This window comes from Zootoca vivipara, chromosome 4 (genome assembly GCF_965207765.1).
Source record: "Zootoca vivipara chromosome 4, rZooViv2.hap1.1, whole genome shotgun sequence".
Taxonomy (NCBI): domain Eukaryota; kingdom Metazoa; phylum Chordata; class Lepidosauria; order Squamata; family Lacertidae; genus Zootoca; species Zootoca vivipara.
In genome coordinates, this window is record NC_142587.1 from 88,221,529 (window position 1) to 88,451,608 (window position 230,080).

General features: G+C 45.0%; 9 protein-coding genes and 8 non-coding genes across 40 annotated transcripts; 13 read left to right on the forward strand and 4 right to left on the reverse strand.

The window, feature by feature from the left end:
• The first annotated feature begins 535 nt into the window (after positions 1–535).
• Positions 536–22,146, forward strand: LOC118085100 (transmembrane 4 L6 family member 1-like). The gene is made up of 5 exons (XM_060273299.2): positions 536–712; positions 6,983–7,048; positions 9,638–9,783; positions 12,516–12,696; positions 20,646–22,146. The coding sequence occupies exons 1-5, from the start codon at positions 542–544 to the stop codon at positions 20,664–20,666; spliced, it is 585 nt and encodes a 194-aa protein (XP_060129282.2). The 5' UTR covers positions 536–541; the 3' UTR covers positions 20,667–22,146.
• A 3,270-nt stretch (positions 22,147–25,416) lies between these two features.
• Positions 25,417–38,965, forward strand: LOC118085455 (high-affinity choline transporter 1-like). The gene is made up of 8 exons (XM_035116121.3): positions 25,417–25,591; positions 28,882–28,995; positions 29,857–30,012; positions 30,819–30,967; positions 31,826–31,969; positions 33,628–33,781; positions 35,697–35,914; positions 37,066–38,965. The coding sequence occupies exons 1-8, from the start codon at positions 25,417–25,419 to the stop codon at positions 37,570–37,572; spliced, it is 1,617 nt and encodes a 538-aa protein (XP_034972012.2). The 3' UTR covers positions 37,573–38,965.
• Positions 38,966–42,613: 3,648 nt separating this feature from the next.
• On the forward strand, positions 42,614–52,518 carry VSTM5 (V-set and transmembrane domain containing 5). Its single transcript, XM_035115520.3, has 4 exons — positions 42,614–42,958; positions 45,750–46,082; positions 48,423–48,560; positions 51,386–52,518. Exons 1-4 carry the CDS (start codon positions 42,868–42,870, stop codon positions 51,427–51,429), a joined length of 606 nt encoding a protein of 201 aa, XP_034971411.1. The 5' UTR covers positions 42,614–42,867; the 3' UTR covers positions 51,430–52,518.
• On the reverse strand, positions 52,073–63,418 carry MED17 (mediator complex subunit 17). Its single transcript, XM_035115519.3, has 12 exons — positions 63,105–63,418; positions 61,286–61,452; positions 60,623–60,839; positions 59,592–59,728; positions 59,424–59,508; positions 58,902–59,054; positions 58,397–58,527; positions 56,513–56,697; positions 55,017–55,154; positions 54,380–54,497; positions 53,591–53,750; positions 52,073–53,212 (listed from the first exon to the last, which is right to left on the reverse strand). The coding sequence occupies exons 1-12, from the start codon at positions 63,349–63,351 to the stop codon at positions 53,004–53,006; spliced, it is 1,947 nt and encodes a 648-aa protein (XP_034971410.1). The 5' UTR covers positions 63,352–63,418; the 3' UTR covers positions 52,073–53,003.
• Positions 63,419–66,025: 2,607 nt separating this feature from the next.
• BKGD (beta-keto-L-gulonate decarboxylase) lies at positions 66,026–74,548 on the reverse strand. 2 transcript variants are annotated; one of them, XM_035116293.3, is made up of 9 exons: positions 74,497–74,548; positions 73,140–73,234; positions 72,585–72,683; positions 71,232–71,305; positions 69,356–69,457; positions 68,120–68,296; positions 67,499–67,648; positions 66,708–66,824; positions 66,026–66,411 (listed from the first exon to the last, which is right to left on the reverse strand). In XM_035116293.3, the coding sequence occupies exons 2-9, from the start codon at positions 73,195–73,197 to the stop codon at positions 66,238–66,240; spliced, it is 951 nt and encodes a 316-aa protein (XP_034972184.1). In that variant the 5' UTR covers positions 73,198–73,234; positions 74,497–74,548; the 3' UTR covers positions 66,026–66,237. The 2 variants fall into 2 exon arrangements, with proteins under 2 accessions (XP_034972184.1, XP_034972185.1); XM_035116294.3 differs by lacking the exon at positions 74,497–74,548 and adding an exon at positions 73,349–73,478.
• Positions 74,549–74,783: 235 nt separating this feature from the next.
• Positions 74,784–91,317, forward strand: TAF1D (TATA-box binding protein associated factor, RNA polymerase I subunit D). Of its 4 annotated transcripts, none has more exons than XM_088668410.1 (13): positions 74,784–74,809; positions 78,528–78,937; positions 79,638–79,813; positions 80,581–80,638; positions 82,855–82,916; positions 84,433–84,596; positions 86,217–86,262; positions 86,774–86,876; positions 87,638–87,671; positions 88,238–88,305; positions 89,707–89,760; positions 90,561–90,643; positions 90,800–91,317. In XM_088668410.1, the coding sequence occupies exons 2-6, from the start codon at positions 78,566–78,568 to the stop codon at positions 84,446–84,448; spliced, it is 684 nt and encodes a 227-aa protein (XP_088524536.1). In that variant the 5' UTR covers positions 74,784–74,809; positions 78,528–78,565; the 3' UTR covers positions 84,449–84,596; positions 86,217–86,262; positions 86,774–86,876; positions 87,638–87,671; positions 88,238–88,305; positions 89,707–89,760; positions 90,561–90,643; positions 90,800–91,317. The 4 variants fall into 4 exon arrangements, with proteins under 4 accessions (XP_088524536.1, XP_034971822.1, XP_088524537.1 ...); XM_035115931.3 differs by having other exon boundaries at positions 90,561–90,630; positions 91,183–91,317; XM_088668411.1 differs by lacking the exon at positions 74,784–74,809 and adding an exon at positions 75,698–76,197 and having other exon boundaries at positions 90,561–90,630; positions 91,183–91,317.
• Positions 84,021–84,096, forward strand: LOC118085832 (small nucleolar RNA SNORD5). The gene has a single exon (XR_004692706.1). It is a non-coding gene; the product is annotated as a small nucleolar RNA SNORD5 (small nucleolar RNA).
• Positions 85,607–85,732, forward strand: LOC118085829 (small nucleolar RNA SNORA40). Its single transcript, XR_004692703.1, has one exon. It is a non-coding gene; the product is annotated as a small nucleolar RNA SNORA40 (small nucleolar RNA).
• LOC118085819 (small nucleolar RNA SNORA8) lies at positions 86,346–86,484 on the forward strand. The gene has a single exon (XR_004692695.1). It is a non-coding gene; the product is annotated as a small nucleolar RNA SNORA8 (small nucleolar RNA).
• LOC118085821 (small nucleolar RNA SNORA1) lies at positions 86,938–87,071 on the forward strand. The gene has a single exon (XR_004692696.1). It is a non-coding gene; the product is annotated as a small nucleolar RNA SNORA1 (small nucleolar RNA).
• LOC118085818 (small nucleolar RNA Z40) lies at positions 87,890–87,964 on the forward strand. Its single transcript, XR_004692694.1, has one exon. It is a non-coding gene; the product is annotated as a small nucleolar RNA Z40 (small nucleolar RNA).
• Positions 89,510–89,640, forward strand: LOC118085825 (small nucleolar RNA SNORA18). The gene has a single exon (XR_004692700.1). It is a non-coding gene; the product is annotated as a small nucleolar RNA SNORA18 (small nucleolar RNA).
• On the forward strand, positions 90,306–90,426 carry LOC118085823 (small nucleolar RNA SNORA32). The gene has a single exon (XR_004692698.1). It is a non-coding gene; the product is annotated as a small nucleolar RNA SNORA32 (small nucleolar RNA).
• Positions 91,318–93,074: 1,757 nt separating the features above from the next.
• On the reverse strand, positions 93,075–132,316 carry CEP295 (centrosomal protein 295). Of its 18 annotated transcripts, XM_088668399.1 has the most exons (31): positions 132,195–132,294; positions 131,765–131,911; positions 131,530–131,598; positions 127,162–127,294; positions 125,917–126,117; positions 124,764–124,888; positions 123,476–123,569; positions 121,180–121,314; positions 119,150–119,290; positions 117,182–117,365; positions 115,648–115,806; positions 114,331–114,555; positions 112,530–112,633; positions 110,872–111,081; positions 110,296–110,411; positions 109,167–110,178; positions 108,017–108,194; positions 107,409–107,561; positions 106,831–107,046; positions 105,066–105,172; positions 104,011–104,158; positions 103,576–103,812; positions 102,747–102,874; positions 102,302–102,446; positions 100,441–101,099; positions 99,915–100,088; positions 97,710–97,830; positions 95,280–95,462; positions 94,716–94,815; positions 94,094–94,193; positions 93,075–93,395 (listed from the first exon to the last, which is right to left on the reverse strand). In XM_088668399.1, exons 4-31 carry the CDS (start codon positions 127,267–127,269, stop codon positions 93,348–93,350), a joined length of 5,511 nt encoding a protein of 1,836 aa, XP_088524525.1. In that variant the 5' UTR covers positions 127,270–127,294; positions 131,530–131,598; positions 131,765–131,911; positions 132,195–132,294; the 3' UTR covers positions 93,075–93,347. The 18 variants fall into 18 exon arrangements, 14 of the variants coding, with proteins under 14 accessions (XP_088524525.1, XP_088524524.1, XP_088524529.1 ...); XM_088668398.1 differs by lacking the exon at positions 131,530–131,598 and having other exon boundaries at positions 132,195–132,303; XM_088668403.1 differs by lacking the exons at positions 131,530–131,598; positions 131,765–131,911 and having other exon boundaries at positions 97,710–97,827; positions 102,747–102,871; positions 132,195–132,316.
• LOC118085828 (small nucleolar RNA U2-19) lies at positions 104,455–104,538 on the reverse strand. Its single transcript, XR_004692702.1, has one exon. It is a non-coding gene; the product is annotated as a small nucleolar RNA U2-19 (small nucleolar RNA).
• A 112-nt stretch (positions 132,317–132,428) lies between the features above and the next one.
• Positions 132,429–138,888, forward strand: CMTR2 (cap methyltransferase 2). 3 transcript variants are annotated; one of them, XM_060273881.2, is made up of 2 exons: positions 132,429–132,609; positions 134,247–138,888. In XM_060273881.2, the coding sequence occupies exon 2, from the start codon at positions 134,266–134,268 to the stop codon at positions 136,546–136,548; it is 2,283 nt and encodes a 760-aa protein (XP_060129864.1). In that variant the 5' UTR covers positions 132,429–132,609; positions 134,247–134,265; the 3' UTR covers positions 136,549–138,888. The 3 variants fall into 3 exon arrangements, with proteins under 3 accessions (XP_060129864.1, XP_088524539.1, XP_088524540.1); XM_088668413.1 differs by having other exon boundaries at positions 132,525–132,940; XM_088668414.1 differs by having other exon boundaries at positions 132,554–133,209.
• Positions 138,889–165,202: 26,314 nt separating this feature from the next.
• On the forward strand, positions 165,203–211,283 carry LOC148686039 (uncharacterized). Its single transcript, XM_088668415.1, has 2 exons — positions 165,203–165,667; positions 210,418–211,283. Exons 1-2 carry the CDS (start codon positions 165,218–165,220, stop codon positions 210,562–210,564), a joined length of 597 nt encoding a protein of 198 aa, XP_088524541.1. The 5' UTR covers positions 165,203–165,217; the 3' UTR covers positions 210,565–211,283.
• Positions 211,284–230,080: the final 18,797 nt, after the last annotated feature.

The following is a 230,080-nucleotide window of genomic DNA, read 5'->3' on the forward strand; positions in this document are numbered from 1 at the left end:
TGTCTCACTTAAATGTCACAAATGGTCCTCTCCAACAATCAAAAGGCACCCTGTTTTATTTCCTCATGCTTTATATATTGCCTGGTTGTAAAAAGCGGTTTACAAAAAAGGATAAAACAGTAAGATTGTCAGTAAAAGGAAGAAGTTAAGAACGACTTAAAACGTTCAAAACATAATAATTTAAAACATTCAAAACATAAAACCACCAGTAAGCTAAATGCCAGATTAAAACACACGTCAACATTCTGCATGTCTGGGTAGGCTTAGAAGGTTTTTTGTTTTGTTTTTTAGCAAAGCTGCCTGCAATCAGTCAATAGGCAGAGAGTTCCAAAGTTTGTGTGCCACCACACTAAAAGATGAATTTGCAACCTCCAGTTCTGCAGAGCACAGCAGCTGAGCTGGCATTCTGCATTAACTACAGCTTCTGGATCAAATACAGTGGAAGCCCCATTCTTCATTTTATAGGGATCCACTTTTATGCAACGCATCTACTCAGCCTTTGCTTTTTCTTCCCCATGTCCTTCCTCAGAAGAGATACAGGATGTGCACTGGGAAATGCTCCAAAGGCATTGGGATTGCCCTCCTGCCTCTCGCTGTCTGTGCTATCGTCTCCAATCTCCTCCTCTACTTCCCCAACGGAGAAGTGTTGGAAGCACGCAAGATCACAGACTTGGTCTGGTTTTTCCATGGTATTCTTGGAGCTGGAATATTGGTAAGGAAAAAGCTTGCACTGTTTCTCTTGTTCATGTTTTCAGCTTTATGTGAAATGAACCTAAAGGGAACCTATCGCAGGGCAGATCTGGACTAGAAAACAGTGTGTGTGTGTGTGTGTGTGTGTGTGTGTGTGTGTGTGTGTATTGTTGTTGTTGTTGTTGTTTAGTCGTTTAGTCGTGTCGACTCTTTGTGACCCCATGGACCACCAGGCACTCCTGTCTTCCACTGCCTCCCGCAGTTTGGTCAAACTCATGTTGGTAGCTTCAAGAACACTGTCCAACCATCTCGTCCTCTGCCATCCCCTTCTCCTTGTGCCCTCCATCTTTCCCAACATCAGGGTCTTTTCCAGGGAGTCTTCTCTTCTCATGAGGAGGCCAAAGTATTGGAGCCTCAGCTTCACGATCTGTCCTTCCAGTGAGCACTCAGGGCTGATTTCCTTAAGAATGGACAGGTTTGATCTTCTTGCAGTCCATGGGACTCTCAAGAGTCTCCTCCAGCACCATAATTCAAAAGCATCAATTCTTCGGCAATCAGCCTTCTTTATGGTCCAGCTCTCACTTCCATACATCACCACTGGAAAAACCATAGCTTTATCTATACAGACCTTTGTCGGCAAGGTGATGTCTCTGCTTTTTAAGATCTGCAGTCGTCATGGAACCCAATATGTATATATGTATATGTACACACACACACACACACGTATACATATACGGTACATATACATATACAATACTTAAAAATACATATACATAAGATTCCCCTTTGTCGGTCCTATTGTTAATCATTTGCTCCTGCATCTTTTATGATAATCCAAATCTTTTACCTCTCCATTGTGTCCAAAATTCACCATTAAACTACAAGTGATATTCCAATCCTACTAATGATTTTAACTACAGGTAGGTAGCTGTGTTGGTCTGAGTCGAAGCAAAATAAAAAAATTCCTTCAGTAGCACCTTAAAGACCAACTAAGTTTTTATATTGGTATGAGCTTTCGTGTGCATGCACACTTCTTCAGATACACACCAATATAATACCAATAGCTCATACCAATAAAAAAACTTAGTTGGTCTTTAAGGTGCTACTGAAGGAATGATTTTAACTGTTTACAATGGTCTTTAAGATAAGTTACAAATTTTCCCCATTCCGTATTAAAATTTTGGTCTTCCTGATTTCTGATTCCATTTTAGCCTTTTCAGCATAATCCATCACCTTAATCTGCCCTTCTTCTCTGGTAGGGACTTTATCTTCCTTCCCTCTCTGGGCCAATAACATATGTATAAAACGGAGTCAAATGTATGCTGGAAATGTAAGGAAAAAGAAGGCACCTTTTATCATATGTGATGGAAATGTAAGGTTGTAAAAGAATTTTGGGGAATGATATATATAATGAGTTAAAAAAATGTTTAAAATAACATTTTCTTTAAACAAAAAACAAAAAAACCCCAAAGCCTTCCTTTTAGGAATTCTAGGTGCTGAAATCCCAAGGGAGCAGAAAAGGCTATTTATGTATGTGACCACGGCTGCATGGATGTTACTGGCCCAGAAATCAATACAGTGGTGCCTCGCTTAACGAATGCCCTGCTTAACGAAATTTCCGCTTAACGAAAGGATTTTTCAAGCGGAGGTTGCCTCGCTAGACGAATTCGTTTTATGAAAAATTCATCTAGCGAATCGCGGTTTCCCATAGGAATGCATTGAAATTCAATTAATGCGTTCCTATGGGCAATAAAATAAAATAAAATTCAATGCATTCCTATGGGATTCGCTAGACGAATTTTTCGTTATAAGAAAAGACCCGTGGAATGAATTAAATTCGTCTAGCCAGGCACCACTGTATTGATTTTATACTTTATGCAAGATGTAATGATGACCACCAACTTGGATGGTTAGACAAATTAATGGAGGATAAGAATGGCTACTAGCCATGATGATGATTCATAAAAGAATATATATACCTTTCATTAACGCAGCAGTTTGACTTCAGTCTTGACACAATGGAGTGCACCTCCAGTGATGAGGTCAAACTGCTGTGTCAGCAGCACCGAAGTGACCTCTCCAGGGCTCAAGCCTGGGCAGTGTATATGGAATTCTGGACTGATGTCAAGACCCCCCCCCCAGCCTCACTGATGTGGTCCAAAGGAAAGCAGACCAATACATTTGGGCCCAGGCTGGCTGCAGGAGTTGCGAGAAGGAGGCATACAAGGCACCGTCCAACCATCTTAGGAACTCCACTCTGAATTTGTGTAGCGTTTACTCCTTAGCCTTTTCATCTCCCGAATATATATAGGGGAGGTTTAGGATCAGAATTTCCATTCTCCTGGATGGGGGACCTTCCCAGATTGATGGGCCCCCACCTGCCCCTCACTTCTGGCTGGCCGTTAGAAGGACAAAGGCCAGAGTTGTGGGTTTGTGAGCTGAGTTAGAAGCAGACGCAGGCAGAAACCTGTGAAACCAAGGCTGAGAAGAGAGGAGGAGGACAGGCTGCCGAGCCCCTGCCCCGTGTGATGAACTGTCTCTAAGGGACAGGCAGAGGGCAGGGCCACCCTGGGCGGGAAGAAAGAGGGAGCAGTGTGGAGCAATGAGGAATCTTTGTGCGTTTGCATCTAATCTTGCCCCTTTCTAAAATTTATTTCTCGGTTTGTGTTTTTCTTTTGGTTTGTGGAGGGAAAAGGGAGGCCGCCGCAAAGCTCCCCCACTTGCTGGGGCGCCCCTCAGCACCCCCTTGATCGCCCAGGCACCGTGGTGCATTGCGCCACTAGAGTTAATGGGCGAGCCGGGCCTGGTCCCATTGGGGAAGTGGCTGTGCCAATCGCGCTACTTCTGATAGCAAATGTTCTGGGTGAGGGTGGGTGTGACAAAAATGGGGGCTTGAGGAGGGGCAATTGGGGTGGGGGAGTGAGAAATGTCCCTATTTTCATGTGGGGAATGTTGTAGGGTATGAGATAAGAGACTTATGGGAGGCCACAATCAGCCCCCTCAAACAGCTGATTTATGATGCATTGCTTTTTAAAAGAAAAGAAGCAGCACCCAAGCGTCATTCTAAAGGAAAGGCGTGAGCAGAGAAGCAGCGTGGTTTGTGTTCTCAGTCAGAATATAACTTCTTGTGAAACATTTAAATAGAAATAGCCTAAGGCCAGATTGGTTGGCGTCAGACACGCGCATGAAGAACAGCCAAGGGGGAGACGCTCCCATCGATCTTCCGAATACCAACAGCATCACTCTGAGAGTAGATATTGACCCTTAATGCAGACTGCTGCAATTAAAGTGCATATTTCCCTGTGAAATGACATATGCACTGACCGTTGGCGGGTTGTTCATTCCTGCAACCGCTGTTGTACATCAACATCAGCTTGTACTTCAACATCAACTTCGTTGGACTGGTCATGTTGCTTGGATGGCTGATGATCGTCTTCCAAAGCAACTTCTCTATTCCAAACTTAAAAATGGAAAGCGTAATGCTGGTGGTCAACAAAAGAGGTTCAAAGTCTGTCTCAAGGCAAATCTTTAAAAAATGTAGTATAAACACTGACAACTGGGAAACACTGGCCTGCGAGCGCTCCAGTTGGTGAACAGCTTTTACCAAAGGTGTCATGGGCTTTGAAGACACTCGAACTCAGGACGCAAGGGAGAAACGTGCTAAGAGGAAGGCATGCTTGGCAAATCCACACCGTGATCAACTCCCGCCCAGAAACCAATGTCCCCACTGTGAAAGGACGTGTGGATCCAGAATTGGCCTCCACAGTCACTTACGGACTCATTGTTAAAACCGTGTTTATGGAAGACAATCTTACTCGGCCGTGAGTGATCACCAAAGAAGAAGAAGAAAGTAGAAGACTGTTTGCATTTTGGATGCCATTGGTTCATTGTTAAATAACAGCTGGTGTTTTACTGCTGTTTCCCTGGGGAGCCCTTAAAACGTTTACCTTCCCCATGATTCCAGACACAAGGGCTTTACTCTCTATTCATCCCTAGGATGAAAAGGAAATTGTCACTGAACACACTACATCCAGAAAAGCTTGATTCAAATCCAGAAGAGCATCTCAAAACATTAGGCTGTTAAGGCACTATTGCTTATTTTTCAGGGCTACTTTGTTTCCAGTGTGTTATGTTTATAGCTCTTTCGGTGCTGGTACTGTAATGAAAGCCAAAACATTGAAGATCGCTTCCCCATCCTGCATTGTATAATAGCCTTTTTGAAAATTTAATGTGAGGTTAACTTATCATTTGGGGCAAAGCACATATTGATTTAAACAAATCCATCAACGAATGGCTCAAAAACAATTGGTTAGTGGATTTAAACTCTTAAAATGGCAACAACTGTTAGTTGGAGGGAATTATTATTATTATTATTATTATTATTATTATTATTATTATTACACTGCCCATCTGGCTGGGTTGCCCAAGCCACTCAGAGCGGCTTTCAACACATACAAAAGCATAAGATAACATCAAACATTAAAAACCTCCCAATACAAGGCTGCCTTCAGATGTCTTATAAAAGTTCAGTAGTTATTTATCTCCTTGAAATCTGATGGGAAGGCATACAAATAACTGTTGTTGGAGGCTATAAAAATGTCCCTTAAGCAGATGGAAAGGTTGGTTTTTTTGCAGGGGTGTGGGGTTGTGTGCATTCACAATGTTTAAAAAGGAAAAGTGACTCACATAATCAATATTAAGAAGTGCTTAGAATTCCCGGGTCAATTAGGAAGTTGAGCCAGAGGTCACCATTCTGGGCTGTGCTGTGCTAACTGTCTGAACCACCGAGAACATCTCTCCATTATGCCAGCCTTCTGGCAAAGTTCCACTTTAGCTGCAAAAGGGAAAGAGAGCGAGCGAGAGAGAGAACACAAATACAGCACGTCCTCTATGGCACACAATTGTCCTTGGAATGAGGCTAGATAAAATAAAAAGCAAATTTGCAGATTGTGCCGAAGGGCCTCCAGGAATTAGTTGGCTTTGGATGTCGTATGAAATGAGAGAGAGAGCAATGAGTTGCTGAACTTCCTTTTCCCACCACCAGTTCCCTTCTGCAACCGAGATAAGAAACTTCTTAAAGTCTCAGGTGTTCTGAAATGGAGTGTCTGGCCTAGACTTGATGGGGTGTTATGGTTAGAAGAGTGTTGGACTATGACCTGGGAGGCCAAGGTTCAAATCCTCACTCAGCCTTATAAAAAGCTCATTGAGTGACCTTGGGCCAGTCATTAACTCTTAGCCTAACCTACCTCACAGGGTTGTTGTGAGGATGAAATGGGGAGATGGAGAACCATCAGCACCACCCTTGAGCTCCTTGGAAGAAAAGGTGGTATAAACAAACAAACAAACAAATAAACAAACAAACAAAATAGCAAATCAAAGCGGTGAACATAACTCTTCTCATTGAGGTATTCAATTTTTAGTTAAGCCTCCCCACCCACCAAATGACAGTTTATTATAGACTCTGTGCTGTTCATGCCTACAAGTTTTGTGCCACGTCTACAGGACGTCATCCTCAGCGAAATGATATCATTTCCCTCTTTAATCCAGATTTACAGCTGCAGAAGTTCTGGTAAGGAGACAGAACCAACCAACAAAATGCCGTATTTACTTGAAAGTATCGCACACCTTTTTTGGCCAAACGATGTCGCAAAAATTAGGATGTGCACTATAGATTTGATGGCGCGTTTGCATCCGCCAGCGAATCCTTTTTTGGTTTCAAGGTTTTGAAAATCTGAGGTGTGCGTTAGATTCAGCGGCACATTAGAATTCGCGTAAGCGTAGTAGTAAATCTGGATTAAGGAGTGGCACCGTTCTGATGTGAACTTGCATGCATAAACAGCATCACAGCTAGAATAAACTGCTGTGTATGTGGAAGTGTCCTGTGATAAATGGTTACAAAACCGCTCTGGAAATCGGAGCAGGGAAGTGTAGTTATGACATTATAGGCACTACCCAATAGACACCTTCCACAGATAACTTTCCCGCATTCAAGCGAAACCACTCTGAAATCCTTCAGGGCTGTTCCTATCCCATCCTCACCACCACAAAAAAAGTCTGCTTATTTGCAGACAAGAAGAATAACTATCAGACCCCGTCCGGCACTCCTGTTTAGAATTTTACCTTGCCTTCAGCTTGATGTCTTATGCATGCCAGCTACCCTCAACATTGAACACAATTTTGTCTTGGCAAAAGCCTAACCTATGGCACATTTTAATAAGCCTTTGTTTGCTTGTGTAATAACAACTACTGTTTCTTCCACCACCATCTAATGTGTGCTTTTCTTTCCCCCCAGGTTTTCTTGCCAGCATTTATGATATTGGGTGCAGGCGAAGCCAAATGCTGCGCTAACAGATGTGGGGTAAGCAAAGCCTTGTAAATTGGGGGGAGGGGAGAGAAATCCTCCTTTCTGTTTCCCCTTCGGCCCAGTTTCGCCACATCATCTCTTAGTCAGCATTCCATGGTCAATGAGAACAGACCGTTCTCGCTGGGTTGTTTTGAATTCCCTTCCCCTTAATATCCTTCTCTACTTCTTCAAACTCTGGCTGGGTAACACAGAATCTAGAGAGAATAGTGCAAATCATGTATGAAATTTAAAGAAAACGGAGGAACTTAAAGCAAAGCAATATTTATAATGGCACAAACTAACAGCTACATTGACAAAGCAAGCAATTGCAGTAAGTGGCGACAGTTAATATAGTCTCCACCTAACTTCCTCCAGCCAGCCGATCTAGTTGTAAAACAGAAGTTCTAACTTCCCTTTTCTGGTTTTCCCTAATAGCTTGGAATAAAGTTGATTATTACCAGTCCAGGGCAGTACACAAAATTCCCTCAGCTGGAACTGTTGAAGCATACGCTTCACTGCCCCCCCCAGCTGCCCCTCCTCAGCACCCCATTTTCTGTGTCCCCTTCCTGCAGAGATTTTCCTATCAGAAGAAGGACGAGTGCCCCCTCACCAGCACATGCCCCCCACCATCCTGAGAGGAACCCTTAACACCCCCACTTTTAAATTCTTTGGTATATTTACAAAAATAAAAACACACACCAATAAATAAGTTTTAGAAAGGGACAAGATTAGACCTGGACACACAATTCTTTTTTATTAAAAAAAAACCAATAGTCCTTGCACTCTGGTCCCACTTCTTTCCCACCCAGAGCGGTCCTGCCCACTGCCCATGAGTGTAGCCAGAATTTTTCTTAAAGGGGGGGCAGGACTTCTGTTATGGGGGGCAGAGCCAATGTGATTGGTCAGTTAGTTAAGTATTTCTATTGTTTAACTTGATCTAGGGGGGGGGCAGCTGCCCCCCTGCCCCTCCTGGCTATGCCCATTTCCCGTCTGTCCCTCTGCAGTTAGGGTTGCCAGACTCAATAGGGGACAGGACTTCTGTGCCTTTAATTGCCCTGCTCTCTTTTGAGTCTGGAAACCTTAAAGAGAAACCAGCAGACCCTTTGCTTAGAAATTAAACGTGACACAGCTTCTCCTCCTCCTTGCCCGCTCTCCAGCAGCTGATTTGAGCTGCCCAAGGCAGGAGGCCAGCAGCAGCAGCCATGCAGAGGTTATGGGATGGTTGCTTGCCGACGCCGCTGCTGCTTGGGACAAGGGCCAGCTCATTTTCCTCCCTGAGCTTGGCGAGGGCAGCAGCGCTGGCAAGGGAAATAGGGACATTCCAGGATCCAATCAGAATCTGATATGGCTTTCGTAATTCTAGGACTGTCCCTGGAAAATCGGGACACTTGGAGGGTACGCGAGAGCACAGAAAGAAGATATAAGCAGCAGGCAACAAAAAGAAAAAAAAGTTACCTGTGGATCATCTGTACAAAAATTACACACACACACACACACACACACACACACACACACACACACCCCATATAGATACGGTATATGGCTTTTTAATTTCAGTTTGTACCGCATATGAAACAGAGAACAATTATAACAGCAGACAAAAATTAAAAGATGAAAACAAAACTCTAAGATGGCCACACAGAATGAGTACATTTGCCTGTGGGTTAAAATAAAGTCAAAGAAAAGACTGTCGGTGTGGTCAGATTATCAGTGTACGCTTTTTCATATTGATCCGGAACCGGGCCAGGGGATGGACTTTTGCATGAATATCATTACTTGTGTTGCCAGGTCCATGTAAGATATAGAATATAATTTACCATACTCTAGGAGGGGGGGGTAGCATATGCGGGGGCCTTCCCTCACCAGTGGGTTTTTTTTGTGCAGGCACTGTTGATCGTTTGACCCACTCCAAGGCCTGTTTTTCTAAACATGTTATGGTTTCGCTTTTGTTTGGTTTCCTTGCTGTTCTTCGTGTTGGAGACATCTTGTTCTGGTGACAGCACGATGCTTCCTTCTAATCTTATCCTTCAGAATGCCAAGGTCTTACGTAGGAGGCTGCTGCCTAGCACAAAACTGTAAACAGCTCACTCAGAGATGATTCAGAGTTGCACATTTAATCTATCTTTGATCCATCATGGCTTCTTTGCTGTGTGCTTGGAAGTTTCCCGGAGGGTTCCTCCAGAAAACCTGTTTATTAAGCATCCGTCCTGATTTGTTTGCAGTGAGATGAGACGACATTGGGCGTTTGCTCTCGTTATTCGCTCGCAGAGAGGTTAAATGACTGTGTTATGTCACAGCAAATTTTACCCCACAGTAATTTCTCATCACTTTCCTTATCGCCCGCCCAACTTTTGGGGAAGCTGCTTCGATGAGCAAGGTCTCCCAGTCAAGTACAATTGTGCAAAACTGAATTTGCAAATGTGTGATGGAATCCCACCTGAAAATAGCAACAATTTGGAAGTACCTGTAGTTGCTGGTTCCACGGGCCTAGCTAGGTTCAGGTGAACAAGCAGGGGATCAACCCTCTGCTAGTCAGGTCGAAATTACATATACCTTTTGGAGTTCCCAAACAGCTTTGATGCTAACGTGTCTATTGCCTTCCAGATGGTTCTCTCTCTTGTCTTTGCTGTGCTTGGAGCTGTTGGTGGACTGTACTGTGTGATCATCTCATCCTTGGGGTTAATCAGTGGTCCTCTCTGTGATATTGGTGACGAAGTATATATCTACCCTTTCAGGAATGACACCTTAGCGTGAGTATAATGGAGCCCTTCTACCATCAACACCACCACTGCAAAATTTGCGCAAAAAAGTGGTATACCCTGCGGCAGCAAGGACATAGCTGCCAGGTTGCCCAGTTTTCCCCTCTCCCATTCTTCTGTCAACTTTCCCATTTGCTGTAGCAAGGGGTCCGGTGGGGGGGGGGCACACTTGATGGAGAGGGCAGAGCCAGCAAGCACAGCCTGCCCTCCCTTCCCCTGAATATGATGACAACCATATAAGCTGCAGGTGATTAAAATGGGCCTCCATGCAAGAACTGGAAAGCGTGGTTTGGAAATGCATTTTCAGCTTAGAGGCAATCTTATGGTTTATGGTCACTATAGTTTGTTGTCTTTGGCTGCAACAAGAAACAGTGGAGGTTTCTTGGAAACCAGGAAGAGGAAGAGAGAAAATTAGTGTGCTTCAAAAGAGAAGGAGAATATGAGAGCCTAAGGCACAGTTCCAACATAATTAGAAGACCCAATGCCACTTCAAAAATTTGTTTTAAAGGTAGCTATACCAACGAGATGGTTGGACAGTGTTCTCGAAGCTACCAACATGAGTCTGACCGAACTGCGGGAGGCAGTGAAAGACAGGAGTGCCTGGCGTGCTCTGGTCCATGGGGTCACGAAGAGTCGGACACGACTAAATGACTAAACGACAACATACCACCTTTTAGGCCAATTGCCTCACAAAGTGATCATAGTCACAACACACCAATAAACAATTGTTAAATATAGATTACTAGTGGATTTTAGCCCGTTTAAAAACGGGCGCTAGAGGAAGCGGCCTGCCGGGACTGGCTTGGCGGTGGCGGGTCTTCCCGCCACCGCCAAGCCAGTCCGCAGCGGGGGCTTTTCGCCGTTTGCCTTCCCCTGGGGGAGGCAAACGGCGAAAAACCCCGCCGCGCCGCAAATCGGCTCCGGGACTGGCTTGGCGGTGGCGGGTCTTCCCGCCACCGCCAAGCCAGTCCGCAGCGGGGGGTTTTCGCCGTTTGCCTTCCCCTGGGGGAGGCAAACGGCGAAAAACCCCGCCGCGCCGCAATTCGGCTCCGGGACTGGCTTGGCGGTGGCGGGTCTTCCCGCCACCGCCAAGCCAGTCCGCAGCGGGGGGTTTTCGCCGTTTGCCTTCCCCTGGGGGAGGCAAACGGCGAAAAACCCCGCCGCGCCGCAATTCGGCTCCGGGACTGGCTTGGCGGTGGCGGGTCTTCCCGCCACCGCCAAGCCAGTCCGCAGCGGGGGGTTTTCGCCGTTTGCCTTCCCCTGGGGGAGGCAAACAGCGAAAAACCCCGCCGCGCCGCAATTCGGCTCCGGGACTGGCTTGGCGGTGGCGGGATGTTCCCGCCACCGCCAAGCCAGTCCGCAGCGGGGGCTTTTCGCCGTTTGCCTTCCCCTGGGGGAGGCAAACGGCGAAAAACCCCGCCGCGCCGCAATTCGGCTCCGGGACTGGCTTGGCGGTGGCGGGTCTTCCCGCCACCGCCAAGCCAGTCCGCAGCGGGGGCTTTTCGCCGTTTGCCTTCCCTCGAGGGGGAGGCAAACGGCGAAAAACCCCGCCGCGCCGCAATTCGGCTCCGGGACTGGCTTGGCGGCGGCGGGAAAAAGGGGAGGAATTCCTCCCCTTCTTCCCGCCGCTGCCAAGCCAAAGCGGGCCTCCCTCCGCGCCCGCTGCCGCTTCGGCTTCCTCGGGTTCCCCGAGGAAGCGCCGTCCCATGCCGGAGGTGTGCGGCAAGGCTGCCGGGGGGGGAGCGCTTCTCTCCCCCGCCGCCTCACCGCGCACCTCCAGCATGAGACTGGGCTTCGGAGCGGCGGTTGGCGGAGCGGCAGTTGGCTGTTCCCTGTGTCCCGTGAGCACGGGTCCAATCCCTGTGTCCCTGGTTGTCCCTCCGTCCAATCCCTGTGTCTCTGGGGGACATGCGCAGTACCCCAGGGACACACGGGACATCTGGACGCAGGGACAACATGGACATTATTATATAGGATTGGGACCCAGGTGGCACTGTGGGTTAAACCACAGAGTCTAGGGCTTGCTGATCAGAAGGTTGGCGGTTCGAATCCCTACAGAGGGGTGAGCTCCCGTTGCTCGGTCCCAGCTCCTGCCCACCTAGCAGTTCGAAAGCACACCAAAGTGCAAGTAGATAAATAGGGACCGCTCCGGCGGGAAGGTAAACGGCGTTTCCGTGCACTGCTCTGGTTTGCCAGAAGCAGCTTTGTCATGCTGGCCACATGACCCGGAAGCTGTCTGCGGACAAACACCGGCTCCCTCGGCCTGTAGAGCGAGATGAGCGCCGCAACCCCAGAGTCGGACACGACTGGACCTGCTGGTCAGGGGCCCCTTTACCTAAATATAGATTAAAGTACTGTAACACTTTATACCGAGTTCCCTATGACCCATGCCTTAAAATGAGCTAAGAATGTTGGGAAATTAAAGCTACACTAGGAATTTGGTTCATTTCAGACAAGTCATAGTTAAAATCAACTATGGTTTGTTGGGTTCAGATGATGTTGCAAGGTGTGGTTAATTAAAAAGGGAAGGAAAAGTTTCTGAACTCTTCCCAGCTGCACTGGGGAAGAGGAAGTGTGTGGACCCGATGCAGGCTAGGCTTATTCCCGTTATGATAAACCATTGTTTCCTAGGATTCCTGAATGCAGCCTTTCAGTCTGATGAAGGAAGTATTTCTAAGCTGAAAGTTTCTAGCAAAACTCAGTTTTGACCTTTCCCTTTGTAGGGACAATTATTTGTTTAACCAGACAACCTGGAGCGTCTGCAAAAAACCCGAAAATATCATCCTTTGGAACATTGTGTTGTTTTCCCTCCTGCTGGCAATCGGCATGGCTGAAGCCATCCTGTGCCTCATCCAAGTGGTCAACAGTCTCATCGGCTTCATACGTGGCTTGAGGGAAAGAAAGGTGAGTGCATGAGAGAAAATTGGGGTGTGCACTTCAGATCTTCCCGCCTCCAATAAAGTGTAGCAGTACAGGGGAAGAGAGAAGAAAAGGCAACACAAGCAGCATTACGGGGCATTGAATAAATTCCTTATAAAGACAATTGTGCGAATGAGGTCTAGAAAACAATGAGTTGTGTTTGAGAGAATGAACGGGGAGCTTTATCCTTGGTTTATGAAGGAGTGCAACTGGTTGGCCATTTTGTATTTGGGTTTTAGTTGTGAAACGTTTGCTTTCCACTCAGAGCAGGTATTGGGAACCTTTGGCCCACCTTTGCATGGCTACCGCTACAGTTGCCCATTTGCATTCAATGTGTCATGGTTGTTGTGTCGTGGGTTTCTTAATACTAGTCATTGAGTGACAACATCTTCATGATAACAGCTCTTTATTTAAGGCAACAAGACAAGACTGACACTGAGGGCAGGGAAGCTACATTTATAGGGACGGGGGACTAGCTAGAAAGGGATACATTTTGGAGGGAACAATATCAGGCAATCACAGTGCTGCCTTTTGGAGGAAACCAATAAGACAGAGGACCCAAATACAGCAGCTTAAATGAACCAATAGTAGCTGTACTGTTATGTACTGAGCTGAATCATAGAACAATAGGATCCAGAATCAGCAGTCTGATTGGTCCGCAGGAGCCACCCAATCCAACTCCAGGTGGAAGTGAATCCGCAACCTGATTGGCCTGCAGGAGCAGCCAATCAGGCGGCTGGCAGAAGTGAATCCGCAACCTGATTGGCCTGCAGGAGCACCCAATCAGGCGGCTGGCAGAAGTCAATCCACAAACTGATTGGCCCACTGGTGTAGCCCTGAAGTAGCCAATCACGCAAAGCCCATTGTGTAAATAATGTATATAAGCAGATGGTTTTGGGAAAAGGGCATTCTTCTCCTTGATGACTACGAGCTGAATAAAGAGCATGAAATTCACTCTCGACTCCGAGTATATTTCATGTACCTTCTGGAACCAAAAGGCAGTTACTTTATCCTAAAGCAAATACAGACAATAATAGTACAGATATAAAATCCTTTGACTCAATACACAACACTTGTATTCCTATTTGGGGGGATCTCAGGCCTCTAGGTCAACTGTGGCCCTCAGACCTCTCTCTTAGGCCCCAAGGACTCTCCCCAACCTCTCTCCAGGCCTGCCCCTCCTCATCTGTGCTCTAGGCCCTCCTGACTGGAATGTGCAGGGCCGTCTTAAACGCCCCTGCCGCTGTGGTGCGCTGGATCTCTCCGGCGCCCTCCCGCCCCGTTTCCCAGCGCGGTGGGCGGGTGGGCGCAGCGGCGGGCGGGCAGGCACAGCGCAATCTCTCTGGCGCCCTCCCGCCCCGTTTCCCAGCGCGGTGGGCGGGTGGGCGCAGCTGCGCGGCGGACCGGCGGATTGGCCGGCCAGCGGGCGGGCGCAGCTCGCGGTGCCTTTCTGGCGGGCCGGCGCCATGGTGCCCTGCGCCACTGGGGGTCTACCTAGAGCCGGGCCTGGGAATGTGTCTTTGAACAGTGATAATCCCTCTTGGCTGACTGGCTGGAAGACGGGGGGGGGCGGAAATGGCCTACTGCACAATGATAAAATTGACATGGTGGGAAGCAGCAATGCTTCTGAATACCAGTTGCTGAAAACCACAGGAGAAGATTGTGCTATTGTGCTCAAATCTGGTCAGTTTTTGTGGGAATGTTCAGGAATGTGGATGAGGAGATATTGTTTAATATATCCTATCCCCGCTTGCGCTAGCAAGCACAAAACTTTAGCAGAGTAAAACATTCCCCTTTTTGCAAAATACACAGCAGAAGAACGTTTGCGCAGGCTTGATTTAAGCCACTAAAATAAAGTGTATTTTCCTGGTATTTCCCCTTTTTCCCTCTTAAAAGAAAAGACACAACACAATGCTCTTAAAAGTATAAAAGATGTTTACTTACAAGCATCTCGAGGTACAGCACACTCAAGAGGTAGACTTGCTTAGTTAAAAGGTAATATATACATTGTGAAGTTCACTTATAAGAAGTGAGACTCCATCTCATCTCTCTCTCTAGGCTGGAGGCCTTGAGGGAGAGACTCACTAAGATGTGTGTAGTCCAAGAGGTCTGGTCCAAGAGAGGGAAAATGGCTGTTTCCTTCGGGATTTATCTGCCACTTCCTCAACTCATTTGCATGTGAAGGAAGAGGAAACTACGCTTAGTCATATCCTCCTCCTCAGTCCTCCAAGTGGACTATCTAGGGATTGTTGTGACTTGACTGCACTTAACCCTTTGCATCCCACAAAAACCCCTTCTCAGGCAATTCACAACATACACAAAAACATACATAAATAACTTTAATCAACCACCCAAGAGTCCCAGCTTGCCACGAAGATCCTGGAACTTCTCTCTTGGCAGGGGCTTTGTTAGGACATCTGCAGTCATCTGGTCAGTGTTGCAGTAACACATTTCAACAAGTCCATCCTCGATCACCTGGCGTATGTAGTGGTACCTGACCCCAATGTGTTTGGTGCGTGCAAGGAACTTTTCACTTTGTGTCAGCTTCATACTGCTCTGATTGTCCTCCATCAAGCTGACAGGTCCCGTTCTTGGCACGCCAAAGTCCTTCAGGAGCTGATCCAGCCAGGGGATCTCTCTGCAAGCTTCCGAAGCCGCAATGTACTCAGATTCTGTGGACGATAAAGCTACACATTTCTGTTTATAGCTGCCCCATGCAATAGCTCCGTCCCCATACATAAAAACATAGCCACTTGTGGATTTATAATCCTTATTGTCCCCAGCCCAATCCGCATCAGTGTACCCAAGCAGTTTAGGGTCTCTGACAGCTGGCAGTTTTAATTTACAGTCCATGGTTCCCTTTAGATAACGAACAACCCTCTTAACTCCAGCCCAATCATGCTCAGTGGGACAACTTACTTTCCTACTTAGGATCCCCACTGCACTTGCCAGGTCAGGTCTGCATGTGGTAACCAAATACAAAAGTTTGCCGACCGCTGACCTGTATTGCGTGTTGTTTGGCAGCAACTTCGAACCTTGTTGATTCTTCAAGAAGTCTGTGGCCATCGGTGTCGCAACTGGGTGTGCGTCCTGCATCTGCATGCTTTCAATCAGTTCAGTTATCTTTTGCCTTTGGCTGAGTAAGAACGATCCATCCTCTTCTCTCTCAACTTGAATTCCCAAGTAGTATTTCACTTTTCCAAGTTCCTTGACCTCTACTTCCCTGTTGAGGTGTTTGACTATGTCTTTATAGTCTTTCTCATTTGACGTAGAAATTAAAAGGTCGTCAACAAAGGCTAAAATGTACGAAAACTGTCCATTCCTTTGTTTGGTGTACAAGCACTTATCAGCAGTCCCTTGCTTGTACCCAAGCTGCACCAGCATCTCATGGAGTTTCTGGTTCCAAGCCCTCGCTGCTTGCTTCAAACCATAAAGTCCTTTCTGCAGCTTGCACACTAGATGTGCCTCATTTGGTTTAATGAAACCTTTGGGCTGCTTCATATAAATCTGCTCAGAAATTTCGCCGTGAAGAAAAGCTGTCGCAATGTCAATATGGTAAACTGACATTTGCTTAGATGCTGCAATACTTAAAAGTAGTCTGACACTGCTGTATCGAACTGTCGGTGCAAACACTTGATCGTAATCCTCTCCATACTTCTGGGAAAAACCTTGTGCCACAAGCCTAGCTTTGTAGCGTTGCACCTCCCCTTCTGAACCCTTTTTAACCTTGAACACCCATTTACTTCCAATTGCTTCCTTACCAGGAGGTAGTTCTGTGAGTGTCCAGGTCCTGTTCCGATGAAGTGCATCTATCTCCTCCTGAGCAGCTTTCCTCCAGAGACTGGCTTCATCTGGTGGCATCCTCTCTATCTCTTCCCATTTGGAAGGTTCCTGTGGAGACGCCGACCTTGTAAGGTAGGACAGCCGTAATGGTGGAACACCTCTGTTGGTTCTGGATGAGCGTCTGACCTCTGGTCTTTCGACCGCATCAGCTTCCTCATCCTCCTCCAGCAGTGGCATATCCCCATACAGCTGCTCGTCATCATCTTCGTCTCTGGTGCTGCCAGGGGCCTGGACCTCCACGTCTTCTCGGGTGTCACCTATAGGGGGTGCTACGACACTAGAAGTTGGATTAGTACTTTGTATTGGTTCAAAAGGAAAAATCACAAATTCCTCATCCTGTGGCTCCTTGGAACAATCAATGGCAGTGTCCTTTGTATCAACTTTGCCTTGCTCATCGAAGTAAATTACATGCTGCGAACTTGTCTTGCCAGTTTGCGGATCCAAGACTCTATATCCTTTTCCTCCAGAAGCGTACCCAACTAGGATCCCTGCCTTCGCTCTGGAATCAAGTTTGTGTCTGTGCTCTTTGGGCACATGATAGTAGCACAAACTTCCAAATACACGTATATGTGACAAATTTGGGGCTTTTCCATGCCAAAGTTCAAATGGTGTGCGCTCTGCGCCTTTTGTGGGCAGTCTGTTCTGAAGATAGACTGAGCAACGAGCCGCTTCACCCCACAGCCTGTGTGACAAGTTAGCTTCCTTTAGCATGCACCTTGTCATTTCCAAAATGGATCTAAATTTCCTCTCTGCAATTGAGTTTTGTTGGGGTGTGTAGGCAACTGTGGTCACGTGTGATATGCCTTCTCTAGCCATGACGGCCTGCATCTCATGTGAACAAAATTCCCCACCATTATCGGACATTAAAATGGAAGGGGCTCGCTGGAACTTGTTCTTGACCATGTTAAGATAGTCCCTGAACAATTCCACTGTCTCACTCTTCTCCTTGATAAAGTAGGCTACGCAGAATCTCGAGAAATCGTCCAAAAATATCAAAATATATTTATTACCTCCTAGAGAAGACACATTCATTGGTCCACATAGATCTGTATGGACAATGTCCAATACTTTAGTGCTTCTCTTCTCTGCACAACGTGGGAAAGAAGGTTTAGTTGCTTTCTCACTAACACAAGTTATACATTTTGATGTTGGTGTATTTGTGTTGCTTTGCTTTACCTGCAGACCTCTCACAAGATCACCTTTCTGTAGTTCCAGAATAACGTTGGTGTCTCTGTGTCCAAGTCTCTTGTGCCAGAGATCCAGACTTCCTTCGTCCTTTTGACTTGGTTGCGCCACCTTTGCAGACTGGTTCTGCTGGTTCTCTGAAACATTAAGCTCATATACACCATCCTTTAGTGTGCCTTGAACATAAACTTCATCATGCTTAGTCACAATACATTGTCCTTTTTCAAATGTAATTTTAAAACCTTTCCTGTCCAAACTGGACACGCTGAGTAAGTTGCAATTAAGCTTTGGTGCAAACTTAACTTCAGTTATCTTAGTATTAATTGTTTCATGATCTACGTTGAATTTCAAATTCACAGTTCCTGAACCAATTGCCTTTACAATGTTGCCATCAGCAATCTCAATTTCAGAGGTTTCATCCCCATTAATCTCATTAAAATACTCCTTTTCATAACAGAAATGAGAACTCGCTCCACTGTCAAGAATCCACTTATTGCGCTTATTTTCACAATCCTGGACAGCTAAACTCCTCTCCTGCATCAACATGGTTTGCTCATGACTCCCCTTCTTAACACCTTGTGGTTTTGAGGGGTGGGATTCAACTTTATCCCCATTTTGACTCTTGCAGTTCCTTGCTATGTGGTTTTTCCCATTGCATTTAAAACAAATTATTTCTCTAGATGTCTGTCTGGACTTTCCAAAATGCTTGGATGCATAGCTGCTATCCTTCCTCCTTGGATTCCTTTCTTGAGAATCAAGGCTATCTCTGCATTCCTCTCTTAAATGGTTGATAAGCTCATTAAAAGTTAAATCCTTTGTGTGATCCATTATACTTTTAAATGGAGCAAACGTAGGTCCCAATGATGCAAGCATAAACGTTACTTTAGTCACATCATCAAAGGCTCTGGGAGTAAGGGCAATTCTTTGAACAATCTCAGAAAAATTCTTAAAATGCTCTGTAAACTCTTCTCTAGAATTCATCTTCAACTTGAGTAACTTATCCAACAAGTATCTATAGGAACTCTCTGTAGATTGTGCATAAATGCGTTCAATGTCCTCTAGGATCTTAGATGCATCATCTTCAAAATTTATCATTGATAGATGCTCATTCCTCAAACTGCTCAAAATTATGTGCTTGGCTTCATCATTTTTAATACTCCAAGCTTCTATCTTAGCTAAAGCTTCTGCATCGGTTCCTGTAGGCTTTTCTTCCTTAATGGCCTGCAGAACACGCCTAGCAGCAAGATAAACTAAAACGCGCTGCTTCCACTGCACAAAATTATTGTCATCCAGCAGCATAAAACTTGGTCTTGCCTCACTATCAAAACTGGAGCTTGCCATCTTAAAACTTCAAAAATTTCCAAAATTCAAAAATCTTTCAAAAATCAAATTCAAAATCTCAAAAATATCTTCACTACCTCTGAGCTTTCTCAGTGCTGTAAACTCTGAGGGAGGGGAGGGGTAGTTAATCCCCCAAGCACACTGCAGAACAAAGAGACCATGTGCTCAACCAGGAAATCCTAACTGGAAAAATCCTACAGAGTTCAAAATCACAATCCAAATCAATCCTTCAAAAATACACAAAATACGCAACTCTGGGCCGCAATAACCCTATGTGGGAATGTTCAGGAATGTGGATGAGGAGATATTGTTTAATATATCCTATCCCCGCTTGCGCTAGCAAGCACAAAACTTTAGCAGAGTAAAACATTCCCCTTTTTGCAAAATACACAGCAGAAGAACGTTTGCGCAGGCTTGATTTAAGCCACTAAAATAAAGTGTATTTTCCTGGTATTTCCCCTTTTTCCCTCTTAAAAGAAAAGACACAACACAATGCTCTTAAAAGTATAAAAGATGTTTACTTACAAGCATCTCGAGGTACAGCACACTCAAGAGGTAGACTTGCTTAGTTAAAAGGTAATATATACATTGTGAAGTTCACTTATAAGAAGTGAGACTCCATCTCATCTCTCTCTCTAGGCTGGAGGCCTTGAGGGAGAGACTCACTAAGATGTGTGTAGTCCAAGAGGTCTGGTCCAAGAGAGGGAAAATGGCTGTTTCCTTCGGGATTTATCTGCCACTTCCTCAACTCATTTGCATGTGAAGGAAGAGGAAACTACGCTTAGTCATATCCTCCTCCTCAGTCCTCCAAGTGGACTATCTAGGGATTGTTGTGACTTGACTGCACTTAACCCTTTGCATCCCACAGTTTTATTGTATATAGCCAAAGGCCTTTACAATGGACGACAGGGAATAAAAGGAAAACTTGCTGCCAGCACAAATTTGGCTACCTGGGGTGCAATATATAGATGTTTATCTGCTAGGAGTTGTGCTCGGATCCTGCTTGTATGCTTCCCACTAGCACCTGACCACTATAAGAACAGGATGCTAGATTAGATGGACCATTGGCCTGATCTGGCCTGCTGTTACCGTATATAGCGTAGGGTTGCCATATTTCAAAAAGTGAATTCTGAAATAGTTTTTTTAAAGGAAATTCGCCCAAAACCTCCGACATGTGTTGTCATACTTCCAGATTTTCCAGGACATTTCAGCGCTTTCAGCCCAGACTTGCTTCCGACGGCCGAATCCCAGCTATGTCCAGGAATTTCTGGACGTATGGCAACCCTAATATGGTTGTTCCCCATAGCTTGGGTGCACAACCTGTATCTACCAAAACTGTGTGTTCCGTATTGCAGGCCCAAGTTCATGGAACTCCTTTCAAGTTAAGGTCAGATATGACTCCTCCCTACTGAACATCTGGGGCCGAGTGAAGACTTTTATTGCTATTTTTACAGCAGACATTTAAACTAAATTCTGAAAAAGTAAAAGGAAACTATGCTATCTGACTGCGATCTTGACTTATTTTGTTAAGAGAACTCACCCTCCCTTCTTTCGCTTGCTTGCAGACGGATATTGCAGGAATGTGACCGACCTATGGAGAAGACAAAAGACAAGCAACCAACAGCCAACATGTGTAAAGTCAGGGTAGTGTGTGTTGTATATTTATAGCCGAGGTGGGGAGCCTGGGGCCCTCAAGATATTGCTGGACTCCCAACTCCCACCAGCTCCAACCAGCATGGCCAATGGTCAGGAATCATGCAAGCTGCATTTAACCTGGGAATATCTGGAGTGTCACAGGTTCCCCACCCCAGATTTATAGCAACCAGAAACACAGCGGATTCTTACAACCAAAAAAAGAATCCCAAAATGTTCTTTCTTTCTTTTTCAATAAAGTGAAACACTATATAGGTAGGGGAAAAGGTTGTGTGTAATTTATTTAGGACTTTTCTGAGATTATACTAGATGGACCATTGGCCTGATCCTGGAGCCTATCCTTATGTTCTTGTGTTTCATTTATACCATCTCCCTTTTGAAAGCAAGCAAAGGACAGGTGAGTGTCCTGCCCCCCCCAACATAAATCCATTGGCTTTTAGCAAATAAATTATGCTGTTCGATTCAGACATATTCCCGTGTCATGTGGAATAGCAAAATGAATACAGTGGTGCCTCGCAAGACGAATTTAATTCGTTCCGCGAGTCAATTCGTTCTGCGAAAAATTCGTCTTGCGAATCATGGTTTCGCATAGGAATGCATTGAAACTTCTTTTTTTGCCCATAGGAACGCATTAATTAAATTTCAATGCATTCCTATGGGAAACCGCGATTCGCAAGACGAATTTTTTGCAAAACGAACTCGTCTTGCCAGTCACCATCAGATCGCAAGATGCATTCGTTTTGCAAAAAATTCGTCTTGCAGGGCATTCATCCTGCGAGGTACCACTGTAAAAGGCCCTTTACGCTGCTGGGTGCAATACAAAGAGAAGCCAAAGTGCCCCAGCAATATTTAATCTTCTGTCCCACATGCAGATTCTACAGCTATTATTATAAATGAGCTAATTTTTGTATACTACCCATGCAAACAAAAATCTTGCCCTCCTCCTCCTCCTCCTCCTCCTCCTCCTCCTCCTCCTCCTCCTCCTCTCCTCTCTCTCTCTCTCTCTCTCTCTCTCTCACACACACACACACACACACAAAATGTGTTTTACATCACAGTCAGAATCAGTACGCCTCTGAATTGCTAGAAACCCCAAGTGGGGTTAAGTGCAGTTGGACCCATGTCTTGCTTGCAGGCTTCCCATAGGCTTCTGGTTGGCCACTGTGAGATCAGGGTGCTTCACTTGACAGTAGAGGTTCTTATGTTCTTAGTTGCCCGAGATTAAATCCCAGGAAAGAGAGAGACTGAGATTGATGTTTATGGTGTCTAGAATGGACAAGCAAATATTCTGAAACCTTACAATTTACCTTGTTTTAGAGACGTGCGCATTTAAACCAGTCTTGTTTCTCATCTGTGCTTCCATCTGTATCATGTCTTGCCTGTAAATATTAAATGTTGTTGCATTATTGTTTGAGGCATGCTTCTTTTATTAGCTGGAAGAATGATTGGCTGAAAAGAGGCTGCATGGCAGAGTCCACTCAGGCAGGCTTGAAAAGTCCACATGTATCCAGTCTTGAAAACCTCATTTTGCTTCATATCTATTTGCTGCAGGGCATCCTTCTTCAAAGGAGATGAACATCTTGAATTTTGTATTCCTAAACAGTGGCAATGTAGGTTAGGCTGAGAGTAGAGATTGGTGATTTCATTTTTCCAATCTCTAATTCACTTCTTCATGTTTCTACATCAGTTTGCAAATTCTTCCTTTTTAAAGTCTTCGGGAAGATTCATAATCATTTTAGTGTGAATTGGCACATTTTTTCTGCAGTTTTGCCCAATGTACACATTTCTTGCAATGCATTTTTGTACCTTGTTTTCACTAATATACACTTTGCCCTAGTACATACATTTGCATACACATTCCTTGGTTGGAGAAGTGCACTGCAAAATTCAATTCAGAAAAGTGCTAAATGCAAAGGATGGGCATGTTTTGGTTTGCATCTTGTTTTGTGAATTAGGCAAGTGTGAATTGCATAAGTTCACCTTTAAATGTGAACTGGATCAAATTCCAGTTCCCTAGATGAAAGACATTGACTTGCACAAGGCCATCCAAATCATGGGTTGGCAACCTAAGGCCTGGGGGCTGGTTCCGGCCCAATCGCCTTCTTAATCCGGCCCGTGGACGGTCCGGGAATCAGCGTGTTTTTACATGAGTAGAATGTGTGCTTTTATTTAAAATGCACCTCTGGGATATTTGTGGGGCATAGGAATTCGTTCATTTTTTCCTTCAAAATATAGTCCGGCACCCCACAAGGTCTGAGGGACAGTGGACCGGCCCCCCTGCTGAAAACGTTTGCTGATCTCTGTTACAAATGCTTGAGATCTTCCCTCTCCCTTTCTTTCTCTTGTAATCCCCCCCCCAATTCCAAAGTACCTTCCTTCTAAGTTTAAATGTACATTATTTATTTGTATCCACTCTTCTTAGCAACGAGGAAGAAATTCAGTTCGGTTCACAAACCTACCTGATTTGTACTTCCCAAAACAAGATACAAACGGGAATGCAGCAAAATCCACACGTCTCTGAATTCTGCAGTGCAACTCTCCAATGCTGAAAGTAACATTAAAATGCATCGTATATGGGAGAAATGGTTTGCAACAATGTGTAGGAGAAATGTGCTCTAAAATGGAATATAGGACACTGCCTTGCACCAAGATAGATCACCATATCTCAGGATTTCCTACAGTCATTGGCAGTGGATCTCCAGGGCTTCAGACAGGAGTCTCTCCCAACTTTGTCAGCAGATGCCAGGAGCATAGCTGCCAAGTCTCCCATATTCCCCGGGAAACCCCTGTTTTTCCAGCCGTTTCCCGCTGGCAGCCTGGATTTAAAAAAACCCCTGTGAATCCCCTGGATTCTTACTGGCCTGGGGAGGCTCCTTCTGCACATGTCTGGAGTCTCTGGACATGCGCAGAAGCAATTTCTGGCACGGTGGCCATTTTGGAAATGGGCATAGCATGTGTAGAAGCAACTTCTGGTGTCGCTCTACCCAGTTCCAAAATGGCCGCAGCGCAACTTCTGGTTCCGCGCAGCTGCCGATCCCGGATTTTTCAGTCTGGAAGTTGGCACCTATGGCCAGGAGCTGAACCTGGGACCTTCTGCATAAGGGGCGGCCCAGGATGTTTTGCTACTGTAAGCAAAACATCCCCCCTCCTGCTGCTGCCCACAGATTCAGGCCCCCTCCCTGCCCCCGCTGTCGCCTCTGTGTGCCACCTTGCCACCACAACTACCACAGAACACAACTATCTTATAATATGATCATGGGGCATCCAGAAAGTATAGCACAAGGACACAAATCATTCCCAAAGTATAATTGCAAACTAGCCTCTTGCATAAAATGTACCTTAAGGATGCCTACAAACTCAATGAGAGGTGTGAGCTTGCTTTTGCCAGGTAATCTCATTTACCGCGTTTCCCCATGTATAAGACGAGGTTATTTTATTTTTAATTCATGCTAAAAAAAATTGGGTCGTCTTATACATGGGACCCAGGTGGCGCTGTGGTTAAACCACTGAGCCTAGGGCTTGCTGATCAGAAGGTCGGCGGTTCGAATCCCTGTGACGGGGTGAGCTCCCGTCGCTTGGTCCCAGCTCCTGCCAACCTAGCAGTTCAAAAGCACGTCAAAATGCAAGTAGATAAATAGGAACCGCTACAGCGGGAAGGTAAACGGCGTTTCCATGTGCTGCTCTGGTTTGCCAGAAGCGGCTTTGTCATGCTGGCCACATGATCTGGAAGCTGTACGCCGGCTCCCTCGGCCAATAATGCGAGATGAGCGCACAACCCCAGAGTCGGTCACGACTGGACCTAATGGTCAGGGGTCCCTTTACCACATGGGTAGTGGAGAGGTGGGATGGGGGTTTGGTGCCTGCCGCAAGCAGGAGATTGTCAGTGGCATATTTGCGGGTGATTGGTCGGTGCGGCAAGTTCTGCAGGCTATTGGCTGCTGTGGCAATAGGGTGGGTGCTGTGCTGTGCTTGCGTGCCAAAGATTGGTGGCTTCGTCGATGTGCGTGCGATTGGCTGTGGCGGTCCTGCAGGTGAGCGATTTTCAGCAGCCCCCCCCAAAAAAAGCTCAATAGCTCTGGGCAATCTCCCCCCATTTTCTCAATTTGAAGTCCCCCAAAAGAGGGGGTGTCTTATACATACACGACATGTTATACATGGATAAGTACGGTATGTTAGGTCCAATGTGAGACAAACTCTCATCTCATCAACTCAAATAAACATTTCTCTTTTCTGATCTTGATAGTATTCTGTGCTATACTAGACGGACACGTTTAAAAGTCGTTTGATTGTCGTTGAATCTTCCTGCCACGCTTGCCATCCAGTGTGATGTGCAACACCCTTTAAGAACCACTGCTCCAAGACCTCACTTGGTATCCACAATGCCTATGCTGCATCTTTTTTGTTTGTTCCATTAATCTCTCATTTTCCCCCCAGTATTAAAGGACACACCAGTAGAGATTGTTTTGTCTGTTGAGAGAGAGAGATAGGCGGGGTCCTATTCCTTGACTACAACGTCATAAACTGCTCGGCTCCCACTTTGCGCACACCCCAGTTTAGTCCTTCAGACAGCAAAGGTTCGCCAGTGGAAGAGTTTGCAGAAGGTACGTCTGACAAGACACGGGCGTTTGCTGCTTGAACTTGGCTCCACTGCCAGAAACTCACAGCTCCTGATAGCTGGAGAAGATGGCTTTGAGCACAAGTGGCTCGGTGGCCCTGGTTGCTTTTTATGCTGTTACTTTAGCAACTGGAATATGGGCTTCCTGGAAAGCCAAGAAGCTCAAGAGCAGGAAGCCCAGTGAAGTGGCCATGGTGGGAAACAGGAAAATGGGTTTTTGCCTTGGACTGTTCACCGCTACCGGTAAGTACCAATTTCCCAAAACCAAGGAGGTTGTGGACTCTCCTTCTGTGGAGGTTTCTAAGCAGAGGTTGGATGGCCATCTGTCATGGATGCTTTAGTTGAGATCCCTGCATTGCAAGGGGTTGGATTATATGATCCTTGAGGTCCCTTCAAACTTACAATTCTAATGACTCATGGTGTGAGGCATCATGGTGTTATAGGATTCCCAATTTTTAAAAGGAACTAACATGATATCAAGGCAGAGTCTAGAAATGTGGTTGGGTGATTAAGGACCCCGGGAAAATGCCAAAATTCAGAAGGGGAAAGTCAGAGTTTTCGTGTTTGTGTGTGCATTTTTGTGTCTGTGGCCTTTCCTAGCTTTAACGGGGAGATGCCGGAGATTAAACATGAGACCTTTTGAATGCAAAGGGAGTGTTCTACCACTGAACTACTGCATCTGAGTCTTAGGTCTAGAAGTTTTGCAGCAGATTTTATTTTAAAGCACTTCTTTCCCCAGGTTATTTATTTATTTATATTTTAAAGTCTCTCCCCCCCTCCAGTTATACAAAATAGTGAAAAAAGAAAGAAGGTCCAAATATACTAATATAGCAGGGCTTTTTTTTATTTTAAAGCACTTCTTTTCCAAAGTTTATTTATTTATTAATTAATATTTTAAAGTTTTTCAGTTATACAAAAATTTATACACACACACACACCGTATATATATATATATATATATATATATATATATATATATATATATATATAATGCATATATGTTTATTAATAACCTGCTATATTCTGTACACACTTGTTCCAAATATCAATATGTCTATCCAAACAAAGCCGGCATCTATAATCAATCTATTCATATGTTGCAAGTGCTGTCGTGTCTTCAATCCATTGATTAAAGAGGGCCAGATTTTTGTTTTTCAAATTCATCAATATCAGTCTTTTGGGCATACTTAGAGCATGTAGAAACCGTTTTCGTTGTCCACATGTCAACTTCCATATAATAAGTGTATAATTCAAAAGAATATTTCCCTCTGAATATTTTAAGTTTTTCCTTACAGTTGTATTTATACAGTTCAACCCTTTCACCCAAAACATAGTGGGAACAGGACAATGTAAGAACACATGTTTCCAAGAGGCATTATCCTCCAACAAGGAGCTGCATCCGACAGTCCTTTTCTATACAAAAGTAATGGAGTCCAATAGATTCTAAATATTGTTTTCTGTTGTGTAAGCCTTAGTTTAGAGGGACCCAGGTGGCGCTGTGGTTAAACCACTGAGCCTAGGGATTGCTGATCAGAAGGTCGGCGGTTCGAATCCCTGTGACGGGGTGAGCTCCCGTTGCTTGGTCCCAGCTCCTGCCAACCTAGCAGTTCGAAAGCACATCAAAATGCAAGTAGATAAATAGGAACCGCTACAGCGGGAAGGTAAACGGCGTTTCCATGTGCTGCTCTGGTTTGCCAGAAACAGCTTTGTCATGCTGGCCACATGACCTGGAAGCTATACGCCGGCTCCCTCGGCCAATAATGCGAGATGAGCGCGCAACCCCAGAGTCGGTCACGACTGGACCTAATGGTCAGGGGTCCCTTTACCTTTTTACCTTTAAGCCTTAGTTTAAGATCCATCAATGCCTTTGCTATGGAAGCTAAAACACTCTCACACTGTCTAGCTCAGGGGTCAGCAAACTTTTTCAGCAGGGGGCCGGTCCACTGTCCCTCAGACCTTGTGGGGGGCCGGACTATATTTTGAAAAAAATATGAACGAATTCCTATGCCTCACAAATAACCCAGAGATGCATTTTAAATAAAAGGACACATTCTACTCATGTAAAAACATGCTGATTCCTGGACCGTCCACGGGCAGGATTTAGAAGGTGATTGGGCCGCATCCGGCCCCCGGGCCTTAGTTTGGGGACCCCTGGTCTAGCTGGTATAGGAACATCCAAATCTTTCCCCGCAATTGTTTCTTACAGTCTGCATATCAAACTTATTTATTAATAACAAAAATCTATAAAAAGTAATTGCCGGGTTTTTTGTTTCAGAAGATTTGGACAACTGTTCTAATACCTTCTGGTGTCTCAGAGGCTGAAAAGGCAGCCCAGGCAAACCCTGTTGTTGCTTTTTTAAATTAGTTTTTATTAAAGATTTTCTTGTGCTACGAAACAAACGGGGGGGAAAGTACATATTTTGTCTGCAGTTTCAATTCATAGTCTTTTTTGCAATTTGTTTACATGTAGTGAGAGACATTTTTGTTATGGACATCTTGCGATTGGGGGGAAATAGAAGGGGGAGGGAGGGAGAGATGGGGGTGTTGTTCTTTGTCACAAGACTTTGTAGCTGCAGATATTGCTATTGGAATGCATCTGACGGGTGGTAATGATCTCGTAAAACACTTAACGTATAAAATTCGTCTTCCTCATCTATCAGTTGATCCACAGTCATTATGCCGCTTCCATCCAGTGTTTCCATACATGCCACCTTTTTCCCAATTTTAAAAATGGGGTTCCCCACAAAGGCAATTTAGCGTGGATCAAATCTGTTTTTTGTTCGGCATTATATTCCATATCTTTCTAACTGACTTAATTGTGTCAAGAGTTTCCTTAATTTTCAAAAACTGTATTTTGATCTTAATATCGTCCAACCAACCAAAGGTGCCGTTAATGCAGATTCTCATGTGGCCACTTCTTTTCCAAAGTCAATAAATAAATAAAACCTCTCGTCAGTCTGAAAGAGAAAATATTGCAAAAGAGGTTTTCATTGCCAGGGATTGAGACCTGAGATGTCCTAAGTGCAATGCAAATATTCTATCACTGAGATGCGGTCCTTCCCTTGTTGTTGTTGTTTAGTCGTTTCCGACTCTTCGTGACCCCATGGACCATAGCATGCCAGGAACTCCTGTCTTCCACTGCCTCCCGCAGTTTGGTCAAACTCATGTTCGTAGCTTCGAGAACACTGTCCAACCATCTCATCCTCTGTTGTCCCCTTCTCCTAGTGCCCTCAATCTTTCCCAACATCAGGGTCTTTTCCAAGGATTCTTCTCTTCTCATGAGGTGGCCAAAGTATTGGAGCCTCAGCTTCAGGATCTGTCCTTCCAGTGAGCTCTCAGGGCTGATTTCCTTAAGAATGGATAGGTTTGATCTTCTTGCAGTCCATGGGACTCTCAAGAGTCTCCTCCTTCCCTTATCAGGGGCTTATAAGAATTGGGGCTAAAAGCAGCGCAGAAAAGCATTTATTTTTAGCTGGATTGTCCATTTTGAGCGAATTTCCAAGTTTACGTTTGTTCTTCCTGCTTTCTTTCAGCCACGTGGGTTGGAGGAGCCTACATCAATGGCACTGCTGAAATTGTCTACCTGCCTTCAAGAGGACTCGTGTGGGTCCAAGCCCCAGCAGGATTTGCTGTGTCTCTCCTTCTTGGTAAAGTTTTCAAAGAAGCTTAAATATGTAACTATTCCATCCAATAAAAATCAGTACTGGAAATGATGAGAGCCTCGTCCAAGGGGAATGCAGAAGTTTGACTTTGATTCACATTGCCCTTGTTGCATACGAAAAGGAGCAATCCAAACACAAGATCCGCTGGGATGAGGGGGTTTCCGGATAGATGGATCTTGGGCCGAATCTGGACTATGAAACTAAATTTCCCTATCTTGGGTCCGCCATAAATACTTAGAATCATAGAATCATAGAGTTGGAAGAGACCACAAGGGCCATCCAGTCCAACCCCCTGCCAAGCAGGAAACACCATCAAAGCATTCCTGACAGATGGCTGTCAAGCCTCTGCTTAAAGACCTCCAAAGAAGGAGACTCCACCACACTCCTTGGCAGCAAATTCCACTGTCGAACAGTGCAAACCCTCTGATCCTGTGAAGCCGAAGCCAGGGAAATACCCAAAAAGGGGTGCTCCAGGGGTGTGGCAGAGGCAGGGCAGAGGAGGAGACAGCCCCTATTTCAAACTCCTTTCAGCTCAGTCACAAGGCTTAGTAACCCAGCAGATTGCTATCCAACAATCCCTGAAGGTCACTGTGATGACTATTCCCAGGTTAGAGTGCTGGTCCAGGTGTGAGGAGACCCCGGTTCAAACCTCCACTCAGGTATGGAAACTTGCTATGTGATCTCAAGCCAGTCACCTTCTCTCAGACTACAGGATTGTTAAGGATAAAATGGGAAAGAGGAACCACGTATGCCACTTTTAGCTCTTCAGGGGGAATTTTGGGTCTTTAAAAACATTGCTTCCGCCCAGATGACAATAATAATTGCAATACAACTGCTTTTTAACAGGTGGGCTCTTCTTTGTCAAGCCAATGAGATCAAAGAATTACGTGACAATGATGGATCCACTCCAAGAAACGTATGGGAATGTGATGGCAAGCCTCATGTTTATTCCATCGTTGATAGGGGACATATTCTGGTTTGCAGCTATTCTTTCTTCCTTAGGTAACTAAACATCTCTTGCTTGTCTGAAGGACTGAAGGCTTGTTTCAGTAAAGTAGTAACTGCTTTAATTACAGCCCATGAGTCTGTGCAGCCCACATTTCCACTCCATCCATTTCAAATGTCTACAGATGGGGAAACCAAGAGGAGGATAGATGGAGTGATTTGCCCTAAATCGGATGGGGAACCTCAGACCAGGCAGCCCAAAGTGGCCCTAGATCTCTCTCTCTCTCTCTGGTCCTTGGGCACTCTCCCCAGGCCACAGCCGCTCCTCAGCCATGTCCTGCAACAACCCTACTTCATACCCACCGTGAAGAATAACCAGAACTGCTAGTGTTTCCACATCTGGGAATGTTCATAATGTCTAGAGCAGTGTTTCTCAACCAGTGTGCCTCCAGATGTTTTGGGACTACAACTCCCATCATCCCTAGCTAGCAAGACCAGTGGTCAGGAATGATGGGAGTTGTAGTCCCAAAACATCTGGAGGCACACTGGTTGAGAAACACTGGTCTAGAGTAGCCTTTCCCAACCTCTGGCACTCCAGATGTTTTGGAGTTCAAAGGCCATCAGCCCCAGATGTATGGTCAATGATCACAGTCCAATGATTGGAACTGTAGACTAGTAACAGCTGGAGGACACCTGTTTGGGGAAAAACATCTGCTCTAGAAGAACATCTCTCCCTATGTTAATGCTTGTATCTCTTAAGGAGAAATTCTGTCACTTGTGTTGCACACTAATATAATGATATAAGGGAAATTGTGTAGCATTAAATTTCATACTGTAGCTTAATGTTGTCCTTTTTTCCGCAGGTGCAACCATGCAGGTCATTTTGGATATCCATGGTATTTTAGTCATTGTTATCTCTGCATGCACAGTTATAATCTATACTTTATTAGGCGGCCTGTACTCGGTTGCATATACAGATGTAATACAGCTGGTCTTTATAACAGTCAGCCTGGTAAGTCCCAATATTGTTATTTTACTACTCACTTGAAATGCTGGTTTGATTTTTTTAAAAAAAACCATATCCATATTCTACACACACGGGGCTTGGTCTCAGTCTCTGTGAGGGTGTGATGGGTACAAAATGCTAGGACAAAATTATGAGTCTGGGGATAATCTTTGCTTGCAGTGAATCTGAGCACCATCAAAGTGAATGAGTGCTCTCTCTACATGTGTGGAGCTAGAGCTTCAGGTGTGAGCAGGAGTTGTGTCTCGAGGACCCGCCACTGGAGCCAGTTCTCTACATAGCTGCCAAGTACCCCGTTTCCCCCGGGAAAACCCCATATTTTCTTACCGTTTCCCGCAGGTGTCCCGAATGGCAAAATACCCCATATTCCCCCGGATTACGGAGCTCCTGCCGACGGCCATGTTCTTCTGGTGCTGCGCCGGCACCAGAAGTCGCTTCTACACACTTCCGGACATGCGTAGAAGCGACTTCTGGTGCTGCAGACATTTTGGAAATGGGCACAGCGGCATCGGAAGTCCCTTCTACGCATGTCCGGAAGTGCGTAGAAGCGACTTCCGGTGTCGCGGCACTGTTGATCCCGGAACTTGGCACCTATGGTTCTCTATAGTAATCATCAGCAACCAGCTGCTCGTAAGGTCAAATATTGTCTGTGGGTGAGCAGCTATCGACCCATCACTCACCTATGTCCCCTGTTTGATGGATTTTGGTGAGCAGGAGAGGATATTTCATTTTACTTTCCTCTTTTCACTTGTGGGTAGCATATTTTGCAAACCAGAGCTCAAGGCTGGTGTCCTTGAGGGAACCTGGTGGGGGAAATAATTCTGATGTTTCTCTTTTTACCGCAAGTGGGTTTGTATCCCCTTCGCCCTCATGAACTCTGCAACAAAAAGCATTTCCTACACTGCTGTGCATGACGTCTTCCAAGCACCTTGGATTGGAAAAATGGAAGTGAAGTATCTTGGAAGGTGGCTCGATGACTTCTTATATTTGGTAAGAACTGCTCCCAAGGCAGATGGGGGTGTGCAAGCTGGTGGTGCTTGCTGTTTTATTTCATTCTGGCCAGACCGTAGACAGTGGCATATGGAGACTCTCGGTCACCCGGGGTGGCAACCCGCTCCGTAGTGCGCACTATAGCAGCACCGCCGGCAAACCGCGAGCAAGCTGTGGAGCGAGGTTTTTTTTACAAAGCCTCGCTCTGCAGCTTGCTCGCTCACCTGCTCGGTGTGCGCTTTGCTTCTGACTGCTGGGGCGGAGGCGAAGGGCGGGCCAGGGAGGGGTGTGCGGCTGCCGCCCCTCTCTGACCCGCCCCTCGCCTCCGCCCCAGCAGGAAGAAGCAAAGCGCGCTGGCCGAGCAAGTGAGTGAGCAGCCAGCTGCCGAGCAAGGCTTTACCGGGTGGCGGCTGGCTGCTCGCTCATGGGGGGGGGGCACCGATTGTCAGCAAGCTCCGCGCATGGTCCCGCCTACCACTCTGTTGAGTGGCATGTAAAGCAGACAACGTTGGCTGCTTCACATGCCACTCAACAGTGGCGGATGGCTGCAACATCAGGGCTTGTGCGATGGCAGTCGCTGCACCGGCGGCCGTCGTCGGTGGAGGTGGGGGGCGCGCCGAAGTGTTCCCCCCCCCCGGAGTGGAACCCAGGGCACCCTGCCCCCATCGCCCCCCTTGCTACGCCCCTGACCGTAGAAATAGTTGTGTTGGATGAGCAGGGGAAATGTATACCATGTCTGCAGAGGAAAAACACCCGTTCACAGGTGCAATTTGAATTGGAGCCACATCTGAGAATGGATTTCCAAGCGGCTTCCTGCAACGCCCCCATTACTGGTTACACTGATAATTCTGAACAGCAAACTGCCTTGCTCTTTGCTCAAGTTTGGTCCACAGTGAGTGGGGGAATTAAAGATTTGGACCTTGGGGTAGTATTGCCCCTTTCTAACATTTGTTTCTGCGGTTTTCTTTTTGTAAATAAAATCGGGATTTTTCCTCAGGACGGTGGAGGGTTGATTATGTTGCATCCCATTTGTGAGGTGGCGGCGGCACTCGCCCCTGTTCTGATAGGAAATGCTTTGCAGGAGGGACGGACCCAAAAATGGGGGGGGGTCAAGGAGGGTCAGTTGTTCAGGAGTCAAAAACGTCCCTACTTTCACCTGAAGAATGTTGGAGGGTATGAGATTGTCATTTGTTCTGATCTATTGCTGAATAGATTCCCAAGGGTTTTCCCTTGGGAAGAAACGAGGCAAGAGGGAAACCACTTGGAACCAGAGCAAAATTGGGAGTGAGCCCTTCATCACTCAGACAAGACTCAGTTGGAATGGAAGGCCACAAGGCCTAAAAGCACTTGGATTGTACAGTGGTACCTCTGGTTAAGAACTTAATTCGTTCCAGAGGTCTGTTCTTAACCTGAAACTGTTCTTAACCTGAGGTACCACTTTAGCTAATGGGGCCTCCCACTGCCGCCGCCATGCATTTTCTGTTCTCATTCTGAAGCAAAGTTCTTAACCCAAGGTACTATTTCTGGGTTAGCGGAGTTTGTAACCTGAAGCATTTATAACCCGAGGTAACACTGTATTGCCTGAAGTGACTTTTGGGCTGGCTGTAATGTGGTGGGAGGCTGAGTGATATGTTCATAACCTTCTGCTTCTCTTCCAGGCTCTTGGGAGTATCCCGTGGCAAATCTATTTCCAGCGAGTTCTCTCAGCCTCTTCTCCAAATGAAGGAAGACTCATCTCCTACCTTTCTGGACTGGGGTGCTTCATCATGGCCATCCCTTCTGTTGTCATTGGGGCTGTCGCTGCTTCCACAGGTAAGCCATATGTGTTTGCTCTTGTGCCCCACAAGAAGTTCACACCTGGGGGGGAACAAATGAAGCGAAAGTGACACAGAATACGCTTCAGGCAGCAGAGCTGCAATATCAACAGGCGGCAAGTCACTCAGCATACACACCTTGACCTAAAGAGCAAAACAATCCCAACCCATCCTAAAACCCTAAGCGGGGAGTGAGAGTGACCTAGGCTTGCCACAGACATAGGCTTAAGTGAGAAAGCTGGAACATGTCCAGAGGAGGGCAACCAAAATGGTCAAAGGCCTGGAAACAATGCCTTATGAGGAATGGCTTAGGGAGCTGGGTATGTTTAGCCTGGAGAAGAGAAGGTTAAGGAGTGATATGATAGCCATGTTCAAAAATATAAAAGGATGTCATATAGAAGAGGGTGAAAGGTTGTTTTCTGCTGCTCCAGAGAAGCAGACACGGAGCAATGGATTCAAGCTACAAGAAAGAAAATTCCACCTAAACATTAGGAAGAACTTCCTGACAGTAAGAGCTGTTCGACAGTGGAATTTGCTGCCAAGGAGTGTGGTGGAGTCTCCTTCTTTGGAGGTCTTTAAGCGGAGGCTTGACAGCCATCTGTCAGGAATGCTTTGATGGTGTTTCCTGCTTGGCAGGGGGTTGGACTGGATGGCCCTTGTGGTCTCTTCCAACTCTATGATTCTATGATTCTATGGTAGGGAAGGATATAGCTATCCAGAAGTAAGTGGAACGCAAGTTAGAGATAAGGAGGACTTTTGTTTGAGGGTTATACTCTTCCCACCAGTAAACTTCAGCAGCAAGGCTACAGCATCTCTCTCCCCCATTCCTTGGTCTTCATAGGGCTGGTCCTCAATGATACTGTAGTTACCTAGAAAAAGAGCTGCTGGAACTCACCATGAATGCCTCCCTTGTTCTCTTAGAATGGCAATGGTGCCCACCTGAGAGGTGCCAGAACTGAGTTCCAGCAAGTTCCAGCTGGGAAAAAGCCCTGCTAGTCCTTGAGATGATGGAGAAGCAAAGAGGAGGTCCCAGGGGAGCTTTGAGGGCTCCTCAACAACTGAACATCTCGAGTTTCTCAGTTCTTTTGAGCCAATGTGCTGCTATAGAATGGGGACAAGGTCTTTTGGATGAGCAATTGTCCTCACACCTTCATTCCATTGCTCATTTGCTACAAGTTCCTGTCTGTTTGCCTTTTTGTGATCAAAAGGACATGGCCTAGTGAGAAGCCACTAAGTGGTTATCTGTATGTTTCCTGAATCCTGAGTTCATGCTTGGTAGATGCTAGACTATGCAGAACCCCAACAGGAGGTGGGAGTTTGGTTTGCTTGATAACACAAGACTAGTGTATTGACCTTTAAGCATGAAGAGATCAGGTAGTCTTAGCCATGCCTTCCAGGGCACATTTTAGAGAAAGACTAGCTCCGAGATAGTTCATTGAGGGGTGTATTTTATATCAAATAATGCCAGTTTATGATGCCATGATCTACAACAGGTTTCCCCAAACTTGGGTCTCCAACTGGTTTTTTTTTTTTTACTACAATTCTCATCATCCCTGGGCCACTGCTCCTGCTAGTTAGGGATGATGGGAGTTGTAGTCCAAAAGCAGCTGGAGACCTAAGTTAGGAAAACTCTGGTCTGCAGTAACAAACCATATAAATTCAGATTAGCACACACCATAACACCACCCGGAGGACCGCAAGTCCTCCCTGATTCTTCTGGGGAGAAAGAAGTTGTGATGAATTTTAGGGACAGCCAATTTCGTTCAAAGACACGCTGTTCCTAACCTAGCCTACTCTCCCTGTTGGTAAAAGTGATAGGGAAGACTTCCTGTTCCTTTGCATGCGTTAACCCTCATGCTGAAATACGATCAAACCTTTTAACATACATGACGCTTCTCTGTTTCCTTCCTAAGACTGGAACCAGACTGCCTATGGCCTCCCCAGTCCCAACGACAGAGGAGAGTCTGCCCTCATCCTCCCACTGGTTCTCTACCATCTGTGCCCAACGTATATCGCCCTTGGTGGCTTGGGCGCCCTGGCTGCTGCCGTGATGTCTTCTGGGGATTCTGCCTTGCTCTCTGCTGGTACCTTGTTTGCTCACAACATATACAGGAAAGTCTTCAGGAAAGATGTGAGTTGCTGCGAATAATATCGACACCAGCGGGCGGAGGGAGGTCTGTGGGGGACGCAAGCGCCTTCACTATATTATTTTCAACGCCTGCTAAAAATTTTGTTTTGTTTTGACAAGCCCACCCAGATATGTGGAATGTTGATTTGTATTTTAATCTGTTTTTAGTTTATCACGGATTTTGATTTTTTAAAATGATTTAATAGTTGCTTGCAACTGTTTTTACGAATAGTTTTATTGTTTTATTCCTGTCGTAAATTGCTTTGAGGTTGTTGTTTTTTTATAATCAAGCAGTGCATACATTTTTATGAAATAAAAATAAACATAAAGTAATGCAGGAATTCCCTCCCAATGCAAAACAGAAGCATGATTTTCCCGCACCTGGGGCGGAAAAGGTTAAATCCTTTCTCCATGTCTGCCCTGATGCCGTCAATTATCCCTTCCCCTACCCCATGATATCTGTATTAAAAATGAAAGAAACTGAATGTTAAATGCAAAGCCAAATCTAGGTTCTCTCTATAAGAAGAGAGAAACTTGAAAGGCCACAACAGAAATATGCACTGGAACATAATAAAATTTAAAGATAGAAAGCCAGTAGTTACACAGAGTTACACTCAAAATGATCACAGGAAATAGATTCGTAACATTTCATAAAATATATTGCAAGGCTCCTCATCTCATTAACTAAACCGGCTCTTGGAGTTTGCGGTAAGCAGTTGACTTCACCAGTAAGAATATAGCAGAGACCTTTCTTTTAAAACGAAATGAAATAAAGCAATTCTTAATTTAAGGTGTCCCTGGGAATTTCCAGGAAGCGGTAACAACAGGGTTCAAGGCCACCCCAAATCCCAGAAAGACAATTTAAATAGAATACATAATAATAAGTGAAATTGGTAAAAGTTACCCAGCTGAGTGTAGTCGTGTCAGACTTAGGACCTAGCAGACCACCTGAACTCAGCTATGAAGCTGCCTGGGTGACCTGGGTGGTCCAGTCGCTGTGTCTCGGCCCCCAGCCTACCTCACAGGGTTGTTGTGCGGGTAAAATGGAGAGGAGGAGAGTCATGCACGCCACCTTGAATTCCTTGGAGGAAAGGCGGCATAGAAATGTAATAGCACCTAAACAAATAATAAAGCACATATTTCTTTATTTCCAGGCATCAGAGGAAGAAGTGCTATGGGCGATGAGAATGTCCATGGTGATCTTTGGCATGATGTCCGCAGGTCTAGCTTTTCACGCCCATTCCATTTATGACCTCTGGTTCCTGAGTGGAGAACTCGTCTACGCTCTCCTCTTCCCCCAGCTCTGCTGCGTCCTCTTCATTCGCAACACCAACACTTACGGCTCCGCCGCCGGGTTCTTCTTGGGCCTCCTGCTGCGCCTCTTGGCAGGGGAGCCCACCCTGAACCTCCCCCCGGTCATCCATTACCCAGGATGCTCTCTGGTTGACGGGGCCTATGTCCAGCTGTTCCCATTTAAGCTGTTCACCATGCTGGTATCTCTGCTGACCATCGTCTCCGTCTCGCATCTGTCCGCCTTTCTATTTAAGGCAAACGTCCTTCCCCGCAGATGGGACGTCTGTAAGATCATGCGAGCTGACAGGGTGGTCATTTCCTTACCCCAGAGACGAAAAAGAGATGCCTGCGCCAGAACAGAGTTTTGAGCAAATGGGAGACAAATTGTATTGGTATTTTACCCATGATCCTTCTTGAAACCATAGCTCTTTGATTGAGGTCATCTTCTATGCTGTGTGATTTATTGTTACAGTCATACCTCGGTTTAAGTACACTTCGGTTTGAGTATTTTCAGTTTAAGTACTCCGCGGACCTGTCTGGAACGGATTAATCCACTTTCCATTACTTTCAATGGGAAAGTTCGCTTCAGGTTAAGTACGCTTCAGGTTAAGTACAGACTTCCGGAACCAATTGTGTTTGTAAACCGAGGTACCACTGTATTATTCTTACAGTGGTACCTCTGGTTAAGAACTTACCTTGTTCTCGAGGTCCGTTCTTAACCTGAAACTATTCTTAACCTGAAGCACCACTTTAGCTAATGGGGCCTCCTGCTGTCGCTGCGCCACCGGAGCACGATTTCTGTTCTCATCCTGAGGTAAAATTCTTAACCTGAGGTACTATTTCTGAGTTAGCAGAGTTTGTAACCTGAAGTATTTGTAACCCAAGGTACCACATCATCATCATCATCATCATCATCATCATTATTATTGAAATCCATAGTCACAGCAAAGTGCCCTCTCCCATTGTGGCACAACCTCCAACACCTTTCTTTTTTTCCTAGTCCCATTAATCCAATGTCTGGGCTCTTTCAGTAAAAACATGAAGCCTTTGAAGCCCTTTAATCGGTGCTGCAGCTACAGATTTGTTGCTCTTCGATCGTTTAGTTGTATAGAGTGTCTTAATTGATTGGTTACTTTTGCCAAATTTGTAGCCCTCTGTGTAACGAGGGGGGAAATTCCAATTCTGAAATGCATCCTTTATCAACAGTACCATCAACAGTAGGAGTGGAGCATGTGTCCTAATTTACAGAGGACGGTCCTCTATTTGAAGGTGTCGCCTGAAGGGTTGACATTTTAAAGAATCCCAAGGAGGGAGAGTTGGAGGAGCTCGCACAAAGCTACAATTCCCAGAGAGGCATAGCTGCCAAGTTTTCCCTTTTCTCACGAGGAAGCCTATTCAGCATAAGGGAATTTCCCTTAAAAAAAGGGATAACTTTGCAGCTATGCAGAGAGGCTTAACAGTCAATGCTTCTTCACAGGGAACTCTGAGATTCGTAGCTCTGAGAAAAGGAACAGGAATCTCCTAACAACTCTCAACACCCTTAACAAACTACATCTCCCAGGATTCTTTGCGGGAAGCCATATTTAAATGAATGGTGTGAAAGTGACCCCAGTTTCTAAATAGCAGTTGCTCAGCACAAATAGTAAGAGAGATTGAGTTGCCTCGGTGCCTTCTGTTTGTGATTTCCAGATACTGGATTCGATGGATCTTCCTTCAAAAACTTTCTTTTCTTTTTGTATTAATAAAACGCATGATATAAAACAAGACCTGATTTGATGGTTTGATCGCCTCCTATTGCGCCTCTAATTACGTTGTCTTCCATAGATTTTGCCGTGTATTTTACTATTTATTTGCAAGCCACTCTGAGGCACTTGTGACTAATAAGCCCCCAACCTGCGACCGTGTTATGTACTGAGCGTCAGCCATCATTCTGTACCCACTGAAATTAAAATTTTGCAATGTTAATTTCAGAAGGCACATATTTCCGTTCACAAGTTGTGGAGGCTTGTCCATCTGAAAAATCTGTTTGATCTGAAGACTCTGAAAGCAAATATAAGGCATTATTTCCACGGCCTACTTAAAAAGCCCTATGGCAGGCTTCCTCAACCCCGGCCCTCCAGATGTTTTTGGCCTACAACTCCCATGATCCCTAGCTAGCAGGACAAGTGGTCAGGGATGATGGGAATTGTAGTCTCAAAACAAGGTTGAGGAAGCCTGCCCTATGGTTTGACCAGCCTCTCTCTTCCCCTCATGCTTTACTTTAATGCCTACATTAACTAAAGCTTCAAATGAAAATTCTAACCCAGCCTGGAAGCTAGGCAGTGTATATCAATGTTATAAGTCTGTAGTTAACTGACTGTATACCCTAAAATGTTCCCCACAATCTTTTGCCATGCAAAGGGGTTTGATTGCTGAAATGCAAGAGGCTCTTCAGAAAACAAGTTAACATGGTAAGGGTAAATAATATGCTAGGTATTGGTAAGGGGATAGATCAGTTATATCTAATTCTCTACACACCCACATGTGTGAGTTAGCAAACAAAAGAAAAATGGCTGGTGCCTGTTTTAACAAATGCAGGACTAGTGCGTAAAGAGCCCCAGTAGCATTCTTTAAATCCCACTGTTAGGCAGGTTTAGTGAAATATAAGAAGAGGCTTTTAAACCTTCTTTTAAAGCATTCCAACTACTTCAGGCAACTAGCTCCCTTTCCCCCTTCTGCAGAGAAACAGACCACACACTGAAGTAAGTTTAAAATATATTTTACTTACAGTTGTGCATTGTTCTTATCAGCAATAAGAAAATGCAGGTAAATGTTCTTAGTGGAAAAAATACATCAAAGAATGTTGAGGCAACTACTGAAATGGTTTAACTTTTTTTAGAAGACCCCCCAATGTTGTTGAGTTTTTGGTTTTTTAAAAACAAAAATGCCAAAAATTTGTGATTTTTCAATTGACTTGCCTTTGAAATCCCAGTAATGTATAGCAACTCTAGGCATGTCTGCCTCTGTCACTTGCAGCAAGAGAGAGAGAGAGAGAGAGAGAGAGAGAGAGAGAGAGAGAGAGAGAGAGAGAGAGAGAGAGAGAGAGAAATGGAACAGGAAATGAGCCTTACTTCCTCTCAGGAGGAGAGGAGAGGCAACACCACTGAACCTTCTCTGACAATTTAGAACTCTGTGGTCTGTAACCCTCTCACATACTAACTATCACCGTTAGGTTTGATTTCAAATCTCTCACAGATAGATACTTCTAACTCAAAGCAACCTAAAATTGCCAAAACCCACCCCACCATTTGAAGAGAGACAAAAAGAAACAGAACTGTAACCTTTGTGCAAAATTTCTGAAAACCTAATGCAACATATGGCAGATAAGGAGTGTTGCGGCTCCTGCTAAGCAGATGCTCCATTTGTAAATGCCTTTTTCTTCCATTATTAATGACTAGGTCCCACTTTTTATAGGAACTTGAAAAACCACAAGAGACTGCAGGAAAACTGCACTCAGAGCGATCTTGAAAGATGGATCTCTGTTACAAAGGCAGACATGCAAAGGAAAGGCACCCCTTGAAAACTATGGCTCTTAATCAGCAATCTAAGTTCAGATTTCACAGCAGAGATGGGCGACCTTTTCTCTGTAGAGACTTGAGCACCACATTCTCTTGGGGGCAATGTGTTGGGAGGTGCATGGTAGCAGAGGGTAGGGCCACCCCCCTTTCTTAAAAACATAAGAAGAGCCAGCTGGATCAGGCCAATGGCCCACCCTGTCCAGCATCCTGACCAGGTGCCTATGGGGAGCTCACAACAGGACTTCAGCACATGAACCCTCTCCCCTCCTGCAGTTTCTAGCAACTGCTATTCAGATGCATTTCTACCTTTGAAAGTGGAGGTGGAGCATAGCCATTGTGACGGGTAGCCATGGAAAGCCTGGTCCACTATGATTTTGTCCAATCCTCTTTTTAATCCATCCAATATGGTGGCCATCACTGCATCCCATGGAAGCGAGTTCCATAGTTTAACGATGTGCTGGACAAAGAAGTACTTTCTTTGATCTTCCAACATTTAGGTCCATGAGTTTATCTCATTATCAGAGCTTTTCACTACCCACTCTTTCCATGCCATGTATAACATTTTACACTTCTATTGTGTCAACTCTTATTCACCTTTTCAATGATGATGATGATGATGATGATGATGGTGATATTATTTATACCCTGCCCATCTGGCTGGGTTTCACCAGCCACTATTGGAGGCTTACAGCACATATAAAACATAGCAAAACACCAAACATTAAAAAACTTGCCTGATACAGGGCTGCCTTCAGATGTCTTCTAAAAGTTGTGTAGTTCTTTATCTCCTTGACAACTCAAGGGAGGGTGTTCCACTGGAAGGGTGCCACTACCGAAAAGGCCCTCTGCCTGGCTCCCTATAACTTCGCTTCTCGCAGTGAGGGAACCACCAGAAGACCCTCAGAGGAGGACCTCAGTGTCTAAACAAAAAAGTCTCCATTGGTCTCATCCACTCAATCTGGTGGAGCCTGTCTTCGCATGCAGGGGAAGTCCCTAACTCAGCACCTCGCACCAGGTTTAGCCAGCCACGTGTCCACAGTCGCATGCTGACAGCTTCTAAGAGTCACAGCTGAGTGGAGAGTCAGGTGGGGACGAAAGGTGGACAAACTACCCAGAAGGAGCATGATGTGCAGGGGTGGAGGAAGGGGTGTGTGGTGGGTGCGTTCCACCCTGGGTGCCACCACTGAGGGGGGTGACAAAATGCCGGGCGGCATTCACCGCGGGGCCTGCAGCGTGCCCAAACCACATGTCTCTCCTGGGAGAGACGCAGTGGCTTGGGTACACACAGGTTCCACACTGCCCAGACGATCCGCCCACTGCCTTCCCTCTAGCTGTAGGATGGCTGAGTGGGAGAAGGAAGGCAGACTCTGGAGGCCCTGTGGTGCGCCCCGCCCCTATGGGCAGCTTGCTCCGCTCCTGCTGATGACGTGTCCCCCACCAGGGGTCCCCTAGCACCCCAAACACTCCTACTCCTTGAAATCAGACCTACTGAAATTAATGGGCCTAACTTAGTCGTGCTCATTCATTCCAATGAGTCTACTCTGAACTGCATACGACCCTATGCCTGTTTACTCGGAACCAGAACGAAGTCCAGCTCAGTTTAGGATTTCCCTCAGAAGTAAGCCCAGCTCAGCGCAGTGTAACAGGCAGAACAGAAACCAGAGGAATTATTCATCTGCTTGTCATGCGGCAGAGCCGGCTGAGTGGCTCATTTCCTGAAAGGAACATTACACTGCTTGCTGCTGCTGCTGTTCTCCGCCAATTGCATCCTCAATCAATATCGGAGGGAGGGTAGATATTTATTTATTTTAAGGGCGTGAGAGCCGAGGCAAAGAGCCAGGCTTCACCTCACAGTTCGGTGTGGGTTTTCCAAGGGAAGGCTCTGCGTCTGAGGGAACGCGGTGAAACCTGAGGGAACCTGCAGAGACTAACCCACACAGCCCCTCGGGTATCCGATTGTTTGCTGGCTTCCAGGAAGAGGGGATGGAAGAGAAGAACAGGGTGTGGGACGGACAAGACACACACACACACCCCAATCTGGATTCTGACATGCGGTTCTCCAGACACTGGATTAAATGAAGGCCGGCAAACGTTTCCCGTCTTCTGATGAGGCCTCTCGGCTGTCTGCAGAGCTGCAGACAAGACGTACGGCTAGCAATCGCCATCCTCTGCCTGACAGCTGGCTGGGCTCTGCCGAGTAAGTGCTTTGGGCTCCTCGCAGTCCCCACACCTCTTTCCGCCGCCAGATCAGGTTGTGGTGCCAGGCGCATTGCTGAGCTCGGGTCCTGCGTGCAGGTTTGCCACAGGGGTGATCTGCTTGGCCGCTGTGAGAATGGCGCACTGGGCTAGATAGGGTCATTGCTCTGATCCAGAAGAGCCTGTGAACATCCCGGTCCCACAGTGGCCAGACAGACGCATGTGGGAAACCCGCAAGTAGGACCCGAGCATAAGAGCACTCTGCTCTCCTCCTGGTTTCCAGCAACTGGCATGTTCCTTGTGTGTTCCTTTCCTAAACAGTCTCATCACTTCCATCACTGCTGCCTCCCTGTTTGGTGTTTGTTTGTGTGGTTCAAGATGCATGGAATTGTTTTTTTAAGACCTTTTTGAAGTTGCTTTTGTTGTTTGCTGGAAAGAAGGGCTGCGTATAAATTAAACAGATTAATTCCTTTTGCTGGTAATCCCCAACTAGCATGCAGCTCCTGAAGCCCAGCACTGCTAGAGGGGGAAACTTTAGCCTAATAATTGTCTTCCTCCATCTTCTTTTTCATCTCCTTTGCCTTCGGCTCCCTTCTTCCTTTGTGGCAAAGTGTAAGCATTTGCTGGGCTGTGGGCCAAGGTGGACATGGCAGGTCGCTTAGATTTAGAATAATAGAATCACAGAATTGCAGAGTTGGAAGGGACCACGAGGGTCATCTAGCGGCCCAACCCCCAGGAATCTTTCGCCCAATGTGAGGCTTGAATCCATGACCCTGAGATTAAGAGTCTCATGCTCTACTGACTGAGCTATTCTCTGGGGGTTTTTTTCAGTTAAGGTATTTGGGCTTGGCCTAAAAAGGAACACAACCTGGTGCGCTCCCCCCCCTCTCTCTCACACACACAATCTCTCTGCACACTAGAGTTATTCCTTTGGGCATCTGGAGTCCATATATTACATATTTTCCAAACTGTGTATGTAGTTATACATGGTTGTATGTGTACCCAACCACACTGCAGTCATTTGAGCCTGTGGTTGCTCCTACCATTGGACAGAGTGAGGCAAGTGCTTCAGGCGGCAGATGCGGAGGGCAGGCAGGCAGCAGTGGCGATGCGCTGGAGAACAGATCAATTTGTGCTGCATGGCCTGTCCTATGGACCGGCTATCTTGCTGTCCTCAGGTGTGGTTGGACATAGGAGACCACCTCTAGGGTCTGAGGTCCCTCCCCACCCCTGTAAAGTATTTGAGCAAGCTGTCGTCGTCCCCCCCCCCAAGTGGATGGGCATTTCCATTCAAATGGTGTGCATGCACTGCCTCATGTGATAACATATGCAGGGCGGGGCTTACCTCCCCCACCCCAATATTTTGTTCAAGTTGGTAGAGCATGAGACTCTTAATCACAGGGTTGTGGGTTCAAGTCCCACCTTGGCCAAAAAAAATTCCTGCATTGCAGAGGGTTGGATTAGATGACCTATGCAGTCCTTTTCAACTTCACAATTATATGATTCTAAGTTGGTGGAGGGTGCTGTCCCATTGCCAGTTTTGATGGAAAATCCCACAGCCAGTCTGATCAGCATCTCTATGTAGGAGAAGGAATCCCCACCTCAGGCAGCAAAATGCCCTGTTTGAGGCTGAAGCACACAGCTGTATTCATCACTTAGAAACTTAGGGAGCTGCCTTATACTGGGGCCACCTGTGTTCATCTGTCTCAGCCTTCTCTGATCTGAGGCCCTCCTGACAGCCCCAGCCAGCATGGTTGATAGTCAGGGACGATGGGATTTGTAGTCCAAAATTATCCGGAAGGCATCTGGTTGGGGAAGACTGACCAAGCCCTCTCTGCCTGCTCTGACTGGCAGTAATGTTTATGAATGCTGGTTGCTGGGAATCCCAGTGTGTTTTTGTGCTCATGCCCTGCTTGCAGATTTCCCTCTGTGGTATCTGATTGGTCACTGTGAGAACAGGAGGCTGGACTAGATGGGCCATTGGCTTGATCCAGCAGGCTCTTCTCAAGTTCTAACTTTCTGACACAATACCCAAACTGAAACAGGGCTACAAATATCTCTGGCCTTTGCAATGCAATTTTCCAGCCAAGCAATGTGTACAAAAATGTACACATTATACACAATGTGTACAAAAAAGTGTACAAAATTTGGAGAAAATAATGTACGAAAACACAAAATTGCATACAGAAATGTGTACATTGGAATAAGTTGCATTAAAATGACAATGAGTTTCATAAGGATCTCTTTAAAGAACTTAAGGTGTAGCAAAAATAGGCCTAGAGAGAAACCAAATGTAACAGATTTGTCCATCCCGAGTGACACTAAATAGCTGGCCTCCTCACAACCAAATTTATTTTTATTCATGGCATTTACAGTATATCCCACCTTTCGCTCCAGGTAGCACACGTGTGTCTCCCCCTCCTCATTCAATCCCCACAACAACCCCATGATCTTAGTCTGAGAGGTAGTGACCAGCCCAATATCACCCAGAGAGCTTTGTGTTCGAGTGGGGATTCGAATCCTGGTCTCCCTGGTCTTAGATGAGCACTCTAGCCAGGGTTTCCCAAACCTGGGTCTTCAGCTGGTTTTTTTTGAACTACAACTCCCATCATCCCTAGCTAGTAGGGCCAGTGGTCAGGGGTGATGGGAACTGTAGTCCAAAATCAGCTGGAGACCCAAGTTTGGGAGACGATGCTCTAAGCATTGTTTATATGCCACCCTAGCTCAACACAGACAAGGCCAATCCATCACCCAAAGAAAGGCCGACTTCCCCCTTTGCTTTCTTCTTCCAGCTCGAGGAGGAGAAGCATCATTGCTGGTCTCACAACCCAACATGAACACCACGGTGGCGCAGAACGTTTTGCTGTCCGTTGCGCATACCTTTGGAGGCTCCCCCGTCATCAAGTGGACCCACACGTCACCCAGGGGCACATCCAAAATTGCCGAGTGGAAACCGCGAAGCTACGCCAACATATCCAGCGGCTACGTAGACAGAGTGAAGATTTATGACAATGGTTCTCTTCAGCTGCTGAACGTCGATATCAGAGATACTGGTTATTACTTAGTCACGGTGAGAGAAGAGTTTGGGATCACCATCTATGGCACCATCCTGTTGAATGTTTATGGTATGAAATGAGAGGATTTAATATTTTCTCTATTGCCGACTGCTCGCAATTCGCTCTTTGGCAGGAGTTGGGAGCTAAAGCTGGGCTGAATATCCCCATCCCACAATTTCATCATAGGAATGCTTGGCTCGCGCAGAAATGGGAAAGGTGATAGTTGGAGAGTTTTCAGGGGGTAGGCAGACTTTTAAGCCTGACCTTAAGTGGAGAATGTTTCCCTTCTTTCTTTTTCACCTCCTGCCTTACCACCCAAAAACAGGTACAGTATGTCCTTGATCACCACAAGGTGTTTTTTCACACATTCAGCTGAATTTGAGTTAGAAGCCTCTTGCAGACCTTCCCTGCTTGATGCGGGGGAGCTCAGGAACACAATGTCCACAGATAGATCATTCACCTGTTCAGGTAAATGTCCGAGAATGTGCCAAGAAGCTGGCATCTGACTAATAAATGAACGGATATTTATCTATCTAGCAAATTCATTGCCACCAAATTACCAGCAGTGGTTCAGGGTTGGGTCACTGTCAATTGCCATCATGGATCATTTGCTAAGTGTTGTTGTTGTTGTTGTTGTTGTTGTTGTTGTTGTTGTTGTTAAGGTTTATTGGATGAATAGATGTGCCGTGTTTCTCCAAAAATAAGCCATACCCCGAAAATATGCCATACCCCGAAAATAAGCCATAGTGATAGGCAGTTTAACCTTGTAGGTTAACCTTGTAGGTTAAACTGTACCATACTTAATAAAAAAAGACATCCCCTGAAAATAAGCCACCGTGTGTTTTTTTTGAGGAAAAATAAATATAAGACGGTGTCTTATTTTTGGAGAAACACGGTATATTCTCTGATTCAGGGGGATTCCCATTCTACCCAGGGGCAGAGCAAGCTGTGGTTTTGGTGCTGCCAAAACGGTCCGCCTGCTGGCTCCCTCTGAGCTGTAGGGTGGCAGACAGACTCCTCATCATCTCTGTGATAAAAAACCAACAACTCTAGCTCTGCACAAAATGCTCACCAACTTTGGCTCCTCCCAAAAATATGAAATAAAGTCAAACCATTTTTGCAGGGTGACAAGAAATTTTCTGCACCAGGTACCACCTGACCTTGCTACATCACTGATTCTACATCTTGTTATCCTGATCTGGGAACCCTAAGGCATTACAGCAGGACAAAACCTTATGAAATAGAGAATTAAAAACCTGATAAAGATCAGGTTTTCAACAGATAGAGGGTGGTGGCCAGTGGCTTCTCCTTCTGTGTGTTTGTGTGCTGTCTGCCTTTGCCTTTCTCATTGCTGAGGGAGACTTCAATGAAAGGGAGATGCAGCCAGGATCTAAGTCAGACCATGGCAACAGAATGTAAAGTTGGGGGAGAGTAACCTGTGCCAGGTGGTCCCGTTTCTGAATGCTTCCCACATAAGAATCCCCAACTCCTCCCTGCAAGTAAACAATGAGCATAGGACGGCGAACGCTTTCTATTTGCATAGGGAAACATTTCAAAATGCAATTGCTTTGACTGCCCACCTCCACCAAAAACCCAAAACAGATACAACTCCATTTCTATATCATTGCTCTACTGCAGGGGGGGGCCAACTCTCAAGAGACTGTGATCTACTTGGGGGTAAGCTGTTAAGCTTTTTTTTAAGGAGGAGGAAAGCCCTGTTTTTTTAGAAGTTGTTGAGCTTTTGTAGGGGAGCCAAAGTTGTTGAGCTTCTTTGGGGCGAGCCAGTGATCTACCACAGACGTCCAGTGATCTACCGGTAGATCACGGTCTTCCTGTTGGACATGCCTGCTCTCCTGCATAGGTAGAACAAACTCCAGATAAGTCACAAGGGTGATTGATGGCAGCGGCGGTGGGGAAATTCAGAAACAGAGAGGTCCAAAAGCAATGAGGGCTTGGCAAAAAGGCTCAGCTGGGATCCTGCCAGACAACCTGTTTATTCAGCATTCATCCTGATTTGCTTACACAAAGCTTATGCCATGGTTAAATGGTATCTGATATTTACTGTGCATTTGTTTGTGGGGAGGTAATTCAACAAGGAACATTCCCCCTGGTTTGCTTGATTACACACCCTCCCATTAATCATGTGTTCACTTCCCAATGCATATGACTGTCACTTTCCTAGTTGCAAAAGGTGTTATGGTTTTTTCCCCTTCTTAGTGCATTTGTTGTGCTGGGGTGACAGAGGACTTTAAACCCCTTTAATTGTGCAAACCTAAATAAAGGATGTGCACTTGAATCTATCCCACAGGATAGTGATAGTCTGGAGGCACCACTCGATGACTCGTGATTTCTTTTCCAAGTGTCCTAAGTCAACTTTCACTGTGTTGTCTGCCTCCCCTTTTCCTTCAGAGATTATCTATGAAGACCTGCATTTCGTAGCCGTCATTTTTGCCTTCCTCGCAGGTGTGTCTGCCATTCTAGTCTGCCTCATGTGGCTGTGCAATAAATTAATGCAGCTGTTTCAGAAGGAGAGGCACCGGATCAAAGGTAATCTTTGCAGCAGCATGTAAAGGAAATAAATAATCTTTCATTTGCTCCAACTGTACCTGTTTGTCAGAGATAGCTCCTGATTTGGGGGGTGGGGTTTGCTATCCATTCTCGGAAAATGGTTTCTTTGGAGGATGCTTCGTTGAATTGTTGTTATTGCGAGTTGCAAACACTGTTCTTCAGCAGGAATCGGAAACCAGCGACCCTGCAGTTGGCAGTCCAGCTCCCATCAGCCCCAACAAACATAGCAGAGATCAGGAATTACAAGAGTTGTAGTTCTCCATTCCTCTTAAGAAGAGTTTAGCTCCATGGACATTAATCTGGGAAGCACATGCATATTTCTTTAATGCACACCTGTAACTTTAAAAATGGGCCACGGGTGGCGCTGTGGTCTAAACCACAGAGTCTAGGGCTTGCCAATCAGAAGGTTGGCGGTTCGAATCCCCACGACGGGGTGAGCTCCCGTTGCTCGGCTCCTGCTCCTGCCCACCTAGCAGTTCGAAAGCACGTCAAAGTGCAAGTAGATAAATAGGTACCACTCTGGCAGGAAGGTAAACGGTGTTTCTGTGCGCTGCTCTGGTTCGCCAGAAGCGGCTTAGTCATGCTGGCCACATGACCTGGAAGCTGTCTGCGGACAAACACCAGCTCCCTCGGCCTGTAGAGCAAGATGAGTGCGCAATCCCAGAGTCATCCGTGACTGGACCTTATGGTCAGGGGTACCTTTACCTTTAAAAATGCATGCACGTGAGCACTAAAGCAGCTAGTGCCACTGGCATTTTACATTCTGCAGCAGTATAATTTGAACTCTGATCCTACTCAGGGACAGTGCTGAATGCATGCTAGGAAACTTGCATGTATGCATACTTCATCCCTTAAACACACTCGCAGAAGATGCACATCTTTTACAATGCACAACCCTGGGAATGTGTCTAAGGGACATTGGGACCCAGGGATTATCATCTACACTGGGATCTCAATTTGAGTGCCAAAGCACAGTTACACACGAGACAGTTGCAACAGTATATTAAACAGTTGTGACATTCTTTCCCATCTCTTCAGGAGGCAGGAATTTCTTAGCAGGCAAATCAATGTAGGAAGGATGCCCTGAAAGAGGGATATTTAAAAAAATCAGCCAAGTGTAAATCTGGGCATATGGTACAGACAAACCTCAGTTGTTGAACATAATCCGTTCGGCTTTTGAAATGTTCGACAACCGAGGCGTGGCTTCCAATTGGTTGCAGGAGCTTCCTGCACTCAGGCAGAAGCCATGTTGGATGTTTGGCTTCCGAAAAACGTTTGAAAACCGGAGCATTTACTTCCAGGTTTTCATTGTTCGGGAGCCGAAACATTCCAGAATGGAGGCGTCCGGGATCTGAAGTTTGACTGTACCAGCAACAGTGCTGCAGTATTCAGACTTAATCTCTCTCTCGTCCCCCACCCTCCTTCAGTTCCTCTGCACCTTGTTTGCAAACTGCATTATCTATTTGGCTTGAAAGATCTTCGGGCAATTTCAAGCATGCAAAGACATAGACAAACACAGCAGGCTGTTTGCTTTACAACTATGGCAGTGGCAGCTGAGAACACCTGCGGAGAAGGCCTTATTGTGCCACAGCCCTTGTGCAAACAAGCGGACTTGTCATATCCCTTTCCATGGAATGTCAGAAGTTGCCTTAGATAGGCGATAATTATTTTCCAACTGGTGGTAGCAGCTCTCTAGGGTATCAGCTAGAGATCTTCCACATCACCTGCAGATAATTTTTAAAAAACAAGAGGTGCTGGGACCCTCTGCTTGCTAAAACAAAGTGCACTGCTACTGAGGCACGCCCAGTCCATTTAAAGTGACAGTCCCTCCCTCTTTTGACACTTTGCAGTCCTGCTTCCTTTGCCTCTTGCTGCAAGACCGCAAACTCTCCCGCTGCTCAGTTTTATGCAACCTATGAGCTTCCTATCAGATTTTTGTGAATGGGACAATCACAACTTCCATCATCCTCGACTGCCCATCTTGGCTGAGGCGGATGGGAACTGGAGTCTGAGGAGCACAGATTCCCTATTCCTGCAGGATCAATCCCCTTCTAGGCCTCATATGAAGGCACCCCCTCACCGAAACTATCTTCCTTGCTGAGTGAAAAGTGCCTCTCCTTTGCATACAGATGGTCCCCCTGGTTTAGCTTCATTAACTCCAAAATTTAGGACCCCGCCCAAACCTGTGCTAAAGTTTTGCAGCCATTTCGCAGCAAAAATCCTGTTTTGCAGTGCTCCCCCCAAAAACCAGGTTTTTCAGTTAACCAAAAATGTAACCTTTTCTGAATTGCTTCAATTTGGCAATAGTTTTGCAGTGAACCCTGGCATCTGCCCATAGGGCTGGGAAAAGGGCAGTGCCTTAAAAACCCTGGAGAGCCATTGCCACTTAGCATAAACGATACTGAACTGGTCTGATTCTCCATTCCCCTCCCGGCAACTCCATTGCCTTTCCATGTTCCATGACTGGGTTTTCTCCATACAACTGACACCAGAGCAGATCTGGAAAAGGAAGGATATCAAGAGAAATAGCATCTGCAAAGCTGCTGTAAATGTAGTGCACACACTTTACACTTGGATCTTTTGGTTTAATTGGTACAGATTTCAGAGGGGAGGTGCAGTATAAACATGGGCCTGTTTAGGGGAGATTATGTAACACTAATGCCCTGTTTATAGAGATTTGCAGCAGGTTTTCACTATGCTCATGAGTTGTATGCCATTATCTCTTAGCTATGTTTTTTATTTTGGAACTGCTCCTTTCCAGTCGATCCGTTCTCTAAACAACTACATTCTCCTTTCATTTACAGCAAGCGCAACTGAAGAGACTGAGCTGCAAATGATGGGGTGTTAAATGTGGAACAGTTTAGATGTACGAGACAATTTTCTACCTCAAAAATGAACACTAGTAAGAGAGGAGACAGGCATCCAGAAGACACAAGATGTATGTTTCTTCTGTTGTAAGATATTTCCTGAACCAGAAAAGCAAAGATTAATTGGAAGCTGATTCAGAGACGCTTTTGAGAGATACTGTGGAATTTACAATGGACAGAACATGTAAAGAGGACGGAATGCTTCTGTTGTTCAACCTGTATCAAGAACAAACACTTAAACTTTGCACTGGCAAATATGACGACGACATGACTGAGGACTTCATGTGCTAAAATTTGCACCCACGATAGTGGACAATCTTGAATGTGCATAGGTAGGGGGGGGGGGAATGCAGCCTTTTAAGGAAGGTGCAACTGTTTACAGTGGTACCTCGGGTTAAGAACTTAATTCTGGAGGTCTGTTCTTAACCTGAGGTACCACTTTAGCTAATGGGGCCTCCTGCTGCCGCCGCACGATTTCTATTCTCATCCTAAAGCAAAGTTCTTAACCCGAGGTACTATTTCTGGGTTAGCGGAATCTGTAGCGTCTGTAACCCGAGGTACCACTGTATTAACTTATTCCATTTTAGAAACAAATTAAAGTAGTAATGGGCAACTCGCATCAAAAACATTTACCGATGATTGGGTTTTTAATTTAAAGAATAAACCAACATTAGAATGATGAAGTTCAAGTTCTTTCATTGACCTTTTGATGTTAGACGACAAGATGAGCATCCCATTTACTTATTTCTATCCCTCCCCTGTTTTTCTGGCACTCAGGACGGTGTAGATGGGGATCATCTCATTTTGTCCTCACAACCACCTTGTGAGGTAGGTCAGGCTAAGAGTGATATGGCTCAGTGGGGATTTTAATACGGCTTTCTAACTTCTAAATACAGTACTGCATACACTATGCCACAAGCTTGCATTGATATTTTGCATTTAATTCCCTGTGCTTGTATGTCTTTGGAATGACAATAGCATTCCAATAGAATGGTTAAACGAAATGGTGCTCGCAACTGTCTTTAGCTGTGGCTGTTGGTGAATGTTTCAGGAATAAAACTGACAAATAAGCTGCCTTGTTAAGTGTTTTGATCATCATTAATAAAGAGTTATTACCTGAACATACATCTGTGACATCAAAAGTCACAGATGCGGATCTGAGCACTGCAGAAATAACTACTGCTATGGCAAAGACCTCCTCTAAATGGAAATGTTCCAGCCTGTTCTGGGCTGCCCTTGCTAAACTGGGCATAACCACATTTTCTACAGAAGCAGCCCAGGTAATCCCTTTATAAAGATGGGGCAAAGAGGACTTCCATTTTGCAAATCTCGTGAACTATTCATCAAGGACTTTGGACTCGAGCAAGACAACAGCAGTTTAATTCAACATTCAGAAATGGCAGGAGAAATTGCTTCCAGAAATTGCTTCTGGGGGGAGGAGAAAAATGAAATGAATGACGTTTCACACGTTATGCAACTTTAGAACCATCAGGAGTGTATAAGAGTCATTCCCTTTTGTGCCAAAACAATAGTCCTTTTTGTTTCGTCGCTAAGCCTAAGAGCAGGGTGTCAAGGCTGCCATGAGGAGCTCCATTTTGTACACAAAGTTGCGTCCTTCCATCTTGTTCCATTGAACCTCTTTGAATGGGCCACGAAGGTTGTTCCATTTGCTGTCTTGAAGCACGTCGCTTTTGGGGAGGTCTTTGCACTGGGAGCGTGGGAACTGAACCATAATCTTAGTGCCGCTTTCTGGACCATTGCGTACTGCAGAAAACAAGCACAGCAACGCAACAGCATTAACTATGCACCATTTTGTAAAGCTTTAAAACTAAAATGGTAATCCCATTAACCCAAAGGTTCCCACGGTGACATAGCCCATCAGTTAAAATATGCAAATAATATCAATCTGGCGATTGTGCCTTCAACAATTCTTAGGGACCACACAAGTCCTCATTAAGTCGTACTGTGCCATTTTTGACTTTCCAATCTGAGTGGGTTGTGGTTTTTGTTTTGTTTTTAAACTGCAGAGTGTAAGAATGCTGTATTTACTGTACTGGTTCCTTTAACTGCAATTTCTTTCCTTTTAGCTCACATGCATGAAGCACATAGGTTCTCAGCAAGTTTTAATTCCCAGCACAGTACCTGAAATAGAATAGTCTCCATTTGGTGACGCCACAGTTATGGCCGACGCATTGCCAATGCTCTCCACTGGGCCCAGACCCACGTGATTACCAAAACTGAGCACATGCCATCCCATAACTTTGGCCAACTGCTGGACTGCATGCACTTGATGCTGTGACATCTGAAATAAAATTAAAAAAAAATGAATGGGTGGATGTTTCAGTTGCATTTTATCCCCTTCGTTCCTGCCTCCTGCCATATTCTCTATATTTGCTCTCTCAAAAACGCAGAGCAGCTACTTTATAATAGCTACTGTAATATAACTGCATATCTGCATTTAATCTACAGCAGTTTCCACACTCAAGAGTCATCATTGCAGGAGCTCTGGTACCAAACAAGAGTGAAAGATATCCAGAGATTCCAAGTGACACAAAACTGCACTTTTTGGTTGTCTGTGACTATGAGCAAGCCATCCTGACTCAGCTGAAGGCTCCCAAGGCAAAAAGAATCATTTAACAGAAAAACATACTTTCTAAGCATACTACTGGTAGAATCAAAGCTGGCTCAACAAGTTCGCACTACTAACTTTGGACTGAAAACAGGTCCCTAGTCACAGACATAATTTCCCTGTTCTTGCTATTTGCCACTAGCACAATATTTTGCAGATGCAGCAGGAGAACTTCGAACTCCTACAACTGTATTAAATCTGCATCTGCAATCCCAAGACGTCCATTTTAAAAAAGAAGGCATTCAAGGTCCTGCTGCACTCACCCACCCACCACAGAAAGGCAAAAGATTCCTGGTTTTTACCTGAGAGAGAAGAAAATCTTGTAACTCTTGTTCTTGGTGGGATAGCGTAATTACTCTTCCGTCTCTATGTACTACTCGGATCTGCTCAACGCCAATATTTAGTTGCAACTGAATGGACCTTTGAAAGCAATAAGATATGAGCACAACTGGTGCTTTGGGGTGGTGGAACAGTGGTTACCTCCATTGCCTGAGAAAGTCAAAAGCATAGCACTGCACCACAGTTAAAAACCAATCCTTCAACAGCAGCAATCCTTAAAAGCAGAGTGAAGTAGAGCACTATAGTGAATAGGGAAATGATATTTCAATTCAGCAAAGAAGCATTGCAAACACCATTGGGAATCACGCTTAGCGCCCCCTTTTTCAAAAAGACATTTGAGCCTCTAAGTCAGGCATCCCCAAAATTCGGCCCTCCAGATGTTTTGGACTTCAATTCCCATCATCCCTGACCACTGGTCCTGTCAGCTAGGGATCATGGGAGTTGTAGGCCAAAACATCTGGAGGGCCGCAGTTTGGGGATGCCTGCTCTAAGTTATGGTTATTGGGGAATGACCTCCCCAGCTGGGTAATTACAGAGACATCCAAATATTTTCTCCACCCAAGGAGCAAGGTGCAAACATTTCCCCCCTTTCACACTCACTTGCATATCTGCTCATAACCTTGAGAGGTGATCAGGACTTTGACACTTGATTCATAGACATCATTGATGTTTGACCAGTGCGCCTGAATTTGTGGATCCTCAATACGGCTGGCAAGACTGTCGATGGTTCGAGCAGTTCTGAAAACAAAAAGAACAAGATCCCAGAAGACTTGGAGGCACTGCATTTTTATACTGGTGAGGAAAAGTAATAAGCTCTGCCTGATCACATTAGACATAAATGCCTATAAAAATAAATTGGTATTGATAATATTTAAAGCCTGACACATCTCAAATGCTACCGAGACTATGATGCCTAACTTTAAGCGAACCTTACGTTGCACATCAATGTTTTATAGGTATTCCTGAAGACACTAGCAGGCATATATTATTCAACACATTGATCGGTTGAAGCTGCACGTCTTGCAAAACAAGACAATAAATGTAGGAAAAAGACTCTGAGCATTGCAAGGAAAACAGAAACAACCACCAGTAAAACATACATACACTGGGGGGGGGGGGGATAAGACGTGGGTTTTTCTGCAATCAGCTTTCCTTAAGTAACATTACCTTGCAGGTAAAATGTATTAGGTTTGCTCCCTCACTTTGTTTTTTATTCTATTTTTATCCTACCCTTTCCCCCAAGGGCTTCAGGATGGTGTTTCTCTTCCCAGCCATTACATCTTCACAACAACCCTGCAGGATAAGGCAGCTTGACAAGCCTTTCCTAGTCCCCAGTCAGCTTGTGTGGAGATCTGAACCTGGGTCTGCCTGGGTGCAGACTGACATTCTAACCACTAAAGCGCACTGGCCAAGTCTAGCATTTCCTGATATCAGATATCTGGACCACCCAACATAATTGAAATGCTCCCCTCTACTCATTGCATCCTCCCCTGATTTGAGCCCCTTTCCCAAATCAACTCCACTCCTTTTCAATTCTCATTCCATGTTGTCCCTGGAAATTCAGCCTGGCCATTGACCAGCAGGGCTCTCCCAAGCAGAAGAGCTGGTCACAGTCCATCATTTGGACATCATTGGGCATTGATCTATATAGAATATATGTAACACTTCATATTAAACACACTGGAAAAATCAGTGTGATCCAGTACAGACAGTGGACAGTCTTACTTAATATGCTTATGAGAAACGGATTAAAAGTTCTGCCTGTGATAAACAGCTTCCTATAGAAATTATCTGGGAGTGTAGTCAGTGCTCTGTTGCTGATGAAAGGAACTCATCTGTGGAATGGAGGAGGGAGGTAGTTTCGCATCACCTCCCAGTCTGCTGTTCTCCCCTAAATCTTCTCCCGACAAGAGCTGTTATTCAGCAACATCTGCAGGGCCAAAGATTCCTTGCCCCTTCTCTGAAGAATTCCTTCCATAAATTGAAAGAAGATATTGGATACAACCCCTGCCACACAAGCGAAGCGTTCAGGCGAATTAACTTGCAAAGTATCTACGTTATGCAGAAAGCGCTCTCCAAAAGATACATTTGCATACCTGCGTCTCAGAAAGATGTGTTTTGCCTGCTTTATAATCTTCTCTAGCAGCCCCTCACTTGGTTGCAAGGAATTGATTTCATTTTTATCAAAAGCCTGAGGCCCCGCTAGTCTCATTCTCTTATGGCCAAAAGGTGCACTAGCTGGGTGAGGCATCATGGTGGAGCTCAGGGTCTGCTTGTGAAACTGAGGAGGGGAAAAAAGTTGCTATAATGAAGCCAAGGGAACAAGCCAATTCTAGTCTTAAGTCAGAAACTGTGCAAAGACCAGCAAAACAGAACTGTTTGTCAAGTAACAACTGTATACAACTTGATTGAATGATTTTTTTTTACTATTGAGAAAATACAAAAGCAAAAAACACACCATGATTTTGTATCAAACAAGCAAAATTACTCCTGGGTTTTGTAAGGCTCAAGAATACTGGCCAGAATAGGGAACACAGATCCTGAAAACCATTTATCAGGAGAAGTACCTAGTTCTTCTCTTTTTGATGTAAAGGAGACAATTAGAGATTGTCTCCCCCTTCCACCTTGGAGAGGGAGTGAGCATATCACCTAGGGGGGATTATTGGGTTGTATTTGGTTTTTATTATGTATTTTGTGTTTTTTATACTGGAATTTTTATGTTGAGAACTGCCCTGAGATCTACAGGCACAGGGCGGTATATTAATTAATTAATTAATTCTCATCAGGAGGTCTAACAATCAGAGACTTGTCCTGAAATCCTTCACTGCCTTACCTATGAACAAAACTCTCCACTATAGTTTCTGGATGTCTTCTGTCTTTTCTCTAGTTTGCAGGAGCACCTGCTCTATATCAGCTATGTCACCCTGGAGCAGCTCTGGGGAACCTACAGTCCTCCAAATGTTACTGGATTCCCAACTCCCATCATACCCAGCCAGCATGACCAATGGTCAAGGATCATACCGGTAATTAGTAGGTTCCCCACTGGTGAGCTTGAGATTATCAGCAAACAATGACACTCAGGAAATCGTTCTCAGAAGAACAAGAGCTTAAAAGATATTTGCTTCCCAGAGATCTGTAATTTTAATTCAATTCACCTTCTTAGATCCTCATGCATGTAGGATAAACCTGTTCATGGATACTCAAGTACAGTATATCTCATGACTTCTCTCTCCGTATTGCAAAAATAACAGTGCCTTCCCCCACCCCCAAAGTCTTTGATACTAATTCTTCCAGTAATGCATTTGCAATTGTACTCTGGGGAGAGGTTCTCAGCCATACATGGAGATCAAGGAGGGCTAATGGAATAAAAACCATAGGGACCAATATTCTGTCATGATTAGAGGCAGACCCACAAGTTGCCAGTTTGCACACTGAGATAATAAAAATGCTTCTCAGGAACCCGTCAAGAAGCTGTTCTGCAAATGGAGTATGCTCTTATTTTTTCACAATCTAAAAGTTCCTGCTACCAAAACCAGAATCCACAATAGAGGAAGGAAAGAGTTAGTTGTGTGCTGGTTCCAGCAATCGAAAGACACAAATCCCATGCAATCATTTTGTTTTCATTCCCCGCTTTAATTGGCCTTGCAAGAAGATCTGCTACAAGTCCGACTCAATGATACTGGGTGGGACAATGTTTGCTGGATAGTGCTGATTGTTTTATCTAACTGACAGCACTGTGCGGAAAAGCAGCACAGTCTAGGTTGTTGTCGTTGTTTATAAGAAGCCATGGTACCCAGAATTAGCCACTAAAGTAAACATAGCCTAGATACTACCACCCTTCCAAAAAAAAAAAAGAGAGAGAGAGAAAATTCCATAGCTCTTAATGCAAATATTACACACCCTCTTAGCAGACAATTAAAACAACAACAGCTGCTTTCTTTAAGTGAGCTAACAGGAAGAACAGAGAAAGCTGACAGTACCTCTCTAATCAGCTGGTGCAAATTATGCTCTAGAACGTAAAGATGATCCTCTGGACTTTGCTTATCGGAAGCAGATTTCTGGGATTTCTTGTCATCTGAAGAGTGACACAAGGAAATGGACAGCTGCAAGCCTACATAATGAAATGGGGCAGAGAGAAAGCATGGCTTAGTTTTAACTCTGAAGAGCACAGCAACACATACAGCATAACAAGATAATTTTTTTACTCCATTTGTCCTACACACAAACTTGCCGATTTCTTAAATATAAGACATAAACATTAGCCTATGGAAATGGGGAAATTTGCTGGCAACTTTGCCTAGATCAGTCCATGCAAGCAAGATGATAGTTTTGGGTATCTTTTGGACAGATGAGAGCCATGCACCTGAAAGAGTCGTAAGACTTGGAAAGGTACTAGGTTAAATGACACATCTTTTTAGATCTGTTCTCTACACGCATGCAAAAAATTGCCAGATCCTTCAATTTAATTTGTCTTGGAACGCTTACCTGGAAATGGCTGAGAAATTATTTGGTTCTTCACAACTATGTGGGGAATCTGAGATTTAATTTGTACAGCTTCTCGAGACAGTTGAGCAAAGATTTCTTTACACAGCAATACATTCTGTGCCGTCTCCAGCTTCGTTTGCCAATGCAGAGCCCCTAAAGGAGAGGAAGGGAAAAACACCGTTGTAAAGTTGAGAGAAGCAGCTCTATTTATATGGACATTCAAAGTATTATACAACCTAAACGATGAGAAAGAGATGGCTGATAAAATGTGCACACAATTTGAATCTTTTAAATACAACTCAAGTTGAAGACAATACATAACACTGCCTATGCAGAGCTCAGTGGGGGTGGGGGGAAAAGAACACATTTATTTTAACGTCTAGATCTTTGAGCAGAGTATTATGAATCAGTGAAGACAGTGGGCTTTTCAAGAGTAGGTTTATTTTTTAATAGGTCTATTCAGTTTTCATGCGGACAAGAATCTTTTGAGACATACCATTCAAATACAGACCATAACTGTACCTGGCTTTGATTTCAGAAGCGGCCTTTTAAACAGATTTACTGTACCAAGATCCCCTATATCGGGTGCTTGCTTCTGAATAGACACCTATATTCAAAAAGAAGCAAACAGGGTCATTTTGTATTCAAAGAACACACTAACAAAACGTTAAAAGCAGCAACTGGACAAACCTTTATATAGGCAGATCCCTCTAAATCACTTGGGATTTGAACATCCAATGGACAGTAATCTTCAGGAATCTTTTTATCCAAATCAATGTCTGTGTTTTTTATGACCTCAAATGTACCGTGATGAGGAAAGAGAGACCCTAAAAATAAAAGTAGTTTAAATGTTTTGGATGACGCTGAGAGACTGTGGCATGCCTAACAAATTCAAAGAATTGAACTGGACACTATCTTAATTATAGTTCAAAGCTAAGGAGTAGTTGGTACAATACAGGGGTTGGCAACCATATATACTACCTAGCCCCTCAGTTGCCAATACAGTGGTGCCTCGCTTAACGAATGCCCTGCTTAACGAAATTTCCGCTTAACGAAAGGATTTTTTGAGTGGAGGTTGCCTCGCTAGACGAATTCGTTTTATGAAAAAAACGTCTAGCGAATCGCGGTTTCCCATAGGAATGCATTGAAATTCAATTAATGTGTTCCTATGGGCAAAAAAAAAAATTCAAAAAAAAAATCAATGCATTCCTATGGGATTCGCTAGACAAATTTTTCGTTATAAGTAAAGACCCGTGGAACGAATTAAATTCGTCTAGCGAGGCACCACTGTATACCTTTCTCCTTCTGCTCCATGCTTCTTGGCGGGGCCAGCCCTATTATTAGTGAGTCAGCTGCCTCAGGCTGTGACAAGCTCCCCATTAGCTGATTCATTCTGAGCCTCCACACATTCCCCTCTGCTAGACAACAGTGTTCCACATGTCCCCTAAGCTAGCCTGCTGCCTTCAAGTGCAGTGGAGGATGCTGTCCTGTTGCTCATGTTGAAGAAAGATTCAACAGCCACTCCAAGCAGTTTTTGTACATGCAATGTAGTGGGTGAGGCACCATCTTGCTACTCGCCTCAAGCAGCAAAATGTCTTAGGCAGTCCTGCTTCAACTCAGAAGGAGGAGATACAAAGCTCTATCATGCGTGGAAGAAGAGGTGATCAAAAACATTATTAGTAGATTCAGCAAACTTTAGACCAATCCTTTGCCTATCATACCTGCACTTTTGTAGCTCAAGTCCCCAAGGATCTTATCCCCAACCTTCCTCAACTTCCAGTGCTGCCTCAGTCTTAGTAACTCAGAGTTGAAGTCTCTCTGCCGCTTATTTTCCTGGCTCTCTGCAACCGATTTAGATAACCTTTCTGCTCCCTTCAGAAGAATTTGGGCTGCTCCAGCTAACGACTTCTTCTTGGAGATCAGCTGCAAAACTTGATTCTAGAAATGAAGAAACAGAACTGCAGTTTTATTTAAATGTGACTTTATCTGTTGACACCAGTGATGGGGCAACCTGTGCCCCTCCAGATGTTCCCAGATCACAACTCCCACCATCTACAACTGTTGGCTGGTACCAGTGGGAGTTCTCAGTCCATCACTATCTGCAGAGCCAGTGGTTCTCCTTTCACATTATAAAAACAACAAAACAAAACCTCAAGCAGAAAGGAAACTTATATTGTGTCTTCCAGGCAACAAATCAAATTTGGGCTTAAAAGCAGGTGTGGACAAATTCTAATTCCCTCTTTTAAAAAGAAACTACTTCATATTTGACAATGTAGCCCACAGTTAACAATACATACAAACAGAAATACAGTTTAACCAAAATGGAACAGTTCATCTTTCCCAATAGTTTTAATAGTGGTCTGAACAGAACAGGTGTGCTGTACCTGTTTTGGGGTAAGTGGTTCTTGCACAACTGGATCCAGAGTCATGAATTTTTTATCCTTGACAATGCTGAGAACATCATAGAGCACACACATCTCTGTCAAAGCGCTTCTTAAGTTATTCCTCACTGAATCCCAGGGCCAGAGCGAAGGCTGGAACTTTACCAAACCTAGAGCACACAAATGAAAGAAAAACACAGGAAGTCTATATACTATTGCTGGAATTATCAAGAGAGCTATTCCTTTACACAGGTGCTGCTATAACTATGGCTAGAAAGCTGCATGTCATGGTGTTGCATCCCTTTAGTGAAGGGTCAAAGGTCAGTGGTAGAGCATCTGCTTTGCACGCAGAAGGTCCTATGTTCAATTCCTCACTAGCTCCAGGTAAGGCTTGGAAGAGACCCACCTGAAGCCCCAGAGAATTGTTGAACCAGTGGTCTGAGTCACTATAATGCAATTTCCCATGCTTGTTTCCTCTTCAACTCAGTGAGAGGGGGTGGGCAGCTTTAGAAACTTCCCAATTTAAAAAAAAATATGAATATCAATACTGGTAAAATGTGCAGGAAAGCAGTTTTCACCTATAGATTTTGAGATACATGCTAGTGGAGCAGACTGCCTAAATTATCCTTTGCCTGCAAGTATGTAAGCAGAGGTTAGATAGCTATCCATCAAGGATGCTGCAGCTGCAGCCTTTGTATTGTAGATCCTCCACTGAACCAGGGATTGAATTAGATGAATTCTTGGAAAACTTCTAACTTCATTAATCTGTGATTCAGTGTGGTTGAGGGGTGTACTGAACATCTTCCAGGATGCACAGTTGGGGAGGGGCCACACAGAAGTCCAGGAATCCAGTAGCAAAACACAGAAATTGAATGCATATAAAAGCATGTTTATGGCCCAGAACCCTCTGCAACGCACCATAGTTCTTCATTAGACTTGTAGGAAATTCCTTAATAAACAAACCAATGCAGAAAAAGTTTGCCATCCACCAGATGGTGGTTTGTGTCTCATTAGGTGTTGGATATTACATGAAATAAACCAGACATTTTGAATTAGGTGAGAAGCTTGTTGTTGTTTTTTCTCCCCCAAAGAGAAAAATGTGTCAAAATCCGCCAAGGTCCTTCTCCATGAATTGTCCTTCAGTTGTCCACACCCACCAGATATTTTTAAGATATCCAAGCTGACAGCTCTGAGGAAGGAGTTGGCATAAACACTCTCCCCTCCAGTAGAAATAAGGAGGTGGGCCAGATTGCTGGCAGAGGGGTCACATGTCCTATTGTTCCCCTATGTAAACAACAACAACACCCAGTAGAAACACCTTCTTGGAAGGGAAAATAAAAGTGTGTTGGGGGTTATTCACCTGCGATTTCCACAAGGGGAGAGAACACAATTAAAAACGTGGTTTCTCTGCCTGCAGCCTGAAAGTGGCTCAGTGTTTTCGTTTTCATCGTGTAATTTCTTTTCTCATTTTGTATTTTTGTGCCCTTTTAAAATGTGTTTTTTTGTTGTTTGGGGGGGACTATTGGTTGTTTTTTAAAATAATTATTATGTATTATGTGGTTTTATATCTTGATTTTATTCTGTGAACTGCCCTGAGGGTTATAGGGTGGGGTGGTGTGTGTGTGTGTGTGTAAATAAATAAATAAATAAATAGTGGTGGACCGCCCCGCGATCTTCAGAGGAAGGGTGGCATGCAAATGCAATAAATGATAATAATAATGATGCTTCAGGTTCGGGCATGGCAGGGGGTTGGACTACATGACCCTCAAGGGTCCCCATCCCAAGTCTACGATAGCGGTGACGGACAGGCCTCGCTCCCTACCTTCCTCCTCCTCCTCATCCCCTCCTGCGGCTCCGGGCCACTCTCTTCCCCCGGCGGCCGGCGCGGGCTCGTCCTCCTCGGAGCCGGAGCTGCCCTGGCTGAAGTCGATGCGCTGCGCCAGGCGGGCCAAGTTCTGCGACATGGAGAGCGGCTGCAGGTAGGTCTCGCTCCCGTCCAGGCCCACCTCCTGCACATGCTTCTCGCAGGCGGACTCGATGCTGATCCGCACCGCGGGGACCCCCGACATCTTCGCCTCAGCTTGGGTCTCCTCAGAGGCTCTGCGTTCAAGTGTTCGAGAAGGCCTCGCCGAGCATGCGCGTTAAGGGCTACGGTGCCTGCGGAGGGACGAGGCAGAGCAGCGAATCAGGTTTCCCTCCTCAGCGGCTCTGTGCGTGAGAAAAATCCCGGCTGGCCTTGCCGAGCATGCGTGTTACGGACTACGGTGCCTGCGGAGGGACTCGGCTAAAGCAAGGGGAGAAAAAAAGGAGTTCAGGCTCCCCCTAGTGGCCCCCGGAGGTTGTTCCCGGAAGAGCTCGGGATTTGCAAGGGGCGGGGATAGAACGGAGGCGGCGGGGGGGGGGGGCAGGACCGCGAAATCAGCCTTCCCCAACCTGCCGCCCGCTGGATATTTCAGACTACAACTCCCATCAGCGCGGCTCATTGGGAGTTGTAGTTTTTTTAGCAACTGGAGGGCACCGGGTTGGGGAAAGCTGAACTAAAGCGTGTGGCGGCAGTTATTTATGAGCAGCATGCTTTTACATGCATCTTTTATTTATTTGCACGTTTGCTCTGCACGGAAAATTATACTTGCTGGGTTTTCCACTCTCCAGGTCAGGAATGGGGAAGCTGCCCGCCTTGTTGGTGTTGGGCTTCAGCTCCTATCACCTGATGATCATCTGTCTGCACTTGCTGGTGCTGATGGGAGTGGAGTCCAAAGACACCTGGAGGGCCGCAGGTCCACCCATCCCTACTCCAAGCTCCACAAGACTCCGCAGAGACTTTGAAGTAGGTGTGCAGTGCAATACCACCAAGGTTTATTCTAGAGCAAGTCCCGCACCGAATTCCAAAGAAGATGCTCCGAGACAAGCATTTGTAAGATTGTAGCTGTATGTTACAAGCCTTGTGCATTTGGGGTGGGGGTGGGGGTTGGTCCTGTAAAACTCCAATCCAAAGTTCCTTTCAGTCAGATGTAGTTACTACCAAGCCCAGGGGGCTGAGTCAGGTCCCCCCCCCAAGCAAATTTCCCCTTGTTGGCAAAAAGGAGCAAAAAAGGCTCCCCATTAAATTGATCCAGTATACCTGAAGGAGCGTCTCCACCCCCATCGTTCTGCCCAGACACTGAGGTCCAGTGCCGAGGGCCTTCTGGCGGTTCCCTCATTGCGAGAAGCCAAGTTACAGGGAACCAGGCAGAGGGCCTTCTCAGTAGTGGCTCCCGCCCTGTGCAACACCCTCCCACCAGATGTCAAAGAGAAAAACAACTACCTGACTTTTAGAGGACATCTGAAGGCAGCCCTGTTTAGGGAAGCTTTTAATATTTAATAGATTGTTGTATTTTAATACTTCTGTTGGAAGCCGCCCAGAGTGGCTGGGGAAACCCAGCCAGATGGGCGGGGTATAAATAATAATTTATTATTATTATTTGATAAGCAGAAACAGCTGTTTTGCATGGGGGGGGGGTTCTGTGTGCCCTGCAAACGTGTGTGGGGTAGCCACACTTTGCACTGCTAATCAGCTCCTACCTAGGGAGTAAAAAAGCTTAGCCACTCCACTTTAACTAACATAAAAATAACTTGCTTCAGTCTTTGAGGTGCCATCGGGGGTTACTGTACTAGCACAGCAGAGGATCCTACACCGAACAAGAACTTTTACGGTCATAAAGCTGCACTAATTGCAAGGAGAAAATTGTCTAAACAAACCGAGTGCAGCAGATGACTCAGAACTGCCACTTTCCAACCAGCTTTTTAGTTTATGTGCATTTGGGGGGGGGGAGTTTGCCTATCCTGCCTGGAAGAAAAGGGATAAAATAATAATAGATTCAAGTGCAATTTTAAGATGTTTCACCTGGGACAAGAAGTGCTAAGAAAAAGCGCCACACCCAAATGAAGCACCCTTGGGTGAAATGGGCAATTGACGTGTGGTTTTGTTGCAACCTAAAGCCAGGAGGAAAACAGGATAAATTCAGTGCTCCAGTACAACTTCTGGCTCCCTTGCTAACGCAGCAACACGAGTCCCATGTCTTTTTCTTCTTTCTTCTTTGGCGATCACTTGTAGCGTAAACCCCACTGAATTCAAGAGGGCTTAAGTAGACGGTTAGGATTATGCTGTAAGCTGGAGACTTGCCCAAATAATAATAATAAAGTGGTGTGTATCCATGTATTCTCTCTGCTGCATCCAAATCCTGTTTGGGGATGGTCACATCATTCCTATGCAGCAAATTTGTAGGCGTGGGATGAGTTACTGAGGGATATGGCTGAGACTATCATGAGGGAACCTTGCACTTTCGAATTTGTTGGTGTTAAAGCAAGGGAGGTTTGGCAACCGGCAGCCTCAGGCCCAGACTGGTCCATTGGGAGGTGCTGCTTGCTCCAAGAGAAGCTATCACCCTCTCCTTCCTGAAGCGGCTTGGGGCAGGAGGCAGACAGGCTCCAAAACAGAGAAGGGCTTACAGAAAACAACCCCCCCCCGATCTCTCTCCCCTCCACCCTCTCGGGTGTTTCAGGCATGGACAAAATGGCAATATATGTTTTATATGTGTATGTGGCAGCTGGACTTAATAAACAACAACAACAAAAGCTCCTCACCTTCCACTCAGTGGCCTGTTTGTAAAAAATGTTATTAATGAAAGTAGGAAGTTGAGAAAACAGCTGGTAGAGACAACCCTCCCCGCAATTTAAGTAATTGACTCCAGGTGTTCCTTGTCATCAGATTAAATTCAGCTGTATTTCCAATCACCCATTAATTATATGCCCCTGCCCAAATAACAAGCAAAATAAGTGCTATCTTCCTGTGGTTATTGGAGTCCATCTTGTGACCGACATTTCATTCCGGTTTAAAGGCAGATTTCTACCAATTGGCCAGACTTTCTGTTCCTTGGCTGAGCTGGCTTCCCGCTGCAACCTGACCCCGCCTCGCTTTAATCCCGGCCAACCATGTGCGTCTCTTTGGGCTTGTCAATTCGGAAGAGAAACTCGGCAGGTTCAAAATACCCCAGGTACTCGATGGTCTCCGGGGTCGTGTCCTGGTGGTAGTGGCCTCCCTCGCCGTGGTGGCTGAAGCAGTGCGTGTGCTCGAGGCGCAGGTCAAAGCCCTGGGGAATACAGGAAGAAGTAAAATCAAGCTCAGGGACAAGGCCATGCCGCAGGCCCAGCCCTCCGTTGTATGCTTCCTTATAATGAATTTATGAAGAGAGAATCAGAAAACAGACGAAGCACTGCCGATCGCTGCACTCTAACAAGTTTAGATTGCAGACAGAAAGCGATATGCTGGAATGCTCCCCCACTGGGGTTGGTTCTGACCACCAGTAATGTCTACGTAGTTAGACAAGCCAACATTTCTCTCCCCCCCCCAAGAGAACCCACGCCGAATACCAATAAAGTGACTTACTGGATCATGGGAAACCAAAACGGGTTGGCAAACTAGCGGAGCCTTCATTTCATAAAACTTGAGCCAGTTGTTCACTTCCTCATCGGTTTTCAAAGGACAGGCAGAAAAATCTGAGGGCTATAGGAAAAACACAACTATATTTGAGGAAAGGAAAAGTTGGGAATGTCGGAGCAAAGGTTAGCCTGGTAATGTCCATCAGAAAAATATCCTACATCTCAGCACAGTGGGGAAGAACGGGACCAGCCGGCCTACCTCTCTTTCCAGGTGCAAACGATTGATGAGCAACTTCAAGACCCCTGCTCTCTCTCCTAATACTACTACTACTACTACTAATAATAATAATCCCCAGACAGGTTTTTTTTATAAAAACAACAACACTTTAAACCAGACTTAAACTGGACAGTCCTTCAAATAGAAGACAACTTTTAAAAGACGACTATCTTTTTACACCTCTTTGAAAATAGGGGGCTATAATGTAGGACACAGGACCACCCTGCATAGGAACTATGGGTTGCTTATTGCCAACAAACCACAGTCTGAAGCCATGGTTTGTTGTTGGCTTTCAAACCTTGATCCATTTCAACATGCGACTCCAACACCCTTCCTTAACTGTGGTTTGTTTGGCCGCCTGAGACACTCACCAAGCGGCTGTAAGTTCAAATTGCATACAGCAAACACAAGTTTGCAATTTAGAGTATTTTCTACATGCATTTTTTCCTCCTATGCAAAAACCTAGACCTTGTTTATCATGGCAGTTGTACAAGGGAAGAGAACCATTATTTATTACTTACCATAATATGAATTTTTGCTTTTCCTTTCTGGATAACGAATGTACCTCCCATGCCAACTGGTTTGTCACCGTAATATTTTTCTAAGGCTTTCCTCATGCAGGATATGAAATTCTCCTCCCCAGTTCTCCGATTTGCTTTCACTTCAATGACCTTTAAAAAAAAAAGGAGAGAAACTGTGTTTATATTATGGGCACTAATCGGCACGAAAATGTTGATTATGCAACTTTCGATTCCTGTTTTGAAAAAAGCAGCACAGCTTATTTTAATATACAGCATAGCTCTCAGTAATATTGTGAGAAGGCTTCATAGCTACGTAAGGCTTCTTTCCTAAACAGCAAGTGCTGTCACTACCTCCCCCACAGCAATTCTGTCAGGGCAGTGCTATCATTCGCCTGAAACCTCAGAGAGAAGAGTTTCCTTTAACACAACTCAAATGAATTTATGGTGGAGGCTATTCACCACAAACCAGGCTTCTCCAGAGTTTCAGGTAGGGTCTTTCCTAGCTGTACCTGGAGATGTTGGGGATTGGATCTGGGACAACCAGCACGCTACCGTAGGCAAGTGCTCTCCACCTTCAACTACATGCAAAGACTGTATGCATTAAAGTCAATGAGACCATACCTTGCCAGGAAGACCTTCGCTGGCATACAAGTTGGCCAACAGCCCAAATTCACAATCCTTATATTTGGAGCTGTACTGTTCCAGCAAGCACCCGCCATCTTCTGAGTTAATCTTGGCCAAGTAACTCTGATTGATAGCTGGCTTTTCCTCGTTTTTAGCTTGAACGATAGGGATAAGCTAGAGAGAGAGAGAGAGAGAGAGAGAGAGAGAGAGAGAGAGAGAGAGAGAGAGAGAGAGAGAATTAACTTTCCTAAATGGATCTGCTCTGTTTATTGGGCATCACAATCAATAAAAAGAACCACCCACTGACACTCCAGGTTAAGGTCTCTTTAAATGTAGAATGTACTGTTCAGAGGAAGGCAGAGGTCCTGAACCGTGCAGTCCTATATGTGTCTAATCAGAAATAAGTCATGTCAAGTTCAGGGTAGGTGGGTAGGTGGGGCTGACCTGCTGATAAGCAGGTATAGGGATTTCAGCCTAGGTGCCACTGAAATTAAGTAGTGTGCAACCAGGATTTGAGTCCGGTTAATGAAGGGAACCTTTCTTCTGAAAGAAGCTCTATGTAGCAAGAGGATTTGGTGTTTACCACTGGATTTTGAGCATTCTATGTTGAAATGCTGTACCAACTTACATGGCGCAAGTACCCAAAGGGGCTTAACTTCTAGGTCGGGGATAAGACCCTTGGAAGCTTACCATGTGCCCTCCATTTTATGGTTGCCATTTGCCCAGAATTTCCCGGACATACACAGAATACTGCAGTCGGGAGTAGTGTCTGGGCGGAAATTATTCAGGGAAAATCCAGGCGTATGGCAGCCCATGTTGGCAGTGGTGTTTTAGTCATTTCCCTTAAAAATAGCTCAAAAACTTTGGGCAAAACTGAAAAATATGACCACCCTACTCTATTTGTGCCTATTTGCTTTTAAAGCTTGTTGGTTTTATTTAAACAATTTATGTACCGCTTTACCGCAGTAGTCTCTCAGCGGTTTACAAGGCATTTTAAAGAATTCCACATAAGCTGCTTAGAGATTTGTTTATCTTTTATTAAGCAGCCGACATACGGCTCGTTTAAAGAAATATAGGAGGGCACGTTTTTAATGTCACCTGCAGCCTGGCCTTGACCCAAGGTCACCTGAGCAGGAGCCTAAACCCAGGCTGCTCCAGATGAGCCCTCTCAATCATTACACTAGCTCTCTTGATCGAGTCTGGCATGCATGTTAAGAGCTAATATTTACCTACCTCAGCATTGACTCCGACAACCCTGGAGGAAGCCGCTCCGGCTCCAAGAAAGAAAGCTCCTGGTAGCTGCATTTCCTTTGCAATTGTGTTCAGGTCATAAACCTAAACAAGAAAGGTGTGTTGGGTTTTCCACTAGAATTGCTGTTCTCCATTGTAAAATCTTCATGCTATGCCCGGGACATGCTTTGAAGGTGCATAACAGAAGGACCAACTCAAGAGTAAGCCCACTTGGACATATCTAACGAAGTAGATCCATAGCTGCCAAGTACCCCGTTTTCTCCGGGAAACCCCCGATTTTACTTACCTTTTCCCGGTGGTCCCCCGTATCACTTCGTCTCCCGTTTTTCTCCGTTATTTTCTCCTGCCAGCGGCCATTTTTTTTCTTTCCGATTAGCCCTTCTATGGGCACAAAAAATGGCCGCCGCCGGCTTCAAAAGTCGCATCTACGCTTGTCCGGAAGTGCATAGACACGACTTCCGGTGTCATCGTCGGCCATTTTTGGTGCCCATAGATGGGCGGAGCGACACCGGAAGTTGCATCGACGCACTTCCTGACATGCGTACAAGTGACTTTAGAAGCCGCCGGCGGCCATTTTTGGTGCCCATAGAAGGGCAAAGCGACACCGGAAGTTACGTCGACGCAACTTCCGGTGTCACACGGCTGCCGGTCCCGGATTCTGCAGTCCGGGACTTGGAAGGTAAGAGTAGATCCACCAGCCCAAGCATTTCCCCTTTCCCAATGGAACTTACCTGCCCTGCCCTGCCCTCTCTCTCCATGCTCCCTCCCACTTCCCAAATACAGGTGAAATTCAGAAAATTAGAATATCGCCCAAAAGTGCATTTATTTCAGTAATGCAACTTATTATTTTTTATTTTTATTTTTACAAATGCTTTCTTTTGGAAATTCCACAGTAATAAAACAAATAGTCACAATAATACAAAAATAAACATCACTATTAAAAGATAAAGGTAAAGGGGACCCCTGACCATTAGGTCCAGTCGTGACCAACTCTTGGGTTGCGGCTCTCATCTCGCTTTATTGGCTGAGCATGACAAAGCCGCTTCTGGCGAACCAGAGCAGCACACGGAAAGCCGTTTACCTTCCCGCTGTAGCGGTACCTATTTATCTACTTGCACTTTGACGTGCTTTCGAACTGCTAACTTGGCAGGAGCTGGGACCGAGCAACGGGAGCTCACCCCGTCGCGGGGATTCAAACCGCCAACCTTCATTAACTACATGCCATTTATAATTGGCCAGCCTAACGACAAATAATTACAATTACAACAAATAAAGGCTTGACATATCTTGCTTTGCATGTCATGCATCTATCTCATATATTGGTTTCACCTTTTAAGTTGCATTACTGAAATAAATGCACTTTTCGACGATATTCTAATTTTCCCGAGTTTCACCTGTATGCTCTGGAGCAGCGGATCGCAGGGCTCATTTAAGCGGCCCACGAGCCGCCCCTAAACCGAGCTGCCTGCTCGGCGAGTCCCCACGCGCTGCGCTAAATAATTACAACGCGGAGCAGGAACTTGCTTCCGTGGCACTGAAAATTGCGCCTGCACAGATGCGATCTCCGCAGGAGTGACCAGGCGAGGTAAACCTTGCCGACCCCTGCTCTGGAGAGTTCAGGGAACCCCCAGAACAGATCTGGGGGCATGGGAAGCACACAGGGAGAGGAGAGGAAGGTGAGGTTCCATTGCTCAGCTTAAGTCTGCTTTGTTGGGATGCCACGCACTGAAATTAATCGACCTAAGTTAGTCATTATCCATGGATTTCAACGGATCTAACTTTGAGTACAACTCACATTAGATACAAGCCCATGTTTGCCGGCAGATCTACTATGTGGCCACAGGTAGTAACAACTCACCTTCTCTTTTTGTACAAGAGGCAAAAGGTATGGGACGCCGCCCACGTCGGCGATTCTAGGCTTGCCGCAAATGCCTGTAAGGCGACCAAAAGAGTTTAGTTTCTTCAGAAAACTATGGCCAATGGTGGGGAGTCCAGGAACATCTGGAGGGCAATATGCTCCCCATCAGCAATTTAGCGCCATTATGAATCTGCACTAGCCAGTGGTGGGCAAATAATAGGGAAGGTTGCTGCCTCTATGCTCTGCTTGCCAGGGAGAGACTCTCAGGCAAGGCCTCTTTCTATCTGCCTTGCCCCTCCCTCCCTCCTGCCTCTGCTTCTCGTTTTGTATTGTATTAGGTTGTATACTGTGGTTTGCTGTGTTTTATTGATTGGAGTTTAGAAATTACTCATTGTAACTGTTAGGAGTGGAATTCTGTTTAATTCTGAAGTGCTGATATTTAATATTATTCTATATTATTTTAATGAATGTTGAATGTTATTTCATTTGCATATTGTATATTGTATTGTGCATATTGTCTTATTTATATGATGTTAGCCACTCTGAGCCCAGCTTTGGCCGGGATACAAATAAATTTTATTATTATTATTATTATTTGGCCAGCAACTGCTGGACCTAGTTTAGTAGAGAAAACACATCACTAGTATAAAATGCAGAGGCTTTCTTCTTCAAGCATAGCCATTAAGGGCTCCATCTTCTCCCAACTTTGAGACAATGGTAACCAAAGGAATCTCGAACTTTTGACTGGTTTGCAGCATAGGACCTGCCTATGTTATATCAACAGCCCCACCGCCCCCATTTCAGGTTGTGAGAGTCATTATGTAGGTCAGTGCGGAGCTTGCGGCTCTCAAGGTGTTGTTACACTACAACTCCCATCAGCCCTAGCAAGAACACCCAAAGGTCAGGAATTATGGGAGTTGTAGACCAGTACTTTTTTTGGGTGGGGTTGAGGTTCCCTATCCCTGGAAGTACGGTATCAGCAGGTTCAGAGGAATCCTGGAGGGTTTTGGAAGTTATTTCTTTTTAAAAAAGAACCCCCCCCCCCCAAGAAAAGTGTGGACACTCAAAAACATCCCAGTGGTGACGATGGGTGCCCTCCCTTGATCAAGGAAAACAATAAAATTACTTAACTGAGGTACTGTCCCCACAACATAAATCCTGGCTACGCCCATGAGGGGGACTAGGTATGCGCAAAACTATGAGGATTAACTTTTTGAGGAGGGTAAGGGGACACAAGTGGGAGCAGGGGAAGAAGAGGAACGCAATGGAGTATCCTGGAAAAGGACGTGGCTGGCTGGCACCTTGAACAGAAGTCTCCTGTGAAATAGACATTTCATAGATTTCACTAATTACCTTTAACAGGAAATGTGAAGGGTTCTTTAGTCAGATCAGGGCAGTCCACTACAGAAACCTGAACATCTGCAAAGTTTTCTTTCAGTCCATTTTGCAAAACTAAAAGGTAAAGAGCGCATTATTACTGTTGTCTTTAGAAATACTTAGGACAAGCTTTCTGCAATGAAACAAAACAAAAAGCACCAACTCAGCAAGACGACAAAGTGCAAAAGCACCAACTCAGCAAGGCAAGGATATTGCATTAAAATGTGCACCCTGCATTCAAACGCCTTCTGAGCGGTGCAATAGTAGTGTAGGAAAGAGCTTAGCTTTTGCCTCTTCTCATTAGGCATAGATATGGGACTAGTGGATAAATAAAAGTTCTTCTCCCTCCCTAGAACTCTTGGACACCCCAAGAAGCTGCATGTTGGAAGAGGCAGGACAGAGAAAAGAAACCACTTCATGCAGCTTATCGTTAAACCATGGAACTCGCTTCCACTGGAGACTCCAGAGGTTTCCCCTCCCATTTCGTACGTCACAACATTTTTGTAACATCAAAGAGCCATATCTACTCACCTCCAACAAGTTCTTCCAGGCTAGGTACGTGAAAAGCAAACATCTCAACATTGGCCATCTTTTTCTTATTTCGTGAAGCAAACTGAACAGCTAAGCTGTGGAGAGATCAGAGTACACCCCAGAACAGGTTACACGGTCTGTTAATGAACACATAAGTTTAGTGATTAAATACAAGCTATGCGTGTTTGCACAGGCTTTTTACAATATACCTTTTCAGTTACTATTTGGGATGCAGGCAACAATCATGTTATGTGAGGCTGCATCCTGAGTAACTAGAAACCTAGCTGTGCCAATAGCCTGTTTTCATGGCTGCACATTTCCCAAGCTTTCAACATGTCTGTTTTTCCATTCTCTCTGACTAAGAGGGTTGCGAAACTCAGCAGCCTGACATTGCTCCATTAATCATACACCAAATAAAAAGGACAACACATTGCTGGGTTTTTATTTCGCACCTAAATTACCATCCTCTTCCAACAGCTAATTTATACAAACCACTATCATGTTCTCCCATTTGCGGCTTTGCTCAGAAGTATAGCCTATTAAACTCAATGGGATTTACTTCCAGCTAAATGGGATTAGGATTGCAGCCTTAGCCTCACACTGGAAGGATAGGGGCAGTAGGCTAATTTCTGACACACAAAAATGAGGAGGATAGCATCTAGACATTTTGTCTTGTCTCAGATTCTACAAATTAGCACAATTAACGTAGGACTAATCTAGGGATTGTGGTTCATGGGATGGAGGGGACAACATCCCCACCTGGATGCCCCTGCCACTCACCCAACAACTGCCTTATGTTGTTTTACATTGTGTGTTTGCACTTATCCATTAACAAGGCAACACGGCACTGCAACCTTAAGGCTTGCTCAGAACTCCTGGTCCCTCTGAGTTTAAGACTTTCTCAGTGCAAACCTGCATAGGTCTACACAGAAGTAACCCTCGTTGTTTTCAACAGAGTTTGCTCTCAGGTAAGGGTGAATGGGATTTCAACGTTAACCACAACGTTGTAGAGTTGGAAGGGATCCTAAGGGGCATCTAGTCCAAATTAACAATTAACAAATTGCTTAAGCCCAGTTCCATGTTGCATGTCTACATGGCTGCAACTCGCTCTAGGCACCTTGGCTGGGCAAAAAGTTTAATAAATAGCAATGCTAACAATAGTTACGGTAGCAAAGAGCCTGGGTTTGTAGCCTCGCATTACAAGCCCACGCCCAATTCCTCATGCAGTCTCAATGAACTTAGTACTTCTGAGCAAAACACACATTGCCTTTCAGCATTCACCCAAAGCATCCCCCCAACCCATGCAAACAATTCTTGGCATACACACCCACCCCGCCCCATGGCTGCTTTAACTTACGGGAATGCAAACTTCACCTCCCTGCTCCTGTCTCAAGTTCCTTTCTTTGACTGCCTCTTTCGTAGGGTAGCGTCACCTGCCCACCGCCCAATCACCTCGCAGCTGGAGCGCCGCACCCGGCCACGCCCATTTCTGCCCGTCGCCGCTCTCAAGATGGCGACCCGAGGCTGCTCCTTCTACCGCATCCGGTCCCTTCCTCCCATCGGCGCCGAAATCAAACTCTCGCGGGATCTGGGGAAAGTTCCCCCCCCCAGAGTATTTAAGCGGCCCGGCGGCAGTTGTGCGGCCTTCTTGAACCGGCAGGATGGAGGAGGTAGGTTGCGGCAATCGGTCGGCATCGGCTCGGATGGTGGCCTGTGGAGAGATAGGGCTGTTGAGAAAAGGTTTAGGGGCGCCTAATGTAGGATGTCAACAACCTCAGATATGCAGATGACACAACCTTGATGGCAGAAAGCGAGGAGGAATTAAAGAACCTTTTAATGAGGGTGAAAGAGGAGAGCGCAAAATATGGTCTGAAGCTCAACATCAAAAAAACCAAGATCATGGCCACTGGTCCCATCACCTCCTGGCAAATAGAAGGGGAAGAAATGGAGGCAGTGAGAGATTTTACTTTCTTGGGCTCCTTGATCACTGCAGATGGTGACAGCAGTCACGAAATTAAAAGACGCCTGCTTCTTGGGAGAAAAGCAATGACAAACCTAGACAGCATCTTAAAAAGCAGAGACATCACTTTGCCGACAAAGGTCCGTATAGTTAAAGCTATGGTTTTCCCAGTAGTGATGTATGGAAGTGAGAGCTGGACCATAAAGAAGGCTGATCGCCGAAGAATTGATGCTTTTGAATTATGGTGCTGGAGGAGACTCTTGAGAGTCCCATGGACTGCAAGAAGATCAAACCTATCCATTCTTAAGGAAATCAGCCCTGAGTGCTCCCTGGAAGGACAGATCGTGAAGCTGAGGCTCCAATACTTTGGCCACCTCATGAGAAGAGAAGAATCCTTGGAAAAGACCCTGATGTTGGGAAAGATTGAGGGCACTAGGAGAAGGGGACGACAGAGGACAAGATGGTTGGACAGTGTTCTCGAAGCTACGAACATGAGTTTGACCAAACTGCGGGAGGCAGTGCAAGACAGGAGTGCCTGGCGTGCTATGATCCATGGGGTCACGAAGAGTCGGACACGACTAAACGACTAAACAACAATGTAGGATGTGGGTAGGATATTGTGGGGTGAGTGGGAACTATAAGAGGTTAAAGCCCTGATTCCCACCCCTCCGGCCGCTGTTTCGTCGCCTTTAACGATTAAGGATGGGTCTGGACTAGTCCTAGTTGATAGACCGGGGAGCCGAGGGCGGGTTAATGCTCGAGAACATAAATAGCACATAAATAAAAAGGGTTTGGGAGGCGCTCCGTGTTTACTGTTAAATCCTGCGTTTTCTCCTAAAGGCCGCAAGGTGGTGATCGTAGAGTAGCTTGACGGGGTATAAATGATAAATTATTACATTTCTTATTTCATGTTCACAACAATCCTGCGAGGTGTGTTAGGTGGAGAGATAAGTACCGGTAACAGGCCCAAAATCATGGGGGTGAACCATAAGGTGTGGCTGGGGATTTGAATGCAAAGGGCTGACCTAGCTGCGGCACCAGGCTGATTTAATAAAACTCACTGGATTGAGCTGGCCCATCTCATAACACAATGCCTTGGTAAATATGGGATTAAGAAGTGCTATATTATGTATTTATAATATATAAGTGCTTGACGTGCAATTGAGGCAGCTTAAAAATAAAATAGGAATGGCTGCAAAGGGGGGGGGCGGATGAAAATATTATTGGAATTAAATTATCTATTAAAAACAAGCAGATAGTGAACATGTTTTACTATCATTTTATGGAGGATGCTCTGCAGATTTAATTTGTGAAAATCCCACTGGATGTTATGGGTGGATTTATTTGGTCCTCAGAGCATGCTAAGAACCTCTGTGATTATACATAATAGTAAAGTAGCACCTTTTCAGTAACTGTTGCTTGGGTGCAAAGATGAATAAGTCTAGATTTAAAAAATGTCTTTACTGTAAAGGGCAAATGGATAGTGTGAGGTGTGACGATCCTCCCTCCTCTATTACTAGCAGTGTGCTTGAAGGAATTCAGTTATTGTTCAAACAACCCACTATTCCTTCTTTCTCCCAAATAAATTCCCTGTTTTTATATGGGTTTGCTAGTACATAGAGTACAGTTCCACCTTTCCAAATAACGTGGCTCCGTATCCTTAACTCCAGGCAAATACCGTATTACAGGAACAATCTTGTGCCCTCAGTAAGGTTTCCCTCTCAACTCAGGTTTAGCCCCTGCAAGGCACTCTTTTCCCTCCACTTGCCGCCTCTGTGCGTGACTTTGAGATGCAAACTATCCACCTGCTCCTCGGGCTCAGTTTTATCTCCCCTCTTCAGTCACCACCCTTTTGAGTTTAGATACTTTGCTGGAATAAGGAGGAACATCCAATTTGACACAACATAGATGAAAGCTTTATTTAACTGGAAAACATGTATATTTCTTTATGGTTTCATTTGTTTAAACTCTTAGTTCATCATCTTTTCATATAACACAAACTTGTTAATACAGCTCCTGCATCCCTCTCTAACACTCTACTCCCCACAACTGCCAACTCTCAACTGCCATTTAGAATCCCATCAAGCTCTGCCTCCCAAGGAACACCTGCCAATACTGGGAATCATCCCATGATGAACTGGAATCATCAGGCACTATTCCGCCGCATGAGGTTTCTTTGAAAATATAACCAGATTTTGTTTTAAGGCCTGAAGTCCTAAAGTTGCCTTAATAATTTAGCAAATAGTTGATCTGCGTTTGTCTACCTGACTCCTAGTACAAACTAGAAATAGAATTTAGCTGATATTGCTGAAGGCAAAAACTCGAATTGTTGAGCTGACGACCACCAGCAGTCATGCTTCCCAAGACTTGATACAGATTCCAGCATGCTCAATTGGAGTTTGTTCTGATGAGCACCCAAATTTCTGAATCATGGTTATTTTATCCTTTTTTTGTATGTCAATATATCAAAAATGAGGCCTACAATGAAGATTGTAATTAAGGTTAGCGTCTGATTAAATGGTTTCTGTATTTCAGACACAGGCTGAGAAAGATAAAACCGATTCACGGTCCTTCAGCTTTAATCAATTTCCCCTCCATCTGTATAATGGCTTTGCTACTTAAATTAATGCATTTCCATTTACATTCTTTTTTTAGTGAGACCCCATGATGAACTTTCCTAGCTGGAAAGGCTTTCTCCTTAGCACCCATATACTGGTACTCAACTTGCCTTTTTGCCCAGTAGGTCTGCAGTATGACTGTTGGTGACAAGATCTGCAACAGTCAGTAAAATGGTAAAATAATTAAAGGCTCAGCAGTATGTAAAGTTGACAAAAAATGGGAATAGACTAAAACTGTACAAGAAACAGTTTAGGAAGACTCTACCTTGTCAGGTGGCGCTGTGGTTAAACCACTGAGCCCAGGGCTTGCTGATCAGAAGGTCGGCGGTTCGAATCCCTGTGACGGGGTGAGCTCCCGTTGCTTGCTCCCAGCTCCTGCCAACCTAGCAGTTCGAAAGCACGTCAAAATGCAAGTAGATAAATAGGAACCACTACAGCGGGAAGATAAACGGCGTTTCCATGTGCTGCTCTGGTTTGCCAGAAGCGGCTTTGTCATGCTGGCCACATGACCTGGAAGCTGCACGCCGGCTCCCTCGGCCAATAATGTGAGATGAGCGCGCAACCCCAGAGTCTGTCACGACTGGACCTAATGGTCAGGGGTCCCTTTACCTTTTTTACCTTGTCCCTGTAGGCTTATTGAAAACGAAGGCTGCAACCTTTCCTAAGTACTTCTAGAAAACACAACCCCACAGGCTCTGGAGGTGAGGGGGCACTGCTGAAATTTTCTGTATTAGACTGGTATGCTCTGATCTAAATGGATTAATTAAAATGCCATCAAAGTGCAATCATTTTCTTTCATTGTTTCAACAGGACTAACTGGTTTGCATTCCCTGAAGCCCTCAAAGAAAATGAAAGCTATGCTGCCAGCAAGTCTTGTTGGCCAATCTCCCGAGAGTCCATCTGGCAATGAAACACAGAATGGCTCTCCAAAGCCTAAGTTGCCTAAACCTAAACTTGACATCAAAGCCCTCTTTGACTACTACTCAAGGAAGCAGCATCTGAATACAAAGTGGAGACCAAGCACTAAGAAGAAGAAAGTTGCAAGGAGGAAAAGTGCAAAATGCAAGGAGCGGGAAACATGCGAGAGGAGACCCAGGAAAGAAAGAGTACCAGGAAAGAAAGGGAAAAAGGAACTTACTGAGAAAGTTGTTAGTTTTCCTTTTGTGGAGAGACTGTATGGAGTGAAACGCATTCCCATTAGAGTGGTGTCTCTGTATGAGGTAAGTAGCAGTTAAATCAGAGCAGAGGTTCCCAAACTTATTTCACCTACCGTGCCCTTTTCAGAAAAAAAATATATTCTGCACACCCCTGGAAATTTACCACCTTTAAGTGAGCAGACAAAGATTCAGTGACAAATCTGCATTTTTTTAAATGTACATATATTTCTACCTACAACATACTAAAGAAAGATCATGTTGTAAAATAGCATACCTTGAAGCTTGAAATTATAAAAATATTAAAATCAACCAGAGTAGCATACACATTATACACAGAAATGAAATAAAAATTATGAACCTTTAAAATAATCCTAACAAGAAGGATGAACCTAGTACGCTGCTGTCAGTTTATTAATGTTTGGATCTAATTTTGTCAGCAGCATTTTTCAGTCACCACAATTAGCTATTTGCAGTTGATTTCTTTTTTTAAAGGTAACTGTTTATTTGGAAAATGAATTCTGGGAACGTTGGGAAACACTGATTTAGAGAAAGCAACTATGGTATATATACAATAATGCTCTGGTCTTTTGTACTGCATAGTGTTAATAATTTGCTTCCTGAGTAACAAACTTGATTGGGAAACAGTGTTTGGTGGTTGAAATAAAGCCTTATTGGTACACTGCATAACAAATCAAATTTGTGGGCTTTCAGAATCTTTTGCCCTGGTTTATGTTCATAGCAGATCAAATTTCTTCTCCCCCAGCAAGCGGCTTTAAATGGATTCTTCAGGTGCGTTGAAATGCTGAAAATCGAGAAGTCCCTGAAAAAATCTTTGACACAGTTGAATGCTGTGGATGATCTAGAAAATGAAAGTCTGGAGTCAAGAAAGCACAAATATGTGGATGAGGATGAACTCCTTTCTCCCATTGAGGAGACAAAGTATGTATAATTATGTTTTCTTAAGCTCTGTATCACATCTGCACTCAGTAGAAACTTAAATGCAAGGGAAGAGTTGAAAATGGGAATCTGCTGATCTGCTTCATGCTAAGCCATCTTCTTCAACCCTTGCTTGTATCAATAGTTGATTGATCACAGCACTTCGATTATACAATAGACAAGTATACTCCTCCTCCTAGACACACTCTGAAATTATACTTTGAGAGAAACTGATAAAAACCTGTAGATTGCTTGAGAATGTGTGACATGTGGCACACTTTCAGAAACATCAGGTTCGCAATGTTGTAATGTGCTTCCTATTTAACTAATGTATTCTTGCAGATTTTTCAGGAACACACCTTAGTTCTTGAGTTTCTCAGTGGACAAGAACTAAAACCCTTCTTGTTCAGAGTTACTACAAGATGCAGCCCTGAAATGAAAAGGTTTCAGTTAAGAGTCTGTAGACCCAACTAGGATTAGGTGGCAATTGGGCCAATAAGAAACTTGAGTGGGCATTGTGCAGTGGCAAAGAGAATTACGAATTGGGGTCTCTGGGCTGAACCACATCTCTCTTTGCCTTGGGCTCCCCATTTACAGCAGGGAGGATAATACGGACATCCTGCACTCTATAGGGGAGTTGTAAGAATTATAAGTAGGAAATGCACAGGAAGCACTTTGAAAGCTAGAAAGCGCTATATGAATTATTTGATGTTTCTACTATTCTCATATACAACTTACAAACAGATAACTGGGCAATTGCTGTATTTCAGTGGAGATGACCAAACTGAGAGCTCTGCAGATAAAGAAGAAATGGGTGCCAAGATAGTGGTAAGTCTTTGCTGACTTACCTAAGTCAATCACTTCAACTCAGTGGTTTTCAATCAGTGGGCTCCCTGGGGTGCCTCCATCCCTCTTTCCTTCCCTCCCTCTTCTGATGCCCTTTCCCTGTCTTTGCCTCCCAAGGGCTTTCACAGCTGTTGGTTGCAGCAGCCTTGGCTACAAGCTCCCCAAGCAAATGCTGCCTCGGGCTGGTCGGGGTGCTGGTTGCCAGGAGCTGAGGTGGTCTTGGAGTAAGGAAGCAAGTGGGTGAGGGAGGCCAGCCAGTCAGCCCAGCCCTTGCTGTTGGGAGTGGACAGACAAGTCCTAGGCCCCTGGGGGGGAGGCACATCTCTTTGGGGCATGGGGTGCAGCTCAGAGACCAGGGGCGGCAGCAACAGCTGCCCAGAGAACTGCCAAGAGTTGAAGAGGCTAAGGGCACACTCTGCAAGGGAGGATGTGTGAGAAAGGGCGAGAGGCTGCCAGCTCTGTGGGCAAGGGGTGACAGAACTGCGCCCCACAGGGGTGCCGCAGAAACAAAAGTAGTTGGTCAAGAGAGTTGACTCAAAAAGGTTGAAAACCTCTGCTTTAACTTGTGATGATCTGCAAAATCCATAAGCTGCATTTCTCACACTACAGTGGTACCTCGGTTTATGACCACAATTGGTTCCGGAAGTCTGTTCATAAACTGAAGCGTTCACAAAATGAAGCAAACTTTCCCATTGAAAGTAATGGAAAGTGGATTAATCCGTTCCAGACTGGTCCGCGGAGTACTCAACCTGAAGTGTACTTAACCCGAAGCATGGGTGTAATTGGTTCCGGAAGTCTGTTCATAAACTGAAGTGAACTTTCCCATTGAAAGCAATGGAAAGTGAATTAATTGTTCCAGATGGGTCCGAGGTGTTCATAAACCGAGGTTCCACTGTACAGTCGTACCTCGGTTTACGACCCGCTCGGGTTGCGAACAGTTCGGGTTACAAACTCCGCAAACCCGGAAGTGTTTTCGGCGGCGCGCGCATCCCGCGCATGCGCAGAAGCGGCGCACACGCTTTGCGCATGCGCAGAAATGGCGCTCGGTTTGCGGCCTTTTCGGGTTACGAACCGCGATCCGGAACGGATCATGTTCGTAACCCGAGGTACTACTGTACTTAATTTGAGAACAATTCAATGAGGTTTCAGACCAATCATTTTGAAGGCTGTACTATACTCTTGCATGCAGCAACAATACTTCTCATCAGGACATCCTGATCTTTGACTTTAGCGGTGCTGCGTGATGAAACCCTTTCCCCAACCTGCCTTATTTCTATAGCTTATCTGGCAACATAGCATCTGTGGGAGCTGGAACCCATACTTTGTATAGTGTCTTTTAAAAGTCTCCCCTTTAAAATGGCACGCCTACACAATAGTGACCGCCAAGGACTCATCCCTTTCCTCTCCCCTTTTCATTGTATGTTTCAGAATCTATTTTGTATAGATGGTTTATATGATTTTATTGCTATATATAGGCCAATAAAGGTGTTGGAATTGGAAATGTCTTACAGACTTGTTGGCACCGTCAGCTGATGTTCGGGGTTGGTGGTCATACGACAGCACACAGTGTAACAAGGACTGAGAGATTTTTTGGGGGGGTTGTTTAATCTCACTGTAAACAAGTGGTACAGTGACCATAAAGTATTTCTATTCTATTCTTGGCCTCTCCTATGATGGGCACATGCTCTTTAAACATGCCCGCATTTAATAGGGTGCCAGGACCAGGACTGGACATTCACCCTCCTGTCTTCTGAACAGAGAGGCGCAGAGAGCAGCATTTTGTAAGCAAGTTGTGAGTGATCCCCCCGCCCATCTTTTCCCCATGTTTGCTGTGGGAGGGCATGCACCTACTATTTTATGGTTGTCTTCAGCTCTTGCATGTGGCAGCTGTTTTATGTCATGCTCCAATGGTAGCCATTTTTTTAATTTAAAAAACATGGGTGTTACTCTACACTAGTCCTACTCAGTATAGACCCATTGAAGTTAATGGACACTTAACTCAAATTTATTTCAGTAGGCCTGCTCTGAACAGGACTCATTTGAATAAAACCCCATGCACCTAGGATGTATGTTGGTTCTATAATTATGTGTGTCAGGAATTGGCGTTCTAACGAGAAACTTCTGTATATTTGGTTGATTTGATCTCTATATTCACATGTTTGTGTGTTACATTGACCTTTTCTGTTTCTTTGCCATAGGAAACGAGCTGTTTCATACTAAGTAGTAAAATTCCAAAGAAGACACGCAAGAGGAAGTCAAAGTAAGTGGGCCTATTTACAGAATGTAGCAAAGAAAGTAAGGAGGGAAATGAGCATGAAGCTTGAGTAGTGGATGCCTTTAAATTAAAATGTTAAAATAACATTGCTTCAGACTTATAATAATAATTTATTACTGTATTTATACCCCACCCATCTGGCTGGGTTTCCCCAGCCACTCAGGGCGGCTTCCAACAAAATATTAAAATACAAGACTTGGGCTTGTTCTCACTAACCAAAGTTTAAATAAATTACAATTTGAAGCTGGAGCTTCTGATCTTGCTGCTGCAATAAGGAGGAGTGTGTGTGCACACAAGACTGGTGCCTCTTTTGCCTAGATTTAAGTTGTGAGATTTTCCTGCTTTACACTAGAGTAGGAAGGTAGTGATGGAGTTCTAGGCAGGCTATTGGCTGTGGTCATATGCTCCTTTAGCTAAGGGACTCTCTAACAAATGCTTTTGAGGCAGGTGTTTGAGCAGCACTACTGTTCATCCCCTTGTTGACTTGATTCCAGTAGGGTTTTTCTTGCTGATCTTACTGATAGCTTTTACAGTTGCAAGCTGCCTTGCTGAAAAGGTGGGCAAGGAATCTGTCAAGGGGAGTTGACAAATTGCCAGCAGTCTTCTTTGTAATGACCTGAAATGAGTGCTCTGACATGAGGTAGTAGGATCTAAATTTTTGGTGTGGTTGTACTATTATTGGTATTTTATTAGTACTATTATTTTATTAATATATTACCATTTACATGTAGATGGCACTTCACAAAGAACAGGTATGACAGAGCCCTGCCCCCGGGAACATACAATCTAAAACAGACAAGGGAATGGAGGAAGGCGGAAAATGAGGCATAGGAAGGGGGAGAACATGGGAATATTTAATTTGACTTTGACTTTGCTGCAATAAGGTGTAGATATTAAGGAGGACAGCAGCAATTCAAGATAGAACAGAAGAACCAGATTTTTGGGTGTGTGTGGTCTAAATAGGAATGAAATGGAGAAAGAGGGCGGTTGGATGTTGGTGTTCAAACCGTGTGTATATTAACCAAGGACTTGACTGAGTAATCAATAAAGTGGCGTTCATAAGTGGGTCTAGAGACATTCTGCACAATAGTTCATGTGATGACTGTTTTCCAGTTCAACTGCTGAGTGATTCAGAAATGAACTAAATCCTAACACACTGACCAGAACTGAGTGCAGAATGAGTGTTGCTTTGGGTATGCCTTAAGCATACAACTGGAGTTGCATGTACATCTGGGGGCGGGGGGAGAAGCTTTTAGTAAAAGCTTCAGAAAAAGGCTACCTGAACAAAATTTGATAATAAAATCAGCACACAGCATCAGAAAGGCATTTGAGGAATGCCTGTAACACTGATGCCAAAGATCTCAAATTCAGTCTGAAAGGCTGAAGAACCACTGCTAGTCAGTGCAGATGGCACTAGATAGATCAACGAACTATTTATGAGGCAGTTGAAGAGAGTGCAGCCAAAGCTAAAAGTTGATGTATGTTTGACATGTTCTTCCAGCACTACCAGCAACTGAAGCTACTAACAGCCATGATAAGCAATGGCTCTGAGAACATATGGAAGCAGTATTTGTCTGTGACAGCAGATGGCAGCAAGGACGATGACTTCATCCACACTGGTTCCTATAGTTTGCAGCTAGCCTTGGATTTGTTCTGCTTAACCAGGTATCCTTTTTCCTCCAGCGGTCTTTTCCTTAGTTGGAGTTTCTTAAAGCATCACTTTCCTAGCTTCCTGTAGATGTTGGAGAGTGGAGGCAGCAAATTGGCTACCAGGATGGCAAAACAAGTTGGCAGTTTGGCCAGATATCCCATTCAATGATTCCTGCATCACATTCATACCTAAACCAATAAAAGAGTGGCAAGAGCTATAGGAAAGTACAACACTGAACTCATTAGCTGGCACAAATACACCAGCCATAGTTGGTACATCTAAAGAACTATCCAAAAATTATGCCTTGGCAAGAAATTTTAAATGTGATCCCTGTATTTGCTAAAGGAGGCGGCTGTGCCATTGGTGTGTTCCTTAGTAACATATTTACTATGTTCCGTTAAATGTCCACATTTTTAAGATTTATGTGGGCCTGTTTCTTAAAAGCTTCATTCACATGCTTTCTTGACACTAGGAATGGGACCCTGCTGCTGACATGAACTGTAAACTTGTGAAAAGGCTACTGGAAGCAACGTGTAGTGTGGTACAATGTTTCAGAAGCAGTTTCACCATAAAATGCCATAAAACATTTGTGTTTTATATGTTTGTGTTTTTGTATTGTTGCTTTTTATAAAATGAAAAAAAAAATATTTTGAAAAAATGAAATAAAATACCTTGCTTTTTCACTTGACCTTCATCCCAACTGGAAAGGGGGTGGGAGGGATGCTGGTTTGGCTGATCGTAGGTTTGTGTTTGGAGAAATGTGTGTTTGAAAAGGAATCGGGATGTTTGTCTGAATTGGGGATGACCTAGAGCAGGCATCCCCAAACTGCGGCCCTCCAGATGTTTTGGCTTACAACTCCCATGATCCCTAGCTAACAGGACCACTGGGAATTGTAGTCCAAAACATCTGGAGGGCCAAAGTTTGGGGATGCCTGACCTAGAGCAACCTGAAAATTTCAAGTAGGTAATAATAAGTTAAGACATTTATGCAATGTTTTTTTCTACCTTGAGCACTTTGCTTTTCAGCACAGCTTCAGGTTTTGGCTACTCTCATAGACAAAAAACCATGGAGTCAAGTGCTAAGAATAAATCCTTTTTTGCAACCCACAGCTGATCTGTATTGGCTGTGTTACTAATAGGAAGGAACATGACTTGTTAGTCCCAGGAATACTGTACTATTTGTATCGGACAACTTGAGTTTTTCTGATATCCCATAAAAGCTCTTTATCGCCAGAGGCCACAGGCAATTAGAGGATACAGTGGGGTGGTAATTTTTATGCTTTCTTGTCAACAAAAACATAATAAAAAATTCCTTCCAGTAGCACCTTGGAGACCAACTAAGTTTGTCATAGGTATGAGCTTTCGTGTGCATGCACACTTCTTTAGATACTTTCGTGTGCATGCACACGAAAGCTCATACGTATGACAAACTTAGTTGGTCTCTAAGGTGCTACTGGAAGGAATTTTTTATTTTGTTTTGACTGCGTCAGACCAACATGGCTACCTACCTGTATCTTGTCAACCAGTTTCTGTAGTAGTTAAATTATTGTGTTTGGTCACTATTTTGAATATTAGTAAGAAAGTTTGTGAAATAAATCTATTTCTAAGACTGTATTCCCAATTATTGTTTTCAGTGTTCTGGACAGTGATGGTTGGGGAAAATCCTGGCTTGCAAAAGAGGTATGTTAAGATCCATTCATGTTCTGCATTGTGCTGTGTACCAGTTTGGAATACATCAGGGGGTAGAGGAATAAATCAATAACTGCACTGTATGGTATCTGCATCCAGCAGTCTATTCCTGATGGCATGTTCAAAAAGCAGTGCAATAATAATTCAGCATATGGCATCGTTGGTTCTCAAGCTACTGTGCTTGCTAAACCTGGTATTTTTGTTGAAACAAATTACATCTGTTATTTGAAGGATTTATAGTGCAGAGTTATTTGATTCTAGTTCAAAGTTCTCCTATGAGCACATACAAAAGGAATTTTTGCTTTTGGAATATGTTGCCAAAATACTTGACAGGGACTGATGGCTGAAAGCACGAATCTGCATACTTTTGGAGCTGTCTTGGGGGGCATTATGGATTTGGTTATCCTAAATGTGTCCATAGAAATGTGATTATGATCACTTAATAACTTTATGTTGACTGTACAAGCTAGGTTTTGATTCAGTATAATTTTGTACCATTTAGTGCATGGAAAAACACTGGAAAATGTTTTCATTCCTGAACCATCATGAAATGGTCCAATTGAGATGTGATGTCTATCCATCAAAGCAACAGCTTTGTGCTAAAGGTAATGTGTCTTTCATTTAAATGGGGTGCTGGGGGTTGGTATTTGCCAATTTAACATGTTCTGCCTTGTTGGATATACAAAATGTAGGCATACTTTATTGTGCCTTAAGTAAGCAACAAGGCTACAGAAAACACAGGTTATGCTTCCATCCTTGTAAGACCAATTGCATTGGTGACAATGAGACCTGTAATAAGCTTACTCTCACATCTCTGCTAAATTGTGGGTGGGCAATCTTGGCCCTTGGCCTGTTTTCATGTGGCCCTCTTCATGCAATCAGTTCAGCCAGGAATAGTATTCTCGCTCCTCCCCAACAGGCTGCTGGATGTGGAGGAAGTGAGAGAGAAGGGTTGTCAGAAAGAGAAACCTGCGGTGGTTTTGTCCATTTGTCTCTGACCTTTAGACTCTGCCTACTAACAGCAGTGAGTGACAAATCCTGAAGGAACGTAGCCATTCACAGTAAGATTGCCCACCTCTGCTGAATGGAAATAAAAAATAAATAGGCTTGTTTTGGTGACAAAATCCATTCCAATATTAGCAGGCCACGTTCACAGAATTCAGAGGAGGGGAAAAAAAAGTCATTTTGTCCCAAGCAGGGCAGTATACTCACCGGCTCCCTATAAATGCGGTTCATATTGTACTGGGTGGTGATCTACCTTGTTTACAGCCAGGATACATGCTTGAAGTGTTAAACTTTCATGGCAATATATTGGCCCGTAAATGAAGTTCTATGCTGATTTTTTAAAAATCCCTTTTTTTTAAAGGAATCCAGATGATGAACACACATCGCCTAAATTGGTAAGAAACTATTACGCCTGAAACATAAACATTGCTTAGTGGAGATATATTTCAGCTTGATAATGTTCTAATTATTGGTTGCTGTTGGCCTAACCTACTTCACTATATAAAGGGAATTATGCAAGTATGTTCCATTCCATGTCTTTGGAAGAGACTGTACTTTAAAGGCACTATGTGTCAAAGTGATCATATTTTTCATAGTAGAAGCTATGGTAAAGAATTGTTAATGATGATTGGCAAGATGTTCAACTGCTCTGAAAAGAGTGAATGATAAACAGCCATTCTGAACAAACAATAGGAACAGCTAGTCCAAATTAAGTACGTAGGTTGCTGGCTGTTGTATTCTTTGGAAAGGAGACTTCCTGGAACTTTGAAAGCCAGATGACAAGTGGGACGAATGAATGTCTGTGTTCATTCAGTTCTTGCCTGGAAGCAAGGCAAAGCCCTCATTTGCAAACCGTATGAAGCATTAGGAATCTCCAGGAAGCAGATTCTGCTGAAGCACCGTTGGGATACCCTAACAGCTTTTGTTTGACATGTGCTCTCTTTTGGCTGCAAACTGGCAGCTGGCTCTTTCAGGTAGAAAATCCAAATGGCATAAGGCTGCTCTAGTTTGGAACAGAAGGAAGTTGAGGTATGTGACCTTATTTTAGCTTAACATTTAACCTTAAGGCCTGGGGAAGGGATGGAAAACCATGAGGCCAAGGGACAAGTACAGGTCTTTGGCCCTTGAGATTCTTCCTAGACTGTACACTTCACTAGCCCTTTCTTTGCGATCCCCTGAGTGTTTCTGGCTGGCTGGAGTGTGCCCTTGAACTCTTGATATGCTTGCTTGCCTGGATAGAGGATAGGGATGTAGAAAGGAGCCTACAGTAAAAAGGTAAAATTCACATTCAAACGTTGGGGGGCCGTCTTATATGCCGGGTACAAGAATCTGCGGTCACCGCATACGGTGGGGGGGAGCTCAAAAACGGCCGCATCCCCACTGTATGCAGTGACCATATGAACGCAAAGAAGCGCGCTCGGGAGGGGGCTGCTCCCCGCCAGGGAGAATGGCTCCCTCATGGCTTTGCGACCTGGATCAGCGCAGAGATACAGTTGTGTATTTCATTGGTGTCAAGCTGCTGCCTCTTCCCTTTTTGTCAGCGCAAAGCAAAGGGATCTCTCCGTCTCTCTCTCTCTCTCTCTCTCCCTCCGCTCTCTCTTTCACTGCTCTGCTCAGCGTCTTTCGCTGGCTGTGTGAGCCTCCGATGTCTCTGCCTCTCTATCTCCTCTATGGTTTCTTTCCCCCTTTTGCTCGATGTCTCTGCCTCTCTTTCACTGCTGCTCAGCGTCTTTCGCTGGCTGTGTGAGCCTCCGATGTCTCTGCCTCTCTATCTCTGTCCTCTCTATGGTTTCTTTCCCCCTTTTGCTCGATTTCTCTGCCTCTCTTATCTCTGTCCTCTATGGTTTCTTTCCCCCTTTTGCTTGATGTCTCTGCTCCTCTCTGGCTTCTTTTCCCCTCTCAATAACTAAACAAACAAACAAACCACCATTTCCCCGGCTGCAGACTTGAGTGCTGGAGAAGACAGCCTCCCCTCCCCGCCAAAAAAAGGGCTGGAGTACATCCCAAATTCTATATTTTAACTTGAAAAGTAAGGGGTCGTCTTATACGCCCAGTCGCCTTATACGCCGGCATATACGGTAACTAAAACACAAAAGTTCTGGGAAGAAAATTTGTGGGGGGGAAATAAATGGATGCCTAATAGTAATTATTTATTTGTACCCTGTCCATCTGACTGGGTTGCCCCAGCGACTCTGAGCAGCTTTAAACATATATAAAAACAAAATAAAACAATGTTGAGGTCTATCCCGATGTCACCTTGCCGTAGGTTCCTATCGTTGGAAATACCTCACAGAGGAAATTTGCGGTTTCGCTTTACCCACTAAACTGTATGTTAGGTTAGTGGGATAAAACTGCAAGACAGCAAATTGTTGGGTACTTGCAGCTCTCACTGTGTGAAATTGAGCATTAAGAAATGTTGTCTGTCTACAGGCATGGACTTGATTGAAAGGCTGGGATGCAGCTAGGAAAAATCTGCTTGAAAAGGTAATGTTGCTCTTAAATATTTGCTATATTGTATTTGTAACCAAGCTTTATTAAACAAAATGCTAGGCGCGGTAACAGACAACCAATCTCCTGTTTCTTCATATTAAATATAATATCCAGGTAGCACTAACATGCACAATGACCCAAAATACCCTGTTTCTCATATTTTAAGACATACCCATAAAATAAGCCATAGCAGGATTTTTAAGCATTCAAGGAATATAAGCCATACCCCGAAAATAAGACATAGTGATAGGCGCAGCAGCAATGCCGGCCGCGGCAGGAGGACGAGGAAAAAAATAAGACATCCCTTGAAAATAAGCCGTAGTGTTTTGTTTTTTTTTTGAGGGAAAAATAAAAGACGTGTCTTATGAGAAACACGGTACAATTCCTGTGCAAACAGGGAGTTGCCTGTATACAAGGCTATTGGGAACCGTAGGTAATGCTTATTTTTAGTCTTGGACATCTCACATCACTTGTGATACTTTGAAACGTGTGGTTTTGCAATTTTAACACAATTTTTAAAAACTTGGGGTGCCGTTACCTGGTCTCTACCAAGGCTGCTAGGAAATATCATTTCTGGTATGCTGTGGACGTGACCATAAAGTAACTCCTCCAGATTTTTATATTGTTGCTATGGTAGCATCAAATCTGTTGGAAACATCTGACAAAAGCTAGGAGCATGTGGCCAATAGTTTGAACCCCTGCTGCAATTCAAAGAGCTCCCATAGAGGCCTGTAAGAAAGCTGGGTTTCCTAGAGCTACGTAATCCTAATCTTTTGCTAACGTTTGTTTTCCAGTGCTACTAGACAATCTACAAGCCTGAAAAGGAATCAGCAATTTAGGCAAATATGCTGTCTGGTGCTAAAGGTAAATATTATAGGTGCTGGTTACAGGTAGGTAGCCGTGTTGGTCTGGATCGAAGTAAAATAAAAAAATTCCTTCAGTAGCACCTTAAAGACCAACTAAGTTTTTATTTTGGTATGAGCTTTCGTGTGCATGCACACTTCTTCAGTGCATGCACACTTCTTCATTATAGGTGCTGTTTGAACTGCTTGTTGCAAGGTCACTTCAAAAGAGGGCTGTATGCTGTTGAACAAACAGCTCTTAACGCAATGACCTAATATGGAAATCCTTTGTATAGGATGTCAAGGGTACTTTGTATGTGCTCTGTGGTCTATCCCAGAGGAGACATGTGCTTGGATCCACTTTAGACGGCTGCTTTGCAGGGGAATTTGCAGGTGGCATTGGTTGAATTTTAGCCTCCTCAAATGGGCCTTCGCATAAAACGTCCGCTTGGGATGAACTCTTAAATCACTGAAATTGGAGGAAGTACCCCTCCAGTATTAACTATGGGGTGGTTGGATGGGAATGAAACTACGCTGATTTTATAATGTATTTCCTATTTTTCTACACGTTTAGGTACCTTAACAGCTGGATAGAAAATTGAAGAACAGGCCGGGGTGCTCTTTTGTCAGACAGCTTAAAGCTGCAAAAGTGAAACTCTTAATGGAATTCTAATTGTAAAATGTCTGCTCAATAAAGTCTTTGCTGGAATGGTGTGTTGGTTTTCTGTATCAATGAAGCTTGTGCTTATTTGAGTTTGTTCCTGCTCCCTTTACCTTACAAATGCTGGACTTTTCTCACACTATACAACCCATTTGACCACTCCACCTTCCCCCACCTAACCTCCCTTCCCTTTGCTGCAGCTATACCAAGAAGGGGGAGACTGATGGTCTAGCACAGGCACGTCCAACAGGTAGATCGTGATCCACCAGTAGATCACTGGACATCTGTGGTAGATCACTGGTTGATCACTGCCTCCCCCCAAAGAAGCTCAACAACTTTGGCTCGCCTAGAAAAAGCTCAACATTTTCTCCCTGCAACCCCCCCCCCCAAAAAAACCTGGGCTTTCCTCCTCCCTAAGACAGAGCTCGGCAAATTTGACCTGAATCCACCAGTTTTTAACTCTGTGAGTTGATCGCATTCACTTGGGAGTTGGCCACCCTTGGTCTAGCGTATCAAGCACCCTGCCAAACAAGCCATGTCTGTAGTTAGCCCAGCTGGCAGTGGGCCCCTGGGAAAGAGCAGAAGCTGCTGAGGGTAATGACGTACTTTGAGTCAATACGTGTTAAGCCCCACTAAGTACACTTAACATGCTATGGCTCTTAATACGACTCTTCAAGAGAAGAGTGAATGCATTGCTTAAAACCCAAAACTAATAGTGGACCTTAACTGATCTGTAGCTCTGGCAAGATTAATCTGCCCCCTCGGCGGCTTGTTTCCATTTTGACTAGTCCTTGCTCCGGTACACCCCTTTACAAGAAACACCCCTCATTTCAGAGTAAGGTGTCATGAAGTGGCAGGTGGTTATTTCTACCGATGGGGCTGCTCCAAAGGACACAAATCTGATTTCCATTTTCAGTAATGTGAGTTTGGGTGCTGCTTGGGGCTACCGTCCCAAGATGCCAGGCAGAAGCGAGTCCCTTTCTCTTACAGCCTATCTGAAGAAGTGTGCATGCACACGAAAGCTCATACCAAAATAAAAACTTAGTTGGTCTTTAAGGTGCTACTGAAGGAATTTTTTTTATTTAGCCTTTCATCAGTGACTGACTGGTGGCAGTTCCAGTGTTAGAATATCCAAAAGGCAGGATGGGAGCTGTTCTTAAAACGTAGTTGGTGCTTGCTTATAGCTGCTTTTGGGTTAAAGCCCCATTTCATGTGCTGGTCATTACACACTGAAAGCCCAAAGTGAATAAAGGTAAAGGGACCCCTGACCATTAGGTCCAGTTGTGACTGACTCTGGGGTTGCGGCGCCCATCTTGTATTATTGGCCGAGGGAGCTGGCGTATAGCTTCCAGGTCATGTGGCCAGCATGACAAAGCCACTTCTGGCGAACCAGAGCAGTACACGGAAACGCCCGTTTACCTTCCTGCTATAGCGGTTCCTATTTATCTACTTGCATTTTGACATGCTTTTGAACTGCTAGGTTGGCAGGAGCTGGGACCGAGGAACGGGAGCTCACCCCGTCACGGATTCGAACCGCTGACCTTCTGATCAGCAAGCCCTAGGCTCAGTGGTTTAACCCACAGCGCCACCTGGGTCAGATCGTTTAAAAGGGCTACCACCTCCCCTTCCTTTACAGCTGTGACTCATTGTTCTACCAATGACTTGTAACTTTCTGGTGGTCGTTTAACAAAACCAAATGCACTAAATTGGTGCAATATGTTTTAAGTTTCATAGTCCTCTTTTCAAAATAATATAAAGCATTTCCTTTGAACATAGTTTCCCCTTGCTAAAACAAGCTCAATACCTACATGTTAAAATTTTATTATAAATAACAAAGTGATACAAAAGCGGGGGGGGGGGGCATGTGAAGTTTTTTAAAAATATTCCTTGATTTAAAAAGTCATAATTGTAGAAAATATGGCAATTCACCCTATACAGCTTTGGCCATATTGGCAAATTATCCAAATTGAATGCAATATATATCAGGCTGGCATATCATGTATTTACAAAGGTGACCTCGAGTCGTTTTTTTTACTTTACAGCGAAGAATTCTTCCACCTGCAAGCTTCTGAAGAGCATTATTTTTTCGCTGTTGTTTTTCTGGCTCTTAGGTTTTCCAATGTTTTCTGTATTGAGATGAGAGGAAAAGTCAATTGTCAGCTAGAGAGATTCAGCAAATACAGGTTTCAAGGATAATCAATCAATGGGCTCTTTTCCCTAATAGTTAAAATTGAGAAATATACTAGAGCAAAGGTTTTTGCAAGCATATGTATGACTTTTAAGATTTCACAGAATAATAATGTAGCAGCAGCTGCTTTTTCATTTTGGTGCGTACAGCTTAGGCACTAAATACCTTCTCCCCTATAGACCTGCCTATCTGTTGCAACATGGGAATGAGCATTATTGAGGCAGGTGCCCCGATTGTGGGACTCCCTTTCTCTTTGAATACAGCTGAGTTTTCAGCGGCAACTGAAGACCCTCCCAATTGTTCAGGCCATTGTGAGCTCTGCTGATACTGCTGTTATGATTTTTATTTTAAATGCTGTTTGCATTTTCTGCTGTCATGCACTCCGGGATCACTCCTGCAATAAGCAGGTAAGAAATACCTGGAGGGGAGTGCAGGGTATGATCATGGGTAGAAACCTTGTGTGGCAATAATGTAGGTTACTGTACAAAGGCAACCTATTGCTCCACCCACTTCTTGCCCTGCTTACCACCGATATTTCCCTCCTCCCCAAAGGTTGCCCCAAAACCACATGGAGTTTCGGGTAATTAGAATGGGTACCTCCACCCCACCCCCACCCCTGTAATGCAAGTGTTTTACCTTTTGAAATGCCTTTGCTCTTTCCCGGTTTTTGGCATAGTTTTCTCGTCGCTCTCTCTCCTGCTTTTTGGTTTTCACTTCAGCTAAATTATTATACAATCTGCCCAAAGGTTTTAAAAAGTGCGCATTAGCAGTGGACTGCCCAAAACACTCTCCAGAGGGGGGGGGGGATTAGACAATAAAATAGTAAGAAAGATTCAGTGTTTATGAATCTTTTTAAGGGAGGGGCTTTAAGGCAGCTCTTGTTTCAGTCTGAAATGGGAGCATGAGGCTTTTCAAGTCTCCAAGCCCTCCCATTTTTAAATTTCCAAGGCACAGCTTAATAGGGGAGGTGGCTGGAGATTTGCAAAGCCATGTACTGTATTTGACATTTGGGCAGGTCCCCTGTCATTCATGTGACAGGATAATGATGCTATGTGACTTGATAGCTGAGGATTCTTGCTACGCTGGGAAGTGCAAGAGTCTTCCAACCAACTTGGATGTTTTTCGAATGCACCCCCGCGTTTTGTTTTGTTTTTAAAGGAAGGGAGGGGAGTAAAAGGGAGGCCTTCTTTAAGCAAAAATTAAGCAGCTTGATCAACTAAATTAGTTCGGTTTCTGCCCAATGTGGCTCCCACAATACCTTGAAGTGCGTTGGTACATCTGTGCTTCTGCTGCCTTCCTGTCCTCTGTGGAACACGCTTTAAAGTCTTCTACTTTCTTCAAATGAACAGCTGCTGCACCTTGGAGTTAACCAGAACACACTAAGTTTAACAAAGCTCATGAGACCACATTAAATAGGCAGTGTTTTTCCCATAGCAACTATATATTTTTCATTCACAACGGAATAGGAAATGGACTGCAGCAATGTTTGAATCTTAACCCACACTGAACAAAGTGTGGAAGGCATAACAACAGCCTGCAGGATCTGGCCAATGGCACATTTAAATCCAGCATCATGTTCTCCTAGCGGCCGAACAGATGCCCATAGGAAGTAACAACACTCTCCCTCAACAACTGATACACTGTTCTATAAGGACCCAGGGTGAGCAGTATACTTTGTAAAGCATCTCTTAAGTAGTTGCGTATTTCAAGGAAAAAAGGCCCCTTAATAACAAAAACTATGAGAAGAAAACGTATCGGCTTATTCCATTCCTTGTTTGGTATCTCCTTTCTAAAGCTTTGAATGGCTTGCTAATAAAATTACCAGGAGGCGACAAGTTCTCTCTTGGTTTATGAAGAAGTGCCTGAGCTGGAGGCTTTTCAGAACTTCGCTTTCTACTTTTGATCTTCTCTACTCTTTTACAGGATCTCTCAATGAAATCTTTCTTCAGCCTGAAAAACGCTTCTTGCAAGCTCTCGGTGGCAGACGCGAACTCTGGCAAGAGTGCTGTAGGGGAGGGAAGGTGAAACATCTACCTATGACATTATTTGAGAGACCTTATTTCATTTACCATATATCATGTGGGAGTACGGTTTTTAGTACATATCCACTACAGCTTTAAAACTTTCACAGATCTAATTATTATATCTTGGCTTATTGAAGAAGAAAATAATTAAACTAAAACCTTAAAGAGACCCATTGGCGAGCAAAAGCCATGCCTTTCAGACACACACACACAACAATGAAGGGAAAACACATGTTTTCTCACCAACCAGTTTCTACAGGCGGGAAGAAAATGCAACCAAAGGAGCCAAAAGCATGTAGATTTCTAGATCAGGGGCTATAATCAGTTAATTCAGAATGCACTAAAGACAACATTTTATTGCCCACAACAAGGCGAGAACATGTCTAATAAAGGCAGCTCTGTGCTAATAGAGGACAGCTCTGTGCCTTTCTGGTCTTGGCATGGCCTAGCACAGGGGTGTCAAACTCAAATTCATCGGGGGCCGCATCAGCAGTTTGGTCACCCTCAAAGGGCCGGTTGTATCTGTAGGACTATGTGTCCACTCTTTATTATCATAAATTATTGTCACTGCATTCAATTATTACTGTTTTTTGTAATAATGTAAGTAATAACTAGCTCTGAAAGCAGAAACAGTCAGAATAATGGCAAGTAGATATTCAAATGTACAATTATTGTACAATTTATTGAAAAATGATTTTTGGTAACTGCACTGGGTGGTGGAGGCTCACTAGGGTTTCATGCAGGACCTTTGCAGAGCTACTAGTACCTGGAGATGCTGGGGTCCTTCTGCATGCAGGACAGATGTTCTGCCAGTGAGCCACCACCCTTCACCAAAGGGACTGGCTGAGGTTGACTCGCTGGAGCTGCTCTCCTGGTACCAGGGTTTAAGGGCCAGAAGTATAAAGCAGCATCCTATGTTTCTGAGGAGAGGGAGGGGGAGGGCAGGGGGAGGGAGGGAGGGAGGGGGGAAGGAAGGAAGGAAGGAAGGAAGGAAGGAAGGAAGGAAGGAAGGAAGGAAGGAAGGAAGGAAGGAAGGAAGGAAGGAAGGAAAGAGGGAGTGGGAGGGAGAGAGGAAGGAAGGAAGGAAAGAGGGGAGAGAAAGAAGAGTAGGAAATAAGGAAGGGAATAAAGAAGGAAAGAAAAAGAAAGAGGGAGAGAAGACGGAAAGGGAGAAAGAAGGAAGGAAGTAGAGGGAAAGAAAGAATAAGAATGAGGGAGAGGAAGAAAGATGGGAAGGACAGAAGGAAGAAAGGAAGTAAGGAAGAAAGAAAGAAAGAAAGAAAAGAGGGAGCAGGAGGGAGAGAGGAAGGAAAGAGGTGAGAGAAAGAAGAGTAGGAAATAAGGAAGGGAATAAAGAAGGAAAGAAAAAGAAAGAGGGAGAGAAGACAGAGATAAAGAAGGAAGGAGAGGGAAAGAAAGAATAAGAACGAGAGAGAGGAAGAAAGAAAGGGAAGGGGGGGGGTCGCCGCCTTGATTCAGCGCCAGAAAAGAGCGCAAAGGGACCCAGGGGCAAAAAGCATTTCCCGTGCAGCGTGAGGCAGCGGGTGTCCGTTTTAGGAGAAGTGCGTAAAGCCTCAGAGTTGCACGTTCGTGAGGCTGAGCTGCTGCTGAGCTCACGTTCATGAGGCTGAGCCACGGCAGGAGGAGGTGGAGGTGAGGCAAGAGGAGGAGGAGGCAGCAGCTTGCCGGGTCGGCGCCCGGCAGCGCCGTGCAGAGAGTCCTGAGCCTCTGGGACGCAGCAGTGCTCTGTAGCACTTTGAATCCTCCTCCTCCTCCTCCACGGGGTGCTGCTGGGTGCTTTCTCTGGGCTTCAGCAGCAGCAGCAGCCGTTTCCAGGCGCCGAGCAGTGGCAGGAGGAGGAGGATTCAAAGTGCTACAGAGCACTTCTGTGTTGCAGAGGTTCGGGACTCTCCGTGCGGCGCTGCTCCGGCCGCCTTTCTACCCCCCCCCCCGGCCCCAGCTGTTTGTCGGCGCTTTGTCGGCGCGGCGCTTCAGCAGCAAGGTCCCGCTGCTGGGTCCCGCTGGCTGGGGCGCTCGGCGGGCCACATGACGAGGTCTGGCGGGCCGGATTTGGCCCCCGGGCCTTGTGTTTGACACCCGTGGCCTAGCACAATGCTCTCCTGAAAAAATGGATAAATCATTAGGTAAGCATCCATCATTCTTTTCCTGACTTAAGCTGTTATGCTGCCTCAGCTCTTGTCCTCTTGCTGAAGCTACTGCACACCTACCTTCTTCGTTGGAGTTTTGACAAGAATCCTCTTGGGTGCTCCAAGCTGCTAATGGATAGTCAGGCTGAGAGCAAATGGAGTCATCCACTTCTGAATTTAAAGGTAAAAATTCTCTGCTCTGCTAAGAGAGTAAAATTGGCTGTAATATGTAACGCGATGATTGGTGATTGTAAACGTTAATGTCACTTCATTACAAGGAATAAAGTACTGCTATACAAAAGGAATTGCAAAAATTTTAAAACCAAATGGAAGAAGAAGTTATGTTTTAAATTGGAATTCACTGGACTTGAGATACGAATTCAATCTCAAGCAGTTCGATGATTCTTAACACAGGGGACTCCAAGCATGTACAGAACAGCTAGAGAATTGAAGGGGCACAAGAAGCCACAAGAAGCCTCAGTTGACGTCACTTTCCAGTGGCTTGGCTGTAGGAAAAAACTTACTGGGGGAACCTATAAACACCACAAATATTGTGTGTGTGTGTACTGCAAAGGCTCAAAGGGTGGAATAGACACACAAGCACAGGAAGGTGCAAAGAGATGGAATTTGTCTTAGCAGCTTAACTCCCACAAACAGCAAAAACATGGAAGGCTTGAATGCCCTCCTCCAAAGGATTCTCATAGATCCATACTGAATTGGTGGGAATGACTACTCCTCCCCTCGCTCTGTCATTCCAATCTGTTGTTTAATTTTAATGAAGTCCCCATAAGGAATAGCAGTGCTGGAATCTGTGGCCCAACTTCTCACACTTCCACAGCTGGCTACATACACACAACTGTGCAAAAGTAGTGCATGCTCTAGATACTTCTCGCTTGGACTACTGCAATGCGCTCTACGTGGGGCTAACTTTGAAGGTGACCCAGAAACTACAACTAATCCAGAATGCGGCAGCTAGACTGGTGACTGGGAGTGGCCGCCAAGACCATATAACACCAGTCCTGAGAGATCTGGTTTGGCTCCCAGTACGTTTCCGAGCACAATTCAAAGTGTTAGTGCTGACCTTTAAAGCCCTAAACGGCCTCAGTCCAGTATACCTGAAGGAGCATCTCCATCCCCGTCATTCAGCCTGGACACTGAGGTCCAGCTCAGAGGGCCTTCTGTCGGTTCCCTCCCTGCGAGAAGTGAGGTTACAGGGGACCAGGCAGAGGGCCTTCTTGGTAGTGGTGCCCACCCTGTGGAATGCCCTCCCATCAGATGTCAAGGAAATAAACAACTACCTGACTTTTAAAAGACATCTGAAGGCAGCCCTGTTTAGGGAAGTTTTTAATGTTTAATGCTGTATTGTGTTTTTAATATTCAGTTGGGAGCCGCCCAGAGTGGCTGGGAAAACCCAGCCAGATGGGTGGGGTATAAATAATAAATTATTATTATCATATTATTATAAAAGCATCTCTGTGCACTTGTCCAAGGGTTGTTGCCGGGCTGGTGAGAAACGTCCAGAGAAGGAGGGAGGGTAAGCTCAAAGAAGTTACTAAACAGGACAAGAACACACCTATGCAATCATGCACACACTTAAAACACAATAGGCTAAAGACTTTTCTAGCACACTCCCTCTCTCTTCCATCATACATCTTTATTATAAACCACATTTCTTCCAAAGTTACGCTAGATGTGTGCTAAGATTGCACATATTTCCATGCTTTTTTATAGTTCAGTTTATTAGCTAGGATCTTGTTAAACCTAAATATCTGAAAGACTGTCTCCTTCCCTACAGACCCTCCTGGTTGTTAAGGTCAGCAGAGGGGGTCCTCTTGGTACTTCCACCTCCCTCAGAAGTTCACGTGTGGTGGCCCAGAAGTGGAGAGGACAGTCTCTGTGGCAGCTGTGGAATTCCATCCCCACAGAGGTGCTCCTGGCTTCTTTATTATACAGATTTGGGCAAACGCAGAAGACACACCTCTTGACCCTGACCTTTAACATCTGAGACAAGTGGTTCAGGACACATCTCTGAATGTATTAAGTTTTAACTGTTTTTAATTCTGAATTCTAAAATGTTGTAACCCACCCTGGGACCTGTTGAGGAAGGGCAGGCAATCAGTTTGTTTGTTTGTTTGTGAATAAATACATAAATAAATGCTGCAAATTCAAACCATGCTGTAATTTAAATTTCACAGATTGTCCCTTTTTGCAAAATAGTAAAGAAAACAATAACCTCACCCACATAAAATGGGTCTATTGGGGAGGGGGAAGAACCAAAATGTTTACCATGGGACAGCTTATTGCTTCAGAATGATCAACGTAAGGCAAGTTTTCAGTTTCCTCCTTTCTGCTCTCCGCTTGTTCAAAGAATCCCAGATCTGATTCTGCAATACTGATGTCATTGGAGCTTATTAGAGTCAACTCGGGTTCTTCCATAATCCCTTGCCCTGTATGTGTTTCCTAGAAATTAAAATGACAGAATGCTATGTTTTGGATATGCATGATTTAATATAATTTGCACAGACATCACACATGCCAGTATTGTTGCAGCACTTGAGATGCCAAGCTACCTTGACATTTAGCTCAATGTTCCTTTACATCTGTTGAAAACTCAAAAACCCCAACGGAAGCTTAGGTGCCGCAGGTGACATTTCTGAAGGCTCACAGGTAAACCGCAGACCTTGTGCTGGCTGGCTGTGATTTAGGTCAATGCTCTCCTTTCATCAATATGCTAAGAAAGGCATGATTTGGACAGCTTCAGACTAAGCCCCAACTTGATACCACATGCTACTTATAGTTTTAGTTCACTTACCCAGACTGGTACGTTTCTTGGCAAAGAGGAACGTGAACTTTCAGCCTGCATGGTAGTCAAATTCGGTTGCGGAGATGCATCTGGCACTCTGCTAGTTTGCTGCACAGAATTTTCCACAGGGCTCTCTGAGATCTTAGAGTTCATTTCTGGACTCAAACTCAGCATCGTCTGTGTTATTATAGAACTCTGATCTCCCATAGTTTGCAAAGTACACCGAGAGAGATCAATTTCTACATCCTCATTTATAGCCGCCTTTTCTGTAACTGTCTTACGCTTGCTGTCAGTTGACGCAGTGGGCAGTTCGGCAAAACACAGGCTCTCTTCTTTCGTTGACATGTCTTCTTTCTCCGACTCTGTGGTCCCAAGAGCACTATGCCTTGTACCATTATCTGGAACTAGCTGATAGAATGAGCCTCCATCTTCTGCCAGGCTTGGACTACGGAAATTTTCAATGGAAGAATAAAGGTTGGTGATCTCATCATTTTCCTGCTCCTCACACTGTGTGCTCTCAGGTTCGACATAGATACTGCTCCCATTAGTTTTACTCATTTCAAGGTTTTGTTCGGCCTCTGCGCTGAAGGATCCATACTTATCACCACTCTGTGGAACCTCTCTTAAGGAAGATTGCAGAGGTAGGTGTTCAAACGATTCTTCAGCACCTGGAATGGAGAAACAAAAATAAAAATTCTAACCTGGCTCAAAGCAGAACTGAATTTCAAGATGCGGTGGGGTGATTTCCCCCCCCCTTTCTTCGTGTAGCTTAGTACAATACATGATTTGCATTCAACAGATTGCAGGTTAAATTCTGGTGTTTCCAGGTAGGGCTGGGAAAGATTCCCGGAACCCCTGAAGAGCAGCTGCCTGTTAAGTGTCCACAGTACTGAGCTAGATGGGCATATGGCCTGACTTTGCATAAGGTAGATTCCTATGTTACCAGGTCAGACTACTTGACTATATAGCCAAATACTGTCTACTCTGGCAGGTAGTGGCTTTCAAGGTTCTCAGGCAGAGGGGTCTTTCACATCACCTACTATCTTAACCTTGGACTAGAGATGTCAGAGACTGACTTTCTGACTAACCGCTGAATAAAAAGGTAAAGAACCTCTGGACGCTTAAGTCCAGTCAAAGACGACTATGGGGTTGCAGCGCTCATCTCACTTTCAGTCCAAGGGAGCCGGAGTTTGTCCACGGACAGCTTTCCGGGTCATGTGGCCAGCAGGACTAAACCACTTCTGGAACAACGGAACACTATAAGCCAGAGCGCACGGAAATGCCGTTTACCTTCCTGCCGCAGTGGTACCTATTTATCTACTTGCACTGATGTGCTTTCGAACTGCTAGGTTGGCAGGAGCTAGGACAGAGCAACGGGAGCTCACTTCGTCGTGGGGATTCAAACCGCTCACCTTCCGATCGGCAAGCCCAAGAGGCTCAGTGGTTTAGACCACAGCGCCCCCCGCTGAGTTATAGCAGTTCCGTAATAAAGCTCTCTCTAATAATGAGAGAAGACTGTGCAGAAGCTGATTAGCCAGGCAGAGAGACTGTCTCTAAATGCCAGACGCCAGGATAATGGAAGCTACAGAACATCAACGGAGCTAACAACTAATCTTATCAAATGTTCATACCAGCATGCTAAGAATGTTTACTATTATTATGTCTTTGGCACCAGATTTACTGAGAAAATCAATTAAGAGTTTCAGCCAAGTCAAAAGATATCAAACCCAACTGAACCACTGGTATCCAAACTTAAAGGATTAATAGAAATAGACCAGACTCCACTGAAAGAACCCCAACTTGAAGATGGATTCTATTAACCGGCAAACATAACAGTTTTTGTCCTGTGAAGACCAAATGTAACAATTACCTTGACTCTGCTCCTTTGCCTCCTCGCCCCTCTGTTGCGTTGGTGGAATATCGCTTAGTTTTCCTGTACTGAGAAGAGAAAGGTTGTTGCTTCCTTCTTCAAAGCTGGAAGCTGTTAATTCGTGGCTCTTCAATAAAGTAGAATTCTGCAGACAGAAAAATGTGTGCAGGCAGAGAAAGACCAAGTATGTTATGGGAAATTTAAGAATTGAGACATTCAAATTTTACTTTAAAGTCATATATCTGTTAAATGACAAACCAACTGATAACATCCACTGTGGAATCTTACATGGCTATGCAGTAATCTGAAGATAATTCATATTCCCACAGAAGGAGGCCATGTGAACACTATAAATACCAGAAATGGTTTTATGCGAGAATCATAGTAATCAGTTCTAAACTGTAATAACCCGTGATGTGTAGGAATAAACACTTTAAAAAAATACCTTGCTTTGGTTCTTGCTGTTCTGAGAAAACGTTGAGAGCATATCAAAGTCAGGTCTTGGTTCCAAAGGCTTAAAAAGCTCACGGTGGAAATTTGGAAAACTTCTCTCAAGGTCAGTAGTATCAACTGCTTGATTTAAAAAAACAAAAGGTTAAAAGGAAATCGACTGTTGCCAAAACAGTATGCTTTACACCACACATCAAACACACTGGCAATGAGGCAGTATGTGCATTTAAAAATAAACAGCTAAACAATCTTTAATGCTTTCACATCTTCAAAGACGGTCTTCTGGGGTAATCTCCACTCAATCTCTCAAAGGCCTGAATTTTAAAAAAATGTTTCTTAAGTTGATGCCAGGTCAGCATCTCATCCCACCGATTTCTCCAATCAGGGTGACCAAGGTGGTTTTCTGCACCAAACCCAGAACTGAAGCCAGGTTGAAATGGGTATAGAAAGATGTATTTTTAGTATAGTTACAAAACTGATTGCCAACAATACAAACCGCAACAAGAATGGGAAATCCAAAAAGGAACTAGAAGCGGAAAGGGGTGGGGAGGTTGTATCAAAAAAGAGGTTCATTGACTCAACGAGTTGCAGACTCTACTGGTCTTTGTTCTGTGAAATTCAGACATGCCTCCTATTTCTCATGCTATCAAGCTATGGTATAGTATTATGACCTTAGCCGTGTACCTTTGTCCAGCCCTATAAAGAATATGTTGCTCGGACAACACAGAGGACAAGAAACAAAATTAAGTTTTTTTTAAAAAATACAAATTCATTCCCTCTGAATACTTCTGAATTTGCTATTTTTCACCTTCTACTAACATTACCAGGGGGAGAGACGTTGCTTAAAGATGACCAGCTGAAATCTCTTGTGTATTTGTCTATGATCTGTTGAATTTTGCGTCTATCCGAGTGCAACATTTCTCCAAACAGATGGGAGCCAGGAGCTTCTGAAGGATCATCCTGTTCACACAGCAGAGAAATTGAAGGCTCCAAAGCAGTATTTGCTTTCTCTTTCAAAGGAGAGCTGAAATGACCTGGTTGTTTCCTGCCTGAATGCGACTCTGTAAGACATAGCACAACCATGCTCAACTTCATAAAAAATTCCATGCAAATCAAGAAAATAAATGCTTCGATCCATAATTAAAAGAGCTGTGCAACTTATTCAGACTACTCCACAGCACACTTTCATGTCGGACACAGCCGTGTAAAATAAGCAGAAAAACCCAGTCTACTGTATTACAGTTTGTAAGAAAATGTACCTGTATTAGCAAGACTTCCGTCAGGATTGGAATTGGCAACGAAACTGGTAGCAGAAAGTGAAGATGAAGCAAAATAGCCACATGCTACCTGTTGTGTAGATGTCTGTGGACTTAATGAAGAAGGGCACCATTCTGTAGAAAGTGTTACCTAAGGCAATAATACATATGAAATATAATGATTATGAATTCCAAAACCCCAAGTGCTCGGAATTGCAACACATTTTGTTCTGAGCTCAGGTCAAGTGTAAAAACCTCCACGTATTCAATTGTCAGTACACATCAGGCTCATCATTGCTCAGTAAAATCTCTCTGTCTCTCATTCATTCATTCACTCACTCACTCAAATTCCACTCACTCATTCACTCGTTCCATTCACTCATTCATTCAACCAACAGTAACCATACATCACAAATTACCATGCTCTCAATTCAGACTTGTATTGCTTCCCAGAACAGATTACAAATCATGCACCACACAGACCAGTTGATCTTTTTGGTGCTCAGATTTGGCTAATTCTCATCACAGAGTCACTGAGTAAGAGGCTCTCAGAGGGAAAGCGAAGCAATGCAAGACACAGTTGTGCTTATTTACTAATGGAAAGTGGTTTGTACCTTTTTCTAATGTTATACAGTATAAGAGATGAAAACATTAGGTTCTTAAAATAAGTAATACTATTCAAAATATAATGCCTTGTTTTCAAGCTTTTTTTTAATAGTCAAGGACAATTAAATGAGAATTTTAACTCCACAAATGAGGGAGGCAGACTGCACAACTGGTGCTATATCCAGCAGTGCTGCATTCCATTTAGTATTTTGTCGCCAGAAAACTTCTGCAAAACAAAACTAGATATTAAAGAAGAAGAGAGGAGCTTTTCAGAGCTCCCTAAAGCAAAAAAAAAAAAAAATGAACAGCTCTCACGTTTGAATGCAAGTTTGTAATTAACAGTTCCAATTATTATATTTTTTAAAAAAAAACCACAAAGATTAGAAAAAAGGAAGCATGCTTGTTTAAAATAAATGCTGCATATTACACGTTAAAACCCAGTGGTGACTAACCATACAATCAGGTCTAAATGAAGGATGAGGATACGTAGCTATTATCTTTCCAGTATCATCAGAGCTTGGTAAGCCTCGATCTCTAAGAGTGAGTTCGTAGGAGCGGGCTGAACACACAAAAATAAAATAAATCAGAATGACAGGAGGAAAACAGCAAGCATTTATGAATCTGAACAGGTTTTATTCCATAAGCCATTCCCACTTTTTCATTTCTGCCCAGGTTTGCTTCCATCTGTCAGAGACTACATGCTCTGCTCCCATTTCATATGTTGCAATCTCACCTGCACACAGAGAGCACGTCCTTCATAGACTTTTTTTGGAAATGCCAGCTGCTGCTCTGCAGAAGAGGAGTGCTCTCAGGGCCTTAGAATGATTCGTAACAGGACAGAAAGAAAACCTAACTTATTCAGAGCTGGAAATGTTCTAACAATCATTTAATACATTATGGCATTATCAGTTTGATTTTAGGGGTAAAAATCAAGGTGCTGCTTTTGATGACAGGCCGATAAACAGCTTTGGCTCAACAAACTGCCATGTTGCTGATCAGAAGTCCCCAAACTTTGGGGGCCTGGGGGCACATTTGGAAAACTAAGAAACTGCTGCCACTGTTGCAACATGGTCTCCTAAATGAGGAAGGGCACGATATAAATTGGTTAAATAAATCAACAAAAACAAACCCACTTCACAACGAACCCCCGCTCCTAAAACCGGACTAAACACTTACAACATACCAAGACAAATAAAACACAGATAACAAAACAGGAGGCAACACCATTTCCCCAAAAGAATACCCCCCCAAAAAATCTGAAAGGTGTTTTTTAAAAAAACAAAAAACAAAAAACAAAACTTGATTATTTTTTTGGGGGGGGCAAGTGGCCCTAACAGGCACCAAGAGGGGTGATTGAAGGGCAACTGTGTTGCTATCAGGTGCTCTACTGGGGACCAAAGGAAGCTCTCAGCTATATTACCCAGGCACCAAATTGAATCAACTTGTTATGGGAGCTATTATACAATGATGTAATGGCCTCCCCTTGGAGCTTATGTGTTCTTCAGAAGCACATTACCTTTCCATGGATCTAATATAAAGCAGACACAGTATTTGGCTTAAACCAGGCACAGCGCTGGGGGTGGCGCTGTGGGTTAAACCACAGAGCCTAGGGCTTGCCGATCAGAAGGTCGGCGGTTTGAATCCCCGCAACGGGGTGAGCTCCCGTTCCTCGGTCCCAGCTCCTGCCAACCTTGCAGTTCGAAAGCACATCAAAGTGCAAGTAGATAAATAGGTACCGCTACAGCGGGAAGGTAAACGGCGTTTCCGTGCGTTGCTCTGGTTCGCCAGAAGCGGCTTTGTCATGCTGGCCACATGACCTGGAAGCTGTATGCCGGCTCCCTCGGCCAATAACGCTAGATGAGCGTTGCAACCCCAGAGTCGGTCACGACTGGACCTAATGGTCAGGGGTCCCTTTTCCTTTAGGCATGTCCAAAGTCCGTTTTGGGGGCCGTTTTGGTTTAATCTGGCCCCTGTGGCAGTATTTCTTGGGGTAAAACCCTTTAAAAAGCTCAACAATTTCAATCCTTCAATCCTAAAAAAAGCTCAACAACTTTGGTCAGCCCCACGGCCCTTCACTTCATCAAATCTGGCCCTCTTTGAAAAAAGTTTGGACACCACTGGCTTAAGCTAACATTATCGTCATTAGGTTCGAAGAGGCAGATTCCAAATCAAAAGGGCCCCCAACACATCCATGCTTCAAAAAGCGACACTTCTCACCTGAGTCACAAAAGCCCCCAGCTTCCGTCGCTGACTTATCACACCATAATTCATTGAACTGGATCTCACTTTCATCAGAACTTGGTTCTTGGCCATCTGCCATAAACCTTAATAAATCTGTTTCTTCATGGAGATCTTCATCTAGACTGATGCTGGACTGCCACTTATTGGCCCTTGAAGCCAGGCAAGTATCTCCAGTAAGAGGTTCTCTGTAACCTGCAAGGGTCAGTTGCCAATTGTTAGAAGAAAAGACCAACACTTGGCTGAACTTTTAAAATACCTTATTTCAATTAGATTAAAAAGGATCCCTTTGAAAGCAGCTTGATTCAGCTGCTGCGCAGCCCTAACAGATCTTGTAGTGGTAATACCGTATTTTTGTAGGTTCCTTCTGCTCTAAGCACTACTTAATGAGAGGGTATTGGATTTCTTCGCCAATCATTACCTTGGAATTAGGCTCCGCAATTTCTGACAAAGTCTAGGAAAGGTCAGAAGCTTTGGGGTTTTACAGCAAAACAGCAAGAGAGGATGAGCCATACCGTGTAAGAACTTCTGATCAACACCACACTTTTACAATTTACCTGTAGAGGAAAGTCTGCCACTCCGTGGTGTGTCAAGTTCTGGTATAACGCTAAGTTCATGCTGTTCCAAATCAAGCCCTAGCTTTATTTTTGACAAAGGTGGCTTTGAAAGTCTCCATGTCTGTTCTCTTCCCCAGGTGTCTTGAAATCGCTCTGTAAAGTAAACGTAAGTTCAGGTGACCTGCAACTGATATAGCAGCTGGAACACTGAGCTACAAACTAAGAGATACCCAGTTAACAGCCTGAGGCAAGTCATTCTCTCGGCAATCGAAGGAAAACAATACTTACCTTTGTTCCATGGCTGGGAAATACTATTACTCTACTACTAGGTAGGTGCCTGCAGGCATCAGATTACACCTGGGATTCTGATCCCCATTTTTGAAAACCTGTGTTTCACTTAAGGCATGAAATAGGTCTGAGTAGCAGTCAGACTTTCCTCTTTTAAAAAATGGGATCAGCCAGTTCATCCCAGAATCCCTGATGAAGAGTTCTGGAGAGCTCGAAAGTTTATGCAGTATATTTTGTTCTAAGTCTGAAAACAGATCAGTTTGAAGGAACTCAAAACAGACACAAAAGCAGGTTAACTTGACATAACAAAAGGTCCTTACCAATCTGTTCATTTGGACAAACACTATGAAACAAAATGTCCTTTTCAGCATGACTGCTCCTTTCAGCAACTTGAACCACATCTTCGTTGCTGTCTTTTGCTCCTAGTGTTGGCAGCAGATGGAAGTCATCAGTCGCTCGCTGCTCTGTCATATCTCTACATGTGCTGGACTGTCCTGCCTATAAGTAGAAATTAAGAGTACCTAAACACAAGCATTTCCGCGCCCCCCCCCCCACTGTAAGGCATCACACACATCCAAGAGATGATTAGATATTTAGAGCAATTCTATGGTTGCATGCTTACTGATAAGTTTCTACCGTGTTTAATGGGGTTTACTCCCAAGTAAATGCACACCAAATTGCAACCTATACATAAACTGGAGCAGCCTTACTACTAATCCATCTACCCAGGAGTGTGTCTGCCAGAAAGAGGCTAGATCCTTTTACTAAAGATTAAAAGTTTTGAATCTGGGATCTCCAAAATGCAAAGGGTGCACTCTACCACTGAACTGTGTATGTCACCTCCTTTCCAGAGACTTTCAGTTATGTTCACAGAGCTGATTCAGAATAAAAAAGCTAAGATTAAAAAATGATTGAAAAAATGCTCTTCCATTAATACATTGAAGAAGGGAGGAACATTTTCTTTTAAAATTGTGGCAAGAATAGAGCTAATGGGAAGTGTGTGGGTGAGAGAGAGAAGCAGAAGTGTTTTCTGAGACCTGAAATAGAAGCATTCATAACTTTGAGGGGAAACTGATATTTTATCCCAAAATTATGAGTGAAATACTTTCAAAAGCTGTGCTTTTAAAAGATTGTTACAGCCAACTCACATTGCTGCCACAGTAGTTGTTTGAACAAAGGCATTTAAAATTTAATATACCAAAATTATATGGTAAATTATACTCTTCACAAACTTAAAAACAGAAATATTTAGGATACATTTCAGTGCTCCCCAAAATATCACACACACACCCAAAAAACAGTTTTCATAATTTCCAGAAATTTTACATCTCTAGACAAGAGTTGACTGAAACGATGGCAACGAAAGTGCAGCTACTCAAAGTTTAGGAAAACAAATCAGAGAGAAGTTCTCATTCTGAATTAAACCGAAGGACAGCCAAAATGTTTTCATGCCATGTATTTAAAGCATACCTTTTTAATAAACTCCTTTAAAGTTTCCTGCTGCTGTTCCATTTGTTGTTTCAGCCGACTATGCTTTTCCATGAGCAAGTCCTCTTGTACCTTCTGCCGAGAAAGAAGAGCTTCCCTTTGCTTATCTAGCTGCTCTTGTAGTTCTTTCAAGTGTTCTTGCTGAGCTTGAATGCTCTCAGAGGAAGACATCATTCTGTCCCTTAATTCTGCTATATCAGAATAACCAGGCGTGGATCCACTTCCATTTTTTAATGCGTAGGATTCCCGAGTCTTTTGACTCTCGCTAGAAACAAAGGAAAGCACAGACGAGAGGGGCAGCAAAGGAGGGAGGTAAGCTTGCTCCAAGGTTGTTCTTGTGCAACTTTCGGGAGGTATGTGCTGGTGCTTTAAGGTTGCTGGCAGGAGGATCTTTTCCGCTGAAGGTGCACGAGACGTCAGTTTATCAGACCAGAGTGTTTCTGAAGACACAGAAGAGCTGCCCACAGGGAAAGTGAATGGGGCATGCTGTGTTTCAGCCACTGGCTGAGTTGTAACAGAAGTGTCCTGTGACTTAAGCATGAATGATTCTGGAATGCTGTGAAATTCCAATGACTGTGCCGAAGGTGTCTCCACTGCACCCAGCTCTTCTTTTTGTTGGTGTGAACTGTAAACCTGTGACAACTGAAAAAGCCTTTGACCCTCCAGAGTACATACATGCCTGCTGCCCACATCAAACTGTTGTTCTGTTCCCCCCTGCTCTGATGATGGCGCCGCCAACATCCAAGGCAGTTTTGAATGCTCAGCTGACTCTTGTACAGGAGCAGTCCCAAATGGCTGGTCTGCTGTTAGGTTAACTCTCTGCAAACCATGATATCCTTGTAATTGTGATGGCGCGCCAGGGACAGAATCTTGCTGTGCAAGTCTGTTAGCAGGACCTAACAATGATGCAGAAACGAAGCGGTATCTCTGTTTCAGCTTGTTCTGATACTCATGCAGACGCTTCCTGGCTTCTTCGACCGACACTCTGTGCATCCTAAAACAAAGAGACATATGTACATATATATTTGAGCAGGTAACACTTTTCAGGAGCAGAACCGCCAAGATAGCATCAAACCAGGTAGCCAGGAATCTCGTGTAGACAGAAAAATACCTGTTTTGGATTAGAAGGCGTTGCTGATAGTCGCGAATCATCTGTATATGATCATCCTCTGTATGATCACCCTCTGCAGAACTGCTGCCTGCCTGCAGCTCTATGGCTCTTTCAATCTAAAGAGAAATTAAATTAAGAAAATATCAAGCACTGTGCAAAAGGCAATCAGTTGAATCAGTTCTGTGGGGAACAGTCAAGTTTCTGTTTCAAAGCCAACAGCAGTCACAATATGATAGTATTTACTGAGGTGGGTTTTATTTTGAGGGTAGCCATATGCTTTACATGTATGGTATGGATCCACCCTTAGAAATACATCCAAACTGGGGGTCATGATTTGTTTCACTCCAAACAAACCACAATCTTAAGCAAAGGCTTATGATTGGCTTACGAATCGTGGTCTCTTTCAGCAGAATCAACCATTTCAAGGGAAGAACTGTGGTTTGTTGCTCCTGCTCATTAGGTGGCAGGAGTGATCTTCATTTTCACATGGAAGCATCTATGGCTTAGTATGATGTGAACAGCCACAGAATTAGCAAATCCAGCATTATGTCAGACAGAACAACTTTTCTCCTTCACCTTATGTTGTACTTCCTGCTGCTGGTGTACAAAAGGGACCCTGATATTCACTTGTTCCGTTTGGGATTCCTGATCTTTCATTTCTTGCTCTTTTTTAAATTCCTGCTCCTGGTGCTGCATCTGAGCCTTCAGAAAATCAGCCTCCAGACGTTTTTTCTGCTGTTCAATTTGCTGAAGCAATGCCAACTGCTGTTGCTTTTGGCGCTCTATCTAGTCAAATGAATAGCAATTCCGTATGTCAGTTACAGAAGGAATCCATGGTACACAATGAACCTCCCATTAAATAAATTCTTTGACAGAACAACATTTATTACAAGTATTAATTTGGATAAAATATAGAATCATAAAATAGTCATCAAGAGATTCTTGTAATTAGTAAAAACTACTACTGCATCCCTGTAATTAAACTTTCTATGGAAGCAAAACTGAGAATAAATAATAACACCCATAAGTTTACAATACAGCTTTGAATTGTATGATATTGCAATCATATCATAGAGCTCACAGATGTCTAAGAAAAGGAAGAGTGAAACCCAGAAATTAAACTGAAGTTAATTGGATACAGTATTTAAGACTGACTTCTATACATTCCTGGCATTGTGACCGTCACAAGTTTGAAACCATGCAAGTACAAGCTTAAAGGTAAAGGTAAAGGGACCCCTGACCATTAGGTCCAGTTGTGACCGACTGTGGGGTTGCAGCGCTCATCTAGCGTTATTGGCTGAGGGAGCCGGCGTACAGCTTCCAGGTCATGTGGCCAGCATGACAAAGCCGCTTCTGGCAAACCAGAGCAGCACATGGAAACGCCGTTTACCTTCCTGCTGTAGCGGTACCAATTTATCTACTTGCACTCTGACGTGCTTTCGAACTGCTAGGTTGGCAGGAGCTGGGACCGAGCAATGGGAGCTCACCCCGTCGCGGGGATTCAAACCGCCGACCTTCTGATCGGCAGGCCCTAGGCTCTGTGGTTTAACCCACAGCGCCACCCGCGTCCCAAGTACAAGCTTACATTAGCAATTATTCTTGGCTTACAGAAGGAAAGAAATGAGAGAACTCTATCAATTGTGTAGGTTTCCATTCCTCTCACCCCACAGAGTAGAGCAGGGATAGGAATCTCAGGGAGGGCAGGGAGGAGGCAGGCCACACCCCGTCCCAAACCATCCACTTGTGTGTTGTTGCCTTGCTGCAATGTGCCCATGAACTCTGATAATTGTTTGCCTGGAGGACAGAGGTGTGTGTGTGTAGAAACTATCGTACTTTACAAAGATATGTTTACATTCATTGCTCCACCCACTTTTGCCTCTGACCCTGGAAGGCTGCCCAGAAGGGAATGTGGAAACTCAGGCCAAAAGGTTTCCCTTTCCAGGTGTAGAGAATAGTTAAAGCTATTGTGCAGGTCACTGTGGGAAGCAGCTGGCTGTTTTTCTGTTTCATACTTTTTAATTATCCTGACGTTTAGCCTTAACTGTTCTTGAAATGAGTTTTCTGACATTCAGTTTCCTGTAATTTGAAATCGTACTCTAGTGACTTAAGTGCCCATCTTATTGCTGTTAATTTATATTCTGCTCTTCGTTATTCACACAACCCCAGAGGGAGGGACAACACTGGCATATCATAATGGAACTGCCTCACTGCTGTAGACTGAAAAATAGTTATACCTGGTTTTGTCTTTCTGCTTCCTTTCTGAGTTTAGTTGCTTGTTCTTGTAGATCTAGAACTACATTTCCAGCAACAATACTTTGGTCCAATATCTGTGGCGGTTCTAAGTAGACACACAGAAAACATGAATATGTAGTAGATTAAGGATAGTTACTTACGTTAGACACGGCATCCTTTTATATAATTTATTCATATAATTTCTATGGCCACCCTTTATCTGAGATCACAGGGCAGTTCACAATATAAAAACACAAAAAGTACATAACATAGTAAACAAAAACAATACTTGTTCCACACACGGTTTAAAAGGCCATAGACTGTTTAATTAGCCAAAGGCCTGGGAGCAGAGTGTTTTTGCTTGGTGCCGCAAGATACATAATAAAGGCACCAGGCAAGCCTTCCTGGAGAGAACATTCCACAAATAGGGAGCCACCACAGAAAAGACCTGTTTTCATATTGTCACCCTCTGGACATACCGTGATGGATGCACATGAAGAAAGGCCTCATATGATGATCACAGGGTCCAGGGTGGTTCCTATGAGTAGAGGCAGTGCGAGAGGTATTGCGATCCAGAGCCATTTAAAGCATCATAGAGCAAAACCGGCACTTTGAACTGAATGTCAAGATAAATAAGCGAAGAATTTGAAGTAATAAAAAGTAATGGATACTAAAACAAATCTTGTCTTGGTGATTATGCAAAGTTCCAATAGTGGTGTGTTTTTTTAAAAAAAAAGTTTACCAGATTAGCATAGCCTTAATTCTTTTGATAACAAATTAAATATAAAGTCTTCTTATAATTTATGACAGTTATACTGATGCCACCACTGCTGGTCAGCTTCCAAAGAGATGTTTCAGCTCACAATAGGGGTTTGTGCCCTTACCCTGTTCCCTATCTAGCTTTTTTTTCTGCTGGCAGGGGAAAAAAAGAGTTATTTGAAGGGGTGTAGTAGTAATTCTGTGTCCAGGGCAGCTGTCTCAACAGCTCCATCTGGTACGCAGGCTGAGACCCTGTCTGCCCGCGGACTGTCTCGCCAGAGTGGTGCATGCTCTAGTTATCTCCCGCTTGGACTACTGCAATGCACTCTATGTGGGGCTACCTTTGAAGGTGACCCAGAAACTGTGATTAATTCAGAATGTGGCAGCTAGACTGGTGACTGGGAGCGGACGCCGAGACCACATAATACCAGTCTTGAAAGACCTACATTGGCTTCCAGTACGTTTCTGAGCACAATTGAAAGTGTTGGTGCTTACCTTTAAAGCCCTAAACGGCCTCGGTCCTGTATACCTGAAGGAGCACCTCCACCCCCATCGTTCAGCTGGGACACTGAGATCCAGCACCGAGGGCCTTCTGGTGGTTCCCTCATTGCGATAAGTGAGGTTACAGGGAATCAGGCAGAGGGCCTTCTCAGTAGTGGCACCCGCCCTGTGGAACACCCTCCCATCAGATGTGAAGGAAATAAGCAGCTATCCTATTTTTAAAATACATCTGAAGGCAGCCCTGTTTAGGGAAGTTTTTAATGTTTAATTTAATGCTGTATTGTTTTTAACACTCGATTGGGAGCCGCCCAGAGTGGCTGGGGAAACTCAGCCAGATGGGTGGGGTATAAATTTATTATTATTATTATTAATTATTAATTATTAATATTAATATTATTATTATTATTATTATTATTATTATTATTATTATTATTATTATTATGCCCCTTTGGCTCACAAATTAGATTCACAGTTCTTTGAATCCTGATCATCATCATGGTCAGTTTTAACTCCTAAGTGCAAAAAAATCCCACACAAACATACCCCTGGCTTCAGAGACAGGATCACTCTTTGGTTCAGGCTCAGATTCGGAGTAGTATAATCTTCTGTCTCTACTAGAAATTGTTCCAGATTCAATTGATTCAATTTCACTTGTAATTTCTGGTTCACTTCCTGTTGTCCAATTGTCCTTTTGGTTCCTGATCTTATTTAGCAATTTTTTAAGAGCCAATTTTGACTGAGGCTCGGGTGGCTTTTCAACTTCACTACCTAAAATAAACGAACAGTACACGCACATGAGCAAGAAAATCAAGGAAGCTGTTCTTACAAGAGAGTAACCCATGCAACTCATGGTTTGGTGCGACATTCAAATGCAGTCAATATGTTAAGGCCTGGCATCACTGGGCAGGACCTGTATAGGCCAGAGTCACTTTCAAGTGACGAATATACAGGAGGGCAACCAAGGTGTAGAAGCTAAGCCTTTGGAAGGACGGTTGAGGGATATGGCTATGTTTAGCCTGGGAAAGAGGAGACGGAGAGGGTGATATGATAGCCATCTTCAAGTACCTCTGGGCTGTTACATGGAAGATGGAGCAAGCTTGCTTTCTGCTGCTCTGGAGGGTAGGACCCAAAACAATGGATTCAAATGGTAAGAAAAGATGTTCTGACTAGGCATAAGGAAGAACTTTCTAATACAGTAGTAATAGCTGTTTGGCAGTGGAAACAGACTACTTTGCAAGGTGGTGTACTCTGCATGATGGGAGGCTTTTAAGCAGAGACTGGATGGCCATCTGTTAGGGATTATTTAGCTGTGATTCCTGCATCTCATGGGGTTGGACTAGATGACCCTTTGGAATCCCTTCCAGTTCTGAGGTTCCAGTTCTACAGTTCCGAGGTTCTGAATTTTGAACAGATTACAAACTCATGAAATGGGTTGAAGTTTACCAACCCGGGTCAATCGTTATTTCTTGTTACAAATATGAAATGTATACTCTACCCTGCCACATGCACTCTTAATCTCTGGCACATATACTCTTAGACTTTGCAGTGCCACCAAACTGCACATTCCTCCCCAAGGTCAAATGGTTAACAGACAATTCTGAAACTACTGAGCAGGATCCAACTAAACCCATTGAAATTTGATTCAAATAGGGCTACTCCAAGTATTACTAGCACTTGGTATCACCCAATATTCATATGCCAGTGTTTGGCAAGATATGCATCAATGTTTATTTCTATCTTTACCATTTGACAACTGCTTTATACCATCTTATATTCAGTAGTGAATATAACTGATACGCCATACTTGTTTTCTAAGTGAATATTAATTAATAAGAACAAAGTTTTCAAGTTTTCTCTTACTGCTTGGCTCACTGTCCTTCACCTCATCCGGCAAACTTGGTGGCACCTCAAACACCGAACCTGGCTCCTGGGAGAGGTCCAGCTTATCATCTTGAGATCTACCAGAGAAGGTTGGTAAGGGCTGTGGGTCAAGGTGCAAAATAAGGTCTCCTTTCATTTCTGTGTAAAGAAATTAGACTGTATGAAAATCCCAACTACGGAGGTGAGCAGCAGACATTTAATGATGTTTTTTTAATCACACAATGCCAAGGAAAGTGAAGCTATGAAGCAAGGTCTTCAATTACACTAAAGACCAATTCAGAAGAACAACTATTTCTCTTACCAGTAATGACTATCACTTAACATAAATTTATATTGCAGTGAAGCAACATGTAATGAAACTTCAGTCAATAAGTAGTTGCAACATGGGCAATATGGATGCCAGAATTCATTGTAAATATCACATTTGTAACAAAAACGCAAAGTGGCACCCACCTAAGAATCCTTAGAGATCCCTAAATTGAGATGGTTTTTGAGTTTAAACCAGCACATTACTATGGTAGGGAAAATAAATACGTTATCTGGGATGCTCTGTCCAAAAAAGTCCTGTATTATATATGTGAAAATTAGTTCACTGGGGGTGCAAGCTGCAATATGGCGATTCCAGAGCAGCCCTAAAATAATCCTAGTAACTGAGAATATTCAACTGTGGGCCAAAGATGGGAGAACTTGTGACTCTGCAGGTGTCGATGGACTGTCAGCCCTTGCCATTAGTTATACAGTAGTATCTCTGGTTGCGAACCATCCTCCTTGCTAACGCTTTGGGTTATGAGCTCCGCTAACCCAGAAGTAGCTGCTCCTGGTAGCGAACTTTGGCCCGGGATGCGAGCGGAAATCACGCACCAGAGGTGTGCGCACAGCGGAAGGCCCCATTCACAAAAGTGCGCCTCAGGATAAGAACGGTTTCCGGTTATGAACGGACCTCCAGAACGAATTAAGTTCATAACCGGAGGTAGCACTGTACTGGTTGGGACCGAAGGAACTTTGGAATCCAACCTAAACTGGAGGGTGACAGGTTCCCCATCCCTGCTGTAGGCCTAAAGTAGTATTCCCCCAATCTGAGCTGGTGTGGAGCTTTCAATGGGAGATGAGCTTCTGTGCAAGACCCATGGACCTGGCTAGGGACTACACAGAAGATTATATCATTGATCTTTCCAAAGCAGTGGTTTTCTAAATTCCTGTTCCTCCTAATCAATTTGTCTCGTGATGTCCCCCCCCTGAAATCTGCCAAAGAAAAACCAATAAACAGCATTGTGTGTATGCCAAAATATGTATTCAGATTATGGGATGCACTGGCCAGGCCTGCTGGGCTTCACCACTGCCCTTTGGAAAATGCCTGTGCAATACAGAATATGCTCAACCAATGTAAAACCCAACGGTGGGCAAGCTTGTCTCTTTCAGGGAAGACTGCCTGACATTACTCCATCTCCAATAAACTGCAAAGGAATCTCTGGGTTCCCCCATAACAGTGCAAAAGGCACTTATAAATACTTACTCCTGTCTCTAGTATACATGTCTTCAAATGCACACTCCAGCTCTCTCTGCCATTCTTCCCTGATTTCCACACGCTTGTAGGGCGGCTGAAACAACTGAGGTGGCATCTGGGCAACAATCTGTCTTCTGCGTGCAAGGTCCATATTCTGCATATGTTCAAGCTCTTTCATTAGCTTTTCCCTGTCCTTTAACAGCAGAAAAAAATATGTCCTATTAATAAGCTGTCATGCAAGCTAAGGCAGTTTATTTGACACAGCGAAGATACTTTTAAAGCTATGATGATGATTGCTTTATGTTGGGTACTTTCCAAAGACTCTTAGTTGGCAGGTCATAAAATTAACTTGAGAGGAGCGGCATTTATTCATGTAAATTACACCCTGCTGGACAGACAAGTTTGAATATATGCATGTGCACACACACAAACAGTAGGCAGGGAAATGGAAGCTCTCCATTTCAGTAAGTACAAATGATGTTGTTGAGTTTTCTGCTAAATATACCGCTTTAAAAGCAACCTGCAATTCCCTTTAAAAGGGGGACTAATCTACTGCACATGATTTATAGATTAAATGCAGACATTTATTAGTCATGCTTCATTATCAAACGTCAGCTTCATTTTAAGATATTAAGTGTATAATTTCAGAAGGCATATTTTGTTAATTACCACTTAAAATGAAATATTGTTTCCTTTCTCCACATCAGGTGCATTAAAATTCCATTAAGTATTCTGTGAAGACAAGCCCACATTATTCCCCCTTAGTATCCTAGCTTTCTAGTGCACCTGCTAAATTAATACAGCCACAAGAAATACATCTCAAGTGCAGGAAGCTGGAAATTTTAAACAAGTTACAGAGCAGAGAGAACACGGGTTGGGCTTTTAAATATGTCAAACACTTCTTAGTACCCACTAGAAGTCAGGCCTACGGGACAACCCCCAAGTAAGTGAAACACTAGAAACAAGTGCATTTATTTTACCTGCTTTTTACATTAGCTTTAAAGCCTTCATTTTTTTTAATAGACATAATTCTATTGTGATTTTCAACATGGCACACTTTTTTCTTATTCCACACTGGCTTGGGTCCTGAGTTGGCAGAGAGGGGAACTGCTGAAAACTGAGTAGAGGCACCTTTCAGGAAGGCTTTTATGGAAGAAGAATGAACTATAATAATAATTATTATTTATACCCCGCCCATCTGGCTGGGTTTCCCCGGCCACTCTGGGCGGCTTAAAACAGAAAAATGAAATAAAATAATCTATTAAACATTAAAAGCCTCCCTAAACAGGGCTGCCTTCAGATGTCTTCTAAAAATCTGGTAGCTGTTTTTTTCTTTGACATCTGATGGGAGGGCATTCCACAGGGCGGGCGCCACCACCGAGAAGGCCCTCTGCCTGGTTCCCTGCAACTTGGCTTCTCGCAACGAGGGAACCGGCAGAAGGCCCTCGGTACTGAAATCCTTCTGCAAGCTTCCTTCTACTCACTGAACTCAGGATCCACTCCTTTATATTTTTGTGTAACTACACCGGAACAAATAGGTAGCTACATTCTGTGAAAGTAGGTCATGCTGAAAAGAATTCTAGCTGTATTGAAGTTCAACTATGAAATACCTGCACAATAAAAAAAACCACAAAAACCCTCTTCTCCCATATATTAGAATGCTTTGCGTTTCATCAATCTTATGCCCACAAATGCCAAACCTTACCTACCCTGAAGCCTGAATTACTTCAGCGTGGCTTTCTAAATGTTCAACTATATTTCATCTTTGACAGTGGAAAGAACATTGCACACTGTGAACCTAGAAACTGAGGATAAGCACTAGGAACGCTTTAAGGGCTTGAACTTTAAACAATCCATTATTTCAGAATCTTTCTAGAGAAAGGTTAGGTGATTGTACTTTGAATTCATAAAATATACAGTGCCCAATTTGCTATTATTACTCATCTGATGTTGGGAAAATGTTTCTACTTTGCTTACTCGTGCAAGACGGACCATCTTCAAGGCATGCTTCCCTCTTAGGCGAGCTTTTTCTTGCTGCTCTCTCCTCTCTCTCTCTTCATTGCTTTGCAGTCCTTCCTTCCGTTTGGCTTCCACCTTGGCAAGTAACCGAGCATCTGGCTGGCAGTCAACCAGCAACAAGTTAGGAATACCAAATTCTATGGTGCCTCAAAAGAGTACTGAACCCAAATGCATTTGGGACTAACTTCCCCACCTAACTACCCAAGAGTGGCCCACAAACAATATGTCAAGTCTCTGTGATTTCAACCTCAATTAGACAGAAAACTATAAGGAAATAATGTACTGTATTGTTCACAGTCTGGCAACTGATTCAATGCCATGGCCTAGCAGAGCAGCAACTGTGTGCCCTGCTAGGGGCAACAGCTTTGCAGAATGGAAAATAATTCAGTAAGTTGTGTGAAGTGTGGGAGGACTGCAGCAGAATATACTGGGGACCTCCGAAGAGCCTGCTATAAGAGCATGACGTCCCTGCTTCTGGTTTAATCAAATGAGAATCTGCTGCTAGAATCACACACAAAATAGTGGGAAGAAGGAAACCATGAGAGGCAGAGAACACGTGAACACAAGAAAAGCCTGCTGAATCAGGCCAAAGACCCATCTAGTCCAGGACCAACCAAATGGAAGCAGCACATGAACACTCTCCCCAGCTGCATACCATGTTGAAGTGGTGCTTCCTTTTGAGTGTCCTGAATTTTCAAGTTTTCCACTTCATTTAATGAGGGAAGGGGTTGCAGTTCAGCAGTAGAGCATCTGCTTTCATGCAGAAGGTCAGTTCAATTTCCCACAGGCATGCATAGTAACAAGGAAAATTGGGTGAAACAAACTTATTTAAGGACCTGCTATTTAGGTTCTATTAGGGATGAGGGTGGCGCTGTGGTCTAAACCACTGAGCCTAGGGCTTGCTGATCAGAAGGTTGGCGGTTCGAATCCCCGCGACGCGGTGAGCTCCTGTTGCTCGGTCCCTGCTCCTGCCAACCTAGCAGTTTGAAAGCACGTCAAAGTGCAAGTAGATAAATAGGTATCGCTCCGGCAGGAAGGTAAACGGCGTTTCCGTGCGCTACTCTGGTTTCGCCAGAAGTGGCTTAGTCATGCTGGCCACATGACCCGGAAAAACTGCCTGCGGAGAAACGCAGGCTCCCTCAGCCAGTAAAGCGAGATGAACGCCACACCCCCGGGGTCCTTTACCTTTCTTTAGGTTCTATGATATGGCCCAGGCATAGGCAAACTCCACCACCACCACCACCCCAGATGTTTGGGACTACAATTCCCATCATCCCTGACCACTGGCCCTGTTAGCTAGGGATTATGGGAATTGTAGTCCCAAACATCTGGAGGGCCGGAGTTTCCCTATGCCTGATATAGCCGAACATAAACAGCGTGCACAAAAATTGCCCTCATTTTCTTTTGCAAGTAAGTCTACGCTAACAGTCTCAATCTTTTACAAGTTTTCAGTAAGAAAAGCTCTCGTTTTAATACTTGTTTTTGCAGGAATGACATACATTAATTTCAAGTACAGTGGTACCTTGGGTTAAGAACTTAATTCATTCTGGAGGTCCGTTCTTAACCTGAAACTGTTCTTAACCTGAGGTATCACTTTAGCTAATGGGGGCCTCCTGCTGCTGCCGCGCCGCCAAAGCACAGTTTCTGTTCTCATCCTGAAGCAAAGTTCTTAACCCAAGGTACTATTTTTGTGTTAGCAGAGTCTGTAACCTGAAGCGTCTGTAACCTGAAGTGTCTGTAACCCGAGGTACCACTATATTCCACTTATGAATTCCATACCCACAAGAAAAAAATGGCTATAATCCAGAATGACACTGGGATTCCAATTGTTGAACAACAGAAAGGCAAAGATTTGTGCTTCCCAATGCTTCATGCTGATCGTCAATTTTCCACAACGGACAGCAAAAATTCAGCAAGTGCTTCTGGAATACTGCTACCTGTACTGCTGTTATACAAAGTGTGCCACATGCAAAGTCAAAATCAGTCACCTGGTCTATGTTCATTTCTCTATCTACATATGGATCACAGAGATGATGGTGAAGATCAGAGAGATGATGCCGAGTGATCGAAAAAGTGTCAGTATCACAGACTTTCACTGTAGAAACACTCTTCAACTCAATATTCTGAAAAGTTTGAAGAATAAATTTGTTTTAATAGGATGGATGTGCCAAACAACCAAGAACATGAACAGTACAAGGTCACCCATTACAAACAATGTAAAACCCATCTAAAGACAGGTATCTCCAAACTCTCACCAAAACTGACCAGAGACAGATTTAGGCATGTCTGTAAGAGGAACTCCACATTTCCCCATACATTGGGCTATAACATTATGTGAATAGGTGTGAATCATTATTATTATACTAATGTTTGGGGTTGAGGTTTTTTTAACAAAAAAATGAAGTGCAGTATAGCTAGAGATCTGCACAATAAATACTAGGAGTGTGCATAGCTCTGTAGGAAGGTCAAATAAGAAGACAAATATAGGTGATTCAGGAGTTCTCCCCATCCCAAGTTGAAGCAACATGTCAATAACCCCGAGTCAAATCAGGACCCCTGCAAAGCCTTTGTCACTGTATCATATTTGTACCGTATACCTCTCTGTTTTCCTAGGGTCTTCATCTTTCTCTACATCCATGAGCTTTGCAGAAATAAGGCTATCCAAAATGTTGTCTGTGGAACACTGAAGAGCTCTGGATTATTTTTGTTATCATTAATTAAATACGTATACCGCCCTTCATCCATATATGAAGGACAGTTCACAATAAGAGAAATACACAACAGTGAAGGATTTTTTTTTAGTTAAAAGCTACATGTATCTTTTTTCTTAAAAAACAAAACAAAACCCTACATTGTTTTGCTGGGGGTGGGGAGCGATAAACAGAGCTTGCCTCATATTGTCAGGCCTATTGAATACATGCCAGGCATACCAGAGCAAAAAGCACCAGAAATGAAAAGCCGGTGTGAAGCTGCAGTTTTTAAAAGTGTACAAGTAAAAATATACACCGCCTGGTCACCTCTTAATTATTTTACAATAAGAAAAAGAGACAAACTCCCTATCCCCTAATCGATTATGGAGGAAAGTGAATCCATTTCACTTCCCCTACCAAAGCCCTGGACATATTTGTCTGCAATGTGGCAGGGTTAGTCCACTTTGGAAGGTTCCCTTTGCCTGAAAATTTCATCCACTTTGGTCTAAAGCAGGCATCCCCAAACTCAGCCCTCCAGATGTTTTGGGACTACAATTCCCATCATCCCTGACCTGTCCTGTTAGCTAGGGATGGAAGTTGTAGTCCCAAAACATCTGGAGGGCTGAGTTTGGGGGTGCCTGGTCTAAAGGGACAAAATGTTATAGGCATTTTTAGATTCCCAATTATAGTGAACCCAAAACGCAGAGCACAGAGCAATTCGGAAACAGATTAAATTATAATTTTTTAAGCACAAGGCAAATCTTGGGGGACATACAAATCGCTAACAAATACCTCTTCAACAAACTAAAAGCACTGTGCATACAATATACCAATGGCCCTTACAAAACCCACTCAGTAAGACGAGACAGTACAACCACTCAGGAGGTTAACAGGGCACTGGGGGTTTTCTGATCTCCCTTCACCTGGAGGGAGATGGGTAAGGTGCTGTACAAATCTACTGATCAGCTCCATCAATGCATCCCCATCACTAGGGTGTGGGTGATAGGCAGCTATTGTGCCACTGACGACTGCTGGCATCCCTATAGTGCAGATCATAAGGGGAGGCCAAGAAATAATGGCTGTCTAAAATTGCTCAGAGTGTGTACAGTTTAGGCAGTATTTTATTGTGGGCTCTCCATTACAGTTCACACTCTTAGCCAACATGCTACACCAATGTATTTCAAAAGGTAACATATATTAACCAGAAAGAAAAATCTATCACGAGATTAACTCCAGCATTTTATTTTCAGAGGCAGGAAGAACGATGGAATTCAACATTGCACTCTTCTGATTGCCAGATGGAGCAACTCCCCACCCCTCTGTCCTTTCACTGCATGCTGTTATAGAGGGTCAGGATTGCCCCCAGATTGCTGTTCTGGGGGCAATCCTGACCCTCCATAACAAACTTGTGGGAAGCATAGGGGGTCATGGCATTCAAAACGTGCTATCTGTTGTTCCTGTATAAACCAACTTCTAGGCCTCTTTAACTTAAAAAAAAACAAACTTTTTTTTAAGGAATGCATTAGTCCCTATGATGAGACCTTTAATCAGCTAGGTGCCAACATCTTTTCAAGTTTCTGAAAAGAATACTCACTTCAAAAGGGGGAGGGGGAGGAGGCGGTAGGCTTGCAATTTTAGCAGCTCTCTCTTTTTCTACATCCAACGCGTTCTTCCGTGCATTTGCTCTCCTTGTTTAGAAGGGGGGGAAGTAAGAAATATAAATCAAACAAATAGTAAAACATAATCAATATTTTTATGAGTTGGCTATATACTGAATTTCAAGGATAATAAAACTAAGAGGCAGTGACAAGTGTTTTTTTTAAAAGGGCGAGAAACAGAGCAGAATGCAACTTCCCACAATACCCTGCAGGTTATTTTGACTTGGTTCCCTTTGTTATGTTGTCATTCCAATTTCCACAAAAAGGAATAGGCTGGTCTATACTACATGTTTTGGGCTACAACCACCACCAACATGACCAATGGAAATGAAGGAAGTTGTAGTCAAAAGGTTGGGGAAGGCTAGTCTGTAGACAAGAGCCAGTGTGGTATAGTGGTTAGAGTGTCAGGCTAGAACCTAGGAGACCAGGTTTCAAGTCCTCACTCAGCCATGAAGCTCACTGGGTGACCTTGGGCCAGTCGCTCACTCTCAGCCTAACCTAACAACAGGGTTGTTACAAGGATAAAATGGGGAGGAGGGGAACTACGTACACCAAATTGAGCTCTAGGACAAAAGGTGGGGAAAATAAATGCAACAAATTAGACCAAAACAAAAATCAAATGCTGTTAGGATGGTACTTCTATGCACAACTGCTCACAAGCAAGTCTCAATGAATTCAGCAAGTCATAATGCAGAATGAAAATACATAGGATTGGGCTACATGACAATATTTGCACAGCACAAACAATGTATCTCAGGAAGTGGAAGTTAAAAGGAACCATGGAAGGAGAGGAATGGAAGTCCATCAATGATTGTTTTTTTTTAAAAAAAATGTAATAGAATATGTAATATGTCATTTTCTTTTTCCTATTACTTTTGGGTTTTTTTTCCTTGTGTTGAAATCTATCAGAAATGCAAAAATAAACCTCCAAAAAAACCCAACTGTAATATTTTTCAGAATATGCAATTCCTAATAATTACTGAGAGGTTCTGCCAAAAGTACCCCGAGTAAGCAGAAAGACACGTGCTAAAGCAAGGCAGCCCCACGCCCTCCCCCCTTAACAATTCAGCCTTCTGCTGCAGCCCCAACTCAAGAGAGACTATTGGGCTGTGCAGGGGGCTGGAAAGCTTGAACGCATGAACCCAGGTGCAACCCTACATATGCATACATGCAAAAGACTTTGAGACATTAAAGCAGTGAAGGTTCATTTTATGTACAATTTACCTTGTTTGCTCCCTCAGCAACTTCTCTTTTTTATTTTTCTGCTCCTTTAGCGCTTCCTTATGCCTCTTTTCTGCTCTTTGTTTCCTTTCCTTTGCCAGCTTGGCCAGAGCCTCCAAATCTGGTTCCTTTGAAATGAAATGTATATGTTGAACAATTGTCATAGAAACAAATTAACATCAAAAATTTTATTCAAATAGCTTTAAAGTGTATCTAAGACGTCAGGTAAACTTCCTTTTGTGCAGGTGTCATGACCTGTCTTTGTGCCAGCTTTTAATAGAAAATGTTTGCGGGGGCTCAATCTAAGGAATAATTTTGCTATCAAAATGTGCTGTGGTGCTAGTATTAGCTTTAAAGGCTGCCTTTCCACCAGGACTGGGTCTATAACTCATTGCTGTTGAAGCAGGACCTACCAGAGTAAATGTACTGTATCAACTTATGAGTAAAATGAAATTTTCTAATTGCATTGAAAGTTTTGGAATTTTGCTCTAATACCTTTTCTTTGTCTCTATAGATGGTGCTATGTTAAGTACTTGCTTCACTTTAAGTGGACGTTTAATGATCAAAATGTTGATGGCATTAATATTTTGCACTGATAAAAGGGCAAATTTATTCTCAGTACGGGAGCATCTTTGTAAATATCAGCGTTCCACACCATTTCCCCGTTCATTCGCTTTCAATGGTTCCAATGATCATTATAAATCTCAAATCCACTCATTTGTCATTAGCTGCCTCTTCAACATACAAGTCACACAATTTCACAGCTCCACTTTTTCTAGGATTTAACATACTGTACTTCAATTATCAACAGATTAAGTAGTGCCACCCCGCTTGACAAACAAAACTGAAGCCTGCAGCACAGCTATGTACTACCATCATTTTACACCTGCCCAACATTTAACTATTTGCCTTGTTTTGCCCCATTTGCATGTTTAAATATATGGTACATTAATTCATACCGGTAGTGTCTGTATTTCCATATGTCTTCCTTCACATATACAGATGTAAGAAATAAGTAACACCTGCCTACTTGTTTTATCATTACATGATTCTATAGCCTATATATTAGTAAAATATACAGCTTTTCTAATTTCAGTTGAGCAGATATTTGCAGAAAGTCTTGGTTGCTATAGTATTGCATCCATAATTTACCTACATTTTCCTTTGCCTGTCTATGCCCTTCTCCTATAGCTCTTAAGCTTGACAGATAAAGCTTTTCCAAGGCTTGAATCTTTTCATCTTGTGATCTTTGCCATTCTGCTTTCAGTTCTTCTGCCAAATGATGCAGCTGCTCATCTCTTCTCTGCTTAACATCTTGCCTTATCTGCAAAGCAATATTCTTCTCCTGCTCTCTAACCTGGAGGGGAAAAATATTTGTTGATGATTTTATATTTTGTAGGACTGTAGACTTCATTTTAAATTGTTATTTTACTTGAATTCTTTGTTCACCTTACTTAAACCCACTTGCTTTACTATGCTAGACAGTTATCTGCTTCTTGACAAACAGGGCACCTGTGAAATGAGGGCCAGCAACAAGGAAATAGAACAGGCATAAGCAAACTCGGCCCTCCAGATGTTTTCGCACTACAACTCCCATCATCCCTAGCTAACAGGACCAGTGGTCAAGGATGATGGGAGTTGTAGTCCCAAAACATCTGGAGGGCTGTTTGCCTGGAGTTTGCCTACACCTGAAATAGAAGATGAGAGGGTGCTTTGCAAATCATATCTTGATTCAGTTGTAAGTAACTATGAGTTGACATATGGGTAGCATTCTTGCATATCATGCCAGTCCAAGATGTGTTTAATTGGGCAAACTAAAGAGAATAGCCCAAGTGGATCCAAAGATGTGCCAAAATTATGCATTCAGTCTTGCAGAAAATTCTACAATTCCCTGCTCTTCTCAGTTGCATGTGGTGGGGAATGCATGCTAATTTGACCTTCTGTAGCTGATACCTCAGCAACACTGTAGCCAAGTTCCCTCTACCCTTTTTTGCTCCTAAGTGGGAAAGTAGATGTGGCTGAAGTGCTCTGGTCTCTTGGTGACACAATGGACAGCTCTTCTCTCAACCATAGAACCAGAAAAGGGGGGGCAAGAATTGCCATACAGCCAAAGATAGGATCCCCTTCAATCTCTGCAGCTCCCAGGTTGGGGCAAATGCTACAGTTTGTCAGTCTCAGAATCAGTCTGCTCCCATGCAGAATGAAAATGTGGAAGCCTGCTGATTCAATTGCCTAACACAGGGTTTCCCAAGTTTGGGTGGCCAGCTGTTGTTGGACTACAACTCCCATCATCCCCAACTAGCAGGACCAGTGGTCAAAGATGATGGGAGCTGTAGTCTGTAGACCCAAGCTTGGGAAACCCTGGCCTAAAGGAAGGCCATTCCCAACAATGTAAGCACACCTGCTGTAGCCTTAATTTCCTTCTCCTTTCATGTTCTTCTTTCAGCAACTGAGCTTCTTCATTAGGACTAAGTCTAAGTCCCACAGCTTTGGCCACTTTTCTTTTCATCTTTGGAGATGTGTAATGTTCTTTTCTGCATTGGCAAAACAAAATACAACAGGAATAAACTTAGTTTCACTCTACCTTAGTGAAGATACAGCACAAAATTAACAGATGTCTGTAACAGGAACCAAAAAGCATATTCTCACAGCAACAATAATTATGTTCAGGTAAGATAACAGCATGGGCAGGAAATGAGACTAAGATTAATCAGATACCCTTCCTCCATCCACCAATCCAGGCATCAGCAACCTCCGGCCCATGGGCCGGATGCGGCCCACAGAGGCCATTTATCCAGCCCACGAGCCTCCTGGGCACCAAGCCGCCTGCTCGGCAAGTCCCCACACCGCGCTAAACCGGTGGAGCGTGGCGCGGGGACTCACTGAGTGGTGCCGAAAATGGCATCTGCGCATACGCAGATGCCAGAAACAGCGTCTGGGCATGCCCAATGCCGGAAATTGCTTCTGCACATGTCCAGGCATTCACAGAAGCTATTTCCGGTGCCGTGCTGCCCATGCCCAGAAGCTGGAAATTGCTTCTGCACAAGTGTGGAGCGTGTCCGGCCCATGGACCAGCGTCAGTGGCAATGATCCAGCCCACAGCCGGAAAATGTTGCCGACGCCTGCACCAATCCAATTAACTTTATTGCGGGTAGTGGAGGACACTACCTGGCATTGGCACCACCTGACTTTAATTAACAAGAACAATGTGCAAGTCGTAAGAATGGACTAACATTAGTTTTGAGCCATTTCTCTACAGTCATCAATGAAATTAAATTATAGGGGTTTTTTTCTTACCCAATATAGTGGTACCTCTACTTACAAATTTAATGCGTTCCAAACGCACATTCGTAAGTCGAAAAAAATTGTAAGTCGAATCCCATAAGAATGCGTTGGGAGAAAAAATGTGTAAGTCAAAGCAACCCTATCCAAAAATTTGTAAGTAGAAAAAATCCTATGTAAACCGCATCCAAGATGGAGGCCAGAGCTCCATTCGTAAGTAGAAACATTCGTACGTAGAGGTACCACTGTACATATTTAGCCCACTTCAATGTGGCATACTGTACAATCATCCCTTATCTAAGCAAATGCTGAACATTTTAGCCGTACATCCTTCTGCAAGCACAACATCCCATTCACTTCACGAATAGGGTATAATGAAGCCTACTTCCACCCTTTCAAATGGAATGCTTTTAAAAGTAATGAAGTGTGCACAAAAATAAAAGGACGAGAAAGTAAAATGAATGGGGTTTGATTACTTGTCACCATGCTTTTCAGACACACTATCATCTTGTTTTCAAATTTCTCACCGCAATCAAAATGCTGTTCTGAAAAACTGAGCTAAAGCTTTCCTGGAGAGCTGAAAATATAACAAGCAGTATGAAAGCACCTCAAGGTCACGCTGCCTTTGGGGTATATTGCCCTCTGTACTTCAGAACTCACAAAGATACGTAATTACTCTGGTGGATAAATGGGCACAGGATTCAGCTTACATTTTTCAAAAGCAAAAGTGTATCGCACAAGCTGCTTCAAAAGAAAAGCACCACTGAGGGTTCAAAAGGCCTCCAGTGGGTGGAATTTCATAAAGTTTAACCAACAAGCAAAATCTTAAGATCTTCCTTAATGCATCTTTTACCCATGGTATGTTCAAACAAGACTGTCTTGGGAGCTCTCTAACCTTAGCCAATTGTGTAAAAAAAAAAAGAATTTTAACTATATAAAAAAAATATGAAAAGCAGACATTTGCATTGAAGTGACAAATATCAATACAATGAGGATTCTCCAGAACTTAAGTATTCTCAGACTTCAGTGGCGTGAGGCAAAATAGCTTTTTGTTTTACTGCCCTAAGGCAGTGTTTCTCAACCAGTGTGCCTCCAGATGTTTTGGGACTACAACTCCCATCATCCCTAGCTAGCAAGACCAGTGGTCAGGAATGATGGGAGTTGTAGTCCCAAAACATCTGGAGGCACACTGGTTGAGAAACACTGCCCTAAGGCTCCAAAATAAATGACAAAACCCCCACACGTTGACAGTTAACCTGCCCTTACTAACACTTAATCATATTCATTCAAAATTAGCTGTAGCTTATAATACATTTCAAAGCAAAGAGAAACCTGTTTGCTGCCTTAGGGCATGTTGCTATTCTGAGAACAGCAGCCACATCAGACCCCAGCATTTCCAAAGGCCACCCAATACTATGAAGGGTAAACAGTCAAACATCAGTTACACTGTAGAAACTCACAGAGCATCTTCTGTAACATGGAAAACAGTTCAAAGAAAATACAGTTGGGGAGGAGGGAGAGCATCTTTAAACATTGGAGCTTAGCTTAAGAGAACTTATACAGTGGTACCTCTGGTTACAAACTTAATTCGTTCCGGAGGTCCGTTCTTAACCTGAAACCGCTCTTAACCGGAGGTACCACTTTAGCTAATGGGGCCTTCCGCTGCCCCCGGGCCGTCGGCGTGCGATTTCTGTTCTCATCCTGAGGTAAAGTTCTTAACCCGAGGTACTACTTCCGGGTTAGCGGAGTCTGTAACCTGAAGTGTTAGTAACCCAAGGTTTTTGTAACCCAAGGTACCACTGTAATGCAATCCTCAACAAACTTGCTAGGAAGTAAGCCCTGATTAGTTCAGGGTGAAATAGCATAGGATTGCACAACATGTTTGTGGTGTGCATGCTCAATTTTAACTAAAAATTTTAATTTCCTTGTTGAACAGGAACCAATTCTATATCAGCCCTGGAATCAACATCAAGATATAGTTGGGGACAGTAGTAAGTTGGGGACAGTAGTAAGATTGGATTCAGGAAACCCAGTTTAAAAATCATGCTCAAGGCTAATTCACAATGTTGTAACAAATGTATGTTATTGATCTAAAGCAGGGATCAGAAACCTTCTTCAGCCGTGGGCCAGTCCACCGTCCCTCAGACCATGTGGTGGGCCGGACTATTTTTGGGGGGGGGGATGAAAGAATTCCTATGCCCCACAAATAACCCAGAGATGCATTTTAAATAAAAGGACACATTCTACTCATGTAAAAACACCCTGATTCCCGGACCGTCCGTGGGCCGGATTGAGAAGGCGATTGGGCTGCATCCGGCCCAAGGGCCTGAGGTTGCCTACCCCGAACTAAAGCAAGAATGAGGAAAGCCTATGTCTGCCAAAATGTTCTTGGTCTAGAACTCCCTTATTCATAACTATTGGCCATGGTGATTGGAGCTGACGGGAGTTGCAGTCCAATAGCATCTGAAGGGCCACAGCTGGTCCCTAATCCTGATTTGAAGTACAGTATTTTGATCTTGCCTCTTGATCATGATGCTGAGTGAAATCGCCAACAATATAAAATCACAAAAAGCAAGGTAAGAGCAGTTAAAACAATTAACAATTAAATGAAACAACAAACGAGTAAGATGCCAGAGTAAGAAACAGAATTGGGAGAATTGCAAAACAATAACACCTGCCCTCCCAACCCCCAATTTACATTGGGCATATAAGAATATACTCTGTTGGTACCAGTGTGGTGTAGTGGTTAAGAGCGGTAGACTCGTAATCTGGGGAACCGGGTTCGCGTCTCCGCTCCTCCACATGCAGCTGCTGGGTGACCTTGGGCTAGTCACACTTCTTTGAAGTCTCTCAGCCCCACCCACCTCACAGGGTGTCTGTTGTGGGGGAGGAGGGCAAAGGAGATTGTTAGCCGCTTTGAGACTCCTTCGGGTAGTGATAAAGTGGGATATCAAATCCAAACTCTTCTTCTTCTTCTATGCTGTTTTTCAGTGATACGTTACCCCCAAATATTTTCTCTTTCTCTCATTGCTATTAGCCAACCATCCTTGGAAAGGTTATTCCCTCTCAAACTGAGGTTGTTGTAAGGGCAAAATAGGCAAAGAATAGCAAATTAACATTTAGCATCTATATCAAATCTGAAGCATTCTAAAAGCTAATTCACATATATTATGGAATAACGTTACACGTATTGAAAACTGTTGAAGAAACTGTTCACTTGGAGATGAGTATACTAAGATTTAATGTGAATTCCTCCCATGTAAGAACAAGTCTTATGCTACCTTGAAAATTAGCAAGTTTATTGAGATACAATATATGCTACTGATTAAATAAAGAGAAGTAAAGGCTTCCAAGGTGCCCTAAAAAGTACATTAAGTACTAATGCATTTAGAACAGCACGGTTCTTCTTGAGGGGCATTTGATTCAATGGCTTTGTTCAGAAGTACATTCCACAAACCAGTTTATGAAGCTGGAAACCAATTCTGACCTGGTATATTCCTTTCCACACCCAGCCACTCTCCTCTCCCTCACAGGGCTTGTTTTAAAGCAGAATTTCCTGCGGCACACAAACCAGCATAATGTTGGTTAACTAACCAGGATAATAAGCAGATTATTTGACACAAAACAGAGTTTGAACATACTGTAATAGGGAACTTCAGTTTAAGACCAAGTCAGGATCTCTGCACCAAAACAAATATACCAGGAGAGGGGTGAATTCTTACCTCTGAGTAAGTTCTGCCACTTAAAAACAACTTGGGCTTCACTATATTTCCCTGAACGTGCTTTTTGAGATCTCTTCTTCGCACCTGTGCAGATTCCTCCAATAAGCTTCCATGGGTCACAGCCTACTTTGCCAGGTACTTAGTCGCCTAACCTAGCAGACGTGCAGTTGATTACAATGTGCCGATTCATATTGGGTCAAAGAGGGTAGAGGAAGCGCTGAACCGATCCATTCAACAGATCCCCAACTGCTCTTTTTATGCTAGTCGTAAACATGCACCTACACACTGGGATAATCACTTCATGCATCTGATAAAGAGTGGGCTATGGCTCATGAAAGCTTATTTATTCAATTTATTGTTATTTCTCTACAATATTTACATACTACTTTTCGGGCAGACCTCACAAAGCGGCTTATAGCTCGATACCTACGTTGGCGTTAAAACTGCCCGAAAGGGTCTTCATTAAAACGGACTCTCCGAATAGCCTCGCCCCCTCACAAGAGTTTCCGCCTCTGGTCGCCGCTGCCAACGTCACATCCACCGGCCCAAACCGCCTTCCGCCCCCCCTCGCCTTCTCCGATTGGCCGGTGGGTGGAAACCGCCCAAGCCGCGCGGGAAGCCGGGCGGGCTCTCGCGACAGGGTGGTGGGAGGAACCCATTCTGCGCGTGCGCGGCTGGTACGGAAAAGGCGAGAGGAAAGGCGGTTTCACAGTGCGGACCCGAAAGCGAAGAAGACTAGCGCCTTGAAGTGCGCCTGCGCGGAAATGGAAGGAGCGTTCTCCCGGCCTCACCCATAAAGGGAAGCACGCATGCGCAGCTGTTGGAGAGGGTTTTCAGCGTAGGGGGTGAATACTTTTAATTACGGATAATGGTTTTGTGTCCCCCCCCATTCATCATGGGTAATGATTGGAGATCAAAAGATCCTCTTTGAATGCATCGTTGTAGCGGAAGGGGCGGGGTCGAGGTCTTATCCGCGTTAATGAATGTACACGCATACTTTGCTGTCGCTAAATTGTCGTTTAGTCGTGTCCGACTCTTCGTGACCCCATGGACCAGAGCACGCCAGGCACTCCTGTCTTCCACTGTCTCCCGCAGTTTGGTCAGACTCATGTTAGTAGCTTCGAGAGCACTGTCGCTAAATTAACGTGCGAATTAGAAGAAGCGTGTACTCCTTGGGTATGTGATGCATACCTGACTTCTTGCTTCAGTGGCTTAAAAAAAACAAAAAAACTTCAGTTGCCTTTGGGAATTGTGTCGTGTAGTTTACATGGGCCCAGAGTTCTTGTCACAGAAATCATGCAGGGGGCGTTTTGCCAAAACTGGGGTGCAGATTTGGACTATTGGTAGAGCCTGTTGTTGCTATGCCTTGACTTTCTGGCTCTCTAGTTGCTGGGCTACAACTCCAATCACGCCAGCCGAACGTCCTGTCAGCAGAGCTTATGAAGGTAAAAGGGCCCCTGACCATCAGGTCCAGTCGTGTCCGACTCTGGGGTTGCGGCGCTCATCTCGCTCTATAGGCCGAGGGAGCCGGCATTTGTCCGCAGACAGCTTCCAGGTCATGTGGCTAGCATGACAAAGCTGCTTCTGGCGAACTAGAGCAGCGCACAGAAACGCCGTTTACCTTCCCGCCGGAGCGGTCCCTATTTATCTACTTGCACTTTGATGTGCTTTTGAACTGCTAGGTGGGCAGGAGCTGGGACCGAGGAACAGGAGCTCACCCCGTTGCAGGGATTCGAACCTCCGACCTTCTGATCAGCAAGCCCTAGACTCTGTGGTTTAACCCACACACCACCTGGTACCCTAGCAGAGCTTATAATCTATTACTAAACATCCCCCCTCCCCCCAAAACCCTCTCCCTACTGCCTGCTTCTGCCTTTGCTCCCACCCACCACAGCCATGGGGCCCTCCAAAAGTTGGCCAGAAAATAATGCAGCTCTTGGGCTGAAAAAGGTTCCTCACCCCTGGTTCGTACTGACAGCAACTCCTCTGAATTTCAGACAGGAGGCACAGGGCCGTCTTAAGCGCCCCTCGCGCCATGGTGTGCCCCTCCCGCCCCGCCTCTCCGGCGCCCTCCCGCCCCGTTTCCCAGCGCGGTGGGTAGGCACAGCGCGATCTCTCCGGCGCCCTCCCGCCCCGTTTCCCAGGGCGGGTGGGCGCTGCGCAGCGGGCAGGCGGGCGGGCAGGCACAGCGCGATCTCTCCGGCGCCCTCCCGCCCCGTTTCCCAGCGGGGTGGGCGGGTGGGCGCAGCTGCGCAGCGGACCGGCCGGCCAGTAGGCGGGCGCAGCTCGCGGCGCCCTCCTGGCAGGCCGGCGCCATGGTGCCCTGCCCCACCCAGCCTATACGTAGGGCCGGCCCTGAGGAGGCATTCTCAGCCCTACCCGGAGATTCTGGGGATTGAACCTGGAATCATCTGCATGCAAAGCAGGTGATCTTCCCCTGAGTCCTTTCCCTCCTCATTTGGTTTTCTCCTCTTTTCTCCAGGGTTTGCCTCGGTCTGAGAATGAACAAGCAGAAGAAGGCAGCATACGCTGAGCAGACCACAACCCTTGACAAGTTTGGCTCTGATATCATTGCTGAAATTGAGAAGCTCTTTGGGAAGAAGTTCTCGTACACCAAACCACCCAACAAGGAATGGCAGCTGCCAGATCCTAACCAGGCTTTTAGCTGCGATCACAAAGAGTTCAGTTCCCTTGCCTCCTTGAAGGATTCCCTGAATGAAGTCAAGAACCAGCTGGGCGACAAGAAATTAGATGAGTGGCACCAGCACACGTCCTTCACCAACAAAGCAGGGAAGATCATTTCTCGCATCAAGCAAGCCGTAAATGCTGAGTTGTGTACCCAAGCTTGGTGCAAATTCCATGAGATCCTGGGCAGCTTCCCTCTCCTCCCAACTGATGCTCTTCAAAATGGGGAACTCAACTCCGTCCATCTCTGTGAGGCTCCTGGTGCCTTCATAGCCAGCCTCAACCATTACCTCAAGTCTCACCGCATCCCTTGCGACTGGAATTGGGTAGCTAATACCTTGAACCCGTACCATGAAGCAAATGATACCCTTATGATGATTATGGATGACAGGCTTATCGCAAACACTCTGCCCTGGTGGTATTTTGGCCCTGAGAACACAGGGGATGTGATGACGCTCAAACACCTCACGGGACTTCAGCAGTTCATCAGCAACATGGCCACCGTTCACCTGGTCACATCCGACGGGAGCTTTGATTGCCAAGGAAATCCAGGCGAGCAAGAAGCCCTGGTTTCCTCTTTGCATTACTGCGAAACGGTCACTGCTTTAATGACCCTTGGCCTCGGGGGCTCCTTCGTTCTGAAGATGTTCACTCTGTTTGAACATGGTTCCGTTAACTTGCTATATCTGCTGAATTGCTCTTTCGAAGAGGTTCATGTGTTTAAACCAGCCACTAGTAAAGCTGGGAACTCTGAGGTATATGTGGTCTGCCTTCACTATTTAGGCAGGGAGGCCATTCACTTGCTCTTGTCCAAGATGATGCAGAGCTTTGGGGCGGAAATGGTCGAGAAGGCCCTCTTCCCCCAACACTCCATTCCGGAATCTTTCCTTAAAGTCCACGAAGAGTGCTGTTCGTTCTTCCACAGGCACCAAATCGAGACCATTGCTGAGAACCTCCGACTCTTTGAGAGCATGAGCGAGGTGGAGCAGGCGAAGCTGAACGCTTTACGGGATTGCGCCGTCGAGTTCTTCTTGAAGCGGTTCCAGATGAAGCCTATCGCCAGAAATAACTGGCTTGTGAAGAAGCCCCGTGCGGGCTGTAGCATGAACTCCAAATGGTGTGGGCAGAGGAACAAATACTTTTGCACGTACAATGAGAGGAAGATTCTGGAGTCTCTGACATGGGAGGAGAAAGTGGCCAAGGGCTGTCTTAATCAATGGGCTGAAGAACATTCCCTCGGTAACATCGGGAAAATTTGCATCTTGGAAGGGGCTTCTTGTAGCCTGGAGTGTCAGTTATGGTACATCTTGGAGGGGCGGAGGTTGCCAAGAGTGAAGTGTTCTCCCTTCTGTGATGGTGAGGTCCTGAAGAGCCTCAATGAAGCTCTTGAGAAATCTTTCGTTGGCAGGGCAAGCGTTGGCGCCCTCAGAAGCCTGGCACAGCAAGAGTGCCAATCTTGCAATGTTATTACGGAGTCGCTAATATTGTCTGAATTGTCTGAACTTATGGAGGTTCCAAATGAAGGTTGCATTGGCCAAAGAAAGTGCTTGGCTGTAGGCTTCCCATTGCTTTGTGATGCCAACAGCCCATCTGGCTGGGAAGTTAAACTCCTGGAGTCTGCATCACTCTCAACTTTCGGCTGTTCGTTGCTTCATGACGGGGAACCAACATACCAGCAGCAGCTCCTGGAGTGCCTTTTGCGTTTGTTCCCAGAGCTTCAGGAAGGGGATGCTTTGCTCCTGCCCATTCTTTCTTCTTTTACACGCTTCACTGCTGGCTTAGTCTTCATACTGCACAGTTGTTTCCAGCACATCTCATTTGCTTGCCCAACCTCATCTCATCTCGGCGGGGCCAGCGCTGTACTGCTTTGTGCTGGCTACCAAGGTCTTCCGGATCCAGTTTTCCAATACCTGCAGCAGCTGAAGAAGCTTGTGGCTACGCTGCTTGACTCGGACTCCCCGCAGCAAGTCTTGCAGTTTGTGCCTATGGAAAACCTTCTAAAGGGGCAGCTGCTGGAGTTTCTGTGGGACCTAAATACCGCCATTGCAAAGAGACAGCTGCATTTGATTGTCCAAATTGAGCAACAGCAAATGACATGACTTTTTGTTCAAAGCAGCAGGTTGCCACCCTCGTTTTCACTTAGCTGCTGGGGGGAAAAATTCTTTCTTTTTAAACCATAAGGAACCCTTTTTTAATATATGGTATTTTGAGACAATAAGTCCTCCTCTGCTGTCCTTTGTACTTTACTATCCTGCTGATTTATTCTCTGTTTATATACAACCTGTGAGGCCCTGGGGAAATTTTCTTATACAGGAGCCACAGTTATAATGGAAAAAAGAGTCCTTTTCTATGCCTAACTGACTTATAAGTTGAGACCAAATCTGCCTAGCTTAGTGCTTCTTCAGAAATGGCACTGGCTTCCATTAAAGGTGCCTTCAGGTGAATAGGAGCAGTACATAGCTGGAAAGTATATGCTCATTGTGTGGCTGCATGCACAGAGCTAATCACCAACTGTCTTTCCCAACTGATCATTGCCCTTTGTGGAGAGCAGCAATAATAATAATGACCCATTTGACAGGGTTGCCCCACCTGATATCACTTGATAAAGACCCCTACCTGCTTGGCTGGTTCATGCATCTGACTCTCTGGCTGCATATGGATAGGTGCTTCTATGGTGGTATTAGAAATTAAAGGCATTCCTTCCACTAAACTCACCTGGGTTTTGTATTATGTGCTTCAAACACTCCCCTTTTAACTGTGAACCTAATTGTGCCCTTTCAGTGCTGTTGAGTGCTTCAGCATATGTGATCTTACGATAAAACATTTACCCACTTTTCCAGTTCTGCAAGGCCTTTCCACTCCCGTCCTGGATTACCCTTCTGCGTTTCTCTAAGAACAGGTCATAGCAGGGACAGAACTCAGGTGAATGTGCAGGAAGAGCTTCTGTTATGAACATAAAAGCCACAAGATTGAGTCATCAGGAAAGTCCCTATAGACCAGGCATGTCAAACTTGCGGCCCTCCAGATGTTTTGGACTACAATTCCCATATTCCCCAACCACTGGTCCTGCTAGCTAGGGATCATGGGAGTTGTAGGCCAAAATATCTGGAGGGCTGCATGTTTGACATGCCTGCTGTAGACTCTTACTGTCTGTCAAACAAAGGCGGGTCGGGTCCCCTTTGCAATGCAAGATAAATAGAATTCTGGCATTGTTTTGGTTTGGGAACTGCCTGTTTAATGTGGGATAGTGTGAATCGTGTAGCATTTTTTCATTTTTCATGGTTTCCGTTCACCCTTTCCTCATTCGGGCGCAATGAGTGTGTCGTGATGGCTCAGAGATGCAGGATTGGATCCTAACCACGCTGTGAGCAGCTGGTCTGGAAGAACATTGCGAGCAAGGGGCTGTTCAGGCGGTGTTAGCATGTGAATAACAAGCAGCTATTGAGTATCTGTCAACCAGCAAGCGCATTCAGCTGGCTGAAACTCCCAGTGCTGTTATGGAAGCTGCATGCAGCCTTTCCACCTGAGAAGTTGTATCTTCTGCACACCTGCCAAACAAAGACCTTGAACTAGCATCCCCTGGGAGGTTCTCCTCTGCAAGCCCAACCAGAGCAGACGGGAGCTGTATGGCTCTGCTTCACTACGAGCTGTGTGGCTCTGCTTCACTACGAGGCTAGGCCATCACTTCCTAGTACCAACTGTACTCCTAATGTGCCTGTGCCTTGAGCTAACGTCCGTATCCAACCCTGCCATTGTGCAATGAGGACAGGCCTCCTGCTTGTGCAACAGGACTTCCCCTTCCTTTTATCCTCCTTGCAGCCTCCCACATGCCCCCAAAATCTGCTCTAGAGGGTTGGGAGACCCTCCAGAGCAGATTTTGGGAGTGCCGGCTGCAGGGTGAAGAAGAGGAACACTCTGCATGGGCAGTGTTGGGTGAATCATGGTTGTAGAGGGAAAGCGAAGGTGTGCAGTTTCACCACCGTAAAATGCATCCTCTCCCTGCCAAGTGAGACTTCTTTTCCTTTTTGCAATAACTAAGGTTTTGAGCCTTCTGCTTCTTGCCAGACATCTTCTGAGACTTCCCTCATTTTCCAGATCAGAATTTTTATTCCTTTTCACCTGTAAGTTCAATGTAGTGTATTTTGAGGGAACTGGGTGTTTCCAGATGTGCTTGGTAAGCTGGATTTGGTTTTAAAAAATACCTCCAGATGTTGTTTTTCCCTTGATTTTTTTTATTTTAAAAATTCTTTATTTCTTTTAAGCTGTCAAGAGGGCGGTTGACATTGTTTTGAAACAAATGGTTGGAGCCTCATGTTGCTACTTTGATTTGGCTACTCTTATTTCTGTTTTGAGCCTTGTAAATTATGAACAGCAAAAAAAAAAGTTGGATCTAGAGGAAACTAAGAAAAAATGATTTTGAAAATACAATTTTTCTTTTCTGTCTTGTGTGTGATTCTTCTTGAAGCGTATACTTTAAAAAAATCTAGTTGTGGCTGTGAAGAAACACCACACAGGTTTGAAAATGCAAAAAAAAAATGTAATAGAAACTTCAAAATAACTTAAGGTTTTTGTGGGGTTTTACTCATTATAAACATTTTGCTTCCAGTTAGTTTTAGCCTTTAATGTTAACTCTATCTGAGAATAATGCTTTCTGCTGACCCAGTTAATATTTTTGCTGTGCTCAAACTGGTGTCCACATCAGGCAATACTGATGGACTTCTTAAATTCAGTTCTTCACATTTTCCATTGCAATCTGAGATACATATTTTTAAAATCCTCATTAGAATTTGTAGACATTTGGTGTGAATTTCTCCAGACAGAAACACCTTTGTGTGCAGTTTTGACTAATGTGCACATTAGGAGAGGGTCCCTCTTTTTTTCTTCTTCCTTTATTCTCACGACAAGCTGTGAAGGAAGCTAGGCTAAAAATAATAATTGTCCTACATTAAAGGAATGTGCTTGAGGCCTGCGTGGAGTTTTGCTTGTATCCTTCCTTTTGTCCATTGTGGAACTCAAAGCAGAATGTTTGTGGTTCCATTTTGGCTATGTAAGGCAGTGTTTCCCAACCTTGTGCCTCCAGATGTTTTCGGACTACAATTCCCATCATTCCTGACCACTGGTCTTGCTAACTAGGGATGATGGGAGTTGTAGTCCAAAAACATCTGGAGGCACAAGGTTGGGAAACACTGATGTAAGGAATGGCACTGAACATCAGAAATGGAGAGAACAAGTGATACCGGGTTTTAGCCATCCAGCCGACAAGGTCTTGTGCCAGGAGACTCCATTCCATTCCCCTGATTTTCTGTTCCCCTTCTCTCTAACAGGGAGCTAGCAACCACCATGCCTGTCAAGTTTGCATTGCCTTCATTGAGCTGTGTGGGTTCTTCCTTATTTTCCCCCCCTGGTTCTGTAAACTTTCAGAGTCCCCCCAAACCTGCTGCCACCTTCCTTTTGTCTGTAGGTGGTGCCATTTCCGCGACCAAAAGATTGACCCCAGGATAGTCAGGTTCTCTGTTAGGGTATGTGTCTATATAAGCAGAAGTCTCTCATTTGAGTCTCTCATTTAAATTGCTTCCTGTCCCCTCTCTCCAGAGCAGGTGGATCTGCACAGCAGTCGAGTATTTTTGAAGAAGGTAAGAGGCTGGGTATAAAGAATTATGTTCTCCATCTCTGGAGATTAGCTGGAAAACTTCAGATACCACAAGCATATGCACAATTATTTCACACAGACCACACTCTGCATCTGTCATGTGCATTTTCAAAAAGAACCCTACTACAATCGACCTAAAAAGCCCGGGAAGCCACACAGCAGCCATAAAAGTAATGCTCCTTCAATTATAATGATATGCATAATTATCTGCAATAAATAGGCCAATTAGCTCTCAATCCACTGTGCCTGCAGCTGCTCAGGAGCCTCGCTTGAACTATTGTTCTTGGCAATGCGTCCTGCCGGGACTGACAGGCTTCCAAATTTAGAGGACCTACTAGAGGCAGTTTCGAAACCTATGTCGAGAGCAGGTGTTCCCTGCCTAAGACTAATGCAAAATTATCTCTCCGGCTTGGTGGTCTGAGTTTTAGGGAAGGAAGGAGATGCCCTGAATCAGTAATGTGCCCCCCACATACTGGACTCGGCACTCGCCATGGCAAGTGTTGCAAAATTTAGATCGGGGTGGCCATCCTCCAGTTGGGGAGCTGGTCCTCCCCCTAAGATCCCACTTATTTTGGAAGCAACAGCAAAAAGAAAAAAAAGGTTAAAGTAGACACATCCCTGGAGTTCAAGCAGAGCCCTAATAGACAGTGCTATTTTTCCTAGAAAAAAGGGTGCTGGAATTTGCCATGGTTCTCTTATATAATGGCAATGGTGCCCACCTGAGAGGTGCTGGAACTGAATTCCGATGGGTTCCAGCTGAAAAAAGCCCTGCTAATAGAGATGCAAATCGCCCTCTCTGAGCATCAGATGAGCAGAGAGGGAGTGATAAACCTATCTCCGCGGTTGAACTGCGTGGAGGCTTACAAGCCAACCCAAAGAATATCCTCCAACCCCAATAATAACTATTGTCAGTTTTTTTGGGGGGGTGGGGGGAAATCAGTCTGTATGATGCCCAAGTCCCTTCTAATTCCTGGGCCCCTGGATCCAGCAAGGGTTAAAATCTAACAGGATTCCATTGCAGAATTAGTCAGGAGAGCTTCTTTGTGAGAGAATGGCCATACGGTAGCTGCCACTTGAAGGCCACCATTACTGCAACAAAAGAAAATTTTAAAAATTCCTTCCAGTAGCACCTTAGAGACCAACTAAGTTTGTCATTGGTATGAGCTTTCGTGTGCATGCACACTTCTTCAGCTACACTAAAACAGAAGTCACCAGACCCTTATATATAGTGAGAGGGTGGAGAGGGGTATTGCTCAGAAGGATGGTGGGAATGGATAACTGCAACAAAAGAAGTGATGGCGCCCTGTGGGATATCCATACCTGGCTGGATACCTCACCTGGCTGATACTCAGAAGGGCAATAACTTGCGAAGCTTTGTGTGAGCTGAGCTTCTCCAGAACTTATCCCCCGTTGGAGGCTGATGCACTGCATCCCTGCGAGACTGCTCAATTCAACAGCCTTTTAATTCCTGAAGGGAGAAATTCCCCGCCCTCTGCCCACAGCCTCGATTCCTTCCTCTTTATTATGGCTTAACTAAATGCACGGGTAATAGAAATAATATTTCATGCTGCATTCATTAATTCGCCTGTTTTACCTCTGAGACAATAAAAATGCCAATGAACATTGATAGTTCTGCCAACATTTGGCTGCTTTTAGCAAGCCGCTCTCTGACCCTTCAAATTATTTCCCATAATAGATGGGCTCCCCTCTGTCAGCGCTGATTTCATCGTGAAGTGTATTAGTCTAACCGATGTGGGCACTTGAAGTAGGTGCCGTTTTGGCAACAGAACAACAGGCAAAGCCTTTTGATGCGACCAGATTACATTTGGACATCATCCTATCCCTGCAAGGCTTGTGGAGGGCAAAATTAGTGAAATTGGCATTATCCCTAAATTCCAAAGACTTCCCTGAAGTTGTATAAATACAGTTCTCACCTCAGTTGGTGTTGATCTTTTAACCGGGAAAGGAAGCAGGGAATTTGGAGGGAGAAAGTGAGTCAGGAAGAGGATTATGGCTGCGTTCTGTCAGCATTTTATTCCAATGCCTGAAAATTTCCACATTTTATGTGCTCTTTCACATGTCATAAAAGCCACTTCTGGTAATCTAGTAGTATCTAGTGAAAGTTTGCATGGTCATTTGACACACACACAAAATGATTTTCAGTTTTATACATTGCAATAATTTTACAATCTTGACATTTCAAAACTTGATTTCCTGTTCAGTGCCATTCCTTACATCAGTGTTTCCCAACCTTGTGCCTCCAGATGTTTTTGGACTACAATTTGTTCTCCATCTCTCTCTGCAGTCCCTTAAATTTATTTTTAATCGCGCAGTGGCGGCACGGCGGCAGTGGGAGGCCCCGTTAGCTAAAGTGGTACCTCAGGTTAAGAACAGTTTCAGGTTAAGGGGGTCTACCCCAATTTCTAACCTCCCTTTTGCACAGGTGTGAGTGAATTTAGGGTGACAAAGTGGTATATAGGTACCAAAGTGAGAAAGGAGCATTAGAAATTGGAACAGAAGCACTGCCCGCCATTATAATCAGTAAAACTAATTTAATAAATGACATGCTTGGACACAGTCTTAGCAAGCAGGGAAGGAGGGAGGTCCTAAATAGAGGGAAGTTGGTGTGGTAGTGAGCAGATGAGCATTTGTGAGGGGAGAAAGGTGAGCAGAGATGCAGCGGGATACATGTAAAGCACTTTAACCGTCATGGCTTCCCCCCCCCTTCAGGGCATCTTGGGAACTGTTGTTTGTTACAGGTGTGGAGACTTAGGAGACCGCTGTCTCCCTCACAGACCGATTGTTCCCAGAGTGGTTTAACAAATCTATCTACCTTCCTAAGGAACTTGTTATTATAATAATAATAATAATAATAATAATAATAATAATAATAATAATAATAATAATTTATTATTTATACCCCACCCATCCGGCTGGGTTTCCCCAGCCACTCTGGGCGGCTTCCAACAATCAATTAAGATACAATCATCTATTAAACATTAAAACAGAGGTCAGCAAACTTTTCAGCAGGGGGCCGGTCCACTGTCCCTCAGACCTTGTGGGGGGCCGGACTATATTTTGAAAAAAAATATGAACGAATTCCTATGCCCACAAAATAACACAGAGACACATTTTAAATAAAAGGACACATTCTACTCATGTAAAAACACCAGACAGGCCCCACAAATAACCCAGAGATGCTTTTAAATAAAAGGACACATTCTACTCATGTAAAAACATGCTGATTTCTGGACCTTTCAGGGGCCGGATTTAGAAGGCAATTGGGCCGCATCCGGCCCCCGGGCCTCAGTTTGGGGGCCCCTGCATTAAAAGCTTCCCTAAACAGGGCTGCCTTCAGATGTCCTCTAAAAGTCTGGTAGCTGTTTTTCTCTTTGACATCTGATGGGAGGGCGTTCCACAGGGCGGGCGCCACCACCGAGAAGGCCCTCTGCCTGGTTCCTTGCAACTTGGCTTCTTGCAATGAGGGAACCGCCAGAAGGCCCTTGGCACTGGACCTCAGTGTCCGGGCAGAACGATGGGGATGGAGACGCTCCTTCAGGTATACTGGACCGAGGCCGTTTAGGGCTTTAAAGGTCAGCACCAACACTTTGAATTGTGCCCGGAAACGTACTGGGAGCCAATGTAGGTCTTTCAAGACCGCTGTTACGTGGTCTCGGCGGCCGCTCCCAGTCACCAGTCTAGCTGCCGCATTCTGGATTAGTTGTGGTTTCCGGGTCACCTTCAAAGATAGCCCCACATAGAGCGCATTGCAGTAGTCCAAGAGCAAACATAGTAAAATTATTGAAATATTACTTTAAAAACATATTTATTTAGCAAACCTTCTGTCCTGCCTGATTGCAAGAAAACCTCCAAAGCATTTTTCTTCTTGCTGTGCGCATGACGTCAGGGTAAGTTTGCCTAACCAAAAATGTTCTAGCAGGGGTTTACAACCATGCAATGAAGATGCCTGCCTAATATCAATAGCAGGAAGTTACAGAGAAAAAGCACTGCTACACTGGTGGGGATGGGGGGGGGGGAGAAGAAAACCTGATTTCCTGTAAATGCAATCCAAACCTTGTTTTCACTGAATGTCTTAACCAACAAATCATGGCTACATATGTGGCCCGCACCAGGCCAAAGATAGTGTTACAGTACTACTTCCAAACAAAACGTGGCATTTCCGTACACAGAGTTCATCATAATTAAATTTTCTGCCAATTTAAATGACACAGCAGCCCTCAAAGAATTGCCGTTGGGTGAGGCTGTTGCAGCCTTCCTGTTAGAAACCCCCAGCCCGCCACTTGTTGGCTGTTCCAACGATACCCTGTGGAAAATAAAATTACTATTAACAATTTAAGTCTGGGGTGTTTAGATACGTGTGCTGAGGATGCCAAGAATTGCACACTTCAGACTTCCTAGAGGGCGCCAGCAGTCAGGCAAAGCATCATTGCACCTTAACAGGCTCCCACGACGTGCTTCTTCTGCTTCAACATCAATTCTTAGCCTTGGGGCTTCCTAATATGACGTTCTTTCTCAGCTATCTGCAGAAACAGGGAAGCAAATGTGTGTTAAAGGGAATCTGTTGAAAGCAGCCAGCCGCTTTTGAGCTGTAATAATGTTGCCTTTGAGCAAAGGGGAGCCGAGGCTGATTATTTTATCAGTTTGTTCTCCATCTCTCTCTAAGCCTGAATGTAAAGGAGCTCCCTTAAGTCACTGAGGGGATTTTCATGCCAGCTCCAAAGTTTCCTGAAGTCAGGGCCGGCCCACCCATGAGGGAAGGTGAGGCGAGTGCCTTGGGTGGCAGGATCCACTGGGGCAGCAGATCCAGCCTCCAAGGAACGCCTTGCCTGCTGCCGCCACTGCCGTACGCTCCTTGGGGGGGCTGATTTTGCCCCCTGCTCAACAGCCCCTCTCCCAATGCAGCCTCTACAGCAGCGTCTCCACAAATAGGAGGTGCTGCAGTGGAACAGGTTGCTCACTAGAAACTCTCCATGGTCCTGCAGGTTCCTCAGACGAGACCCTTTCTGGTCCAAAGTTGTTCTCTTTATCAATTTTGTACTGAAATCCTTGGTATCTGTGGGTGCTTGTGAGTTTTTACGCTGCATTCCTGAAGGATGGGTTTAAACTGCAGGACAGTGGCGAGCCTTTACACTTGCCAAGAGACACTGCGAAACTAGAGGGATAAACACTCACCATCTATCATGCAATGGTCTGGAGACCATAACATCCTTGCTATATCTGAACACACATTTTATAAACTTCAGCTTCATTTGTATACATATGTGGACATTTGGCTGGCATGTATAGAGCTACCTGCGTAAACTAAGATGGATATATTGATGGTTATTGTATTGTTAAAGTGAGCTGAAATGTTTTTTTTTCTCCTGTGTGTTTTTCTCTCTCTCCTGTCCCCCCTTTTCTTCCTCTCCTTTCTATATGTTTTCCCCCCTTTCTTCAATAAATTTGCAATACAGTGAAAAAACAATAGGAGGTGCTGCTGGTCTCCCCCCCCCGAAGGAAATGGTGGGGGCTTCCCTCTGGGGACCCCTGGGTTTTGAGTCCCATTTCAACCATCAGGTAAAGTTGGTTTGATCCCCCGCTTGTTCCTGATGTAGAATCTCCCTCACCTCTTCTTCTCTAGCAGAGGAGGGACCTTTTTGTGGTTTGCCTCAGGTGCCAAAATTTAATGGACCGGAAATGTCTGCAATACAGGCAGCTACTGTTTTAGATGTGTACCAAGAGGCATACACTGTGCACACGAGCATTGCACCGAACCTGGAAGTGGCCTGAAAACGTTGCAAAAAGGGGTAGGGCGGGGGCTGAACAGGGCAGGCAAACCTTACATGGGCCCTGCCAATGTCTTTGGCAGTCCAGAATGTAAACCCCCCCCAAAGAAAACCGTCACTGCCTATATCAGGGGTCCCCAGACTACGGCCCCCGGACCGGATGCAGCCCAATTGGCCTCCCAATCCGGCCCGCGACGCCCCCCCGCCGCCCACTGCCGCCACCCGCTCTTACGGTGCGCGGCGCGGTGGCGATCTTCAAAATCGGGAAAAAATCGCCGAAAATCCTTTGTGCGCATGCGTATGGGCCTCTCCCGACCCAGAAGAGGTCATTTCCGGTGCACTTCCGGGTCGGGGGAGGCCCATACGCATGCACACAAGCGATTTTCGGCGATTTTTTCCCGACCGTGTGCGTGTGCGCATGCGCACGGGCGCGCACTCCCCCGCCCTCCGCCCCGCTGCGCGCGCACTCCCCTGCCCTCCAGCCCGCCGCGCGGTCGGCGCGGCGGGCACCAGCCCGAAGCCCGGTAAGTCTGGGGACCCCTGGCCTATATCCTTTCTGTTCTTTTTAATTTTTTAAATTTTATTTATACTTTTCACATTTATACATTTCACTGATTTTACGATCATTTTGACATTTCAAAACTCGACTTCCTTCCCCCTCTTTCTGCGGTTCCCTAAATTTATTTTTAATATCTTCTGCAGATACAAATTAACTGAATTTGCTCATTTATTCATCTTCTTTGAATATATACTCTTATGAAACTGCAGGTCATTACAATCAGGGTTTTTTATCTGTTTACAATTTATGTGTAAATATTCAGTAAACCGTTTCTTTTATAAAAAGTTTGTTATCTTGATTTCTTATTCTTCCAGTAAGTTTTGCCATTTCTGCATATTCCATAATATGGGGAGAAATCAAAGGAGAACCTACCTAATTAGCAAGGTGCAAACCAATACTCTGCCTTCCTTTGAAATTCACGCTTCTCCGAATTTTGCAATGCACTTCTCCGGCAAACCAATGTGTACAAAAATGCATATATTTAGGCAAATATTACGAAGACGATCCGTTCCGCGGCACTCTTCGTAAGTCGAAGTCTTCGGTTGTCGAAGCACTCATTCTGCACATGCGCGAAGTGCAGTTTTGTGCTTTGCGCAATGGCAGACCGCACATGCCACTTCTGCGCAGGCGCAGAACACGTGTGTGGCAAAAAGACTTCCGGGGTTGTCGACTTCGTAAGTCGAAACCTTCAGAAGTCGAGGCATTCGTATGTTGAGGTACCACTGTATGTATAAGTGCATTGTATGAGGGGAAATTCCTTTGCAAATAATGTGCAAATGGGGCAAAATTGCATAGAAAAATGTGTCCAGTGGTACCTTGGGTTAAGAACTTAATTCATTCTGGAGGTCCATTCTAAACCTGAAAATGTTCATAACCACAGCTGCCAAGTCTTCTGTTTTTCGTGGGAAACCCCCGGATTTTAATCCATTTCCCGCTGTTATCCCGAATAGAAGAAAATCCCGGAAATCCCCCAGATTTCCTACCTGCCAGGGAGGCTCCATTTTGGGTGCCGCTCTGCCCATGCCTGGGCACCGGAAATCGGGCAGAGCGGCACCGGACGTTGCTTCTACGCGTGTCCAGACATGCGTAGAAGCAACGTCCGGTGCCGCGCCGCTGCTGATCCCTCCTTTTTCAGTGGGAGACTTGGCAGCTATATTCTTAACCTGAGGTACCACTTTAGCTAATGGGACCTCCCACTTCTGCTGTGCCGCTGCCATGCAATATCTGTTCTCATCCTGAAGCAAAGTTCTTAACTCGATGTACTATTTATGGGTTAGCAGAGTCTGTAACCTGAAGCGCCTGTAACCCGAGGTACCACTGTAGTCAGGAGAAATCTGCAATAAAATGCTGGTGAATTTTCACGAGGGCTTACACACACACACACACACACGGGCAAACTGATGAGGAAATGTGAAGAAACTGAGCTTAAGACTGGGAAAATGAAAAATGGAGTGAAACAGAAATGGTCAGATTGTGGTCTAACCACTGAGCCTAGGGCTTGCTGATCGGAAGGTCAGCGGTTCGATTCCCTGCAATGGGACGAGCTCCAATTGCTCGGTCCCAGCTCCTGCCAACCTAGCAGTTTGAAAGCACCCCAAAAAGTGCAAGTAGATAAATAGGTACCACTCTGCGTTCCGTGCGCTGCTCTGGTGTCGCCAGAAGCGGCTTAGTCATGCTGGCCACATGACCCAGAAAAACTGTCTGCGGACAAACGTTGGCTCCCTCGGCCATTAAAGTGAGATGAGCGCCGCAACCCGAGAGTCATTCATGACTGGACTTAACTGTCAGGGGTCCTTTACATTTACCTTCACTCTAAAGCAAGCTAGTGTGAGTTTGCAGCCTAATTAGATTACTTTCGCATCAGTATTCTGTGCTGCTAACACTTTCCCCTCTACACACTGAGAAAATAAGGCAGAAGGGAATGTTTCTTTTCTGCGCTTAATAAGGTCAGCAGTCTGTGAAAAAAACAAAGATGGGAAAATGCATCACTTTTTATGTATAAAATTCCACTCGAGCAGAAATGTGCCGTTGCCCCCCCCCCCTGCATTTGTGTATTTATAGAGTTTACCATTTGGCAAAGAAACAGCATTAAAACGGTTTTAAGTGCAAATGTGTTGTGGGGCCCTCTATACCAGTGAAGTTGTGGGTGCCATTGACACAGTAATGATGTGTTAATAGTGGATTTATACCAGACCATCCACAAATCATTTCATTTTGGTTCTTGTTTGTTGATGGCTCCCCAGTGTTATTGAATTATCTTGCATGACTGTGTTTGTGTGTGTGTGTGTGTGTGTGTGTGTGTGTGCGCGCACAGAGAATAATCTGGAAAATTGGTAGGAAAATTTACAGAAATTCAGCAGGCAGCTGCAGGGAATGAGCCGACCGGAAACGAGGCAGTATGTTCACCCCAAAACCTTGGTGAAAAGTACTGAAAACTGGATCGCCTCTATAAGCATCCAAATACTATTGCAGGTATGGTGCTGGAGGAGACTCTTCAGAGTCCCATGGACTGCTAGAAGATCAAACCTATCCATTCTTAAGGAAATCAGCCCTGAGTGCTCCCTGGAAGGACAGATCCTGAAGCTGAGGCTCCAATACTTTGGCCACCTCATGAGAAGAGAAGAATCCTTGGAAAAGACCCTGATGTTGGGAAAGATTGAGGGCACTAGGAGAAGGGGACGACAAAGGACAAGATGGTTGGACAGTGTTCTCGAAGCTACGAACATGAGTTTGACCAAACTACGGGAGGCAGTGCAAGACAGGAGTGCCTGGCGTGCTATGGTCCATGGGGTCACGAAGAGTCGGACACGACTAAACGACTAAACAACAACACTATTGCAGGTACAAATCACCATACATGCACAATTAAAAAAATACCTCTGGATGAGCTCTGCTTTGTATTGGTTCCCCTTCTTGCACTCTGCTTATTGGGAATTGAAACACGCTGAAATCACAGGGCAGGAAAATGCCCATTTAAATATCAATAAACACAATGTATTTTCATTTTGTGTCCATTCCATAATCGCAGCGGTGTGTTTCAGAGCACGGATAATATATGCAAGCTAGTTAATTGGACTGAGTTTGCTGCCATGACTTAAGAAAAAAGGGCATTATGATTTTACATGGCATGCGATATTATTATTATTTTTTTAAAAAATAAACCATTCCTGTAAGAAGTAAGCCCAGTTGATTTCAATGGGATTTGTTTCCTGGTAATGATGCTCAGAACTGCAGATTCGTTCTGTAATTGGCTCTCTCCCTAGCCTCCAAGTTTAACATGAAACTGAACAGTGATAGGCAATTTGGGTGAGAACTATAATTTAGTGGGGTTTTAGAAAACATATATTTTAATTAAGATAATAATAAGCTGTCTGTAAACATGGCATGTTGTGTGTTTCTGTATAGTGTAATTATAAGAAAGATGTCCGTAAAATGCACGTAAATAATGTTTCTAGATAGATTCTTACATGATAATCAAGACAGTCCATCACTGGGGTTATGCCTGACAAACGAATGGATCTCTCTTCTGCCTTTGGAACGTGACACCCATCAGAGTTTGGAGGAGGGACAGAAAGCAGTGGTGTATTATAACTTGCCTGGTGTCAGTACCCTGTTAGTTCCTAATACTGAAAAGAGATGTGTGGGGTTTTTTAGTGCTTGTGTTTTGGATGAACTCTTACATACTAATGACGTTTACTCACTTCAGTTTTTGTATGCTTGAGAAAATTTGCTTTCCCCTTTTTGTATTTGTTACGGTACAAATGCAATGCATCATGGTCAACAACATATACACACCTTGCCATATACAGCCAATCCTAGGGTTGCCATATTTCAAAAAGTAGAACACCTGACACCCGCAAAGTTGTTGAACTTTTTTAAAGGAAGACCCCGATATGGTTGCTTTTTTTAAAAAAAAACCCACCAAAATTGTTGAGCTTTTTGGGGGTGGGCAGACCCAAATTGTTGAGCTTTTTTTGGGAAACCTACCCCCCCCAAAGAGATTTTAAGCTTTTGGAGCTGTTTCCGGGTTTCCCGTGACATTTTGCCACTTTGCCAAAATTCCCCCCTACGCTGTTTTTACACCCGAATACCAGGACATGTCAAGAACTTTCCTGACATATGGCAAGCCTAGCCAATCCAGTATTTGCCTTCTGTCCTGTCCATTAGTGGGCTCCCTCCGGGAATCTGCAAGAGACGTTGCCTTAAAGTATGCAGTTTTGCCTAATACTGTATGCACAATTTTTTGCAGAGCAATTTCCCCAAATATAATGCATTTTCGTGTGTTATTCACTCTTTTGTTTAAAAATAATAATTTTATTGGGTTTTACATTTTAAGCAAAGTCACATATTAAAATAAAATCACAGAATAAATTCCCGATCACTCCTCCCCCACGACTTCCCCCAACTTTCCCTTCTGGTTTCTGACCTATTAACTTGTCCTGCTTGTTATCTATCCTTAAATGTAGTAATCTTTAAATTGAACATTATTGTTTTCTTACATTTTTTTACCTCATCTTCATATTTTTTATAATTGTTTTGTATTTAAAAAGTGTGTTGTTTCCTCTTCGTATAGGAACTGAATCAAATTCCTCACCAATGCTACTCTTCCCTGCCCTGGGACAGAGATGGCAAGTGGCGACACCTTGTGGAATGCCCTGACCTGTCATTTGGCAAGAGACGGGAAATTTCTCTGATGATGGAAGTGGGGCGGCAGGAGAGAAGGAGCAGCACTTTTGCCTCAGATGGCGACAACGGGACACCACTGGGACAGACCTCCCCTGCTACTCTCCACCCCTACCGTCGCCATGGGTCATAGACATTGGTAGGCCTTGTCCTCTACAAAATTTCATGAGTACACAACTCTCCGCTTTTTCTTTCTTCTCCTTCCTTCCCACTTTTGTTCGACATCTCGCCTGATGAAGACTTCTTCAGGACTTGAAAGCTTGCAAACTTTCTTTCCTTTCCTTTAATACACACTTCCGAAATTAAATGCAGAGCAGCAGTCACAATTCATTTCAGGTTTTAGTTAAAAGACAAGGTTCCTCACTCCTCAGCCCTGCATGAAAATCTCAGGATGGAAGTAGTTCAGACACGCTGCAGATTTATTACTTGTAAAGTAATAGAAAATCCTTTTCACATTAGATTCCATCAGTAGGTAAGTTTCCCCGAGAAAACCAATTATGTAAAACTGATTGCAAGGCATTCTTTGGGCTAGGAAATTAAATCCACTTGGACTTCAGCAGAACTTCCTTGCTGCATATTTCTGATATTTTATCTCTCGTGGAAATGAAATTCAGGGCATGGAAATACCCCCAGTTGCAAAATCAAATCCTGTGTGTCTCTGAAAGGAATCGGGGACATGTGGTTAGGATTTTTAGTTAGCATCTTGCTCAAACAGGTATGGGCAGCATGGAGCAATGGCACCTTGGGATGCCGAACTGGAATTTGCACATTCTCACTGCTTTACACAGAACCACCTGGGACTCGTACATCTTAGGTAGCACAGTACTGCAAAGATATGCTTGTTTACATGGGAATAAATCCTACTGTGAACAACAAGCAAGTGTGCACAGGGTTGCATCTTAAGCGCAGGGCTTGCTTATTTCTTCCCAGATGTGTTGTGTGGCACAGGACACAATGAGCTGACTGTGTGTTGTCCCTTAATTATAGCTGAGCTTCCAGATTCCCCTTTTCCTTAGCCTAGGTGAAGTCTTGCTGCAGGCCTGTGCTTAGAGCCCTACCAGGAAGCTATAAATAGTCAATCTGTTTCGTTATCAACACATGGGAAAAGTTTGAATTAAGGATGTGGGAGAAGCCCTGCCATTCCAAATGGAGGAAATCTACAGGCAGGTGTCCTGTTTCCTATACAGTGGCTAACTAGATGCCAATGGGAAGACCTAGGCAAAACAGGAGTACAATGCATGTATATTTCCTGTCTTGGGGAAAAGCTTAGCACTGCATCTTATTCCTTATGGATGTAAGGGCACTGAAGAGGTGGAACTTGCCTTTCTGAGTGAAGGTGTCAATAACCACACTAATCAGACTCTCCTAGCCTCTCTTGCTGGTGGTCGTCTGTCACCAAGTGAATACCATTTTTCAGCAGAGAATGCAATTTCTAAATGCCCAGACTGATTGACAGAGACATTTTCACCTAAGAATAAAGCCAAACAATGCATTTCCAAACACATGTATCCTGCAGGGTCTGCCTCTCAGAGAGTCATATTGTATAAACTAGCCACAGGAGCCATGTCCTATTGCAGATGTTAATATTTCACAGCATGAAGTAACTGGATGCATAAAACTGGCTCCTTCTGGAATAAAACATCACCCAGACCCATGAGTATTGTTCAAAACTTTACTTGCCAGAACTTCTTCAAAGATAGGTACAAAACCATCAAAGACACACCCAAAATATTTCATAAGCTATCCAGCACAGGTTCATCTTCTCTCTCACACTCCTTACTGCCTCCATTTCGCTCCATTCATTGTTGTTGTTTAGTCGTGTCCGACTCTTCGTGACCCCATGGACCAGAGCACGCCAGGCACTCCTGTCTTCCACTGCCTCCCGCAGTTTGGTCAAACTCATGTTGGTAGCTTGGAGAACACTGTCCAACCATCTCGTCCTCTATCGTCCCCTTCTCCTTGTGCCCTCAATCTTTCCCAGCATCAGGGTCTTAACATATCTTTACTCCCACAGAGCCTGGGAACAAAACCCCAAAGCCCAACTCTGCAAGATAGTGATTTGCAACTCAATAGCCTCACGTGTGATTTAAGGTTAAACACCTTGTGACATCTAGCAGAGAACAATCACAGTTCATTATCAACCAGTTAAAGCTCAGAGAGCACTTATTACACTGTAATGGAAAAAACCCGCAATGTTAGCAATACACATTTAGCCATACTCCATTTCAGTGCTGATTAAACAATTATACTTAAAATGTTCTACCTCAACAATGGGTAAAACAGTCACCCTGGCATGTGATTCCCAGCAAATGGCATTCAGAGGCATATTGCTTGCAAAGGTGGAAGGAGAACACGCTATGCCGCTGGATGCCTCCAAGCTGCATGTTACCATCAGCAAAGGATGAATTTGCATCAGGATAATCCAGTTTAAAGAGAGGTTCTGGACCTTGTGAATGCAAAAGCCTGTTTGTAAATGAGATTGCGTGTCACCTTAAAACGTTTTTTGGGAAAGTAAATACTTAAAAACACTAGATTTATTGTTAATTCGTGTATAGCGGCTATTCGTTTCTCAAACCAGTGCTTCAGTATTCCTTTCTTGCAGCTGTGATTTTGAATCACTTAGGGACATTTATTATGGGCTACCCAGTACAGGAATCTATCCATAAAGGTAATTGGAGGAGTTGATGGGGCTTTCTGGTTTGAAGAAGAATGACAAGCTCCTGCAAGTTAAACCTTCTTTTAGGTGGAGGTGGCGCAGCTCAGGACTCCATGTGAGCAGTGCCATGGCACAAAGGCTTTTTTGGGGTAGTCTTTTCTCTGGTTTTTGTTTTTACACCGATGCAAAGAGAGGGCTTGTTAATCCTTTGCACTCGTCCTGTTGGCAGTCCCCCCACTGTTCTGCCAGACAATACGGTTTTGATTACTTTTGCATCCTGCCAGGCTTCCCAACTGTAAAAAAAAAAAGAAGCATAATCAAAAAACGAAAAGACACGTCCAACACATAAAACCGGAGATGGATGCATCGGGGGAGTTTATATATGTGTATGTCTGTTTGCAGGTAATTAGGGACCAGCGCCTATGAAGGAAATAAAAACGAGGGCACTGCATAAAAGCTTTGATTAGCGCGGCAGGATTATAAACGGTTGCTAAAATAACACGGGGATAGAAGGAAAACCGGGGGGGGGGGAATAAATCTTAAATTAGGAAAGGCTAAAACCGTATGATGCAGCTTGCATGGATTTCCATTTATAGCAAAGGCTCTTGAAAGAGCCTTTTCATCCGGCACAGGAACAAACATGAAATATTTTCCTGTTAACAGCTGCAGTCGATAATAAGAGCACCTGAGCAGGGCTCCTTTCTGCTGCTTTGGCCTGTTGCTGTGATGATCATTACGCGCTTTTGACCTCGAGCTAATGAAGCAAGAAAGAGAGGCAGAGCCACAGGGAAAAGCCAATGCTGGAATTAATAATAAATTAAAACGCGAGAAAGCTGCCACTACTTTATTTGTGACCCGCATAGAAAGCTGCAAGAATGCTCTCCTGTGTAGAGATGAGGGAAGGGCCACGTGGCCCAGTGGCAGAGCGCCTGCTTTTCATACAGAAGGTCCCAGGTCCGAGTCCTGCCAGAGGCGTAGCGTGGGGGCGCCGTGGGTGCCATGGCCCAGGGCACAATTTTGAGAGGGGGAGCAAAAGGCACCCCTACAGCAGAGCTGTCAAGTTCTCCCCTTTTTAAAAAAGGAAATTCCTTTATGCTGAATAGGCTTCCACGCGAGAAAAGGGAAAACTTGACCGCTATGCCCTACAGCAGGCTCTGTTGGGTGTGGGGCAGCCAGCCAGGGATGTGATGGTTCAGCGTTTCCCAAACTGGAGTCTCCAGCTGTTTTTGGACTACAACTTCCATCATCCCTAGCTAACGAGACCAATGGTCAGGAATGATGGGAATTATAGTCCGAAAAACAAACAAACAGCCAGAGACCCAAGTTTAGAAAACACTGATCTGGCTGGAAGGTGTCCTTGAATTCTGATAATGCCTCTTGGCTGCCTGGATAGGAGACAGATAAGGGCATGTGTTAAGTCATAGCTCACATAGCTCTTGTGTGATCAGCTCTGTGTAAGTGATTCAGCATGCTAGCAAGGATATGCTAGGAGTCAAGTCTAACAAGAACAATCTTCTTTACAGAACTTAACAGTGAGATTCATGTACACAATTTAAACCAATACATAACAGCATGTGTAGAAACTCGCCTACTGTGCGAAGGTAAAAAATTCCATTCATTGCTGCGCCCACTTTGGCCTCTGGCCCCGCCCACCACTGGCATGCGGCCCCTGAAAGCTCTCGCAGATGGGAAATGTGGCCCTCTGGCTTATGGGCTGGCTGGTGGGAAAGGTAGCCGCCCCTCTTGTAAGCAGCCCCTTTATCAATCCTTTACAGATCATTCATATTTGGTCAAGGCCTGTCCCTAAGAATGGGAAAAAACCTGTTGTGGGTGGAGATTTATATTACGTGGAGGCTGAATTATCGCGGCCGAGGGAACGTCAACCTATTGTTCCTTCTGGAGTCAGCAAGCATGCTTTAAACGTAGATAGGAAATAACTAATGAGGGCACACTGTTTTGTTGTAGCTATAATTAATAGTGGAGGGGGGGCACCTCTTTCTGTCCCACCTGTTCTGCACACTTAAATTGCTGAGTACAATACTAAGGACCATAATGGTCATTAGGCACCAGTGACCTGTTTTTCTAGCTGGGCCTACCTATGATTATGCTGAGATTACAATTAGCCTAATGATGTCCTGTTAGTTTTGCTCTGCTGCTTGCGCTGAATGGCTGGCTTGCTGGGTTAAAAGACGAAGGAATCGACCTTCCAGCTCTGAGATCCTTACCCTCACCAAGTATCAGAGAGTGGCAGGACATGGATGAGTGTGTATTGGTAGAAGGGGAACAGGAAACTGACTTTGGAGAGAGGGGTCAGTGATTTGTGGGGAATTGTACCACCTAGGAGGCAAAAGCCAGAGGCAGGGAAGCTTCAGAGCTGGAGGAAGAGGAGGAAGAGACAGGTCAGGCAAGTGAAGATCCAGGTGATTCCCCACCCTCTCAGACCCTCCAAGTGTCCCTATGTTTCAGGGACACCCCTGATTTACAGAAGCTGACCTGGTTTCTGATTTGATCCCAGAATGTTCTGCTTTTCCTTAGGATGTCCCTATTTTCATAGGAGAAATGTTGGAGGGTATGGAGTTATCCGACTCCCCGAGCCGTCTCAAGGCAATCCTGTATTGGAAATGTGTGTGGGTTTTTTTTTTTAAATGTTTAATGTTTTTGTATATGTTGGAAGCTGCCCAGAGTGGCTGGGGCAACCCAGTAAGATGTGTGGGGTATAAACAGTAAAATTATCATGATGGAATGGGATGTCCCTATTTTCGCCGGAGAAATGTTGGAGGGTATGCCCTTTCCTGTACCACTGCCTCCCAGATCCAGGAGGGGAATGAAAAGGGACAAACAGAGGAAGTTTCCAAGCGGGCCTAGTCTCTGGCTGCATGTGTGGAGCCAGTTGGGAGAAGGTACATAAACTAGCAGAGGGCAAGTGGTCCCCAGTTACTGCAACTGCTCCGTAGAGCGCAGACCTGGGAATGGCTGCCTGGACCTTGCAGCAGGTGCTTACCAAAGGGGGGAGGCAAAGCTGCAGAGAGGGCAGCATGGTGCCAAAGCAGCAGTACAGTCAATCCAGAGCTCTGGACAATGCGTTTGCACTGCGCCACCCTCCTCCCTTTCTTGCCTTCTTCTCCTCTTCCACCCCTTCCCCCTGCCAAACAACCAGTCAGATGGGCAGGGTATAAATAGTGTTGTTGTTGTTGTTGTTGTTGTTGTTGTTGTTGTTGTTGTTCATCCCCATTTTCATCAGAGAAATGTTGGAGGGTATGATACACATCCAGTTTTAATGATCAAGGAAATAGTTCAGTCTGCAAAAAGCTATACAGTAGTACCTCCGGTTACGAACTTAATTCGTTCTTAAGCCGAAACTGCTTGTTACATGAGGCACGCTTTCACTAATGGCGCCTCCCGCTGCTGCTATGCTGCCAGTGCGCAACATCAGCTTGCACCCCGGGGCAAAGTTCGCAACAAGGGGCATCTACATCCGGGTTAGCGGAGCTCATAACCCGCAGCGTTTGCAAGGAGGTACATAACACGAGGTTCCACTGTACGATGTGTTCAAGTTCACGTTCACCCCTTTGAATGTCACACTTCTCGTTCATTCTGCATCCTGCCCCCTAAGCAACACATTTACCCCCTTTGTTGAGCCAAGCTTGGAGAGAGTCACTTGTGTTGAACTTGCTTCGGTGATAAGAGGCCAGTCTCGTTTCATTTCCATGGGGAAACAGATCAGTTTACTCATCTGAAAATTGCTGAAGTTTTCCTCCGTGCCTAGAAAATGCCTCGCGGGGTTGTTTCTTTTTTTTCTGCAAGAAAGCAGGCCAGTTCGCAGTTGCGAGCTGCAGAGCGACTGGGCCGGAGGAGAACATTGACGCCAGCTCTTTAATAGCCCGCTTACTGCACAGTGAGCAATATCCCGTCCCCACAGTGCAAAGTAGCCCTACAGTCATACTTAACAAGGTCTAAGACACCTCCACGCAAAGAGCCGGCTGGCTAACTTAAATAAATTCTTTGAAATTTAGAATGCTGCCTTTTAAGGTGTTTCAGCCATCCGAAACAGTCTTCCTACCTACCCAGTTGCTTTGCATCTCTTGTTCCTTCCTGGCTCAAGTTGCTTTTCAGACGTGAGGGAGGGCAGGGCAATGGTCTTGGTAGGCAGCTGGGTTTCAGGGTTGTTGTTTGCCCTTGAAATCAAATCCAAAACTTAAACCCTTTCTAAAGTCCTCATAAAAAAATGATCGGTGTCTTAGTTCAAAGTTCTCCTAATATACACACTCTTCTAAGCTGGTTTGCCTAATATACAGATTCCCCCCCCCCCCCGCCCAAAGCACTTTTCTACGATACAATGCATTTTTATAGGTGTGAAGGAAATGGATTGTTTAAAAAAAAGACCGTGTTTTGTGGTTGGTTAGGGTTGATTAAGGAGCGTCTCCACCCCCATCGTTCTGCCCGGACACTGAGGTCCAGTGCCGAGGGCCTTCTGCCGGTTCCCTCGTTGCGAGAAGCCAAGTTGCGGGGAACCAGGCAGAGGGCCTTCTCGGTGGTGGCGTCCACCCTGTGGAACGCCCTCCCATCAGATGTCAGAGAAAAACAGCTACCAGATTTTTAGAAGACATCTGAATGCAGCCCTGTTTAGGGAGGCTTTTAATTTTTAATAGATTGTTTTATTTCATTTTTCTGTTGGAAGCCGCCCAGAGTGGCTGGGGCAACCCAGCCAGATGGGTGGGGTATAAATTATTATTATTATTATTATTATTATTATTATTATTATTATTATTATTATACGAATACTGTAGGAGAAGGAAAACTGATCTTAAACCTCTGCTGCCTTATGGGTATACTCATTCATGAGAAATGCTTTGGGAATAAACATCGAGGGGAAACCCATACCCGCTGCCTTGCGGGACATTTTCAGGAAGAGAAAAGGCTAAGGAGTAAACCCTACAGAAATCCAGAGTGGAGCCCCTAAGACGGTTGGATGGAGCCTTGTATGCCTCCTTCTGGCAGCTCCTGCAGCCAAGCTGGTACCAAACGTCTTGCTCTGCTTTCCTTTGGATGATATCAGCAAGGTCGAGAGGGGGTCTTGTCACCTGGGCTGTCCAGGACCTCCACACACACTGCCCAGGTTTGCGCCCTGGAGAGGTCATTTTGGTGCTGCGGTTTGGCTTCACCTCCAGAGGAGCACTCCATTGTCTCTCAAGGCAGATGGATGGCAGCCATATACACACCCACACCTGTGGGATGGAACACTGGAGCAGACAAGTCACAACAGTTCCTAGAGTGTCCACTAAGAGGAACTCACCTGGAGGGACACCTGACTAAGTTCAGTTCCTGTTCCTCCAGATATGCAGATGAGATGGATTAGCTGGCAGACAAAAGCCCCTAGCCAGCAGGCATTGTCTCTCTTAGCCTTTTCTCCTTCAACGGGAAACACATCTCCAGAGAATCTCCAGTTAGGATGGTTCTCCCTCTTGGCCTGCTGCCAAGAGAGAGAACAGATGGAGCCTCACTTTACTAAGTAGTCTCCAGATGTATATATTTGTAACTTTTCTACGTAAGCCTGCCTTTCTGAGATTATGCTGTTAACTCAGGATGTCATGTGAGTAAACTCTATCTTATTTTAATACTATTGTGTCATGTATTTCTTTTAAGAGGGACAAAGGGAATTTGCCAGGAAGTATAATATTGAAGTATAATATTGTTGCAGAGGTTCTAACAAACCTAACGCTCACGCTTTGCTGCGCATAAAAGGGGAATGTCACTCTGCTGTTATTGGAAGCTTGCTAACACAAGCTTGGATAGGATCTATCTAATAATATATCCTAATCCACATCCCTAACATTCCCACAACACCAACCTCCAGAATACTTCCCTTTAAAAAATGTGCTGTTGAAGCCTTCCCCCACCCCCCACCCCCGGTGTCTGGTATCAGGGAGATAAAGGATGCAGTGCAGTCATTTTTAAGGCTTTGGGCTTATTACATTTAATGAACTCACTTGGCCTTGATGAACTCCTCATTGAAAGACAGTGAACTCAGTGGGACTTGCTTTGGAGCACACCCGTTTAGGATCAGGTGGCTCACAGTGTGTCTACTCAGAGGTAAGACCCATTGTCTCCAATGGGGATTGTTCCCAGGCAATTGGGTACAAGACTGTGGCAGCCAAGAAAGATCAAACTCTACCATGGGGGAGAAAAGGTAACAGTTGGCTTCAGTGCTGAAGATCCAAAATAGATAAAAGAGGATGAGAGATGTCCTGTGATTTAATCCCCAGCATAAAGTGAGTCCAAACAGAGCCTCTGTGTTTTACAAATACAGGTTGGCTACCCTTCAACCCCCCCTCTTTCCCCCCATTTTTATTGACAGTACAATTATATCTGTATAGCTCATTCAAGTTTTCCATGACAACAGCCTGCACTTCTCCATATCTAGCCAGTGGTGTTCTAGAAAACAAAAAGTATAAGAGTACAAAGAAACTCTCATAGCAACAGCGCAACAGTAAGAATTTTAAAAAGGCAAAATTAGGTAACACACAGAGCTGTTCACGTAGGTAATTGTATTAGCATCGACCGAGTGCAACAATAATATCTCCTCCATAAACACAAATCCCTTGCATGGCTGGTTTCCCCGCCACAGGTTAAATGCCTTGAATTTTGCCGTTCCTGCTGTTGGGTTTCAGAAAAGACAACACCTACGGTACATGAATATGTGCAGAGTACCTAGGGAGCTGTCTTACACAGAGCCAGGCCATCTAGCTCAATATTGTCTGTACTGACTGGCAGTGACTCTCCAGGGTTTCAGGTGGTGGTGGGGAATAGAATCACAGAGCTGTAGAGTCAGAAGGCACCCCCAAGATTCATTCTAGTCCAACCCCCTGCAATGCAGGAATCATAGCTAAAGGCAGCTGGCCATCCAAGCTCTGTTTAAAAAACCTCTAATGAAGGGGCAAGCCTTGGTTTTAAGTTGCAAACTACCTCAAGAGCATGTGTCCCCCACCAAGTGTGCTACCCCTCCTCTAACACCCCCCCCAAAAAACACTATGATACTAAATAATAATAATAATAATAATATATTATTATTATTATTATTATTTATACCCCACTCTGGGCAGCTTCCAACAAAAGATTACAAATACAGTCATACCTCGGTTTAAGTACGCCTTGGTTTGAGTATTTTCAGTTTAAGTACTTCGCGGACCTGTCTGGAACAGATTAATCCACTTTCCATTACTTTCAATGGGAAAGTTCGCTTCAGGTTAAGTACGCTTCAGTTTAAGTACTCCATGGACCGTCTGGAACGGATTAATCCACTTTCCATTACTTTCAATGGGAAAGTTTGCTTCAGGTTAAGTGCAGACTTCCGGAACCAATTGTGTTTGTAAACCGAGGTACCACTGTATACATTAAAACATCAGTCATTACAAGCTTCCCTAAACAGGGCTGCCTTCAGATGTCTTCTAAATGTCAGATAGTTGTTAATTTATTTGACATCTTATGATAGGGCGTTCCACAGGGCGGGTGCCACTACTGAGAAGGCCCTCTGCTTGGCTCCCTCTAACCTCACTTCTCACAGTGAGGGAACTGCCAGAAGGCCCTCAGTGCTGGACCTCAGTGTCCGGAGTGAATGATGGGGGTGGAGATGCAGTCATGGTTCCTCCAAAGAATTCTGGGAGTTGTAGTTTGTGTTAAGGGTTCTAAGAGTTGAAAGGAGACCATCTCTCTTCTTTGGCGATCACTTGTAGCCGAGTAAGATTGTCTTCCATGAACATGGTCTTAATGGTGTGCCTGTGACTGTGGAGGCCAATTCTGGATCCGCACGTCCTTCCACAGTGGGGACATAGGTTTCCGGGCAGACATCTACAATCCCCGGAGTCCCCTGGGAAGGGGGATGACGGTTAAAACCCACTCTGAAAATTGCACCTCCACAGACAAAGCAGCAACGTGAGGAAGGGAATGGATGCACAAACCCACACCCTGTTCCTGCACCAGACACCAGACTGAACTGCATTCTTGTGCTTTACCCTGAAAGGTCTTCAGTGGCAACACAGCACTCTTGGAGATGCAGCTGCAAAGAAGAGAAGGTGGAGGAAATTCATCAGGCACTGTCTGGAGGAGCAATTATTTGAGAACCCTGTGGGATAACTCTGTGGCCCCCTGAGGGGTCGGCGGCATGCAGGTTGGGAGTCGCTGCTCCACACCACCAAAGAATGCAAACAACTCAGCAGGCATCCCAAGGAAGCCAGGAGAATTAAGTCTTTAATCGTCTATTTATTGCATCTAGGCAGAGACGGGGAAAATCCAAGTTGACCCCATGGAGAATGTTTGGTTATTAAAGGCCAGACGCGGCTCTGTTTGTGTTTCATAATTGAAGATTGCCCTAGTGTCGCACAGACGTGTTGACACAAAATCTATGCAATCTTCACCTGAGTGTTCAATCCGCCACGATACGAGTGAGCGACCGGTCGTCATAACAGCTAAAGTGAGAGATCTCTCCCCCACCCTCTTTCGTGGGCGGCTTCAGCTGCGGTTAAAGAACTGCCACCCATTTTAGGAATATAGGAAGCAGTCTCATACAGGGTCAGAGGTTTGGTCAGTCTAGCTCAGTCCTGTTGCATTGTCACATGCCTAAAAACATTGGCCATTTTCTCCAGAATAACCACCCCTAATATCACTATAAGAAGGAAGAACTAGAAGCTTTCAAAAAGAAACCAGCCTGTAAATTGTAGACCTGCTTCCTTGGGAGAGAGGCACAAGAAATGCAACAGGACTTACCGTATTTTTTGCTCCATAGGACGCACCTAGTTTTTAGAGGAGGAAAACAAGAATTTTTTTTTTGCTTTCTTGAATTGTCCTAGGCATAGCAGCCAACTCCTAGAGGCCTAGGTGCCTCCCCCCCACCCCATTAAATATTTGAGGAAGCTTCTTTTGCAAAGGAGGAAAGCTCCATTTTTTTTTGGATCAGCTCAAAGTTGTGCAGCTTTTTTTGCAAATAGGAAAAGCCCCGGGGGGGGGGGTTCAGCTCAGAGTTGTGCATCTTTTTTGCAAAGGGGGAAAGCTCCATTTTTTAAGGATCACCTCAAAGTTGTTGAGTTTCCTTGCAAAGGGAAAAAATCCTGTTTTAATGGGGTTCGACTCACAGTTCTGCAGCTTCTTCTATAGGAAATGAAAGGGACCCATTTCTACAGTTTCCAGACAGATAATCTAATCAGCCAGTCACATGTCTCCCTCTGCAGACAGCAATTGAGGCCTAGGTAAGGGGCCGGTGGGGCCGGGAAGGGAGCTAGCTCTCTTATCTCCCTCCCTGATCTCTTGCAATCAGCTGCTGAGCGGGTTCCTTTCAGGTCATTCCCTCTTGTTAGCCTTTAGCTCTTTCTTTTTTCAAAAAAGCAGGATCTGCCTTTAGCCCCTGAGCAATTCGGCTCCAGGGACCATGCATTTGCTCCATAAGACACACAGACACTCCCTCGTTACTTTTTAGGAGGAAAAAAGTGCATCTTATGGAACGAAAAATATGGTAATTTTGAATAGAGATATACAGGTATATAGCTTTCTCGTGTTAACCCCTAGAAACAAGGACTACCTGCTATGTTCTCTTTATGTTCTCTCTCTCACACACACGCACACACACATACGCACACACACACACACACACATAAAAGACCTACCTGGCCAAGTAAATGATGGGGGGGGGTTAGGATACTGAGATAAAGATGTTGGCTGCACAGCCTACTCTTATCACTTGGGCTGGAATATAACAAGGAACTGCTATGAACCACTGTGACCCATGTGAACCTTTTTTGAAAAAAAAAATATTGATATTTTATTGAAATTTTTCAGTGAGAAATAAAAAGAAAAAGAAAAAAGATACATTACAAAATATGGGTATATAAGTAATACTGTTATTCCAACTAATAAAAATCAGTAAAACATTTTAAATGTTATAAATGCATTCCAAATATCATTGTATTTATCAATGCACAATCTGTGCCTAAAAGCAATCTGTCCGTATGTTGCGAGAGCTGTCATATCCTATGCAGTGCTCAAAGGGGGCCATGGTATTATCTTTCCAATGAATCATAAAATCATAGAATTGTAGAGCTGGAAGGGGCCCCCAAGGGACATCTAGTCCAACCCCCTGCAACACAGGTATCTTTTGCCCAACGCAGGGCTCAAATCTATGACCCTGAAATCAAACCCCCTATAGTTGGTATGGGGTTTAAAATAACATTATCAATTGAAAATTTCAACCCCCTCCCCCTGCAAGTAGTATTAATACACCCCAAACCTTCCTCCAAAATTTTGAAAGCGTCAGACATACGTACAGTAATTCTGGGTAGAGCACGAGACTCTTAATCTCAGGGTTGTGGGTTCGAGCCCCGCATTGGGCAAGATCCCTGCATTTCAAGGGGTTGGACTAGATGACCCTCTTGGTCCCTTCCAACTCTAATTCTATGATTGCGTAAACATATGCTTCAAAGAGGCATTATTTGTGATAATGCCTTAAGAGGGGCATCAGAGGCCTGCCCTTAATGGGCATTCAGTTGTGTGAATGTGAGCCAGTTGTTAAGACTGTGTGACTAGGGCCTGAGAAACCCAGGTTCACATCTGGCCCTAACTTGGGTGACCTTAGACCACTCACAGCCTCCCAGGGTAGCCTACCTCACAGGATTGTTGTGAGGATAAAATGGGGAGGAGTAGAAGCATGCCCATCACCTTGAGTTTTGGGAAGAATGCTGGGATGTAAATAAAATAAATGCTACCGGTGGGTACCAGGAAGGTCAAGCTCCCTTTCTTCCCAGTTTTTGATTCATGTTGCTCCCACTGAACACACTGCTAAGACCGCGTTCATGGAAGACAATCTTACTTGGCTATGAGTGTTTGCCAAAGAAGAAGAAAGCTCCTTTTATTACAGTGAGCATTTTATAAGCAATTTCTGTGGTTTTAACAGGCTTTTTATTCTTGGCTGTTTTTACTGCAGCTGTGGGTGGCTGCCCCCCCCCCCAAACTTGCTATATTTTAAAGTATATTTTTATTTGGATGTGCCATGCTGCTTTGATTGCTTGGGCAAAATGCGAGATATAAATAATTTGAAAGGAGCAGAAGTATTTTTAGACCCCCGTTTGGTTTTCCTCTGCTCACAGGTTCCTTTTTGAAGTTGGTTCTGTGTTCAAATGTGCGGGGTGGACGTCAGATAAATAAATAAATAAATCTATCCACATTCTTCCGCTTTAACATTTCACGCGAAATGCCTTAATAAAGACCAGTGGGTGAGAGGAGACCAGAGACGAGTCAGGAATCTTAAAAAACAAAATAAAATCCCTGCATTTTTCTCCTCTTCCAAACCTCTCTGCCTAACACACCGCGATCGATCGCCTGCAAGTTTAAATCTTGGTGGGGAGCGCAAACGCGTTTTCCGCCGGAGGCTTCCCAGTAAAGAGACTTGGCGATGGCTCGCTTGGAACAACAAGGAAACCAGGAGGAGGCGAAGCTTGCCAGACCAGAGCAGGCGGCCGCTCAACGCAGCGCTGGACTCGCTTGGGCAGCGGGCGCAGGCGGCGCTCGCTCGGCAGAGGGCGTCCCGCTTGCGGCTTCGAGCGGAGCCGGGAGGAGCCTCGTGCGTTGCGCGCCTGGGCCGGGGAGGAGCTGCGCCACCGCCGCCGCTTCTGCCACGTCCGTCGGGCTGAGCCGAGCCGGGAAGCGGCTGGAGCGCCCGCACGTGCGCGCCGGTGGTGAGTCCAGGTGGGGCGGCAGGGCAGCCAAGTTGCAGAAGCGCGGAGATCTCCGGCCTCCTCTCCTCCTCCAAAAATTGGAAAACGAGCCAAAGACCGGCACCCGCATCCCCGATCGCCGCCTGTCCGGGACTTTCTTTCCCAGCTGTAGAGATTCTGCAGGCGGCGTAAGTCGTGGGGGGGAGCGCGTGTGCATGCTGGTTACTCACGAGTAGGACCCGCCCTGAGCCCAGCAGCGCACTTTGCGCCCTGCGTAAAAACAACCCGATTGCAGCCTCCCCAAGCCTTTGCGCCGAAGGAGGTCCAAGTCCGGGCCCCGGGAGGAGGGTGGGAGGATGAAAGTGCCGTCTGGGTTTGTAGCCCGAGACGACGTGGCGCACTTTACTCGAGAGTAGAAGGTTCGTCTGAACTCGTGCATGGGGCGCGCGCGTAGGATTTCACCCCGGTGTTTACTCGGCGGAGAGTTTCGCGGTACCGGCGGAGGGGGGGGGCTTCCAAGAAAAGCGTGCGTTAGGTAGGATTGAAGCTCCTTTTTTGGAGGGGAGAGCACTTTTGCAGGAAAAGTGGCGCGAGGCTTGAAAACGCGTGGAAATAGGGGGACAGAGAAGGAGTTGAGTGTGTTTGGGCGGGATGAGGCCTCTTTCGGGTTGCAAGGAAGGAGAGAGGCGGGAGTCCCGTTGGAAACTTTGCTAAGCAAAGGGAAGAGGCGTGTTTAAAGCTGGGAGGGGAGGAAAGGGTTAAAAGGGGGTCGCGGATCAAGTTGCTGCCCTGATCGCGACCCGGAGAGTAGTCCCTCCCCCCGTCCTTAAGTCAGTTTCCAGACGTGCAGCTGCTCGGCTTTGTAAGCGCCCTGGTAAGCGGATCGCCAAGAGACTAGTTGCTGTGTGGATCGAAATGGGGAGTCGTGCAGGCAGGCTGCAACTTCCTGCGCACTTGGCCAGGACTTCCCCATCTCCGATTGGGGGAGAGAGGAGGATCCGTACACGTAATGCCGCTTTGCTGCTGATCCGACAAGGAGCCATCCCTCTCTCCTTTCGACCCCCACCAGCTTGTTTTGGACTCTGCGCTGTTGCATGTCTGGGGCGATTTTCCCGGTCCCTTTTAAAGTAGGACTCTTTTTTGCGTTTGGGGGGAGCGGAGATCAGGACTGCACCTTGCATGGGCAGGGGCGTCTCATGGATGTTTTCCTCGGAAGCAAGCCCAGCTATTGTTCAGCGACATTTACGCCAAGTCGCAGTTGCAATCCTAAGCACCTTGTAAGATTTAGTGCAGTTTTGGGGAGCGGAACTTGAAACAAGAGAGGTGCCTGGACAGGGTGATGAATAGAGCAGCGCTGCATGAGACTCTGGGAGCGGCAGTTCTTTTAAAATTAAATTTAGCCTGGACCAAAGAATATGAGTAAAGGGGAAGAAGCCGCAGCGTAACAGCCCAATAAGTTGAGGTTAGTGGGAAATGTCGGGACGCCAAAGGCAGTTTTATAATTTTCTCTCCAGTGCCTGTGAAACGGGTGACATGTGTTGGGCACACATTTCTTCGGTTAATATTATGCTCAAGGTGTATGATTTTATTTATTGCATTTATATCCTGCTCTGTCTTCTGAGGAGGTCAAGGCAATGCATGTGGTTCCTACCATTTTATCCAAACAACAGCCCTGTGAGGTAGGCTACACTGGGAAAGAGTGACTGGTCTGAACTCTCACAGTGAGCTTTGTGGTTTAGGATGTGATCCTGTAAATGAGTGGGTTTGGGGTTGAGCCAGGAAGTTCCTGGCACAGCTGGGCTTTACGCAGGGATATATCTCTCCCCCCCCAATCCCAGCTCAGCTTAAGCTAGCTCCGAAAAAAGGGGGTGTTTGGGGATGTGAGGTGGTGTCAGGGACAGAGAGGGATCTTAGGCCAGGATCCCAAGACACTTCATCTTGGTCACATGACCTGGCAACCCCCATGTGGAGCTACTTTTGAAGGTAACTCAGAAACTACAATTACAGTACAGTCGTACCTCGGGTTGCGAACACCTTGGGTTACGAACAACTCGGGTTACGAACTGCGCAAACCCGGAAGTATTTTTGCCCCGCGCGCGTGCGCAGAAGCAGTGCGTGCGATTTGCGCATGCGCAAAGCGCGAAAATAGCACTTTGCGCATGCACAAAATGGTGGTTTGGGTTACAAACTTTTTGGGTTACGAACTGCGACCCGGAACGGATCGCGTTCGTAACCCGAGGTACCACTGTATCTGACTTTTAGAAGACATCTGGAGGCAACCCTGTATTGGGAAGTTTTTAATGTTTGATGTTTAGTTTTGTTTTTATATTATGTTGGAAGCCGCCCAGAGTAACTGGGGCAACTCAGTCAGATGTATTAGTAGTACGGTAGTAGTAGTAGTAGTAGTAGTAGTAGTAATTTTAAGCCAGCAAAAAGGGCAGTGTAACTCAAACACTATTTTAAAGGCTCATTTTCCTTCTGCCAGGCTCTGCCACCCCAAAGCAATCCCGCTGCTGAACGGAATTTGGATCTGGTATAACTTTACGCCACCTTAACTTCCACTGACTTGATTTACATTGTCCTACTGTGCAAAAAGGATTGTTTCCGTGGTGTGGATTTGAATATGGACATTGCCACCCTTTTTCGCCCCATCACATTTGCACACCAGAGAATCTGTTGTGGATGCACCCCACTTCTCTCCCACACCTACAGTGCAGGAAAAAAGTATTTGATTCCATGCTAAATTTGCCCGTTTGCCCTCTGACGAAGAAACGACCAGTCCATAATTTTAATGGTAGGTTTATTGTAGCTGTATTGTACCTACCATTAAAATTATGGACTGGTCATTTCTTCGTCAGAGGGCAAATGGGCAAATTTAGCAGGGGATCAAATCCTTTCCCCCCCGCACTGTAGACAGGTGCTGCAACCTGTTCTATTGGCTATAATGTCATGCTTCTTTCAAAGCTTTCCAGGTCAACTGGTAGGGGTACCAGGAGGGAAGTTACAGGTAGGTAGCCGTGTTGGTCTGAGTCGAAGCAAAATAAAAAAATTCCTTCAGTAGCACCTTAAAGACCAACTAAGTTTTTATTTTGGTATGAGCTTTCGTGTGCATGCACACTTCTTCAGATAAGTATTAGGGATGACCTCTGTGGTGGGCACATAGGTGCTGTGTTGGCAACCCCTTCTCTGAGCATTGCCCCGTTCTGGTTTGAAGGAGGGGAGCCTGCAGCTTGAAAAGGGACTTTTGTGCGTTCCCATTGACCTAAGAGTTATTTATAATATGCCACTTCCTGTGTTTTTGTACCAACATTATGTTTTTCAGTTGGGGAACTTGTATTGCATTGTGCTCAGGACTGGTTTCGTTTGGGGAGGTGGCAGCAGCCCCCCCCATCCCTCTTTGCACAGCCATGATGGAAGTTCCACCTGCCTCCTCTCCCTGTAGGCCAGGTGTGAGGAACCTTTGGCCTTCCAGTTGCTGCTGAACTCCCATCAGCCTCAGCTAAGCATGACCAACCAAACAGTCAGGGATGAAGGGCGCCCCACTTCCTTTTTCAACTGTGCTTTTCAGTAAAGCTTCCAATAAAACAAATGCAAGCTTCAAGGGGAAAAACATCAGCATCTGGAAAGCTGAACGTTCCCCATCCTTTGCTGAAAGGGTGGTGGTGGGACATTGCTTCTCCAGGTCCCTGTTTTCCAGGCTATGTGTGGTAGAGGCATGGGAGGCAGGCAAAGAGAATGTAAACCTGGCACCGAATACTTTATAAAGCTTTAAGTACAGGCCGGGCTCTGAGCTGCCAGCAGGAAGGAAGCTGACAAGCAGGGGCGTTCCAGAGATCTGGGAATGGTTGGCCAGGGAGCCAAGACGCAGCCTCTTTTCAGCATCTGAAGGGCTGCCATGCAGAAGGTGGAGCAGACTTTTGCTTCCTGTTGTTCGAGAGGGCAGGGCCAGGATCAGACGGCTAGAATGTCGTGTTTTTCAAGAAGACTTTTGGCTCCTGAAATTTGTTCTGATTGTGCAGATAAAATACCACTGGTAGAATTCTACAGGCTGTGTTGCAAGCGTGTGAAAACAGTCTGGATCCAAGGATCCCCAGGCATGCACCTCCAAATGGTGGAGACGTCAGGCGCCATATTGGGCATGTTCATTTGGTCGCAAGCGGCCGACAGCCAGGTGCAAAGTGTAGCTGGCACTGGGTGAATGACAATCGCTGCTCCAGATGTTTTGAACTTCTCGTGGCTGGTGCTGATGGGAACCGTAGTCCAAAACATCTGGAGGGCGCCACATGGATGATGTTCTAGAGCAGGCATGTCAAACCTGCAGCCCTCCAGATGTTTTGGCCTACAACTCCCATGATCCCTAGCTAGCAGGACCAGTGGTTGGGGAAGATGGGAATTGTAGTCCAAAACATCTGGAGGGCCGCAAGTTTGACATGCCTGTTCTAGAGCAAGGTGTGGCCGGGGTGCCTTTAGGACCAGTGTGAGTCTAAGGTTCTTGCCTCCCTTGCCCTGGTTTAATTGGACACCGGGCAGCTTGACAGCAGCACGTTACAATGATCCAGGATTTAATCAAACCCTCTTTTCTCACTTCCTTTTTTAATTTCAGTAATTCAGCTAGCACCCTGTGGGGCTCCACATTACAGAACGTGGAGAAAAAAACAGTGCCCTCGGATTCTTGGCTGCCGTCACTAACACAGATTGAAAACCCCACAATTTGCTAATGAGAATGGGGTGGGAGGGGGTGGGAAGCGGGCAAATCTAAGAGTGCAGGCAGGGGACTCCCTCCCAAAGACATTGACCTAGCTGCTGAATCCAGCACCCTTCGACATTTGGCGACCCGGGCAGTTGCACAACTGGCCCATGTGGGTGGTCTCACTCTCTTTAAATATTGCATGTAAGGGGAACTCTGTTGCTTCTATACATTTACTGAAGCATTGTGATCCTAAGGAGCTAATTATGGCTTGGAAGCAGAAGGAGAATTTTCAGCATTGCAACGGAGTCAGATCATTGGACCATTGTGCTCAGTGCTTCAGGGGTTTCCAGACTTTTAAGGTTTTTGGGCACCACCTCCTTTGTTCCCTTCTCTCCCTTCCCCCTTAAAGACAGAGAACGTGCTCCCTTTGCTTTTTCAAGAGCTCTGAGTATAAGATCCCGTAGAATTAACCTGAGCCTTGGAATGCACATAGTGTTGTAAAAGGAAGTGGGAAAGAGGGTCACTCTTCCAACTTCCTGTTTCAGCACTCTGTAATTTTCAAGGGAGGAAAAAAATGTAGCCACCTCATGGCCAAGGGGGCAGTGAGTTCTTCCAGCTGTTTTGGACTACACCTCTCATCAGGCCCATCCAGCATGGAGATTGTAGTTTAAAGCAACAATTGGACAGCCCCAGATTGGGAAAGACTGTTCTAGATGTTGGAGAACATCTAGATGTTGGAGAACATTGGTGGCAAAGCATTTTTCTTGCAAGCAGAAGGACCCAGGCTCATTCCTTGGCATCTTCAGCTGTGGCTGGGAATGTCCCTCTGCCTGAAACCCAGGAGAGTCGCTGCCAGTCAGTGTGGACAGTACTGAACCAGATGGACTAAAGGTCCAACTCTGTCTAAGCTAGCATCCTGTTTTTCCAGCCCAGTTGCTTATGATGAGGTTGCTAATCTAGCGAGCGTGCGTAGATCTGCTCTTTAGCTGTTTGGCGGTACAGTTGGCGTCCTCCGAAAATAGTTCTTAAGTGCTTTGAAGAGATTAAGCCGGGCGTACTTGGGAAAGAAAAAGAGAGCTCCATTGTTAAGCTTTAAGAATTAAATGTCCTAAACCACCAGAATTGTTGTAATTGAAAAGGAAAAGGGGGGTGGGGAGAGATCAGAAGGCTCGTATTAACACAGCCTACTAAAGAATGTCGGGGGATTATTAAAAGGAGAACCCTAATAATTGGCAAGATAATCCTCTCTGAATGTGAGCAGTGCAGCCTTGCCTGAGTTTCTAGGCACAGTTTTTCAGTTCGAAGGGGGCAAAGATGTGGATTGTTTACTGAGCCAAGTTTAATGTACAACTTTTCCTCCTTTTAAAAAATATTCCGAGTTTGACAGCTACCTGCACAAATGAAAAAAGAGCCCGTCTTTTTTTCTTTTTGGAAATCACACACTTCCTTAATATTAACAGATCTTACCCACCCGCCCCAATAATACTTTAGTTGTGCCAAAAGCCCATCACAAAGCGTAACATGTTAGGCGAACATGAGTCCTTGTGACCTTTAATGTCTGAAGGAGCTATATGCTCAGTAGCGTCAATTCCATCTGTTGTTGGATCCTTCCTTTGAACTGGAGGTTGATACTATCCAGGAGATTAAGTGTCTCTTGAACTCATAAACTTGAAAGATGTGGCTCAGTGCCTTAAATCTGAAAAGGAAATATGATTTGGTCCACTTGGGTTACACAGTGGCATAGGATTTGCCTTACACAACTTGCGGCCCATCAAGTTGAACGCAGCAGCTGTCTAGCATTTGCGGCCAGTCAAGTTGAATGCAGCAGCTGTCTAGCGTTGATTGCCAGGTATATGACATCTCCATCATCTGGAGGCATACCTGCCAAGTCCCGGACTGCAGAATCCGGGACCGGCAGCTGCGCGACACCGGAAGTTGCGTAGACGCAACTTCTGGTGTCACTCTGCCCATCTATGGGCACTAAAAATGGCCGAAGACGACACCGGAAGTCGTGTCTACGCATGTCCGGAAGTGCGTAGATGCAGCCTCCGGTGTCGCTCTGCCCATCTATGGGCACTGAAAGTCGCGTCTATGCACTTCCGGACATGCGTAGACGCGACTTCCGGCGCCGGCCATTTTCGGTGCCCATAGTTGGGCAAAGCAGGAAAAAAAGGCCGCCGGCAGGAGACTTTTAGGGAGAAAAACGGGAGACGAAGAGAAACGGGGGACCGATGGGAAATGGTACGTAAAAATGGGGGTTTCCCGGGGAAAACGGGGTACTTGGCAGCTATGTCTGGAGGTTCATGCGTACCAAGATCCTTGGATCTTGACTGTTCACACACACTAATACCACATCCTGTGGAATTCTGCCTGCGATGTTTTATCAGAATGAATTTCAGGAACCCAAATGTTTTTTTTTCTGTACTAAAAACGGGGAGTAGCTCTAACCTGCCCAGCCTTGTGCTTCTGTTGCCTTTGGATCACTGTGTGTTATTGAAGCATCAGAGAGGGAAGGCATAAGTGGAATGTGCCTGATCTACCCTCCCAGTCACTTAGTCGGGTGCTGCTTGTGTGTGCAAGAACCGTTATTGTGGTGGAATGAGCAAAACAAGATGTGGGCTAAGCAATGTAATTACTTTTCCAAACACTCAAGGCCCCGGTTAGCTTGCTGGCAGGAACATAACCTAGAAGTGTTTGTCATGCGTCAGGCTCCCAGACTGCGAAATGGGATCTTCTTGCCCGTAGATGAAAGAGGCATGCAAATGAGGTGCTGTGCTCAGGTAGACGCAATGAAGTGCAGTCTCTCCCCTTTGCTGTAGGCATCCCAGATAAGTACAATACCTGTGCTTCTGTAGCTGCCGTATTGGAGTAGCTGAAATCATTCTTCTGGGCTCTGTATCTACAATAGGGCGCCAGGCGTTGCAGCAAAGAGGTGTGTTCAGTGTTAGAAACTCAGGTATAGGTGCCAAAATGGCTCCTTTAACCAGAGTTACAGTCACCAAAACAGAACGTCTAGTTGCCATTTGGGGGCCAGGCGGCCTCGAAAGTCAATTTTTTCAATACGACTTTTGGGTTCCTGAAATTTGTTCTGATTGTGCAAATAAAACCTCACGGGTGGAATTCTGCGGGATGTGCTGCTAGTGAGTGAAAACGGCCCAGATCCAGGCAGGCAACTCCATTTGGTAGCCAAGCTCCAAACCCAAAGTCCTGTTTGGATGCATTTTGGCTTGCCTGCTGATGATATTGCTGATGTCTTTGCTCCTTCCGCTTCATGCCTCTTCTGGTTCTGCGGGACCAGGTGGGAGGGGAGCTTGTTACAGCAGGAAAGGGAGGCACCCTGTCTTCTTCACCAGCCGGACCTATCTCTGCTTCTTGGCCTCCCACCTCTCCTGTTTCCTTTTCTGCCTCTGTTGTAATAATAATTTATTATTTATACCCCACCTATCTGGCTGAGTTTTCTCAGCTCCTCTGGGCAGCTTCCAACAGAACATAAAATGCAATAATCTATTAAACATTAAAAGCTTCCCTAAACAGGGCTGCCTTCAGATGTCTGCTAAAAGTCTGGTAGTTGTTTTTCTCTTTGACATCTGGTGGGAGGGCATTCCACAAGGCGGGCGCCACTACCAAGAAGGCCCTCTGCCTGGTTCCCTGTAACTTGGCTTCTCGCAATGTGGGAACCGCCAGAAGGCCCTCGGCGCTGGACCTCAGTGTCCGGGCAGAACGATGGGGGTGGAGACGCTCCTTCAGGTAAACTGGGCCGAGACCGTTTAGGGCTTTAAAGGTCAGCACCAACACTTTGAATTGTGCTCAGGAACGTACTGGGAGCCAATGTAGGTCTTTCAGGACCAGTGTTATATGGTCTCGGCGGCCGCTCCCAGTCACCAGTCTAGCTGCCGCATTCTGGATTAGTTGTAGTTTCCGGGTCACCTTCAAAGGTAGCCCCACGTAGAGCGCATTGCAGTAGTCCAAGCAAGAGATAACTAGAGCGTGCACCACTCTGGCAAGACAGTCTGCGGGCAGGTAGGGTCTCAGCCTGCGTACCAGATGGTACAGCTGCCCTGGACACAGAATTGACCTGCGCCTCCATGGACAGCTGTGAGTCCAAAGGGACTCCCAGGCTGCACATCTGGTCCTTTAGGGGCACAATTACCCCATTCAGGACCAGGGAGTCCTCCACAGCTGCCCACCTCCTGTCCCCCACAAACAGTACTTCTGTCTTGTCAGGATCCGAACCTTCTTCCCATGGAGGTTTCCCAGCTGGTTCCTCCCAACATAATTCTGCGTCCAACCAGTCTGAGACAGTCAGGTGGTGAGTGCCATTAAAACATGGGGACCATTTTCCAGGCTGAGGGCCACATTCCTTTGTGGGCAACCTTCTCTAGAGGCCACATGCCAGAGATGGCCATGGCCAGGGAGGCCATAGTGGGCAGGGCAACAGGTGGGCCTCTTAGTTTAATCCCTGACTAAGGACAGTGGAACTCCTGCACAAGGCCTTCTGCTTGTGCAGTGGGGGCTTCCCCCCCATCCTCCCCTGCACCCCCCCCTGAAATTAGTTCTGGGGAGGATGCTGGAGAAATGCAGAGATCCAGGTGCGATCAGTATTATCAAAGCATCAGTGACAGGGTCGGGTCTCGTGGGTCAAGGAAAGAGATGTCTCTGTGAGATATCCGAAGCGTCTGGTGGATACTTCTTCACTTTAGAATGTAAGTAGAGTTCTGTGCTGGATCAGGCCAGAGGCCCACATTCTCCAAAATCCTGTTCTCACAGTGGCCAAGCAGGATCTTGGCGAAAGCAGGACACACTCTCTGTTCAGATTTCTTGGCCTGTAGCCGCTGGTAGACAAATTAAGCACGAAGTCTCGTGGCTCCCTTAAAAAACAAAATATCGAGACCAATGACCATCGCTACTGTAGCAAATTAGATAAGTTAATTAAGACCAACTTGGCCCAGTTCTTTCAGCCATCTGCAGCTTGCCCGCATCTCCGTAGCCATCTGGCTAACACATTTTGTTAATCCTTAACTCCTCTCCCCTGCCTTCTGTTTAGCGTGGATTGTAAACTCTCCGAGTGGGGACTGTCCAGAATGCGGTGCCTAGCAGTTGATTCGTATGATTAGACTTTGGGTAAAAGAGTCTGGCAATCCCCCCCTCCCTTGGGTCTCCCTATTTGTTTAGATTCAATCATTCCTCTCTGTGCAAGAACATTTCCCTCGGCACGTCACGGAGCTCCTTGCGTGCTGTTCTGGGATGCCGTGCCAAAACCAATTGTGCCGAGAGCTGTTGCGGTTGCCTGCAGCGCCGAGGGCTTCCAGAATGGCTTGATTTTATGAGTTATTTTGGAAATAAATTAGTCTCTCGATGGCTGTCATCATGCCTATAGCAAGAAGCGATTGCAGGAGAGCCATCAGAATGTTACGGACAGAGGAAGGGGCTTCTCCCCTAGGAATGCTGGGAACTGTAGTTTGTTAAGGGTGCCAAGAGTAGTCTGGGAGACCACCAATTGCGTCATGTGGCAGTGAGTGCTGTAGGTCACCTATCCATAATGTGAAAGGCACCCATTAAGTCCTGAGTCCATTGTCGACCAGCTTCAATGAGTGAACCAATTTTTTTTATGATTAGAGAACGGAGAAATAATTCCTGCACCCAGTGCCATTGTTAATCTTATAGATCTTTGCCATATCTCCTTTGGGACGCGTTCCCCCCCATTTTTTTAAAAAAGCTCACAGATGCTTTAGTCTTTCCCTTAGGGAAGGCGCTCCAATCTTTCTATCATTTTAGTTGCCCTTAGAACAACATCAGGAAGCTGCCTTAGAACATTGCCCCATCAAACTCTGTTCTGGACTGAACCAAAGTCAGCAATTCCTCTCTCTGTCCCCGTCCGTCCCCCGTCCCCCCGCTGCTAACAAACTTCATAGAACCAGCTGCTTGGAATTATCAAATAAATCCTTAATCTGCAGGCTTAAAAAGTTTCTTTCTAAACGGATAAGATTATCAGAGACTGGCAGGGAGGAGGGATAAACATAGCTGCCAAGTTTTCCCTTTTCTCGCGAGGAAGCCTATTCAGCATAATGGAAAATCCCTTAAAAAAAGGGATAACTTGGCAGCTATGGGGATAAATTCTGTGGCAGGTTTAAGCAAAGTACACGGGGACTGTGTGTGTGGGTGCATTCTGCAAAAAAAAAAAAAAAAGCCGTAAGGGAAATGCTTTAACATTCGTGGCAAGGTCCCAAGCAACAAGGCTGGAAAACATCGAAGTCTGAGGCTTTGAATAGCCACTAGCTGTTAATGTAAGTAGCTCTGGGATCTGTGGGCCAATGGTCTAATTCAGGCAACCTCAGCCCTCCATATATATGTTTTTGGCCTTCAACTCCCATGATCCCTAGCTAGCAGGAACAGTGGTCAGGGATGATGGGAATTGTAGTCTCAAAAGATCTGGAGGGCCGGGGTTTAGGAAGCCTGGTCTAACTTAAACTTAGGCAGAGCTGGTGCCCATATTTTAGACATACATCCTCTTATTGGTAAGTCTGCTGTGGAGTTTTGCATATACTGAAGATTCATGTATTGCAGGGGGTTGGACTAGAGCCGCTATTGTGACAAGGACCCCCATTAATTCCTAATCCTAAAATTAAAAAGTGAGAGCCAAATTAAGAGTCTTTTTATATTTTATATTTATACGTTTTTTACAGTTACAACAGAGTACTCCATCAGTATACAGTTAGTTTTAATTTTCAGTTCTTAATGAGATGAGTTAAATCTGTCCTTTGAGTCCATTATTTCTGAAATAATAGGTTCCAAACTTGAAACTTTCACTCTGAAATCCGACCGCATGTCGAGCCGATTCCTATATTTGTTTTTCATGAAACACATGGAAGAAAGGGGAAGAAAACACATGGAGGAGGGAGGGGAATGGAGAAGACAGGGTACCTGCGCAGTAGCGCACAAATGAAGCCGACGTGCGCAAAGCATCTTGGGGAGGTGAGCGTTAGTAGAATGCGTGTGCTGCCTCTTTGCAAAACAGTAGTTGCGTCTATGCACTTCTGGACATGCGTAGACGCGACTTCTGTTGCCGGCGCCGGCCATTTTCGGTGCCCATAGATGGGCAAAGCGACACCGGAAGTTGCGTCTACACACTTCTGGACATGCGTAGACGCAACTTCCATTGCCGCCGCCGGCCATTTTTGGTGCCCATAGATGGGCAAAGCGACACCGGAAGTTACGTCTACGCACTTCTGGACATGCGTAGACGCGACTTCCGTTGCCAGCGCCGGCCATTTTCGGTGCCCATAGATGGGCAAAGCGACACCGGAAGTTACATCTACGCACTTCTGGACATGCGTAGACGCGACTTCCGTTGCCAGCGCCGGCCATTTTCGGTGCCCATAGATGGGCAAAGCGACACCGGATGTTGCGTCTACGCAACTTCCGGTGTCACGCGGCTGCCAGTCCCAGATTTTGCAGTCCAGGACTTGGCAGGTATGCTTTCAACTCATGATATGAGTGATTCGAACCTGAGATCTCTTGCATGCAAACCAGGTCTTTTACCACTAAGCTACCGTACATGCATCTCCTTGCCTGAGATCCTTCTGAAATATCTTGAATGCCTTTCAGTGTGGATTAAATTGTTTCCCCGCTCAGTTTTCTTATAAAATTCCATTTTCTGCCTGCTAATTGTATTCCCCCCTCGCTCCCCGCCTTGGTTTCATGTTAAGTTGTCCCCCTTTCCCAAGTGCTGCCTATTAGCCAGCCTTGCTCATTTTTTTTTGAAACTGCTAATCTCACGGTTTCTGCTGCTCCCGCCCAGCATAGACTCTCCCCGTCTTAATTTTGTTTAGACTTCGATTTTAGACTTCGATTTCTTGCCTTTCATCTCCTTTATATATATATATTTCAACCCTCCCTCCCACTTTCAACTTCCATCCTCCCAGGGAAGGCGCTTGTAACTCTTTGCTTTTAGCGAAACTCATTTGCATTCTTGAGACTCATTGTTTATGGCAGAGGACTAGTAATTTCCGAATAAAGCTTTTCTTTTTCTCTCCCTCCCCCGACACCTCGCGCCCTCCAAAGGCTTTGCTCAAATTTTTCTCTGTTTGCACAAAGAAATTGCAAAGAATAAAGAGCGGTACCAGATTTTATTTATCTTATTTTCAAAAGGGTGAGGAGGAGGAGGAGGAGGAGAAGCGATCTTCCGCCTCAATCAATGTGCTGGAAGCTTTGTCACTGGGAAAGTAGGATTCCGTCTGCTCCCCAACTGATTTGATAGGGGTGGGAGCAGTGTAGGAATCTTTCCCCCAGTTTTGGGTTCCGTGTTTTTATCCCGAGTTTGGGTTTGGAGAGTGGTGAAAGTTTTGGTTTAGAGAGTGGTAAAATTTGGGATAATTGATGTAATCGCGTCTTTCCCTATTTTGAAGTCAATAGTTGTTTACTTTTATCTTCTACCATATTTGGTCTCATATTTGGCATTTTTGCAATGTGTGTATGAAAAAGTGGAGTTCCTATATTAATACGAGCCCAATCTCTTTGTCAGGGAGCGGCTGCGTGCTTCTTGGCCCTTTCCAGTTCCTACTCACCAGGGGAATTTAGAGAAGCAGAATGCAATTACCGGAGTTGAATTGTAGGCAATCATTGATCAATAGGTGTTTTCCTTATAATCAGTCAGATTCTCTTACTTGCCTTAGTCTTGTGTAGCTCAGTCAGTGACAGGCTCCAGCGACGGGGCAATCAAATTGCAATCTTGTGAACTCCACTGTCTGTGCCACTCGCTAGCTTTAACATCTTCAAGCGCCTAAGGTGGGAAAAGGTTTGTTTTGCTGGGCTGATTCATACCCCAGTTGCTTGTTTGCAAGCATGATGCAGAGGTGCATGTTTCTGAACATGTGGCAGTTGTGCTTTTGGCATTAGTGATTTCTGGTGCATGGCCACAAGCCTGCTTGAGAGGCACACTTCCCCTTAGTTGGATACAGTCATACCTCAGTTTAAATACCCTGTTTCTCATATTTTAAGACATACCCATAAAATAAGCCATAGCAGGATTTTTAAGCATTCAAGGAATATAAGCCATACCCCGAAAATAAGACATAGTGATAGGCGCAGCAGCAATGCCGGACGCGGCAGGAGGAGGAGGAAAAAAATAAGACATCCCTTGAAAATAAGCCATAGTGTGTTTTTTTGAGGAAAAAATAAATATAAGACATGTCTTATAATATGAGAAACACGGTACGCTTCAGTTTGAGTACTTTCAGTTTAAGTACTCTGTGGACGCGTCTGGAATGGATTAATCCACTTTCCATTACTTTCAATGGGAAAGTTCGCTTCAGGTTAAGTACGCTTCAGGTTAAGTACGCTTCAGTTTAAGTACTCCGTGGACCGTCTGGAACGGATTAACCCACTTTCCATTACTTTCAGTGGGAAAGTTTGCCTCAGGTTAAGTACGCTTCAGGTTAAGTACAGACTTCCGGAATCAATTGGGTACTTAAACCGAGGTACCACTGTATTTTCTGGTGTGGAATGTATGAATAAAGTGGACATTCCTGCCGCTCTAAAAGTACAGATTCATACTTGTGGCAGAGTGGCCATGTTTGCACAGCAGAATAAACCAGGTTGCTGGCTAACCATGGTTTACTGGTTATGAGCAAACATACAGGCAGTGTTAGAAACTGGGATAGAAAAGCTAGGAGCCAAATGGCTCCTGGGAGCTGGGCTGTGGCCAAAACAGAATGTCTAGTCGCCAATTTTTTTGGGGGGGGGGGGAGGCAGCAACACTTTTAATTTATTATTTTGATAAGCATGAACTAATACGCAATTCACATAAGTGATACATTGTTAATATCACATTTTAAACAGCATTTGTTAATATATGTTTAATTTGGTGTTTGCAATAAAAATATTGGTACCCTACTTCAGTTTTCAAAACACTCTTACTCTTTATTGTTAAACTCAAACATATTGTCTATCCTTAACATATACTTTGAGGCTTCAGAGCACATACATTTCAGTAATCCTTGAGTGTCCGCCAGGCACAAAAAATGGCACCCTGACTTTCGGAGGTTCTCGCAAATGGAGAATCTTTGGGCGTGAAATGTGCCTGGCGCCCTGCTAATTTCAAACCCTGCCTACTGGTGGACCCTGCTTGGCTCTTCCTGTGGCAGAAGTGTAATAAACTGACAATGGATAGCTCAGTGAGTGGAGCATGAGACTCTTAATCTCAGGGTTGTGGGTTTGAGCCCCACATAGGGCAAAAAGATTCCTGCATCGCAGGGGGTTGGACTAGATGATCCTTGTGGTCTTTTCCTACTCTGCAGTTCTATGATTCTATGCAGGAAGCCACGAATAAGGTTGGTTTCCTTTGATGTCTGAGCCTAGGAACGTTGTTTGTTGCTCCCTTTAAAAAAAAAACAGGATCGCTATCCAGCCTTATACCATTCTAGTTCACAACAAATGATGATAAACCCTAGTTTATTGTGGTCCGTGAACATGGCAGTGTCTGTCTCTCCATGAAACGGATGCCAGTTGCAAATACAATATTGGACAAACTTGGTTGCCTCTGATTAAAAAAAACATTTAATAATTAATGTTTCTCAGGTAATTACCCCTTTGCTGTTGTCCCTGGATTTTTGCACCTATTTCAAGAAAAGCATTCTACATTTAAGCCACATTAACAGTGTAGGGAGGTAAAATAAAATTAACATGGGGTACTTCTTTTGAAAGCTTCATTTACAGATTACAAGCTGAATTAATACGCCAAATTAGATAACTCATTAGGGCATCAGAACATTTTCCAATATAAATGGAAAATTGTCCAATGCAAATTGCCCTAATTTGCAGAGAAGACTTTCAATTTGATTTGTGATTTTTTTTTGGTTGAAAACCCATATTGTTTCCTACCTCCCTAGAATAAGGTCACAGCCACCCCATGTTTTTTTAAACACTCTTATGCCACTTTTAACAATCATGGGGGGGGGGATTTTGCCTAGCCACCCCCGTCATTGTAAATCCTTTGCAAGGACTTCTGCTTGTGCAATGTGACTTCCCCCTTCTCCTTTGCATGTGGCCCTTGCACCCCTGAAATTAGCTCAGTGGGGTCAGAGGAACCCCCAGAACAGCATATGGGTGGGGAAGGGGAGAGGGTACCATTCCCTTTGGCAAGCTGGAATCATGCAGGTGGAACATGGGCTCCCCCCGAAGTTGGGAGAGCGTTTCTGCAATCAGGTCCTCCTTGCAGGTTTCCCAGTGTTCGAAACCTGCCGGGCGCACTTTGCACCTCTGGCTATCAGGCACTTGCGACCAAGTGAAGATGCCCAGGTGCTAGGATGGCGCCTGACGTCTCCACCCTCTGGAGGTGCATGCCTGGGGATCATTGGGTATTGGCTGTCTTCACACACTAGCAGCGCATCCTGTAGAATTCCACCTGTTAGGTTTTTATCTGCGCAATCAAAATGAATTTCAGGAACGGAAAAGTTGCATTGAAAAATGCTGGTTTCAGGTCCTCTGGCCCCCCCGAATAGCAACTAGGCATTCCGTTTTGGCGACTGTAACCCTGGTTTAAGGAGCCCCTTGGCTTATAGATCTGAGCTTCTAACGCTGCCTATGGCGAGCCTGCAAGAAGGACTCGAAGACAAGGACACTCCCTCCTCCTGAAGTTTGCAGTAACAGAACCTTAAAGTCGGCTGGGGAGCAAGTTGGCAGCAGCTTCAGGAAAGGTGTTACATGTGTGTGAGCGGGTCATAGAACCACAGAATTGTAGAGGGACCGGGGGGTCATCCAGTCCAACCCTCTGCAATCTTTTTGCCCAACGTGGGGTTGGAACCCACGACCCTAAGATTAAGAGCCTTGTGCTCTACCAACTGAGCTCTTCTGCAGTAAGTAGCCCAGCTGTGGCATTCTGCCCTGGTTGCAGTTCCCAAACCAAATCGACAAGGGCAAGCTTCACACAGAGATCAGTTGCGTTGAGTGATCTGTGGCTTATCTTGTAAGAACACTAGATTGAGAGAAACACTTTCTCTGGGAGAAAAGGCGGCCTTTGGTCCTGCCAGGCACAAGCTTGAGCGGTCAAGTGATAACTTGTGCAATGGGTTTCAGATCATTTGGTCTGTTCGTTGAGACTCTGTTCAGCTGTTATCGACCTTCCCTTCAGCCAAAACTCTTGAGTTTAGTGCGGAAATAAAGGAGGGGAGATGGTGTTGTCTGTTGTATTACGATGACACAGCTGGGTGAATCGCTAGAAGATGAAACTTTCAAAGTTTCACCAGCGCTTGCAACAGAGAGAATGTTGTTTCTTCTGCTGCAATGAGCCTTGAAATGCCAATTGCCTAGTAAAATGAAATAAAGAGGTAGAATTCGTATCGTATACAAAATAAGAAACACTTGAATGTGGGCTCCTTTTTAAATAAGATTTGTGAAGAGGATTTGTGTCTTGACCAAACATTTATATAGAGTATTCATTAACTGCTTCTTATTGAAAGAATGCGGAGTGGGGTACAAAAGCATGAATAAAAAATACCCCCCCTCTGGAGCATATTAATGTAATTTAAAACCAGCAAATAACTTTTAACAAAGTGCAAGAAGACAAAAGCAAATTAAAAATGGAAAAAAAAAATCTTAAAGTGAAAAATTGGGCAAACAACTAAGGGCAGTATTCAACTAAATTATTGCATTAGTAGGGCGAGTACTAGGGATGCGGGTGGCGCTGTGGGTTAAACCACAGAGCCTAGGGGCTTGCCGATCAGAAGGTTGGCGGTTCGTATCCCCGCAACGGGGTGAGCTCCCGTTGCGCAGTCCCAGCTCCTGCCAACCTAGCAGTTTGAAAGCACGTCAAAATGCAAGTAGATAAAAAGGTACCACTCTGGCAGGAAGGTAAATGGCGTTTCCATATGCTGCTCTGGTTCGCCAGAAGCGGCTTTGTCATGCTGGCCACATGACCTGGAAGCTGTACGCCGGCTCCCTTGGCCAGTTACGCGAGATGAGCGCCGCAACCCCAGAGTCAGTCACGACTGGACCTAATGGTCAGGGGTCCCTTTACCTTTAGGGCGAGTACTAACACTTGTGTAAGAGGATTCCCCCCTCCAAAGAATCATGGGAAGTGTAGTTTTCCCCTCACAGAGCTACAATTCCCAGCACCCTTTACAAACTGCAGTTCCCAGGATCCTTTGCAGGAAAGCTACACACTTTAAATGCACGGGTGCATATGCGGCTGTGGGTTGCTAATCTGGAGCAACAGCTAGAAGACTGCTTTTTCCTTCGTTCTGGCAAGGCCAGCCCTAACAGTAGGTCGAATGAGGCACCTTGGGCGGCGATTGCAGGAGGGGAGAAGCACAGGTGAGGGGTGGTGTGTATGTGTTACAGGCAACACATCTACACACACTTGAAAACAGATGAAACAGACACAAAAAGCAAGCAGCATCCCTTAAAACAGGTAACCCTTCCCCCCCAAAAAGAATGCAGTTATAGAAAAATGAGAGGGACAGTCGGAACTGGAGGGTGCCATGGTGTTTTGTTTTGCAAGTGGGATTTATGGACACCCCTCCCCCGGGCTGGTGGCTGTTTTTTTTTGCTGAAAAGCACCTTAATTTAGAACGCTGGCTCCCTGTGTCGGAAAACCTCATCAGTATACACTGGGCAACTGAAATCGCCACAGGAGCCTGGGATAAGCCTGTCCTCCTTTAACTCCAGAACAGTGCCCATGATTAATATTTATACGGAATGCTTTCATGTTTCCACAGCGAAATTGTCTTTCTATCAAAGGAAGTGGTGACTTTTCCCTGTTGAATCTGGGGGGGAACAGGGGGGAACAGGGGGGTGGAGAAGGGAATAGATCCATATATATATAGTTTTCTGTATCTGAGACAGACATCAAGCCAGGGAGGGGGAAAACACACACACACACACACACACACACACACACACACACACACACACACCAGGCTTTTCTCTAATTTGGTGTTTCATTTTGTGAAATTGCCTATGCGGAGAAAAATAAAGCATTTACATGTATATGAACCAATGTTCACCAGCTCTTGGAAGGATGCCAGCTCTCCCTGGGCCCCAAGAATGCTCTACACACCGAATGAGCAATAATCTACCGTTGTCAGTCCTGATTTATGGAGGGCTAGGCGAGAGCAAGTGTTTGCCGGCTCAAGTCGCCCCGCGCTCGGCACGTCATCTCTGCAATGCTGGCTTTCAAAAGTAGGAACTGGGAAAGACCCGGTAGGAACTGGAAAAGACCCGGATATACTTCCGAGGAGCCAAGAGGTAGTTAGGGAGAATGATTTCACATGTGCATGTGCATAACGCAACAAGATGTAACTGCGTGCAAATTGCCGCTTGCTTGGAACAGCTTTGCGCCTTTTGTTTGTGTTATTTCGTGTGCTTTGGGGGGTACGGATGCTTTTTTGAGCAGGGGAGAGCAGCAGCCGCCAGGCTCGCAGGATCTTACCTGAGCCAGGTAAGACAGGTGCTCAGCATCAAAGAACCCGGAGCCCAGGAATTCCTTTTGAGGACCAGAACTGAACTCGCAGTCCTTTCTACACAAAAACCCGCTCCTGTCCTGGCCAGAGCTTTCTCCATCTCAGCTGAATAATTGGAGGAAGTGGTATTGTTTTTGTTGTGGAATCAGGTCCTTGCCAGCCTACTTCAAATCGCCCAGAGTTCCTAACCTACCTTCTGTTTTAAAATGTGTTCCGAAAGCTGTGACTCATAGCCTGTGATAGTCATGATATTCAAAATCTGCCTTCAGTAGCTATTTTCACACATTCAGGATGTCACTTGTGGATAGTTTTTGCGTAATAAGCTGACACGTGTGATGACTTGCCCTTAGAAATAAGTTCTGTTGGAATTTTAATTATGTTTCCTTTGTTTGCAATATCTCCTTTTTTGGGTGTTCAGTCCCCAAAATCCCTTTGTTGTCTTTCAATTATAAACATATATAAACACACACACACACACACACACACACACACACACACCATTTAATACACACCCAGAAGGAAAACAGAAATTTGATTCAGATCAAATGCCTGGCAGAATAGTAAACCTGCCCCAAAACCATCAAGGATGAAGCTAGCTGGAGCTTGCGAGGAAGGGAGTTGGACCATCTTGGGTACCACAACAGAACAGGCCCTGTTCTAAGTTTCTGCCCACTGTGCCTCTGAAATCAACAGCAAAAGCCTCAAATGAGGGATGCAGTGGGTAGGAAAGCTCATAGGAGAGGAGAAGTGGTCCTTCGGATATCCTGTTTCCAAGCCGTTTAGGGATTTGTGGATTGTAACCAGTGCTTTGAGGTGTTCTTGGAAACGAACTGAAAGCCAGTGGTGTGTTGAACAAAACTGGATCAATACACTGCAGCCAGTGCTGTTTTTCAAGAAAACACAGGTGCCAGAACTCACCGCGAAGTTGTTGCAAATAAGCTGGTGGGCAACTTGGGGCAGACCTTGAACAGATGCTGATTTGACAACAGCCACGTTCACTGCCTACGGAGGTGCTAAAAACTACGGCAAGCTGCCTCCCTAGCTGGTTTGGGAGTCGCCCCTGGTTCTGGTGAAGGCCAAATCTATGCGCCCCCGACTCATTCTCTCAGATTCGGGCGGATGGCTAGGGCAGCTCAGAATGGCCATTGTGCAAGTGCGCATACATGGAACAGTCGAGGCCTGGCTGGAAAGCTTCAAGCCCGCCACTGCTACATTGGAAGACGGATGGAAGAAAAGGAAATATGAGTTGGCCCCGTCCTGTAGCTTGGAAAGGAGCAGCCAGGAGCGAAGTGGAGTCCTAGATCTTGAAAAAGTGTAGACTTGCACACGCTGCCCGTTTTGACCTGGGGTGTTTGTTTTGGGCTTCTCAGAAGTATGTAAAGGCAAGAAGAGGATGGGGGAAGCACCTGCCTGCAATGGCACCCACCTGTCAGGTGCCGCGACTGCGTTTTGGTGCGCTCCGGCTGGAAAAAAGCAGTGGTTGCGTCTGCCCCATTTTGCACTGAGCCTAGCCCTGTGACTGAGCGCATGCTGTAGTAATCCAATCTGGATGTGACCTGGAAATGATGAAAGCCTTCAGTGTTAGCTGCAGGATAATTTTTTAAAAGTTATTTTTATTAGTTTTTCAAGAGGAAATACAAAATAGAAATAGAAAAACACGCAAGAAAAAAGAAAAATACAACAAAAACAAATAGCATAGAATAAAAAAGAACAAAAATTCCATATATCATTTACTATTATAATTCTTGTATCAGTGACTTCCTCCTTCCCCCAATCCACGTTTCTACTAGTAACCATTTCAGCGCTCACGTTTTCAACAGTCTTCACATTTTCTAATACCAAACTTCTTATAACAGTTATCAACCCGATTCTTATTTTAAATCTATGCATTTATATATTAACTCTTATACTCTAGAAATCACAAATCTTGCTCCTTATTTCTTTAAACTATTGCTTCTATAGCGTCTTTGTACTTCCACAACCTTTATTGTCCATTCTTTAACTTATAATTCTTTTCCAAATGTATCTTAAATTTCGTCCAATCTTCTTCCACCATCTCCTTTCCCTTTTCGCGGATTCTCCCAGTCAGTTCAGACAGTTCCATATATTCCATCAACTTCATCTAGCTGCAGGATAATTTTGATCAGGTGAAATACTGGCACACACAACTCTGACTTTTGCCTGCTTTTCCACTTGAGTAGAGGAACAAGCTGTAGCCAACTAGAGATGTCAAGCACTTCCTTAACATGTTGTTGGAAAGAGTTCACAAATGATGGGTGGGACATCATCATCAATCATCATTATTCCCCCCTTTCCAAATACATTTGCTGTGCAAGAACCTATTGATTTGGATTTTTTTATTTTTTATTTTTTAGAAAGCATATTGGTACTCCCTCCTGGGTGGCAATTGCAGCCCTTTCAGATAACCACACTATCCGAAAGCAGCTTGCTTTTTAGCACGTTGCCACAGAGAGCCAGATCAGAAATGTGTACTGTTCAGGCATGCATCTGCATGCGTGATGCAGAAGACCTATTGCATTTAAAAAAGGAGAAGAGCAGCCGCCCTCATTTCCATGCCTGAAGCCAATTGGATGGAGCTGTTCTGATGCCTCTTCCCTATCAAGCACAGGATTCCATCTGGAAATTCCAGTCCTGGCAACAGATTCCCTCAGCAACCAACTATCCGTAGCTCAGTCTTTTTTGCACCAGAGAACCGCATCCGTTAAGCGCCTCTTCATTCAAATTCAGGACAAATCAGTCGCGCAGGCCTCATGTTCGCTGTAGGTCAGTCTCTATCTGCCTTTATATCACTGTATTTGGCAGGGTTTGAGGTATTCCCTGTGCCAGGTAGCTCGAGCCCTTGACACAAGCACCCGAGGAACTAAAAATAATATTTCCCTTAACCTCGATATATAACCGGTTTGCAAGGCAAGGTTGAGGTTCTATATCTGGCGCAGCGGTTGAAGCCGCGAAGCTTTTGGAAGACACGCTAGCCCAAGGAAGATGTTTCCTGTCAGCCTTCGCTTAGCCTTGAAGCTCTGGGGATTTATAGCAGAGAAGAAGCGCTTAATAAATGCGCCCTTGTTTTTTCCTTATAACGAGGATTGTGCCAGAATAGTAGAAATGAGAAAAATCGCCGCAGGCCGTGAAGTGATTCAAGTGGGATGCTGTGAGAAAGCAGAGCAGAAATCCTTAGGTCAGCTGTGGGAAACTTTGTCCCTCCGGATATTGCTGAACTATAACTCCCATCAGGCTTGGCAAGCATGGCCAATGGTCAGGGATGATGGGAGCTGTAGTTCAGCAGCATCCAGAGAAACAAAGGTCCCCCGTGCCTTCCTTAGAGATTAAGAGGCCTGGAGATGTTTTGTTGCATTCAAGGAATGGTGTGGAACCAACGATGCGCTCCTCCAAAGCTGCATTAGTGCTGGGTTTGCCAAACTTGCGTCTCCAGCTGCTTTTGGACTATAAGTCCCATCACCCCTAGCTAGCAGGACCAGGGATTAGGGGAATTGTAGTCCAAAAACACTTTTAATGACCTTAACATACACATGCAAGATATGCCTTAGATTAGGAGCAGCCTAGACAGGCCTAGAACTCCCACCACCCTCTTACCAGTGGGAGTTGTAGTCCGAAACGCCTGGCGGACAGTCGGGTTGGCAAAAGCTGGCTCAATATCTGTGAGCCAAGGAGTCGTTGCTGCGCCGCAGCCAGTGGGAGGTAATTTTCTTTCATCGGTACAGCGACAGGGTGGACAGAAGAATGAGCTGCGGGATTTTGTTCCAAGCCTCCTGTTGTTCTTATTAAAGGGCAATTATGTCTCTGCCTTACCTGTCTGTCTATACCAGGCAGAGTCCTGCTGCTTGCTTATTTCTTCTTCTGAGAAAAAGACCGTTGCAAGGAATGAATTTCAGCAAAGGGGATTCGGTTTCAGTTTTGGGGTTTTTTTTGTTTGTTCTGTGCTGTCTTTATGTGTAGGATTAAGGGAGACTGGCAGGGATTTGATTGGCCACCTCCCCCTTTTCTCTCTCCCGGTGGGAGCCCCCCCCAAAAAATCTGTTCTGGGCTGGCGGATCCCCTAATCCTCTGGAGCAGATTTGTGGGGCAGGGGAGAAGAGAGTAAGAAAGAAAATCTTGTTGCACAGGTGGAGGTCTGTACACCTGTTGACGTGGTTGGAAACAACCCTACTCCAGCCTAATGTCTTTCATTAGTTCTGATGCTCAAGCGGAGCAATAGCACAAGGTACCACTCACTGCTGCCCATATAATAATAGTGACAATAACAATAATATTTATACCCCGCCCATCTGGCTGGGTTTCCCCAGCCACTCTGGGCGGCTTCCAGCACGTATAATAAAATGTCAAACCCAGAGACCCAGCTCTCTTTCCCAGGTCAATGATGCTTAGAGCCAAGCTACACATGATGTATCTAAAGCAGGCATAGGCAAACTCCGGCCCTCCAGATGTTTGGGATTACAACTCCCATCATCCCTAGCTAACAGGACCCTTGGTCAGGGATGATGGAAATTGTAGTCCCAAACATCTGGAGGGCCGGAGTTTGCCTATGCCTGATCTAAAGCAGGGCTTCCCAAACTTGGATCTCCAGCTGCTTTTCGACTACATCTCCCATCATCCCTAGCTAGCAGGGTCAGGGGTGATGGGACTTGTAGTCCAAAAACAGCTGGAGACCCAAGTTTGGGAAACCCTGATCTAAGGTGTAATATATGTGCAACCTGCTCTGTCTGTCTAATAATGTGTGGAACTGGTAATTAACAGAATCCAAGCAGGTGTGGAAGGGGAAATTTAAGCCCAGGGGTCAGCAAACTTTTTCAGCAGGGGGCCGGTTCACTGTCCCTCAGACCTTGTGGGGGGCCGGACTATATTTTGAAAAAAAAATATGAACGAATTCCTATACCCCACAAATAACCCAGAGATGCATTTTAAATAAAAGGACACATTCAACTCATGTAAAAACACCAGGCAGGCCCCACAAATAACCCAGAGATGCATTTTAAATAAAAGGACACATTCTACTCATGTAAAAACATGCTGATTCCCGGACCGTCCGAGGGCCGGATTTATGAGGTGATTGGGCCGCATCCGGCCCCCGGGCCTTAGTTTGGGGGACCCCTGTTTAAGCCCCTGCCCTCCACACCTGCTCTGTTCCCATTTATTATCAGCATCCTTACATGCATTTATAAAAACTAAACAAAAAAACACATCCTGTGTATTTCCAGCCTTTAATGTTGCATTACTTTCCTGCTGATAAATTGGCTGCTTAATTTGCTTTAAAACCAAACAAACACTTTTATTAGGTCCTTTCCACACAGGCTCGGGTCAGGGGAGAAAGATGAGCTTCACCTCTTCCTCCTTAATAAAGCTAAACCACAACATCTCCCCTGCCAATCTTGACAAGCTGGAAGAGACTAATCAAACAAGGTTTCCTTCCAGGCGGGAAGCTCCCTGCGGGCAGCTGCCTAGGCAGCGCTTGGTAATTAGGTCTGAATTCCTCCGTCTGCTCTGAGAGGAGACTCCTATCCAGGTGAATCTAACCATTCTTCTTGTTCAGTTCTGCTCTCTGTTACGTGTGGAGCAGGAATCAGGTGGCCTGTGTTTCTACTCCAGTCTCCAAAGTCCTTCTCCATAGATGACGCTGAGGCACCTGGCGTGAGTGCATGGGAAATAAACATTGAATTAATAAGGATGAGATTCTCCTCCATATTAAAAAAAAAGGAGGGGGAAACCACCCAACTGCTGATGGAGAATTAAGTTTTCAGAGTAGTAATAATAATAATAATTTATTATTTATACCCCACCCATCTGCCTGGGTTTCCCCAGTCACTCTGGGCGGCTTCCAACAGAAATATTAGAATACACTAATTTCTTAAAGATTAAAAGCTCCCCTAAACAGGGCTGCCTTCAGATGTCCTCTAAAAGTCTGGTAGTTGTTTTTCTCTTTGACATCTGATGGGAGGGCGTTCCACAGGGCGGGCGCCACTCTGCCTGGTTCCCTGCAACTTGACTTCTCGCAATGTGGGAACCGCCAGAAGGCCCTCAGCACTGGACCTCAGTGTCTGGGCAGAGCGATGGAGGTGGAGACGCTCCTTCAGGTATACTGGACCGAGTATAGTTTAGCAACTTCTTTGAGCTTACCCTCCCTCCTTCTCTGGACGTTTCTCACCAGCCTGGCAACAACCCATGGATAAGTGCACAGAGATGCTTTTATAATAATAATATAATAATAATAATTTATTATTTATACCCCACCCATCTGGCTAGGTTTTCCCAGCCACTCTGGGCGGCTTCCAACCGAATATTAAAAACACAATACAATTAAAAACTTCCCTAAACAGGGCTGCCTTCAGATGTCTTTTAAAAGTCAGGTACCGGTAGTTGTTTATTTCCTTGACATCTGATGGGAGGGCATTCCACAGGGTGGGCACCACTACCCAAGAAGGCCCTCTGCCTGGTCCCCTGTAATCTCGCAGGGAGCGAACCGACAGAAGGCCCTCGGAGCTGGACCTCAGTGTCTAGGCTGAATGATGGGGGTGGAGATGCTCCTTCAGGTATACTGGGCCAAGGCCGTTTAGGGCTTTAAAGGTCAGCACCAACACTTTGAATTGTGCTCAGAAACGTACTGGGAGCCAATGCAGGTCTTTCAAGATATGTGGTCTCGGCGGCTACTCCCAGTCACCAGTCTAGCTGCCGCATTCTGGATTAATTGTAGTTTCCGGGTCACCTTCAAAGGTAGCCCCACATAGAGCGCATTGCAGTAGTCCAAGCGAGAGATAACTAGAGCATGCACCACTCTGGCAAGACAGTCTGTGGGCAGGTAAGGGTCTCAGCCTGCGTACCAGATGGAGCTGGTATACAGCTGCCCTGGACACAGAATTAACCTGCGCCTCCATGGACAGCTGTGAGTCCAAAATGACTCCCAGGCTGCACACCTGGTCTTTCAGGGGCACAGTTACCCCATTCAGGACCAGGGAGTCCCCCACACTTGCCCGCCTCCTGCCCCCCACAAACAGTACTTCTGTCTTGTCAGGATTCAACCTCAATCTGTTCTCGTGTACAGTGTCCAATTGTGACCATGTAGAGATCTCTGGATGTTATGTATCTCCACCTGGCTGACCCCTCCATCTTTCTTAAGCAGGTAAGCAGAATAGCTTATTCACTGCTTTTATCTCCCACCTTTTTCTCCAAGGAGTCTATGGTTCACCTCCCTTCCTCAGTTAATCCCTACAATGGCCCTGTGAGGTAGGTTAAGAGATTGCGACTGATTCAAAGTTCACCCAGTGAGCTTCCTGACTCAGTGGGGACTCGAACCCTGATCTCCCAGGTCTATACTTTAAATTAAGTAGGAAAATAAATATGGGGAAAGCAAGATGTCACAAAGGGAAGGAGCTGAAATTTTTTCCTTGAAGCTTGGAATTTGTTTTATTCTGGATCGTTTTATTTGATGTTTTAATGTGCTGTAGACCACTTTGGGTTTACAAAAGGGATGCGGGTGGCTCTGTGGGTTAAACCACAGAGCCTAGGGCTTGCCGATCAGAAGGTCGGTGGTTCAAATCCCTGCGACAGGGTGAGCTCCCATTGCTCGGTCCCAGCTCCTGCCAACCTAGCAGTTCGAAAGCACGTCATAGTGCAAGTAGATAAATAGGTACCGCTCCGGCGGGAAAGTAAACGGCGTTTCCGTGCGCTGTTCTGGTTCGCCAGAAGCGGCTTAGTCATGCTGGCCACATGACCCGGAAGCTGTATGCTGGCTCCCTCCGCCAGTAAAGTGAGATGAGCGCCACAACCCCAGAGTCGTCCGCGATTGGACCTAACGGTCAGGGGTCCCTTTACCCTTTACCTTTAAACCACTTTGAAACCTTTTCTTTAAAACATAAAGCGGTATAGAAGTGAAATGAATAATAAAAATAGAATTAATACACCTTACAGATTATTTAATTTTTTTAAAAAGGCACGGAGGCATTCTGTTTTGGCGACCACAACCTAGGTTTAAGGTGTCATTTGGCAACTAGCTTACAGTATATATCTGAGTTTCTAACACTGATCAATGTACCCAATGTACCCAGAGAGAGTGATTTCAGAAACCAATATCATCAAGGAGGTTGGGAACATCTTCCCCATAAGGCAGGGATGGGGAGCCTGTGACCTTCCAGATGTTTTGGACTATTTGGGTTGCCAGTTAGGTACCGGGCTAAGTTCAAGGTACTGGTTTTGGTACACAATTTGGGACCACAATACCTGAAAGGTTGTCTCACCCCTTATATACCTAATCGATCATTGTGCTGTACTGTTGAAGGCTTCTTACAGGTGCCCTTGTACCTGGAATTGGGCCTCTAGAGTTGTGGTACCCTTTGCAATTCCCTCTCCTTGAAAATCAGACAGACACAGTCTTCGTTGTGTTTACACCGTCGGCTGCAGAGCTCTCTCTTCCAACCAGCTTTTATAAGTTGACCTCTTTGGAATTGCTTTAAAAAGGTTTTTGCAGTTGTTTTATCACTTGTTGCCTGCTACCCTGGGATCCTTTGGGAGGGAGGGCAGCACATAAATGCAATAAATACATGACTCGACTCCCCATCATTCATGACCTGGCTAGGGCTGGCAGGTGGTGGACTCAAACTTCATCCAGAGAGCAACAGGTTAGTTCCTTTTGGCTACAGTATAAGGAAAGGCTCTTCTAGTGCATTTTTCATGGGGAAGCCTTCAAGCATGCAAACTCTGTGCCTTGCAGTTTGCAGTGGTGCAATTCAGGAGCGGTTTCACCAACCTGTGCAATTGGTTTGGATAAAATAATTAGCTGGGGGAGGTTACAGGTAGGTAGCCATGTTAGTCTGCTGTAGTCGAAACAAAATAAAAAAGTTCCTTCCAGTAGCACCTTAGAGACCAACTAAGTTTGTCATTGGTATGAGCTTTCGTGTGCATGCACACTTCTTCAGATGAAGTGTGCATGCACACAAAAGCTCATACCAATGACAAACTTAGTTGGTCTCTAAGGTGCTACTGGAAGGATTTTTTTTTAGCTTGGGGCAGTCACGCAACCCACCCCACAAAAAATAAATGGTCATTTAAGTTGGCTCTCTTGAGTCCAACTCTTTTCATGCTACCTGGATTAAATCAGCAGTGGACAGTTTCCTAAAATGTGCATCTGTTGGCCGGAATTTATATAGAATGGGATATTGGGAGTTTGGGGTTGTATGCAGGAAGAGAAAGGCAGGGCAGGGAAGAATCTGGGCAGCCCAAGATGGGCCCAGAGCTCTTTTGTTGGCTCTCTTGGCCTAAAGTCCTGGGGGCTGTTTTCATACGGCTTTTCTTTCATTCCAGAATCCCCTTTGGTTTTGTGGTTTTAGAATTAACAGCCCGTTTCTGCTGTGGGCCTAGACCTGCCAACTCCAGAGCCTGAAAGGGAATATCTGTGCCAGGATTTTAATGACCAACCGAGATCAGAATCAAAAGTGCCAATGGTTCTTTATCTGTTCTTTTTCCTTTTTTTGCAAAACCATGAAGGCAAATGACGCCAACAATTCCTTGCACAGATGCTGCCTTGCATAGGATGAAAGAACTTGTATAGCTGTGAAAGAGAGAGAGAGAGAGAGAGCATTTTTGCAGATATGTGGAACCAGACGGGTGTTTTTGTCTAGGCTGTTTGTTCCCCTTATCTCCAATGCCCATTTCCATCAAGTGATCTCCAGCAATATGCTACAGTTTGCATGCATGCCTTGCCCGCTTCCATAAATGCTGTTGGGACAACAGTTGCCTTTGTTGGCGTGAGGAGGAAGCTGCTGGGCCAGCTGCTTGCTCATGAGTAGCCCAACCAATAATCAGCTCAGCCCATCTGGTCTGCAGGTGGACAAGGATGGAGTTGATGAGAGGCTGCAGGCTTCCAGATTCCTCTTAGTGGCTTATAAACCCTCAGAGGGAATCAGGAACATAGGGAGCTGCCCAATAGGAAGTCAGACCACTGGTATGTTGTGTAGTAGCTCAGTTGGTAGAGCATGGGACTCTTAATCTCGGGGTTGTGGGTTTGAGCCCCACGTTGGGCAAAAGATTCCTGAGCTCTGACCCCTGCCTAGCAGATATTGGTCAAGTACAGACTTTTAAATGATGGCATGTCTCTTCCACCCCCCCCACCCCCTTTTGTTGCTGTCAGTCATAAGTGGTTTAAGTGTATTTTATTAAATGCAGTGGTTTGGTGGTATTTTGGTGGTTGGTGCCTCCCCCCTTTCTTTTGAGATGCTGAGTGAATTTGAGCAAATAAACGCACCATCGAGACAAATTGCTCTGTTTTCAAAAGAACCCTTCACAGTTGTTGTAGATTTTAAAGTGGGAAGCACTGAACAAACACGCAATCCCGCGATTTAGACTTCATAATCACAGGTCCATAGCAAAGTGCAAATGGTTTTCCTTTCCTTTGCAGCCCCCCCCCTTTAAAGCGCACCTCCCCCCCCCCTCTAAATGCATAGGGTTCTGTGGGGTACCGGTATATAAGAAAGGAAAATGTTTAAAAGCAAAGCTAAACCTGCCCTCAACTGTATCCCCCTGCCCTGTTGCCCACGAAGCCGCGTGGTTTTAATTTGGCACAAAATTGCACCGAAGCCTAAAGAAAGTATAGATTATCCGGCATCCACATTTTAACGACTTCCGAGCATCACATTTAGGAATTTCCAGTAGAAGTGGCTCAGTCTCCAAGGGAACAAACAATATCCATTCTCATTTAGACGTCCCTCGGGGCTGCTCTGCACCTGTTTTCCTACCTAGAAGTGGTATTTGTAGAGAAACTGTGCACATCATTAGCACGTGACTTACGCGTCATTCCCCTTTAGAAAAGCAGAGTGGCTTGTTGCAAAGTAACATGCTTTTAGGGTCGTTGCCCTGATTTTTGAGCAGGTGTCTTGCGTGTGAATGTGGGAGAATTGGGACGGGGAAAGATAGGCCAAAGAGGGTTTTTCAAACACATTGGGGGACGCTTTTTGAAAAATTGCTCACCCCCCCCCCCATTTATTAAAGGGTCCTCCGAAACCCACAGGGGTCTAGGACTGTGCAGGTCGTGACTGTAGAGATCTATGCATGCTCAGCGCCTTATCACCAGGTGCACTGGGATTCAGGTGCAATGGTGAGCAATTGCTTGCATCCTAGCCTGTGTCCAGAACACAGGGAAGGGAGTGAAGACATGTTATTATTTTTCTGTATAGGCCCATCGGTCTGCTGGTTCCTGCCCCAAGGAGCTTACAATTTAAAAGTTGTCGTAGGGAAATGACAGTAGTGGTAGACTCCCCTCCCTTGCAGGATTTTAAGCAGAGGTGGGATGACGCACCTGTCCTGTATGATTCCTGCATTGCAGGGGGTTGGACTTGGGTAAAGATTTGATGGTGAATATGTTTCACACACTTATGCTTGAGCAAGGTTATTTCAGTGCGTTCATCAGAATGCATAGGAAGCTGCACTATATGGAGTCAGTCTAGCACAATGTTGTTTGCACTGACTGGCAGCAGCAGCTACCTGAGATTTCAGACAAGGAGTCTTTTCCAACCATACCTGGAGACACCAGGGATTGAAACCTGCATATTTTGTGGGTGAGGCGTGTCATAACCTTTCCCACAAGTGCTGTGTTACAGAGACCTTGTTGAGTTATACTCAGGCATCCCTAAGATTTGGGTGTTTTTTTAGTTAAAATAAGTCTGCAATCTGACAACAGTGATTTTGAACTGATGCACACACTATGCATTTCAAATAAAACATAGTTGCAGATTGCATTGCATTGCAGTGCAGAAAAGGAATGATGGTGAAAGAAAGCTTTGCAGAAGTAGCTAGATGCTCCACAAATAAATTCCCAGTTGGAACGCAGAGTTCCTTTTCTCTCTGAAAGGTATCACAGAGTGCTTCTCCTTGCTGCAAGCTCACAAGATAAATCTATTTCACAAATCTAACGGTGCAGCTCAATTTTTAGCCATCTTCTTAGATCTTTTAAGGAGTCTGAAAGGTCTTTTTATGTTCTACTTGCCAATTGTAGTCTGGCAGTATCCAAGCCCATGCCAGTGTCGTCTTTCCAGATCTCGTAACAGCATAACCACGGGATTCAGAATGAGCCACGAGGGCTGTGCTCCCCCTCCACTGTTGAAGTCAGTATGCATCTGAATGCCAGCGGCTTGGAACTGCAGGTTTTAGCTGAGATCCCTGCATTGCAGGGGGTTGGCCTAGATGACCCTCGGGGTCCCTTCTAACTCTACAATTCTATGATTTTATGAAAGTGCTCAGGTCCTGGTTTTGGCCTTCCCAGAGGCCACTGGGCTAATCCACCAGGCTCCTCTTGGTTCACAGCTTGGGCGAGGGGGCTCCTTGATCCATTTTGGTGGCTAGAGGCCCAAATGAGCTCTATGGCTAGGAGTGCCTTCTAACAACTTCAGCCGGCCTGCCAGCAACAACCATTCCTTGTACAGGATAGCCTGATCTTCGTGGTCCATGCATTGGTTACTTCAAGACTTGATTACTGTAAGACACACTGTGTAGGGCTGCCCTTGGAAGCTGTAACTGATGAACCTTGGAAGCTGTAACTGGCGACACATCACTCCTTTGCTGAGAGAGCTGTGCTTCTGGACCTGGTTCCGTTTCCTTGTGTATAATTCACAAAGCTTGATCTCAGGATCGTGCAAAAGGTTTCTGCATTGCAGGCGGTTGGACTAGGTGACCCTCGTGGTCCCTTCCAACCTTCCAATTCTATAATTAATTCTGCAACGTGGGCCCAAAGTATCTCAAAAGTAACCTGATTCTTTGGGGCTCCACCTCAGTTGCTGAGATCTCCTGATGGGGCACTTTTGGTAATCCTGCTTTTGTGGCAGGTGTGCCCTGTGGAACTCCTTGCCAGGGGAAGTATGGCCAGAGTTAATCCCTGCCTTCTTTTACATGTCTTTTGAAAACTGTATTATTTAGACAGGGCTTTGAAGCAGGAGTCCCCCCCCCCACCTTTAAACCAACTAACCTTTATAGGTGTTTATATTTACCGGTATGTTACTGAAATGTTGTGTTTTATGTTACTGGCTGCCTTGTTATATTTTTTATGAAACTGCTGTATACATATTTGAATAGGTAGAAGGTGCACACGAAAGCTCATACCAAAATAAAAACTTAGTTGGTCTTTAAGGTGCTACTGAAGGAATTTTTTATTTTAGAAGGTTCCCTGTTTTTTCTGTAATATTTTTCTCCTCAACTCCCCAAATGTGGGATTTCTTTTTTTTTAATTGTGACCACAAGCAGTTACCGTATTCTGCATTCCTCAAGGCACACTTCCTACATTATTGATCTGCCCTGATTTTGCAGGCGTCAAATAACGTCTAACCCCAAATTTTATGGAAATTTCCTTTTTATAATTGTGGCAGTTGGGGATTGCAAATTCATCCCCTCTAAGTCCCTACTTGGAGGCTTATTTTGATGCCCTGCTTGTGAGCCCATAAATCTCTGTGTTTGATTACCGGATTATTGGCTGTTCTTTGGATTTGTAAACGATATACATGTTGCTCAAGAGACCCTCGGACCCTTGATAATACATGCAAAGGTTTTATCAGATAATGCCGGCTTTCTGGCAAGTTCCGTTTGTCTGCCAAGCATTTTTTTAAAAAAAGGAAAAGGAAGAGAGCCTAATTTGCAGGAGTTGATAAAGGGTGGCCTTGAGATTAATCGTGAGACATACATAGTTATAAGTTTTTGAATTATTCCTTAGAAAGAAATCACAGCATAGCACTTTTCATGCCTTCAATACATGCATCCATTCAACCAGTGGGATTTGAATGGGGGTTTAGAAATGTAGGTCAGGGTGGAGAGATTTGGTTCTGTTTCATGTGGCTGGCCATACCTGTAGTATTCAGAAGCCCTTTTCCACATTTCACTTGCAGTTTCAGATTTATAAGGGAATAACCAAATGGATCCTTTTACCTAGGTTACAGGTTGCTACAACAGAATGCCTAGGTGCTGTAATAATAATTTATTTCAGTGTTTTTATTGTTCGTTTCATTTCTATACAGTGGTACCTCTGGTTAAGAACTTAATTCGTTCTGGAGGTCCGTTCTTAACCTGAAATTGCTCTTAACTTGAGGTACCACTTTAGCTAATGGGGCCTCCTGATGCCGCTGCGCGGCCAGAGTACGATTTCTGTTCTCATCCTGAAGCAAAGTTTTTAACCTGAGGTACTATTTCTGGGTTAGCGGAGTTTGTAACCTGAAGCGTTTGTAACCTGAAGCGTCTGTAACCCGAGGTACCACTGTACCACTTTATATTTTAAAGAGCAAAATATCAAAAGTGGTTTGCAACACATTAAAACGGAGGTTTCCCAACCTTTTGTTGCTACACGTTACTGTAGGGCAGGCATCCCCAAACTGCGGCCCTCCAGATGTTTTGGCCTACAACTCCCATGATCCCTAGCTAACAGGACCAGTGGTCAGGGATGATGGGAATTGTACTGTAGGCCCGAAGTTTGGGGATGCCTGCTGTAGGGGCTAGTTTACTCTCCGTTTTGCTGGTAAAACCGAAATTACTGCACCACGAAATGATGCATGTCTACAAAGTGCGTCACCAACATGAAAAGTTTGGAAAGCTCTGCGTTAAAACATCAAATAAAACAATCCAGAATAAAACAAACTCAAACTTCGAGGAAAATATTTCAGATCCTTCTCTAAAGGGCGTTTTGCTTTCCCCATATTTGTTTTATCTATAAGTGCCCCATAGCAGAAGTACTCTAGGGAACCCAGGTGCTGTAATGGTTAGAGTATCGGACTAGGACCTGGGAGGTAAAGGTAAAGGGTAAAGGGACCCCTGACCATTAGGTCCAGTCGTGACCGACTCTGGGGTTGCGCGCTCATCTCGCATTATTGGCCGAGGGAGCCGGCGTATAGCTTCCAGGTCATGTGGCCAGCATGACAAAGCCGCTTCTGGCAAACCAGAGCAGCACATGGAAACGCCGTTTACCTTCCCGCTGCAGCGGTTCCTATTTATCTACTTGCATTTTGACGTGCTTTCGAACTGCTAGGTTGGCAGGAGCTGGGACCGAGCAACAGGAGCTCACCCCGTCACAGGGATTCGAACCGCCGACCTTCTGATCAGCAAGCCCTAGGCTCAGTGGTTTAACCACAGCGCCACCTGGGTCCCATTGGACCTGGGAGATCAGGGTTCAAATCCCCACTCAATCAGGAAGCTTCCTGGGTGACCTTGGAGCCAGTCGCAGCTTGTTAACCTCACAGGGCCATTGCAGGGATTAACTGAGGAAGGGGAGTGTGTTACCGTATATACAGTAGTGCCTCGATTTACAAATTTAATCTGTACCAAAGGCACCTTCGTAAGTCGAAAAATTCGTAAGTCGAAATGCCCCATTGGAAACGCGATTTCCCATAGGAATGCATTGAAAACGGAAAAACCCTATCTAAAAATTCGTAAGTCGAAAAAGCAGTTTTTTCCCGGATGTCGAGACATTTGTAAGTTGAAAAATTCGGTTGCCGCGTTGTTCATAAGTCGAGGAAACACTGTACAGTATTAAGATTGGCTGCAGTTCTCACTCAGGGCCACCAGTATGCAAATGAAGGATTCAGAACTGTCGATCACTGATTGGTTAGTTAGTTGGAAGTTGTTACTGTTACAAGTTACCTAGTATTATGTAAAGCAGCCAGCTAGGCTGCAGTCAGCCAGACTCAAGAAGCAGTTCTAACTGCTGTAATAAAGAGCTGTGAATCTAACGTCTAACAGTGGCCCATCTTTCCCGCTATTTAACAGGGTGAACCATGGACTCCTTGGAGAAAAGGTGATAGATAAATGCAGTGAAAATAAGCTCTTCTGCTTACCTGCTTAAGAAAGATGGAGTGGCCAGCCAGGTGGAGATAAATGGCATTCAGAGATCTCCACGTGGTCGCAATTTGACCCGCTGCCAGATGCAAAACGCGCCGGGCACCTGGCTAAGAATCCAATGTCTCTATTCAGACCAGGTCTCTCCATGGTTTTAAGTTTGGTTGTTGTTGTTTAGTCGTTTAGTCGTGTCCGACTCTTCGTGACCCCATGGACCAGAGCACGCCAGGCACTCCTGTCTTGCACTGCCTCCCGCAGTTTGGTCAGACTCATGTTCGTAGCTTCGAGAACACTGTCCAACCATCTCGTCCTCTGTCGTCCCCTTCTCCTTGTGCCCTCCATCTTTCTCAACATCAGGGTCTTTTCCAGGGAGTCTTCTCTTCTCATGAGGTGGCCAAAGTATTGGAGCCTCAGCTTCACGATCTGTCCTTCCAGTGAGCACTCAGGGCTGATTTCCGTTAAGTTTGGTAATAAGTTGCAATTCAGCAACTTCTCTTTCTAGTCTTATTTCTGAAATTCTTTTGTAATAAGACAGCTTATCTTATCTCATTATACATGACAAAGCTATTTTTTTGCCATCTTACCCTTTGCTTTTTCCTGTAAGACCAATTGCAGTTGTTAACAGTCGTCAACAGGTTTACCACTCCTATCAGCCAATCACCCATTCCCACCACCCTTCTGAGTAATACCCCTCCCCACCTTCTCACTATATATAAGGGTCTGGTGACTTCTGTTTCAGTGTATCTGAAGAAGTGTGCATGCACACAAAAGCTCATACGCATAACAAACTTAGTTGGTCTCTAAGGTGCTACTGGAAGGATTTTTTTTATTTTGTTTCGACTACGGCAGACCAACCCGGCTGCCTATGTGTAACTAGTCCCTGTAAACAGTCAGTTTCAACAGCAGAGAGGAACCACATACACCATGGCGAGTTCCTTGGAGGAAAAAGATTCCTGCATTACAGGGGGGGTTGGACTAGATGACCCCTGTGGCCACTTCCGACTCTAAAATTCAGTATGGTAGCCAGTTGCATGCTATCAACTGGGGGAGTGCCTGTTTCGGATTTTACAAGCTAGCGGCTTCTCAGTCTCTTTCCTCCCTGCCTGTAATATGATGACCATAATAATAGTGGCTTACCTTACAGGGGCGTTGTAAGGGTAATTGGGATAATATATGTGAAAGTGCTTTGAACACTCAAAAAGCTGTAACGCGAATGCTAAGTAGGGTTACTGCATCTGCGATGGCCGCAGGCGATGATCAGGGCAAAAAAACCCCAAAAACTTATTCCTTCATCCCCTGCTATAGAAGAGATGTCACCTGTAAAGCAGTTCCGAGACACTTGGAATTATTAAAACCTCATTGAAATAGCTCTTTCCTCCCCTTTTTCTCTCTCTTTTTACTTCCTGTCATTCTGGCATAATGTGGAGATTATTTTCCATTTCTTCCAATTGGAAAGCCCGGAAACTCTCCGAGCCGCACTTACTGTAAAAAGCGATGTTTTTGTTAATGGCAGGTCAATTTTGATTCAGGCCTGTAATTTGGTGGCCGGGGGGGGGGGGCAAATACCTATCTCCCATCTGAAGGATAGCAATTTCATGTGCTCTCCTAATACTCCCAGAATTGCCGTGCATATAACTAAAAGCTTTTTACCCTTGAAAATAACGGAACCGGGGAGGGCGGAGGTGGGGGGGGGGACAGATCATAATACTTCAGTGGTATGTAATGGGCTGCCGGAAATTTCTGTGATACGCTAGAAAATTTATCTTCATGTACTAGAGGAAAGTTTCTGCTAAGTGTTCTAGCACAGACAGCCACTCAGCCATTTTTAGGAATTGGGGGGTGTTTCAAAGGGTCTTGTGCTCCCTCCTACTTATTTGCAGTTCCCTTACTGCAATAAGTGAAGTTACAGGGAATCAGGTAGAGGGCCTTCTTGGTGGTGGCACCCTCCCTGTGAAACGCCCTCCCACCAGCTGTCAAGGAGATAAACAATTATAGGACTTTCCGCAGACATCTTTTATCATGTGTCAACTTTTAATGGTTGCTGTTTACTGTGCTTTTATAATTTGTTGGAAGCAGCCCACAGTGGCTGGGGGCAACCCGGTCAGATGGGCGGCATATAAAGAATAAAATTATTATTATTACAAATTCCCATTGTTAAATGTGGTGCATTATATTATTACACCTGAACCAAATGTGAAAGGCCACAACATGAATGGCTTCTGAGAATAGGCTTGGCTCCCCCCTACCTCTTGTAGGTATAATTCTTCAATACATTATTTTTATTTTTATGATGCTTCAAAAATATTTTATTTTTAAAACCCGAACCCTACCAACCTTGATAAACAAGAATGTTTAATTATTATTTTTTATGGAAAGGGGAAAAAAAGTTCAGCAGCTTTCAATGTAGTGATTTGAAAATTACAAGTATCTGGTTGATTGCCTTTTAAAAATGGTTAATGGAACTACTCCAGGACCGTTCATTATTTTCTTGGGCATTTTATTTCCTTTCAGCATTTGCTCGTAGACTGAGCCAGCTTTGGGGGATAAAATGGGTGCCGCTGGCATCAAAAACTCCTTTCTGGGTTGTGAGCACTTAATAAAGCGAAGGGGAACGTCTAGCTTAGAAGTAGGCTTCATCACCACCAACCTTATAAGAGACAAGACGCACACACAAAAAAAGCTGCCATTCTGACCATTCCAGGGCTTATTGGCACTTTGCAATACTTTCGAAAGTGGCAAATTTCATCCATTGTGGGGCTATAACCCTCTTTTTAAAGACTTCCAAGTTGGGGACCGTCACTAGGTATTGTGGCAGCAAATTTCATGCACGGTCTTGGGTGCTCCAATAGTTCCTTGAAGGAAAGACCTCAAGTTAGAGAGATACTAGTGTAGACAGTACAGAGCTGCATAAGGCAGTTCCCCCCCATGTACATAGGAAGGGCCATAGCTTAGTGGTAGACCACAAACTTGACATGAGTCAACAGTGTGATGCAGCAGCTAAAAAAGCCAATGCAATTCTAGGCTGCATCAATAGGAGTATAGCATCTAGATCAGGCATCCCCAAACTGCAGCCCTCCAGATGTTTTGGCCTACAACTCCCATGATCCCTAGCTAACAGGACCAGTGGTCAGGGATGATGGGAATTGTAGTCCAAAACATCTGGAGGGCCGAAGTTTGGGGATGCCTGATCTAGATCAAGGGAAGTAATAGTATGATTGTATTCTGCTCTGGTCAGACCTCACCTGGAATACTGTGTCCAGTTCTGGGCACCACAGTTCAAGAAGGATACTGACAAGCTGGAACATGTCCAGAGGAGGGCAACCAAAATGGTCAAAGGCCTAGAAACGATGCCTTATGAGGAACGGCTTAGGGAGCTGGGTATGTTTAGCCTGGAGAAGAGAAGGTTAAGGGGTGATATGATAGCCATGTTCAAATATATTAAAGGATGTCATATAGAGGAGGGAGAAAGGTTGTTTTCTGCTGCTCCAGAGAAGAGGACACGGAGCAATGGATTCAAACTACAAGAAAGAAGATTCCACCTAAACATTAGGAAGAACTTCCTGACAGTAAGAGCTGTTCGGCAGTGGAATTTGCTACCAAAGAGTGTGGTGGAGTCTCCTTCTTTGGAGGTCTTTAAGCGGAGGCTTGACAGCCATCTGTCAGGAATGCTTTGATGGTGTTTCCTGCATTGCAGGGGGTTGGACTTGGGTAAAGATTTGATGGTGAATATGTTTCACACACTTATGCTTGAGCAAGGTTATTTCAGTGCGTTCATCAGAATGCATAGGAAGCTGCACTATATGGAGTCAGTCTAGCACAATGTTGTTTGCACTGACTGGCAGCAGCAGCTACCTGAGATTTCAGACAAGGAGTCTTTTCCAACCATACCTGGAGACACCAGGGATTGAAACCTGCATATTTTGTGGGTGAGGCGTGTCATAACCTTTCCCACAAGTGCTGTGTTACAGAGACCTTGTTGAGTTATACTCAGGCATCCCTAAGATTTGGGTGTTTTTTTAGTTAAAATAAGTCTGCAATCTGACAACAGTGATTTTGAACTGATGCACACACTATGCATTTCAAATAAAACATAGTTGCAGATTGCATTGCATTGCAGTGCAGAAAAGGAATGATGGTGAAAGAAAGCTTTGCAGAAGTAGCTAGATGCTCCACAAATAAATTCCCAGTTGGAACGCAGAGTTCCTTTTCTCTCTGAAAGGTATCACAGAGTGCTTCTCCTTGCTGCAAGCTCACAAGATAAATCTATTTCACAAATCTAACGGTGCAGCTCAATTTTTAGCCATCTTCTTAGATCTTTTAAGGAGTCTGAAAGGTCTTTTTATGTTCTACTTGCCAATTGTAGTCTGGCAGTATCCAAGCCCATGCCAGTGTCGTCTTTCCAGATCTCGTAACAGCATAACCACGGGATTCAGAATGAGCCACGAGGGCTGTGCTCCCCCTCCACTGTTGAAGTCAGTATGCATCTGAATGCCAGCGGCTTGGAACTGCAGGTTTTAGCTGAGATCCCTGCATTGCAGGGGGTTGGCCTAGATGACCCTCGGGGTCCCTTCTAACTCTACAATTCTATGATTTTATGAAAGTGCTCAGGTCCTGGTTTTGGGCTTCCCAGAGGCCACTGGGCTAATCCACCAGGCTCCTCTGGGTTCACAGCTTGGGCGAGGGGGCTCCTTGATCCATTTTGGTGGCTAGAGGCCCAAATGAGCTCTATGGCTAGGAGTGCCTTCTAACAACTTCAGCCGGCCTGCCAGCAACAACCATTCCTTGTACAGGATAGCCTGATCTTCGTGGTCCATGCATTGGTTACTTCAAGACTTGATTACTGTAAGACACACTGTGTAGGGCTGCCCTTGGAAGCTGTAACTGATGAACCTTGGAAGCTGTAACTGGCGACACATCACTCCTTTGCTGAGAGAGCTGTGCTTCTGGACCTGGTTCCGTTTCCTTGTGTATAACTCACAAAAAGTTCAGCAGCTTTCAATGTAGTGATTTGAAAATTACAAGTATCTGGTTGATTGCCTTTTAAAAATGGTTAATGGAACTACTCCAGGACCGTTCCTGGAGTAAGAGCTGTTCCTGGAGTAAGAACTTCCTGACAGTAAGAGCTGTTCGGCAGTGGAATTTGCTACCAAAGAGTGTGGTGGAGTCTCCTTCTTTGGAGGTCTTTAAGCGGAGGCTTGACAGCCATCTGTCAGGAATGCTTTGATGGTGTTTCCTGCTTGGCAGGGGGTTGGACTGGATGGAAGAGACTCCAACTCTATGATTCTATGATTAACATCTGGCCTGCATGTAGAAGACCCCAAATTCAATCTTTGGTATCTCCAAGGTAGGAATGGGAAATGCCCCCAGTCTGAGACTCTGAGTTCGAGCAATCTAAGGCAATCCAATTTCCACTGTATGTGTTGGAATCTTAGAGTTGGATGAGACCCCCGAGGGTCATCCAGTCCAACACCCTTGCAATGCAGGAATCTCAGCTCAAGCATCCATGACAGGTGGCCATTCAACCTCTGCTTAGAAAACTCCAAGGAAGGAGAGTCCACCACCGTTCCTGGGAGTCTGTTCCACTGCTAAACAGCTCTTACTGTCAAAGTTGTTCCGAATGTTTAGTTGGAATCTCCTTTCTTGCAACTTGAAGCCATTGGTTCGAGTCCTGCCCTCGAAAGCTGGAGAAAACAAGCATGCTCCCTCCTCCATTTGACAGCCCTTCAGATATTTGAAGAAGGCTATCATATCTCCTCTCAGTCGCCTCTTTTCCAGGCTAAACATACGCAGCTCCTTCAAGCATTCCTCATAAGGACTGGTTTCCAGACCCTTGATCATCTTGGTCGCCCTCCTCTAAACACATTCCAGCTTGTCACTATCCTTATTAAATTATGGTGCCCAGAACTGGACACAGTATTCCAGGTGTGGTCTGACTAAGGCAGAATAGAGTGGGACTATTACTTCCCTTGATCTGGATACTAGACTTCTGTTGATGCAGCCTAGAATAGCATTAGCTTTTTTTGCTGCTGCATCACACTGTGGACTCACGTTAAGCTTGTGTTGTGTTTTCATGCATTGCAAAATAAGTATAGCAACACTGCAGCTGACTTGGAACAACCAAATTGCAAGTGTTGGCGCACAACTGGGAAACACTGGCCTGCGAGTGTCTCAATTGGAGAACAGCCTTAACCAAAGCTGTCATGGGCTTTGAAGACACTTGAACTCAGGACGAAAGGGAGAAACGTGCGAAGAGGAAGGCACACTTGGCAAACCCTCACTGTGATCAGCTCCCGCCTGGAAACCAATGTCCCCACTGTGGAAAGACGTGTGGATCCAGAATTGGCCTCCACAGTCACTTACGGACTCACTGTTAAGACTTTGTTCATGGAAGGCAATCTTACTTGGCTACGAGAAGAAGGTGGTGGTGGACCCAGCCCAGGAGATGTGGAGAGCTTGCCAATGTTGCAGGAAACACTGGCAGAAGGAGCTTGCTTTGTATTCTTTCAGGAGCCTTTTTGGGGAATCTTTCCTGGTATGTTCTTTCCCTGCTTCTTGGGAGAAAAGCAATGACAAACCTAGACAGCATCTTAAAAAGCAGAGACATTACCTTGCCAACAAAGGTACGTATAGTTAAAGCTATGGTTTTCCCAGTAGTGATGTATGGAAGTGAGAGCTGGGCCATAAAGAAGGCTGATCGCCAAAGAATTGATGCTTTTGAATTATGGTGCTGGAGGAGACTCTTGAGAGTTCCATGGACTGCAAGAAGATCAAACCTATCCATTCTGAAGGAAATCAGCCCTGAGCGCTCGCTGGAAGGACAGATTGTGAAGCTGAGGCTCCAATACTTTGGCTACCTCATGAGAAGAGAAGACTCCCTGGAAAAGACCCTGATGTTGGGAAAGATGGAGGGCACTAGGAGAAGGGGACGACAGAGGACGAGATGGTTGGACAGTGTTCTCGAAGCTACCAACTTGAGTTTGACCAAACTGTGGTAGGCAGTGGAAGACAGGAGTGCCTGGCATGCTATGGTCCATGGGGTCACGAAGAGTCGGACACGACTAAACGACTAAACAACAACATGTTCTTTCCCCATATGAGTCCAGAACATTTGCTTACTCCTTTACAACAGGCACGTCCAACAGGTAGATTGTGATCTACTGTACCGGTACATCACTGGAAGTCTGTGGTAGATCACTGGTAGATCAGTGGCTCCCCCCAAAGAAGCTGAAGAACTTTGGCTCCCCTAAAAAAAAAGCTCAACATTTTAGCCCTTCCCCCCCCAAAATGGGCCTTCCCTCCTCCCTAAAAGGAGCCCAACAAGTTTGACCTGAACCCCCCAAAAGGGGGGTAGATCATTGCCAGTCTATCACTCTAGATCGCAGTCTCTTGGGAGTAGACCACCCCTGTTTTACAACATTTCTGTTCGGCCTCCCTCGCTGTTTTGATGCTGCTTAACAAAAACAATTTTAAAAACAATGCACTGCAAAACCCAGCACTTTGGGGAGAAGAGAGGTTGGGGGGAGGGCAAGCTCTTGCAGCCAACCACAAGTTGCAGATCCAAACCGCAACACTGCTCATCACTGCCATTTGGACTGTCAGGGATCCCCGTTCTGCGAGAACCCATTCTGTGCGTGAACAGCTCGCGGTATATCTATTTGGACACACACTTCTGAAAATCTCGGGGCGTACGACAGCACATTCTGCAGATACACAATTATGGATCCCGTGCGAACATGTGGGCAAACGAATACCCAATCCCCTGTCTACATCCGTGAAATTTTCCTGACAAAGCCTGTTCTCTTGAGACTCCAGGCGTGACCATTCTTTCACAGTGAGCTTTAATTCTCCTGCCCTTGCCAGGGGGGAAAATGAGCTGGGTTTTGAGCCGTCCACAGAAAGCCCTTTGATTCCTGCTCCTCTTGCCTTGCACCTGAATGCAGTGAGAAAAAAATCCATGTTTCCTCCTTGCACCGTCTGCCTTGCATATAAGCAGAAGGCTGTGGACCTCTGGCTGGGACCTGTTGTTCAAGATGGCAGCCGAGGGCCCCGTTATCGACAGGACACTTAATTCTTGTTATTGCCATTATGCCCTTAGCTGGTGTTATCTTGTTTGTCCGGCTGCCTGGAATGAATGGAGTCCTGCCTTGTAGCTGAATTAAACTCTGCCACAACTTTGGTGGCCTTGGAGAAGTGTCTGCGGCATGATGAAGCGCTGTAATTTTTCCACAAGGAGAGCATTGTTATGGCTGTCTGGGCCTTGGTTTCCCAGAGAGACGGCCTGGGAAACGGCCTGCTTTTGGTAGAAGCTCCTGAGCTATTCTAGGTATTCACAACAATGTCAGGGTGGGACGGCTCCTATGATTTCCTTAAAAAGAAAAAAAAGGTCATGTATCGGGAAGTTTTTAATTGTCACGTTTTATTATGTTTTTATATTTTTCTGGAAGCTGTCCAGAGTGGCTGGGGAAACCCAGCCAGATGGGCAGGTGGTAATAATAATAATAATAATAATAATAATAATAATAATAATAATAATAATAAATAATTAATCAGGGGAAGATGGGTTTAATTTACTTTACTTATTTTACAAAGCCAGCATTATTTTACAAAATAAAGTAAGTTGTTTGTTTTACTTATTGTACAAAGCCGGCTTTTGCCAGCCTGAAGTTCTGGACTACAACTCCCATAACTGTGCTGGCTGAGACTGATGGGAGTTGTAGTCTGCACCTAGGTGGGAAAGGTGGCTCATAAGGGATGTACGTATAGGCAAAGGAAATTTAAAATCTGAACGCAACCAATGCAAGACGGTTAATGAATGAAAACGCACCAAATTTGCAAGGCTTTCTTTTGTCCCCCAGTTGTTAAACAGGAGCATCAAAAATCCCCCCCCCTCTTTCCTCCCTGAGAGTGATGCTGCTAAAACCGAGAAACCTTTTGGGGGGGGCACGAGGATGGGAAACCCGGAGTAGATTTTTCTGTGTGTTAAACGATTGTGAGCTCAGTTGAGAATTAGAGAACAAATTCTCGGGACAAACATGTGCTCAGTTTCTTAATTCTAGTTATCTGCCCCTACTTTCCAAACCACTAGTTTTCATGTGACTCAGGGTTCATGTCGATCCCCTCAAGCTTCACGTCTGCCCAACCTTCCTGTAGGGGAAAGAAAAATCGTTCTAGTTGTGATTGTAATGCTGTGTTTTATATAGTTGTGACCTCCCCTTGGACACTTGGGGTGTGATGCAGGACCATTGTGGGATGTGAGCTGGGGGGGTAGTTCCAAGGGCCAGACAGAGCAGCTTTGAGGGCCGCTTTCAGTGTCTGGGCCTGAGGTTCACCACTCTCCCCTATAAAAGCATTTACTCCTTGTCCAGCACAATGGATAGAAGAACCTACTATTATCCAATAAGGAGGAATGGTGCTGGGAACTAACGGAAGCTAATTAATAACAACAACAATTTGGGATTCCCTCTTGGGTTTCTCGTGGAAAGAAGAAATGAATGGCACTTTGTCTATGGTTAAACAGAAAGTAGAAAAGATGGATGGACTGAATATCTTAAATCAGGCATCGCCAAACTTTGGCCCTCCAGATGTTTTGGACTACAATTCCCATCTTCCCCGACCACTGGTCCTCTTAGCTAGGGATAATGGGAGTTGTAGGCCTAAACATCTGGAGGGCCGCAGTTTGGGGGTGCCTGTCTTAAATGATCATTTTTGAATGTAACCGGCAGATGGAAAAGCAGAAGTCTTCCCCCCCCTTTATCTTTAATGTTCCTTATCTCTCCGTTCTTCTTTTTCTCTTCTTTTTCTCCATTCCCCTTTTCTCTCTCCCCTATTTCTTGTCTTTTGATTCTATCTGTTCCAGATATTGCATTGTGAAAACCGTAATGAAAATCTTTTTTTTTAAATCCTTGTTCAGCAGCTACCCCTGCCCTTGCCTAAGAGTCTTTTTTTCCCTTTTCTGTTTCTTTTTCAGGTTTTAAATACAAGAATTCCTCAAAATCGGGAGGGAGAGAACTTTGGGCTCGAAGAGGCGCTTCTTATTCGTTCGCATCCCTGCTCAACCTTGATTTCCGTTTGTTCGTTTTGGCTGATTGACGCAAGTCCCAGAGGAGGAGAATGAGACAGCTGAAAGGGAAGCCCAAAAAAGAGACGTCGAGAGACAAAAAGGAGCGGAAGCAAGCCATGCAGGAAGCCCGACAGCAGGTCACGACCGTCGTGCTCCCTACGCTGGCTGTGGTCGTGGTTTTGATCGTGGTCTTTGTGTATGTGGCGACCCGCCCAAACACAACGGAATGATGTGGGCGTCGAACTCTGCCGCAACTTTTGCCTCCTCTTCTGCTAAATGCCAAAACCAAACCAAAATGGAAAGTCCCCGAAAGGAGGAAGAGAAAGAGAGCCTCTTCTCTTCTATCTCCGAGTTCATAATCCTTTTGCAAAAAAATAATCTTCTTTCTTTGACTTGAACCAAACTCCACAGTAAACACAGAACGTATCTGCCAACTTGGCACAAAATAAGTTTTCTCGCCCAGCTCATGTGCCTTTTTGACTTTGAGGGGGGAAACGCAGGGACCTCTCTCCATTTTTGAACCCTTGTGTCATAAGGGGGGGGGCGGGTCACTGTTGCTTTCGAAAATTTGTATAGATCGAGTTTGAACCTATCGATTTGTTGGCTAGTGTTGTTACCGTGAGTCGTTGTACATTGGCTTCGCAACTTTCCAAAGAAACGAAACTGCCCCCCTCCACCCCCTTTCAGAATGAATGGCATTTGGAAAACTTTGACAAATATATATATATACATATATTTATTTTTTGAATAAAGAAGATGAGTCTTGCATAAAAGCTTTCTTCTCGACTTGACCCTCAAAAATACACAAAACCCAGCTCTGTTATGTAACGTTTTCCATCAAACACACGTCAGAGGGCAAACAAAAGGCTTTCTTCCCCGTGAGGCTAAACTGGTGTTAAGATAGTTTTAAGATTTTGAGGTTGTCCCTGCAAAACTGCTTGTAGGAGCTTGTAATCGGTGATAACCGTAGCTTTAAGTGGCGTCTGGAATGGGTTGAGAAACAATAAGAAATGGCATTTCGGAAAGTGGTCCACAAACTGGTCATTTAATTTTTTCCTAAATAAAAATAAAAATTAAGTGACCTTACTTCCAACATTTACCGAGGGTCTGCTCAAAACACGGCGTAAAAAACACATACATTAAAACGAAGGGCAACAAAATTTAGTAAGCTGCCTCACACTGGCTCCAATTATTTGTCTATCTGGTTGAGTATTGTCTTGATTGGCAGCTGCTCTCCAGGGTCTCGTCTTGGCCTAGAAACTTTCTCCACTGCCTCCTACCCAACGCTTTTGAATGGAGATCTCGAGGATTGAACCTGAAACCTTGTGCATGCAAAGCAGATGTCCTACCCACTGATCTACACCCCCTCCCTGAGACTTTGGTGCCCGATACAACAATGACGCAAAGGAAGAAAAGGAGAACAGGTGATGCAAAACTTTTCAGGGGCTTAGAGTTCCAAGCAGGGCACCTTCCCAGCCCTACCAGGGGATTGAACCTGGGACCTTCTGCATGCAAAGCAGGTGCTCTGCCACGGAACTATGGCCCTTCCCCAACCATCAGTGGTCAATCTTCAGGTCCATTAGGCCATAGTAACATATCTAAGAACATAGGAATCTGCTCTATAATGACCAGGCCCTTCATTCCTCTAGCTCCAAGTTTCCCAAACTTGGGTCTCCAGCTGTTTTGGGGCTACAATTCCCATCTTGCCTGACCACTGGTCCTGCTAACTAGGGATGGTGGGAGTTGTAATCCCAAAACTGCTGGGAGACCAAAGTTTGGGAAATCCTGCTCTAGCTCAGTCTTGTCTACACTGACTGGCAGCTGCTCTTCACAGTTCCCCCACCCCCCCAAAAAAAACATTTCTAAGAGAGGGCAGCCAAACGGTGGCTCAGGTTATCTGAATAAAGTTGAAAGCAGATTGCTTAAGTTAGGTAAATAATAATAATAATAATAATAATAATAATAATAATAATAATAAAATTTATTATTCGTACCCCGCCCATCTGGCTGAGTCTCCCCAGCCACTCTGGGCGGCTCCCAATCAAATATTAAAACAATACAGCATTAAATATTAAAAACTTCCCTAAACAGGGCTGCCTTCAGATGTCTTTTAAAACTAGGATAGCTGCTTATTTCCTTGACATCTGTTGGAAGGGCGTTCCACAGGGTGGGTGCCACTACCGAGCAGGCCCTCTGCCTGGTTCCCTGTAACCTCACTTCTCGCAGGGAGGGAACCGCCAGAAGGCCCTCGGCGCTGGACCCTGGCTGAATGATGGGGGTGGAGATGCTCCTTCAGGTATACAGGACCGAGGCCGTTTAGGGCTTTAAAGATCAACACGAACACTTTGAATTGTGCTCGAAAACGTACTGGGAGCCAATGTAGATCTCTCGGGACCGGTGTTACGTGGCTACTCCCAGTCACCAGTCTAGCTGCCGCATTCTGGATTAATTGCAGTTTCCGGGTCACCTTCAAAGGTAGCCCCACATAGAGCGCATTGGAGTAATCTAAGCGGGAGATAACCAGAGCATGCACCACTCTGGCGAGACAGTCTGCGGGCAGGTAGGGTCTCAGAATCAAATGAGAGATACAGTAAAGCTATATGGCAGGTGTGAATGTGGGGGAAGGTTTTGCTCTTCAGATGTTGCTGAACTATAGTTCCCATAAATGCTGGGTCTGATGAGAGTTGTAGTTCGGCAACATCTGGAGGGCCAAAAGTTCGCTCGCACCTGCTGTATAGAAAAATAGTAACAGCAAGTGATAAAAGACGTCGGCTTACAAATTTGCTGGTTGTAGGTCTTTCTCTTAATACTCCTTTTTAAAAAAAAGAAAAAGAAAATTGTATACATTATTCTGGTTGAAAACTTTTTAAAGTGTTTCGGCAATAGGATTTCAAACTGTTTCTGGGCGTGAAGAGGCGGCAACAGAATGGAATGATTTATTAGAATCCTTTTAGCAGAAGAAAAATCACACTGTGCTAATTCTTCCAACCCCATCATGTGATAAGCCACCAAAGGTGCCCATTACCTGATAAAACCATTTTGCATATATTCTGTCAGCCCTCCCTTCCCCACAAATCCATTTATAGCTGTGATTTTATTAGCAGCAAAAGTTTTTTTTAGCATTAATCCCATCTTGGTGCAAAATGTTTATAAAGGGCAATGACTTTAATGGAACCCTTGCAAATAAGTTTTTCTTTTCTTTTTCTTTTTAACTATTATTGTTTTGAGTCAGAAGAAAATAAAGGGGAACAGGAAGCTCCGGGCAAATCTCTTTACAATGGTGAGAATACCTAGCTCTTTCAAATGAGAGCTGCTTTTAAAAAAAACCCACAGCTACAGCAATTTGAAACTGCCAGAAGACTCAAGGGATTCCTGTTTGTTTAAAGTTGGACACATTACTAAGGTATCAGGATATTTGACCTCCGAGGTGGATCATGCTGAATGGCTTGCCTCCCCCAAGAGAACCTTGCTATTTCAAGCTCTTTCACCCCCTCCCCCCCCAAAAAAGCACAGTTGAGAATCAAATGCTAGGAAGAAATGGCTCAAGGGTGACTGGAGAAGAGGTGAAGCTGAGAAATCTCTAGGTCAGTGGTGGAGAACTCTTGGTTTCTCCAATTCCCCTCATCCCCAATGGTCAGGAATGATGGGAGACACCGGGGGACATGTCAAAGATTCTTTACCCCTGCTCTAGATAACACTGGTACTTGGTTGCTAATGTCGTTTTACTAGCACTTTCCCAGTAGTGATGTATGGAAGTGAGAGCTGGACCATAAAGAAGGCTGGTCGCCGAAGAATGGATGCTTTTGAATTTTGGTGCTGGAGGAGACTCTTGAGAGTCCCATGGACTGCAAGAAGATCAAACCTATCCATTCTGAAGGAAATCAGCCCTGGGTGCTCACTGGTAGGACAGATCCTGAAGCTGAGGCTCCAATACTTTGGCCACCTCATGAGAAGAGAAGACTCCCTGGAAAAGACTGATGTTGGGAAAGATGGAGGGCACAAGGAGAAGGGGATGACAGAGGACGAGATGGTTGGACAGTGTTCTCGAAGCTACAAACATGAGTCTGACCAAACTGCGGGAGGCAGTGGAAGACAGGAGTGCCTGGCGTGCTCTGGTCCATGGGGTCACGAAGAGTTGGACATGACTAAACAACAACAACAACAACAAACTAAGCCCAGTGTAATGGGTGGGAGGGAAGAGAGAAAACTTAAGTTCCCAGTCACACGATTAAATAACAGGGAAATTTAAATCCTGCAAAGATTTAGTTCTCCCCCAACCCTAATCCCCATATAGGATGTATATCAGTTTGCTTTCCGCAGAACCGATATACTTCGACAGGATCTGTGCTTCCTTTAAAAAAAACAAAAAAAACCCTACTTTATTTTATTGCTGCTCCTGGCTTTCGGGGTTGCTATTTGAAAACCCCTTATAAACAAAACGTTTACATATATTCTCAGTGCGGAGCTCTTTGTAGAGTGATGGCTGCATTCTTAAACCCACTTCATGGGGAGGAAGTCCTCTCGCTGACCCAAAAAGGAACCACGAGTAAACCCATTTAGGCTCCTCTCTGCCAGGTACAGGAACCGTGGGGTTGTTATGGGGAACATGGCACACTATGCAGTGCCATATGAAACCACAAATTCTACCTTCCTCCACTACCTTGCAGGACACCTTCGGGAGAAGAAAAGGCTAAGGAGCTTTGGGGGGGGGATATTTTTGGGGACAGATTTATTGGGGAGATAGCTGGAAAGGACACTATCTCTGGTGCCCTCCGTGTCGCCTGGTGTGCCCTGTCCCCGGCCCTGCCTTCCTACACTACTGGCTGGTGCCAAATGTATTGCTCTGCTTTCCTCTGGACCACATCAGTGAGGCCAAGAGAGGGGTCTTGTTGTCTGGGCAGCCCAGGACCTCCATCCACACTGCCCTAGGCTTATGCCCTAGGGAAGTCACTTCAGTGCTGCTAATGCAGTAGTTTGACTTCACCCCTGGAGGCGCACTCCATTTTCTCTCGTGGTGGACGGGTGCCAGCCACAACAATTCTACCTTCAGCAGATTGTAGAAGCGGGATGCTTCATAGAATCATGGAATCATACAGTTGGAAGGGACCCCAATGGTCATCATGTCCAAACCTCTGTGATGCGCGAATCTCAACTAAAGCATCCATGGCAGATGGCCATCCAACCTCTGCTTAAAAACCAAGGAAGGAGAGTCCACCACCTTCCGAGGGAGTCCACTGTCGGAACAGCTCCTACTCGGAAAGTTTTCCCCAATGTTTATAGAATCATAGAGTTGGAAAAGACCACAAGGGCCATCCAGTCCAACCCCCTGCCAAGCAGGAAACACCATCAAAGCATTCTTGACATATGCCTGTCAAGCCTCTGCTTTAAGACATCCAAAGAAGGAGACTCCACCACACTCCTTGGCAGCAAATTCCACTGCCGAACAGCTCTTACTGTCAGGAAGTTCTTCCTAATGTTTAGGTGGAATCTTCTTTCTTGAAGTTTGAATCCATTGCTCCGTGTCCGCTTCTCTGGAGCAGCAGAAAACAATCTTTCTCCCTCCTCCATATGACATCCTTTCATATATTTGAACATGGCTATCATATCACCCCTTAACCTTCTCTTCTCCAGGCTAAACATACCCAGCTCCCTAAGTCGTTCCTCATGAGGCATCGTTTCCAGGCCTTTGACCATTTTGGTTGCCCTCTTCTGGAATCTCCTTTCTTGTAGTTGGAATCTCCATTCTTGTAAATCGAAGCCATCGATTTGAGTCCTACCCTCTGGAGCAAACAAGCTTGCTGCCTCTTCCAAGGGACAGCCCTTGATATTTGAAGATGGCCATCATATCTCCTCTCTCGCTGCTGTTCTTGGGCAGAAGGAGATATGCATGTGATTGACATGAAACATAGCCCTGAGCTTTGGTACCTTACTTAAGTAATCTGCTTTCAACTTGATTCAGTTGTGTTGAATTTATTTATGCTCCTCCAGGCTGCGTATTAATGACCGTGCTTGGGGAATAGCACTTGCGATTCTGGGGCATTCTGTCTGGCGTTGCTAACTCAAGACTTACCCTGGCAAGCGGGGCAGCCATCAAATCTGCTAGTTGTTATTGCTGAAGAAACCTCTTCCTTCAGGAAAGGAACCTCTTTGATAATTGCTACACATGCAGAGAAATGGGAAGGTTCCTACCAGAATTCTAATGCGACGGAGGTCCGTGGAACCAGTTCTCCGCTGGAAGAAAAGCGCAAGGGTAAATTAACTCTCTATATCTTTCCGACGGCTAGAGGCTATTGGGAGTTTTGACAGCTCTGTCCTGTGCTTCCGTAAAGGATGCTGCCCATTCTCTCTCGCAGCCCCCTGGCCTGCAAAGTTCTCCTGGATCACCTATGGCAGTCCTTGGGAGGTTTCCTTAGTCCCGGTCATTGCTCAGGGCATCCTGAGCAAGTTTGCAGACGACATCAAATTGGGAGGGGTGGCTAATACCCCAGAGGACAGGATCACACTTCAAAATGACCTTAACAGATTAGAGAACTGGGCCAAAGCAAACAAGATGAATTTTAACAAGGAGAAATGTAAGGTACTACACTTGGGCAAAAAATAATAATGAAAGGCACAAATACAGGATGGGTGACCCTTGGCTTGAGAGCAGTACATGTGAAAAGGATCTAGGAGTCTTGGTAGACCACAAACTTGACATGAGTCAACAGTGTGATGCAGCAGCTAAAAAAGCCAATGCAATTATGGGCTGCATCAATAGGAGTATAGCATCTAGATCAAGGGAAGTAAAAGTACCACTGTATTCTGCTCTGGTCAGACCTCACCTGGAGCACTGTGTCCAGTTCTGGGCACCACAGTTCAAGAAGGATACTGATAAGCTGGAACGTGTCCAGAAGAGGGCAACCAAAATGGTCAAAGGCCTGGAAACGATGCCTTATGAGGAACGGCTTAGGGAGCTGGGTCTGTTTAGCCTGGAGAAGAGAAGGTTAAGGGGTGATATGATAGCCATGTTCAAATATATGAAAGGATGTCATGTGGAGGAGGGAGAAAGATTGTTTTCTGCTGCTCCAGAGAAGCGGACATGGAGCAATGGATTCAAACTTCAAGAAAGAAGATTCCACCTAAACATTAGGAAGAACTTCCTGACAGTAAGAGCTGTTCGGCAGTGGAATTTGCTACCAAGGAGTGTGGTGGAGTCTCCTTCTTTGGAGGTCTTTAAGCAGAGGCTTGACAGGCATATGTCAAGAATGCTTTGATGGTGTTTCCTGCTTGGCAGGGGGTTGGACTGGATGGCCCTTGTGGTCTCTTCCAACTCTATGATTCTATGCACAATGGTCAGGGATGGGAAGTGCTAAAACATAACAATGTGTGATGGGCCGGTTTCGACATCCCTGGCTGATGCAATTCTTTGCTCCATCTTTGGAGTTCTCTCTTCCTTAAAGCCCTTCTCTGTAGCCCTCAAACCAAGCTCTCTCTTCTTGCACTGATGGAGAACCATTTTGTTTTAAAGGGGTGGGTGGACAAGCATTGGTAGGAGACACTGCAGGCCCGACTGAAGATAATTTATCCAACATATATATTTTTCCCAACAGGCCCCTTCTTGTAATAATAAATAATGATCGTTTGGTGTAAAAGTTGCAGCTCGGCTTACGGTGCTAATGGATACACGTGGGAAGGGTAACACTTTTGTTTTTTGTCTTTTTAATCCTCTGTGGATGTCTAATGACTGTTTAGTAATTATTAGAATTCTGTCAAGACTGCATCGTAACGTACAGGACAATTCACTTTCTGCATCATATACTTCTCATAATGTGTTTTGCACATTAAAAAAAAGCACTTTAGGCAATTAGCAGCATTTTAGTGGCTTTCAGGAATTTCGCAAAGGAGAATTCCTGGAGGCCAAGATTCAAGTTTAGGACAATATTCTTTGTTGAGAGAACCCCAGCAGAAATTTAAAGTCACAAAATATGCATGGAAATATAGGCTGTTAGGCCTTTAAAACGTGCCCTTCTAAGTGAGTTCCAAAATGAAAAGTTTCTTCCTAAAGTTTCCTCCTTCTCCCAGCATAGGAAAAAGAGCACACATTTGGTAAGTTAAAAATGGGCTTACTTACCAACTCTTCAAAGGTCAGATTCACATGCTTCAGATGCACAGGTAGAAAAACTTAGCTTAGTTTCATCACTTTATAAAGTTCCTAAATTTTTGGTATAGGAACTCAAGAATGGCTGATGAGAGCCATGTGGCTGAGCTGGAGCAACCAGCTCATTCCTCTTTACATGGTGAGTATCTCAGTTAGACAGAAGGTGGGGAAAGCAATAGGCTTGATTTCTGTATTTTAATATTTTGTTGGAAGCCGCCCAGAGTGGCTGGGGGAACCCGGCCAGATGGGCGGGGTATAAATAATAAATTATTATTATTATTATATTGATGACCCATTTCTTCCCAAGATGGGTCCTCTACTGATGGCTCCCAGGACGTTTCCGAGAACCTACATTGGCTTCCAGGACGTTTCCGAGCACAATTCAAAGTGTTGATGCCTCAGCCCAGTATACCTGAAGGAGCGTCTCCATCCCCATCGTTCTGCCCGGACACTGAGGTCCAGCGCTGAGGGCCTTCTGCCGGTTCCCTTGCTACGAGAAGCCAAGCTACAGGGAACCAGGCAGAGGGCCTTCTTGGTAGTGGCACCCGCCCTGTGGAATGCCCTTCCACCAGATGTCAAAGAGAAAAACAACCATCAGACTTTTAGAAGACATCTGAAGGCAGCCCTGTTTAGGGAAGCTTTTAATGGTTAATAGATTATTGTATTTTAATATCTGTTGGAAGCCACCCAGAGTGGGTGGGGAAACCCAGCCAGATGGGCAGGGTATAAATAAATTATTATTATTATTATTATTATTATTATTATTATTATTATTATTATTGGTCTTCTACTGGCTCATCGGTATCCGTTGACTATCAGAAGAGGGTGGAGGGGAGAAGGACCTGGCAGGTCACCTTACTCTTACTCTGTGGTATTAACCCCTTCATGCATTAATTAGACTTAAGCATGTTGATTATCTGAGGTTATCCCACAAAAAGCAGTCACAGCCTTAGGACATGAACAGAACTGCAAAGGTGTAGGTCTTGGGGTAAGTGTCCAAAATCCTTTAAACATGGGTTTCCACTTATGACTACCCAGGATTAATAAATATTTATTTGAAGAGCTGTGAAAATAAAATTAACCATAAACCAAAGGCTAGGATGAATGCAAATTGATTTAGTAATCCGCTAAATCTGCTTCCACCCAGCTACCATAATTCCTTCTCCCCTCCACCCTCTTCTGATAGTTAATGGATACCAATGAGCCAGTAGAGGACCCATCAGTATTGGCATTCTGCGGGCTGTTGAAGTCACACCTCTTTAGACAAAAAGATCCCTGCTCTCCTGACCTGAACCTCCTGTTCTGAATTGTTTTGATTGCTGTTTTAACTATGTTAATTGCTGTTCTGCTTTAGTGGGCTTGTTTTATTGTGTCTTTTAATTGAGGGTGTTCATTTTAAGGCTCTGATGGAATTGTTTGTGTTAATTATGTGTGTTCATATTTTTTTTAACTTGTTATTATAGTTTTGAAGCCACTTTGGCAATTAAGCAGCCTATATATTCTCACCGCCCCCATTGCAACTGTCAGGCCCTGCTCCCTCGGACGTCTCTTTCCTTCTCCCCTTAACTTTCCTTCCCTCAAGCAACTTCTTCTCCCATTCCCTATAAAACACAAATCCCCCAAACGTGGTTCATTACAAGTCTATTCCTGCAAGTTTCCCAGATGTTGGCTATATGGGGCACTGGTGATTTCCCCCTTTTTCCCCCTGGATTAAATTTTAGGCTTGCTTTGCTCTCTTGCATCCCCAAAGGTTTACTTTTAAGTGTGTAACACTGTCATCCAATCCCAAGAACTGCCGAGATGAGTTTGGATTCTGCAGCTCTCAGGATTTCACAGGATTTCACATTGATGTCAGTCGCCCACCCCAGCTCAGATGGGGCCCATCCAACCCAACTGGGGCTCAGCTAGTGGAACCTAAGCTGGTGTGCTTTATTCTGCTGTAAATCTTAAAGCGGGGAGGGGGGGTGTCATTCCAGTTACATAGTGTACAGGGCCAGATTTAGGTTTGACGAGGCCCTAAGCTACTGACGGTAATGGGGCCCTTTATATGTCCAGCTGTCCTTTGTCAATGACAAATGGTTGCTGTTTTTTGTGTTGAATATATGCTAGATGGTAATTCACGGACCTAATAGGTATCTAAAGCCATTTGCACATGTTGCCATGGAACCCATCCATGCAGAATGTAGGCACCCTATAGACAGAAATGAGCAAACCAGTGATATTTTAGGGAGCAGGCTAGCAGGCGGGGCCCATTACTTAAATCATAGGAAGTTTTTTGGGGGCCCCAAGAGAGTGTGGCCCTAAACTATAGCTTGTTTAGCTTATACGTAAATCCTGCACTGATGGTGTGGCAGGATAGGGCAAGGGGAGACATACACCAATTCCAAACCTAGCAACCTAGTGGAACTTCACTGGCATAAATGGTGATGATGCAAGTCAAATTCCTCCTGAGTGGATTATGGAAAAGGTACAAATTAGGCGGGTATAATGTACCCTCTTTTTCTTTATCCCGGATTGCTCTGTCAGTTACAGTGGTGCCTTGCTAGACGAATTTAATTCGTTCCACGGGTCTTTTCTTATAACGAAAAATTTGTCTAGCGAATCCCATAGGAATGCATTGAATTTTTTTTGAATTTTTTTTTTTTTGCCCATAGGAACGCATTAATTGAATTTCAATGCATTCCTATGGGAAACCGCAATTCGCTTGACGAATTTTTCGTAAAACGAATTCGTCTAGCGAGGCAACCTCCGCTTGAAAAATCCTTTCGTTAAGCGGAAATTTCATTAAGCAGGGCATTCGTTAAGCGAGGCACCACTGTATTTTTATTTTATTTTTATTGATGCTGTGGCACTGCTTGTTGCTTGCCTATCTGTTTAGCGCCATCAGTAGAAAATTATTTATTCGGGTTTTTTTCAGATTAAAATTTTACAGTGCCATATCAAACATACAACATAAAAACAAGATTCCAAGGAATCTCTTGGACTTCCCTCCTCCCCTTTTGGGTCCAGTTATTAATCATTTCCTCCTGCATCTTTTATGATAATCGAAATTTTTACCTCTCCATTGTGTCCAAAATTCACCAACTGCTAACGATTTCAACTGTTTACTGTGGTTTTTCAGATAAGTTATAAATTTTCCCCATTTCTTATTAAAATCTTCCCGATTTCTGACTCTTCCAGTCATTTTAGCCATTTTGGCATAATCGATCAACTTGATCTGCCATTCTTCTCTGGTAGGGCCTTTTTCTTTCCATCTCTGGGCCAATAACATCTGCGCAGCCGTGGTCGCATACATAAATAGTCTTTTCTGCTCCCTTGGGATTTCGGCACCAAGAATTCCTAAAATGAAGACTTCAGAGGGTTTTTTTTAAAAAAAGAAAAGGTTATTTTAAAGACTCCCCCCCCCCAACTCATTATATATATTTCCCAGAAATGATGTGCCATCAGTATGCGTGGTTCTCTTACGATTTGAGCCCGTAGTTCATTTTATGGGTCCACAAAGGGAACAAATAGGGTAGAAATAATCCAGTCAAAACAGGAATTGCCCAGCCTTTAAGGAGCCCACCCACTGAATTGTTACGAGTCTTATCAAAGGATGCCTTGTGGTCTAGACACAGGCCTAGAGAAAGGGATTTTACAGAGAGAACGAGAGAGCCTTTGTATGTGTGGGTGCTTTGATGCTTTGCAAGAACCTTCATCTGAATCTGTTTCTAATGGCACACAGTTTAGAAATCACAGTGTGAACCTGTATGGTATAGTGCAGCAATTCTCAACCGAGTGGTTGTTGGGACTACAACTCCCATCAGCCCTAGCTAGTAGGAACAGTGGTCAGGGATGATGGGAGCTGTAGTCTAACACAGCTGGAGACCCGAGGTTGAGAAACACTGGTATACTAGATAGAATGCTGGAGAGACCTGGTTTCTAATCCCTACTTGACTGAGAAGCCGAATGGGTGACCTTCGGTAAGTCGCGATCTCTCAGCCTAACCACCACCCCCGTCACAGGGCTGTTGTTGTTCATGCTTTGTAATTTCTTTGTCTTGTAAGGCACCTTGAGTATAGCCGCGTACACAAATTTAAAACGAAATAAAAAGGAGGGGAAACCTTTGTATGCCACTATAGGTTCCTTGAAGGAAGTGTGTAATTAGGAACATAATTAATAACCATTACTCACCTATTATTTTTGCCCTTTCAAGTCTCCTTCACGCTCCGAGTCAGCATCCGCTCCAGGTTATTGCTCTTTGCCTGCCAACCTCTGGATTTACCTTTTGAATAATACAATACTCTATCCACATTTCCTGTAGTTACCTTCAGGTGTCTTATTGAAGCTGGGTCATATCCCTTTCCGAGTACATCTCTCCTTGACTGTAAAAGCTATCTCCTGCAGGTACTCATTAGTTTTATCTCCCAGTTATTATTTCTGTATAGCACTGCTCCACAAATCATTTTCTCGAGAGAGAGAGAGAGAGAGTCGCTAAACGCTGTCAAAAATGCATCGCATTCCAAGTTGCCCAGATAGTTCTGGTCTGCCTCCTTGTCCTTTGCGAACCTGACGCAGGCAATTCCAGCTCATCAGAGTTTCTGTATGGCCTTGCATCCCTAAGGGGGGGAAAGTGAAAAGCATTCTTATGAACTTACAAATGGTTCCCCCCACAGCATTTGCAGACAAGCAACACTGGCCTTTGACCGCACTCGGAACACCGTGTACAGTTCTGGTCACCTCACTTCAAAAAGGAGCTGGAAAAGGTTCCGAAAAGAGGAACCAAAGAGATCAAGCAACTCCCTTATGAGGAAAGGCTATAACATTTGGATTTTTTATTTTTTTTAGTTTAGAAAAAATGGAGGTGTTTAATATTATGCGTGGCGTGCAGAAAGTGGGTAGAAAAAGTTATCTTCTGCTTTCATAGTACTAAAACTTGTTGGCCATGTAGTGAAGCTGAATTCAGGAAGATTGAGGACAGGAAAAAGAAAGTCCTTCTTCACACAGTGCATGGGCAGCTTGGACTACTGCAATGCACTCTACGTGGGGCTACCTTTGAAGGCGACTCAGAAACTACAACTAATCCAGAATGCGGCAGCTAGACTGGGAGCAGCTGCTGGGACCATATAACTGTCATTTGAATTGCTACTCATTATTGATCCAGAGTAGATTTCGATGTGGGACCCAGGTGGCGCTGTGGGTTAAACCACTGAGCCTAGGGCTTGCTGATCAGAAGATCGGCAGTTCAAATCCCTGTGACGGGGTGAGCTCCCGTTGCTTGGTCCCAGCTCCTGCCAACCTAGCAGTTCGAAAGCACGTCAAAATGCAAGTAGATAAATAGGAACCGCTACAGCAGGAAGGTAAACGGCGTTTCCATGTGCTGCTCTGGTTTGCCAGAAGCGGCTTTGTCATGCTGGCCACATGACCTGGAAGCTGCACGCCGGCTCCCTCGGCCAATAATGCGAGATGAGCGCGCAACCCCAGAGTCGGTCACGACTGGACCTAATGGTCAGGGGTCCCTTTACCTTTACCTTTACCTTAGATTCCGATGTACAGTTAGCAGAGCCAAAACTTAAACACATTGCAAAACTTAAACACAAAATAGACCAGAGGCATTTCATCCAGCAGAGCTTTGCTGTTTACTGAGGGCAAATGAGCATAATGGTCACAAGTCCAATACATTCAGGATTGGCACTGTCCATAAGAAATCCTGTTGCAGCAGACTTAACGTACAATATCTTATAATAAGTCTAAACCTTAACACTATATACAGAACACCACACCAGTACGAAAGAGAGACAGAGAGAGAATGAAACCCAGGTTCCTTCTGGCCACACTATTATAATCGGCATGACCTTGACAGAAAGAGATAACAGAACCAGTTTAAACCACCTGTACTCAGATACCCTGAAGGAATAACCCAAACATCATGAAGTTTCTTTCACAAAGAGAAGCTTCCAGAACCCCCTGAATTAATTAGAATAGGGAAGATCTCTACATATCAGATCAATACTTTCTGTACATAGGAATGCAAACTCATAATAACACTGTCCTGAAAGACCTACATTGGCTCCCGGTACGTTTCCGAGCACAATTCAAAGTGTTGGTGCTGACCTTGAAAGCCCTGAACAGCCTCAGCCCAGTATACCTGAAGGAGCGTCTCCACCCCCATCATTCAGACCGGACACTGAGGTCCAGCTCCGAGGGCCTTCTCACGGTTCCCGCACTGCAAAAAGTGAGGTTACAGGGAACTAGGCAGAGGGCCTTCTCGGTAGTGGCACCTGCCCTGTGGAACGCCCTCCCATCTAATGTCAAGGAGATGAGTAACTACAAAACCTTTAGAAGACATCTAAAGGGAAGTTTTTAATGTCTAATATTCGTATTATGTTTTTATATATGCTGGCTGGAAGCTGCCCAGAGTGACTGGGGTACAGGTGGATGGGGTTGTTGTTGTTGTTTAGTTGTTTAGTCGTGTCCGACTCTTCGTGACCCCATGGACCATAGCACACCAGGCACTCCTGTCTTCCACTGCCTCCCGCAGTTTGGTCAAACTCATGTTCGTAGCTTCAAGAACTCTGTCCAACCATCTCGTCCTCTGCCGTCCCCTTCTCCTAGTGCCCTCAATCTTTCCCAGCATGGATCACTCCTTCATGGATCACTGCCTTGTCGTGGTGAAGGGGCTTGAATAACTCAGAGAAGCTATGAGCTATGCCGTGCAGGGCCACCCAAGACGGACAGGTCATAGCTGAGAGTTTAGACTAAATATGATCCACCTGGAGAAGGAACTGGCAAACCACTCCAGGATTTTGCCAATAAAACTCCAAGGACGGGGTACAACTAATAATAATAATAATAATAATAATAATAATAATAATAATAATACTGTGAACTATGGAATTCTCTCCCCAAATATGCAGTGATATTCCACTAACTTGGATGGCTTTAAAAGATGATTAGACAAATTTCTTGGCGGATAAGGTTACTGAGCAGGTGATGCCTATCAGAGTTAGGATGCATCTGAATACCACTTTCTGGGAATCACAAGTGGGGAAGTTTGTCATGGTCCAGTCAGCGGGCGGTTGAAGCCCTGGCTGAGGACGTCAGGAGCAGAGGCAAGATGGTGGTATAGAAGCAGGAACAGGTGCAGGGCTGAGGGTCCAGCAGCAGGCAGTTGCAGGGTGAAGGAGCAAGGCAGAGGCAAAGGTCTGGGAGTCAAGGAGCAAGGTGTCGACAAGGCAAAGGTTCAAGGGTCGAGGAGCAAGGCGTCGGCAAGGCGAGGGTCCAAGGGTCGAGGATCAAGGAATTGGCAAGGCAGAGGTCCAAGGAGCAAGGCGTTGGCAAGGCAAGGGTCCAAGGAGCAAGAGGCCAGATGCAACCAGGCAGGGATAGCGTTGCTGTGGCAAAGAGCTGAAGGGAAATGCTGAGCTTTTATCCCTCCCAGCTCCTGCCACCAGGTGCAGTGAGGTATCAAGTGGCCTCACCTGAGTGGTCACTCCTTGCTTCTCCAGCACAAGCTGAGGCCTCACCTGAGTGGCCACTCCCTGCTTCTCCAGCACAAGCTGAGGCAGGCCCCAGTCCTGCAAAGCACTACAGGCCCCAGAGCCTGACTCCTGCCCATACTCCTGACAAAGTTGCTGTTGGACTCTGTTTCTGTTTGCTGGCTTCCCAAGGGCATCTGGTTGGACACTGGTTGGAACAGAGTGTTGGCCTTGATGGGCCTTTGGCCTGATGTTCTTAGCTTGTACAGATCCATATCTTAATCCTTTTTGGTCATCACCTTCTGGATTCACCAGTGTAATAAGATGGTGTGCATTTGACAATCCAGTGTTTCACGAGCCGCTTCCTGGTTCTTCCCGTGCTTGCGGCTGAACGGTCACCCATTCCTTCACTCTCCTGATGGAGCTCTGGCAGTGGTTGGAGCCAGGGTATAGGAGGGCTCCAAACACGGGCAGGAGGTCCAATATCAGACCTCTCTTTTTGTGGCATAAAAGCCCTGTCTCTGACATAGGAGGGGAATATCAGATGTATCCCATGGCCCATGAGATTCACTCCAAGGGGCAATAGCATTGCACCTCTAGTTAGCTGGACCTTTCTCTTGGAAGAACGAATCATTAGTAATAATAACTTCCCCGTTTTTTAAACGCTGGACCTCAGATAACCCATTTACTTAACTCTAGGCTCCGCAACTCTCCAGTAATTGACTGAAATTGTTTCTCAATTTCTGTGCAAGTTCACCGACACCTCCCAGCTGTATCACGTCTTTATATAAGATTTCTGGCTTGACAACGTTCACATACTTGATCATTTCCTTTTCCTTTGCCGTTTGTTCCTCTCTAGTGGTTCCTAATTACCTCCTGGAGTTTCCCTATATGCGGGTCTTTGATGTCCTCATTACCGCAGTTCATCTTGTACAGAACGAAGGCAGGGCTGAATCGTTCCCGGCGTTCACAAAGGGCTTGGAACACGTAGCAAAACCACGGTGAAAAGGATTCCTTGTCCCTTCACTGTGAAAACCCACCTGCTTGAAATACCGGCATTATTCTGAGCTCCTTCAATTGCTCCCTGAATGCCGCAGTTGCAAAGATTAGGGTAGCAATGGTGACGCTCAGTTATCCTGTCGTGGCTTTGCTAAACGGTCAAAGAATTTTGAAGATATAGCCATGCAAAATGGACTCCTGCCTTCATGTTTCTTGCCTTGGGTTTTAAAGCAGCGCTAGGAAGCTGGCTCTCGCCTTCATTTTCGTTTCCCACAATGCCTTGATGTAGCGTTCCTCTGGGGCATTGTGGGAAATTAAAATGGTGGCTAAACCCACCTGCCTGGTGCTGCCTGTTCTGTTGCTGTCCTCTGCCACTGCCAGGTAAGTCTGACGCTGGCTACCTACAGAGGAGGGGACATATCAGAGGCACTATGCCTGTGATGCTCCCAGGAGCGTAGGAAGATAGGGGCGGTGGGGCCAGGCCGCCCTGAGTGGCGGGCTCCAAGGGGCGCCATCGCAGGCACCCACCCCGCCCCCAAACGCCCGCCCCGCCCCCAAACGCCCGCCCCACCCCCAAAACGCATGTGGCGCCCCTCCGGGAGGAGCACCATGCCCCCGGAATGTGTGTCCCGCCCCTCCGGGAGGAGCGCCCCACCCCCAGTGCCAGAGCATGAAGCTCCGCCACTGGATGCTCCCTCAACCTTGGAGCTGTCTCTAGCCATATAAGCCTGCTTAAGAGCATCACATGGTACCTAGAGGACCACCTTCCCCCATATGAGTCTGCCCACATATTGCAGGCGCTGCTCAGATATGTCTTGGTGCCGAGTCGGTCCCTTTTCCTGCGTAACTGATGGTTGTCTCCCATGACTGGCAGTGGCTCTCCATGACTATGATCTCCAGCAAAGGTTTTTAAATCCTGCAAAGATCCTTTAACCGAACCCTGGACCTTATTTATGGGTGCCAACGCAGAGCTGCAAACTCTCACCATTATTATTGCAGTCATCGTTCGGCTTTGGTTGCCATCAAGTTTTGCCCAATGTGCGATTTAGTGAAAATGCCGTTTTGGAAAAATACACACACACTTAGCAGAGTTAGCATAGATGCGGGGTGTTCAAGTTTCCCAATGTATGTGTTGTGATGCTTGGGGCAGCAGCACCCTTTGTATTTAGTGTAGTCAACTCTTTAGGGAGGGGTGACAAGGAAACTTTCATTCTTGCTGTCCTAAACAGCTTGCCAATAGGTTTTTAAGCTCTTGTGCGTGTCAGCCGACTCAGAGAAACGGTGTTGTTGTACGAACTGATTAGACTGGAGTAAGTCTGGAAAGGCTGGTGCTGGTAGGGAGAATTCCATTGGAAAATGGGAACAGAAAATCACATGCTCCCCTGAGGTCACAAACGGAAACATGCAAACAAATACCAGTTGTATTCAGTAGCATTGTTTTAAGTCCACAAATGTTAGGTAATTAATTACATTATTTTGTGCATTTTGTATATATATCCCACTGAAATGCATTAAAATTAAAAGTATGTAGCTAATGAATTTTGGCCATAGGGAATAGCAAGATGAATAATTGAGGTTTTAGCGGAAGCCCAACTGTAGCAGAATGGAAACAGCCATGATGGCGATGAACCCACGTCATGGCAGAAATCGCTGCCTCTTTACATTCCTAGCTGTTGGTCACACTTTTCTGGATGTAGCAAATGCAATGCCAGAGAGCTTTGTGCAAGGCATGTGCAACAGTTTTATATATAACAACTTATCACTGCACATGTTCTCGGTGTCTTTAAGTAGGTCAACATTGTTCTTCAAATATGAGCACTCCTTTCAGGAAACATTTATTTTTACATAAAGACCTTTTATTTTCAGTAGCGCATAAACTATTTTTTCTTCCCAAGAGTCTTTGTTATAGCTGAGTTCTGAGCGCATAAGTTGGCTCTAATGTGTCAGTGCAATGCAACCTGGGAGAAAGATAATGTGGCATCCTAATTCAAATGTATTATTTCATTTCGTTTTTAATTTTGAATACTGCCTTTCTACATTTCTGTATTCAAGGCATTCTCTATTTCCCCCCCAAAGTGCAGTAAGAAGTTTCTTGACAGCTTAATGGGGTTCATTTCCTTTGTCGAACGAAGTATGGGCAAAGTAAAAGAAGTCTTGTAATAATACTTCTTGATTCCCAAATGTATATGTCTGGCAGGAAGCAATTCTGCAGAGAGGTGCTACGCCAACTCTGTATTAGTCTCCGAAAACGACAGTCCAGCACCCCGTTTCTTTCTGCAAAAGGCTTGACAGTTGGAAACAGGAGAACAAACTTGGCGCATCATTGAGGCTGCAATTCCACGGCCCCTGTGACCACATCCCAGAGATGACTGTGGGATATCAGATCTCGCTCTCGAACCTCACAGAGTCTGGCACCAGAGAGGTAGAACGAATACTAAATCCCTTCTCCCTGCCACTGCGAAATTCTGTCAAAGTGTATGTCAGGAAGACCAGCAAGTGGCTTGTACTCATAGGTGTCTCAGCTGCCTGGCCTAAATCTTTCCCTCCCCTTGTTTCCAATGGGAAGAAAAAAGTTGTTTGAGGAAAAACACCTTCAAAATGGGCAGAGGTGGGCAATTTTTTTAATGTTGCACTTTAATTTGTTGTGAACCTCCCTGGGGCCTTAGGGTGAATGAAGAGTGGCTTAATAAATAAGCTAGGGCTTTGAATGGGTGGGTTAAAATGCATTCAGGTTTACCTCCTCACACGCCACTGCCCCTGCACCCAGCTTCAGGATCACATGGTAAATGCTTTTTGTGTGTGTGTGTGTGTGTATTTAATGTGGCACATTTGTAGATGGGGAGGGGGGTTACCCTTTCCTAGCCTGCTGCCTTCATTGGAAGCTGCTCTTTGAACTGGGAGGAAATAGCAGATTATTTTATTTAGTCATTCACATCATTTTGATGATACTGCCCATTAATAAGCCATCTGGGCACTT

Bases quoted from the DNA above. Each gene is read 5' to 3' on its own strand.
- LOC118085100 (XM_060273299.2), top strand. From the start codon at position 542: ATGTGCACTGGGAAATGCTCCAAAGGCATTGGGATTGCCCTCCTGCCT. The intron at 7,049-9,637 runs GTAAGCAAAGCC...ATTGCCTTCCAG, and splicing joins GCTGCGCTAACAGATGTGGG to ATGGTTCTCTCTCTTGTCTT. The intron at 12,697-20,645 runs GTGAGTGCATGA...GCTTGCTTGCAG, and splicing joins GTGGCTTGAGGGAAAGAAAG to ACGGATATTGCAGGAATGTG.
- LOC118085455 (XM_035116121.3), top strand. From the start codon at position 25,417: ATGGCTTTGAGCACAAGTGGCTCGGTGGCCCTGGTTGCTTTTTATGCT. The intron at 25,592-28,881 runs GTAAGTACCAAT...GCTTTCTTTCAG, and splicing joins TGGACTGTTCACCGCTACCG to CCACGTGGGTTGGAGGAGCC. The intron at 30,013-30,818 runs GTAACTAAACAT...TTTTTTCCGCAG, and splicing joins AGCTATTCTTTCTTCCTTAG to GTGCAACCATGCAGGTCATT.
- VSTM5 (XM_035115520.3), top strand. From the start codon at position 42,868: ATGAGGCCTCTCGGCTGTCTGCAGAGCTGCAGACAAGACGTACGGCTA. The intron at 46,083-48,422 runs GTATGAAATGAG...CTTTTCCTTCAG, and splicing joins CATCCTGTTGAATGTTTATG to AGATTATCTATGAAGACCTG. The intron at 48,561-51,385 runs GTAATCTTTGCA...TTTCATTTACAG, and splicing joins GGAGAGGCACCGGATCAAAG to CAAGCGCAACTGAAGAGACT.
- MED17 (XM_035115519.3), bottom strand. From the start codon at position 63,351: ATGTCGGGGGTCCCCGCGGTGCGGATCAGCATCGAGTCCGCCTGCGAG. The intron at 58,528-58,901 runs GTAAGCGTTCCA...TTCATTATGTAG, and splicing joins AATTTCTCAGCCATTTCCAG to GCTTGCAGCTGTCCATTTCC. The intron at 56,698-58,396 runs GTACTGTCAGCT...TCCCCTCCTCAG, and splicing joins TGCACCAGCTGATTAGAGAG to TTTCACAAGCAGACCCTGAG.
- BKGD (XM_035116293.3), bottom strand. From the start codon at position 73,197: ATGGCCAATGTTGAGATGTTTGCTTTTCACGTACCTAGCCTGGAAGAA. The intron at 72,684-73,139 runs GTGAGTAGATAT...TTTACCTTTTAG, and splicing joins CCTGGAAGAACTTGTTGGAG to TTTTGCAAAATGGACTGAAA. The intron at 66,412-66,707 runs GTAAGTCACTTT...TGTATTCCCCAG, and splicing joins TTTTGGTTTCCCATGATCCA to GGCTTTGACCTGCGCCTCGA.
- TAF1D (XM_088668410.1), top strand. From the start codon at position 78,566: ATGAAAGCTATGCTGCCAGCAAGTCTTGTTGGCCAATCTCCCGAGAGT. The intron at 79,814-80,580 runs GTATGTATAATT...GCTGTATTTCAG, and splicing joins TCTCCCATTGAGGAGACAAA to TGGAGATGACCAAACTGAGA. The intron at 80,639-82,854 runs GTAAGTCTTTGC...TCTTTGCCATAG, and splicing joins AAATGGGTGCCAAGATAGTG to GAAACGAGCTGTTTCATACT.
- CEP295 (XM_035115323.3), bottom strand. From the start codon at position 127,269: ATGAAAAGAAAAGTGGCCAAAGCTGTGGGACTTAGACTTAGTCCTAAT. The intron at 124,889-125,916 runs GTAGGTAAATTA...TTCATTTCAAAG, and splicing joins ATAGACAGGCAAAGGAAAAT to GAACCAGATTTGGAGGCTCT. The intron at 115,807-117,181 runs GTAAGTATTTAT...TTCTTTACACAG, and splicing joins CATGTATACTAGAGACAGGA to AAATGAAAGGAGACCTTATT.
- CMTR2 (XM_060273881.2), top strand. From the start codon at position 134,266: ATGAACAAGCAGAAGAAGGCAGCATACGCTGAGCAGACCACAACCCTT.
- LOC148686039 (XM_088668415.1), top strand. From the start codon at position 165,218: ATGGCTCGCTTGGAACAACAAGGAAACCAGGAGGAGGCGAAGCTTGCC. The intron at 165,668-210,417 runs GTAAGTCGTGGG...TTTCTTTTTCAG, and splicing joins GTAGAGATTCTGCAGGCGGC to GTTTTAAATACAAGAATTCC.